The 257,500-nt window shown below is 43.5% G+C and overlaps 16 protein-coding genes across 17 annotated transcripts; 6 read left to right on the top strand and 10 right to left on the bottom strand.

Moving 5' to 3' along the window:
• Positions 1-3,347: 3,347 nt before the first annotated feature.
• Positions 3,348-18,667, top strand: LOC307245614 (uncharacterized protein; the record flags this gene model as incomplete). Its single annotated transcript, XM_080021260.1, has 7 exons — positions 3,348-3,476; positions 3,954-4,045; positions 4,129-4,229; positions 4,358-4,506; positions 5,258-5,486; positions 6,279-6,484; positions 18,500-18,667. The coding sequence occupies exons 2-7, from the start codon at positions 3,960-3,962 to the stop codon at positions 18,665-18,667; spliced, it is 939 nt and encodes a 312-aa protein (XP_079877386.1). The 5' UTR covers positions 3,348-3,476; positions 3,954-3,959.
• A 10,444-nt stretch (positions 18,668-29,111) lies between these two features.
• On the bottom strand, positions 29,112-35,072 carry bub3 (BUB3 mitotic checkpoint protein). 2 transcript variants are annotated; one of them, XM_080021440.1, is made up of 7 exons: positions 34,971-35,072; positions 33,804-33,998; positions 33,634-33,703; positions 32,604-32,755; positions 31,525-31,683; positions 31,263-31,440; positions 29,112-30,331 (listed from the first exon to the last, which is right to left on the bottom strand). In XM_080021440.1, the coding sequence occupies exons 2-7, from the start codon at positions 33,996-33,998 to the stop codon at positions 30,111-30,113; spliced, it is 975 nt and encodes a 324-aa protein (XP_079877566.1). In that variant the 5' UTR covers positions 34,971-35,072; the 3' UTR covers positions 29,112-30,110. The 2 variants fall into 2 exon arrangements, with proteins under 2 accessions (XP_079877566.1, XP_079877565.1); XM_080021439.1 differs by lacking the exon at positions 34,971-35,072 and having other exon boundaries at positions 33,804-34,050.
• A 2,769-nt stretch (positions 35,073-37,841) lies between these two features.
• hmx3b (H6 family homeobox 3b) lies at positions 37,842-39,728 on the bottom strand (the record flags this gene model as incomplete). The annotated part of the gene is made up of 3 exons (XM_080021259.1): positions 37,842-38,279; positions 38,385-38,530; positions 39,440-39,728. 3 exons carry the CDS (start codon positions 39,726-39,728, stop codon positions 37,842-37,844), a joined length of 873 nt encoding a protein of 290 aa, XP_079877385.1.
• A 2,427-nt stretch (positions 39,729-42,155) lies between these two features.
• On the bottom strand, positions 42,156-46,243 carry acadsb (acyl-CoA dehydrogenase short/branched chain). Its single transcript, XM_080021436.1, has 11 exons — positions 46,149-46,243; positions 45,343-45,502; positions 45,135-45,235; positions 44,808-45,014; positions 44,423-44,593; positions 44,032-44,157; positions 43,846-43,938; positions 43,641-43,730; positions 43,387-43,524; positions 43,192-43,291; positions 42,156-42,745 (listed from the first exon to the last, which is right to left on the bottom strand). Exons 1-11 carry the CDS (start codon positions 46,179-46,181, stop codon positions 42,669-42,671), a joined length of 1,296 nt encoding a protein of 431 aa, XP_079877562.1. The 5' UTR covers positions 46,182-46,243; the 3' UTR covers positions 42,156-42,668.
• A 494-nt stretch (positions 46,244-46,737) lies between these two features.
• On the top strand, positions 46,738-49,972 carry LOC307245769 (zinc finger protein Pegasus-like; the record flags this gene model as incomplete). Its single annotated transcript, XM_080021437.1, has 3 exons — positions 46,738-47,195; positions 47,770-47,964; positions 49,122-49,972. Exons 1-3 carry the CDS (start codon positions 46,988-46,990, stop codon positions 49,970-49,972), a joined length of 1,254 nt encoding a protein of 417 aa, XP_079877563.1. The 5' UTR covers positions 46,738-46,987.
• A 17-nt stretch (positions 49,973-49,989) lies between these two features.
• pstk (phosphoseryl-tRNA kinase) lies at positions 49,990-53,221 on the bottom strand. Its single transcript, XM_080021438.1, has 6 exons — positions 52,983-53,221; positions 52,441-52,681; positions 52,146-52,344; positions 51,984-52,059; positions 51,807-51,900; positions 49,990-51,700 (listed from the first exon to the last, which is right to left on the bottom strand). The coding sequence occupies exons 1-6, from the start codon at positions 53,187-53,189 to the stop codon at positions 51,477-51,479; spliced, it is 1,041 nt and encodes a 346-aa protein (XP_079877564.1). The 5' UTR covers positions 53,190-53,221; the 3' UTR covers positions 49,990-51,476.
• A 748-nt stretch (positions 53,222-53,969) lies between these two features.
• On the bottom strand, positions 53,970-65,641 carry adam9b (ADAM metallopeptidase domain 9b; the record flags this gene model as incomplete). Its single annotated transcript, XM_080021258.1, has 19 exons — positions 53,970-54,284; positions 54,432-54,469; positions 54,719-54,812; positions 54,925-55,066; positions 56,772-56,877; positions 57,619-57,705; positions 58,255-58,435; positions 60,237-60,345; positions 60,584-60,779; positions 60,958-61,047; positions 61,140-61,311; positions 61,452-61,582; positions 61,919-62,009; positions 62,184-62,353; positions 62,449-62,520; positions 62,661-62,723; positions 62,842-63,058; positions 63,391-63,467; positions 65,630-65,641. The coding sequence occupies 19 exons, from the start codon at positions 65,639-65,641 to the stop codon at positions 54,155-54,157; spliced, it is 2,178 nt and encodes a 725-aa protein (XP_079877384.1). The 3' UTR covers positions 53,970-54,154.
• Positions 65,642-65,808: 167 nt separating this feature from the next.
• Positions 65,809-98,357, top strand: LOC307245764 (poly(ADP-ribose) glycohydrolase). Its single transcript, XM_080021432.1, has 16 exons — positions 65,809-65,840; positions 66,333-67,030; positions 67,822-67,944; positions 68,720-68,806; positions 69,060-69,134; positions 78,948-79,040; positions 79,976-80,130; positions 82,829-82,908; positions 83,044-83,104; positions 83,190-83,265; positions 84,473-84,620; positions 92,444-92,522; positions 93,081-93,189; positions 95,473-95,578; positions 97,081-97,209; positions 97,537-98,357. The coding sequence occupies exons 2-16, from the start codon at positions 66,371-66,373 to the stop codon at positions 97,707-97,709; spliced, it is 2,154 nt and encodes a 717-aa protein (XP_079877558.1). The 5' UTR covers positions 65,809-65,840; positions 66,333-66,370; the 3' UTR covers positions 97,710-98,357.
• Positions 98,358-116,748: 18,391 nt separating this feature from the next.
• On the bottom strand, positions 116,749-126,653 carry chatb (choline O-acetyltransferase b; the record flags this gene model as incomplete). The annotated part of the gene is made up of 14 exons (XM_080021257.1): positions 116,749-117,012; positions 118,074-118,211; positions 118,365-118,427; positions 118,644-118,785; positions 119,249-119,371; positions 119,500-119,628; positions 120,264-120,364; positions 120,457-120,626; positions 120,743-120,920; positions 122,388-122,571; positions 122,750-122,803; positions 124,049-124,167; positions 124,552-124,743; positions 126,444-126,653. The coding sequence occupies 14 exons, from the start codon at positions 126,651-126,653 to the stop codon at positions 116,749-116,751; spliced, it is 2,067 nt and encodes a 688-aa protein (XP_079877383.1).
• A 1,848-nt stretch (positions 126,654-128,501) lies between these two features.
• On the bottom strand, positions 128,502-130,067 carry slc18a3b (solute carrier family 18 member 3b; the record flags this gene model as incomplete). The annotated part of the gene is made up of 1 exon (XM_080021420.1): positions 128,502-130,067. One exon carries the CDS (start codon positions 130,065-130,067, stop codon positions 128,502-128,504), a length of 1,566 nt encoding a protein of 521 aa, XP_079877546.1.
• A 6,836-nt stretch (positions 130,068-136,903) lies between these two features.
• rgrb (retinal G protein coupled receptor b) lies at positions 136,904-141,773 on the bottom strand (the record flags this gene model as incomplete). The annotated part of the gene is made up of 7 exons (XM_080021775.1): positions 136,904-137,044; positions 137,206-137,319; positions 138,005-138,122; positions 139,348-139,501; positions 140,516-140,637; positions 140,979-141,135; positions 141,698-141,773. The coding sequence occupies 7 exons, from the start codon at positions 141,771-141,773 to the stop codon at positions 136,904-136,906; spliced, it is 882 nt and encodes a 293-aa protein (XP_079877901.1).
• A 4,266-nt stretch (positions 141,774-146,039) lies between these two features.
• Positions 146,040-149,421, top strand: lrit1b (leucine-rich repeat, immunoglobulin-like and transmembrane domains 1b; the record flags this gene model as incomplete). The annotated part of the gene is made up of 4 exons (XM_080021359.1): positions 146,040-146,161; positions 147,089-147,549; positions 147,893-148,198; positions 148,358-149,421. 4 exons carry the CDS (start codon positions 146,040-146,042, stop codon positions 149,419-149,421), a joined length of 1,953 nt encoding a protein of 650 aa, XP_079877485.1.
• A 1,822-nt stretch (positions 149,422-151,243) lies between these two features.
• LOC307245417 (leucine-rich repeat, immunoglobulin-like domain and transmembrane domain-containing protein 2) lies at positions 151,244-153,548 on the top strand (the record flags this gene model as incomplete). The annotated part of the gene is made up of 3 exons (XM_080020986.1): positions 151,244-151,278; positions 151,708-152,489; positions 152,770-153,548. Exons 2-3 carry the CDS (start codon positions 151,721-151,723, stop codon positions 153,546-153,548), a joined length of 1,548 nt encoding a protein of 515 aa, XP_079877112.1. The 5' UTR covers positions 151,244-151,278; positions 151,708-151,720.
• A 2,510-nt stretch (positions 153,549-156,058) lies between these two features.
• On the bottom strand, positions 156,059-175,499 carry LOC307245610 (cadherin-related family member 1a; the record flags this gene model as incomplete). Its single annotated transcript, XM_080021256.1, is given in 17 exon segments — positions 156,059-156,613; positions 159,198-159,452; positions 160,829-161,057; positions 163,066-163,133; positions 164,605-164,769; positions 165,812-165,964; positions 166,673-166,876; positions 171,725-171,825; positions 172,307-172,385; positions 172,518-172,661; positions 173,138-173,254; positions 174,273-174,359; positions 174,493-174,582; positions 174,695-174,745; positions 174,869-175,014; positions 175,377-175,421; positions 175,424-175,499. Coding segments are annotated over 17 exon segments (2,565 nt in total).
• A 10,174-nt stretch (positions 175,500-185,673) lies between these two features.
• On the bottom strand, positions 185,674-190,945 carry ghitm (growth hormone inducible transmembrane protein). Its single transcript, XM_080021712.1, has 9 exons — positions 190,860-190,945; positions 189,780-189,935; positions 189,512-189,614; positions 189,193-189,304; positions 188,861-189,002; positions 188,536-188,644; positions 187,487-187,675; positions 186,899-187,070; positions 185,674-186,351 (listed from the first exon to the last, which is right to left on the bottom strand). The coding sequence occupies exons 2-9, from the start codon at positions 189,909-189,911 to the stop codon at positions 186,264-186,266; spliced, it is 1,047 nt and encodes a 348-aa protein (XP_079877838.1). The 5' UTR covers positions 189,912-189,935; positions 190,860-190,945; the 3' UTR covers positions 185,674-186,263.
• Positions 190,946-200,514: 9,569 nt separating this feature from the next.
• On the top strand, positions 200,515-203,387 carry chst3b (carbohydrate (chondroitin 6) sulfotransferase 3b). The gene is made up of 2 exons (XM_080021397.1): positions 200,515-200,647; positions 201,187-203,387. The coding sequence occupies exons 1-2, from the start codon at positions 200,568-200,570 to the stop codon at positions 202,409-202,411; spliced, it is 1,305 nt and encodes a 434-aa protein (XP_079877523.1). The 5' UTR covers positions 200,515-200,567; the 3' UTR covers positions 202,412-203,387.
• The last annotated feature ends 54,113 nt before the right edge of the window (positions 203,388-257,500 follow it).

Below are 257,500 nucleotides of genomic sequence, written 5' to 3'. Positions count from 1 at the left end.
CAACAGCGGCGCAGGGCAGGTATTAAAGGTTTTGTTTTCTCTCCCCACACAGAGGCTGGTCCGCGTCCAAACAGCTTAGTGGAAGGACCTTCTCTGTAATTGCCGACCATTACAGCGCGGGGCAGGAGCGGTTCACCGCTGTTTTCAAACGCGACGAAACGGCCTCCTCTCCCGTCCGGCGATAATTGGACAATTAAACTTTAGCATACGAATTAGCTCTTCATATGGCCGAACTAATTACCGAGGCGGCCCGATCGTAATGAATTCCCCTCAGAGTTGAAGCCAAAAGAGTTTCTTACAGTTCCGGAGTTGGGGGGCGGGGGTTTAACAAGGTTTATTATATTAGCCGGTTATTAGTCGGCCAGCTTTGTCGGAAATTCAAATTCTGGATTTCTACCACGAACGTTTCAATTCAACATCCGCTCTTTGTGTCTCGACCGAGCTTGTCTTTTCAGGTAGAAAAAAAAAAAAAACGGTCGTAGAGGCTTAATGGCGCCGACCCCGGGTGACATTTTCAGACCGTTTGCTCCATGTCAGGCAGCTGCAGCCCCCATTAACCAGCTTGATGAGGCCCAATTTGAATCGCCCCGTTTGATTGGGGCGAGTTAAGCTCTTTACACCCTTGACTGTAAAACGCCTCGTTCCCTCCGCAAAATGGATGAGCGAGGACCCTGGGGGGGGGGGGGGATATCTCACGTTAATAATTCAAAGGAAGCCGGCGCAGAATCGCGGCCCGGAGAGTCGGCGTGATGTCGCCTCGTGAGACATTACTTCTCCAAATGGGATATTGAAAATAGAAATACCATCAACATTAAAAATGACGCATAATTATCATCTAGCAATTCGATATATATTTTTTTTTTTCCGTGATCGCACATTCGTCTTTACCAGATGCGGCGCCGTGGGCGTGGTGAGTGGGAAAGCGGGTTCTTAAAAAGATACGACGCGTGACGCAACAACTGGCTGCTATCCATCAGTGGATCATGGTCACCTCTTTGTACTCAGGTCATTAAATCCCACGCACGCACACACACACACACACACACACACACACACACACACGCACACAACATGGGTTCTGATGCCCTACTGAACCGCAGAGGACACCTGAAGATACTCAGGAACTCCTCTTCCACATAATGAGACACTGCAGCGCCGCGGCGTCGGGACAAGGAGACGTTTTCAACCGACACTTGATTTGTGAGAGCGGACCAGGAGGGCCCCCACCATTCATCCGTCGATACAACAAGGCCAAAGTGAAGAGGCGAGGAGGGTTTCTCATCCCTCAGCTGCAACGCACACAGCACAGAGGTCTTCCCGAACGATCCAGAGTGGATGTGAAGATGGGAATATATGTATATTTTTTTATTTTATGTTTACTCCTGGAAAAAAAAAATAATCTGGTGGGGATGGCGGGATAATGAAGGAAATAATTAATAATGAGGAGCGGAAAACAATGAGTTTGCCTCCTCCACGTCTGTCATAAACACTACAACTACGACTCCACCCGGTTGATTGTGATTGAAGAGATGGACAATTGAGAGTCATGGATGACAACAAAAAAAATAAAAAAAATAAAAACCCTAACCCTATTGAATTCAACTATAAAGGCCAAACTGGGGGAAAAAAAAGACCACACTTAATAATAATGGCACCACTCAAAAATGCCATTCATTTGTAAGCTCCCAACACAATATCATTACGTGTCGAGCTCAACGATAGAAATTATTTGATATTTTTTAGCGAGTTGACCGCGGACAATATTAAATTGCGCAAAGAACATTTTTGTCCCGTGGATTCCCGTGGCAGTTCAATCCATATTGCCTCTGCTTTAATTTGATATCTATTTATTTTACTCCATTGTTTGGATTTATTGAGGTTGCGCCTGCTTTATCAACTCCGATCTGCACCAGAAGTGAAGGTCAGCCGGGCCCCCGTGCCTGGGTTTATTGGCTTCCATTGAGCCTTTATGAGCTGATTTGGCTATCTGCTTCTGATATTAAGCTCTTTCACAGTGTTTTGTGCCGTCCGGATATTGTTTACCACTGCATTGATATATTCACTCACTGTGTATTTACCGCTAAATTAAATATTCTTAATCTATTCTATAATATCCTCCCCGGCGTTGGCCTGCGCTGGGTGCTGGTGTGGGACCGAAGCTGGCGTGGAGATAATCTACAAATACAGCGGGAAAGATAAACTATATTCTGTGTCGCTTCAGAAACTCCTCCGTAAATAAAACAATATGGCAGACGTTCTGGACCTTGGGGTCGTGACCCCACGTGGGGTGACTTGATATGCACGCAGAGTCATGGGACATTTCTAAGATCACTATATTGGTGTTAATATATATTTTTTTCTTTACATAAAACATGTAAATACAAATATATCAATGCTGAGGTTGCGGTTCACAACCTCTGCGTTCTTTCCGGGAGCGGCGGACCCCGCCACCAGCAACGGAAACAGCATATAGAGGACCACATGCTTAACACAAACACATTGAATGGTTGTTTCTTCGAAAGTGCCAGCTCAATAAAGTATTGTATAAAATATAAATGTATAAAATATTGGCTATTTTAATAAGATAATCTTCTGGATGTCCACTTTAAACAGAACTTTGTTTTCCAGGAAGGTATGTTGCTTATGTTGCTATGTCATATTTGCTTCTCACTGGGTTTAGACATATTTTGCTGCATGTTTAAGATCCTGTAAATTGGTTGTATAGGATAATGATGGATAGACAGGTTGTTGGAAGTAAATAAAAAGCTCGGGTTAGAGCCACTGTGCCGAATGCGTCTGGGAAAGAGGGCTGGCGGGGTGCGCCGCCGTGTTGCTGTGACGTCACGTCTGTTATGACATATCAATTCAGTTCTCAATGAGCTTGCATGGGGAACATAGGTTTGCCAAAGCAAATGGAAAACAAAAGATAATATTATTATTATTATTATTATTATTATTATTATTATTATTATTATTATTATTGTTATTATTATTGTTCTTATTATTGTTGTTATTATTACATATAATAAAAATAAAATCACAACAACAACAATAATAATAATAATAATAATAATAATAATAATTATTATTATTATAATAATAATAATAATAATAATAATAATATTTATTTGTATTTTTTATTTTTTATTAATATCAGTATAATATATTTTTTATTTTTTTCAAAGAATCCATGCAATTCGGCACGAGACCCAGCAACGTGTGTGATGACGTAACGAGAAATCCGACTCTCCACGTGGTGTGTTGTTTACTCCTTCCAGGGCTGACGGGCAGCGTGGGGATCGGGGAGGGGACGCTGGGATTGTGAAACACTGTTCCTGGTGGATAGAGTTCCATGGCTCAGCATGTGAACCAGCTGCGAGCATTTAATGCGGGGGAATGCTCCATTGCTGATCTCTCTCTCTCTCTCTCCAAGGGCCTTTTTTTGATTTTGTTTTTAAACCAGCCAGGACCTCGATGTATGTATTTATTTGATTCTTTTTGTTCTGATGCTTCTGGAGGTTTCTCGCATGGCAGCCTCCCTTTGTGTCCTGTATGAAAGACTTTCTCACAAGTCCTCAAGGTCAAGGTCGTGTTCGAGTGTTGAGATGTTTTCGAAAAGCTTTGAAACAAAAACCAGTTGTTGTTGTTTTTTTTTTTTTTTCTTTTCTTTTTTGTAGTTGTTTCCGAGGATGCTGTTATAATTGTTTGTAAAAAAAAAACCAAAAACGTAGGGTTTTATCATTATAGATTAAACATTATCCTAGATTAAACATGCCTGACCTATGGAGAGAAATACAGAAGCATGGTCATGTAAATAATAATAACAACAATAACAACACTATAATGATAGGTCATGATGATGATGATGATGATTATAATTGTTCTTATTATTATATTTAACATCCACCCATGTTCCAAAATACTGAAGCAGTCCTGTTTGTTGCCGTAAACAGCCGAGAATGTTTCAGTTTGGGAGCCCAGAAGACGCCAGAGGCCAGAGCCCCAAGCCTTTGCAAACACCACAGGACTTCCTGCAGCGTGTCAGGTACACGCCTAGGGAAAGTGTTCCCAGTGTTTTTTCTGTGCCTTCTCGCTTTTGCATTTGACGGGAACGCGCTTACATTCCAGGAAACTCACCGGGCTGAAAAAGGAAGACGTTTTCTGCAACCTGCGTGTTCCCAACAAGCTCCAAACGGCGAAAGACGAGATCAACATTGTTGTCCTGACCGGTGGCTGCCAATCTTTTTTTATTTATTTATTTATTTTATTTTTTTAAATCTACGTCAGAGGCTTTGAGAAGCCACGCATCTACTGCAACCGCCGACTCTAATGCTCCTTTTCCCTTTCTTTTATCGAGGCCGGGGAGTGTTCTGCATCGATTTAAAACCGTGGCGGGGCGCCGTGTCCGCGCGCAACCGGACCTGGCACGTGCAGCTCAAAGACGAGGACCAAAACTTCAGCAACACCTGCATAGAGCAAGTGGAGGACCCCGTTGAAGCCGTTACGGTACAAAAAAAGGAGAGAAGTACGCAAGGTTATGCGGCGCTATAATAGAAATTCAGGTGACAAGGCCTGATCTGATTGAAAAGTCGGGTCAGCGGTTCGGCCCCGTAATTTCCATCTAGGGGGCAAAGAGCGGAGGCGGAGATGTAACCGCCGCGATTCATATGGAAAGTGACGGGAGGGAAAAACACTCCAGTCGGGCTTTGTCAAACATCCCAAGTAGGGGCTCTTCATCTGAAAGGCCACTATTATGCGGGGCAGAAAGGGGGGGGGGCGCAGGCAGGTGCCCGAGCACAGCTGTGCCCTCCGCCCGCCCGTAAGCAGCCGGCCGGGATGTCCGAAGCGCATCGATATTCCGTCCTTTCCGAGCGTGCGCCGGGCGTGTGTTTTGACTGTGCTTTCGGCGGCACCGCCCCCAACGCCGCCGCTCCCTCCGCTCCCACCACCGGTTTTGGGTTTCTCGGCGGTTTTCCCTTCTTCCGTGTGTGTTGTCGTTGAGCCGAAGGCGAGTCAACGTGGGCGCCCGCTGTTTTCTGCGACACTCGGCGGCGGAGCTGACAAGTAGATGAGCGTGTTTTTCCCGGGGAGTGACGTTTTTTCGAGCCCTTTCTAATGCCGACGATACAACCGGACAATATAATTACAACACTTAATACACGAGTTGTTAGTATGGGCTGAGATCTAAAAAGAAAATAAATAAGTTTGACTTCCTAAGGAGTGCAAGTAATCAAAGTGCCGTCTCCCCGCCCCCCAGACCAAGACGGCCGACTTGTGTCACCACCTGAAGCGGAGCGGGGTTTCCCTGCGGCAGAAGCTGCTCTTCCCCAGGGTGGTCTTCCTGTCCCCCGACTGCGAGCTGGATGAAGAGCTGGGGAAGAGGGAGGAGCTGGTCCCCCACGCCAAAATAGACGCCTTCCTGGGCCGTTTCGCGGAGGGCTACGCGGCGTGGGTGTCGGACGCGCTGACTCCGTCCTGGCTCTCTGGTGAATAAGGGGGTTCTCGTTTCATCTTGAGCCGACAGGGACCATCGAGGTCCAACAGTGGGATGGATTAGGCTCAATGTCCAATATAGACAACATTAGGTGCATTGAGTTATGTTCATGTTCAAGAATCCCAGTGATGGACTGATCACTAAACGTCTCAGCTGATGAATCCTTAAAATATCGGTGTTAAGTGTTAGTTAAGATCCGTATGTTGACATGGGAAGCCAACAGCGGTGGAAGAAGTTCCCAGACCTTTCCCTTAAGAAAAGGTGCAAATGTCCCGACATAAAATGACTTGAGTAAAAGTGAACGCACGACATGGACATTCCGACTTTATAAAAAAATATATAATTACTTATGCTTTTAACTTAGTGTTAAAAGTAAAACTACTTGTGATATCCAGTGCCCTGATATAACAGAGCCTATGCAGATGCTGATTACAATAAAAAAAAATGGTAGTAATTTACAAATAGTGAATAGAAATGTGTAAAATAAATACTAAAGTAACCTGAGTGTTAGAAATAGATATTTGCTTTGAAATTCAATGGAGTAAAAGTCAAAGGTCTCCAAAACAGAATAAACCTAAGTAAAAACAGAGATTTTAAAAACATACTGAAGCAAAGTAACAAAGTACTTTTACTTAGTTACTTTCCATCACTGGCATGCACAGTGGGAACATTGATCATCCAGTTACCAGAAAGCTCCTGATCTTAAACCCAAATTCCGACCCAACATGTCCCTGAAATCCTCCATCAATAAACCTACCATACCTCCGCCCGCCCCCACCCGCAGGTCACCTGTCCTACAGGCAGATGGAGGCGGTGCGGGCTGTGCTGCGGCGGGTGGGGACGTGGGACGAGCTTGAGCTGCGTGGCGGGGAGTGGCTGAGGGGAGACTACCGGGGCTGCCGCTTCATCGCCCTCGACCGCCAGGAGATGGACACGCTGGAGTTCTGCACCGTCAGGACGCTGTGGGCGCTGCTGGGACACGCCCCTCAGGTTGGTAGCGTCCAGATTGGAAGGCCGACACTCAGGGGAATTTTAAAATGTAGAGATTGGAGTGCCTGAAAACGACCCTGCGTACAGATACAGTTTAAACTGTATATTTATAACGTCATCATACAGACTACACCGCATAGACATTTTTAATGGCGCCTTGCCCCCACAATGCATTGTGGGATACGGTTGCCAGCGTAGTGTGCAGTGTTTGTCAGTGGTCGAAAGTAATGAAGTACAAGTACTTTACAAATTTCAACCTCTCCCATAGTGTTTCCAAGTGATATTATTGTTTGCACCGCTGTCGCCACGACAACCGTACCGCTTTACGTCTTCCTCCGAGCGCTCCGTGGTAATGATCAACACCACTTTGTCGATAAGAGAGAAGAAAGAAGCATGTTCACTGGAGAGGTCAATTGGAATTGTCACAATTTTAGTTTAACTGTCTTTATTTTGGTCGCGCAGTCATAGACATATATACACAGACGCTGCATCGACTGTTTGGGCTCGTCGCTGTGATACGTCGACGTCGACGCCATATTGGAACGGGCAACACTGGCCTGTGAACAAATACGAGTCAATTTTTCTGGATAAAAAGCACCACAACATTTACACCACTCCACCCATTTCGATGAGTCCTTTTTATATGCAAGGGTTTATTTTGTTTCCACTCATGGTTGCACATCGGTGGATGCACTTCCCGTGACGCGCTGCTGTAAATCCATACATTTCCCGGGGATTCGTACCCAGGTTCAGTCCGATTGCATAGTGATTTGGAGGCTTATAGGGAACCAATGTGAACGCTGATGGTGTCATTATTCTACAGCCATGACACTGTGCAATCAACATTAACCCCATAATGAAAAGTGAAGGCAAAAAAGTTGTCTATTGCTTCTTTAAGAATATTGACTTTTGGACATTTTTCGACTTTTATTCCACTTCAAAGCAAATATATATATATATGCATTTTACTACATTTCTAACATGTCACGTTACATTATTTTTTATCCAATTAGGATTTAAATGTGTATTTGTAAATTATTATGACACTGCCTATACAATTCCTTTTTTGTTTTTTTCTTTTTTGTAAATTGTAAGTAGCGTGGACATTCATCTTCAGGACTTCAGGACTTTAATTAAATATAAGAGCAAATACATTAATAATTTTACTAAAGTGGAAGCATCAATGTCAGACTCTCCCCTTTCACTGTGTACAAGAGCAATTTTCCATCAGGGTATTTGTTCTTTTACCTCCAGTAAGTACAAGGTTTGAGTACTTCTCCCAGCGCTGGTGTTTCTATAGTACGCTGTTTGACCAGATGTAGTATGGTACTTTTCTCATAGTTGTTCATGTTACGGTTTTGGAAAAAAAAACTATAAACGCACCCTAAAAACAGTCACACCCTAAAATCATTCACATACTGATTCAGCGTTGCATGTGAGTACCTGCCTTGAAAAACAATACCCTGACTGTACACAGGAGCACCAGCAGGCGGCGGTATAACTGCATTTTTAAAGAAACTCTTTGAGCAGTCCTTTCAGTCCAGCTTGTGTTTGATTCCCCCCTGTTTCGATGAAAGCCCAAATTAGGAGTTGCATTGGGGACAGTTTTCGGGTTGGTTTGTTTATTATTTATCTACGCCCGTTAATGATAAGACTGTTTGACTCCCAGGCACATGGGAGGCAGTTCCAGCCCAAATCAATCGGTGGAATATAATGCGCTGGATCGCCAACAGAATCGATCAGAAGCTCAAGGAGGCTTCTTTCAAATCCATTACAGGATCTTTTATTATGTTGTGCGAAGTTTTGGAATTTCGATTTCTCCAGCAAATCCTTTCAGAGCAAACATCTCTTGCCTTATGAATACGCATAAGATGGAATTTATAGAACGACGGTTTTTACGATAAGATAAAATATAAAATATATATAGGTTTATATATGAACTTATATTACTCTCCAGGGGGGAAATTCTTCGGTTAAAAGCCCTTTAAACTGGCCGGGCAAATGTAGTAGTAAAGAACCAACGCAAAACGTATACGGAACAGAGATATCAGATGAAAATATCAAAATAAAATGCCCTTTTCTTGCTTCCTGCTTCCCCGACCACGCATCGTCCCTCGGCTCCTTGTTGGTGCCTCCCCCCACCGCGCTCCAAAGGTCAGAGGGCGTGGTCAGTTAATCGCGGAACAGAAACATCGAAAAATCATCACGCCGCAAAAAAACTAAATAAAATTGCCACACCCCAAAAAGCTGCATTTGAGCTCATTAGCCCGTTGGATGAGATCATGTTGCTTTGAGAGCTGGGTTGTTTTGCAGCATCAGGCAAATTAACGAAGGCGTTCTAATGAGAGGAGGCGTTCAAAAGCCAAAATCCCGATCCGTCACGATGACATGGGGCGGAACGTCTATCAACGATAAGTTATAATAATTATTATTGTTTTGGTCGCTGGGTTGGTCGGTTTACAGCGGGACGAGCCGCGGCCTCCGTTTGTTGTGGTTCCTTTTTCAAACGAGGTAAACAGTCGGCGTACAAGAGGTCAGAGCTCTTAAGGTCCGGTAGGTGTGACCCCTGCTCAGCATCCATTACACATTTAATCATTTAATACCCTCAGCTCCACACACACACACACACACACACACACACACACAGGCTCACTCACACACACACACACAGGCTCACTCACACACACACACACACCCACACACACACACACACACACCGGATCACTGTTCCCTCCCCAAAGACCCCAGACTGTACCCAGCCCTCCAGCTGCTGTGTGTTTGATATGTCATTAGACTCTCCACTGGCCGAGCCCCGAGGACACGCCGGGGCTGCAAGAAATAATAGATAAACTGTTTGTTTCAACGAAATATTTGTAAATGGACTCAGTGTGGGACGGGGTGGGGGGGGTCCTGTCCTTCATATTTTAACGTACGTTGTTAACAGCCGCAAGCCACTCTGTGTGAGTCATTGCACCCGGATTCGCCAAACCAATGCGATAACGTGACAAGGCAGTGTTTCTGTCGCATTTAAGGACGGTTGAGGATGAAATACAAATCCACAGCTCCACATGATGTCATTTGGCAGCATTTAGCATTCAGACGCTTTGGTCCAAAGCGGCCCACGCAATACGTAGATTTTGCCGCAGTGTCAAACCAACTGTAAAACACTCGCAGCTAAAGCTTCTCGAGGAGCAAGCAGCACGAGTGAAGTTAGAGAATCTGTTAGAGTTAGAGAATTTTTTTTTTTGTTTGTTTTTTTGAACAGGTTTCTCTATTGAAAGCTGAAATGCGTTGAATAAATAAGCCAAATTGTTGTACTGTATGCCAGTTCTGACGTTCACTTTAGTACAATCGAGTGGAAACCCCAATTCCCCAATTCCAAACTACTTTCCATATGAAGGGTATACATTTCTGAGGCTGAAATGCGTTGAATAGGTAATATAGAAATAATCAAGCCTAATTGTTGCCTTTTACGAGGGGGAATTTCCAAATTCACAATGCCCGTTCTGCCCGTTTACTTCCATACGATCCAGTCGAAACCCTGATTCCGAGCAACTTTCCATATGAAGGATTTTATTTGGTCGATCGGGGGAACTTTGCCGCTTGCCTCTCTATGGTCCCTGTAAGAGAATAGCACTTAGCTGGACTCCAGCAGCTGCTCGGGGAGGTTTTGGGGGCGACGGCGGGGGGCGGGGTCGGGGGCGGCGGCGAGGGGGGAAACCCAATCGCTCCCCAGGCACGTTTTCAGCGCTGGGAATAATGCGCGTCTTTGATTTGTCACTTGTAAACACAGCGGCAAGGAGAGCGCCCGCAGAGAATGTGGCTTTAAAAGTTTCACTCTGGCATCTGTTTGGGCAGCAGATGCGACGTGATGTGTACGTGCAAAAAAAAAAAAAATAAGAAAAGAAAAAGAGGCGGTGGTTGATATGTTTTTTTGGGGGGGGGGGGCATCTCTGACTGACTTGAATGGCTCAGGTCAATTATTCTGCGAGAGAATGGAGACGTCTACATGTTCCCCAAAGTGGGAAATGATTGAGTAGAGTGGGTGTAATTTATTAATTATGGTCTATATTCTTAGACCGCGGTCCCGGCTTCATTCAATTTGTATGGATTACGGGTAATTAGTGTGTGTGTGTGTGTGTGTGTGTGTGTGTGTGTGTGTGTGTGTGTGTGTGGGTGTGGGTGTGTGTGTGGGTGGCTGTGTGCGGCTGTGCGCGTCTGTCTAAGGGAGAGGAAAAGATAATGGGAGATTTGACAATTTGAAATGTATTCCACATCTGTTGTTTTTCAAAATGTCCCTGCTATTCTATATTCTTTATCTATTCTGGATGATCCTGCCAATTTCTCTAACAAGACCCCATCTCCGATGCTTGTCACTCAAAGCCTCCGCAACAACACGCCTAAAAAAGTGAGTAATTACATATCTGAGATGCAGCGGTTCAGTTATACCACCAACACGCCCCCCAGCCGCCGCCCCCCTCGGGCCAGCTGATTAATGGACGGAAAGCCACGGGGGCCAAAAAGCTGTTCATCCATCCACCGGACCCTCCAGAGGTAAAAGAAATAACATCCAGCTGGGAGGCGTCGGGGCAGCGAGTCCTGGGAGCTACAGCTCCGTCTCTCCGTCTCTCCCATGTCACTTGTTAATTTAACTCTTGGGCGACGTTCCTCACGCCCCAGGCTCCTCCTCCTCCTCCTCCTCCTCCTCCTCTTCGTCTCCCGGGGCCTGCTGGTGTTGCGCCCCTGCCATAGAGGGGCGGCGGGGGGCTCTAACAGCACGAGAGGAGCCGCCTTGCCGGCTTTGTGTCGCTATTCAATGGGAGGCAAATAATATTAAATGTAATAATAATATAAATATAAATATTTGCCCCCCCCCCCCCCCAAAAAAAACATATCAACCACCGCCTCTTTTTCTTTTCTTATTTTTTTTTTGTCTTGGAGGAGGGGGAAAAAAAATCATGTGGATTTAAGAGTGTGCACCCATTTAATAGGGTTTCCCTCTGGGGGGTCAGTGGTCAGTTAGGGCTAACCTCTAACCCTCAGCCTATCCCTCACCCTCACCGTCACAACAAAAAAACAACAACAAAAAACAACAAACTGAGTAACTGCTGATCGTCAGCAGTCACCAACATCATTCACACATTCTTTTTAGCGTGCACAATTCGTAAATTCAATTCTTGTGAGGATTAATGAATGCCAGCGCTGAAAGCCTCTAAACCTGTAGATGCAGATATACTGTATATCTTCAATCCCAAGAGAATGACACTAAATAATATATATATTTATATACAAATACTCATTATAATCCTTATAATGTAAACGGTTAATCTTCACGCTTTATTTCAGGCCAGCACATCATGGAAGCGTGTTTGATTCCTGCGTTGCCATTCTCAAGTGAGACGACCTGTTGGTCGCTGAATTTCGGACATTTCCGGTGGAAAAACACGGATAACCTCGGTCTGCCGCGCTTCCCGCTTTGCCAAAGTTTTCCCGAAGAATTCCTAGGAACACGGGTGTTAATCCGTCAAACTCTGTTTATTTCGACCGGCCGAAATGATAGGGAATGGAAATGGAAATGACCATTTTTTTTTTTTTTTTTTTTGTCTTTTTTAATAAATGCAACGCGGCCCTCGAACGCGGTGCTGGAAGCCCCCGCTCGCCGGGCCGCGTGTAGGAAGAGGCAGAGCGCGCTAACTACGCAAATTACACATGAGGAGAGCGCCGCGGGACCACAAGTGTCCACCGCAAACTAGCCAAGACGGCGGCCCTCGTGCGGCGGAAGGTGATGATGAAAGCTGCCTCGTAATAGGCTGTGATTAAACTTGGTAAATCTAATTTCTTTTTTTTTTTTTTTGCTGCTCAAGCACCGAGCTGCGCTGAAGAGCCCCGGGGAGCCCGCCCCGCCATGTGTCCACTCGCTGTGCTTTATCTCCCAATCCTCCAACCAGTCAGTTTAAAGGGCTTTTCAAGCACTCTTTTATTAATTCAGTTAAACATCAACATGCAGGGGTCATGTTTTCACACATTCCTATTTAACATGAGGGCAGAAATGAGCATATGGGCGTTTGAAATCGAGATTGAGATGGTTGGGGTTTTTTTTTTGTTTTTTTGAGGAAACAAAGAATTAATATTCAACATCACGGCTCAATTATCGATGATGTGGTAGGAGCAAGAATGTGTGCAGTTAAATCTGCAATATGGATATCCATTGATGTCCAAATTGATGTGGTATACTGTATGCACAAAGCTCTCGAACCAGTTTTCCACATTCTGCTATTTCTATAAAGCTTATCGTCCGTAGGTGCTTTGCCAATCTGGATTGCCAGAGAAAAAAAGTACTAAATGTCTTATGTACCTATATACTTATAAACGTATATACTGTATATATAATACAATGTAGATTACAATTTTGTTCTGGTTCTTTTTTTATTACTCACTTCATTGTTATTTATTTATTATTATTATTATTATTATTATTATTATTATTTGTTCATTCATGCATTCATTCATTCATCATTCATTTCTTATTTAATTATTATTATTCATGTATTTGATGACCTACTTTCCCCCCCTCAGTGACTAACCCTGCAAAACCTGCATTTTTCTCTACGTATGAATTTTTTGCACTGCAGTTTACAAGCGCCCGTCCTCCATTATGAGGCGTAATTAATGATCAATATGAATCCATGAATAATGAAGAAGCAGAGAGCTGCTTAATTACAGCTTCAAAAGCCATTAGCCTTAATCGAGGAGGATAAAGTTGATGGAGTGCACTTGGCAGTAAGATTATCACTTCTATCGCTGGCTGCTTCACCGGCTTTGTTGCGTTTGGGTTTTTGGGACATTTAGTTTTCTTTGTAGATGTGTCCGTGTGAGTCCATTTTCCTCTTTTCTTTTCCCCCCGGCCACCAGCGTGAGCCAAATAACCAGTTGTCCTTTGTATCATGTTCTGCCTCTCAATGCAGACATCCCAGCAGTGGGTGGTCGCTCTACGTACAGTATGCAGCAGGTACCGCGGTGGCCTCTGCCATCTGTTACAGTTATCCGAAATTACAGCTAAATGAGTTAACGGACACTTTGCCCCATTGTCTGTTGTTTTGATAATCACCCTTAATAACGGACGGCATCAATATGGTCTTTAAACCCGATTTGGGAGTTAATGGAGTCAGACGGGGGCGGCCCGGTGTATGCTCCGGGGGTAATGCTGTTAGAGATGTTTGTGAAGAGCGAAATTAAATCAGCCATAGATTGTGGCCTCTCAAGTCGGCCAGACGACCAGACCCATTGAGGGAGAAAAACGGGGGATTCATATTTTAACCTCTCGCAGAAAATGCACTTACGCGGCTGGAAATAAAGTCAGAGCGCGGCTGAATGGATGTAAATGGTTATTGCCGGGACTCGTAATGGTTTCCTGTTAGCCCGGTCAGGTTGGGAAGCGGTAGAAGCAGAACTATTCCAGAAGTTAACCGCCCCTCTCGTTCTCCCCGGGACCACGGCTTTAAACAAATGAATTAACGGACGGTGATAAGGACACCAAACTAAAATCTTTGATACGAATAATAACCTTTAATAGCGCCTTTGACACACGACATGCAACGCAAACAGGTAAATATTATCCTTCTTTTCAGATTTGGGGGTCATCATTTTAGCGATTGAAGGATCACAAATGATTAACTCTTGTATCACCGGCCTTGGATTACCGCTCTTGAACTCCACTTAATTCTCAATTATTTCTCAAATAAGTCTCTCACAATAGATTAATTAGGTCCTCTCGTGGTGGCAACGTAGAGGGGCTTGTAGAATTGAAATTGTCCTTCAGCGCCCCAACACATTACACAGATTACTAATATTATTACTCCATTTCAATGAAAAGAGACATGCAATGAAAAGGGGTGGCGGCCCGGGGGGGGGGGGGGGGGGTAAGGTTTTCTGTGCATGGCGTGCCAAAAAAAAAGGGCTGTCGGCGCGCTGGAGGGCGTGTCGGACGTTGTTCCTCTCCCTGCCGTCGTCTGGTTGAGACACGGCTGGGAACAAAGCGGTCGGCCGCCCGAGGCCGGTGTGGCGTTACGCTCACTGCGAGTTCACCTGAAACACTGCACCCGTCGCTCCGGGTGACACCCCCCCCCCCCCCCGTCCCTCCCCCACCCCCATCCCGTCCCTCCCACCCCTTCCCGTCCCCTGGCCCCCATCCCGCCCTCAAAACAACGCTTCTGCACCCGTCGCTCCAGGTGACACCGCACCCCCTGGCTCCCCCAAACCCCCCCATCCCTCAGGACCCCCTTACCCTCCCGTCCTTCCGAACCACCCCTCCGTCCCCCCATCCCAACCCACTGACTGACTGGGATTCCTTTGACTTGATCCGGGGCCGAAACTGAAACTCTGTAAAAAAAAAAAAACGGCAAAGCGAGCGAGCGCAGGAACACACACACACACACACACACACACACACACACACACACACACACAAACTCACACTCACTCACTCACTCACTCACTCACTCACTCACATGCACACACACATACACTCACTCACTCACTCACTCACTCACACACATGCACACACACACACACACACACACACACACACACACACAGGTGGTGACACGTCCCATTTACCCAATTACCACAAAGTTCCAGGTAGCGTTTTGCTCGTCAAACCCTGTCAACCTTTTCCTAAATGAACAAGCGCCGCTGAGGAAGACGGACAAAAACGAGTCGTTGTTTTAAAAGGCCAAAGCAGACAGACCAGCACAAAGACCATTGATTTCAGATCATTCCTTTATGTTTAGGTTTATACCAACAAAAATAAAATAAAATAAAAAAAAAAACTGTTTCCAGTGAATGAGCATCAGTTTATTCCACAAAGTACACTTACATATACTGGGAATTTGTCCTGGTGCGGTCCGGTGCAGAGCAGAAACAGCCAAATATAGAAAAAAACTAACAAAATACACAAAGCCTTCTATGCACAGGATAAATAATTGGTATAGGTATATGACATGAGGTATAAATGTATTTCTATGTACTTATATGTACTTAAAGGCTGTCATCAGGTGAAGGAGGGTAAAAGGTGAATCCTGAACCACGGGCAGGATTTATGACTTATCAGCAGGCGGTAAATAAAGGTGGAGAGGGTGAAATGTGAGGAGTGATGTCATCGAGATGCCCCCCTCCCCCCACACAGAAAGTGTGTGTGTGTGGGGGGGGGGGGGGGGGACGTGGTTAGGTGAGCTCGCAGCCCTTTGTGTGACACCCCACTCACACCCCCGACGGGTCTGTTCTTTCACTACACACACACACACACACACACACACACACACACACACACACACACACACACACACATTTTTAAGCTTGTCTGCACTTGTCTGCAAGTGGTAATGACTTTAGAAGGCACTTTAGACAATAAATATATCTATATAATTTGAACGTAAACATTCAAGTACAAGTACATTTCAGGCTTTGTATTTTGATGCTGTCCATGGTGATGAAGGGTCGTATTCCGGCAAACGTGCGACGTCGGTCAAGGTTGAGGTTTCAATCAGCTTTGCATATTCAGAAAATGGTGGACGGCCAAAAGACAATTCCCGATGTCGGATTCAAAGTGTGTTTTCCTGAGGACGGGATTTTCCGGCGCAAGCAATGAAGTCGTGATTAAGTCGACCAATGATAAAACACATGAATGAAAGGTGCATGGAAACAAACACGACGTGCATACTCAACACATGAAGCCGTCGGTGTGGCGATAAATGAATTAATCAGTCCCGTGCTACGAGACCCCCCCCCCCAGATACCCGCGGAGGGGAAAATGTCCCAGCGGTTGTTTCATGCCCCCCCGTCGCGCTTTCTTTTTATTTCCCGGTTCGGTGCTAAACTCAGTTCAACCACGTCCCCGGGCCCCTGTTCCCTGTTTTGGGAGCGTCTGGGTGGGGGTTTGGGGGGGGGGGGGGGGTTGACATGCGGCGGCGGCCCCTTCAAGGTGACACGGCGTCTGGAGGAATACCTGGCAGCGTGGACCACACAGAGCTCTCCTCTGATTCCCTGCCAAACGCCGCCATCCACACTGCTCTTTGGAAGGAGGCCGCAGACAAAAAAATCTTTCTATGAGAGCGCAGGAGACGCATGTCTACATTACACTGCCACGGCGTTGGTGCTTTTAGGTTATAGGCTGTCGGAATGTTCTACTCCTGCCAGGGCGCAAATGTGACGCAACTTATCTTTTTGGTTGTTTCTGATTGCTTTTTCGATATGCTGCTGTTCTGCCTCACTGCCTCTGGCTGGTGTAAAATGTCTGTTTCTCGCCCAAATTCATCAAAGTGCCAAAATATAACATTTATATTCAGCTTTCTTTCTTTTCTTTCTTTCTTTCTTTCTTTCTTTCTTTCTTTCTATTTTATCTATTTTACTATTTTTACCCCAAATTCAAAACGTCAAAAAGAAAACATGTATACATTTCTTTCTTTCTTTCTTTCTCAGCCTCTTTTTAACTAAACAAATACACCTGCACTCTCTACCTCTTTGGATGTGCTGCTTGCAGTTGCACACACGTTGCTAATATTGTTTATTATACAACTACTTATTATTCTACATAGTCTTCTTAAATTTTACTTTATTGTTATTTTTTTATTCTATTTACGTTAAGCCATTTGTTCTGTATTGAATGGAGAGTCACTTTGAACCGGAGTCTAATTCCTTGTATGTGTAGTACGCTTGGCCAATAAAGCCTGATTCTTTCTTTCTTTCTTTCTTTCTTTCTTTCTTTCTTTTTTCTTTATTTATATTTGTCCCTTTCTTTCTTCCTACTTTCGATCTTAATTGCTAAAGTAAGCAACCGGAGGATGTGTGTGTGAAATTACGTCGTCCTTTGTTGCAGATAATGAGGTGAGGGCGTGCAGGTGCGTGTGTGTGTGTGTGTGTGTGTGTGTGTGTGTGTGTGCGTGCGCGTGCGCGTGCGCCTGATCGTATTATCATCTCGGTCATGTTCATCGGGGCCCTCGCGGGGGGCGTGGGGGGGGGGGGGGTGTTGCACCACCAACCTCTTCACTATTAAAATGATGATGCTCCATGGCAGACAAAGAGAAGAGGGGGCAAACCCAGAATGCGGCGTCTCCCCCACCTGCGCTGCTTATCTGCCTTTTGATGCTGGCGTAATAAAGGCCTGTTGGGCTCACACAATGACCCGGCAAATGGAGCGGGAGCCGATACACCCCGCTCCGACCGCTGCAGCTATTAACTAAAAGGGCCCCGGCATGATGGAGAGCCCGGCATGAAAGAACATTGGAAAAAAATAATGATTGAAAAATTGTCCAAAGCTAAAGTAAAAAGAAAAATAAATAAATTAGGGAAATGGTGAAAGGACGCTCTAATTTCTGTTATTCCCCCCCCTGTAAATGCAGCCAAACAATAGATGCCGTTTTTGTTGTTGTTTTTTTTTTTTTCCTGTAACAGATGTTCAATTACCTGCACGTCTAAATCTAGTTTAAGCTCCTGCCATCCGAGGGGGATCAGAGGCGGTGGAAAGCAACTGAAAATCTATAGGAGAATAAAATAACTCACGAAACGGAGTAACGCATTCTGGCCGACAGTTATTGGTTTAGAAGGAATTGGGTGTATGTCGTGTGGTGTGCGCTCGAATGTTGATTTTTTTTTTTCGAGACAGGTCCTTGGATGGTTATTAATGAATAATCAAAATAAAAAGGTGTTATCGACACCGACGCGCCATTCAGTCGCGTCGTGTGTGAACAGCGGCGGAACGCGACGTCAAGCTCACCAGACGCCGGTACCATCGATAGCCGGCATCCGGCCGGAGAGAAGTGACAGCTTGTAAACGCAGGGGTCAGAGGTGAAGGTGCCGAAGGTCCAGACGGAGGTCGGGAGGTCTCGGCCCGGGATCGTGACCCCCACCCCCAATCCCCACACAATCCCATCCATAGACCTGACCCCCCCCAAATAAACAAAAAACGACCTGCGCTTCCTGACGTGTCCTAACCCCCTTGGGTGTCTTCCTCCCAGCAGGTGACGGTGAGGATGCTCCGGCGGGGCAGCGGCGGCTGGCTGGGGAAGCAGCTGAGCGCCAGCGCCACCATCCCCTCCGACACCGCCGTGCTCTTCAGGGTCAGCGGCGACGAGGCCGACGCCAAAATCCCCGCCGGCGCCGTGCGCAGCATCACCCTCAGCATCTGACAAAGGGAGGAAGATCGCGGGGTTTGGCTTCAAAAGCCAAATGGTCACGCACGTTGAGCGCGGAGGCGGGGAAAAAAACAAACAAAAAAAAAAAAGTATTTTTAAAGCCGTTTGATTCGCTTTTGTTTGCCAAACTGTACTCAACCTTTGTCGTAATTATTCAATATTTTCAACTATTTTCCATTCTCTCCCGACAGGACGTCGCCCTCGATGACATGTTATGCTAATGGGGATTGTCCGGACAATTAAAACGCTTTAGACCCGCTTCGGCAAGCCCCACTTTACACCACTCACTAATTAGATGCGTCGCTTGATTGTGTCAAAGCGGTTCAGGTTTGAAGTGCGCGAAAGTGTTAATCATGGCGATTAAATACCGGGCGGCCTTTACCACCAAAGTTGCTGCCTGTGTTGGTTTAATGGGCGGTGATTTGCGGTTCTGTTTAGACGGCGCGAGCGTAAGGTGCTTCATTAATATGCTCCGCTGAAAGTCGACGAGAGGGGACGATAACGTATTCAAGAGCCACCGGCACCAATTATTTCTATTTGCCAGTCGCGCTCCATCAGTTATCCGGCTCGTCCGGTGCTGCGCTAACAGCTAGAGCAATTGTATTTACTGTGCCTGGCAGCGGCCAAAACGAAGTTATTTCCATCAAGATATCAGTGCCTCGTGCTAATTGGGTGGAAGGAGCTCTCTCTGTTTGGATGGTATCTGCCCGCATGGCATCTCTCTACCTGAAACCTCATTAGGTTGTACTCAAAGCTACTCACGGCCTCCTCCTGTCTGTTTACAAATTTGCCCCAGGTGCAAATCTTTGACGGTTGTAAAGACGCCGCCGCCGCCACCCGCATCGGAGCATTTCTCAAAGGCAGGAGCGCGTCCGTATTTTTAGAGCCGCGCCGGCTATTCTCAGAGCTCTGTTCCTGGTAGAGCTCTTCCAAGCAGGTCATTATGTGTACTTTTATTTTATTTTACTTGACTTGGGGCTGAGTGGCGTTATGGCTTATCTGCTGCGACTCATTCGACTGTATCACGTCTGTCAATCTAGGTGGACTTAATGCGTTTATTCCCCCGCAAAACTCTTTACTTTAGAGTGTTCCGGGGAAACCGCATCGTCCGGCCTCGGGTTCCTAATCTGAGGGGCCGCTTTCAGAAAACGGTCCTTGTCCGTTCTCTGGGATGTTTTTGCGGGGGGGGGGGGGGGCGTCGTCAGAAAACGTATTCTGGCGTCCGGGTGATCGGGAGAAGTGAACGTTGAATTTTAATTGTAATACCACTTTAACGTGATGCGTTCAATTCACGTGTTAAAAGGCTTCAACCACTTTGTGTATCAAGTTGACGAAGAAGCATGCGGTGTGTGTGTGTGTGTCTGTGTGTGTGTGTGTGTGTGTGTGTGTGTGTGTGTGTGTGTGTGTGTGTGTGTGCGCGCGTGTGTGTGCGCGCGTGTGTGTGCGCGCGTGAAATCATGTTGCCATGAAGTATTTTCCTTTTTTCCACTTACATTTATACTATTCTGTGTTCAAAATAAAGTCATCTGACATGATCGTGCGGCTCGTTCGCTGGAGATATGGAAGTGACCCATCTGCAGTCACCTCCCCCCTTGGTCTTTTTTTTTGGGGGGGGGGGGCTCGCAAGACGCCCCCAGCTCCAGTCCCCGGAACACTAGGGGTTAATGTTGATGGAGCGGCCCGCGGGAACAAAGGGGACTCTGTCCGGGGCCGGGGCCGGCGGGCCGCTGGGAGGGGATTCTGAGGGGGAAATGGCCGTGGAGATCAGACCAGAACATAATGTGACAAGGTAACAAGGTAAACCGATCCAGGCCCACAATGCATCCGGAAGCCGGATCAATGAAGGTTTTTGTCGGAAAAAAAAAAAAGAAAGAAAATGGAGGGAATGCGACCGGATATTGAGTTTCAGTGGAACCCCGCCGGGATCTGCGGCGGCCGTATTCCCGGTTAATTCGTCGGCGATTGTAAACCCGCGTTCAGTGACACTTTGGAGAACAGCGGTGGTGAACCTGGAATAAGGAAACGTCCCCGCTTAAGCAGCTTTGAGGCCAGTTTGGTGACGTGGGTGGAAAAGAACAAACTCCAGAATCAGATGTCTCGACCCTTCGGTGTGGCCAGGTGTCCAGCCTTGACCTCTGGAGGTGGACATTCACCACCACTTCCCCCGGGGGTTTCGGGCCGGGTCACCTGCGTGAACCGCCTGAGCGGGTATCAGGGATCGACCACGCAGCCAACAGCGAGCCGCTCAGCTTTTCGTTTTTTTCTCCCCAACTTGCAAAATTTAAACCTTGACCAAACGTATAACGTGTAAATCCTCCTTTTCCACAACCAAGCACTTGGTGCAGGCGCCAAAATAGGGTTCTGACCAGGGGGTCAGAGGTCAACGCGCTCGTTCTAACTGGAATATTTGGAGATGCAAAGTTGGTTTTACCTGTGAAGAGCCCTAGAGAGAGAATGGCGTTGTTGTGAGGCTTGAACCCTCCCACCGGCAAACGCCGTGTTTACACAATGTCCTCTGGAGAAGTCGAGTGAAGACTCCCACATAAATACAAATGTGAACAATGTACGTTCATTCCCAGCACGCAGAACTGCTTTGCATTTCGTATGGTCTCAACAGGCCCGTGTCACCGCTGTGGATTGAGAATGTGAACCCGCTGGAACCCTCGCTGGAACAATGAGTTTGTCTGGTTGTTTAGCATGAATATGAGTAAATTATCTCGGCCACTCCAGATTCCCCGGAAATCACACCAATCATACGGGACTGCACAGGACGTATTAGGCAATCTGGAGGTGTTGTACTCTCAAGTGATAAGCTGTTGGTTTATCCTGGGTTTTATATATATATATATATATATTTCCATGCACACACATACACCCCTATTAGCCACAACGTTTAAACAAACTGCCTAATATTGTGCAGCTCCCCCTCGTGCCGCCAAAGCAGCTCTGACCCGTGGAGCCATGGACTCCACAAGACCTCTGAAGGTGTCCTGTGGTGTCTGGCACCAAGACGTTAGCAGCAGATCCTTTAAGTCCTGGAAGTTGTGAGGTGGGGCCCCCATGGGTCAGGCTTGTTGTTCCAGCACATCCCATAGATGATCGGATCGGACCCTAACCCCATCCACATGAAGTAGAAGAAAATGTGATTCATCGGACCAGGCCACCTTCTTCCATTGCTCCAGTTCTGATGCTCACGTGCCCATTGTAGGTGCTTTCAGCGGTGGACAGGGGTCAGCATGGACACTCTGACCGGTCTGCAGCTACGCAGCCCCATACGCAGCAAGCTGTGATGCACTGTGTGTTCTGACACCTTTCTATCATAGCAGCATGAACTTTTTCAGCAATTTGTGCTACAGTAGCTCTTCTGTGCGATCGAACCAGAGGGACTAGACTTCGCTCCCGACACACATCAATGAGCCCATGGGTGCCCATGACCCTGTCGCCGGTTCACAATGTGATCCTCGTCAAAGTGGCTCAGATCCTTACGCTTGACCATTTTTCCTGCTTCCAACACATCAACTTCAAGAACTGACTGTTCACTTCCTGCCTCATATATCCCACCCCTTGACAGGTGCCATTGTGCCATATATACTGTGTGTGTGTGTGTGTGTGTGTGTGTGTGTGTGTGTGTGTGTGTGTGTGTGTGTGTGTGTGTGTGTGTGTGTGTGTGTGTGTGTGTGTGTGTGTGTGTGTGTGTGTGTGTGCTTATATATATATATATATATATATATATATATATATATAAAATCTGACTTTATTGATCCAGTTTTGTTATATACCTCAGATTTGTACCTTTGGTTTACAGAATCTTTCCAAAGAAAATAAAGACAATTTACTGCCCTATGATCATTGGTCTTGCAATTGCACAGTAAAACTGCTCTCTTAAAAAAAAAAAAAAAAAAAAAAATGAATAATGTGGGTAATGCCACAAAATAAACGCTAACATTTCACCTGGTGTGCATTAGAGAATTGGGATCATTCCCCCAAAGCTTTGGGAGCGGCCGTGTTCATCCAAAATGGATTCATCCCTGGGTTAAGGGCCCTTACGCGAAAATAATGCATTGCCGTGATTTATTTTATTTTTTTTCAAAGTGACTAATCTTTCGATGAATTTCCCAGCGTGATAAAGATGTGATTGTGGTGGAAATATAATATTTTTTAGAACCATTCTCCCGATCGTATTAGAGCCACTACAGCGGGAGGGTAAAAAGGTACAGGTCTAAAAAGCAGTGACCTCCGTTCAAACGACAACAGAGCATTAGTGGCTTATTTGAGGAGGTATAAGGAACGAGATGTTTTTGTCACCTTTTCAAAACGGTCCACGATTCACAGGGTACTCACCAGCCAGGAAAAGTATCGAGAGTGCCTGAGGAGGGAAAAGAAAGACGACTGTCTTAATGCCGCATTAAAATCGAAGAGAATGGAACGCTGGGCCCGGATCGCAGAGAACGCCGCCTCGTGAGCCTCTCCCAGAGGCGCCGCACTTGAGAAGAGCTGCAGCGCGCAACAAAAGGCGGCGACGCACGAAACGGCCGAAACGAGCTTCCGTTCCAAACACCGCCGAGAACGTGTCCTCGTGTGGGCTTTTTATCTTTTCCAGGTCCTTTCTGTCCCAATGCATTAGGCAGCCGGCGTGAAGAGGACGTCCGCAGTCACCGCCGGCCTCTCTCAAGACGGTCATTCTCGGGGATTTCAGTCCTCGACCGAGCAGCGCGTGGAGCATAGAGACCGTTCACACTCAAATGTATAACTTCCCGACCACGATCCTTCTGAGGGGAAAAAAAAAAGCTTTTTATGACCAAATGAAAATTGGTTTCGACATTTAGTAATGGATTTGGATTTGCCTTGTTTTATATGACCTACAGTGTTCGAATCATCGAATATGATTAAAAAGGATTTCTCTAAGATCTTCATCACCGTTGTGTTATATCCATCGTATCGTGTTTCCGAACCCATTTCTGGGCTGTTGGTTTTTTTTGGAACGCGCCTACTTTCCAGCTCGGAACAAAGGCTGTAATCAAAATTCGGGGGTTGGGGGTGGTGGGGGTGGTGGGGGTTATTTTGATGTTGCCTCAGTGACATGAGCGGAGAGGGGGGCTATCCTTTGTCCGCTGTCATGGGTGTGGTTGCGAGTAAAAGTACCGCCCTGTGACGGCTATTTGCAAGTTTAATGTTTCTGAAAACAGCGACCATCTTTCAAATGTTTTCATTAGCCCCGTTCTTTGACCCCTGGCACATAATGTTGTGAGAGGTGACAGGCGCCAGATTATCGGGAGGTATGATGATCAATAGACAAACATGCGTTGAACGCTCCTGGCTGTGGAATTAACCTCCATCTAGCATTCTGCCGCCTGCCACCAATGTAAAAAAGAAAAAAAACAAAAACAAATGGACTGGCCCAAGGCAACGGCCATCGATAATAATATAATGTGTGGATGATGATGAATTATAACCGGGCTTTTGAGGAGGCCTGCCTCGCCCTCATAGACACATACTGTAAGCACCACTAGGTAAATACTGTATATTGATCCCTGTATTCACATTAGTTTACTTCATCTGCATTGGAATCAATGGGAAACCATTCTATTCCACTCCATTGAATTCTGAAATGTTAATAATGTCCAATAATCAAAAGCTGTTTATGAAAGCATCTCTCTCTTTGTCGCATTGATTTTGTTTGGTTCTGGCCAGTAATGCACTGTCGTCACTAATCACTCAGACCAAGTGCACTTTGGAAATGACAAATGTATTTTGGATCCAATAATGTAGATTTTTTTATTTTTTTCCACCGCTAACTAAGCCACAGGTTCAACCCCAGATGCACCGCCAGACTATTTGAATTCGACCGTCACAGCCACCGTAAGTCATCACGGAAAAATACGAATCAACACTTCATTTGCATGACAACTTGCACTGTTATCGCGCAGAATGGGCACAATTTGACGTATTGGGGCTCCATGTTTCATATTCCATCACAGTTAGGTTTAACCTACGTAAACTCCTGTGGCCTCAGTGTGTGTAACATCACACAAGCTTACAGAGAACGCCTCCGATTCATTCATTCTTCATTTTTAGCTGAGGTGTCACTTAAGACCCATGAGATCTGCTTGGCCCACAACAGACGCCACAATAGGAGAGGCGTGAGTGCTCCTGATTCCTTACACCAAAGTGTTCAGTGTCCTGAACCCAAAGATCTCACTGCCTTGACCTAAATGTCAAAAGGCTATTAAAAGCAAATATTTCATCGCTAATAACCCACAACAACATGCATCCTGCAGGAAAATATGGGTCATGGAGAGCATTACTGTTATCTTTTTGGGGTTCGTGGGCCTTTGTGCAAGACACTTTGGGGGGCATATGCGCAGTGTAAACGCCGCCTTTCTTCCCTGCGAGTAAAAAAAAAGTGACACCAGCACTTAATGAGCGCAGAATAGTCGTGCTAAACGTGTATTCTTCGGGGGATTCTGCCGATAACCGCTCGCTAAGCAGGTTGAAATGGATACAAGGAGTCGGTCGAGTCTCGCCCGCAGTCACTCGGAGGCGCTGGGGCAACCTGAGCCTCAAAAGACGCGGTGCATTAGTTCTGCTAAGCTTACCGTGAATGCTAATTGCAGGAAGGACAAACTGTAACCCCTGCCCCGTGGCCATGAACCCATTAAGTAACACGGAGGGTTTCACGGACCTGGCAGGCGTAACAAAGAGGCTGCTTAGAAAAAGGTCTGCAACGCTACGGTGGTTTAAATAGGGATAACAAGTCACTGTTTTGGACGATTCCCCCCCGGGACGCAGCCCTACGCCCTTTTTCTTTTTGATGTGGGATGGCCGTACGTAGAAATGACCCCGCCGCTCCGAAAGCTCAACGTCAGCTGTTAATACAATGCGACAGGCTTCTGTTCAATTGGGATTTGCGGTCAGGGCGTCCGAAAATGCTTTTCACGTTGCCGCGGAGCCCGGCAGATGGCATGCCGGAGAAAATGCACCGTTTATGGTTCAAGTACCTGCGGTTTCACCCTGAGGCCAACAACGGTGACCTGCAGTCACAATCTAGGATGACACTCTATTGACAGGAAAGGTGTCTTTTACGCTGTATTTTACTCATTGTTCCGCACAACAAACTAAATGTGGCTTCAACGCCATGAAACATACCGGTCATCAACTTGGACCCTCAACCACCGCACTGTCCTTCTATTGCTTATACACGCATCAGCCACATTTTGCAGATGATGTGACGGTCTTCATCAATGTCGATACTTTCTTTGAAGGCCCATTTCTGAAATTCGCTCGAGAGCTAGAAGTTGCACATATATATACACCGAGCCCTGTTTGCAGTATCTCAATTCCGACACCCGGCCCAAACCCCGGCGACCTTGTCACGGGAAGTTTGATTTACCGGCCCGGGTCCCAGGTGAGCTTGTTGCCCTACAGGGCTGCCCTGCCTGCCAGGAGATGGATGGCTTGGGAGTGTGGAACGCGGGGCGCGGGGACGCATGGCCCTGAGCCGTGCTGTCTTAACTCGGCGCTAATGTAACCACGCCGCTCCCCGGGAGCTGTTGTCTCGCCCACGGAATCTCTCTCGAAAGCTCCCCCGAGGCGGCGGCAGCCGAGAGAGAGAGAGAGAGAGAGAGAGAGAGAGAGAGAGAGAGAGAGAGAGAGAGATGCCGAGGCAGGGCGGGCCACGGCCAGGTTCAAGGGTGGTAGGGGTCGGCTTTCATTCTCTGGCCGGAACGTACAGGCAGGACGGGCACCACTTTTCAGCAGAGAGGCCGTTTCACTATGCTTTTACCCCCACGCACCCACCATTTACTCGCAAATGCACGGGACCTTAATCTTACAGGAATAGATCGACTACCGTTTCACATTTTTGATACTCTCTCTGTCCAACACAACATAAAATCAAGGCACGCTTGCCCAGTGATTGCTTTGACTGTTAGTGTACGTCAGGGCTATTGAGCTGCATTCAACGTTATCGGATCTTCATAACTTGGGCGGTAAAAGACAAAATGGGAAGACACAAATATGGAAATTCAATATTTACTGATTTCATCATGTGATTTCCCAATTTCTACACGGATCATGTGGGTTAGGGTCAGATAGCATGATCAGCCTGATATAACATCTGAAACCAGCCTTGGGAGATGAGACGTCCCGTTGAAGGTCACCCTCCCCCTCCGAGGAGAGCTTAAGAGCCTTTTGTGGTTGGGATACATGTACATGACAAGCTGTAAAAGTACGATCTGCCGTTTTAATTGTCATGCGGCGCTTTCACACAGAGCCAAACTGTCTGCAACACCTCCACAGCAGGAAACTAGAGCCTCGCCACTTAATCAGGGCTGCGGTTGTGGGGATGTATGAAATATTTACAGCATTTCACTTCTGTATTTCACAGTGTAGCAAATCCTTTCTTCAATAAAATAAAACGTGCGCTCTGACAGTCGTGCCATGTTTGTTTTTTTTGGGTTGTTTTTTTTCCAGGCGTCATTTTGCAATTTGTGGTCCAATCATTTATCAATATTCACCTTGGTAACATTAAAAGAGTAAAGTAAATAAAATAAAAAAAAATAATAATTGTTTTAATGCATCTGACAAATGACTGAGCAAATCCAGACGTTCTAAACAACACGTTCTAAACAGCAAATCCATTCTAAACAACTATCCACTAACAGAGGAAAACATTAACAGGTTTGATGCTCACTCAAGGAACTCAATTTTCCAATTTAGTGAAAGGCAAGGATGAACAGGAAACAAGGCAATTTGCTGTGGTCCTCCAGCGAGCCTCAGCCATTCTCTGTCTGCTTTACGAGCAGTAATTACACTACAAAATGAATGCCATTTCATATTAAGCTGCAGTCGGAATCCAACGTCAAAGACTGACTCATTATCAGCAATCAGGGGAATTAGTTACATCATTTAACCAAACGAACATATCATTTCCTGGATGCAGCAGAGGGAGATAGAGCCATTAGAAAAATTGTAGCTCTTAAATAGAATAATTGACATCTCTATCTTCTCTGCTACTTTTGCTGAAGGGCTCCAAAATTGCATTAGCCACCATTGAAAATCTGAACTGAGAAAAAACGCACCACTTAGAATCTTTTTTCTTTTTTTTTTTTAATAAAAAAGGCGCTGCACCCATTCATGTAATGCCGACTGTGCTAAAAGGGCCTGCGTTTTGTCCGTCTCTGTCACCAAGGTAACAAATCACAAAACCCTGCCTATTGATAAAAAAAAAAAAAATCAATGATGAGAAACTTATCGTCTACGCGAATACTGTAAACGTTGACTGTCTGCTGCACGTCAGAATCAATTTTTTTTGTCATTTGTACATTGACATAATTAATTTAAATAGGACATTTTAGAAGTTAGCTATAAAGGGGGGGTCGGCTTGTTTTGTTGTTCACACTAGCCCACTCTATCATATGCAGCCTGGTGTGGTGTTCTAATATTCCAGCAGCTGTGGCCCCGGGACGTCCGTCAGCACAGGTCAATGTCTGGGGGCAAGTGGAGACTTTGGCCGGACCAGCAGATCATCGCCTGCTCTCAACACTTCCAAAATACCTCTTTCCCCAGACACATTCTTTGCCTTTTGGACCTTTTCTGGGGTGAATGCATGGGCTAAATGGTAATGTATGACTGAGAACAATAAATATGGCTGCGGGCAGCAATACACGGGTCCAGGTTAGTTGTTATGACGTCTGTGATGTAATGACGTTCAAGGCCTATTTGCAATGCTGTTGATTTTATGTAGGTTATTGTTATAACTACGATTCAAGATGACAACCAAATAAATTGTCTGTAATGGAATAGATTTGTTGCACTGGTCACAAATCTGACGTTGTCGGCCATTCTCCCTTCCTCTAGGACCCTGGTGTGTGTCGGATTAGTAATAAATTAATAAAGTAAAAAGATTGTATTATCCACCGCCCACCCCGTGTTTAATGGCAGTTATCGCTGCGTATGTGCAGTTTGTCAGAGTTTGTGTTTTATATTCCTTTAGTTAAAGTCCAATCGAATAACCCATTGGGCGGATCTAATATCTGAAGCGTTTCCAGATGCCAGGTCTATATCGAGCAAGGGGAGCTGCTGCATGTGTGCGGCGCCATCTTGCACGCAGTCAATTTACCGTTGTAGAGATGATAAAAAACAGTTTCTTAATAACTTGTTCTGCAAAAATGGACCAATCAGGATTGAACATCAATGACGGCATGTTGGAACTGCCCCAAATACAATTCTTATTCATTGTGTCCGTGGATTAATTGGTTCCATGAGCTCCGCACACCACTGACGTACATTTTTTTCATGAACAAAAACAATAGGGATCTCCTCCTCCTTTGGGGCTGGACCCCTAATAATAATAATAATATAACACTTTCTTGATCCTGGTTGGGAAATAAGAGATTGTAGACAAAGTATTTGAATTTCATGTTTTTTTTGTTTTTTTTATTATGAAAGAAAGGTTTTAAGATTCAGGACAACATCAAAAATGTGAAATTTGCAAAGAGTAAATGAAACAACTGGAACAGACCAGAAGTGGGAAAGACAGTAAAATATCCACAATGAACAGCAGAAAATACAGATTGTGTTAGAGTGGGGGAAAAAAAAAGTATGTAGATAGATATTGATTGTACACTGGATGCCAGCACGTATTCCACATGTGATATAGGCTTCAAAAGGCCACATTTTATTTCAGGGTGGCAGACGCAGAGGAAACCATGCCCAGGTGGATGGAATGGCCTAGTCAACTCAGGAGCAGCAGCTGAACCTGCCGTGGAAAAACCTGGGCGGCCTCCCAAATAGTCCGGTGGATTCCATGTTTCTCACCACAGAAAGAGTAACTTCAGTCTCAGTTTAAAGAAAACAAGTTAGTGCCGGCTGAATCACGTCACGAAAAAAAATAAAATAAAAATAAAAAAATGCAACACTTGAAAATCGGCAAATATGGGTACAGTTACCAAATGAATTTGCCAGCATCAGAAAACAGTCACTACAGCAGAATAACTACTAAAACAACTCTTACTATGCAAAATTGATTCTGGCCTGATGCCAGAGCTGTTTGCTTCTGTAAAAGACCCCCCCAAAAATAATAATAATAAAAAAATGTACACTCCACTGGTCTGAAATATTTTTAAATATTTCAAATCTCCACATGCGAGCGAAAAACAAATTAATTGTGAATAACAAAATGTACCCCCAGGTCACTACAACCACAAGAGCAGAGATATTCAAACTGGGGGTATTTTCCCCAAGTCCTCATCTGTCCATCTGTCAACTGTCGGATATTGAAAAAGTAAAACGACAGATAGGGATCAGCGTGTGCTGCAGCTGCGCCGGCTCCTCCTAAACGTGGCTTACACTCAAAAAAAATGAGAAAGAAAAATCGACCGAGTCAAAGCTTCTAGAACTATGCAGAGGAGAGCGCCGACGCGGTGCAGAAGGAGCCTCACTTGGGCTTGGTCTCGGCGTCTGTGACCTGGCGGATGAAGATGGCGTCCTCCGGGTGGTTGATCTCGCCCTGCTCCTGCATGTAGGACGAGGCGATGGCGAGCATGGTGCCGTCGTTGTTGAACGCCAGCGAGGCGATGCTGGTCGGGTAGCGGTGGAACTGGCACAGCCGCTTCTTGTTGAACGGGTCCCAGATGTTGACGAAGCCGTCCGAGCCACCTGGGAGGAAGGAGGCTCAAGGTCACGCATACGGCTCCACCAGTAAGATTAGGATCTGTAATAAGGAAAGGATTCCCCGCGCAACCCTGCAAGATCTAATCCTTTAAGTCATCGGTCCAAAGAAAAATAATAATAATAATAATAATAATAATAATAAATAAATAAATAAATAAATAAATAAATAAATAAATAAATAAATAAATAAATAAATAAATAAAGCATTGATACGAAGACACTGAAAAATGATGACCTTTAAGAATTATCATAACATATGACATTAGAGACAAGTTTTTTCTCGCCCATAAACCTAGCTGGGTATTATTCAACGATTTAACACCGGATCCTAAATAATACCACTTTCGATTGTTCTCTTGAGGTCAAGTTCATACGGTTCTTGAAAAAAGCAGAGTCACCGACTGCTTTTATTTTAGAATCTGTTTTACCAAAATGAAAATTGCATGCATCAGTAAAATTTGTTACGTTTCACGATAAATCTCTGAGAACAGATATGTAAATAAGAAAATAATACCCAAACAGTCTACATCATGAATTTTCTAAAGCTTCTAGCAAGTCCCCAATATTTGCCTAAGCCATATAGTGATCACTGGCTTAAACCTCGGTTGTTAGCCAAGCCACAGATATTCATGTTATGAAGCCAACATTTAACCGTTCTCTAACCTTAATAGAGACCTTGTTGAACCCAAACAAAGGATGAGAAAATGTGTTTTGGTGACATTTTTTGAGGACGTGGTGATTTTCTGTCTTTGCAGCTTCACCAACGATTGAAAGGCAAAGAAAAGTGACGCCCGAATAAAAAGCAGCCGACATTTGTAATGTCAATACTCTTTCATTTCGACGTAATTCAGGCAATACGATAAAAGTATGACATTTCGGTACCCGGCCCTAATTTGGGCTAGCCAGTCTATCGCACCTGTTGCAAAGGTGTTGTGAACACTGTGGAATGAGATGGCGTTGACGGGGTAAACGTGCTCGATGCCGTTCTCCTTTAGCCGGTGGCACTTGAAAGCGTACTTCTTCTTCTGAACCTCCAGGCTCGGGTCCAGATACTCCACGGCCACGCGGCCCTCGATGGAGCTCAAGACGTATCCCTGCGGCGAGACAGAGGACGGGAAATCTTCACATCAACACTCACAATGACCTCGACTGGGTCTGGCGTTCTGCGGGTGAGCTACCTGTTTGTTGGGGAACGCTCTGATGCAGCGAGTCTGGTACTTGAGGCTGGACTCCCTCCTCTGCTGTACGTAGCCCATGTTCCTTAAATCCCACACCAGGACTTTTCTGCCGGCGGTGCCGACGATCAGCCTGTCGCCAGCCACTGACAGGGTGTACACCTTTCAGAGAGGAAACGTTCAGACAAGCACGACACACAAAACAATCAGTGCAAGATTCTGTTTCTGAATAAATGCGAGTTGTGAACCCAGATGGCATATCTGCCCAAATTTAGGCAGCAAGCCGAGGTGTCATGAGGTTGAGATCTCGCCAGAGGTTACCAGAGAGTCTGACTTAATTCAGTCAACATTTATGTGTTCCAAAGCAACAAAATATTTACCAAAACAGGTACGAATATAGAGGTAAAAATCCAACCTAGATAACAGTAGGGCTGCAGGATATGGAAAAAAATATTTGATGTGCGATAAATGTGTTGTTGCATATTTCTATGACAATATGACAAGATATGAGGGTAATGGTGTCAGGAACAAAAAATGCGTAGCTGTTTTGAATGCAGTACATAATGATATACTTGTATATCTCTGGGTATCACTTTAATGTATTTAAAAGGTGCGCTGCAAAAGTCCCTCGAAGCCAAACGGTACTAAATAATATGACATGAGGTTATAAATAAAATGTATAATAACATATTATGACCAACCAGTCACTGAGTTAAGTGGTAAGGATTGTAATACAGAGTGCGCTTCACGCAAGTTCAGTTTGAAAAAGCATCTACCGAGCTCGGAGCTTTATTTACCTCACTTGTCATGGGGAAAGTAAGCACTGATTTTAACGTTATCATTTAAGTGCAAAGTGAGGATGAGTTGGTGTTATGTTGTCTGATTATTATATGTGCTTAAGTTTCCACATCCAACGTTTCTCATGTTGCAGGAAGCCTATCCTTGCTGCCAAATACAGTTTGAGTGCATCCATGGTTTCTTTATATCCCCTGGATGATTTGACATGCTACGTCATGCTGATAGAAAAAAGTAAAACATAATAATATTAATAGTAATTGCACCACTGATAATATCAACACTACCTTTTCAGGTTGAATGAAGGTGCCAGCATTGCACGGTGTCCTTGGGTCCCACATCCGAACTGACCTGTCCCAGCTCCCCGTCACCATCACGTTGACCTCTGGGCAGTATTCCACACAGCGAATGGGGGCTTCATGTGTTCCAACGATAGTATCTATACCAGTAGATTGAGCAAAAACACTTTAATAAATTGAAATAGACCCAAGAGTGCAGGATAGTGGTGTAACGGAACGTAGGTGATCCGTACTGATCGCCCCCCGCGGCTCGGCTCGCATGCGAACCAGGGATCAGTTGCAAAATTAACCATAATATTGAAATACAGTTTTACTGCCACTGGTACTTTTTAAAATAATAATTCCTTAAATCTCGATGCAGAGTTGCAGTGAAAAGAAGATAAGACAAGGAAGATGCGAGCTGTGTCTTACTCTGAGGTGCAATGATTAGTTTAAGGTCGTCGCGCTGTATTGCTGCTACTTTGCAATGTGTAAATGTGCGTCTGTGCGTCTGCCATATTGGAGCAGTCAGGATCCGCTCGTAAGAAAATACAATGTGTATTGAGAGATGCAGACTTTTCTACAAAGTCTACTGTAATGTGCTTAATTCGCAACAGGTTTTCATTAAATTTAGTTTGTTATAAACCTGAGAAATTGAACATGATACTGGTTTCTTATTGGAATTAAAATCAGTGAGTATCATGAGTATTGAATATTTACATATTTTAAGATTTTATTTAAACATTGGACAACATACTGTATGTTGTTCTCATTTAAGGCAAAATGTCCTTGCTTTAATTGTTTTACAGAATAAATGGAAAGCAAAGTGAACTTGTCTCCCTTTCTTTGGCCGATGCGAAATGAACCGATCCGTGACTCAAAACCGTGACTTTTGTGATCCGTTACACCCCTAGTACAGGATTTTTAGAGGGTGTCATATAATGTAAAAGTGTAGTCAATTGAGGGTTAACAAAAAAAAAAAAATTACAATTTTATCAACAGATATTCCAAGTTACATAGGGGGTTTGAGCTGACATACCTTGGTCTGTATTTAAATCGTGGGTTTTTAATTGTTTGTCCAATCCTCCACTCCAAGCATGCGTCGGGTCCTGCAAGTATCAAAGATATACTGTCCGTGTGAATCAGGCGACTCCAACTGTATTAGGTGGTAAATTATTCGGGATCAGAATGGTTTGTGGTTTGTCTTACATAGAAAGCACAGTCAAGCACCGGGGCCGTGTGCTGGTACTTCATCCTCATGGAGTTGCCTGTGACGTCATAGAGCCGAACCGTGGAGTCCCACGAGGAAACCAACAGGAACTGGGCGGTGCTGGGGCTGAACTTCACCGCGGAGATGCTGTCCTCCGGGCCCTGGTTCAGTTTGTACTCGTTTGAGCCTGTCATCTGCAAAGGAAAACAACTATTACAGTTAGACATCGCCTCACATGTTTCCATCCAAAATGTATGGGAATTTTGGGCCAAAGTTATAAGATGGGTTAAGACAAATTAACCGTCTAACCAATTTGTATTTTCTAATATTCATGGCTGTTCTTCATATGGTCGGTGTGTATTACTAAACTATTATAGGCTTCATTATTATGCTATGGTGGTGGCATAACATGAACATAGAAATAGGGTTTGTCCATTTTTATATGTATGCCGATTAATTGCCAAATAAATGTCATGATCGTGACGGCACCCACACCAGCTTAGGTACGTCTGATGGACTATCGGAGTAGAAAATCAAAATATATACAAGCCATGGCTAAATGAAGAGATGAGTGTGTGTCAGGTTGGTTCTGAAGTAGAAGGTAACCGTGTTATGGCAAGATGGAAACGGGGGAACCGTGAATCAGCTGTTTATCTTCCAAAATCTTGGGTTGATGTTTAGGTTCATTGTATTACTTTATTGATATCGTTTTGATGTGAGCTGCCGTAGAACCGCAATTTCCCTCTGGTAAGGGATAAAGTATCTGTCTGTCTGTCTGTCTGTCTGTCTGTCTATCTATCTGTCCAGTAAAACAACAATAGTCTGACTCTCGACCCTAGGTTGACCTGCGTGTTGCTACACTACAGATAACGGCTAACGATTAGCCGAGGTAACAGACCGTGCTACGGCGAACGTCGCAGCGTTCAAACCGTTTGCTCTCGCTCGATCTCGTTATTTTTTTTTTTCGGAAAACAACGGATCTCGAGTTGCTCGTGTTGTCGTGCTGGGCTACGGCCATTTGTAATGGGAGCGACAGAAATATACGATTAGGGTTGTAGTCCAGGAATTAGACCAAGCCTGTTTGGACTCCCGCCGGCACCTGTTAGCGTTAGCATGTACGGCTAGGCCCATGCTTTCCCAGGTGACGTCTGGTACTGTATACTCACCGCTCTGGGTTCGTAAAGACAATTTATACAAATTATTGTCTTAAAAAAAAACCCAACAACAACAACAACCCGCTGTTATAATCCGTGCGCGCTGTTCGGTGCGTCGCTAGCTCGCCGGCCGTCTGCGCGCGGAGCTTCCGTGCGCTTCAACTCGTCCGCCGCATGCGCCCTGCCGATTGGCTGAGACGAATTGCCCCGAGTTCCCGCTTTCGTTCTGATTGGTCAATCCTTGTACACGTCCGGTGTCGCGGGTGCGAGTCACCGGACGCGCGACGCGGGGCCGCGGCGGCTCTGACGCGCGCTCGTGTCGCGGGCTGATGCCGCTGCCGCTGCTGCTGCCGCCGCTGCCGCCGCTGCCGCTGCCGCTGCCGCTGCCGCTGCCGCTGCTGCTGCGCTCCGCGGAGGGCGGAAAGTCGGTCGTCCCGAGGCGTGCTCTCGCCGCGTCCGGGACACGCGTGTTCTGCTGCGGCTTCTGCTCGGGAAAACGTGTGAGGCCGCAGGAGAGAAAAACAAAACAAAAAAAAAACCGTGTGTCGTTTTGTCAGCCTTGTGAATTCCACATTCGCCCGCGCGGTGGCTAAAACGGCTGGGTGCTTTTGATCGAAGCGAGACTAAAACCCACGCAAAGAGTTTTGTGTTTTTCCAAGGGGTTCGTTTCGGCAAACTCGGGCTCGGGGCTGCCCCGATATTCCGTTTTGGGATTACTCAAATGGCCGTCCTTCTTTTCCTTTCCGATTAGGAGGTGGGATTTTCCCGAGTTCTGGGTTCGATGGAATGTGACATTACAAGGTTGAGCCCAGAAGTACCAATAGCCAGTGTTTTTTGGTGGCAAGTAAAATATAATCTCTGTCATTGAAACACCATTTGATTTAGCGCTGACCATCAGCCAACATGGAAAATGTTTTCTTTTTAAATACACGTTAGACGTTAGTTAGGTGTGTTTATTGTATTGGGTACTATGTGCATATACGATAACACGTATTAACCCCGAGGGGAAAATTCATGCATATAGAATAGTCAAAGGATTTCTCATCGTGGGGTCCTTCAACAGGTTCCAGGTGGTCCCCAGCAAAACGAAGAACGGTTCAATTCCACCCCTATTTAATTGACAAGACGTTAAACAAGCTACAATAATGACTGTCTTAATTATGTTGCCACTGTTATCTCCCTAACCATAATATATACTATGCAGGTGTGGAAAATCATATCTTACATTGTCAGATTGGGGCCCCAGAGAGAAAATGTCATCAATTGGGGCCCCATGTCTATTACATAGAGGGTCCTTGATATGAGAAAAGTGGAGAACCACTGCTTTATTGTATATATGTATAGTGTCTGTGGCCTACCGCCCACATACACCACCACTCTCTCATAAACTAATTTATTTTCCTTAAGAGAGGCAGAAATATTAGTAAGGTTTAAGGCATTCGCACTGTTTAGGCTGGCCAATATTTAGACAATAAAAAGCAACAATCCATCCTTCAATTATGATTTATTTAAAAAAGAACATTTCTGGTTCTTCAAGGAAGGTTGTCAAACAAAACCCAATTAGGCATCTGTTTGTCCTGTGTCTTATGAGGCTTCAGGCCTACAAAAAGGAAATGTTGCTGGAAAACACACTGCGGCATGTTCATTCACAAAGTTTGAAGGACTACTGTTCGAAAATCCTCAAATAATCACGTCGAATAAACCGATCACAGTGAGATTTGCTTAAGTTGCATGGATGTGGTTTGAATCTTGGGTTAAAAAATGGTTTACATTGCTGAGTACGTGAGTAGTATATACAGTATACATGTCGACAGGCCCAAAAATAATCCCTCAAAAGATTATTAACAAACATTTAATCCAAATAAATAGTATAGATAATTACATCCTCAAGAATTTAAATGTAAAAAAACAACAACAACGATTATCAGACTAACGAATAGCAACGTGTGTTGTTTAAATCAAACTCTTTCAATATATAATCCATGGATGACCATATTTCACAATTTATGAATGCTTTTTTTATAATTATACACGGTAGACCAGGAACCTTTATATACCCAAAACGCTGTTATTTGGCTTTTTTCATGGCTTGAAAAACATAGCAAGACATAATATTGACATTTTTACAGCATAATTTGCCCATTACCTGCGTCTTTCCAGTGATTCGTTTTGAAGGAACGTGATTGTCCTGTCGTAGAGAAAAAAAACGCTCTTTTATTTCTGTGCGAGGTGGACGATATAAGCGCCAAATTCTATAGCATAGACTGCTATGAAGCGAACAATATTGCACAATAGTAAAGTATCAAAATATGAAAATCCCACATTTCAGTCCAAGCACTGACACAAATTTTCCTATAAAACATTTATGGACAATCTGATGCAAAACGAGACCCTTTTACATTGAAACAGAGAGCCGCGTTTTTTAAGCATTTTTACATAATAATATAGACTGGGGGGATTTTTCAAATAGAATTATATAGAATCATAGTCAGAGAATCAAATGAAAAAAAAAATGCTATCGTTTGTACAAATGTAATTCTTATATGTTCCGAATTTGAAATTGAGAAATTAAGATGCACATTTTGAGTTTAGGAAACCTTAAAAAAAATAATAGGTTTAGCAAATGAAAGCATCTTTGATGTTGATCCAATGACTTCAACCCAATGATGATTTTTTCGGTGTAATGATAATAATAATTATAATAACTGACCAATAATAATAATAACGGACCAATAATAAAAATAATAACTGACCAATAATAATAATAATAATAATAATTATAATACCTGGCTTTATTTTCCCTCCATTAAATCTACAAAATATTGCCTAACGTTTAATCTTCCACTAAATTCCAAATATACAGACAATTAAAACACCGCCTCTTCAAACGGGTCTGAGCAGCGGCACCGACGTGACAATGGGGTGGGAATAGTACATGGGGTGTGGGAAGGCCAGGAAGGACTGGCTGCCCGGTGAGCTCCCGGCGGAGCTCCCGGTGTCCGCGGCGGAGCCCGGGCCGCCGCCGCCGCCGCCCTCGTGGTACAGCACGGGGACGCGCACGATCCGCTGCGCCTGCGCCGTGGCGTGGCTCAGGCTCGCCGCCTCCAGCTCGGCGGCCAGCTGCCGCTTCCACTTGTTCCGGCGGTTCTGGAACCAGATCTTCACCTGGGTCTCGGTGAGGTGCAGCGACGCGGCCAGGCCGGCCCGCTCCGAGCTGCTCAGGTAGCGCTTGACGTCGAACGTGGACTCGAGCTGGAACACCTGCGACCGGGAGAACACCGTGCGCGTCTTCTTCTTGCGGCCCGGCTTCTTGGGGTCCGCGCGCGGCCCGTCCGCGGCGTCGCCCCACGCGTCCCCGCCGCGCCTCCGCGTCCCCTCCTCCTCCTCCTCCTCCTCCTCCTCCTCCTCCCCCCCCGCGTCGCTCGCGTCCAGCGCCGCGTCCGCCTCCTCCTCCGCCGCGCTCCGGTTGCTGTCGGCGTCCTCCTCTTTCGCGTCGCCGTCGCTCCTCGGGCGCGCCGGCGAGCGCGCGTCGCGGTACGGGGACGCGGCCCTCGCGCCGAGCTTTTCGGATCCTGCCAGACAAGATAAACAAGGATTTGAAGAAAGGAACAGAAATGAGAACCGACTTCTCCACCACGACGGGCAGAGATGCAGCCACCCACGACGGCCCGTGCAACGTGTATTTATCTGCGGTTTACAGTCCGAGACGGAGCTGGTTTATTAAGAGGAATTTCACTTGGAATGGGTTGGTGCATTGTTGTACAACCAGGCGGACACACAAGTAGGATAAAACAAAAATCTTAACTGAGCAAAGTTAAAAAAAAAACAAAAACAAAAAAAACATCTACAAAATATACAGAATATACAGAATGCGCACTAAATTAAAAGGTAATGGAAGGGGGTAAGTGGCTGCTGCTATTGCTGATAATTACTTAGTCTTCTATTTTATTTTAGATAGAAATGTATATATTTTTCAGTTGGGCCTACACAGTCTTAAATTTGATTTAATTCCATTAGATTTAATGCATGTTTAAAGTTTTTCTAACTGCTATCTTCCTTTTGATTGTTACACATGAAAACAAACACGAAGTTAAAAAAAAACATATTTCACAGTCCTCCAGCCCTCACATGCCCCCTTTATCATTATTAGGATTATTATAAATAATAATTTCTATAAACTCTCTAAACTAAACATTATATTAAGTATACGCTTTTGGTAATCACACTTGGAAATGTAGTTGCTGGTTAAAATAATAATATTATATACTATTTTATATATATATATATATATATATATATATATATATATATATATATATATATATATTTGATTGAAGTATTAAACAAAAACAACCAATCCACCTTCAGTCCCTACGCTCCGTATTTTTAAGTCACACTGCTTGACTATTACCTTTTCGGTTATCATGAAAACAAATTGCATATATGTATATATATATATATAGAGTCATTTAAGAATGTACCTCCGGTCCTCAGGTGCCCGGCGGCTCTCACTGTGTACGGGCTCCACCACGTCGAGGCTCGGTCCAGATACTGCGCACCTAATCCGAACCGCTGGCCCGGCAGCTCGAACCGGGGCAGAGTCAAGTCCCCGATCCGGGAGAAAAAGCTCCCCTCGAACACCCTCCTCGGCGACGGGTGGACGGTCTTGGGCTTGGCGGGCCTGCTGTCGATGTTGAGCAGGTTCTTGATGGAGAAGGGAGACTCTGCGGCTGCCTGGCGAGGCTCCCGCTGCGCGCCACAGTCTGCCATCACCGACCACACGTTAGCTCTCCACGGCGGATAGAAGAACCATTTAAAACTCCTCGGTGAAGATGAATTCGGGGGTGGGGGGGGGGGAGTGGGAGTGGGAGGGGGGGCTATTCTTGCTGTGATTGAATGATTGTTCAAAAAAAAAAAAAAAAAAAAGATAAGATAAGATAACCCCAAAAAAAAAAGAGAAACGACAAAGCGCGCAAAGCTGCACAGCGCGCTCGGGGAGTCGGGCGCGGAGTAAAGTGGGAGAACCGGGATCGGTGCGTCGAATTTGCGCCGGATCGTAATGACGAAATATACACGTCATCCCTCGTCAAACGCGCTCCCCGGGCCCCGGGAGTGGGCAGGTGAGGTGGAGCGGGGAGGGGAGGAAGGGAGGAGGAGGAGGAGGAGGAGGAGGAGGAGGAGGAGGGGACGCGACCGTGCGCGTTTTTTTTTGTTTTTTTTTTGTTGGCCTCGGGGGCTAAACAACACGTGCGCTCATCAATCAACCAATTAGATCAGAGAGAGAGAGAGAGAGAGAGAGAGAGAGAGAGAGAGACGGGACAAATAGCCCCAAAAAGGTCTCTGACAGCGCACGACCCGCTATTTGTACCTGTCGGCGTCAGTCAATACTGGAGCGTAACACCCCGGTGTCGTTTGGGGATTCCCCGCGCTCTCCAAAATACGCACAAGGTCGTGCGCTGTTGACAAATTAAAACACAAACAAGAGTTTTCACGCGGACTGGTCACCGCGGTGGAGGCCGCAAATATGTCGCGTTTGTCTTGCATCTCACCCGGAGCGGGGGCTTATTTCAGATCCGACTAATTTGGTGAAATGCCGCCTGCACCAACCTGTTTAAACGATATGGTTATAGGAAATAAATAAATAAAAACACCTACATACATCTCTTAAACTGAAGAGGTGGCAGAGGGGTGCACTTGCAGCGAGTCCTCTCACAACCATTACTGAAGATTGGGGTTTTTTTTTTAATTGGCATAACAGTCATTATAAAGAATGAAAAAGATGAGACAGTGATGGTGCTCAAGTTTAAATTAGGTCCTCGTTGGGTGACTCACGCATCCAGAGCTCCGGACTCTGAGACAAAGTGCCGGGCGTGAGGGCGTTGGAAGTTTCTTTCTGTGTGAGGAATAGACAGTTACCAATTAATCGTCAAGCGAAACTATATATTTTGCTTGAATCCATCATGTATTATCAGTGGCCCCATGCTAGAGAGCTAAAGATTTTATCTGTAACATTACTCTATCATACTCAACCACAAACTATGTGAACATTCAGATGTTCAGAAGAACATGTTGAATATAGGCAGATTTATATTTTCTTATATTTAAATAGAAATGTATGACTTGTACTTAAAATGTGTGTTCACCAAAGGAAATAGACAACATGAACAAATTGCAAATACATGCCACAAATATCACCCGGAACTAACACCACCTGTTTGGTGGCCTTGTAAAAAAAACATTTTCCTGATATACGAAGCTGGTCAGGTTTATGTTCCTCGTGGGTTTTTATCAATATGTCAATACCATTATGACTGGGCCTTCTATTTTTAATAATTAAATATGCCTGCTATGTAATGAAGGCTCTCAATGAATTACTATGTTGTTTTCAGTTTAAATAGATATAATTTGGACATTTATCATCATAAAACTCTTGTGCAGGTATCCTTGAACACAGATACTGTTTATACGATCTTATTACCATTATTACATAATCTTACTACATTTATTTCCCCCTCATATAATGCTTGTATTATTTTTAGCGTGGATATAAAGAAATATATAAATGTATATATATCTTAATTGTAGCAATTGTAGTATTATCATATTGAACAGATATTTGAAACTGCATCACTGTTAAGCTGGTATAGCCTAATACAATAAAGCATTTTTGAGATTTATTTAAGGTTGTTCTTTCATTTGTCAAATATTCCAATTTAGGGAATGGGCTCCGTGTGTGTGTGTATGTATGTATGTATGTATGTATGTATGTATGTGTGTGTATATATATATATATATATATATATATATATACACACACACACACACAAACACTTATCATTTGTATCTTGTGTCCTCGGGTCAACTAATTCTTGTGGTCTTCCTTGATTACATTTTCTGATCGGTGGTTTTTGAACACCTTTGAATTAACACCACACAAAAATCCAAAGATCCATGGGTAAATCCTACTTGCACAAAAATCTATTCGAATCAATGTATTCGAATCAGGTCTAAATAAATTTTTCAAAAATCTACTCAGGATTAAAAACGCCCAAGGAAACACTATATCGCGAGGATTGGAGCATGTAAACCCTGTAAATCTCAACGTGACAACCAACAAGAGAATGCTGCCACCTAGTGACAACATTTGGTCTGATCATAGGTGCAACACCAACCTCAAAAAAGAAACAAGATGCCATCTGCACAACACGTCATTTATTAACATGGGCACCTATTCTGAAGGTAATTTGCATTTTACAAGCAATCACTTTAGTGATAATGTTGGATCTTCTTCCTATTCAAATATTTACAACAAAGTACTTTATAATATTCATACTGGTGTTAGGTTATATTTAGATGAGCTGTCACCTTACAACTGTGTGACGAAAGGAAAGTAAACAAAAGGAGATCACACTCTACGACAAAGGCGTGAAAAACAACAAACTATAGTCACACAAATTTTAAAGGCACAGACTTATTATTAAGCCAAATGGAGATATTCCACAAAATTCTTCTTTTTTCTGAAGTGTGTCTCTGCGTCGGTGACATTTTCGTTGTGGTGTCCAGGCCCCGATATCTTAAACGGCATCTTTAAAAAGTAAAGCAGGAGTTGATCTACAACAATGACTGTCACAGCCTCAACCCCACTTGAAGAGATGGAGTCAAGAGAGTGTCGCACGGAGTCAAACGCCTTCAGTTTCCAGCGGGCTCAGGTCAGTAGTCGTACTCCTTGTCGATGTACTTGGCCATGGTGGATAGCTGGATGTTTGTTGTGCCCTCGTAAATGGTACCTACACAAACAGACAAACACACACACCTCAGAAGGCGGCGCTGGATTGCAAAAGCACAAATTAAAAACACATCTTTCGATTCGTAAACACGGAGACTTTCAGACATGAAATGAGAGCGGCCATGAACGAGCTACGAAACCGATGGAAGTACGACGGCGTTCTGCCGTCCTCGGATACGCACTACGCCGACGACACCGGCACTCGGACGCGGGGAATTCCTTTGGGGTCGGATTACGCAGCCTCCTGGATAGACACAGACCTTTGAGTCTGCGACGCCCCCTGTTCGTCCAAAACAGCAGCAACCGATCTGACGTCTACCCGCTTCACGACTTGTGCCCTATTTCTTTGACAGGCAGCATCCCTTTAGCCTACGTCCTAATTGCCATTGCTCTGAATTATTGCAACACCGGGAAAGTACAGGGTGACGTTTGTCTACCCACGCTCACCGATTTTGCAGTCCCTGTAGTATTTCTCTATGGGGTAGTCCTTTGTGAAGCCCACCCCTCCCATCCACTCAATGCACTTGGACGTGGTCAGAGTTGCAACCTGCGCGGGACAGAACCACATATATTGTAAATACACATAAGAAACGCTAATATAAATAAAAAAGTAATTACTACATTGCAGCCATAGCAGGTCACCTCTGAAGCAAAGTACTTGGCCATGCAGGCCTCCTTGACGAAGGGCCGCCCAGCCTCCTTCAGACGCGCTGCGTTGTAGGTCAGCAGGCGGGCGGCTTCGATTTGTGTCGCCACGTGGGCTATTTGGTGCTGCAGGCCCTAAAATAAACACCATAAAAAAATATGCAGACTGATTTAAAATTCACAAGGGCCACACACTGACAAAGGACAGGTCATGTTTTATTTGATTTAATTTTTTTTTGCTTTTTCCTAACCTGAAAGTCAAAGATCCGCTTTCCAAACTGCACCCTCTGTCTGGTGTACGGAACAGTGTGGTCAAAGCAACCCTGCGCCAGTCCCAGCATCTGAGTCAGAGAGAGAACGTTGGCTTGCTGTCGGAATTATTTGAGTCGCTAAAATGTTTATTCGTTTTTTTAAGGGGCAAAAGACACAATCTGGGATGGTGTCTCATTGGTTTACCTGAGCGGCAATTCCAATTCTCCCCTCGTTCAACATCCCGATGGCATACTTGTAACCATGGCCCTCCTTGCCCAATATGTTTTTCTCTGGGACCTAAAACAGAGCGCATCAGCGTGTCAGTCGTCTCGCTATGCTTCGGTTTTACATCAACAACAGACAACACAAGGCTTATGTAGTCCACTGCACCTTGACATTGTCAAAGTTGAGCGGGCAGGTGGAGGATGCACGCAAGCCCAGCTTGTTTTCCTTCTTGCAAATCTCCAGTCCCTCGGTGCCGCCGTCAACAATAAAACAAGTGATGCCTCTGTATCCCTGTGAGAAAAAAAAAAAAAGGAAGAGGGATTGAATTGTTAAAACTTAAGAGACACACATTCACCTGTTTGACACTTGACAGGGACAACTTGAAGTATTTAGGACACAGCATCAGAAGCATTATCGTTGATCTCATTGCTTGAAACTACGACCCAGCGAACAGATTGTCTCTTTTGGGAGGGAAAAAAAAAAAAAAGTTAAAAAGTACAGGAATATTTCATACATTTTTAAAAAAGATTCTGAGTTTGACAAAAGTAAGACTCACAGCCGAAGGATCCACGTTGGCCATCACCAGGAACACGCCGGCATGCTCTGCACTGCTGATCCACATCTTGGATCCATTGATAACGTAATAGTCTTTGTGCTTTTCAGCACGGGTCTTCAACGCAAAGGCATCGCTGCCCGACTCCACCTCCGAGAGGCAGAAGCTACCCACCTAATTGACACAAAATCAACATAAAATGGATTAGGAGAAATAATAAAATTACATTTTAAAAGGAAATATGGTGTGGAATCAAGAGATCTGTCTGAAAAGTAAGATAGACTGTCCTGAAACTGTTTTGACACAAATTATTGCCACTATCTCGTTTCATATTGTAATGAAGACAAAACTTAAAACAAATGTTAAATAGTTACACAACATTACCCACCGTGTCAGTGGACAGCTGGCTGAGATACTTTTCCTTCTGTTCTGGGGTTCCCAGGTTGGTGATCAGCGTGTTGATGAGAGTGTTCTGGATGTCGCATAACACGGCCACCGAGGGGTCCACCTTAGCCAGCTCCTCAATCACCAGAATGGAGGAGAAGAACGTCGAGCCGGTGCCGCCGTATTCTGGATCGATCTCTATTCCCATCAGCTGTGAATGTTTAAATGAACACAGAAGTATGTTTTTTTTTTTGTTGTACGAAACAAAACGCCGGAATTCTTCCAACGTACAATCTGCTTGTACCAAAACTACAAAAAGGAATAAACGTACACCCTGTTCAAAAAGGGATTTTATAACTTCCTCGTCCATGACGGAGCTCTCATCCATCTTGGCAACAAATGGGGCGATGCGCTCTTGTGCGTACTTTCTCACTGTTTGGCGATCAGGACAAAGGGCGTCGAGAGTCAAAAACAAATCGTCGCACTTGTGAACAGTAACGTAAAAAAGTATCACGTTTGTTGCGTTGGCTTTGTCTCACCTGCGTCCCTCATCATGGACTCTTCCTCTGAATAGCTCTGGAGAGGAGGGTGGGAAAGGCCAGAGAGCTGCTGTGAGGCCACGCCCGGTGCAGATCTGGTGGCTCCGCTCCGAACCGCACATCGTCTCCCAGCCAAGGGCCGAGGGATCTGCCTGCCAGCCTGAACAATGTCACAATAACAGCTCAGCCAAAGCAAAAAAAAACAACAACATGAATAATAAGAAGAGTAATACATTTTATTCATGTAACGCTTTTCCTAAAGCAGTAAGACACCTTACATTAAAAGCACATGGAATAAATAATAATGATAAAAACAAATAATGAAAAGTAATACACATATGTATGTGACATATTTGTCACATACATATACATACCTGCATATATGTATGAAAGTATGTATATGTATGTGACAAATAAAAAAACCTTGAACCTTGAGGAACAGTATAACCTTGGTTAGTGGGTAGAGTGAATGAGTTAAGGGATGAATGGCTTATATTGGTGACTAAACTTGTGGTGACTGTTTATAAAATGTAGCTGGATGCTTGAAATTCGTATCCTCATCTTGAGTAGCGTCAGGTGACGATACACGTTCCGTCACACGTTCTGTACACGTTGCGATACTACGCGCTGGCAAGAAACGAGTCCTGAAAGCGCTCCAAGGTAACGTCGCCGCTCTGCCAGCGTGATATCGCGCATTACCGGAGATCCTTCGGCGGCAACTCATGCTACAGGGGAGGAGCAGCTCTTACACATCGCGACACTCTCTCTGAAGCGACGTGTACGCTCAACCCACACGTTACCCTCACCTTCGAAAGAACGCGCACAAGGGAGGCCGCCATGTTGCCCCGTGTTTACACGCGAGCCCTTTCCGTCAGGTTGAGCAGAGTGTGCTGCGTTCGAGTCATGTCGAAATTCCAAGTCCGATTCAGGACCGAGCAATGTGAATGCTGTTGAAAATAATTTTACAATAATGTTATAAAGTAGTATTAAATTAATAAATAAGACATTATATTACGTCGTATGTATGTATGTATGTATGTATGTATGTATGTATGAATGTATGTATGCATGTATGTATGTATGCATGTATGTATGTATGTATGCATGTATGTATGTATGTATGTATGTATGTATGTATGTATGTATGTATGTTGTTATGTATGTACAATACATTACAATACAAATATATATATATATATATATATATATTAGTATTAATTTATTTCATTACGTTTATATCACTTATTTATTTTGTACAGACTAATAAACTACCCTGCCATCTCTGCAGCGAGCGAAGGCGGAGGCCGCGGCGCCCATCTTTCCCACGCCGCGTGAACGCAGCAGCGCGAACCGGAAGCACTTGCGCCTGCCGTGAGCGTGAGAGCGGAACGAGGACCGTTTTAGCTCCGTCCGTTGGCCGAGGCGCGGCGGGTCGGCGACCGTGTTGTACCGCTTTCCCAACGAAATACGGGCCGCTGACATTGGATATCAACCTCCGCCGCGACACAAAGCAGCGGGGGGTTGAATTCGCGACGTTAAAGAGGAGGAGGAGAGAGAGAAAGCTCGTTCAAACGCCGTCGCCTGTGAGGAGCGAGCTATCTGGGCGACGTTAAAATGCTATCATTGTATACCCGCTTGCCGATGGATGGTGCTTTTCACGCTCACGGTCTTCGATTTTTGGCTTGACATCGTGGGATCCCTGACCAAGAAGTTGAAAATGGAAAATATAAAGTCCGAGCCTGTGGATTTTGTGAAGGAATTCCAAGAATACCTGACACAACAAACCCAGCATGTAAACATGATTTCGGGCTCGGTGTGTGGAGAAAAGGACCCGGATGATTCCTTTCACGCAGGTAATTCGACACATATGGCAGCGACACGCACATTTATATATAACTTGAGCCAAATCGTCTTGAAAATGAATTAGGATCTCTTCATTTCAATATGAAATGTTTTATCTGATTTATATGTATCATATATTTGTTCTATTTTTTTTTATTTCCAAAATAGTGACGTTCATCTGCTTCAGTGTCAACGTGTCTGATGTAAACCGTATCCCAAAAGCCTAAGCCTAAGAAAAAGAATCCACTTAATTATCAAGTTCTTCTTTCCTTTCCTTCATCCTCCTTCCTCTACCATATACATTACATTTACATTTAGTCATTTAGCAGACTCTTTTATCCAAAGCGACTTACAAGGGAGAATAACATTCAAGCTACATTGCGACAGAGATTAGTGTAACAACAACATTAGTGTAACAATAAATACTGCTAGGTATACAGTGCAGTCCTTTATTCTTACCTGCAATACTTGACTGAATATCGGAGGTGATTTGTCCAAAATTCAGTCTCATAGTTTGTTCAAATTAGCCTTAAATCACATTGTGATCCCTGCAGACACCCTGCGAACAATGATCTCTGTCTTCAGTTACCTCAGGTAATGTCGGTGAGTACCGTGGTGCGGACCCACCGTCTGTGGAGGTGAGCCTGGCACTTGAGGATGGAGCAGAACTACAGATGGATGGTTTGGAAAGGACCTTGGATGGAAAGTACAAGTGTAGCTACTGCAATTATGCCAACAAGGGCATGGCCCGTCTGATAGAGCACATACGAATCCACACAGGTAACCCCCCATTTCCATACAGTCAGTTTGATCAAATACGTTTGAATAGAGCTCATAATTTCCTTGGAAGAATAGATGTTTTGATGTCTATGCTTATTTTCTACTCACTCGTGATGTTGTGGAATGTACAACATGGCTTCCCCTGGTGAAGTCAAGTAGTTCATTGTACTGTGTATGACAATAAACTCGAACTTAAGTACATACATGACACGATGCCATATGGCAGTGCAATAAATCAGATGTAACTGAAGTTGTATATCTGATTGAGTGTAATATGTAACAGATGTGTCAGTGGAGTGATACTTGGCCTGGTGGACTGCAAGGCAGGCTGCTATAGAGCTGTATGAAATATAGAACCATATATTACTATGACCAATGGCCAACTCTTCAGCTTATCCAGAGGAACAGAAATTGAATATTACAGCAGCAAGATTTCATACAAACTGAAATGGGAATCGTATGTATTGATCTAAGAACAGTAATGGGGGGGGAAACGAAAAGTAAATACGACTGAAAGGGTAATTTCTTGTCTATTAATACACTTTTAATACTATTTTACACGGGACAATGACCCACATAACACATACAAAATTGACCAACAATGATCCTTTAAAGGTGCAGTGTGTAGAATTTACAGAATGGACTTGGCAAAAGTGGAATAAAATATTCACAAGTATGTTTTAATTAGTGTATAATCCCATGAAAATTATAATCTTTGTTTTTCGTTACCGTTTTTATCTACATGGGAGTGGGTACACTTCACGGAGGCTGCCATGTTATATCGCCAAATTTCTTCTACAGTAGCCCAGAACGGACAGACCAAACATTGGCTCGAGAGAGAGAGCGAGAGAGAGGGAATTTCGCGAGTTTCGTGCCCACTGTCTCTTCCATGGCGGCCGCCACATTGGACCGCCATGCAGAGGGGTATTCAGGTGGTTGCGATGTGCAAACTCACAGCTAGATGGCATCAAATTCTACACACTGCACCTTTATGGAATGGCTTATTGTGATTTACCGTTGAAATTTGTTTCAAACCCACACTGGGAACTTGAGGCTTGGAACTTCAGCTTGAATTACTGGAAAACCTTTCAGACCGTTCACATGCAAGTGAGTGTTAATGGAGCCTAACTGTTTTACCCACTTCCCCTTCTGTGCAGGAGAAAAGCCACATCGTTGCCAGCTGTGCCCCTTCGCCTCCGCTTACGAGCGCCACTTGGAAGCCCACATGCGCTCCCACACAGGGGAGAAACCATACAAGTGTGACCTCTGTGCCTTCCGGTGCAGCGACCGCAGCAACCTCTCGCACCACCGCCGCCGGCGCCACAAACTGCTGCCTGTGAGGGGAGTGCGCTCTCCGTTCTCCAACAAGAGGATGCTCAGTGTCCTGCAGAAGAGGACAAGCTCGCTGGGCTTCGGCAGGCGGCTCCTCCTCAACCTGAGCCCTCCTTCAATGGTGCCGCCAAAGCCAGACCACCTGAGTGACTTGTCTCGTGACCTGCACCACCACTTGAATAACAACGAATACAAGAACAGCGCCAAGGTGCACGAGAGGGATAGCAGCATCAGAAGTGCCAACGGTTTGACAGTCGACAACCCCCTGGATCAGCTGTCTGCACTGGCTGGCCAGTTGGCCAACCTGCCTCCTCACCCCCAGAGTCCCGGCTCTCCAGACAGGCTGTCCAGCGAGGACGAGAAGCCCATCCTCGTGCAGCAGGCCTCGGGCCCGCCGGTGGCTTTGTCTACAAATGGAGTGCAGACGATGCCCCTGAAGGACCCCTGTCCCTCGGTGCACAGCGACGAAGCGGCCCCCGCCTCCACCACACAAGACCAACTTCTGTCTCATAAGTGCCAGCACTGTGACATTCAGTTCTCGGATAACATACTGTACACCATTCACATGGGCTGCCACGGATATGAACATCCGTTCCAGTGTAACATCTGCGGTTGCATATGCAGGGATAAGTACGACTTTGCGTGCCACTTTGCACGAGGCCATCTCAAAAAGTGATTTCCTTGAGGACAGAACAGATCATTGCAGTGAGTTTTTATTTTTATTTTTTTTTAACTCATGTTTTTTTACTTTAGGGGGTTTTTAAAGACCCTTTCAGATTTTGACTATTCTGCTGCTTTCTAAGTTGTATCATACTGTCCACATTTCTTAGGATTGCCACACCACACCAAAATTCTTCAAGAAGGCATCAAAGTTTCCACTATGACACATTGGTTATAAGTGGTAGAAGTTCTTCTAAAATATACGGATGTGCTATTAAAAAAAAAAAAAAAAAAGTCTTCCAGCTGTCTGAAGCCTCTTTAACACATGCATATTTATCCAGAAATGTTCAGTAATATCACATTTAATTTAGAATTTCCTTTTGCAACTGCCACAATACATCCAAAGCTTAAAATGGGCTACAGCAGGTTGCCAGTAGGAAGTGCCGCAACTTTCTATTTCTAGTCTCTTACGCTAGTGCAGATGTAGCCATAACCGATGATTTGTGGAAGTGCAAAACAGAATAAAACTCAAAGTCCTGATCAAATGCAGGGTTTGAAAATCATTTGCTTTCTGGTATAATCTATAAAGACTGACATTATTGTGATCTTCAGGTTTTCAAAAAGGAGATTTAATGTGTCTTGAAGCCTGAACAGTTTGTCCCATTTGGCTGCATTTAAACAGTGAGGAGCTGCAGCAGAGGTAAGTTTCTCAATAACAAGGTGTTCGGTGAGGTGGTGTAGTTGAAATTGATGGGAAGAGATATTTTAATGGAGGCCTAGGTTGAATAAAACTATCCTTAAATCTGAAAATCTAAAACCCAACAATATTGCGGGTTCCATGTGTGAAAGGGGCTTATTGAACAACAAAATTGCCGACCAATCTGATCAAAATCCTGTAGTCTGTGTGTATTAGTGATTGCAATCATACTTTTGGTTGACTTTAATTCATACCTCATACACAAAGTAGCATAAGTAGCCTTATTTTAATTTGTACTCTATTAATTTGTGCACTTTAAATTGAAATTAAATGTGGTTAGCAGCGTTGTAGCATTGATCTGTTTGTTGCGCTTGCATACTTGTATTAATTTATTTTGTACTTGTCACATTTACTCACAAATGATGGTAATGAATTTAGTGATGTATTATGACGGATGGTAGGCTTCATCATCTTGAACAATTTAACACTGATTTAACTGTTTACATGTTAGAATGGGATTTATGTATTTGGTATCGCTGATCGTAAAGTGACATTTTATTAACAAATCGTTGTCTGAGGTACAGTATTTGCATCATTACTTATATTTGATTCACACCACAAAATCAACTTTAAAGGTCACTCAATGCCACACTGGATACCAACGGAAAGAACGTCTTCTTTAGCCATTAATATTTTACATGAATTATATCGGCATCAATATAATGCACCAACTATTTATTCATGTAATAAATCTACATTTGTGTAAATTAAACATTTACAGCTGGTTTCAACATAAGAAAACCAAATGTCTGCTTCCTGTTTATTATCTCGAGTGTCCATTTCTGAGCGTTTCAAACAAGATTTCTTTTATGTCTTTTTCAAAAGCGTCCGTCGCTGTTTTCACCACATGGTGCACATCAATGTCCTCTCCCCGGATGACGGGCAGTTCCTGGAGGTATTGCGTCCGCAGGTGGTGAAGAAACTTGGTTTTGGATTCGTTCATCTCACTTGCCAGAAACCTCATTTGCTCGGGGGGAACCTGATTTTCTAGACCCAGGGAAGCATGGTGATTTTTAGTTCTTGTGCTAGGATTCTGACAGCATTGTTTACAATGAGTAGAGAAAAATACAAGATATTTCCGCTCATGACTGACCTCTGGCAGTCTTCATGGCCTCTGAGACCAGGCGCCGACAGACCTGATCAGCCTGGTGGACCACACTGACAGCACATTTTAGGCGGTCAGCCTCCTGCAGAGCATAGGAAATTGAAATAATATAGTTAGGATACCCCCTGTAGCTGTGCCACAAAACTATTGACTTGATTCACGTACCTTTTGTTCTGTGTTGTCCTCTACTTGAATCAAGGGGTTGCTCAACGCAGAAGATATGAACTCCAATAAGCTCTTGCTAAACAGAACAGAAATAAACCACCAATTAGGTAGAAAAGGTTCAACCCCAGCAGCCCAATGTTAAGGATGTCCCTTGTACCTTACATGTCCATTTCAGACAAGCAATCAGAGTTGAGTGTGATGCTGTTTTTCTCCCAGGAGTTCCTCTGAGGGTTCGGAGGCTCCAAACGCTTTGACATCTCCAATATCACACTGGTGGGTAAAGGCCGCGATCTTCTTTGGTTTCTGCTGACGCACGACTCTACGGGGCACTTCAAGTAAACCTGGCAGAAGCCCAGAGAATCTACATTGAAGGGCGGACACACGGGTCAATAACAGACAAAGACAAGAGCATTAAGAAACAAGAAACACCCCGGCCTTCCCAACAGTGGCCGCTTACGCTTTCTTGCAAGCTGGTACACTTCATGCCGCATGCTTGGATAGTAGAAGTTGTCGTCCAGTACGATGAGCAGCGGGGACGTGTCACCGCCCAGGGACAAACTGTCTGTGCATCGTCTCCAAGCCTCATGGTCCATCATGGCGGGTGTGGGTGGCTCCCCCACAACACCAGGCTTCGCCCCGGTCAGGGCCTGGTCCAGGCACTGGAGCAGTGCTTGTCTGTGCGACTTCCATTCAGTTTGCTAGAAAGGGCAAAAAATATATATATACTGTATAATAAATAAAAAAAATATACACACACACACACAGCATCATTAATTTCCTCATTTACTTCCTTGAGTAGTATAGTTACACATACATATCTAAGTACACACAGTGTATGTATACATTTTAAACCTTTATATATATATACATACACACACTTTTTATTATTATTAAGAATTTTTCCACAAGATCTTTATTTCCCCCCATTTAATTAAGAATTTTTTCGAAGACAATTTTTAGGGGTTAGGCTTTTTATTTATTTTGATTTTCTTTTCTTACCGCTTCTTGCTCATCTCGACAACCGTCCCGAGCCACTTTGGCGTGGAAGGCTCCCTCGGGGATAAGCTCGTCGTAGGGGAGCACCGCGCACCTCCAGCCGCGCTCCGCGGACACTCCGCACACCGACCGCGCCAGGGTGGACTTCCCCGCTGCGGGTAAGCCGCACAGCACGCACACGCACGGAGGAGCGGGGCCGTCGGCGTCCATTGAGTATCCAGAGCCCTTCCGCGTCCCGGACCCCGGACCCCGGCCTGACTGAAACGACAACAAACGTCACTTCCGTGTCTCTTCCGTTTCGGCGCCAGGTTGAAGCGGTGGCTAAAGCGGCCCTTGGTGCACCGGCGCCACCTGACCGCCATGTTGGGTACTACTGGCTATTTAACATCATTTAACATAACAGGGTATTCTACTTATATAGTAAAATAAAAAATAGTAAAATAGTACTTTTTTCTTTCGTATGAATAATTCCGTACCACAACTAATGTATGTTGGTTCTATTTTAACTAATTAGAAAAAAGAAAATGACACACACACACACACACACACACACACACACACAATAAATTACTAAAATGATTCTGACTAACAATATATTTTTTTTAAATGTGGAGCTATTGATTTGTAACCAAGCTTTCAATGCATGAATTTACTTTCTAATTAATCGTTAATTCTGACAGTACAGACAACACTATCACACCGTACATGTGGTAAAGGAGCGCTTAGATGCTCGCTGTATGTATTTTCTTGTACAGATGCCAAAACATGGTGTGGTCAAGATCGTTTATAAATGGGACATATGGAGAGATCCACGACACAAGCTACTGTATACTCAAGACTTTTATTATGAAATATGTGCTTGACAAACATATTTAAAACTGTCAAAATGTAACAGCAGTAAAATGCTGTTTTTCATGTTCTAACCAACTTGTGAAAATAAACACATTAAAGATATATATTAACAATATTATAAGAGTGATATAAATGGGATTTTTTTTTAATTGATTTATTTTTATTAACTTAAAGAAACTGGTTATGTAGCAGCAGGCTTACCTTATAAAGGTGCCGACAACATCTTAAAGTGAACACATTATTACCATGGGGATTTCAAAATATCATACATACATTCAGTAATACATTTCAAGCAAATAATAAAATATAGGAAGCACACAAACTCAATTGGGCAGTTGCTTGGGTTGGATTGGTTTGGGAACGCCGGGGCCCTGCTGCGGGGCTGCAACAGGAGCAGCAGCAACAGGGGAGTTTGACGCTGTATTCCAATAATCCAGTTCTCCGTACCTGAATCTGAGGAGATCATGTGGGGGAGGGGGAGGGGGGGCGACGAACCGGAAATAAAAAGGCAGAGCGTGAGAACGAACAGAGATAAGTTTTTGTGTTGATGTGAAAAGCAGTTTGGATTAAAAACAGGACACTGTTAAAATCAATTCATACCCAGGAACTGAAGCAAACGCATCTGGTGGATTTTCTTCCTGAAAGTTGTGAAGTAACAATGACAAAAAAAATATTATTACACAGATACGACTCAAAAATGACACAGTCTGGTTTGTATTAGGGCACTCTATACGTTTGTATGTGATTGACAGTACTTTCCAAACATGATTAATGTTCTCCTTTCTGGTGAGAATGAAAGGTGATGGGTAATCCTGATTAAAATGTAAACAACTGAGTGGATTGACCAATAAGGAAAATGAATGAATGAATGAATTCATTCATTTTACCTTAGCAGAAGGAACTGGCGGCCGGACGGACAGACTCGGCCCGATATTGACATCTGTTTGGCCGTTCGCTTGACCATCTTGTTCATTACGTGACCTGAGTGTATTTAAAGAGACGGGGAGATAGATATAAAGACGCTTAAAAAAAGTTAAAATGTAAGGAATCAATGTACAAATCTGACAAGTGTTCATAGGTATTTAAAAGTGACCTGTAATTGCTGGCACGGCTTCCTTTGCAGCATTTCTGCAGGGAACTCCTCTTGAAGAAATAGAGCAGTGACAGAATCACGACGACCACGACGGGGACGACCAAGAGGAAGAAGATCATCAGGCCGTTCCTGAGGGAGTGGTCTGAGAGGGCAAGGTTCACCGGTTAGGTAGAGAACGCACATCGGCAGCCTGCAAACCGTCGCACCGCCCCATAATAAACAAAATGTCTAAAGAGCAACCAACCAGCCAACCGACCAAGCAAGCAAGCAACCAACCAAACAACTGACCAAGAAACTAAGCGAGCAACCTACCGAGCAAGCAAGCGAGCAACCTACCGAGCAACCTACCAAGCAACCTACCTACCTAGCAAGCAAGCAACCTACCTACCAAGCAAGCGAGCAACCTACCAAGCAAGCAAGCGAGCAACCTACCGAGCAAGCAAGCAAGCAAGCGACCGACCGAGCAAGCAAGCAAGCAAGCGACCGACCGAGCAAGCAAGCAAGCAAGCGACCGACCGAGCAAGCAAGCGAGCAAGCGAGCAAGCGAGCAAGCAAGCAAGCAAGCAAGCGAGCAACCTACCAAGCAAGCAAGCGAGCAAGCAACCTACCAAGCAAGCGAGCAACCTACCAAGCAAGCAAGCGAGCAACCTACCAAGCAAGCGAGCAACCTACCAAGCGAGCAACCTACCAAGCGAGCAACCTAGCAAGCAAGCAACCTAGCAAGCAAGCAAGCAAGCAACCTACCAAGCAACCTACCTAGCAAGCAAGCAAGCAAGCAACCTACCTACCTACCTAGCAAGCAAGCAAGCAACCTACCTAGCAAGCAAGCAAGCAACCTACCTAGCAAGCAAGCAACCAACCTACCTACCTACCTACCAAGCAAGCAAGCAACCTACCTACCTACCTACCTACCAAGCAAGCAAGCAACCTACCTACCTACCTCCCAAGCAAGCAAGCAACCTACCTACCAAGCAAGCAACCTACCTACCAAGCAAGCAAGCAAGCAAGCAAGCAACCTACCTACCTACCTACCAAGCAAGCAAGCAACCTACCTACCTACCAAGCAAGCAAGCAACCTACCTACCAAGCAAGCAACCTACCTACCTACCAAGCAAGCAAGCAAGCAACCTACCAAGCAAGCAAGCAAGCAACCTACCAAGCAAGCAAGCAAGCAACCTACCTACCTACCTACCAAGCAAGCAAGCAAGCAACCTACCAAGCAACCTACCAACCTAGCAAGCAAGCAACCTACCAACCTAGCAAGCAAGCAACCAACCTACCAAGCAAGCAAGCAACCTACCAAGCAAGCAAGCAACCAAGCAACAAGCAGGCAGGCAACCTACCAAGCAAGCAAGCAACCAATCAACCTACCAAGCAGGCAAGCAACCAACCTACCAAGCAAGCAAGCAATCAACCTACCAAGCAAGCAAGCAAGCAACCAACCTACCAAGCAAGCAAGCAACCAACCTACCAAGCAAGCAACCAACCTACCAAGCAAGCAAGCAACCAACCTACCAAGCAACCTATCAAGCAAGCAACCAACCTACCAAGCAACCTATCAAGCAAGCAACCAAGCTACCAAGCAAGCAAGCAACCAACCTACCAAGCAAGCAAGCAAGCAACCAACCTACCAAGCAAGCAAGCAAGCAAACAACCTACCAAGCAACAAACCTACCAAGCAAGCAGGCAACCGACCTACCAAGCAAGCAAGCAAGCAAACAACCTACCAAGCAACAAACCTACCAAGCAAGCAAGCAACCAACCTACCAAGCAAGCAAGCAACCAACCTACCAAGCAAGCAAGCAGGCAACCTACCAAGCAAGCAACCTACCAAGCAAGCAACCTACCTTTCTGAGCAGGACCGCTGTCCACGCTGCCCCCTCTCCCTGACTTGGCACAGTTGGGTGGCGCCCATCCGTTATCACAGTGGCAGTGTCCCTGGTCGTTACACACCTAGGAACAACCAAAAACTGCTTCAAAGACGAGGCATAAGAACACAAACGGTCTCAGGGTTCTTTGAAAACAGCCCCGAAAATACTCCTCTACACCAAAGCCTTCCTGTGTCGGCACCCAGAGCCGCCATGTTTTTAAATACAGTATATGGGGCTGTTTCGCAGACAGGGGTTTGATCTAAATCAGGATTTCGATCATCCTGCTTGAATTCATCCGGGATTATAAAATGCCTTTCTGGGACGTCGCTTAGTTCAATTTGAATAAGTTGTAGACGTAGGTGATGGAGGACTAGTCAGCTCCTTCTGTCTGGTCTTAGTCCAGATCCTCCATGTTCTCTGTTGCCGAGGTCGCTCTGTAGGCCCACAGCCTTTCATCCAAAAAAAATGTTATTTAAAACCTTCGGTGAGACCTAGATGAGCTCTAATCTTCCTTCTAGAAATCTCATTTTCTAAACCGAGGCAAATCTGAAGACTATCGTAAACCAGGACAGATAGGCCATTTCAGTTGGTCCAGATTAAAAGTGTGAGTTAGTCCAAGATTAGGCCGAACCTGTGTCCGCGAAACCGCCCCATAATGTCTGTGTAGTGTTAGTGCATTGTTTGAACCATTTTAAATCATTTGCATTGACAACTTCAAGATCGTTTAACAATGAAAGGCAAATCAATTCAGTGCATCATCATCATCATCTTCGCTAAGATGACTCTTTCTCCCTGGGGGTGGAATTAGAGATTCATGGCCTACCCCACGGCCATTACAGGTTCTCTGGGCATCGCAGTCCAACTTGGCGAGGAGACCCGAGGCGTTGACGCACTTAAAGTCCAGGCAGGTCTGCAAAAAAATAAAAAATAAAAAAATATTGGAAAAATAAAAAATAAAAAACTGAGCGATTTTAAAGTTCAGAGAAGAAGAACAGCACCGGGTAAAATGTGAAACAGCTCTGACAGACCGGGCTCTTTTAAAACCCAGTTTATCTGGTCAAAGGAACACTCAAGGCCGTCTAACCACCCACCACGAGCATGCTGCCGTACAAGAAAAACGACATTATTCAACGAGAATCCTATTCACACGGTGCTCTCTTTTTGTTTGCTGCACACATTCGGATCATCAAATTTCCATTGTGTGTCCTAAACACTGCTGACGATCATGATTAGACCGAGCTTCCTCCCGAAAAAGGCTTCTTCAACAATCCTGCGGGAGCTTTGAGGCGTTTGCAATAAACAATAGTGACGTTAAACCGGGATGCAGTCGTCAGCTGTTAACTTTTTAAAGTAGAATGATGATGGGGAGAAAAAAATCAATAAATAAAATAAAAAGTCACTTCCTGCGTTAAGCGGCCCTGTGTCGGAGGGCGTATATATATATTTCAATGAGCCGCACCTTTCCCTCCGCACAGGGGCTGCCGGGGTTGACGTAGGCGGGATCCAGGACGTCGCTGCCCAGGTTGAAGTCGGCGTTCACGCACTTGAGTCCGTCGATTATCTGAATGGTTATTTGGGAGCCGGGCGGGGGTTTGTTGGCGTCCAGGTTGGTGCACTGCACCTTCCCACACATGGAATTTCTGCAGTGGCGGTTAGGAGTCATAGTTAGAAGAGTCTAAGCATAGCATTCCCGAAAAAAATTGGGGAAACTTTTTACTGGATCCAGAATGGCATTCTACATACATGTTGGTACCATCTTCCAATGTAACCCCCCCCCACCGCAAAAAACAAAAAACAAAAACAACAATTGTTAACATTCTATTATTACAGATCTGCCAACCTTGAACTGCTGTACGTCAATGGCAAATTCTTTGTGTGATCTGATCACGCTAACATGACAGGGCAGCTGCACATACCGTACTGACTACCGCTGCAATTTTCAGCTACCACAATAGTGAGATTGCTGATTCTGACGCCGTTGTGTTTATTATTCACGACGGAGCAATGATAGAACACGGAACGGTCACGGAGTTCCAATAAAAATAGAACTGTCACCAAGTTTCAGTGTAATGCAACCTGTAACTCTCACTGAGTTGTAGTGGGACACAACGTTATAACTAACATGGAAATGTCCAGTTCAAACTTGAAAGTCTGTTTCAGTGCGCACACACACACACACACACACACACACACACACACACACACACACACACACACACACACACACACACACACACACACACACACACACACACACACACACACACACACACACACACACACACACGGCCGACTCTTCTCACTCTGGTTCACTGGAAGTCCTCCTACGCTCACCGTGCATTAAAACAACTGAATCAAATCCAACGACTCGTTTTACCGAGTGACTCACGAAGAACAGTCTCAAAAAAAAGAGTCGAACCGTTCATCACGGAGGGAGCTCATGTACCAGAACAACCAGAGCAGACGCTCCACTGTAGTGACAGAAACGCAGTTTGCACAAGGTTCAAATATTGTCAGGCGATGAATAAATAATTGGTCTAGTATTCTATTTTTTTTAGCTCTTACTAGTACTTCCAAACAGCCGACATTTTCTTCTGCTCTCTTTTGAGCGTCAACTACGTCACATTGGTATCAGGCTTGAGTATCAGAGCATTTTTACGAGTACGTGAGCACGGTATCGGGCGTCTAAATTTGACCGGCGCATTTCTCGTGTTTTACATGTTAACATCGGTGTCACATATTTGTGTTTGGTTATTACTCCCCCGCTTCCCATTTTACCTCAGCAAATACAGCGTTACGCCTCGGTGGATAATAAAGTATTTAAGCACCGCCGTGCTGCGTATCAGTGGATCTTGAATGAGTGAGAGGTGAGGGAGGGGTCACGGAACCAGAAGCACAAGGTCGTAGCATCTGGTCCAATCTGAGGGACGTAGTTTCAGTGCTGAATAAATGTACGATAATGTAAATTATTTAAACTTTTTGTAGTTTCAGTTGGCATTTGGTACCTGCTTCTTTTGACCAATAATTGCATGGTTGGCACAGGAAAATGCGTGCAGGTTGGCAGGTCTGTTGTTATGACAGTATTTCTTCCTGGTACTTTTCGCATACTATTGTTTTCGGAGATACTAGACACTAATCTGGCCTGCTAAATAGCATACCAGGATGCCGTTTCGGAATCAGTACATATCAGCGCAATAACTCGATGATAGCAAGTCTTGGAAACGAAAGGCAATGTGGACCTTTATAGATATTAAAAAAAAAAAAAAAAAAAAAAAAAGTGTTTTTATTTTTATTTTATTTTTTTAAAGCATTTGAACTAAAGTAACTAAAGTACTTTATCAGTCGTGCAGGGTGTCCTTACAAACCCATAATCATAATACTTGTGTTTTCATTATCTGAGGAAAAAAAAACCCCAAAACAACCAAAAAGATGAATACTTACTCTACACTGCATTTGATATATTTCCCTTCTTTGGAAAACCCACAGTTTCCGTACTTGTCCCCCATGGTATTGGCGTGCCGGTAACAAATATCATCAGCCTTTGTTGCACCTGCTCAATAAATAAATATTGACGTGTAACATAAAATATAATTATCAATGTGTGTTAAATATATAGGTTATACGTACAAAAAAAGACCTGTAAGTATATATAGTATAATTTATGGCGTCAAATGTATTGTTCCTGTGGAAACCTAGCAGTCATTTGGCTCAGGGGCAAACGGCAGCAGATTTGTCTGTTCGCATTTCATGGCGACAAAAATCTGAAAGTGAACAGTGTTTTGCCGTACCTGGCTGAAAGAGACGCTTGCACTGAGCCTCGTACGTCTGGCAGTGGCCCTCATAACAGTACGCGGCATTGTTCTCGCAGGGCAAGCCATCCATAATGTAGAAGTCCTCGGGACAGAAGGCGCCCCTGCCGTCGCAGTATTCGGGAAGGTCACAGGTGTCGTCAGACGCTCTGCACGGCGTTCCGGCGACAATGATCTGAAGCCAAACAGGCGGCAAAGCAGATGGCAACAGAACTAATTGCATGGTGATAGACGCGCACATTGTTTGTGAAAGGAGTATTTGCTCTTTCCACCCAGGCGGCGTTAAGCAGTACAACCTGCACCTGAAGTCGAAAGAAAAAAACCCCCCAAAAAAAAAAAAAATAAACACACACCCGACAGTTTCTGCAGCAGCTGCCCTGAGCGCAAGTCGCGCCGGGACTGAATCTGCACGTGGCGGCATTGCAGCACTTGTCTTTGCATTCCTGCGAGACAGCGACAAAAAAAACAAAACAAAACAATCGTGCTGTAAGTTTTATATGGGGGGGGGGGGGGGGTGAATCATTTTGGGGCGTACCTCTGGTGTGCCACAGTCGCACTGCTCGCCGTCCTCCAGCAAGCCGTTGCCGCATTGAATGATGCCCACGATGTCGGACAGAGACGGCGGGTTTTTCAGACACAGGCCGCGTCCACGGCGCACCAGCTGCTCAAAGTCGTCCCCGCTACAGGTGCTGAAGTTGGTGGAGCCGCTGCAGGGTCACAGGGCAAACAAACTTCAAATACGGGGCCTCCTGTAGGCAATTTGAACGCCTACACGGTGGTGTGTTGAATACTGGAGTTTATTTTATTATTATTATTATTATTATTTTTTAAATTGTATCTTCTTTACCTGGCACTGGCTGCCATGATACAGCTCCCTCCATTACATGTGCACTGGGGCGCGTCGTGGGACATGCCCAGGTTATGTCCCATCTCATGGGCCACCACGGTGGAAGCATAGGCCAGTTCGTTTCCACTGAACTGTCAAACACAACCACCACATTAATACCTCACCATCTCTGTGCTGATATTATTCAAAGACCTTGCCCTATAAACTAACTTTTTTGTAAACGCAAATCCCATGAGGGATAAAATCTAAATGACACAAGAGAAGGAACCAACCTATCAAATCGTACTCACTGGGTTTTGTTTGGCCTCCCGTGTTATTGCACCGGGTGTGAAAATAAACCGCCCTCACACCAGAGCCCTTCAACGGGGCACGTCGTCAATAATGTAGACGGCATCAATTTCAAAAAGGCCACGTCACCCAAACACTGGTCGGTGCCAGAAGTTAAAATAAAAGGCGGCAGCACTCACCACGGTGATTCCACCGGAGCTGGCCGCGGAGCAGATGGTGCCCACGAAAGCCATACCCAGAACGTTGCCCCCATATGGGTTGGGCAGACCTCTGAGGAATAAAAAAACAATAATAATAATAACTAAAAAATTAAAAATAAAACTTGAAGTAGCCATTAAAAGGACAAACATCACGTGACTTCTCCAAACAGCGTCACACGACAACTTCCTCCTCTTCGGTCACTATGAATAACGCGGGCGGGGCGAGGCACGGGGCCGGACCTACACGATGAGCTGGCCGACGTCGTGCCTGAGCCGCGGTAACAGACGCGCCTTCCTCCACTCCACAAAATTCTTCAACGCCTCTCCGGCAGAGCCTTCCACGTCGAAAGGATTGCCACTCTTGAAAATCTCCAGGCCCACCAGCACCACACGGATATTAAGCTGCTTGTAATACTGTGGGACGAGAGGGGCACGACGGGGTTGAGACATGAGGCGGCTGCTCCCAGCGTGGCCGTCATTCGATGGACGTGTCATTCTCGAACTCTCACCCCATCCAGAAGATTGGCCATTTCCACCATCTCTTCTCGCACGGCCGTCTCGTTCTCCTTCTTAAATTTGTACTGTGATCATAAACAAATAAAATAAAAAAAATTAAAATCATTACTGATCAGGGAAGATTATGATTATGATACAGGTTGATATCTTGGGCGCCGAACTTGTCGGGGGGAATGATCTTACGGGAAGTGTTATCTGGACCTACCCTGAGATTATCCACAACCAAGACCAGTTCCACATAACTGGTTTGGGGTAAATTTCGCTTCCTCTGGAGAAAAAATAAAAATACATAAAAATGCATGGGAAATGAATAACTAAAACCAACAGTCCGACACAAATCCACATCATAAGCGACGACCTAATGTCGACAAAGGAGGATTCCAAACCCGCAGGTGTGAGGTCAGTGTGTGGCCGGGGTCAAAGGTCGAATGCTGTTGTTGTTGTTGTTGTTGTCGTCGTCGTCGTGTCGACGGGTCGTCGGCCACGCCGCAGACCGACGCCCCCGCCTCCACGTCCTTCAGAAGGTACAGGAGATGCTCGCGGGTCGGGGAGCGGGGGACCGGCTCCAGTCCGTAACTGCTGTTGCCGAGGAGGATCACGCCCCTGAAGAAATAAATATTCAATTAGATGATGATGATGATGATGATGATGATGGACTCATTTGGGGAGCACTTTCATTCTTTCCGAACCTAATTTTAACTCATGGAAGATCGAAGCGCACGGGTTGACGCGTTTTACCCGTCGAGCAGGAACTTGCATACAGACCAGGATGTGATTAAAATTTTTCCCCCGACGACGAAACAAAAAGCACAAAGCGACTCTGGCGGTAGTCAGGTTACAGCCAAGGTGTCACACGGCACGGGGTCCATTCCACGTCCACAAAAACATTCGAAGCAGAGCAAAGTAAATCAAGAAGGGGGGTAGGGGGGTACGACCTGAGGCCGGAGCAGGTGCTGAGCATCACCAGAGAGTTTTCGTATCCTTCCACCAGGCCGTGGTAATAGCAGTGCACCTGGAAAAACAGTTAAATCTGACTTATAATCCCTCGCAATCCTGACCTACTCAATTAACGCTCCTCCCGCCTTTTATCCGTTTGCCTTACGTGAGGTCTTGGATGCGTCGAGTCGTGGTCACCATTTAGGTTGTGAGAATGTTGCACAAAGTTTTTGGATATAAAGCCCCTGCCAAAGTAAAATAGTAAAAAAAAAAAAAATTATTATAAGCCTGCCATTTTCGCACAAAATCAATATTTTAATTGATAGCGATCGTACCTATTCCTGGTGAGATGAAGGAGATGTGTCCTGTTATTGATTTCAAGAGCATAGGACACTGACTCCTTTTCGTCTTTCTGAAATGAGAGGAAACAAGGTCTCAATTGGGGGAGGAGCAGGCTCGAAATAAGGGATTCATGCCTCGAAAAAAGTACTTAAAAAAAAGGGAAGGGAAAGGCGACCTCTGTTGTCTCTGGTGGTCTGTGAACACTCCTCGTCCATCGAGTGGTGACGTGGGGATATACCACTGTGTACTTGGAGAGTTTGGACCGGAGGCCATTTGAAATTTCTGGAGAGAAGAAAAATATATATATCAAAAAAACAGCTGAGTGGATTTGGGTAGATAGACTGAATTCTCAACACTTATTATTTGGATTATAAAAACCTCAATAATTAATTCAGGAGGATATCATATCATATATCTTGTGATATGGGCTCTCTCGAATGACATGTTTGATACCTGCAGACAGACAATACAGTGTGTATTGGATTTAAGAGTTACACAAAGAGTTACATGTAATAGTTTTTAAGACAATTTTCCTAAACAGGCTTTAAGAGTGACGTTACGACAAACTGTCTCTCAAATATTACGGTCTTAATATTACGACTGCAGAAGAACGTGACTATTTCTTTTTTCCCAAATGAAATGACAAAATATTTATCCTGAAATTAAGACCTGATAAACGTACTTTAGAAACGGCCTAATAGTGTTAAAATTAAATTGTTAAGCTATTATAGACAATAGTTTCTCGTTCAATCATAGTTATTTTAATGAAAATTTAATTATGATAAAAAAATAATAGATCAATAACATGACTTGGGGTGACATATAATGAAGCAAACTGATTTTTCTTTTTTTGGATCCCTCTCCAATGAAGTGTTTCACCAGGATAAGAGGGAAGCGCCTGGAGACGGAGCCTCCCCCGGGAATGTGGGGCGGGAAGGAAATAAAACATTAGCGGGCGGACGCCGGCCCCAAGTGCGGTGAAAAAAACACAGGTTCCACCAACTCCGGGGAGACTGAAGACACCACTCGCCAGCAACTCTTTACAACCGCAACGACGCGTCTCACCTTCGCCGTCCGTTTCCCAGAGCGCGCAGAGGAAAAGCGAAGAAAGCAGAATAGATCCAGTCACCATGACGCCTCCACGCTATGGCCTCCGCATCTCGGGTCGCTCTGCTCTCCCTGCGCTCCTCAGGTGAGTCGGATGGGTGTGGGCGTGGCTTGTGGAACAGGTGGAGCAGTTATTTGTGTGTGTGTGTGTGTGTGTGTGTGTGGAGGTGAGGTGGAGAGAGGTGCGAGCGGAGGCACTGGATGGACAGGTTTTAGGTAGTTGGTGCACATAGCTGAAGTGGATTTCTGATCACTGATGACGTTAAGGCAAACGCATCTGTCTATCTATCTATCTATCTATCTATCTATCTATTTATCTATCTATCTATCTATCTATTTATCTATCTATTTATCTATCTATTTATCTATCTATCTATCTATCTATCTATCTATCTATCTATCTATCTATCTATCTATCTATCTATCCATTTAAACTAATTAAACAATGTATTAAACTGTATTTTTCCAACAATTTCATTGAAGACGCTATAATAATAATAATAACAATAACAATAATAATAATAATAATAATAATAATAATAATAACAATAATAACAATAATAACAAAAACAACAACAACAACACCAACAATAATAATAATAATAATAATAATAATAATAATTAATAATCATCATCAACGTAACGATACGCAATCGTGTACGCAGGAATGCGCAGGGTTGCGCAGCTGTGACTGTCTTGAACGCGTACATGTTTGACGTCACCACACCCGGAAGTACTTACTTCACGTAGGCAAGCGTTAGATCGGCTGCAGCTGAAACAAACAATCACCAACACGAACATGTCGTCGATTTTAAGCCCATAAGTGTCTGGAAAGTAGTTCGATTTCTTACGAGTCGCTTTCTTTCTTTCTTTCTTCATCTTTTTTTATTTTTTTTATTTGTGCAAAGTATACCTATAATGTGCCTTTCATCAATAGATGTGTTGCATTTTGAAGAAGTGTGGATAAATCAACCTCTTGTCTTTTAACTGAAATTCTTCTGTGAGTATGCATTTAGATAACATTATTGTGTCGGATTCTATCTCTCTATCTACCATCTGTCCGTCTCTCTCTTGTTATTATATATCAAACTATTGTTCAACAATTTCCTTTCACATGTTATAATAATAATAATAATAATAATAATAAGTGATTTTTAACTTTTACTGTGAGTATTTTAGCCCACATTATTGTGTTGGCTACCTTCAAGTATTAATATTATTTTTTTCCTGAGGCTGCGCCAATGAATTATTTTCTTTCGTACCTGTGGTTATAATAATGCCTATAAAATTGTTTTCCCTCTTGGTAGAATGACTACTTGGACAAACATTCAGCCCATTTCCAAAACATTAATTACTGTTTGAAATTTTTTTCTCAAAAAGTTCTCAATCATCTTCAGATTATCTTTAATTTTTGACAAAGGTATTGCAGGATCAATTTGTATCCGTCGCTTTATATTTGCATTCTTATAAAAAGATAATCCATGATTTCCAGGATCACGTTTGGATTGCCAGAATACGGATTATGTGACAATGGACCCAGAGAGGACAGAACCAAACAAAGAGGCCAAGACGGATGTGAGGTCAAAGAGTGGAACTGGTGTACTGCGTGGTGTCAAGATAAACTTTTCGAATCACAGATTTGGCCCCAAGAAGCAACAGAAATGCAGGGGTACACTTGAAAGTTGGCTTGTTAAGCCCAGGAAACTCCACGGCGCAACCAAAGCCTGCAAAGTTCAAGGTGATGTAGGGGTGACCGATGCGGGTGGTTCTCAGTGCTGCCCGGCTCAAGACTCGGAAAGTGAAGAACAATGCTTTAGATCTGCAGAATTTACCAGTATTGACGTCGACGAAGATACGCAGCCTTTGACCCCCCAAGACCTCGGTGATGCTAGAGGGGGGACATCTGAAAGTGATGGAGAGGGAGGCTCAAGAAACTCCGCCAAGTGCAACCCCAAAATAACAAAGTTCTTTTCAGTCACCCCATCAACAGACTTGCCATTGAGATGTCGCAGGCGGAATGCGTCTCCGGAGGCAATGGATGGGGACGAGGAAAGCTCCTCTCCTGCTGAAAATGAGCCGGATGTAACCTGGATGGGGACTCCCATCGGCGAGCTGAGGAGGATGCCGGAGTGTGGCCAAGCTCTCCCCCGGCTCAGGAACGTGCCGAACCAGCACACAGTGCTCATAAGGGTTTGAGCAATTATCTCTTTTACTTCCTGTACAGTAATTCATAATGTTTTGTTTAACAGTAATATTGATAAAAAATACTTATTTTGTTCATTTAAACTCTATATTATTTGTTTGTTTATTTTCTTAGTTAGTTAGTCATGGGGCGACGTAAACAATAGCAATGCTGCTTCAAAATCCCCAATAATCCCCCAAATATTTCACTACCTGCTATTTTGGTCATGGTCATTTATTCACCTGATTAATCTGATTTGTTTACATGATCATTTAAAAATATCTGACAGCTATATATTTTTTCATCTCACCTGGTATTGAGGTTGTAATTTTGTTACACAATCTCAACACAAGATTAAGCACGTTTATGGAAACTGTATTATCTAGTTAGATGATGCTTTTTTGTCAGCATAAAGCATTCTTATTTGATATGAATCTCAGATCAGTTTAGAGATGTTTTGAAATTCGACTAACTTGAAATGGCTCTCTAATTGAGATTTTTTTTTTATATAAAGGTCATTTTTACGAATTATGGAGGTGTTTTTAAAATTGTAAAAAATATAAAAAGTTGTATTTAAATCCCCACTAGTTTCATACCCAGCACTTTTTAGTTTTATGTCTGTCACTGTTCATACCTAGCACTTCTTATAATTCATTTTTTATCCCTATAGCATATCACAAAACACACAAATATATTCTAGTTTTACGCTGTTCCATATTATTTATTAGGAGGTGTGATGGATTGTTGTTAGTGCCATTGTTTTATGAAATTATATTTCTGTTGTTAATCACATTGACAGACAGATCTTCTTCAGAACGGCCAAATTCCTTTTCCATATCCTCTCAAGTTTGTGGATGCCTGGGATGACGTCCACGTGAAGATGCCTTGTTCACGGATGAATTTGTTTCCAGTGGTAAATGAGGTATGTTCATTGAGCTGTGTAAATGTTAGTAGAAGGAATGCATGATCAAGGATATCGGTCAATAAACAAGTTCTGGGAAATAACGAACATACAGGAGCTTTGCAACCACTGATCTCACTAGTACAGGTACTCCTCACTGAATGACCGAGTTCCGTCCCTAGGACCAAGTCGTTAAGCGAATTGGTTGATAGATGAGGACCTGTGTTATTTCACAGTAAGAGGGCGTGGCCATTGCAAATGCTAATGTAGTGAATGCTGACAGACTGGGAACGAGACTGACACTGAGAACGGTGATGAGATGTATACAGTGTATATATAGTGTATATAGTATATATAGCGTATATAGTGTGTGTATATATAGCATGAAGCATCTCATCGCGCATTAGTGTATATATACACTAATGTGCGATGAGATGCTTGATGCTGAGATGCCGCGCATGCTGCAGTGTTGTACGCAGAGCACAATACAGACTGATCAGAGAGCTGGTCGTAAGTCCGAACGGTCTTTAAACAGGTTAACGGGTTGTTAAGTGAGGAGTACCTGAATTGTAAATAATAAACACACAGGATCTTGGCAATTAGTGATCTCACTATTATTATAACTGGAAATTTCATTCTGTGGCGAGTAGCATAAATGCATACATACAAGTGGCCAATAATGTTTTACAACAATGACCATTTTGATAAAGAAAATAAATAAAAACAATGTCACTATTGTAATATTACAGGGTTGGTTAAAGATGGGAAAGCTGACCAGGAGATCTTGTCTCAATAGGAAACACAAGAGCTGGAGAATCTGAGCCGATGGGAATTAATCAAGGAAACGCTGACAAGGAAGTATACAAGTTCACAAGATGTGAAGGTGAGACTGATATAAACGGAGTTGTTTAAAATGTATTTCAATTTATTCATGGTATAGTATTTAGTTGATTGTCCTTGCTGTAACAAGATCATACCATTAGATGGTGCCCTCCTCCCAGAAACAATGATCTAGACACTAACCTGGTGTGAAAAAACAAAAAGCTTTTTTCAGAAACAGAAATTACAAGTTACAATTCCTATATCTTTCCCATGATAATTATGTATGTTTTTAACTGTTTTAACTGTTTTCATAGAACACAATGTTAAAATACAACGCTGCACATGCCAAGAAATGGGACTTCAACGCGTTACATTTTTACTGCAATAAGGTAAGTCCTACTCATATAAGAACCAGACAATTATATTCATTGGGATATGTCAACAAATATCAGTGTTTATACCTTAAATTTAGTCTGACAAAGCACCAATACACATAAAAAATGTTATGAAAGAATATCACATTCATTAACATTATGGCCAGAAGTTTAGCGCTTCATTCAATATTTATATCAAGTTATGACGGAACAAAATTCATAATAGTTCTGAAATGACAGTCCTTGTTTTAGACTTTCACGTTTGAAGTTTGCATTATTCATCTTTAATTATTTGACTTGATATCATTTGTCGATGATAGTTTTTTTTTATTTTCTTTTACTTTTTTGTCTAGATTGTGTTAGAGGAAGAGGTGAAATCAAGGCTGATAATATCAGCAATTGGAATTTTCCGCTTCTTCTTCATTGATACCGGTATCTTTGACACACAAGTCATAACCGTTGGAGCCCAGTACATGTGTTAGTTATATGATGAGTTTTATATTGAACCAGATATGTAGCTTCAAGTCTCCTCGCTTTCCCACAGGACCACGGCTGTTGATGTGTTATGACAAGATATAGTACAATGATTAGCCGGTCGAAGCTATCATAAACCAAATTGCTCCCAGACTGAGCTCAGTTCCCGCACAGCACAGCTGGTTCATTAGCAGTTATGATGTCGTCTGAGCGTCTTGTGGCGCACACGGCCGTATGGATGCCTCATTGTAAACAGGATCAGCTATAGTTTTAGCACCAAGCTCAATAGAGTCATTCCATATTGCAGCTCTGCAATTAGGAGGAGTTTTGATGGATGCAGCTTTAAAACAAAGTTGGGTCACTGCTCCGTGAAAGCCTTGATGAGACTCTTCACGAATGACTGAATAAATAAAATCGAAACAGCTGTTTTCTGCAAGTGTGAAAGATATTTTGTGTACTTTGCACTTTATAGGACTCAGGACTGATTTTTGACATTATCTTATCCCTTTATTTGCGTTGATGTGGCGATAGAAGAGTTGAGCTAAATAATTTCCACTGTTGGGGCCAAGTGAAGCTCGGGCCCCCCTGATTGGCTGCCGGATGATGAGCTTGCTGATTGGCTGGCTGTAGCTCAGTCACCCTTCCCTGCATCATCCCTGTCTGGAGGCCATCCATTATCCGGTGTCTCATTGTACACCACACTGTTCTGTATTGAGAAACACGCAGCACAGCCTCAAACGTGAAAAAGCACCCATGTTCTATTAGAAAAGATGGGCCATGCTGTGACTCACGGCAATGTTCCACTTTGGCAATATTCCTGGCTTGTATGCAGAAACACATAGTAGGCTTTATTCTCATACAGTGGTCGGCGGGGGGGGGCGGCGGGGGGCTCGCTCTCCAAGGTTTTACCGGATCACTCTGTCCTCAGTGACTTTATTGTTATTGTCGATGCCTCACATCTCCGGAAAAGATACATGAATTCCTTTATTTTTCTACATTATTAATTTATTTTATTTGATTTTTTTCCTCGAGCGCCGGTATGTCTATTGCTTGGCTGTCATTTTGCACACGACTGGTAATGGATTTTGTCTTCGAATGGCAGAGGTTGCAGCCCCTCAGAGGGGAAGGGGGAGTCTAGAGAAGTAATTTAATCTTCTGCCAAAAGGTCACGTTTAGTCGCTTGTCAGAAATGAAAATACCTGACGTTACATCCCAAAGAATGCATTGTTTCGTCTATATGCTGTCGATGATTGCATGTAGTGTGCAGGTCATAAATCATTTTTTGGAATTGAAATTTCATTACTACAAAATCAAAGGTGTTAAGAGGCCGTAGCACCAGAGTGTAGTTCATTTTACCGTTTTGTTGTTTGCCATTTTTTTAGGCCTATTTCCAACTGTAGCTTAATTTGTTATTTTTGCATCTCACTTCTTTATCCCAGATATTTGCGTGTAACATTTTAACTGGCATTTTAACAGCACATCTGTTGTACAAAATATCAATAGTGTTATTAATGAATTGGAGATCAGTCAAACATGTGTGCCTTTAGCGTGTACAATTTAACGCCCAGGAATTTATTGTAGGTGAGAAAGGGAGGGGGGGGGGTCCCCAAACACACTTTTTTTTCCTTTTATTTGTCATGAATCACTTCGGTCAAGCAGCGCACAAATGCAAACAAGCATCTTGTTGTCAATATGAGGTTCAGCTGTACTGTACAGCTGTAATTTAATTTGCATAAAGAATAATGCATTGTAGGAGCAGGTATCGAAACGCGCACGTTTTGATTTTTACCAAAGAACCAATTCAGATAAGAACGAAACGAGAATCATTTAATAATTTATATTATATTTGAATTGCTCGACTTGAATAATTGCATTAAAAACTGAATTTGAATTTGTGTTGTTTGACTTTGTATTAATTGCATTGAAGAACTGAATCTGAATAGCATAATTTGAAATTGAATTTATTAGTGTGGAACTGAATTCCAACACACTTGAAACTGTATGTGATGTTATGAAATTGAATTCATTTGCTCTGAAACTGTATTCGATCCTCAGTGAAAATGCATTCACTTCTCACAATTCAAATTCAGTTCTTGCAATTCAGGTCGTTGAGGAGGAGCAATCGAGCACAGATTCACAGAACTCCCTTTCAGCCTGAGAAACTGTCCCCGTGAGGCAGAGTCACGCGCGTTGTTTATTTTTTATTTTTTCATTCAATTACAATAAATATACCTACAATAAAAACACACTGTTATTATTGGCTTTGTAGGAGAAACGGGGACACACAACGGATCGCGCATCAGTCAGCGGAGCAGAGATCTTGGGTTAAAAATACGGGATATTTACAAGAAAATAAACCCGGAGGACTTACTGGCACCACGGAACTCAACAAACTCAACTTGATTGTTTACGTTGTGTTTACCACAGAGCAACCACAATTTCAACTATTGATGGGAATTCTGGCTCTTTTTAGTGAGCCAGATCATTTGGCTCAGCTCAGCAATAAGAGCCGGCTCAACCGACTCCCAAATGGCTCTTTGTTCAGTACTACTTATGGCTTTTATAATTCAGCCAAATTTAGCAAAGTTTGAACCTATGATTGGTATGTGTGCACATATTTTACTTCAATTATTCAATGTAATTTTACTAAACCTTATAATTTCCAGAATGCCATATTTTAATAATTATGTTAATTATGTTTGGGATAAAAACCTGAAATAATGTAAAACAACATTTTGATGTTTTTTATCATATTGATGCTTACAGAATAACTATCCTAGTTGTATAACAAAAATAAGACTACTAATGAAATAGTATGGTTAATAACCGATTACACAATTACATACAGACATGTGTTTCAGTTTAATTTGTATGATATAATATTAAGAAAATCAATTCTGCTCTGTTCAAAAATGTTAGTTATTATTCGTCATGCATTTCTTTTTCTGCAATTTAAATTTGTGCTTCGCCGGGGAAGGGGGGCGACAGGCACCAATGCCCACCCCTAACGGTGCCACTGCGTTATAGGATTTGTATTAATTTACCAAAAGAAAAAGAAATCGGCTCTCAGACAGGAGCCAACTCGTTCAAGACCGATTCATCACTAATTTCAACACAATTATTAACAATATAAACACTATAATAATGACTAAATTTACATTCAAGATGAAGGGTGCTAAACTATTGCTAGGTTGGAAGTCATTGGAAAGGTATCAATCGCAATGGTTGGTGGGATGAGTAGTTCCTTCACCCTTTAAATAATTATGGACACAGCCTTGACCTTTGCCTTTTTTTCCCCCCTATTTTCCAATTTATTTATTTTTGCTCCAAATCAAATGGTTTATGGTCACGATTCATCTCGTAGTTGGTTCCAGGCTCAAACGTCTTTATATAAGGATTTTCTGAAATGGCGAATGAATGAATTCATGAATATTCATGGTGAATATGGGAAATTCACTTCCGGAAACGGAGCCATTCTAAAAGTATGTGAATCTGCACTCGATAGCTCTTTCTCAACGATCCGGATGTGTGAGACACACTGAACTGAATTTGAATTGTGGAAACTCAGTGAATTTTCAGTGAGTATCAAATACAGTTTCAAAGCAAATGAATTCAATTTCATAATATCCCATTCAGTTTCAAATTTATTGGAATTCAGTTCCAAATGAATAAATTCAATTTCATAATATAGCTGCAGGTAGCAATAAGCAGTGTCCAGGGTAGTCGGCCTTTGTTAAAGTAAGAGTTTGTTAAAGGAAGAGTCTGCTTTGGCTCTCGGTTCTGGTGTGTGACTGCAGAGATTTGTTTGTTCGGGCCTGGTCACAGTGTAAGTCTATGATTGGGCGGTGTTTGCGGCTGTGGGTGGGTTTCCTATGCCACAACTAGCAGCGGTTATCATTCTGAATTAGGGTTGCATCATATGGATTATCATTTGATAATCATGCTTGTTTTTGTCAACATTGTGAGCAATATCTCGACATGACGGCATCAGCACTGGCACAAGCTGTTTTGGCAGCTGCCAGGTGTTAGCCCGGTATAGAGTTGCGTTATGTGGGTGAGCGTGGTTACAGTCAGGTGATACAAGCTCAGCTGTAGGCGGAATCCCCACCCACGAGCATTGTGGTGGGTCTGGTGGGGTGGTAATATCATTGACCTCCACACCCTATGGATGGATTCTTATATGCTGGGATTGGGGTTTGAGGTCACATCTGCCAGTTGGTCCTTGGAATGGACAACCCAGACCCTGGCTTCTATGTCTCTGCTTTTTAGGGCTTGCATTGGACACACCAGTTCTGACGTTGTCGTGAGTGAGGGTGGTGGGCATCCAATATGGCATAGTAAGAACTCAAGTTTCGAAATCAAGTAAAACGTTTGGGTTGTGCTACGACCCTGGTTTTACGAATGAAGAACGACAGTTCTTATGGGTGGCCCCACGAACCAGCTCGTTCAAGAGCTTAATAATATGTCAGAGGAAGTATGACAGGTGGTGGGTGACCCAGTATATACTACTGGGGGGCGGGCCTTATGATGGGTGCCCCAGTGGCCCAATCACAGCCTGTCAGGGCCAAGTTAAGACTTTGTTGGTTAAAAAAGCTTTCAGCTTCACTCAGTGCAGCTGTGTGGAGACCGCTTAAGGCATCATAAGAACTCTCGTTTTTCATTCGTGAAACAAGGGTTGTAGCACAACCCAAACGTTTGCATCCTGGACAGTAATAACCTTGCTCCACTGCCGTCCACCGTGATTGACAGCGCTGTCAGCCGCCCGGCAGGAGAAAAACTCTGTGGTGTGCTGGGATTTTATAACTCAACTATGAGCAGGACGCACATTTTTATTTTCTCTGACTGTGTGGAAATAGGATGTTTTCACATAACCGATGATGAAGAAAGGCATTAAAACGTGGACAGGTGCCTGTGCACACATGACCACGCACCAACGCACGTGCAGCGTTCTGGTTCCGTCTGTAACAGCAATATTTAGATGTCACTAATGTGACAAATGTACTTATTTTGGGATGCACGTTTTGCTGTTTGCTATCCCTATTTTGTCCAAAAGTGGTTGCCAAAGGAGACAACCAGAGGCCAGGAAATGGTTGCCATTTGCCTCAATCTGGTTGCCGAGGGCAACCGGGAAACCGTTACTGTTGAACCCTGCTAATGTCTATGGTAACAGTACACGCTTCAACTTATAAGAGCTGCTGCCTGAGCTTTAGTATTGCAGCGACAATTTAAAAGATTATAACTCAGTTTCCTGGAAGAGCACTCCACATGAAGATCAAATGATTTTCTTTGTGTTTGCTTCCTTTTCTTTTTTTCTTTTTTCACCTGTGCTGTCAGCATGCTGGGCATACAACACAGAGTGTTTGTTCCATTGCATCTAGGACAGAGTTAGTCTGCAAGTGGAGTTCAACTTCTCAACCTGCAATAGAACTCTTTATTCATTCTCAAATTATCAATAACTGCTGCAATAACTCTGTCCTGTGGTACGAGCTGTAGCATGACATGAGCAGTTTTTTGCAGAACCTCCACCAATCCCCCTCTTTGGAGACCTATTCTACCATGTTTGGGTCTTTTAAGCAACTAATCACTACTCCAAGAGGAGGACGATCACCACGGGTGAGATAAATAAACATAGAACCAAACAACAACATGTACATGGGAAAACAAACATGGAAACAACGGACAACAACATGTATCGAAAAAACAGAGTTAATTAAGTCCAGAAAAACTGGAACAGCCATTGGTCACTTGGCCTCTTCCTGTCATAGTTATGGTAGTAAATGAGGAAGAAAAGGAGAGAGATGTAACCAGGATGGTGCTGGGGGTGTGTTCAAAGCAGGTCCCCCCGATCAACCACACCAACCCACCAGCGCCCCGCCCCACCCCGGAGAAACCCCAGTGCTCAATGTGTGCTCTTGGCAATTGCAGTTAAAATTGCGGGGCGTGGGGGTGCAAGTCCTCCAAGCATGTCGAACCTGAATCACTCGCACCCCTCCTGCCCCTCAGAACCTGGTCTGGTGGAATGTGGTTCAGAGTAAGACTTATGTGCGCGTGTATGAGTTCTAAGCTAATATGAGTGATGTGAAAATTGCAGGAAAAAAAGCACGTCACGACAGGAGCGTGACGGGCGAGATCCCAGCCGCCCGCTGCATCCCTACCCACACAGCTCGCGCCCCACCCGTCCTGAAACCCTAGGCCTTTTGTGTGGTGTATGTACTGAGTTTAAGTTCTGGAACTGGGAGAGATAGGCGAAGCACAACCAGATCAACGCAGGGGAGCAGCAGGCCGGGCAGCGGCCACACAGACCCCACCCCACACCCGACCATGCCCCACCCCCCGTACACGTAGGCACCCAACCCACAGCGACCAGCCACGGGTGCAGAGCGCCCTGCCATGCGCTCCCGCCATGCTGTCCTGTCTGCCCCGCCACCCCATCAGGCCCCTGACGAGCCCTCGGCCACTGCACATGCGGACCACAGGATAGAGGGCAGCAGACCGCCCCCCACCCACAACCCCGCCCCCCAGCAACGAGTGCCCCACGCACCAACAATGCCAGAGAACAGGTACCCGGACAGCCAGGTGCCAGCCGCAGGCACCGCCCCCCCACACTGCCGGAGACCGGCCAGCTCAACCAAGGGATAAAAGCGGATGCCACCATCCTTGTGGACCCGGGACCCCCCCATGGCCACAGAACCAAGCGCCATGGACGTCCCCACAGCCGCTCAGCACCTACCCAACCGCAGAACCCCAGTGAGACCCGAGGGACACCCACATGCCCCAAAACGCCACGACATTGCCCCGCCTTAGGAAGACTCAAGTATTAATGGCTGGAGTTATGTCAGTGATAAAAGTAGCCCATATTTCATTACATGAATCAACCTTGTTTTATGGATATTGCCAATAACTTTTCCATTGAGATGTATTCTATTAATAAATGCAACCATTGGGATGTGGTGAGATTATCTCTGTTTATCCAATTGAGTAATATTTTTTTCTTGGTAATTGTTAAGGCGATAAAAATGGGTTGGTGGTGTTTGAGTGGTGGGTCAACTGAGGTGAGGTCACCAAGGAGACATACAGACGGGGAGACTGGAATGCTGTGACCCAGAAGGGTTGATAGCTTCTTGGTGATGTTGGTCCAGACTGTTTGGATAGGGCGGCAGAGCCAGACGGCACGAAAGTAGTCATCTCTGGTATTAAGGGAACAGTGAGAACAAATGTCTCTATCCACAAAACCTACGTTGAACATTTTGTGTTGGGTGATATGAGCTCTGTGCAGAATCTTATATTGGATGAGTTGCATTTTGCAATTGTGGGTCATAGAAAAGGTGTTGTTGCAGATAAGCTTCCACTGGTGGAAACAGCAAGGTCTCTTTCCCATTCCATGGTAGGTATAGACATAGTGTCATCCAATTTTAATAAAAGTGTTTATATTCTGGAAAAGGTTTTTTACCTATATGAGATGAGATGTTCAGTCATTGGTGGTCGCTGTAGGATGTTATTCGTTGATTGGATTTTACCTTTTAGAGACTGCTGCAGTTGAAGGAATTGCAGGAAACGGTGACCACCGATTATACCTATGGATTGAGGTTGGGAAAGATATATAAGCAAATTGTTTTCAAAAATGTGTGATGAGTAATTCCTTGTCTTTTCCAAGACCTGAACATTATTGGTCTGTGTATAACCAGAAAATCCGGGTTGTGTCAGATTGTAGTGAATTTGTTGGAGATAGAGTGTGACCACTGTGTTTGTTGAATTTCCACCTGGCTGACAGAATTGTTGCGATAAATAACCATCAAAGAAGCTTAATTTGATGGTTGCAGTCAAACTTGACACTTTTGTATTTGAGAGGAGCCTTGATGGGTGATATTGAGTCAAAGTGTCAGTTATAATATAATCTAAAATACTTAAAAATGATTTTTTAGAGAAACATTTAATCTCAGTAATTTGAAAACAATTGGCGGCAGTAAAATATTACACATGGTGCAACTTGTTTTTCCATTGACTTTTGTTCCACCGTCCCAGAGTCGTCCTGGCGGAGTGGAGGGGTCAGAGCAGGGAGGGTTTGGGTGTCAGGGAAAAGTTAAATGCATGGCATGGCATGGCAAGTGCCCCCGTTGAATATTTATCTCTGCCAATGAACCTTCCGAATAGCCGAAAGATCGCTGACGGACAGCATCACGTATTGTTTGACTCTCCATCTCCAGCCCTATATTTATGGATACGGGAGCACAAGCATTTCATCCTGACATGGTCACACACACACACACACACACACACACATACACAAACACACACTCCGTAGAGCCAGCCAGGCATGCTGCCTCATCGCCCGGACGAGGGAACAAGGTTTTTGTGGCAAATTTGGCCGTAAACTTTGGGTGTTTCCTTTCCCACCGCCCTCTCAGGTCCCACCCGATTGCTTTGTCAGTTCAGCGTGATGTATGGACTCGCTTGGACTGTTACACACACAGTGGTAGTTGAGTTGATTTGATGTACTGTCTACCGATGATTTAATGGGCCGCAGGGTATGCTACCTCAGCTACCTTCCACCCCCCCACCCCCCCACCCCCCCACCCCCACATCCCGCCCTGTCGCCTTCATTCATTACACCCATAGGAGCGGTTTGCGATGTCAGCCAGGTCATTACTTATGACAGCGCTTAGCCGAGGCGCCTTTACTGTAATATAAATGTCCTGCACTGAAAGGCCATTCAAGGCTTCCTGTCCGGATAACACTCTATGCTATCTGTCGCTCATTTGCATCTCTTCCAGGAAGCCTCCTTAATCAGCTGCCATGGCCCTGTGACCTTGATGAAATTTCCCTTTTTAATTGATCATAATGACAATGCAGAGTAAACAAGGGGAGTAGAGACACAGTACGGTAAATAACGGTAGCGCAAGTCTGCTATTACAAGCTGCCGCGCCATCATGAATTGTTAGGGTTTTACAATAAGTGTTAGAAAACGTAATCATGATGGTGCTAACAAAAGGACTTTTGTTTGCACACTAGAATCTGTTTGAAATCTCTTTTTTAAGAACGAGGATAACATTTCAGATTACCAGCCATACCAGCTTGTGGCTTCTACGGGTCCTTCTGTGGTGGGTGTAATTAAAACAGATTTTTTTTAAATGTTTTCTCTCTGAGAGTTCAGATCGAATTTTGTTTTTTATTTGCTTTGCATATTTTGCCAATGTTTGCCCAATTAAACACATAATTCCATCCGTTTAATATGCAGAAGCTGCTCCGTTTGATTATGTTATGTGTCTCAACTAATCAGACCAAACCGTTGATATTGTCACAGCTGAGCCTTCTGGCAAAACGCAAACAGAAACATGTTGTCTTCATCTCTCCAAGGTTCTGAGGCCGGATGCTGCCCAACATCTGTTTACTTCCCTGCTGCCAGACCTGGTGCAATTAGCACTGAGAGCATCGGAGCTGTGTACCAAGGTAACAGTCGTCACCCGCCAATAGTCATTGACTAGCTTGTCTGATACATAGTACATCACTAAAGCAGCTTGACCCCCAAAGGTCAGGACATTGCACATCATCTGAAGAAATGGCCCCAAAAAGATGGCGAGGTCAAGGCGTCTGACGTAGACTGTAATTAATCACATGTTTTATGGCCCTGTTGGTCGTCTGGTGCTTTGGTCCACGGATGATAAAGGATGATGTGCTTCTGTAGCAGGAACCAGCGCATTACGCTTGTTTCGGCTGCCGCGTGGTCAATCATTTGGCATTTAACTTCAATTTCTGTTCAATCTAGCGTTGGATTTTAGTTTTTTTAAATGTTATATTACAATATTTATTTATTTTGGTCAGATTCATACACTAAAATATTTCGCAATGCCCGGATGGTTGAAGATCATAGAATGTTTTTAAGTAATGGTGTTGCTGTTTCAAATTGTATTGCACATTCTATTTAACAACAGCCTGGACTAAATAAGAATTGATACTCGAGTTTTTTGTATTGCAACATATGAGCTGTTGACATTTTTCTTTTTGCTCACACCTCCCATGATCGCACCCACAACAAGTCTCTATTGCATTGCAAGTGGATTTCAATGCAGAGCTGCAACCTTCCAGTTGCTGGCTTCCAGCTGCAATACTCTCTCTACCTGCCACTAGTTACTGTTACTAGTTGACTTGGGCATCCTCACCTTAGCTATTATGCAGCGACCTCTCCACTTCAGAGCTCGGGGGCCACCCTCGAGTGTGTTTTGGAAGGTTAGGTCATCGGCCTGATTATATAATCATGGCTGATTTGAGGACCTCAGAGTGACTCCAAATGAGTCTGTTTTCACAACACATTTCAATGTCGTGTTAAACAAGTGGCTGCAAACAAATTATTTTGACCTTCCTCTCCGGCCCCCCCCCCCCTCTAGCCGATACCCCTCCTCAAGGAAGGGATGAACCACTCCATCACCATGTCTCAGGAGCAGGTGGCCAGCCTGCTCGCCAACGCCTTCTTCTGCACCTTCCCGCGACGCAACTCCTGGAAGTCTGAGTACGCCAACTACCCCGACATCAACTTCTTCAGGTGCCGTGAGGAGATCTGTGTTTTATCTTTGTTGTGTTAAAACGTACCCGTACATTATCCGGTTGGAAAGCAGAGCAGAATCGGTCTGTTTTTTGTACAGTGGCACCAAGTTTATTTAAAGAGTGGGGAGTTGACAAAGTGAGTTAAATGACATAGATATAACTTAACATTAGGCTGCAGTGCAGACAGTGACGATGTTTGACTGTCAGTGGTACTACACATTTTTTGGGGCTCCTCGTTAGTAACTTTTAACTCCCATGGACATGGTCCAAATCAGTTACAACTGAATTGGGTATGTTTACGATTCCATTTACAGACCTGAGCCTTTTGGCTTTTGTTGAAACAAACTGTTTTTATTTTCTGTGCTTGTATTTTGGATCAAAAAGAGACGTCTAGAGTTATAATTTCTGGCTTGAGTAAACTTGAGGCCAAGAGACATTGTGATTATGAGAGGTCTTAAATTCCAACAATGTCTCCAAAACCCATACAGACTTTATTGTATTAATCTATACTGTATATTACCTCATTTATTTTCTTAGCACTGGACAACAGCTGGCCCATCTCTAACTTGCCTGTTAGCAGCCCTCCCTTTCCAGACGTTCTGTAACCCGGCTTGACACCTTTCCTTGATACATTGACCTTTGTGGGCAGGCACTCCACTAATGAGTCAGATTCAGTCGCATTATTTCACATCCAAATTTTCTCTCTCTATCCTTTCTTCTTTTATAATAATGGTACAAAAACACATGAAAAGGCACTAGAATGGTTGGACCTGCAGAAGCTGGAATGGTCTATCGAGTATTTCGGCACGTCAACCCCCCCCCCCCCCCCCCCGTGCTCATCGATGGGTTCCCTTAAAGTCAACATAGATCGTGGTTTTGCCTTGACAGATCACTGCTCAGTGTCGACCTTCCATCTCTGTCAGCATCGCAGTGTAATTACCTAAATGGAGGGGGGAATTAGATTAACAATGACTCAGATGGCCGCTCCGATAATGGAGGAGGCCCTTGGCCGGTTTGCGGAACGCCGTAACGAGGTTCCCCGGCCATCACAATGTCACCGCCGTTGAAGCTCATCGGTGATTAAGAGGAAAAGCCGCGCCCCGCTTTGGCTAAAAATAGCTTTTCTCTAAATGAAAATAGTTTTCATGACGTCAGTCCAAGTACACCTGTCAGTTAGGCATATATCCACATCTGTCTGTCTCTTTCTCAGCATCTCTTTGGAGCGTGGCTTTCTTTATGTTATTCGTGCTCCCATCTCTCTTTTATCCTGCTCAGGCTGCTACGCTGGATCGCTGTTTTGGCAGCACTCGCAGGCTACTTAAAGGAAATGACACAGCAGCTTTTTATTTGCAGCCACTCTTTTATCTTAATGCAGTTTGCAAAACTGATTATCTTATAGCCCGGTACAGGAATCACTTTTCCTTTGTTATAAAGTTAACTTTTTCTTAAACTTTTAAAAAAAAATCTTTTTTGTAATTTTGCTTTGACACAATGCAGTGATTTTCGTTGTACAAGTTAGGTTTGGTGCCATGTTCAAATGAGAAACTGCTCTGCCTTCTTAACTGTATTTAATGTATATAGTCGTCCATTACTCCTACACGGTATACCACAAGGAGGGCTGTATACAAATAAGAGACCGAGACAAGCGGCAAGTGCCTTTCCCGCATTACATCATACATCCCATACCTTTTGTGATGGATAGGTTGGCATTATATAATTACAAGTATTCTCTATTCCCCCAAAGATCACATTGTCCCCCATTCCTAAAAGCCAGCTTGCACCAGGAGCGAGCCCATGTCTAAGGCTGGTTGCCCTCAGGACTACATGACGCAAGATCGTTTCTACCAGCCCTCGCTGACAGAAAAGAGAAATGAAAGCAGTCATCGACTTAGATGAATGGCTTTTCCCTCCGCAGCCGAAGGGCTCTCAGTGCATCAAGCTTTTGTCGTTGTTTCATTTTGGCTCAAATGAAATTTCTCTCCCAATTGTTGAGGCAATAGAGGAGCTCTTAGGCCTTGATTACGTGGTGGCCTTAATGCTAGGAGGGAATTTGGACCCTCACCCCACTGCACCTCGCTGCTACAAGCTGTGTGTGTGTGTGTGTGTGTGTGTGTGTGTGTGTGTGTGTGTGTGTGTGTGTGTGTGTGTGTGTGTGTGTGTGTGTGTGTGTGTGTGTGTGTGTGTGTGTGTGTACTCAGAAGGAAAGGCATTTTTCCTCTCAGGGACTTGGCTTCTTAAAAGGGACAGAATTTCCTAATGTACCCCCAAGGTGGGATGCCCTGTTATCCTCCATCCTCCCTTTTTTTTTTTTCCTTTGTCAGAGTCCTGTGAAGAGGCACATGAGGGTGGACTCGGTGATGGCATGCCCGGGGCATCTCCATTGTGGAAATGGCGGAGAAGCTCCTCCATTAATCGGGGCAGCGAGTGAAGGGTGAAGCTGAGCGAGGGATGAACTAATTCATATCAAGATTTCTTAAGCATGACTGAATTCACATGGGCCTAAAGTTGAGGTTGTGCGTAGTGCTGTCTCGCAGAGTTTTCCCTTCCCGTCTCGAATAGTCGCTTGAATAAAAGGGGAGTTTGTCGGTCATGTCCGACCACGTGCGATTTTTGGGGTAGAAAAAAAATAAAGAGAAAAGGGGTCGCATTCCGACTTGAAGAATTACTGAATTTTAACTTTGCCCTCTTCATTTCAGGTTATTTGAGGGTGCCTCTGCAAAGAAGGTGGAGAAGCTCAAAACGCTGATGTGCTATTTTAAAAGTGTCACGGAGAGAAGTAGGTTTTAACCTCCCATAAGAATCCCACGTTAAAGGGTCTTTCTTATGATTCTTGTTTTTCTTTCAAATTAGAGCTCAGTGCTGAGTGTGTATAAGTTGTATTGTATGTTTTATTTATTTTTTTACTTTTCAGAGCCCACTGGACTTGTAACATTCACAAGAAAAGCTTTGGATAGACCTCCAAACTGGAAAAGGTACAGTTTTTATTCCCTTTTTTGTGGTGCTCTCCCTTTAGTTGACTTGTTTGGATCTATCATTTTTATCCGCTGTGTTTTCCAGCTCAGAGTCTCAGCTAACGAGGCTCCACATCACGTGTGAAGGCACCATCGAAGACGACGGCTACGGGATGCTTCAGGTGAAGAGAGGGGCCGGGATGCGGGCACGGCTCTGGGGATTTAGTAACCGAAAAATGTGCCTCTCACTTGACTGGCAGATTGGTTGAATGGGAGCACACTTTATCTCTTGAAAGCGAGAGCCCTCTTGTTTAAGTGAAGCGTGATGCTGCTTGGAATACTGGATTTCCATGCCCCCGCCCCCCTCCGCTGTAGTCAATCACAGAGACGCAGAAATCCTGGAGTCCTTCTCACAGAATGCTTACTGCTGCTGAAAGGGCCTTTGAGGGCGTGGGTGACGTGTCGGTGGAAGTGTGAGCTGGGACTGGGGTCAAGGCCTCTGGACCTCCGCTGCTCTCTGCGTCGGCTGCACTTCCTTTAACACTGTGATGGACGCGTCCCCCCCCCCCACCCTCTCCCTTTCACCTTTCGGTTGCCACTAGCTGACAGCTGATGTGCACACATGACCAGCTCCGGGGGCACGGCACGGGCCCCCGGATTGATGGACGTGCCGGCCGGGGCGGGGAGGGCACTGACAGCCTGTCACAGCAGACTTACAGTAGGAGGCTTGGCCGACTGTCCCCGGGTTGAGTGGCTGGTCCAACGCAGATCAGCCCTGGAAGCACGGTGGCTTTCCTACATACTTTACCCTATTTAAGGCTGGGTTGGCCGGGCGTGACGTCTCAGTGCCAGTGAGCCATAACTGTCAAACCCAAATACGGGGGTTGATATGTTTCACAAAAAAAATGTATGTCTGGGATATAATGACCTTGTTTTCTCTTGGTTGGTGAAAAGACTTAACATGAAGAAATGAGTCAGTGGATCATTTTTTTTACTTTCTGTAAAGGACACAAACAAGTCGTCAGACCTCTCCCCAAGTTGTGTCATGCCGTGGCTGGAGAGATATTTTGATGTTTGCTGTCGGTAGCTACGTACTTAAATGGCGCTCCGGGAGAACGTTTTATTTTGACATGGGGGGAACAAATGTCAAGACCGGCACCTCAGGCCGCCATCCCAAACAGCCTGTCACGGGTTCTGTCAAAAAAAAATCGACTCTAAAGTTCGCGACGCCTTGATTCACAGAGTTGAGAAGCAATTGTTTTATCGGTATATAAACAGTCACTCCCTGAATTTTCACAGGTGTCGTCTTCAGAAAATGGCTGTGTGACAAAACAATAGTTTTGTCTGCTAGGGTGGTTGTGGCCGTCACTCACCGGTTGTGATTTGCAGGTGGATTTCGCCAACCAGTTTGTGGGCGGAGGCGTCACCGGCTCCGGCCTGGTTCAGGAGGAAATCCGCTTCTTGATCAACCCCGAACTCATCGTTTCTCGCCTCTTCACCGAAGCCCTCGGCCACAACGAGTGTCTGATCATCACAGGTCGGCCACTGAGGGTTTTATTTTACTTTTTTATTGTGTAAGCCCTTACTGTGTTGTCGTCCTCTCAACTTCTACCACAAGGAGTGGTTCAGAATATCAGGAGAGGGGATGACTGCATCAGACTGGCTGGTTTTTAATCAAAGAGCATTTCTGCAAAGAGTTTCTTCCTTTAGAGAGAGTGAGGTTCTCAGAAGAGGTTCTCTCAAAACAGGTCGTCAACAGAGAATTTCTTCAGAGATTTTTCAAAAGAGCATTTCTCAAAAGAGTTGGGTGTCCAAAGAAAGAGTTTAACGTGAGTAGCTCAGTTTTGTTAAGTAATTTGATTGAGAAAGGGGGTGTCACCCTTTCTTAACCACTCCTCTCCCGAAAACCTACATTCATAATCCTGTCTTTGTGAGACTAGAGTTTGTGATTCTCCTATATTTATGAGACATACTATTGAAGTACATACTCTTCACATTCTTATAGTGCTCAAATTAAGGTTTACTGTAAAATCGAACACAAGTCTTCTATATTTCTTGCTTCACCGGTAATAAAAATAATCAATACTGCAACGGACTAAACTTGGAGATCTCCAAGAAAGCGTTGTTTTGCTATTTGCTCCCCATAAAAGGATCCGTTGGCCTTGTACCTGCAAATGGTTCATCTCTGGCTACTTTACGATCTACAAACTTGTGACCAAGCTCTTCTCCGTGTCGTACATGTAAAGGTTGCGGACAGAATTTGCGTACATGTAAAGAGCCACAGCGATGATATTTGGGAGGCACTACTGTCAGAGCGATACCGACGCAGCGAGAAGCATGCTCAGACGACTCTTTCAATCTACCCTCACACAGCGAGGGACCTGAGGAATGGCGGCTGCAATCACTCAGTTCACCGTTACTCTTTCTGACGCTCCCCCTCCTTGATTGGCGGCGCAGGAGAGTGCCCCATCAGTGGCTCAGGTATTGGGCTCTCTTGATTGCTATGCCGGGCCGTTCCGCAGAGTAATTACGTGATGCTGTTCCCTAGTATGTGGTTGTTGTAACAAACAAATTGGGAAAGACCCGGCTCAAGCGGGAGCTGCAGGAATCGCCTCAGGAGGTTGATGGCTCCCGTCTTGTTTCCTGTCTGCCTCCCGAAGCAGACACTGTCCATTTATCCGCCCCGGCACTTTGTTTCCAATGCAGAAAGATATCGGATGTCGACCTACCCAGCCTCGTTCCAAAGTAAATGATGCAGCGGGACGTATTATGCTTTCAGTAATCACATTTTAAAAATGACGATGTTACAGAAATTATGTGAATACACTTGATTCTTCTGTGGGATTTCGATTTTTTTTTTCTCTTACTGTGTTTTTTTCCAGTGAACCCTACCCTAACTCACAGCAAGTCTATTTCAATCAATCTTGAGTAGACTTCAAACCCCTTTACACACAGAAAACTACTGAGTGCTTGGAAAGGGTGTTTTGAGGTCCCAAAATTCCGGCGACAATGGCAATTAGAACATTTGTGGGGTTTGGGATGTTGGGTTTGTAATCTGGCTGCAGCAAAGTGGTAGTTTAGATGTAGATGTCAACCTTGACCCCAATCGACCAGTAACTAGCTGACTAGTGTGGCTACCAGCATCTGATAAGATCACTTACAGGTTTTACAGTATCCGGAGAGCTCAGACAGGGTAATGTTTTTGAGAATGAGACAAAACATTTATGGATATATATGTGCTGTTATAAGATAAAATTATTAAAAAAAACAAACAAAAAAAAAACATATTGGAAATGCTGAGAACAGGAAGTGAGATAGCAGCAGCTCCACCCTCCCGATCAGCATTCAGCACGCCCAGTCAGGGCACCTCCCAGCGGAGGAGTCACCTTCAGACTTCCCTCTGGCTCTCTCCCTCTCCTCCACTTACGCCACTTAACTTTATTACTGTTGCCCAGAATTAATTATAGCGGGAAGACCTGCCCAAGACATGCTCTGCTAATGGACTCTTCCAATCCATCATCTTTATTGAACCCCGCCTGTTTTTTTTTTTGTTTTTTTTTATTCATGTCCACTGCTTTATAAAGCCTTGGCTGTGGTGCTGCACAGTGGTAAATCATACTCCCCTGCTTTGGCATACAGCAGTCGGACCTAATGGATCCTACTTGTCCATTGAAATTGTGCCAGAAGCTTAATTGAATTTCCCATGATTGCTGCATCTTTGTCTGCCATCAGGGCGGTCAGAAGTATAAATAGGATCAAGGGGAAAGCTGATCATTCATAGATGGCAACTCCTGCGCAGGAAACCTGACGTAAGCAAGCGGCAGATAGCGTCCCGAAGAGCCTTCCGTAAAATCTCTGCACAAAATCGATGCCAGGGGTTAGATGGTGCTCCTGTGTGCCTGCAGACTTCCAAGCCCCCTACTTGAAGTGAACATGTTGGCCTCAAAATGGATATGTCTTTGTTCACAAGGGTTTTTGGTTTGGGATTTTGCAGCATAATATTTGTCCTTTTACCGAGCAGGCTCATTGACCTTCTGACTTAAACAATAATCTCTTGTGGGAAATCCTCAGTTTTGCCTTGAGATGCCAATGAGATGCGCCTCTGACATTCTCCTCTTTTCTAATTCACTGGCCATCCACAAATATGAGGCGTGGTGACCAGACTTATTTACGTATGAATGAGACACCCTTCAGAATAAATGATTATGTTTCTTGTCTATTACAATGTAACCCTATTTAGGAGGTATTTTAGGACAGGGAAAGGAATTATTTGTTGGGATGAATACAGACGGTCCACTTGTGAAGGTCAGGTGTGTGTATATTTGCGGCTGACGGTCCGACTGCAGAAAGCTATTGTACTTGACCTTAAAATCCTGCATGTCAGTATGTGTTTTTCTTCCAGGGAATCAGTATTGTAAGGAATATGAGCAGGATATTTTGTACGTACAGAAAAGGTTAACGTTCCTCAATGATGTAGTCATGTGTCAAATATAGTCATAACTATTTTATTTCAAGCACTTATCGCACAAGGTGCGAGACATAACTGGACGGTCCCTTAACAGTCTATACTATGGAGCTAAATCTCATAAATGTGTGAATATGCCTCACCCATACAGTTAACGTCATCTGGAGATCTTATCAGTGCAAATCTGTATAATGAAATTTTGCCTTGGAAGTGAATTTCGGTACTTTGCTACTGATAAACAAGTGTTGGCAATTTGTCCACAAAGTTTAAAACCGGTTCATTTTAAGTATCTAATCATTTAATGACACATATTCCACTTAATCGCCATGATTTACCTCGTAGCTAATATCAGATTCTATCAATGTGTCGTCTGAGGAAATCCTGCTGTGTTCCACTACACTACGTAGAACCGGACTGAACCATTGGGCTTACCCACCAACACGATGGGGCTAGACCAGTCACTTGTAGACTCCTCTATCACCCCCATGTCCAGCATGGCCCCTAATACTGCCTGCACGATCTTGCTTTTATGTTCGGGCAAGTGATATGGCTGAGCGCGCACCTTCACCCCCAGGGCCATCTCCACATGGTGTATGAGGGACGGGCCCCCTGGCAAGGAGGAGAAAACATCAAAGAAGCGACGCTGAAGCGTTAAACATCTGGCCCCAACCCATCCCGCTCAACGACTTCATTCTTTTAAGAGGTTCAGATGGTAAATCATCATCATAATCGACTTCTCCCACCCGCTGTGTTACCACAAAAAGCCCTTGCCGCCTTGCGCTCCCACAGACCGTCGGTCTGAGAATGATAAACGCTGGTGCGAATTGAGCAGACGCCCAGTAATTCGTGCACTTCCAGAAGTGTGCATGACATAAAGAAAGTGCTCTGGTCGGTCAGGATTTCCCCTCGGAATCCCGCCTTGGGAGACGACTTGAGACAACGCCAGCGCCACATTTTTGCCGTAATACTGCACTGGGGCACTGCTTCGGGGTATCAGGTTGCATAATCCACTAGGACTAATACAAAATGATACCCGCGAGCACTGCAGTCGAACTCTTTGAGGTCCAAGGTACCAACGAGCCATCGATTTTAGCGAACCGCTCAAAGGCCATATGCAGGGTATTGTCTTGCGACTGCTCCAGCGGATAGTGGGAAAGGCCAGTGGGACCGGGGAAGATCCCACTTGGGATTTTCCCTCGCTCACGGACCCGTCACGGCCATCGCTGACCCCTCCGCATCACCACACGCTACTCACATTTCCCAACAGACTGTGAGCTTCCCTCATTAACGCATCAATCCCTGGCCAATCGGTGCCCAAAATCAGGGAGTGTGACAGGCGGGAACTAACCGCAGGCTTCATCATATGCTCTTTCTCCTTGTGACAAATTTTAAGCCGGACCATCGGATACGTGTGGATATCCCAATGAACACAACAAATTTACACTCATGATGCCTTCAACTAAAGCCCCAGGTTCAACTAGGCATTGCTGGACCATTGTCTAAACAGCCTGAGTCCAGCAAAGCCCGATGTCTACCTCCTTGTAACCTTACCAGTACTTTGCAGGCCCAGGGGAGGGGTCCAGTGACCCGGACCACCTGGTCCACTCCCATCAGGGGGCAGTCGGGTGAGTGTGGCCGAGTCGCCCCCACTGCCAGCACCGCTTCCCAGCCGGGAAGGCCGGGGGACAGAGGGAGAAAGGGGACCAGGGTTGGAGAGAGGGGTGACTCCAGGGGCCCTGACAAGGCTGAACCCCTGTCTGGCTGGGATGTCCTGGGTGCTGGTACTGGAAGACACCCCGCTCCTTCCCGTGGTGGATCCCGGGCCCAGGCCCCTTGCTAGCTCCCGGTAGTACGCTGCCGTCTGGCTGTAGATCTCTGTGTGGTCAGGCCAGTGAGTGACACAGCACCTAATTGCTGGTGCTGGGAGGTCTGCGAGGAGCTGTTCCATCACTACAGCGTCGATGATCTTGACCCGGGAATGGACCTCCCGACGCAGCCAGCGCCGGGCCGCATCCTGCAGCTGCTCTATCTATGTATCTATATATATATATATATATACACACACACACACACACACACACACACACACACACACCGATCAGCCGCCAGAATTGATCTGACCCGTCGAGGCATGACTCCTCTGAAGGTGTCCTGTGGTATCTGGCACCAAGACGTTAGCTGCAGATTCTTTAAGTCCTGGAATTTGTGGCGGCGGGTAGGTGTATATATAAGTGTATATATATATATATATATATGTATATATATGTGTGTGTGTGTGTGTGTATGTGTGTGTGTGTGTGTGTGTGTATATATGTGTATATACTGTGTATATGTACTGTATATATATATACACTACTCACAAAAAGTTAGGGATATTCGGCTTTTAGGATGAACCTAAAATGCACTATAATCTTTACAGGTGAACTTAATTTGACCTTCTCTAAATTTTTGAATGTACATGTCCAACTGTTCAATGTTTCAGTACTTTTTGCACAACTTGCTGTTCTCTAACAAGGAGCTGAACGGCAAAATTCACAACAGGTGTTTGATCCATGAATCGACCAATACATTTCCTGGTTCAATTAGAATTGGTATTTAAACAGTCCTCTTCATCATGCTGTTCACATTTTGACATCATGAGACCAAAACGACACATAACAATTGATCAACAGGACCTCGCCGTTGCGAGGCTTCAAACAGGATGTTCTCAGAGGGAAGTGGCCACTGAGCTTAGAGTGTCAGAGTGTCATCAGCAGGTTGCAACTGAGATACAGAGTGGCTGGAAGAATCACAGAAAGGCATAGAAGTGGACGTCCTTTGGCCACATCCCACACTGATGACCGCTTCATTGTGAACAGTGCCCGGCGGAACCGGATGATGAATGCCACTCAACTCCAGGCACATTTAAGGGAGTTGAGTTGGCACCCAAGTGTCACCTCACACCATTCGAAACCGTTTGGTCTGCGTGCTAGACGACCTGCAAGGGTACCTGACCACACCACCAGGCACAGGCATCATCGTCTTGCATAAGCCAGGGAGCATTGACGCTGGACGAGGGACAAATGGGCCTCAGTGCATTTCTCTGATGAAAGTCGATTCACATTGAGCAGAAATGATGGCCACCAACGATGTCGGAGACGTAAGGGGAGCGCTAAGCATCAGCCACTTTTGTCACCAGACGAGCCTTTGGTGGTGGTGGTGTTACAGTGTGGGCAGGTGTGTCTAGTCAATACAGAACTGTCCTACACTTTGTGAATGGTACAGTGACAAGCCCATACTACCTGAATAACATAATTCATCCAGTCATTGTGCCCCTGCATGAACAACACAGGCCTCATTTCATCTTCATGGACGACAATGCTCCAGCTCATCGAGGTCGCATCGTTAGGGAACGGCTGCTGGAGACTGGGGCACCTCAAATGGAGTGGCCTGCACTTTCTCCAGACCTGAATCCCATAGAAAACCTATGGGATCAGCTGAGTCGCCGTGTAGAGGCTCGTAACTCTGTACCCCAGAACCTCAATGACCTGAGGTCCGCCCTTCAAGAAGAGTGGGGGGCCAGGCCTCAGCAGACAATAAGTCGACTTGTGAACCATCCAGCATGAGACGTCGTTATCAAGCTGTAATTGATGCTCAAGGGCACATGACAAGTTATTGAGACATTGACATTTTTTGTTGTGGTTTACCCACCACTGTTGTTGGCTTTTGTTTCAATAAATTGTTTTAGATGAGGAAATCACCATTGCATGCTTCTACTTAAATGCCCTACTTTCATGATGTAATATCACTGTAGCGTGAACTTTTTACATTTTCCATAAATTTTAACCGAAAGCCAAATATCCCTGACTTTTTGTGAGTAGTGTATGTATAGAGAGAGAGAGAGAGAGAGAGAGAGAGAGAGAGAGAGAGAGAGAGAGAGAGAGAGAGAGAGAGAGAGAGAGAGAGAGAGAGAGAGAGAGAGAGAGGGTCCGACCATAGGTCTTGTGGAGTCCATGCCTTGATGGGTCGAAACGGTTCTGGCGGGGGGGTGTGTGTGTGTACATAAACATATACTGTATATATAGGCCAATTTCCAGCCACTACTGAGCCTTCTTTATTTTTTTGGCAGTTAAAAGTGCACACAGGGTGGGGGTGGGAGTAAGAGCGCATATTTAAATGTCCGCGGCATTGATTGTGTCAGCTATTCAAAAGGGGAAGAAAAAAAAGAGGTGATTATTAGCGTCGTGGTGCTCGTCAAGTGGAGCGAGCTCTAGAGACGCCCCATCGCTGGAGAGCGACTCTCCAGCGCCGCTGACCCAGAGCCCCCTCTACTAATCAGCTCCTTTATCCAGCCAAACATTCTCAGAGCCTAACAGCCAGGTACTAATGAGCCCTAATGAATGGGGAGTTAATTTGTTGCCTTGTTTGACTGAAGCGGCCGCACATGCACACGCACACACCCCCTTTCCTTCCCAGAGCTGAGAGTGTCCACCACCCGGTGGGATGGTCCGTCGCTGCCTCTCACTACTTTCCAGGGGGGTAATAACTTGACCTTCCTCTTGTAGGCAGGCAGCTGCTCCTGTCTCATCAGCTCACATCAGGCATAATAACTACAGAAACACCTTAAATATCTATTTATTTTTGTCATTTTTTATAATGCATCACCTTTTCTATTCCATTTACGGTTTCTGTGTGAAAAATAAGTATTCAAGCACGTCAGAAACGTATCATATGGTAATTGTTTTAGATTTATTCGCATTCCCATCTTTACCAACAACCAGATTAAAAAAAGGATGCACGTTGGGTGTCATCTAATTGCCTGCCTGAATTGAGCATAAAATGTGCATCGGTAATGGAAATTGAGGGAGATGTGACCATATGTTTAACAATGTCTCCTTTTTATGTGCGATCACCAGGTACAGAGCAGTACAGCACCTACACAGGCTACGCACAGAGCTACCGGTGGGGTGGCAGCCATCACGATTCACTTCCGAGGTGTGTTCTATATTTAAATTATAGCAGGATATATATATATTTTTTGTTTGTTTGTTTATGTTTACAATTTTCAAATATTTTGTATTTGTAAGTATTTACCGCTCCTCCTCCTTAACAATCCACACAATGTATTCACCAGTTAGATGAGGTGATTATCATGAAGGCAGGTTTTGTTGCCTAAATGGTTAGAATTTGATATTATACAGGGAATGTACTTCCAAATGCCCTGCACCATAAACTCTGGACAGGCATTTTTACATTTTATTCTAAAATTACAGTGAGTAATTTGTCACAGTAGTGCAAAACGTGGTTGAGCAATAACTGGAAGAACGATGAAGAGTTTTCGCCCCAATGGCAAAACCTGTGGCCCAACATAAATAAACATGCATTTAGTGAGATGTTTAGTGAGCCCCGTGATTCACAAATCCATACCATTTTATACGGCTTCTCCACAACCAGCTTGCAGTGATTATCGGTGTACGTGGAGACTCCGTACAGTTTAGACTTCTAAGAATGAATGAATAAATATGGACCCGTCTCCCCTGTTCTCCCTGGCAGGGATGATTGGCAGAGGAAGTGCACGGAGATCGTGGCCATCGATGCGCTGCAGTTCCACAGCTTCCTGGAACAGTTTCACCCTGCCAGAATTAACAGAGAACTCAATAAGGTGCGGCTCTTTCCCTTCTTATTCTCTTTCTAACTCGATCTAGTGTCGCTTTTTTCTTTCTCTGTCTTAAAGGATAGATTAGCCACCCATTTTTCCACCCAGTCTTTAAATGCTGAATGGTTTACCGTTGAAAAACTTACCACTCTGCTACAGCTTCTCACTGTGCTTAAATGCAATCCAATAGGGCCAAATTTGAAGCTGTAAATCAACATTAAAGCAACATTATGGAATTTTTTTTTTTAAATAACAGCTTCGAAATCATTTTGATTGTACACTGATTTGTAATATGGGGAATGCCACCTCTTTCATTCCCACTCACTAGGCTTTGCCGCATTACATTATATTCTATGTGCGCCCATTTTCAAAAAGGATATTTTATGTTTTTGTTTTATGTTATGTTTTATGAGACGGTCCCGTTGGACCGCATTTAAGCACACTAAGAAGCTGCGGTGGTAAGTTTCTCAATAATACGGCGCGACATTGTTCCATGAACCGTTATAAATGAGAGACATTAACATTTCAATAAATGCAGGGTGGAAAACTGGCGACCCTTCCTTTTAATCCTTTAAAAGTTTAAAAACCTTCGGGTGTCACTCGCTCCTGTCTCTGTTATCAGTTGTGATTAAAGTGGGGCAACAATTTTCAGCATAACTTCAGGTCAGTTAGGTCAGTAAGAAAGGCACGTTTCAGAGACTATGTGCTGGGCACGGCCGCAAGTGTAGTTTGTTCTTCAATGCAGACATAAATATGATGAATGTTTTGTATTATTTATGGCAGTGGAAGTTTGCGGGGGGGACATCTGGGATGTTTTGCTTTGATCTTTTTCATCATACAGCAGCATCATTGTTAACAGTGAAATTGTCACATCAGTCTCATATCAATTAGGTTTTCATGTAACAGCCCTGGTCTTAAACCAGCATAGCTGGATTAGCAGTTCATATTCATTAACACAGCCATTCTCAACCTAGGGGTCACTTGACGCACACTGCCTCACGGGACACGGGAAAAAATTGTTAGATAGTTTTGTAATGAATTTCTATACAATTGATTGAATCCGTATGGAGTCTGTTTTTTTACCTATTTAGCCCCAATCTGTTGCTTAAAGCCTCAATAATAACCTCAATATGTGAAAAATATCCATTTCGAACTGCACTTGTCTTGTGAATTGGACTGATGTGTTTGCTGTTATTGGGGTAAAAATCAATCAAATTTATAAACTCGGTGGGCTCATACTTGTAAATGAACCCATTGTATGGCTGTAGACTTCCCGGTGTCAAAATGACGCAATAGATCTGAGAAAAGGAAGAATGATGGAGGATCAGCAGAGCTTCTCCTTGGCAGAGATGGATACACATAATAGAAAATCAAGATGTTGATCTTGTGGAGGGGCCTTCAGAAAGCGTCAGGGGGGGAGTCTGACAGCTGTGACAGGCATGTGAAGAATGCACCAACATGGAGATCAATCCAGTTTGGGAGGTTGTTTAGCTAACCGTCACTTCTGCCCTTTCGTGGGGAGAATTTATGAGCGGTCAGATGGAGGACGGGCACTTGCAATTCATTCCCGCTATCTGCTTGATTTCCTATGCAAAAAACCCAATGGTCTCCATGTCATTTCGCCCACTCTTTTTAATCGCTGATTCTTGCCGTGTCTTCTTATTTTGCACACGCTTAACGGGACTTAGAGGCAATTATGAATATGCAAGTTTGACACTGCTGTGACACTAATTGCGAGAAAACCCCGCTTTTATGCATGCCGTTGCCAAATTACAACATGTTAAAAATGTATATTTAGCAACGCCAAGCGGATCTCACAAACCTTTTATGTTTGAATAATGCGGCTAGCGCTGGCCTACAGGCAAATGTAATTTCTCTTTTAGCATTATACTGTGTGTGTGTGTGTGTGTGTGTGTGTGTGTGTGTGTATATATTTATATATACACATATATATTGCATATTTATATATACACACGGTATATATACAGTATATAACATTTTGGTGTGAATGTATAGGGATGAGGACTGTGTTATTTTGAAACCCACAGTCACACTGATCTGTAACTGATGCTCTAGAGACTTGCACATCAAATGCAATATTATCCTCTTAATTAACGGTGCCTCTATTGCATGACCTGATGTCACCGCTGGCTCATTCAAGGTTTTCGCCAACAGAGGGCTTAGTTTTCAGGTTTGTCGACCAGGTCAAACCATATGGACTTGAGAAATATAATCACAACAGCGCTTATTGGAAATGTCTCCTCTGTCGCCTTTTCCCTCCGTGTATAGGCCTTCTGCGGCTTCGCTCGGCCCAGTCAGCCAAGCCGGCATCTGTCGGCCGTGGCGACGGGGAACTGGGGCTGTGGAATTTTTGGGGGAGACACACGGCTCAAAGGTAAGCGGGAGGCGGCGCCGCCATCAGCCGTCCACTCACTCAGCGGATAAAGTGGAATGTAACAGAGTGGCTTCAGGCTCGAAAGCCTCCAACAGATCAGAGAGCTCCCCTCCATTCATCTTCTCAGCACACGTTTGTTTACTTAAGGCCTATTCATCTGCTTTCCTCTTATTGATCAACTGACAGAGTTAATATTTTTCATTAATAGTGAAATTGATCGCCTGCCCCGGTCTCATCACTCGGCTGCAGAGCGCTGTCTGAAGCCCTGCATCACTGTCAGCGAGTGCCCAGCTCCAGGAGAGCTTACATTTGCAGAACGCAGCTGTTGCGTATTGTGCTGAAGTCGGTTTTCCTCTCTTTGTCCCACTGTTTACCGCTGACCGAGAGCGGCCACGTGCGGGATACGCAGTCGCGGCGGCGCTTGAGCATTCACGTTTGTTAATTAGCCGTCCGCGAGCTCTGCACTGTCAGAGTTCCCCAGTGGCTCCCTAATGGTTGCCTTGGGGGAGAAGAAGCACCTGAGACACCGCGGTGACCGCGCTTCCTCCTGCTCCCACAGCCTGTCCTTGTTTAATTGTCTGAGAATATTTAAAAGGAAAAATGATGATTCAAAGCAGGTGAGGGGAAAACAGCACAAGGTGGAAACTCCAGCCCTCACCGCCATGTGCAGATGCATATTCAGCGTGGCTTGGTAGCTTGCCGCCATCCCAGCCTTCATTAATCAGCAGCGTTGACTCCAGTCATTTTAAATATTCAGGCGTCTCCAGGGCCAGACCAGGCTCCACTCGTACTGCGGTGACTAATCCAGAGTCCTCAGAGGGCCGGGACCTCTCCCCTAGATTATTTATCTTTTACCCAACGAGGGCCATGCACTCGTAGTGTGAACATGACGTGCTCAATGACCTTTTTAGACCTTTCTTTGGGTCTTCCTTACTGCCTGTATTTTGCCGAGTGAAGAAATGACAGACATACGCTGAAACTAACTCACTCAATCACATACTCATATGCTGGAAGATTAAAGCTTCAAGCAACTCTCAATAGGTATTCACACATCGTGTCTTTGTTTCAATCTCCCGGAGAGTGCTGTCCTTGTTGAGCCTGCCAAGTGGCAAGGTCCACTTGAAACAACACTTGCAGATTAGATATTGCAAAATGAAATTTGAATTTCATTGGCTAATATCTCAGACATTCTACACCCAATCCCTTAGCTTTATCGTATGTCGATGGAACACACATACCAATTGAGGTGTTATTTGGACTTCAAAAATACGTTGCTGGAAATGTCAAAATTTCCAATATTGCGGAAAATCTATCCAGATGGACTTTATATGTTCTTTGAGGCAAATCATTTCTGGTTTTGACTGTAATTTTATTTGCTGTTAGTATGAATATGATTCTTTAAAAACTTGCTATACAGAGACTACCCAGCGGTCCACTGAGACGGATTTCACAGGCTTCTCTCTGGAGACGTTTTAACACGCGATGGCCTTCTGTCCCTGCAGCTTTGCTCCAGATGCTGGCGGCCGCCGAGGCGGGACGCGATGTGGCGTACTTCACCTTCGGCGACAGCCAGCTCATGGCCGACGTCCACCGCATGCACTCTGTCCTCACGCAGAGGAAGATCAGCGTGGGTAGGGCGAATTATTATTTCCGTCCAGTTGCCGTGACGTTAGCTTGCCCTGCGGTGCGTCCGTCTTGGACCAGCAGCGGCGCAGGAGAGCGGGGTCGTCCGGTAATCTGAGGGTTCCTGGTTCGATCTCCGTGCTCCTCCTGGCAGCATGTCGAAGGCGTGCACCTTGCACGGCTGCCGCCGCCATCGATGTATGAATGTGTGTGTGTATGTGTGTGTGAATGTGAGGCGTGTATTGTAAAGCGCTTTGAGTGGTGGCGAGATTAGGAAAGCGCTGTATAAATTGCAGTACGTCTGACACACTCGCTGTGGTTTGTTCCCATTGCAGGGGGAGTGTATGGCCTGCTGCAGCAGTACTACAGCTTGGTGTGCAAGAGCTGCCTGGGCCGCCGCCCTGATGTCAGCCTCTACTCCTTCATCCACCGGCAGCTGGGCTCCTCCTCGCCGGCGCCAAGCCCCTCGGATGGGGTCCCCGCGGAGCCCGCCGAGGTCCAGGGGTGAGGGATGAGTCACCAAAACATTCTCACTCTGCCTTCTGGCTTTCTTTTCTTTTTTTTTTTTTTATTATTTTATTTCATTGATTTATTTTATTGACATTTTTTTTTTCTTCTCAGATTAGCTTTGAATTGACACAACCAAATGCCCTTTGATCTATTCAGCGTCCAAAATGAAAAGCGATGAGCTATGCAGAATATAAACAGGAGCAACAATTGGGAGTGAAGTGTATGATTAGGTATTGCCGCGTCTGGCGCCTCGCTGGAAAATTGTTTATTTCACCGCGGCTGCCTGTACGCTGCTGGATCGAGCTTCGATATGACGCACTTGTGAATTTAATGGTGAAGCAAAGGTTGCCATCCATCTTCTGAGTTTGTCGTGTTGCCTTTTTTTACACCCACACATATCCAGTCTAATTGAATTGCCTGTCACAAATCAAGTTAAAGAGAAAAATATAACTAGAGTCGGCTTTGGATTGCTCGTAGCCATCTGGCTCTGATTTAAAGAGCACTTCACTTCTAAAATTGGGCGCTCTGCTCTTGTATTAGAAATTATTTCGGCGATAATGTTATAGATGATAAATGATTTTTTGTTTTTTCCAGTTAACAAGGGGATTAGTTCGATTTGTTTGCAAATCTGGTTGTCGTGTGCATTTCCACTTTTGACTGATGTTCATTTTGTGCGCAAATAAAAGTTGAAATCCCTTTCACATCAACGTGTCTCTGATGGTTTGCAATATTAATTAGTCAAACGGTGTCAATCTCGGAAGAATTGTATTATTTTTTTCCTCATTCATTTAATGTAGAAGCTCAGTGAAAACGAAAGCAGAAAGTCGCGAATTGGTCGGTGAGTGAAGGCTCCTTGTCTCACGGACGCCATGGGGTAAGTAATATATATATTGTAATATTATATATCTCTCTCCGAGCTCTGGCTTCACCCTTTCACTCGTGGTTTAATAAGGTCATACCTTTTATTTAAACTGTACATGACACCTCATTAAGTAAAGAGTGGATCAGAGAACGGCCAATCGCGTGATTCCTCTGCCTGTTAAGATGAGTCTGATCTTCATCTTCCTCTGCATCAACAGGAAGCCTGGACGTTTTATTTTGGAATTTCGACTTATGAGCGCGAGTGATGAGTCTTGGTTATGAATCAGATTTTGTAAAAATACTGGATGGCTCCACGCTATTAAAACCAATAATAAAATTGAAACAAATTTACATAATAGTTAGGCCTATTCATGTTAACCATGAATTGTTGATTGAGTGGAGAATTTGATAAGCTGTTTTTAACAATTTTTGATTCCACATATTTCTTTTTTTTTTTGCTTAAGTATCTGTACTTGAGTATATTCAGTTTTGGACACTTTTGACTCTTACTCCACTACATGTCAAAGCAAGTATCAATCTACTAGACAATGACAAGTACTTTTAATTCTTTAAAGTACATTTAATAGCAAGTATTTCTATACTATAAAGCAAAACAAAAGGGCTGAGTACTTCCTCCACCATTGAAAATAATGTATAAGCATGAGCTGGGTGTAAAAATATCCTTGTTACGATGCCGGGTCTAAATCCCTGATCATTTTATTTTACGGAGGCTGTGAGCAAATGATGGAGGTGCTGGGGTTGGTTCCTGTTTTTACCTCCATGGAGCGAGGATGGAGGGAGGGGGTCGGTCCCTCTTTGAAGCCTGTGGGTTTCAAACAGCCATGGAAACCCAGGGTTACCCCGCCGGATCACTCCCTTATCTCCCCTGACCTTTTGGGACAGCATCTGTCATAAGACCACGAGACGACGTTCGATTTTTCAGATGCATGATCATACCTTGAAACATGTGGCTCTGAACTGGGGTTTGAACTCCAGTGCTACTCAGATTAAAGAATAATTATGTAATAATAATCTATTCATGCTGATATGCTCAGAGTTACTGCACTGAACACTAGGTTCAATTCAAGGGGGAGAATGATAGAACATAAATGCATTAAGTAAATACTTAGTTGGTGTTATTTTAGATAGATAGAGAGAGATAGAAAAACACTTTATTCAACCCCATAAGGAAATTGCGGTGTCTCAGCAGCAAAACAGTAGCAAAATAATCAAACAATACAATACAATTCTAAAAAGAAAATGCCGATATAAATGGCAACACTTAACTGTTCACAATAAAAAAAAAAAGAATGCAATATACATCTAATGATAAACAACAGATATAAACTAACAGCAAAATACTAGAAACACAATAAGAAATAAAAGTTATAAATGAAAAAGACCTAAAAAATAAAAAGTAACGTCCAAATATAAAATATAAAGCCCTATACAATTACATGAAATAGAATGTAAACCGGAAAGATGCATTTAAGAGAAACCAAAATATTTCACAGTAAACTTTAAACATACACTTCTAAAATAACAAAAGCATCATTACGTGGCTCCAGAAGACAAGTGATAAAAAAAAAAAAGTCTTAAGTGTATCAGTTAGTATGAAGCACAGAAATAAATAAGTGAGATAGAAAGTGGATCAGGTAATCTTAAATTAATACAGTTCACTAATGTGACACTGCAAATTAATATTGATATGTAATATCTAGTTATTTGATGCCATATTTCTCTCACTTGTGCTGCCATTACATAAATGATGAATGGACCGCGGGGAGTACACACAGTGGCCATCTCTTTGAAGTCGTCGTGAACTGATAATTCATTATTCCTCTTCCTCGCAGCACCATTATCCCAAAAGGTCAGTCTTAATATTTCACTGCACTCTATTAAGAATTAACTCCCGTACTTAGATTGCACGGCCTGTTTGCATATTATTTTGGCTTGTTAGTGTAATGTCTCTGTGGTATTTGCAGGACTTCTGCAGGGTTTTCCTGGCCGTGGATTAAAGGTACCGTGAGCCGAATGTTGTTGTTTTTGACGGAACCCTGAGAGCTGCTTCTATCCCTGGGTGGAAGATTTAAGAAAGAAAGAAAGAAAGAAAACATTGTTTGTTTGTTCTTGTTTTGAAATATGTTCTTAATCCAAATTTATCTTAAAACAAATGGAGGGGTGTGTGTGTGCGTGCGTGCGTGCGTGCACATACAGCGTGCGCTGTATGATCTGTTAGTCAGTGATGGTCTAATATAACACAATGATAAAAGATATGAACATTTACAGCATCTCCATTTACCAAGCTGAAAATTAAAATCTGAAAATGTAGATCATGTTTTCCAACATTGTGCTATTTCTACAGAAGAGCATTAGCGCCACATGAAGAAAAAAAAAAAAGCACTTGAATTCTGAGATTAATCATAGAATTGTGAGGATAAAGTCATTATTCTGAGATCAAAGTAAATATTCTGTTTTCTGATTTTTAGAAATTAAGAGATTAAGGCCACATTATAAAAAAATGTAATTAACAAAAATAATTATTTGAGATCTGAGATACAAGTCCTGATTCTGATATTAAAGTCAGAATTCTGGCTTCAAATATTTTTGTTCATGTGGCCTTCTTTCAAGTCTAAGTGCCAGATCCAAAAGCTGTGTTTTTGTGATGCAAGTTTATCCCACATTTGAACAGCATTTTAAGTGTGTTTCAAACAGGGACTCCTATGAGATAAAGTTCTCTCAAGGTATTCCCATCAACAGTGATTCCATTATTTCCCCCTCCGACTCCCTTGTTCTCTTTCGGCTCCTCTAAAGTTTCCTCGAAATGTAAAATGTAGAATTAGTTTTCGCGACCGCCATCATCACGACTCACAGAAGAGCTTTTGTCGTCCTCGACTCCCGCAGCTCAAACTACACACGACCAAAATGTCTCCCCCGCTTCCCCCGCGTGTCCCCCGTGGGTCGCACACGCATGCTGAGGTGGTTCCTTGTCCGACGGCAGTTCCTTCCTAAAGAATACACTCCGAAAATCTGCTTGTCTTTTATTTAGTCTCAAACTGCCCACGGCCAGAAAAAAAAACAGTAAACAATGGGAAGAAATGGAGGAATACATATCTAGTGTCAACAACGATTGATCTGAAAAAAGGAAAATCCATTTTCATGTGATGGCAGCACCTTTTAGCCAAACGGATTCCCCGATCCACCCCCACACTCCCCTGCCGTAAGGTCAAGGATCGACTGAGAAGAAATATTTTCTTTCCATTTCTGGACTCAAAATCAGATTGCCAATCTATCACCAGGGTGGATGGATGCCATGCCAAGGCGGCTGGAATGAAATATTGTGTAAGTTTAAGCATTTTGTATTGTTTTGGGAGCCTTGGTTACTTTGCCGCCAAGACGCCCAACATGGACGCTGCAGAGACAGATCATCAAACCCATAGAAAGCTTTAATCCATTCCCGTTTTCTGCGAGTCACTGCGGATATGAGCGGGAGCGACACGTGTAGGGACATGGTAGTGAAGCTGTGAAGTCTGTAAACAGCGATCTGGAGGGACCCCTGTGCAGGTGGCACCGGGTCTTGTTTACCACTCAGATTTCTTGGCATCGTGGTGAGGGTAACAAGTCTAATGTCTTCCAGTGTACGTCAGCATAGAACTCCACAAATAATTAAATCAAAACAGATGGATTGCGATTTTTTTTTTTTTCCTTGTCACTTGGGTACACGCGGTAGAGTTACATTACGTTTAAGATTTATCTTAAAGGCAGTACACACAAATGTGGTTTTGGACCATTTATAAATTTGTTTTAGTAACATTTTCCCACCTATGATATATATATATATATATCTTGATTGGTTTTTTTAGGACTACTTTTTTATGCTAATAAGCTGTGGAGAAACGCACAAATCATCAGCATGACAAATTCCTCATTTGTGAAAATTATATTCCGATTCTGATATGGATCTCACCTAAACAGGAAGGGGGTTAGTTTAGCGGTGCACGGTTGAATTGACTTGCTTCCCAGGTTTTATCAGATTCCAGCTGAGGAGACCTCTCCTCAGGCCCTTAATTGAACACTTGTTGCTGCTTCCTGCAGAGTTACACAACGCCATCTGCTGCACGTTGAACAAAACCGAAAACCTTCATTTAAAAACGAGAGAGAGGCATTCTAAAAATAGTGCAACCGGGAAACTTATAGAAAGTGATTTAGTGTTTATGTGTATTTGAGTGTCCATAACGGCGGTGTGGGGCCTCAACGGGGCTGTGCACACACTGCAACATCTTGAGGATCTTGATGTCTAGTTGGCCTGGGCGGCTGAATCAGACAGATGTGTTTATCCCAGGTTCCACAGCTGCCCCACACAGATGTTTTCCACACATTTCAAAGGAACGACAATTTTGCCGGTTTTTGGCCTTGATCATTTTTTCTCCGGATATGATTAGACTCAACACATGGCGCAGGTTGTTGATTAGTGTGGGGGGGGGGGGGGTTGCAATAAGTTGGAGTGCCACTGAACCACACAGCATGTTCCACTCACATCATGTCTACAAGAAGAAGAAAACTTCAGCCAGCACTTTTTTTTTCTTGGCTTGTTCTCGGTCTCTCGCTTGGTTGGACATGGCGATAGTGGCGCCGCCCCTAGAGGTCGCCTGCGCCGGCGCTCCAGTTATTACATTTCACTGCATATATGTATGGAAGTATGTATATGTATGTGACAAATAAAAAATCTTGAATCTTGAATCTTGTTGTCTTGGTCTTGTCTTTCGTTGTTGTCTTGGCTGTTGTGTTGGTCTTTGTCTTGTCCTTGGTTTGGTCTTGTCCTTGGTCATTGTCTTGGTCTTGGTCGTTTTCTTGGTCTTGTCCTTGGTCGTGGTCTTGGTCTTGTCCTTGGTCGTTGTGTTGGTGTTGTACTTTGTGTATATTTTATATTTTATCTTTTTATGCCCACTACCTAGTTGTTGCCTGTCAAGCCCCAAGAATTTCATTGTACCCAATGACCTTGTGTTGTACTTTACACTTGACAAATAAAACACTTTGAAGTTTGAACTTTGGTCATGGTCTCAACATTGTCTTGTCCTTGTCCTTGGTCTTGGTCATTGTCTTGTCCTTGTCCTTGGTCTTGGTCAATGTCTTGTCCTTGGTCGTAGTCTTGGTCTTGTTCTTGGTCATGGTCTTGGTCGTTGTCTTGGTCTTGTGCTTGGTTGTTGTAAGTCCTGGTCTTGTCCTTGGTTGTCGTCTTGGTCGTTGTCTTGGCCTTAGCCTTGTTCTTGGTCATTGTCTTGGTCTTGTCCTTGGTCTTGTTTTTGGTCTTGTCCTTAAGCTTGGTCTTAGTCTTGTCCTTGGTCGTTGTCTTGGTCCTGTCCTTGGTTGGGGTCTTGGTCGTTGTCTTGGTCTTGTCCTTGGTCGTTGTCTTGGTCTTGTCCTTGGTCGTTGTCATGGTCTTGTCCTTGTCCTTGGTCTAGGTCTTGGTCTTGGTCTTGTCCTTGGTCTTGTCCCTGTGCTTAGTCATGGTCTTGTCCTTGGTCGTGGTCTTGCTTGTTGTCTTGTCCTTGGTCTTGGTCATTGTCTTGGTCTTGGTCGTTGTCTTGGTCTTGTCCTTGGTCTTGTTCTTGGTCGTGGTCTTTGTCGTTGTCATGGTCTTGGTCTTTCTCTTGGTCGCGGTGTTGTCGCTTAAAAGATTCGGGCCGAAATGTGGGATTTTATCTTCCTCAAAAAGATTGAGGTTAAAACCTGTTAAGACCTTTTTTCCACGCTTGGAAAAAATCACTGGAACAGAACAGAAGCTGATGCGTACAAGTTTTATTGTGTATCAGATAAGTAGAGACACAGCAACAAAACTCTGAGTTGGTTTCGCGAAACCAGAAGTGATTGCTCCCTTTGTTCTCGTCTTTTATAGTCATGGCGAGGCTTTTGCTTCTTTACATATCTCGCCTCTTTGTGTCAAAAAATAATAAGAAAAATATATTTTTATATATATATATATATATATATATATATATATATATATATCTATATATCGTAGTCTTGTTGCCTTGTTTAGCTGTTCTCTGATGTTGCTTCTCAGCAAGCCAATCAAAGCCTTCATAGCCACAACCCTCCTTCTTTTGACGATGGCGTTCATTTGTAATTTTCTACCGGCAGCAAGTTTAAATAAAACGGACCGATTTTTGCTGACTCTTCATTCAGGGCTTGTCCCTTGCATGACCTCTGGAGATAGCGTCCTCTGTTGGTCATATGTGGCTCCATCTGGTGGTTTACAGAGTATACTACTTTTCAGGTATTTTTAAGGAATTGTTTTAGATTAATTTTGGTTGTTCTTGCATCAATTTAAGTACAACATATTGTGGGTTTTCATGTGGGGTGACTAAATTGAATCATAACAGGTTACTAATTAAACCACAACAGTAGTCTTGGTCTTTGTCGTGTTCTTGGTCTTGTCCTTGGTCATGGTCTTGGTTGTTGTCTTTGCCCTAGCCCATGTCTTGGTTGTTGTCTTGGCCTTAGCCTTGGTCTTCGTCGTTGTGTTGGTCTTTTTCTTGGTCATTATCCTGGTCTTGTCCTTGGTTGTGGTCTTGGTCGTTGTTTTGGTGTGTGTGTGTGTGTGTGTGTGTGTGTGTGTGTGTGTGTGTGTGTGTTTGTGTGTGTGTGTTCATCTCGAGCACTCATCAGAGGCGGTGCTGGCAGAGTGGACCTCCAGGCTGTCCCTGTGCGAAGGGCTTGTTATGGAGCTGTCACTCTGAGCTTGGCAGCACACTCCAGCCATGTTACACACACATTCACACACACACTCCCTGAAGTATCCTTACAAAGCGAACACCATATAAGTGTGTGTTTGACACTTAATGACACCTCTTGTCCAGGCTTCTTGACTTAGTTCTTTTTTTTCTTCCAATTGAGATTTCCCTTGTGTATTTCTAAATAATTGCTAAATTATGTTTTAAAAAGAAGATTCGATACTCTACAGTGGCTGCGTTGCGGTTTCATGTGTTTACCCGTTCCACAAGCTCGGCTCGCTACCGGGCGGAAGTCAGTGTTAATTGGATGTTCTCCAGTTCTTCCAGCAAAGACAGTGCTGCCATTACTCAAAATCATAAAGGAGACGTGGAGGTAAAATCATGACAAGCATTCTCAAAACTAGAGGGAATTTCTCTTTTTTCTTTTAATTGCGCTGTGCATCTATTTAATTTTTGCACGCTTCCCAGTATCTTTTTCATTTATTATTATTAAGTATGTGATTATGCAGACACACAGGGGTGCAACATCTAAGGATAAACGATAGTTAGATTGCAGTGTCGGCAATAGCTTACATCAAAAAATGGGCAATAATAATAAAGCAATGGAATAAAAAATATGAAACAGAAAATGGCAATGATAAACAACAAAATATAAAACCAACCAGAAAACCAATAAAAAATTTAAAAATAGAAGAACCCCAAAAAATTTACTGGAAAAATGTGGCATATTCAATAATAAATGTAACAAACCTAATTGTGAACCAGAAGGATAAACCTAAAGAGGAAAATAAATTGTAATATACAATAAACCGAATGATAAACATTAAATATAAGCCTAAAAACATTTTTTTGGAAATCAAGTATGATACAAAAAAATATCTGTTGTACAGAGAGAACAGCAGTATGAATTGACAGATGAAAATCAGCACTCACAGAATGGTATCTCGATTTTGATTTGAGATTTTTGTCCAGTATATAGTTGTAAGGTTTTTCATTTAGAAATACAAATAATATCCATATTGAAGCCCAAGTGTCATGGTAGAGTTGATTCAGTTTTATTGAACAAGTGACTATACCCTCTCTTCCCTGTTTTTGGTTTTGGATCGATCTGGAAAGTAGAAGTCTGCGTCTGAGCTGGTGTATTATTTTATGGCCCGCTGTAAAAACGACGTCATTACGCCTCCAAAAGTGACGACGCGCCTGAATCAATAGATATCTTGCCGTCTCGGAAATGCTATATAGTCGATCTCCACATTGGGATAATTGTAAAATACGGAGACAAAGTATATTTGTTGTTCCAACTGTACGCAGCCTTTTCTTGCAGGGACGATATAAAGGAGGTTCCCATCCCTCAGGGCTGTCCCGTATTCCATATGAAGTCCCAGATAAGTGACAGGCTTATTTACACAAGGACACGCACACCCCAGATGATACCATCGCTCCCGTGTCAAACGCCTTCCGAGCACAGAACGTATCTGGGTGACAAACTGAGGAGAGAGGTACCGCGAAGACCAGTATCCAGATCACTGCTCTTTTCATTTGTTCACACCTCCTTGAGGAAGTCACCGGTTAAAGACGAAGCCATTACTTTAACTGCTTCGTCTCGCTGTGTCGGTCTGGCCTCGTTCTTAAACTGCCTTCATAGGTCCCCTCTCAAAGTAAATAAACACAGATCAGCTCCTGAAATGTACATAAGAATTTTGAGGTCATTTAGTTTTAGTCCCCTGTCGCCTTCAGTATTGCTAGTTTTCTCTACTATTATTGGAGTTAGCTTGTTGGAAAGGTTGCTCCCTGCCGAATGACATGATATGTCCATTTGATCATTAATTGATTATTCAGTCTTTCGAGTGACGTCCCCCTCATGGTGTTTTGTGTGCTTGTCCGCTGTGTAGTTTGCCGAACCTGTCAGGAGTGCTGTGTTAATGGGTCTGCCACCGATGATTTACGGAACGAAAACTGTTCCACAACCTGTTAGTTGAATAATTAAATTAAAATTTTTGAAGGACATCGCGAAGAAAGTCAACAGATTTTATGGGAAAACACAACATGGACTTTGATTGATTAAGATGCTGACAGCAAAACCAGTGCAAGCCCCAGAATTTTGGGGGGTGCCTTAAAGATGGCCTTTATTCAATATCATGTTTTATTTACAATTTATGGTTGTTAATTATCAATAATTGGCAATAATATCAAGGGAAACTGCACAAACATGTGAAATCTATTGGAAATATGAAGGTTTATAGTAGTAGTTATAGTGGTAGTATTGTTTTCGTTGATTCAGTGAATACTGTACCACCAATAACCGGGAATGGAACTGGTCTGAGAAGTGAGCAATATGGTGTTGCATCAATCGTTAAAATTCATGATGCAAAAATCCTGATTGGTTGGATTTCTTAAGCCCAGACCCTATGGCTCTGAGCCACGCCCACTCTGCTCCACTCGAGTTTCAGCGCTAACGTCAGTTCAATTGACAACGGGCGTGGTCTACGACCCACTGACCCAGCCAGGCAACGACCATGCCCAGCCACACCCACCTCCTTTTTTTTTTTAAAGAAAGGGGGGCGGGAGAAATTGAAAACCTCCATTTAAAGGCACACGCAAGATACTTGGAATCGGCGACATCCCAGTAAGACAGCGTAGGATTGTTGTTGAGGTGTGAGGTTTGTCGCAGGCAATGCAAGTGCCAACAGCCGCTCATGCTAGCGTAAATGTGTTGCAGAAAGAAAGATTTCCAAAATTACAGGACCCAGCAATACGCCCAAACCAGTTGTTTTTCCCCTCGATCAGCTGCTTACTTTATGGGTTGACCGGTCAATAGAAGATTGCTTTATTTCAGTTATCAGTTTATTTTTCGAGAGGGATTTTTTAACTATTTGTGGTCTAAATACCAATTGAAACCAAAGTATACATTTTGGTCCCTCTTTCTGGTGATACAAATGTGCTGAATTCCACAGAAATCCACCCATGTTTTCAACACGTGTGGGGTCAAAATGTCAGTAAGAAAAAAAAAAAAGGTACAAAAGGTTGATGTCAGCCGTCACCACCAACTGTTATCTACTTTTCAATTCTTAGTTGGCTGAATATTTTCTTAATACTACTCCTTGCAAATCAAACCCCAAGTTCTTGTTTTAATTGATTCTCAGACAGCTCCCGGGGCAAACAAGCATCAAAATTTTACACAAAAGCGGAACTGTCCACGGCACGGGCGCATTAAAAATGTGCAGCGTGAACACAACTTAAAAACCCAACACCAGGCATTCACTGTCAGGCTTTGTTGTTGTTGTTTTTTTTTAAGTCTCACAAACCCGGGCGAGAAGTACATCAGCAGCAAAATAGCTTTTGTCTCCCGTGTCAACAAACACGGGGCCACGATTGAACACGCGCCACTCTCCCATCTGTTGGCGCTGCTCTTGCGCCTCTTAATGGATCACTGTAATTGGCCGAGTCAGGAAGTGAGCGCCGCTCCTTGGCGCGTGGTTTTAGTTACCGCAGACCGGAGATTGATGGAGTCGCTGGCAGCTGTGGCGCTTGCCAGGACGACGCTGCTGCTGCTGCTGCTCCACCGCCAACGAGCACTGAGGGTCTCTTCCCACCGCAGACGGCTTGGCTCCACGGGGACGGCGCTGCCGGGACAAGCGGTCGCCAGGGAACATGAGGTGTAATGAAGCACACCTTCAGCTCCTCGTGCTCCTGCCTCCATTGCTAGGATCCACATCTGGCCCTGGCAGTCAGACACATCTCTGTGGAAGCTGTGGGGAGTGACGGGAATTGTGTGTGCGCACGTCTCAATGCGAGTCTAGATGCATGCCACGACTCATGCATTCTTATTTACCCCAATGACAATGGGATCGTTAGTCGCGTGGTGGCTGTTTTTCTTCGTCATGCTCTGTAGAACGTCCTTTCGAGCTCACGGCCGACGTGACAGATCTCTGCGTTGGTCCTGTTCTGCACGACTGCGTCATCTTAAAGAGTTTCCTCCATCTAACTTCTCCCTCTCTCCTGTCTCCTCAGATCCAGTCGTGTTTGGCGCTTTTAGGCAACACGCTCTCGGAGCGGAGCGGGCAGCCGAGCCTTTGTTACCCTGATGTGAGGCCAGCGCTCAAAGGCCTGTCTCCGAGCGCTGCGTTTGGTTGGATGGCCGGCTCTGGTTCTAGGATGATGGCCTGGCACAACCAGTTACCTTCCAGAGGCTCAGCTCGCGTCTAGTCATCTCTCGGGTCCTCTCTCTCTCCCACTCTCTCTCCCTTCCTTTCCCTCGCAATCTCCATCCACGTCTTTTGATCGTCTTTGTGTGTACGTTCACATGCCTGTACACAAGGGGAAAATTGTATTGTATAGCTGCAAGCAGCCCAATGAGGTCATGATGGCGATGATGATGATTGGGACGATGGGGGCCGATGGTTATTGACCGCTGGGCCTTTGTCATTAGACTTCCTTTTATTTCCTCCACACCCACCCCTGACCCTCCCCGGGTAGTCACCCGGACATGCTTTAACATTGTGACCGTTCAAATTGGGCCTCGCCGCTCGATGGCCGACCTAAAGCAGCATTGTGAGTCTCAGGACCGAGGGCATAAATCATCGCCCAGGGCCGGAGCCATGGCAGCTCCTGGGCCGTGCTTCCCACTGCCCCGAGATTTACGCTGCATGTCTCACCGCCGCAATCTGAATCCAGTCATCCTCAAATTGGTTATTGATCCTCCAATCACAAAAATGAATCACACGTTACCAGCGCTGTTTGGATTCCACGTTTACAGTAGACGCGTGGGGGACAGCGTCTTCAATGGGCTGGATTATTGTTTTGGGCAGGGTGAAGAAAGGCCTGGCGCCGTGAGAGGAGTAATGGGGGAAAGAAATTAGAATTAGACAAGTTGGAGACGAGGACATGTCATCCTGTCTTCCTGCACAGCCTCATTACAGCACTTCAAAACAGGAGATAAACACGGCGCTGAAGCGCTTGAAGTTTTGCCGTTTTGCCGCCGTGTTGATTTAGCCGTAGTCCTGAGCGTGAGGATACGTGAAAAGATGTTTATTCATGTGCAGAGAGCAGTAGCTCTCTAGGCAAGCTCTCTGTACTTCAGGCCATTAGAGGGGATATGGTTTCTTAGCATTCTATTCTCTTAAATTTGTAAAGTAGGTTCTTGTAATGTTGCCAGTTTGCACCAGAATAGAATAGAATTCCTTTATTGTCATTGCACATGAGTACAACGAAATTGAGAAGAAATCCTGACTGCATTCACACATAACAAACAGCAATTAGAAGAAAATAATAAAAAAGGCGAGACTAACCAAACAGCTCCCGGACAGTCAGTGTTTGGCAGTGTTCAGTTCTCGTATGGCTCATGGGTAGAAGCTGTTCAGTCTGTTTGTCCGTGATTTGATGGACCTGAAGCAACTACCAGAGGGCAGCAGGTCAAACATATGATGTCCAGGGTGGGAGGCTTTCAATATCTTGGCTGCCCTACTGAGGCAGCAAAGAGGGCACTAAGCAGACGATGATCTTCTGGGCGGTATTGATGACCCTCTGAAGGACTCCCTTGTCCACTGCTGAGCAGCCGGTATACCACGCAGAGATACAGGAGGCCAGCACACTCTCGATGGAGCAGCGGCAGAAGGACACCAGCAGCATATCCTGCAGGTCCTGAGGATCCTCAGGAAGTGGAGTCACTGCTGTGCCTTCTTGACTACTGCTGTGGTGCTGGCAGTCCAGGAGAGATCTTCAGCGATGTGCGTACCCAGGAACCTGAAGGCAGGGACCCTGCCCTGTTCTTCCGGAAGTCTATTATGAGTTATTTTGTTTTTCAGGAGTTCAGGACGAGATTGTTCTCTGAACACAACGCTGTCGGTCTTCGGACTTCATCCTTGTAGGCTGTGCCCGTTGACTGACTTGGTGTATCGAGATAATGCAGTTATTCTAAAGTGACAAGAATTGTCATGTCACTATACCTTTTCCTTCAGAATAACTTTGACAAAGTAATGGTTCAACAGAAATATCAGGTCTCTGCTGTTGTCATATTCTTCATCGCGAGCCATTAGTTAATGGGGCTTCACTTCTCGCCCAATTAGGCTCCAAGATGGTGTGTAAAGCGCAGCAGTTTCCTTATAAATGCCAGAAGGGTCATTATCAGAATCTCTTTGCGGGGGTAAACAGACAGGCATAGGGATCTCCCTTAATTGAAAGATTTTAAGAATAGCAGTCAATGGCAAACTGTTATTTTCTCTTAATTCGCTTTAAAATGTCAGCGATGAAATACCTGAAACAGGACCATGGAGCTTTTTTCTTTTTTACTCCACACACACACACACACACACACACACGCCGTGCGCGCACAGGCACGCACACACACACCTTTTTCATTTCAGAGGAAAAATGTCAAGCTAAATTTCACTTTCAAAGACTGGTGGCTTCCGAGTTGCATGAATAACTTAACATGTCGGGGGATATTTGGGATGACAGGTTCAGCGTAGCTAATTGGCCGTCTAATGGATTCCGATAGGTATCTCTGGTAGCGGTTATGTTTGATCCTTTATCTAATGTTGAATTCGGCAGAGGCTGATTTCACCTACCGTGAATGATGATACCTCAATTTATTTTCAATTCTTACTATTGAGTAAGGAAATGGCCTTATTTGACCGTCTTATTATTTAGCCCAGAGATTTTTAACATTTTTTCACATCAAGGACCCTGAACTTAATACGCAATAGACCACAAAAAAATGTCGCCTCTGGGACCCCAATCTGAGAAGATTTTTATTTAGTCCAAACTTTCATACCTGTCTGTACTATAGTTATAGGGGAGATAACTGATTTTTGATCAAACCAGTTATTATTGTACATTTTCCACACTGAATTTGAACTGTTAACCATTTTGTTGGGGACCCCCTGGAATCTCGTGAAGAACCCTATGGGGGGCCATAGGGTTCTTCATACTTGATTCCATACTTGATTCATCTTCCACATTAAGGATGTGGAAGATGAATCAAGTAAAACAATATATAAATAGTGTAAAATGTTTCAGATGCAGCTGAAATAATAGTGTAGAGTGTTTTGGCTCAAAGCTTCCCTCCATTGTAATGTACATTGATCTCATGCCACTTGTCACAGCCACATTGGGGACTTATTTGGGGATTTATGTATTCTATAAACAGGGAGATTAAAATAAAATAACAGTGTAAATCTTTACCAATTTTACTCCCCTCAAATCAGGTCCCACATATAACACCGACATTAAAACAAGAAAAATGCAACCCTATTCAAAAACATAAATTTAAAATGTTTTAATAATAATAAATATATAAATAACTTGGGGATAAAAAGTAAGATGGAGATAAAAATAAAAGTACCATATCTACACTTCTATCCATAGAGTTGGAGGTGGGGAAAAAAAATACAACTTTCTATGGAATAAATGCACCCTTAATAATTTACAAAATGAAATAAAAGATATTAAAACACAATACTACAAAATCTGGAATAGATTCTGGAATAGATGAGTGGAATAATGCCCATGGACTTTTTTTTAATTTTTCTTTTAGCCCCTTCAGCAGCAGGAAGTAGAATAAGCGATGGCGGCTGGAGCTGGACACGTCTAGGTTGCTCCCCACTCCCCCTCTCCCCCTCCAGTCGATAGTAGACAGCAGGTGAGCAGCCTCTGTTCCCCGTCCTATTAGCGCTCATGTCCTCCCATCATCCATCTCCAGGTGGGCTTCCGCCATCGATCTCCAGTGCCGGGCCCCTGGCAGCGGGCCCCTCCTTGCTGGGGCCCAGCGGCCGACAACAACACCACCACCTGTCAATAGACTCACGGGGGCAGGAGCGGTTCTATTAAAAAAAAACTAAAAAAAACGGTTTCACGTAAATCTCTCTCTCGGCTTCGCACACGCTAGAGCAGAAGACATGGCTTTGGCTGGATTTGAACCTGTGGGTCAGCAGTGTGGTTCCAGGGACAGAGGGCTATTCCATTCTATTCGCAAGTGTGCGTATATTATCATTATTAATACAGTATAATAGCAGAACAATTGCCACAATTAGTGTTGACTGTAAAATGAGATTTGGTGTTTTTCTATTTATGGGGCTAAGAATCAGAATCAGAAACAAAATCAGAGGGAATTTATTCCACCAAGTACATTTTCATATACAAGGAAGTTGTTGTGGTGAGGATTGGTGCATTTCTCAACAGACAATTAGTATTAAAAACATTATAAAATAATGCAAAATAAAGCAAGTAAAAAAACATTAAACAAAGCAAATTGAAAATAAACACAAAATTCCAAATATACAGAACATAAATAGCCAAATATATAAAAAAAATATACAGAATATATACTTAATATATAGTAATATTCAGACTTTTACATGATTTAAAATTCATAGTGAAATGTATTTTGTTCAAGGCAGTAAGTCAGTAGTGGGCACAATGGAGTGATTGGACATCTCTCCCCATAGCCACTGAGTTTATTGATAAAAAAGACTTATTATTTAGATTATTTAGTATGTACAGTATTTGTACCAAATTGAATCATACAGTCATAGCAATGTTGACTATATCCAATATTTCCATTTATTATTATTTTTCTCCATTTTATCGTATTTACTTATTTCTTTATATATTCAAATGTTTATACTTTTTTTGCGGGGGGTTGTTGCTGCTGTGTATCCAGTGGAGAATGAAACACGTCGCTCTCTCTCAGAGTCCTCAGGAGACCTCGTGTCATTGAAACAAGGCCGTCTGTGGAGCGGCCAAATCGTGTAAATCAGGTCAGTTCCTGCACAAACTGCAGCTGCACGCAAGCACTAGGCACATTTTAGCACTATTTACTACCTTTGTTTAAAAAATTGACATTTCCTTTGGACTGGATTAAACACAGAATTGAATGAATATTGAATGGAATCAGAATATTTTTTTTTGCTGAACACCTTTTACTTGCAGTCAAATTAAACAAACGACAAAAAAATATGATTTTGATAGCTTGGAATATATTTCATTTTTATTTAATTTAATTGCAGTACATTTCTTTGCTCTACAGGATGAAATTACAATGGATGATATTTTTGCACAAAACAAAAAAGAGTTCAAATAGTCTTTAAATACCTCTTCTAGATAGCCTATAGACAAAATACAGGTTCACTTAAAAAAATAAATATTAGTATTTTTCCCCTTTTATCTGTCGTGACAAATACAGCGAGGACGCAACATTCGTGACCAAATGGACTTCACGACATTCTACATTATTCTACTCACCACAGCAGCTTTTAGAATTGAACACTGATACATTCTTTTATGTGGGATGCACAACGCACATACAACAGCTAGAGATCAAAAACTTTCCACAGTCACGTTTATCGTTATAGTTTATGGACGTGGGAAGATATGTCACATTTAAGGCATTCCATTATTTCTCTCCTGTTTTTCTTAATTATCCCAACAATGGTGGCTACGTCTCTCTTTTTCTGTTTATCTCTCTTTTTAAATGCACCACCTTTGTGTACTCTGTATATACGGTTTTCACATATTTCACATATAAATAAATAAATATAAAAATATATGTGTTTATGCAACATAGAATAAACAGATAAAATACTTTTCTATTCCAGTAATGACACAAACTTTGAGCCTTCACATTCACATGGGCCACTGATACGATATGAACCTACGACACCGGACAAACACCGCAATACCAAAAAATAACAGCAATAACAAGTATTCTCACTTTGTTTTCACTTTGAGCTTCAGACCACTGGAACAATACGGTTTAAATAGCTGTTTTTTGTCTCTGCACATGCGACTGTAACAGCATGCGTTGACGTTGCACAATACATTCTAATGTTTCTTTTGTATCAAAAATATCAACGAAAATAAATACATTTGATTTACTATGTGATATGTGAATCTAATGAATTTGTCGTGTCCTGCATCGATTGCACATATACCCTCACTGAAACAGCTGTTTAATTATTGCACAAAGGACCTAAGAAATCGCATTTCCATGCTTGTTCTACATCTAAACACCACTGCAAAGCACAGTATCACATGGGAACACAGTGGTTTGCCTCATACAGCACTCACTACACACTGTTCAGAAGGTAGCGCTGTTTATACAACTATGCTTATACAACTATTTTTACAAAACTATTGCTTGGATCATATGTCGCTAACTACTATATATGTCACATACGCCAAAAAAAATCATAACGTACCAATATTTCCCTCTGCGCTTAATGTTGCGGCACATCTTCGATCTGTCGACCTCTTCGACAATTATTTATGAATTACGTGTTTACTTAAAGTGCATCGTCAATATGGGTTCACACAAATTTCGTCCTCTGTGACGACTAGATGACGTCTTTCATTCATTTAAAGGACAGTTTGCTATTTTTCAACCCGAGCCTTATTAAAATGTTGGTTCCCATCATTGATAACATAACCTGTTCATAGCACAACCGCGCTTAAAACTTTACTGTCGAGAAACTTACCACTCTCCTGCAGCTTCTCACCGTAGGTAAAGGCAGTTCATGCATTTTATCGGGTTTTTTATCTTTTTAACTCTATTGACTCTTTCATTTTCGCAAATGGGCTCCTTTGGCGTAAAGTAAGAGACTAAAAACAGGAAGTTGCGTCGTTTCCTATTGGCAACCTGCTGTACCTACAACGTGATGTTTTGGATGTACTGCGTTGAAGCACACTGAGAAGCCGGTAAGCTGGAAAGGAGTGGTAAGTTTCTCAAAGTGTTCAACGAGGTTGTTCAGCTATAAATGATGGGAACCGACATTTAAATAAAGTCCTGGGTTGAAAAATAGCCAATCTCTCCACCAAATGATCCAGAAAAAAACCCACAGATCAGTCCACACTAGTACACCGGATAAAACAGTCCTACGACACGACCTGTACACCATGATTTCACGTACACCAGACACGCATAGTAATAAACCTAACACGATAAATATGCAGACACATAGCAGCTATTGAACTTCTTCCTCGCATGTCTAGTACACTAAGATCCTCTATGTGGGATACGCGCTGCACACTGAGATACTCGGGCTGAGTCGCTCCTCAGAGGGAGGAAGTTCTCCTTCATATCTGGATCAGTGCTGAACAGCAGGCATGGCTTCAGTTTCCTAGTGGCAGCGGACCAACGTTACTCCCAGTCAGCCAGCCATCATTCTGACGTCTATATAGATCTGAAAGCATCTAACCCTCCATCCATCCATCCATCCATCCATCTATATATATATGTATATATATATATATATATATATAGGCCTACTGTATATTGTGGGCTGATTAACAGTGCTACTCTACGATTGAGCTACATAGAAGTTACATGAATTTTAAGGCTTTGCTTTTCTTTGTAGAATTATATGATTGCACAAGAAAAGAAACACAGAGATCACCACGAGATAAGATGATATCACCGAGAGGTCTACTCTGCTCTCTCGGAATGGCTTATTTCCCTGCTTTCTGGGGCTGCCCTCCGCCCTGGCTGCCGCCGGCCGTCTTCTCGCACGCCTGGCTCCTGCCGCACAGGTCCCTGATCTCCAGCAGACTCTCCTCAAGCGCTCCGACCAACACGGCCGAGCTGGTGTCGCTGCTCTGGCGGAAGCTGGACACGCAGAAGACGATGTGGTCCGCCTGCGGGTTGTAGCAGGCGCCGTAGCCGTTGGGCACCACGGGGCCGTAGCAGCAGAACATCTCCACCGTGGTGGGGACCTGGAAGGAAAAGAGAGGGTTGGGGGCGTTGGAGTGCTTCACCCGAGGATAGGGCGCCGAAGCGGGCGGTTCCCAAATCCGGAGCCCAAAGGAACTGGGTTTGATTCCTCCGGTTCCAGTCTCTCTCTCTCTCTCTCTGACCTTTTTTTTTCCCGCTGATCATTATTCAGTTTATTTTACAGTTTGAGTCCATCACCCGTCTGGAGGGTTTTTAGATGTGATCCTCATAAAGATTCTTAATGATTCTTCCCCTGTCTTCCAATGATTTTGCTCCTCTGCCATATCACCCTCACCAGCCTAATCGTCCAGATGTTACTGAGGGATTTCTTGTAGACCCGATATAGCCGTTATATATTTTTTTCCTCCATTTTGAAAAAGTGAGTCGGCCATACCTTATTTAACAACAATTTGTCAAACAAAATGATGAATCATGCCTTGGAAAATAAAAACGACCCACGGACCCTTATCATACATACAGTTAGCAATCTGGCCCCAAACAGGAAAGCGGCTCCCAACCCCTTGTGTTAAAGTGAAGGTTTGTACTGACTCAAGGAACCGAGGTATGAGTCGCATTGGGCTCCAAAGTTCAAAGGAACCAGGTATTTGTGCCGTTCCACTCTGTATTCGTTTTGGTCTCCTCTAGGGGCCTCCTCTTTAGACCCATTGTGATTTTCCTTTGGGAGAACTGGCGGGTGGGTAGCGGAGCACACTGCAAACCATGACCCATAATGTCCACACACCCAGAGACACACTGGGAATATATATGCAGCGTACCGTATATATACAGTAGGTATAACCGATCAATACAAGCAAACTGTTTGAACTCTTTTTCTTGTCCTAGGGAACTTTCTCTGAATATGCAAATATTACCAATTAACTAACGTTCTCTCTTGTTAATTATTCATTATTGTTGCATTGACTTGTGGTCGACGTGACCATATATCGCTTCAAACATGCAATGTATTTTATTTGACTCGCCATTAGACATGGCCTCGATGACCTCCGTATGGAATCCCAATTAACTCCACGACCTAATCATTTCAGATGACCACGCCTCTGACCTGGCTGGTGGAAAGGATGAACTGGTTGCTGGCGAGGAACGTCTCATCTGAGAAGATCTCCGGGTTCTCCAAGCTGAGCTCCTTCGCAACGCTCCGAAGCCCGAGGAGATGATTGTCTATCGCCATCCCTGTGATCGCCTTGAACGGATAAACCCCCAAAAAGAACCACAACGGTGAGAGAGGGGAAAAGATCTGGGATGGTATTGTGGCGATTTTTTTTTTTTTTCCAGTCAACCATGACACTATCCCGGGGGTAGTTTAATGAGTCGTTTCCGATCGTGCAATACTTACTGCGATGGTGTAATTAGTCTGGGCGTTGATCGCATCGCGCAAACTTTTCATTTTTTCTGGATCCTGTCAAAGAAAACAAAAAAACAGAAGGCATATATGGACAAATCGAGCCACCACATTTCGAGCATTCCGGAGAGATCACCTGCCATGGGGAAGAGGGATTCGGGGTTTTTGCCAGAGGCGCCGTATGGCACCTGCTTTCGCTCAAGCGTGCGCGGTGTGGTGTATCGCCTGGCGTCGCGAGCGTTAATTGTCCCCAAAGTGAGAAAAATGACTCACGGTGAGCGCGGCCCTCTCCTCCGTCACCGACCTCACGAAGGCCAGGGCCTCGGGCGTCGCTGAGCGGATGTTGTCCACGCGGCCGTCCTGGAAGCGGCGGATGGAGGCGCTCTCGTACGTGGACACGAGCTTCCTGTTGCACCTGAGCGCACACAGCACAGCGGATCAGCACAGGGCGCTCACCTGCTCAGGTAAACACCCACCCAGTCACTGTGGCTCGTTTAGAGCTTCAGTGAGGCTTTTAAAGGAGAGTTAAAAAAAACAAAAAAAACAAAACGAAATTGACATGCATGCAATCAAGAAAACGTACTTTGTTTATTCACATTTGTCTATTAAGTTGAACGTTTTTTGACATCATTTGTCTGAAACGTGACTTTTAAGCCACAAAACTCCCAAAATTAATAAACTTAAAAAAATATTGGAGGTTTCAAATTGACGTACTTTGAAGAGATTTTTTTTTATATTTTACAGGTGTCTTCATATCTAGTTTATTTTTAATGATAAATGATGATGATTTGGACACAAAAGAAAAAAAAGAGCGTCATTTCATTTACCCATATGCAGCAGAGGACACGCTGAAGCGCTTTGGGTTTTTTAACATTTACCTGTAGAACGCAAGCTGTAATGCCACTTGGATGTACGCGTCCGGGCTCATTTTCTGCTTTTTGATGAACTCTTTCCCATACGCTGTGAACTTGTGGACGTCCATGTCAAGATTACTGACGAGCCTAGAGGAGGAAGCATAGACGACTTAAAAACAATTTTTTGGGGGGATTTTTGTCTAATGACTATATATTAGATATTGAGATTGTTTTTCATATCTTGATGTGTGTGTGCGTGTGCGTGTGCGCCTTGCCTCTGCAGCCTCTCTGTCGAGGCTGCGAGCAGAGCCTGGATGTGGGGGCTGCATCTCCACAGCAGCCTCCGTGGAGGAGACAGATCTGTGACGCTGGACGACCTCCCCAGCTGGGATGGGCTCCTCGTCCTGATCAGAGGAACAAAAACCTGCTCTCGACCTTTTCCAGCCACTGACAGAATAGCACAGAATGTCTCATATACTGTTGTGCGAATTCGACACCGGGGCCTCTAAGACCGCATCGCTTGACTGGGTAAGTTGTCTTTCCTCTGGGGCCAAGGCCTGGAATGCACTTTTAATTTATTACATCTCTGCTTGACTTCAGTTCACTCTGCTCACTTTTTCACCCCAAATGTGATCAACTTTGTCATTTTTCTTCTAAATGTCCGTTATCTTTAGGTGTATTGTTCAGTTTTGTTTTTTTTGTTTTATTGTATATTGGCAATTTCCCCCTATTTTTGATCCTCACAACTTTATTGTTATATAGATTTTTTTATTCCTATTTTTAATTACTTTGCCTATTGTTTTGATGTGAGCCTCTGTAACGCTGCAATTTTCCCCCAAGGGATGAATGAAACATCTATCTATCCATCTATTTATCCATCTATTCATTTCTTAATTTGAGTAAATTTCACCTGTCACTTCAACATCTTTTGTTCCTTTATGTATCTGCACTGTAGAGAATTGGCCCCGAAGAGGGAGCATTTAAGAGCTCACATGCTAAACATTGACACATAGAACTTTGAATTGGGAACCAAACTTACACATATTTCAGCAGGTATTCGGAGCACTGCACCATAACTATCCCCTCGAAGGCAGAATGTTCGCACACAACGCCACACACTCCGTCCATTCCTACGACAATCTGAAAGCGTGGCGATGAGTAAGCGGATCAGATTCAACACTGTTTGGTTGTCGTGGCAGTCGGTTCCGCTCTGGGCGGATCACGGTCCCTACCTGCATCGGTTTGTCGTACCAGCGGTTCGCCCCGTTCTTCTCGTGGCCGCCGCCGTGCAGCATCAACAGAGCCCGCTGGGTGTCGGTGGGTTCCAGCCCACCGGGCTCGTCCAGACACACCACACACACACAGCTCTCGATCAGGGCCAGGGACTCTCTGTTGGTCTGATCTGGGGGAGATTAGGAGAAGAGTTTCCAGACGAGTCATCTCTCAGGTTTCATCCTGAGACGGGTATCTCAAAAAGTATCAACTGAAGCTGTGCGGATGTGTTGGAGGGGGCGGGACCTTTGGCGAGCGCGTCTCTGGCCTGTGCCCATTCCGTTCGGCCATCCGAGGTCAGGAGGCCGAACGGCGGGAGCCGCTCCTCCATATTCTCCGCCATCTTAGCGATTTTCTCAAGCTGCGACAGGATGTCTAACTCGTTGAGATTTTTCTTGTTAGCGACCACGTCCAACACGTACAACTAGTCCAAGGAAGAGACAACACGATTGTAGAGAGATGTTAATGAACATGTAAATGAATTTATGATGGTATGGTGCCTGTCAAGGGATCAGGGTCATGCTCAAAATAAAAGCGGTCTGATATTTAACACAGATGCATGCTTGTGGCTAACTGTGACCACGCTGCTCTGTGATTGCAACCAATTTAATTTGCGTCCAAATGAGGATCTTGAGGACAGAGTTGCCGACGAGTTGTGATTCCTGTGGCTTCACTTCGACCACGTTTTAGGGCTCTTTGGGTTGAGGAAGGATCGACCGGGAACCTCAGTCCAACTGCTCTTGTCATAATATGACAATATAATATAATATGAGGTGGAGTTATAACAGTAACAGATTTTCTTGAATGTAATCACCAGGGAAATAAGCAGTGGGTTCATAAGCAGAACCATAGGCAAACCAGGCAGCTTAAACTTGAACTAATATACAATTATTTTTTTTTAATCAATGGAATTTTTCATTTTTCAAAGAATACACAATGTATTAAAATGTGCCTGACAATAAAGAAAAAAAAACCCTGATATATCGAATTCATTTACATAATACATACATACATAACATAATTAATTATCATATAGATATATGGTGCTTATAATGTAGTTGTTATAGAAATGTGGTGGTTTGGGGGAAGACGAGGATAAAATATCTGCCTTCTACAATTCAACCATTAGATCTGGCCCTGGTCATAGGGAAGCACTCTAATCCCCTTCCTTTGGTCCCGGACAATTTTTTGAGGATATGAATCCATTGTCCTACAGAGAGGTGACCTTGGAAAAAACACTTACATGAAATGCTCAATGGCAATCCAGGTCCGGTTAAAGACAGCTCTGATTTCGGGGGGGGGGGCGGCAGTAAGAAATGTTGATTGGCTTGCTCACATGTTGGTGTTACCAAGATAACAGATCTGGAGACTAACCACACAAATTACAGTTTTCCAAGTTCCCGTGGAACGCATAACCACTTCCTACCGACACAAATTACGTTTTTTCCGAGTTCCCCTGGAACGCAGCATCACTTCCTGCTGTCTCTCATCTTTGGAAAGGCACTGAGTCTCGAAGAGCATTCCAATAGTTAGGTAAATAGTCTCTCTTTTTTTCTTAAACAGTCATACAATATAGTTACTTCTTCAATGCGAGGGTCAAACCCTCAAATTAACTCTGATTAAATCGATTTTTAAAGCGATTTTAAAATAGGCTTCTGAGCGCAAGGTGAAAATCCACGATCATAACAACAAAACCACGTTTCTGAAGCACGTAAAGGGGATAAGGGTGTTATTCAATAAATGTTTAAAGCAAGGTACTGAATTTGATTGTCAATTATCCCATTCTATTCTATTCCTTTAGCCCTTGTGTTTTTGGAGCCACATGCCCTGGAATCCTCTGCTTGGTGTAGAGCGTCCCCGCTTTGGGAGAAGCTCGTCCCCCGGTCCTGACCTGGTTCTTGCACGCCACGATGACGTGCTGCGGCTCGGAGGAGGAACTGTGGCTCGTCTGGACCTTCAGCGTGTCCCTCTTGAGGCCCGGCTGCCGGTAGGAGCTGAAGAGGCGCCGGTACTGCTGCATGCACAGCGGCGTCCCGGCCAGCTGCCCCCGGGCGTAATCCACCGGCAGCGCCTGTCTGAGAGCCCGGGAGACACCATGACACGTGATCTGAGGGCTCCTCGCTCAGCCCTAGATTTTTTGACACCAATTGTGACAACAATCGCTTTGAAAACGGGGCTGAAGGGTCCATGTGCAAAAAATAAAAATACTGTGGCGGAGGAGAGCCAGGTTCAGGAAATGGCCCGTTGACTTACGCATCAATGAGAGCCTTATATTCCAATACTCCTGTGATGAGGTGGGCAGCAAATCTATAATAAAAAAGTCATATTTAGAAATTAAGGCATATGTTGAAGTGTAGAACACACAGTGTGCCTAAGTCTAAATCGTATAACCCTTGGTATTGAATGGTTTGAGCATGAACCTCCAAGCACTTTTCTACTGCTTCTGGATGTGATTGCATAAGCTCTTATCTTTCAATGGAGCAGCGGTAATCAAATTGGAGTAAATCACAGGGATTGTGTGTGTGTGCGCGCGTTTGTGTGTTTGAGTGTGCGGGTGCGTTTGGACGCGTGTGCGCAGGCAGATCAGGAAAAGGCAGAGCCCCGTCAGCTCTTGTGCTCTGTGTCATTTGTCTCTGTGCTATTATGCTCCGGACCAGATCAATAGAGAGGAGGCGTCCCAGCGCGCCACGCCCCTAAACGCTGCCCGACCAGCGGTCTCTGCGGAGAGCTTGGCCCTGTCACTCCCAATCTAATAAGTCGCTCTGTCAGTATATTACCAGCTGCCCGTTGTGCTCTGGAAACATTCACTTAGCGCTCGGCGAACTGACAAAAGCTAATGGTGACTTACGGCGCTGGCCCGACTGGTGTGATGTCTGCTGAGCCGCAGATCATTTAATAACGGAAGGAGGACGTGACGTTTGAAGTCATCGATGAAACCCTGCACATCTGCCGTTCTGATCTCAGAAACAGCTTGACGCTTCACAGTGGTGACAGAATATACAGGGAAATATAGTACAGAGTCGTACTCTGGTCTTTTACGTCACCATCTTTAACGTTGGACGGGTGTGTTTTGTGTGGTTGTGTGTGTGTGTGTGTGTGTGTGTGTGTGTGTGTGTGTGTGGAAACAAACGTACGGTAGCCCGGTGGTAAGCCGAACAGGCCTCATGTGCCTCGTTTACAAGAGGTCCTTTCAAGTTCCAAGAATTGTAAACGATTAGTCGATAATGATGGAAGTGATTGCATTCTGATCAAATGTATTTACTAGAGGTGGAAAATTCCAGGTTCGGAAAGTAAAAACCCAGTTTTCCACGTTGTTGCTCCAGCCCTCGCACTGATCCAGCTGCTTCCATTCACTAGTCGGACTCTTCGGGTTGATGCTAAATCAACATCCAACACCGCTGACTCGAAATCCCAGAGTGGAGTTTTACTTTCTGAACCTGGAATTCTCCAACCTCTGGGAACATCCCGTAATATGAGGCGATTAAAAGGCTCCACACTTTCCCACCACAAGTGATGTAGCAGAGGAAACCAATATCAGAACTCAAACCCCACCTGAGAGCGTCGTCGCGGTCTCGGAACGCTTGTTTGGGGAAGACCATGACGGGGTTGGAGTTGACAGGCAGAGCCAGCCTGTTGTTCAGGTACATGTCCTCCAGCCAGTAGTCGTAGACCTGAGGGATGACGTACATGCGTATTCTTGAGATGAAAAGACGTCGAGCACCTGGTTTGACCCTTTGGGACTCGACTTTGGGACTAACTTTTCAGAGTGGAGACTCGTGGGCAATGGGGTGAAAAGCCATTACAGTGTCTTACTGTGGGACGAAGAGGAGTGTGGGTGCAAGCTGTTGTCAGAGTGGGAGTGTGATAGATGTTGCTACGCTGCAACAACAGCGAAGGGACTGATAACGACAAGCGTTTGGTGATAGATCGTGACCAGCGAAGACAAATGGAAACATGAGTATTTTCTTCACCCTCAATCTGTAAAATTGCCGTGTGTTACTTTGATAACAAACTCTTTCGATCGAGTCCCAGAGGGAATTGTCTTTATAAATTACCCAGTTGCTGGTCTTGTCTCTCCTCTCCAGGAGCTTCTTCTGGAGGGCCTCGCCGACGCCTCCAGGGGCCCCAAATTTCTCCACAATGGCTTTTGTTTTCTTAAACTGCTCCTGTCCAACCAGGTGTTGCACACACTTGAGGTACATGTCGAGAGTCTGCTTCAGAGGCGGCACGGGGACCTTGGGCAAGGCCTGGTAAAAACAATGCAGACTGCTATGAATGCAAAATCAAGCTTGGGAAGCTGACGTTGACTTTGCTGGAGCAAGCCGCCCTATTTGGGGGATCACTCGCACTGACTGCGAATACGGTCGTCATTTTTGAGTTAAAGGACGGCTTGGAAGTCTTACTAGGTGAAAAACTGCCACAGAAAATCTTGCAACCATTTTGTGTAAACCCTCAACCCTTCTTTTTCTCCCTTCTTTTTTTCTACTTTTGTAAATTTTGTTAATTTTTTCTATTTCTCTATGCAATTGAATGGAGGTGATTCTCCAAAAATGGCGACCGTAGTCCATAGCAACCCATAGCAAGCGTCAAACTTCCCGAGCCCTGTAAGGTGTCATAAAAGGACACAATGAGTGTTTTAGTTTCTTGTTTGACAATAATTAATTAGTTAAAGAGCCTAAGGGAATACCCCCCCCCCCCAACACACACACACACACACATTTTCTCTCTTTCATGTTCATATTATTAGAACCATAGTTAATAATTCATTTAAATGGCTCCAAGATACATATGAGTAATAACATGCAAAGAGGATTGGGACTCGAAAGGGATTTCTTAATTCTTTTTTTTTTTTTTTGTCTGCAAAAATGCAAATTTAAACCAAATTGAATTTGGTTTATGGACCAGCATTTTATAGATAAATTATTTCCTTGGATAAAAACTAATCAGGCGTTTATTTATTTATTATCTTTTAATTTCCAATCAAAGCAAGTAAGAACAAGACTGATTACAAGGGTGAGTCAAATGTCAAATGCAATCAAAATAAGCACAGATAGACTTGGTAAATTATAACTAACCAATAACCTATAACCTCTTATATGTGTACATTTATTATATGTAATTTGATTTTATTTGTATCTCCTTTTTAGACTTGCACTGTTCTGCCAACTTCTGCTTCAGAAATACCTGAATTTCCCCTGTAACTTGATTAGATGACTGATAAACAGCCCTTTAGGACGCGCCCCTAGCGGCCGGTCAGAGAGCTGCAAAGCGTGGTACCCTGAACTTCAGCACCATGGAGAGCGGCGCAGCGAGACTTTTCAACTACACGAAAGGGAATTTAATTGGATATTCCGTTTGTAAAATTTGACTGTTGGGGATATAAATATGAAATAAAAGCTGCCAACAGGTGTACTTTATAACAAAGTACCGGAGATAATATTACCACCAATAAAGAAAGGAAAAAGGAAAGACTGAGTTGCGTGCAGTGCTGCATGCTTGACATTTAGACAATAGACAATAGAATGAAAAATATAGGAAATAAATATCAAATATATCCAATTTCAATATTTTTCCGTTGCTTTTTGAAAATCGTGTAATTTAAGTGCAATTCATGTCCACGCCCTGTAAAATGAGTTATTAATTTCTTACTTGGCTTTCTGCTCCCTGCGGTGGCTCTCTCTCTGAGACGGGCATCCTTCCTGTCCGTCAGTCAAATCCACTCAGGGGGGGGAAAGTGATCGGAGAACCCGGAGAGTCGGTACAAAGGGAAACGGTGAGTTAAAAAAAAAAAAAAAAAAAAATGTTAGAAATAAATACTAATTGAAACAAATATATATATATATTAAAAGAAAAGTACATTTCACTCTTCAATTTATCTTCTGCACATTTCTGTTTGACGATTCCCGCAGGAAAGTGGCTTCTAAAAAGAATTCCAACCCCCTCTTACCTCTCGCCGGGCCTGGCGGGTGCCGCTCCTCTTCAAGTAGTCAAACAAGTGCGGGATGCCATCGTGCGCGGCGTGCGCTGCGGTCCCCACCGCGTGAACGCCGCTCCCGCACCCGCGGACGCGCGCCTCGCCGTAAAGCCCCGCGCCCGGGACGAGCGACTGAAGGTGTTTGGCGTCCACCTTCCCCTCGAGGCAAGTGACTCCTCCCATCGGAATCCATGCGCGGAACATATAATTTGACAGCGTGATTCCTCACTGGAGGAGAACGTGTCGTTTTTTTTTTTATGGCTCCTCCACTGGATGGTGCAGGATGGAGGCAGGTTGGCGATTCCGCCGGTTTGGGTTCAGAGGTCAAGTGTCTTCCATGCCTTGCCTCAGAAAGAGGGGGGGGGGGGGGGGGAGGCTAAGGTTGTTCAACCTCTTTTCGACTCCTCTGCAATGGCCCCATTCACTTCTGATCGGAGGTTGGTTTTTTTTAGGGTGCTTCGTCGGTTACAACATCACAGCTTCCCCCCCTTACTTTGGGTTTTAGTTCTGTCGTTCAGTTTGGAGGGAGTGTGCTGTAATATTCATCTGTTTGAGTGCAAACCCTGAGAGAGAGAGTATAGGTCAGTGTAATTTGTAGGTGTTCATAATTAATATGCAAAGGTTGGTTTCAATTCAAACCATTTGAGTTGTACTTAAGATGTGCTTAAATATATTGAATGTATATCATTTACAACCAAAGGAAAAATATCATTTTCATGCATCTCTGGTAACTTTTAGTTACCAAAATAGTGTAGTTAATATATCATTATATATCAAGACACAGAAGTGTGCTTTTGCATATTCATATTTATGCCGTTATACTACTATTAATACTGGTCTTCAGAGAACATATAAATCGCAATATTTTAACCCAAACAGCACAAGAGCTAAGTTATTTACGTATGATTTATGGAAAGTATAAATTAAGTTGAATTTATCTGCAATATAAATGAAAATCAAATCATACGTAGTTCACACACGCTCGGGGGCGCACGCACGCATGCAGATCCAAATAGAGGATTCTTAATGCCACAACGAGCCTAACAAATTGACACGGACGCTTTTGGGTTATTGTTCATTTCTTTATTTACTTATTATTTATTAGAATACAGTTTGACAAGAAACCGCGCACGCGCACACTCACACACGCACACACACGCACAGAAAAAAACAACAATTACGCACTCACGTACAAATATGCTTAGGTCCACATTCCACATTTATCACACATAACAATTTACAATGTGCTTATTCACATATGTACAAAATGCATTTCTTATGATACACTTCATTTCAGACCTGTGAAATAAAACAACAGACAGGCCGTCCTGTTACAAAACTAAAGAAAATCACACGTTTTCTAAACAAACGCAAAAGTATAGTTCTCTGATATATGGAGTAAAAAAAAGTTTCATCAAAGACTAAAAATATATTTTTTGGCTATTTTTGTGGGAAAATGTGCTGCTAAGAGTTGGTCCCCTATTTATATGTTCATTATAACCTTGTATGATATACATATTCGACAGTAGCTGAAAGGTCTCTCACGTAATCAACTCCAATTATGCGTCCATGGCAAACGTTACAGATGGACATCTTAAAATTACACTCAAAATAAACTTTGGAAACGGATCACACAATCGCGATTTGGTGATTGGGTGTTTTTATATTGCACATCAGTACGTATATAATAGTTGAAATGGAGGCTGGGCGATATATGATATAATATCGATATCGCGATATGAGATTAGATGTCGTCTGGGATTTTGAATTGACCTCTTCTAATCAATACCCCTTCCCGCTTCATCACAATATCCACATCACTAATGATTGTTTCTCAAATATTTATTGTGCGTCAATTTCTTGGGAAAACACCATCCTTCGAAATGTCGTCAAAATATCGATAATGTCGATCGCGGCATCGATCAAAAGATATCCTGATGTTTGACGTTGTCAGTATCGCCCAGCCCTATATTTGAATTGTGTATTCTAGCCCCCGGCCCTCTTCAACTCCACTACCAGAGCTTTGCCTGACTAGGTGAACTCGGGACCGGAGGATTCCTCCGAAAGAGACCGCTGCCCTCTGAAGGGGTCAAAGCCATTTTCGTCCACGGAAAGACAATTTCCAGCTGTGCTGTAGCCCTTCTTTTTACCCTTCCTCTCCTCCATCTTAATGGTGTCGTAAAGACCCTGTGGTGCTTCCTCTAACAAGTTATCCCTTTCGGAGTAGGACGGTTTCATTTGGCACACGTTGCGCAGCAGCAGCAGCGTCGGTGCGTAAAGGACGTTGACTAGGCCCATGCCCAGGTTGAGCTGCACGAAACCCAGATTGTGCACGATCTGGCCGGCTACGATGGGACCCATGGCGTATGCCACGGAATATGAAATATCCGCGATGGCATAGACACTGCCGTACACGGAGGTGTGGCGCACGTCAACCAAAAAGGCAAGCGTCGGTAAAAGGGCAGTGTCCACCAGGGCGATGCCAAAGCAAATACCGCACAGAGGGGCAATCAGCTGACCGAATGTTTTGCATGCTGGGACTGTGCACGAACTTGCCCCGATTATGACCATACCCAGTGCCCCGTAGAACCACTGCAGATTGGGATTCTTGGCGGCCAGTTTGACCGTGATGTACACGCCCAGAACGTGTGGGAAGAAGGCTGGAAGCCAGGTCAGACCCATCTCCCACTTGGTGGAGTGCATGGTGGACTCCATCCAGTTGGCGATGGTCGGTTCCAAAAAGGCCAAGGGGATGTTGCACACCGTCAGCGCCCCGGCCACCACGACAATGTACGGGTCAATCATGAGTCTGTAGATGGGGGTTCCCACCGGCATGTTCTCTCTAGTCCTGCTGGAGAAAGGCTTGATCACGGTGAGGAGCAGGAACCCGTCCGCGAGGCAAACGGTGGCCAGGACGATGAACGGGACCCTCTTACCCGCAAACTCGTAGAGAATTCCCCCAAACGGAGGAGCCACCAGACTGCCGAAGGAAATGAAGGCCAGTGCTATGCCCAGGGCTTTGGTGCGCTCTGTCTCCTCGGTGTATTTGTCCGCGATCATCGCGAGTCCCGACGTGTCCGCGAAAGCGGAGCCCAGACCCTGCAAGCTCCTGGCCACGAAGAGCGTCGCGTAATTCTCCGCGAACGCAAATATGCAGGTGGACACGAACATCACGGTCAGTCCAATTAACAGAGGGATGTCATATCCCACGCGGTCTATGAAGGTCCCCGACAGGGGGTTGACTATGAGCTGCAAAATCGCTTTGGATGCAAAAAGTACTCCTATCTGGACGTCTAAATTGTCCTTGTTGCTCTTGGCTTGATTCGTGCTGTTGGTGGAGGAATTGGGGTGTATGACTAGGTGGACGTGCTCTGCCTGCTCGCTCTCCAGATCAGCCAGGTAGTCTGGGATGATTGGCACGATCACCATGTAGAGCATGTTGTCCAGCAGCAGAGCCACGCAAACGATCACCAAAATAATCCGTCTCTGCTGGTGCGGATCCTTCATGGCGGTGCCAAGCTGCTTGGTTCTCTCTCCTATCTCGGACAGTTTAACTGCGGCCGATTGTGCGAACCCCGAAGATCCCCCGACACCCATGGTGCGTGTGCTTTCTTTCAGTGTTTTTTCGGTGTGAAACGGGGTCTGTCTGTGCTTTTTCCCTTTCTCTTCGCCACGCGGAACTGTCAGCGGCGCGTAAAAGGCGCAGCGGTTCGGCGGCTTTCCTTGGGCTCAGCTTCGCGTTTCATCCTCCGTTCGGTGGGGTTTCGGTGGTCTCCAATAAAAGACGTGACGTGGTGTTGAGTCTCGCAGCGTCTCCACAGATCGTGCACCTAATCACCCATCGTTAAGTTTGTTTAGAGCGGTTTGGTCACTTGTGCGCAACACTTTGGTCGCGTAAAACGCCTACGATCCCAGTGCGCATCTCTCCAATGTCACCTGTAGCGCGTTGGACCCGGTGGTGGCTTCGTGGCCATTGGTACGCATTAAAAAACAACAAAACAAAAAAAAAAAAAAACAGGTTTGTCGATACTTTACTGTTGTTTTTCGCTCTTTTCACCGCACGGCTGTGACGCACCAGCAGAGTGGGTCTCCAAGTGGGTCCTTTCCCACTTGCGTCCTGCACGCACATCTCCAAACAGACCAATCACCTTGACCAATAAGAAGGAGCCAGGAAAAACCAACCCTCCTCCTAAGTTCAGTGTTGCCTTCAGTTTGGGGATGACACACTCGCAGCCACGGGTTCCATGGTTTACGAATAACGGGAGAAAACAAGTAAAAAAAGGAAAGCGGATAATAATGTTAAAAAAAAAAAATAATGTATATATATATATAAAATAATTACTTTTTACTTTTACGATAACCTATCTGCAAGATAAGCTGTACTTTTATTGATACATAATATGGATAATAAATAAGTATTAATAGCATTAAATAATAATAATAATAACGATGACAATTCGTATTGTTATTATTGCCTTTATTAAGTATTCATGAAACATTTTGATACAAAACACCAGAGTTTTATTCATTCCAGAAATTCTAGAAAATATATAGCTTATGATCTCATTCGATTTTGGACAGTGTTGACCACTAAAGAGGCCTTAAAGACCTGCCCCGAATCAAGTTGGCAAACAAGGATACCCTCATTTTCCACCCCTACACGTTACAGCGTTTCCCCTTTTAATGATCTTAACCCCTTCCGTATTCACCACACGTGTTAAAAGTAGAACAAAGGGGGAATAATTAACAATAACGCAGCGTAACGCGTGTGGAACGAACGCGTCTACCGTCGCAGCTCGTCCCAGCATTAACAGCTGGAGTGCCTCCTGCCCTCGCGATGCGCTGCTGACACCTTGTGTTAAAACTCCACCAGTACACACAGCCTCCATCAACACGCGTTTCTACTTTAATAATTCAGTATTCACGAATACAAAAATAGCACCAATCAGACCAATCAGAACCTAAGGAGATATTCCAGTCCCAAACAGGGGCAATGACACCCGAACCGCCAGGCGCAGATTATTTATCTATTTGTTTATTATTTATTATTATTATTATTTATTATCAACCCTTTTGTTAGGAACTGTATGGCTCCTGCCTGCACTCGCTACACGGATTAATTTTAATAGTAAAAACATTGAAACGCTATTTTTTTTTTATTTCGCCTCAGAATTATATAATTCCAAAACAGAACGTAGGACTTTTTGTTCAAGGTTGCGCGAAACTTGAAATGAAGTAATTCAGCGCCAGCACCCTGACACGGAATAAGCTCTAGCGGTGTGACGGTTCGGACGCCGCCTGTCGGAGCTGCTGTCACAGGTCCCAGTACGCACGGCGCCACCCAAGTCGCCGCCGTGCCTGGCAAAACCACACGACCTGGAGGAGACAACCTCAGTCGCCACGTCTCCCCGGCGCAAAAGGGACACGTCGCCGTGGCGGGGCCGGGACCCCGAGAGCGCTTCGGAAGGGCAGCACCCCGAAGGTGTGTGTGTGTGTGTGTGTCGCAGCGCCCGGAGACCACGGCTGCGTCTGAAGGAGGCCCGGCGGCTGTGCCGGTTCAGACGCTGCCTCCCCGGGGCCACTGTCGCAGGTTCCAAGTCCTGATGTGTCCGTCCTTTTCGTCTGGTGGCTGGAGGAGACGACCAAGCCCCAGTAAGCCTCGGCGGCAGAAAGAGATAAGCCGCCGTCGAAGGCCTTGGCGTCGGTGACCGTGCACCCCGAACGAGTCCGCGGATGTCGGGCGGGCGAGAGGTCGGTCTGCCCCGCTGGTGGCCGGATCGCCGCGAACAACGACAACGACAAACCCCTCAAGTGCCTCAAGTCATGTGTCCGTCGTTGGCGGCTCTGCGGGCTTAACCTCTCCCCGAGCCCAGCTCCTTCACTCGTCTCTCCGGCGAGCGCCGTCGATAACGGCCATTTGCGAGGCGTCTCACGACTTCAGCCGCGGTATCCCGCTATCTCCCCGGAGACCCTCCGGCGTCACCCTTCCCGGGTGCGCGGTCGCACCGTCGCCACGCCACCGGGCCACCTTCACCGTGAACAGGGGTCCCCGGGCCCTTTCGAACGCGCGCCGGCGTTGCGTCACACCGTGACGTCCTCCCACGCTGAAGTTCTCGTCCCGCAACTTTTCCCCTTGAGCCACCGAGGCTTCACTTTCAGTCAAGGAACAGGACTTGGATTGGATTTGTGTTCAATATATCTCTTTTAGGACCAGATATGGAGGAATATTTATTGTGGCATAGTTTCAACGATATCGATAACGATATCTCCTCCATACGTAAGAAAAAAAATCTCCCATTTGGATCGGTATAATAAAGTCATTTATCAGACTCAGGTTTGTACTGATGATAATCCTCGAAGTGCCGTGTAACAATTTGGCTTATTCACCTGGTTTATTTATCTAATGTACCTGTGACCATGGTAGATCCCAATACGATTTGCAAACGATAGTTCCAGCGGTGGTGTCATCGTATTTGACTATGAATCGCTGATGAGAAATCCTGCATCGGCACTTTGATCGATCCAGCGATCGATCCTCTGATTTTTAAATAAATGAACCCTGTTGAAGATGAAACAAAAAAAAAAATAACTTTGTATGACCTGTGTTAGACGGTAAAAATCACAGATATTTGCATTGAAATGCAGTGGAGTTAAAGTCAAACAGGTCTCCGAAACTAATATGCTTCGGCCGGTACGGACACGTCACATTGTGCAGCAAAGTGCAGCAGCCACGCAGTTCCCCTCTGCTCCACGAGATGGCGCTAAAGCCGCGAAAAAAAACCAAAAACCAAAACGGCACATTGGTCGTGTTCAAACTGTTGTGGGGATTATTATTGGATGTGCCGTTTGTTGTGATTTTCCCCTCATCGCCTAAAACAAACGTAAAAAAAACAACAACAACAAATGTATTGTTTGTGTTGTGATGTTGTAAAATGAAAGGTCTGGCCACCTGTCTGTCCGTCCGTCCGTCTGTCATTGATATTGCCACACGGTGTTATTTTAGTGGCCAAATTAATCGTAGAAGGATTAGAAAAATTAATCCAAAAAAAAAAACAGTCGAGTGTCATTAATGAAAGTGGCCACTTGGCAAATTGGACCTTTTTAAAATGTTCTGTCCCTCTGCACAGCCATGCTGGAATAACCAGATGACCAGATCATGTAATAGTGACCTGTGGAAACTGAAACTGTCCGGATAAAGACAGTTCTATGTGGATTATCAACATTATGAATAATAATAATAATAATAATAATAATAAAATGCTAATATAATAACAGCAATAATGGTAATCATAATAATAATAATAATAATAATAACAATAATAAACATTCCAGTGTGTACATTTTGTCCTCTGGATTCCATCTCACGTGTCATCGAATTCATATTATACTGAACCACTATTTAAAAATGACTAATGTTTCATATTTGTCCTATTTATTTTTGGATTAAATGAACAGACACAAACAATATTATTTAACAAATAATTACCGAAAATAAACATCCAACGTTGCACTTCTTTATTTAAACCGGTGGCTGGATTACTAATCACCAAGTGCAAACTACTTTGAATGAGTGAAAGAAATATCAATTTGACTTGACAGACAAAAACAGAAACCTTTTTAATAACCCAGAATGTTGTCTATTGTTGTGTATTTTCTGTCAACATTTAGTTTTGTTGTTTTCCCAAATTGTGACTCGACAACAAAAGTAAGGCACCTACAAAGGGGGATTAAAGATGAAGCACCCCATTCCACCATTAGCATGAAACAAAAGATGACATTTCTGAAAGGAAAAAAACAATTAAATAAGATCTAAAATGAAATGCTGAAAGTTCATTTTAATGTTTGACTTGTGCAAAAGGCCCCAAAATGGTCGATGAAGCTGCTGCCAGTGCACGTGCTGTTGTTTACTTGATGGCTGCAGCGGAACAGGGAGGACAGATGTCCCTTCTTACTGACATCTGCTCGGAACTGGCAACCACACATTTGCAAACGTTGTCTCCCTGAGGGAAAGTATGGCTGCACGCCTTGTTACAATACACGCATGCATGCATTTCTTTTTTTTTTTGTTGTTCATTGTTTATTTTAGGTTTATTTTTATTTTATATTGTGATTGTGGTGTAGGGGTGACGTGATCTAAGCAGCCTTGCGTCTTCCTTAAAGGAAGTTAACCCCGGATCCTGGGTTAATTGGGCCCAGGAGCAGGGGTAACTGCCTGAGTGGCAGTGATGTTTTAGGATTACTGCATATTGCTAAAACTTAATTGTTTACTGTTAATTTTTAGGTTTATTTTATGTAGGCTACCCATGTTTTTCCTGTTATTTTTTTGGAAATAATTGCATATTGCTTCATTTTTCTAGTTTGTTTATTTTAGTTAGTTTTTATTTGTTTTATTTGTTTGTTTTTATTGTACATGTTTTGGTTTAATGTATATTGCAATTTTAACTGTATACTGCCGAGAATATCCATCCACACCTTTTTATTATTTTATAGCATATTGTTTTGACGTGAGCTGCTGTAACACCACATAATAGCTATCCATCCATCCTCCTCCCGCACCTGAAATGGAACACTAGTCCACACACACAGTTCTGAGAAGTTGGAGTTAATCTGCTGGATTGGACACACTGTCTGTCCCAGAATAACACAACAAGGGAGATGTGGCCCAGGGGAGAACGTCCAGGGAAGTACTTTGGTGCGGTCCTAATTTTAGTATGTCTTCGTGTGAATACGGAGGTACAACTATAGGGACGACGGGGGCCAGGGTTGGGGCTTAATGATGTAAAATAAAGTCTGTCTGCACATGCAGGGCAATACAGGAGATTTGGACTCCCATTTCAAAAGTAAAAGTTGCATGTAATGGACAGGACACAAATAATGGTTATTGTGCATGCACTGCATTTTTGGCAATAACAAAAAAAAAGTGTCTTCACTTAGCTGACAATGTTGGGCTTTTTATTCTTTATCAATTCATTATGCAACCAGAGGATCAATAGATGAGCCAATATTTTTCTGAACATTTGGCTGCATATGCAACGTCTTTGGAGATTAATTAAATCTGTTCCCACTCAATCCCGATTACCGTTAATCTCGAGGAAAATCTGGTTATATTTGTCACAATTGCACAATTCCGATCGCGCAAACTTGAACGGCGTAATTCTTGCCCTTTCAAGCGGTTCGATGATGTTGAAGCCATTTTCTTTCGTGATTAATGTCCCCTGCGAGCCAAAACGGAAGGCCACGGTCTATGCGGTCTTTATTTTGGAACTCAAGACTCTGTTGCACTGTGCTATAATTAGGCGCCAGGTCTAGATGCCTTGCTCTGCACCTTGTAACCCAGGCTCTGAGTCCTCCCGCCTTGGATGGAGGGAGGGAGGAGCTCCCCCGCTAACCTCCATGATCCAGTCAGTCAGGCAGAGTCGGGGTGACTAATCCGGGCGTCACACAGCAGGGCATTAGGGCTTTTCTACGCTCGGGCCGTTCTTAGCCACCGACGCAAAAATACCTCAAGCACAAGGTGGAGACACATCCAAGTTCAGTCTCCTGTAATGGATTACATAAGAATACTAATATTTATTCAATTTGTATTTCTAGCTACTGTGTGTACTCTATTTATCGTAAAAAAACATTAAAACATACTGAGCAGGACTATCAACGTTTTAAAAATGAACTAGAAACTAAACGTTAACTTTGATCTCAGCAGGGATTATAATTGCTTCCTGGTTTGACCGGGGAGCTTTTTGGAGCTGGTAAGCCTGTCCTTTCCTAAACATAGAACATTATCCCTTCAAACTTTCTTTGTAAATAAAAGTTTAACCGACTCATATGCCTCCGGTTAGTTTGTACATTTTGTCGGCAACGGTGCAGCTTATACAAGACGGCAACTTTTTGGGGGGAAAAAGCCAAATAGAGAAGGGAAACACAATGTGTATATTGACGGAGGAGCGTGAGCCTCAGCGGTTGGAGGTGGAAGACAAGTTGTTCGGGGCGTACGGCTCAGTTTTCGCGTTTCATTAATCTCCAAAGACGTTGCATATGCAGCCGAATGTTCAGAAAAATACTGGCTCATCTACTGATCCTGTGGTTGCATAATGAATTGATAAAGAAAAAAGCCGAACATTGTCAGCTCAGTGAAAACCCTTTTTTTTTTTTTTTTTATTGCCAAAAATGCAGTGCATGCACAATAACCATTATTGCGAAAACTAAACTGTTTTTGACATCATTATATTTAATTAAAACAGACTAATCGATTTATTATACAATGTGGTCAAACACATCCAGTAGCAGGTAAGTGAGCACCCTGAGTTTTATTTTTAAAGTAGGCCTTAGTTCCCACTCCTATCTGAATACGTTAATAACCTTCCCATGTGGAACCCACTGCAATGACATCAGCATGATGATTTGGGTAAATTATAAATAGTTTTGTTTTCCTTTTTTCATTTGGACTTCTTGACGACCTTATCCACCATCTTCTGTCCGGTGAGGAAGTGCCAAACGCCTCCTCGGTAGAACTCGTTTCCGAAGGAGTAGAGGAGCGCATTGAAGATGGGGTTCGTCTTTGCCAAAACAGGAAGTACCTGCGAGTAGAGAGGGGTTTCCGGGTACGACGTGGGAAATTCCAAGTCAGAAATATGCTCCACCTTCCAGTCGTTGGCAACCAACGCCAATTTTTGGTACAATAAGAGTTAACATATAATAATCGACACCCGGTCATGTGGAAATGATGGAATACTCTCACCATCCTCAGTTTCGGGGAGATGATCTTGACGTTCTCGAAGCAGGCGTAGATGCACATGAGCACGTAGGGCCCCCAGCACATCAGCATGACCCTCAACGGCCAGCTGGTGTTAAACTGGGGAAACAAAAAACAACGTTGTGATTTAGTTCTTTTCAACCTCAAAGCTGCAGCAGCAAGACTTTTCTGCCCTCCAAAAGTAAAAAAACAAAAAACTAACAAAAAAAAAACAAACAACGTCCTCCTCCGCCTCCTCTCGTCCCTCGTATATCCCAATTTCGGCGAAGAGTCCATATGAGAGGGCTCAAAGATGTTTAGAACACGGTCACGGGAAGGACCGAGAAATAAAAAAAATAAAAAAAAAAAGCACACGGTTTAGATTTGGAAAACAGAGGATTAGTTATGAACAAACTGCCTACTTGTTGGAAATAATGGTACTAGTACTGTTCCTCTGCATTCCACGATACGTTTGAAGGTAATTCATGTCAAAAGTCTTGAGTTTTAGATAATAAAAAAAACTTTCGCCCTCACGGCAACATTTTTTTTATTTTTTTATTTTTTTACTCTGTCCAAGAGATTAGTCGGCAGAGACTTCCATTCAACAAACAACGAATGGTTATCTCCCTTTTCCTCAGAAAGCTAATTAAAGAGCCTTTTGTTTCCGGATTAACCTTTAACAGATTACCCAAACTCCAGTTTATCAAGGAGCTTACGCAACTGGACCTGGGTCTGTGAGCCTGAGAAAACAAAACACCCTTTTTGACGTCCAAAAAACAAGTTTGAAACGAGAATAGTAGAATACCTTGTAGTCGTGGATCTTCTTGAAGTGCTTGTGGATGGCGTCATAGGACGAGATGATGGTGATGGCAGGGAAGAGCAGGTAGAGCAGTACCAGGGTGAGCATGTACGTTACGTAGTCCCTAGCGAAAAGAGACCGTTTCAGCACTTCTCCCCATCCCAGAAGCTTTATTTTGGTTGTTTTCATTTCATAACATTCTTCTAACTGTTAACGTTAGCATTTGTGTTTACTGTGGAATTTTTATTTTTGTTTGAATAGGCTTATTGCCAACATTTTGTTTACTGTTAAGGCTCAGTTTTAATGTTAGGTTTATTGTTCATCGCCATTTCTATCTAAATTCATCTTTCTGCCTGACTGTTTATTTCATAAGTTATTGTATAGGACTGTATATGTTATTATCGAACATGATCTTTCTATTTCTTTATGTATTTTTTCATTTTTATCAATTATTTTTCCATGTTGTTTAGTGTGTACTGTTGGCACCGTGCTCCGGCGGGTTATCTCCCAATTAGAGTCCTTTCTGTGTGGAGTTGCATGTTCTCCCGTGCTCACATGGGGTTTCCTCCATGTAAGGACCCCCACCACTGGGCAGGTCACTCCTGGCTGCTCCCCAGAGGAAGGACAAGCCAGGATGGGTCAAATGCAGAGAGCTCATTTCACCGGCCACCATTTGAAACGTGTGTGTTGGTCAATGCATGGTTGTGATGTGAGACAAATAAAGGCGCTTCTTATAACTAGACTTATTGTGTACAGTTCACTTTTAGGTTTCCTGTGTATATTTATATCTTTTTGCATATATTGCATTTTTACATTGCCTACTGTTTTTGATGTGAACAGCTGAGACAATTGCAATTTCCCTTCAAAATAAAGTATCTCTCTCCATCTATCAAGCATGTGCTACTGAATTGCTACACATCTGAGCAACTAAATAAAAAAATGAACACAAATGACTAAACAAAACCAGAACAGACTTATATGCAAAGTACTATAAATCTTATTTATCCCTGTTTTAAGATTTATGTAATCACGGTTTCTATATCTATTCTATTACTTTACTATGTTTGTTTTCTGTAATGTAGTGCGGTTTGATGATCCAGTTTGATGATATATATATATATATATATATAGATATATATATATATATGTGTGTGTGTGGCATATGTGGAATACAATGTGTTGATATGTTTACTTGTGTACATTGTCAGTAATAGTTTCTCCTTCCTTCCTAAACCTCGCTGCCAACCTGCACCAGGGCTGGTTTCATAATGGGAACCCGACCACGGCCCATGGCTTTTAGGAACTAAATGTTGTCGTGCTTGTGTCATGGCTGCCTTGTGATGCGATACCTGTCTCCTCTGGTGTAGTCCAGCGTGCAGCACGTCCTCATGGGTTCAAAGTCGTAGACGCCCCATCCGGTGAGAGGAACGGCGGCCCAGAAGATGGAGAGAATCCAGATGATGCTGCTCATGGTCACTGTCGTGCTCCAGAAGAGTTTCTGTCCTAAAGAATATCATGACGATCATTTTTAATAGACACGGAAACGACTGAGTCCTTTTTCTTTTGTGATTATCGCTTGAGATCACTTTAAAGATGAAGGGGGTTCTTTTGCTTTTTGGAATATGGCTTATAAACCATATGTGATAACAATAACAAGGTTTCATTATTTGCAGTAATCATTTTTGGTTTTGCTATAGGTTCTTCTCTGTTATTATAGGCTGTTCTGTTATTAAAGTGCTAATCCATAGTAAAGTAGCAATCTAATCTAAAATCCCCAAATTCAATTCAAAATAGCATTTTTTGTTTTTTATTTATTTTCAACATCCAGATTGGCCCCTGACTTAAATCTAAAACAGTCACTTTCTTTCCTCAAAAGTACACCTTTTATGATCAATTGATTAATTTGTTTATTTTTCACTTGAGGTGGTGGGGATACATTTCATCCGAGGTGCTGTTCCATTTTTTGTGAATCGTTATTTATATTGACAGTTTACTGACCACAAATAGCTAGACTGCTTTCTCAGATTCCCTGCTCCTGCCTTCTACATCATGGTAACGGCATAGGACCACATGCATAACACAAACACACATAAAAAGAAAAAAGTATCAAACAGGATTTATTTCCTCAAAATAATCGTGTGGATTACCACTTAAAACCGATCCAGAGTTTGTTTAAACCCTTTGGACAAGCAAAGATTGGTTCGAGATGAAGGGTTGACATCTTGTTTACATATGAAATAATAAAAAAAGATTTACTATTCACTTATTAATTTCATATAAGATCCTGTTTAAAATGATATAAAGCTTGTAAAGACTTAAATGTGAACAGTAACAGCCCCAATGTACATTTCGAAGTAAAGGTCATTAATACCACCATGGGATTCATGCACGGGATTATGGATTAATGGATGGATTTATTTGTACAATATGATATGTTTTGGTTTTCTTTGGTATTTTTGCACAGTCATCCGGGTGGCGGGTCAGGCAGACGTTTGAATGTGACACACCAGTACTTACTGGTGCAGTACTGGTGGTATCTGTCCCAGGCGATGACAGCCATGAAACTGATGGAAGCCAGGACGGAGATCATTCCCTGGAATCCATGAAAAGAACATCCTTCCTGACCGAACGGCCAATTTCTACAGGAAACAAAAACATCTGGACAGTAAATTTACAGACAACCGAGACGTTATACCCCTCATGGAAGGATTGTTGAATTCAATGTTATAGTCACACAAATCAACAGGATAAATTGTGATTATATATAACACATTCCAGATTGCAAATAACTATATTTTACATATTGACTGTGTCTTAGGTGATTTGGGATCAGCGCGTTCCTTACTGAACAAATTAAATCTATTTGCCACAGCAATTGGTATTATTATCACGTTGTCAACATTAACAGCCATGGAGGCTATATGGTTCAAGCTATTCATTTTTTGTGTGCCATTATTTCAGTTGTGTGACCCTTGGATACCTGACATAGCTGGCATACGCAGCTGTGAGGCCGTTTATGTTGAGGCTGATGTCGGCCAGAGCCAGGTTGAAGACGAAAAAGTTACTCGGCGTCCGCATCTCCTTCACCCTGAGGAACGCCATGACGGTGATGGCATTGAGGAAGAATCCAAGCATCCCTGGAATACAGACAAGCATTACAAGCAGCGCAAACCATTTCATATAAGAATATTCTATGAATATTTTATGATTGCTGCGTCTTCCTGGGATTCCAACATTTAAAATAATAAACCCATTGATAATCATTAACCATTTTTTAAATTGTATCTTATTGTATATTGCCTTATCTATCTATCAATCTATCAATCTATAACTTTTAACTGGTGATTGTCCTGGAGTCTATTGCTGAAGGTTGAATTATTATGTTCAGTGAACATAAATAACAGTTCAATAAGATGTTCAACTTTCAGTAACACTCATAGCTGGGATTCTTGAAGCCTGAACTTTTGGGATTTATTTTGGGATTTGGGATTTCAGGCGAGATTTTAGCCTTTTAAAACATTTTTTTTGGACAGTAACTTCTTATAAACAAATAAATGCTATTAGTGCTACTATTACTACTACTACTTGTAATAATAGCAATAAAAATAATAACAATAATAATAATAATAATAATAAGGTTGCAAGTATTTGGCTGGAGAGTATGTTGAACATCAAACTTTGGTTTCGAACTCCACTTACCTCCCACTAGCAAAGCTGTGCCGAATGTAAACATATCGAACTCATTGAATCCCTCCGGTAATGTGTGTGCTGCCATTTTAAAATAATGAAAAATACACAGATTCAGCCGTGAACAGAAAAGACAGCTGCACCTCTCCGGCGTGGCTGGGACAACTCTCCCCCTTATAAAGCTCCTGTCATGTGAACGAGCATAAAGACTCTAATCTTCAACAAAACCTTCGAAATCCGCCAAAGAATGTCCTAACAAGCTGACGTCACGCCCCCGCGCATCGGCTTCCGGTTGGCCGGCGAATTGCGCGCAAAATTTGCGCCCGGTTCGCGCAGAAAGTGCAAAAAACGCAAAATCAACCTTCCCCAACGGATCACAGTAAAATCATTTTAATCATGGAAACAATGAATTAAAAAAAATAAAAATAAAATGCATTTTGCATGTTTTTCTTATTTGCCAATTGTTTTATGTTTATCTTCTGTTTTTACTTTAGAACCTCCTTTATTTATATGTATTTATTTTGCAAGGGTTACTTGATTTTATAATCCAAATATTTTTTATAAAAATTTTCTACTTAACTTGACTTACCGATATTATTGAGAATAATAATAATAATAATAATAATAATAATTATTATTATTATTATTATTGTGTAAAATAAATTCTGATCACAAAGTTACATAGGGCTACCGCAGTCTGTATCGGTAAGATTGTAGCCTAATCTCTAGGCTAATATCCAAAAACAACAATTTACCATTTACAAGTATAACATACGCTACAAGGACAGAGGGGAAATTGACCTTTGACCCTCACACTGCACCTTATAAAATGTGACATTTGGGTGGACTGATTGCACCACTAATCTGTGCACAGATTACCGCAAACTCATTAACGATGAAGTAATGGTGTGTCCCAACGGACTTACGAGACCCTTTAACTAAATTGTCCAGCGTCGATCGCTCACCAAGCTCAAACCTCCCGTCTCTCCTGTTCACCCACAGGCCTTTTCATTTAAAGTCGACATTAATAAGAAATATTAAACGGTCACTTTTGGTATAGTGGACAGTGATTGTAATGTTGAGTGTGAATGAGTGTGAACAGAGCTTTTTGTTTTACTGCTTGTAAATCTAAAATGCGTAAATCCTGAATATCCTCCTGTACATTGAAAAACATGGCAGTGCAGTTTAAGGCGTTTCAGCAACACTGAACAGCGGGCTGCCTTCATAAAGGGAAACTTTCAATATAAATCTCTTTATCTCGGAGCTTAGCGTGATGAAATACGAGCAGGTCTTACTGTAGCTCACATACCTTAATGTGGAGGTTAATAGAACCCATTGCCTCAACAACTGTGAATATAGATTGTGAGAAGAACACGCTGAATTCATCCCCTGTTATATGTTTACATGCTGGAGGTTGAAATGTGTGATTAAAACGCACAACTTTGAGGTTTATTGTGCATATGCCTTTCTTTCTTTCTTTCATCTATCTATCTATCTAGCTATCTATCTATCAAATGGACAACATTTTGAGCTGTATTCAAATCTACTTTTTTTTAAATAAGTCATTACTGTAATAGAGTTGTTGGAATATATCGATAATATATATAATATATAATATATATAATATATAAATAGTTGTGTTGGAATATATCACCGTTCGCAGAAATCCCTACAATTGCATCTTTACTCCCATAATTCTGTGTATTTCTGTTTTTGAGGAATAAAAATCTAAAAGGTTTACATTGGACTGATGTGCTTCTTCTATATCCAAATGTGTTTCTACAATTCGAGCAAACACGCACAAGCCTTATGGCACATCGTCAATTACGACACCGTAATCTCCTGGTTTGGCAAAGAAACAAAGGCCACGGGGTTAGAAAGTGTCCTGGCACGGACACAACAACAGGACAACTTTCTCAGGCTCCTCCAGGAACAGAGCGTCGTATCGTATATTATAGAGCAATTATGACATTATACAAGACATATAATGAGGCAAAAAAAAAGGGACATCAAGACACTAATGAAATTCACAAATACATTTGTGAATGATTAAAAAATAAGAACAACATCAGCAGCAATTAAAACAGTGCAGTCCAGAAAGAGACACAAATTAAAATGGGATGAGAAATAACATATACACACATCTATCTGCACAAAGTGAACAGGGAGTAACACTATGCTTACTAGTAACTAGTGACTCTAAGATGGTGGGTGGCAGTTAAGCCCACTTCACACCGAATCCGCATCCGCATCCACCAGCCCGATCCTCCCCCTAGTGGCCGTGAAGATGAGGATCAGTTTTGCGTCACAAAAATATCGCACAATTCACTTATAAGATATTCATTGAGGGATTCACTTTTAAGAAAAAGATTTATTGAGAGAGAGAGGGTGACATCCAAGGTCAATGTTAGTAACGTCATTATTATATACATGGGACTTATTTACTTCGTTTTAATACGGGTTCCAATAAAAATAAAAACTTGACTGACATGATGTGTGGTAGTGTCGGACCGAAACTTGTCACATGGGTCAAACATTTTGAACGCATGCACCCCGCAGCATCGATGCAAGTCACACTGTAGCTTTTCGCGTGCGGAATCCGACTCTCTATCGGAATTAACGGACTTCCGGTTTGTTCTTGTCGTTTGTCGTATTCGGTGTGAAGCGGGCTTTAGTCTACAGTAAGTACACGTTACCAACACGCAGCATTACTACTAAAAGTGACACAAAGGTAAAAAAGATCAAGATTAATCTAATGATGCTAATGTTCCATGTTCAGGATTCAGACTTACATTTAAAAATAAACTTTACTGTGGGTTTTTATACATATCTATTTAGATATGTATTATTATTATTATTATTATTATTATTATTATTATTATTATTATTATTATTATTTTAACAGTCATCACAAAAAGTGGAAATAATAATAGTAATAACAACAACCTGCATGACAATAATAACAATAATATTATTATTATTATTATTATTATTATTATTATTATTATTAATAATAATCATCATCATCATCATCATCATCATCATCATCATCATCTGAATGAAGAGGCATGGTGAAATAGACAATAATTAAAATAGACAAAGAGCAGAATGCTGAGTTGTTCAGTCTCTCTCTATCACACCTTTGCAGGAAATAAAGAAATCAAGTGTTTCAATAAGCGATGACCGAGCGATGAGTGGATTAAATGATTAAAAATCCATCCAGTCGCCCTTTAAACCTCTGCACCGTTCAGTAACCCCGCGGGTCTCATTTAATCAGGTTCCATCGTCGTCCAGACGCACCGCAGGAAAGTGTGTCGGGGACACACACACACACACACACACACACACACACACACACACACACAAACACACAACACACACTACACACACACACACACACAACACACACTACACACACACACACACACCCACACACAACACACACCACACACCTTGATACTTTCCACTGCCATCTGGTGGACTTTTTCTTTTTTTTTTTTTGTATGTTTTAATGTTAATGTTTAGGCATCAGTTGTGCTTCAGAAACACACTACAGATATATTTTTTCCTTACTTCGTTCATTTGTCCCCATAGGCTGTAATAGAATTATTATTATTAATTTTTTTTACCAGAATATGTTTCTGTATAAATTATAATAAAAAAAAAAAATGACCTACGTGATAGGTGACTGGAATCAAATAGATGCACTGTTAATCGACAAAAGAAAAATAATAATTTTGACATATAAAACATAAAAAACATATAAAATCAGAAAAATATAAAATCTTGATAAATCTTTTTTTTTTTCAATCTGTATAATGTATATAATATATATCAAATATATATCATAATGTATATCAAAATGTATATCATGTATTGGTCTCTCATCAGTATAGGCCTACAGAATGTCCACCCATGTACCCGCTGAATCCATCGATATCCCAATATTCAACAATTCAGGGGGAAAATCTGAACCACCGCAGTCTTTCGTTTTGCGTGCGCCCTGTTCTACGCTTAACAAACGATCAGGTCCGATCGACCGCTGTGCTTCTTCCCTACGACGAACGGGAGCCCGGGCCGCAGCCTATCAGCTTCCGAGAAGCAATAATCGTGTGAATGAAAATAACCCAAGACCCCGCGCTAATCCCTGCCCTGCCCGCTCCCTTTATCTGGGGACCCGGAGCAGCCCGAGCGGCCAGAGCAGCGTGCCGCTCTGCCAGCACAGCCGCACCCGGAACATGCCTCTGACGGTCGGCTGAGCAGGGCCATTTGCGGCTGCAGTTCTAGTTCGGGAGCGGCGCGGCGGCAGCACTGCCGGGGGGCAAATAGACAGACGAAACAAACGAAAACAGAAATGAGTCGAGATCTCAGTGTGGGCTTCTGTCTGGCCCTGGCTTGCCTTCCTCTCCTGTGCAGCCCCTGCCCTGCACAGTGCAGCTGCTTCTTCCACAAATTAAGCGACGGGTCCAAGGCAAGGTAAGAGACGGGCGACCGCAATGGAAATCAAAGGAAAGTAAGACGCTTTACATTTATCAAGTGCTTTTTATTTTTATTTTTTTTTACTTCTTACAGATAGCAACTATAGGCAAACTGTTGGGGACATTGCAGCAAAACAGCCTTCCTCTGATGAAGGCTGTTTATATTATGGTTATACAGTATAGTGTAACGTCCATTTGAATGAAGGCATTTTAACTTTATATTCCTTGGACCAAACTCGGTATGTTTTTGGTTTTTTTTTTGTGATGCATTCCGTGTGTTGCATGGAATTGAATTGGAAGCTGCTTCCATCTCCATTTAGGGATTAACTTCAAGTTGCTTTTTAATCTCCCTTGCTTGTTAGTTAAGTATAGGCCAACTGTGAGGTTTTTTTTTTTTTTTTTAAATGTATTTCACTGGGACACTGTTTTATTTAATTTTTTTCCTCCTCTTTAAAACAAACAACAAAAAAAGTCCTATCTATCCAAAGCGCTTTGTTACCTGGGATGTTGCCTGAGAGATTAGGGCCCGGCGATATATCGTTACGGTATCGCTATCGTGATACGAGACTGTAATCGTCTGGGATGATGGCCATCGTGATTTTCTGTCTTTAAGGAGCATTACAGTAAAGAAATGACATTTTCTGAACTTCATACTGTTCTAGCTGTTCAGATCAATGCCCCTACATGCTTCATAATATCATAATATCCACTTGAGTAATGATTTCTTAATTTTATCTTGTGTGTAAATATCTTATAAAAGCATCAATAGTTATCCCCAAAATACCATCAAATGATCAATATTGAGGTATTTGTGAAGAAAATGTCATGATATTTGATTTTGTCAATATGGACCAGCCCTAACAGATATTGTTAACATTACAACTGAATTGTAACCTAACTATGTGTCTTTTTTTTCCTCCTCCAGGAGCGTGCTTTGCAATGACCCGGAGCTCACCATGGTACCCCTGAACTTCCCCAAAGACACGTCAAAGCTGCGCATCGAGAAGACGGCCATCTCGAGGATCTCGAGCGAGACCTTCCACTATCTGAGCGGCCTGGAGTTCCTGTGGATGTCCTTCAACTCGCTCAGCTCCCTGAGCGTCGACAGCTTCCGCGGCCTGACCGGCCTGGACGAGCTCCGGCTGGACGGCAACTCCCTCGGCTACTTTCCCTGGGAGTCCCTGAGCGACATGCCCAGCCTGAGGCTCCTCGACCTGCACAACAACAGGATCTCCTCCATCCCCGCCGAAGCGACCGCCTACATCAAGAACGTCACCTATCTGGACCTGTCCAGCAACAGTCTGACCACGGCTCCGGCCGAGGTCCTCGCCATGTGGCTGAGCGTCAAGCCGTCCCAGGACATGGATTCCTCCAAACTAATTCTGGGTGAGGATCAAGCTGTGGCATAAGAGGACAGTGAAACACTATTTATTTGAAGCTGCCCAGTAGGCTAAAAAAAGATCAAGATTAGTCTAATTGTATTAATGTGCCATGTTGTCACACAGGTTTCAATCTTGCATTTAAATATAAACCTCACTGTGGGTTTTTTTATACATATATATTTAGATGTGTATAATTATTGTTATTATTATTTCTTTTCTTTTTTTCTTCTTTTTCTTCTTCTTCTTCCTCTTATTATTATTATTTTATTATTATTATTATTTTTATTACTATTATTATTATTATTCATTGGCTTCAGACATGACGCCTGCCATTTTTCGCTGTGCAGGTCTCCACGACAACCCGTGGCTGTGCGACTGCCGACTCTATGACCTCGTCCAGTTCCAGAAGTCCCCCTCGTCGTCCGTGGTGCTCATTGACACCAAGCTCAAGTGCGCCGATCCGGAGAGCCTCTCGGGCGTCCTCTTCACCGAGGCCGAGCTGCAGCGGTGCCAGGGCCCCCGCGTGCACACGGCGGTGGCTCGCGTCCGGAGCTCCCTGGGCAACAACGTGCTGCTGCGCTGCGGGACGGTGGGCGTCCCCATCCCGGAGCTGTCCTGGACGCGCGCCGACGGCAAGAAAATGAACGGCACCAGTGAGTTCCGCTAAGCTTCGTTTGGCAACGTTTCAGACGTACCTATTTTTTCGGTTAAGTATGTCTGGATGTATAGTTAGTGTGCAAACCGCCGGGATTAAAGTCGGAGCTTTCTTTTGAGCAATCCTCTTAACGCCCCAACTTTTTTGTTCTTCACAGTTCAGGAAGAGATTTCCAAGGAGGGAATCATTTGGTCCATCCTCAGCGTGCCCGCCGTGTCCTTCCATGATTCTGGGAAGTACGTTTGCAAGGCCACTAACTTCGTGGGGACGGCCGACGCCATCATCTCTCTGGTCATTACAGATTCCATTCGTTCGGAAGAGGCGGGCGGGAATTCCAAGAGGGTCCGGGGAAAGAAAAGCGGCGGCATCGGAAGGGCGGCATACCAGGAGAAACTGATTGCCAGATATGTACCCCCGCCCACCACCCCGGCGGCTCAGCCGATTATCGAACCCCTGAATGGCAGGGGTGCCACTGGGAAATACGAGATTGAGAGCTACAGCATTTCCTCGGACGTGGGGGGACCAGCCGGTGCGACCAGACCGCCGGGGAAAATGGAGTTGGAAAAGGGTGTTCTGAGTAATCTGGCAGCCAATGCCTCCTCCTTGCAGCAGGCTCCAGAGAAAAGGATAGTGCGTTCCGTCAAGGTGATCGGCGACACCGACCACACGGTCTCCCTCAACTGGAGAGCCCCTCTGGCCACCAACAGCACTGAATTCAGCGTCCTATACGCTATATTTGGGGAAAGGGACATGCGGCGGATAAACGTTGCCGCAGGAAAGAACCGGATCACCATCGATGGCCTCGTGCCAAAGACAAAGTATATTGCATGCGTCTGCGTCAAGGGCCTGATCCCGAAAAAGGAGCAGTGCGTAATCTTCTCGACGGACGAGGCGGCTAGCGCCAGCGGCACGCAGAAGCTCATCAACGTGGTGGTGATCACCGTGGCCTGCGTGATCGCCGTCCCCCTGACACTCATCGTGTGCTGCGGGGCCCTAAAGAAGCGCTGCCAAAAGCTGCTGGGGAGGCAGTCGAAGGAGATGCAGGACTCCTACGTCACCTTCGAGACGCTCTCCCCGGGGAACAAGGCCAAGGGGATGGAGGGGGAGTATCTGACCAGGCTCAACCCCGACGAGTCCAACAGGCTGCTCTCCGCCCGGTCCAGCGTGGACTCGGAGGCCACGGTCAGGACTGAGGGGCCGCCCAACGAGTACTTCTGCTGACACCCGACGAGTCCCTCCGACCGTCAGGGCTGGGGCGCGCTTCGCCTCCATCCCCCCACCCCCCGCCGCCGTGCTCAGAGGCCGACGAGCGCCGAGAAAAACTCAGCAGAAAGACTCTGCGGAAGCCGCGGTCTTGCCGTACAGGACCACCGACGGTCCCCCCTGGATGTATGACACCATTTATTATCGTTCAGACTCGGGGGGGGAGGGGGAATCATGGGCCCACCGCTGACGTGATTTACGTCCAAAAAAAAAAAAAAAAAAAGGGAAATATATACTGTCATTTAACTTTCACTGTGTTAACGCGATGTTGTACATTTCTTTTATATTTCTCGTGCACTTTGGGACGTTATAGGGACGGGCGATTTCTGAAATGTCGCTCTCATAAATCGAATCGAAAAATCCATCCTTAGTGAAACAAAGACCTCTTCTACGACGCAGCCTCGGCACTATTTTAGCAAACCTCATTGAATAACATTGTGTTTTTGTTTTGTGGTTATAACGGAGCGCAATCCACGACGGTACACATTTGATGTTAATTAAATGGTCATGTGCCAGGTTTGCTGTTGGGCTTTAATCCTATAACAAAGGGTATATTTGAACTGACATAACAATGTATGTACGAATGTGTGAAAAATAAATATTTTATATCAATATGCGTGGCAGTCAATGTTTACAGACTATCATAAAGCATACTTGGTTGAGAAATCATGGCTGACTCAAATGGCGTGTGCAGATATTTGCGTATACTTAATACAAACGATTGTAAAAGCCAGTCAGATACCCACACACTGAAACAATGTAATGACATCGGTGTTATTGGATCAACTTAAAGTCTCAAAAACCTACACCTTCATTTGTCAATGTTGTCTATTTTATTTTTTAACAGATTTTTCAACTGATCACATTTATTTTTTTTTTCAGTGTAGCTATCATTCGTGTAATGAAGACGTTTAAACGTGGACTTGTAGGCCTACTGGAGCTGTATTTATTGGCAATTTTAAACCACAGTTCAACTAATGGCCACTAGATGCTGCTCTGGAAAAACCTCCAACCAATGTAAGTCAATGGAAGAAGTAGAAAATCCCCTGTAGAAAACAAGAGTCTATATATTTTTCAACAACACTTTAGGGTCTCAATGTCTAAGTCGACGTCTTCTAATAGGTGTCTGGGCTGTGATTTAGAAAATGACGGAGAACATACGGTGGGCGTGTAAATCTGAGGGCGCGGCTGCCTCGATTGACCGATTGGCGGAATGCTTTCCGAGCGAGGCGGGCGCGTCTCTTCCTTCCTCCAACCGTCTGACGGTTTCAGTCGCGAGACTCCGCCCAGCCGCCCAAATTTGGAAGTCCAGCCTCCAGCCTGCCGAGGCGGCGGCGAGCGTAAAGCCAAACGCGAGGCTTCAAAACAGCCCTTCAGAAACCGGTGTGACCTCAATTTATTTTTTAAGGCTGTGGTATTTTTTTACTAACTTAGACTGATATGAGGCAGTGCTGCATGAAAATAAACGTACCAGGCCTTTATTTCAGTGGCCCCGTTGGAAATTGTTCCGGAGGAAATAGGCTATTTGAGTCAGGATAATTAGGCACATTGCTAAAAATACAGGCCCTCCTTCATTTTCTGTCTCACTTGTCATTCGGTGTCTTAGGCGTGGCGTCAAGGGAGATTAGGTTAATAGGCTTTCTTCTCCTGAAAACCTGACCATGAAGCGCTCCGTCGGGCCTGCTTCACATGCACCTCTAGGAGTATGGACACCTTTCATATGCCACTGCTTATTATTTTGGCATTAAATGCTGTGACTCCCGGGTGGGCAGGTTGTCTGACGGGTTGCTCTTGCACAGATGACAGCGTCGGCAGGTAAGACACTGCTCTCCCGCAAAAAAAATAGCACATGTTGGAGAGTAACTACTGTTGGGCGATGATTTAGTGCAGCCAATGAGGCGAAATCCTCCACCGAGTGTTTATGTACGGACACCGTACATACATACTCTATTGCATTGTGTATGTACATACATATAAAGATTAAATTCTATATATATAGTTTGATTTCTTGCGCATATATTTATTTGTATTTACATTCAATTTCCGTTCTTCCCACTTTGTTCTTTTGCACAGCTTTTGCAGTTTGCCCTTCTAATTTCACTGCATTACACTCGCAGGACTGCATGTGAGAAATTAGGAATATCGAATCTTGAAAATTTAATTTGTCGCAGGGAAGGAATGTGACTCTGATGACCCTTGCTTTACGTAAACTCATCCTCTTTCTCGTTTATTTTTGTATATCAGGTCTTTGCTGTGTATGGAAACCCCCATGGGACGCGTCCCGGAGGACGTCCCGGGCGATTTGACCAAAATCAGAATTGAGAACTCCCGCCTGAGCGAGCTGCCCCCGGGATCCTTCTCCGGAGTCCCCGCCCTGGAGTTCCTGTGGCTCAACTTCAACGACATCGCCCTGATGAGCGTGGACAGCCTGCGGGGTCTGGCCAACCTCACCGAGCTGAGGCTGCAGGGCAACAAGCTGAGCTCGGTGCCGTGGACGGCGTTCCGGGACACGCCCAGCCTCAAGATCTTAGACCTGAAGCACAATCGGCTCGACGTGCTCCCGGAACACGCTCTCGGGCATCTCCCCGGCCTGACCTACTTCGATGTATCCTTCAACCGGCTTAGCGTGGTGTCGCGGGACGTTTTCCTGAACTGGCCTCTGTATCGGGCGACGGAGAAGGCGTGGGGGAAGGAAGGGGTGGTCTCCAACGTCGTGTTGGCTCTTCACGACAACCCCTGGCTGTGCGACTGTCGCCTGAAGGGCTTCGTGGAGTTCGTCAGGGCCGTGAGCCCTCCGCTCCTTTTGATGAACTCCTATTTGACGTGCTCGGGCCCGGGCCCCAAGGCCGGGAGGTTCTTCCACGAGATACAATTGAAAACGTGTTCAAAGCCGGTCGCATCTGCTCCGCGGACCAACATCACTTTGCCCCCGGGAGCGAAGCTGACGCTCACATGCTTAGTCAAGGCGAGGCCTGACCCCACCATTCACTGGACGTATAGTCTGAAGATTATAAGAGGATTTTCTGGTAAGATACCTTTAAATCTTCCATATCCATTAAAATGATGCTGCCGGGGAGCACTTACTGTGATATCATAACCGCAACTTGCGGGCTGCATCTGTCCGGTGAAACCATTTAAATACGGGCTATTGTTTAAGGACGCTCTATAGGGGCATCGTGGTTAAAACGTGCTCACGGTTCACGTGCCCACATCGCTGTTCAGATTTTTGTGTAAGTAGTTTTTGCTGACAGTGCGGAGTTGGAGGCGTTTAACATGACCGCGTGGTATCTGCCTTGTCCCCGCCAGTCACCGAGGCGCACGTGGATGAGGAGACCGTCCGCTCCCAGCTGGAGATCCCCTCTCTCCAGCCGGCCGACAGAGGGTCGTACACCTGTGCGGCCAACAACTTCATCGGTAACTCCTCCGCCACCATTGGGGTCGATGTCAGACTCGACAACTCGTCCGGTCCCGTCCCCGTGGTGTCCTCCCCCTCCGCTGACGAAAACGTCGCCATCGACGTCCGCATCGCCAAGCAGACGGTTTACGGCGTCACGCTCGAGTGGTACGCATCGACGGCGGACCCCGCGGACACCTGGTTCACCATCCACTTCGGTAAATACGACTCTGCTAAAAAGGAGACGATCTACATCGGCCCCGGCATCAACAGCTACTCGGTGAGCGACCTGTTGCCCGTGACCAAATACGAGGTGTGCGTGACGTTGAAGAACCGGTCGCCCCGGGCCGGCCAGTGCATCGTGTTTGTGACGGGGAGCGACGTCAGCGCGCTGGAGCAGCGTGAGCGGCTCATCCACGTGGTCGTCATCGTGTGCGCCATGGCGCTGGCCGTGCCGGCGGGCATGTACGCCTGCACGACGGAGGCCAGGTTCCGCTGCCCCGCCTGCTGCAGCAGCCTGTGCCGGAAGCGCAGGATGCACAGCGAGGAGCTGCAGGAGCGCCAGGGGACCTTCGACAGCCTGCAGGCGGCCAGCGACGAGGGCCTGTGCAGGGACATGGCGGAGGAGGGGAAGACCAGGCGGAGGTCGGAGGATAAAAGTAGAGGAGGCGGCGCCGCTCAGCTGTATTAGCTTTGATGCCATGGAAAAAACAAAACGAAAAGGTGATACAAGAAATCACACCTAGAAAATGTCTTGTTTTGTGTAAATCTTCAGCTGCTGCGGCTCAAGATGCAAAAATGCCTTTTTGTTGTCCCCTTATTGTTAAGGATGGTGGTGGATGTAAACAATACGTCAAATGTTGGGTCAAACATGCATATTTGTTACCACTTTGGATAATCCTTTTTTATTTTATTTGAATGTTTTGATACTGATTTCAAAGCGGTGCATTCCTAATTTAGAACTCACAGCCTGCGCGCATCTATATATGTCTTATCATTGTTGTTTGATTGTCTGTTTCAAAATCTGCCGGCTCATTCAAGGACATTGTTATGAATAAGGATTTATTTGTTTATCTTTGGAATCACTCTCTTGTGGGAGAATGATGTGGATTAATGGCAAGTTAAAGATAAAGACGGAGACATACTCGTTTTTATGGCTTGTTTTTTTTCCACTCTGAGGATTTGTTACATAAGCAGTATTTTCACCAGCGTTTATACATACACTGGTAAGGAGATTAAAGTGCTTTTCTGAATCTGTATCCCGTCAGGCCAGTGTCTTACCAGAGTGCGGGGGAATTCTTTTTTTATCTGTATTTGCATCTGACTAGTTCAGGTACAGTGTCAGGTAAAATGGTTATAAAGTGAATAACGCTGGTGTATGTAACAAGTCCTTGGCATTTTTAAGAGCTTTGCTTCCTTTGTGTGATGGCAGATTAATATCGAATGTGACAGTGATTCTATTTATTTCGTTGTATTTATTTATTATATACAATATTCACTATCATGCAGTGAAAATTTAAAAAATTGATTGTTATATTCATGGAGATATGGTTCATCAATCCACAATTACTTTGGAATTGCTCATTCAAATATCAAAATCGAATGTTGCATTACTTCAAATGTGTATAAACAAAGTATATATATATATATATATATATATATATATATATATATATATATATATATATGTATATATAAAAAATAAAATAAAAACCTCATGTGAACAAATACAATTTTGTTGACACACAAACACTCACTTCGCTGCTCTAATTAGCTCCGCAGACCGGGGTGGATTCCTGTGAAATATTTGATATTAATGGAGGAATTGGACAGACACAATATACAGTATATCAACGTACACAGCATATACTTTATAATTATTTATTTAAAATCAAGATAGTACAAATACAATACAAAGATGTCACTTAAAAAGGGACAGGCAAGTGTTAGTATATTATGCGCAATGTAAATATATGTATATTTATGTATATATAAATATATATATATATATATTTACATACATATATATATGTATATATTTGCATATGCAAATATCATACGTGGATTGAGAAATGAACAGAAATATATATAACAGTGAAGAAATGATAGAATTTGATTTCCCTACATTTGAAGGCATCTGAACAGTAAAGACCGAGATCGAACATCGATGAGTTTTAAGTTTTATAGAACAAGCTGCGTTACCAGACACATAACGAACAGTAGAAATATCCACAAAGGAAGCAACTGCATCTGATATAATTTGGGGGAGGGATAACTCCCCAGTGGGCTTAATTCCCATTACTTTGGAATACTAATGCTAGTTCAAGTTTTACACTAAGATTTAAGCCAGCTATGTTCTCATTTAGGAGAATGAGGAAGTTTATATAAATGGAAATGGGCTCAAAATAAACAAAAATAACTTAATAAAAATACAACTGTACATTCAAAGGAGATCCATGTCATATATAAAAGCATATTTTTAAAAATGACACAAATGCATTTAAGTAAATAATAATAACTTAAAAAAAGCAATTTACCTTAGAATGTTGAAAGCCACATTGTAATAATAATAATAATAATAATAATAATAATAATAATAATAATAAAAATACTTCCTAGCGTTGTTAAAGCTGCAGATACAACATAATAAATAAACATTACTACACAGGCTCTTCAAGCAGTGGACTGTCCCGGATCCTGAACCGTTGCTATACGACTGCATCTTCACTGACCAAGGAATATTTTGTACTGATTTTTTCGGGATGTTTTATGATGCACTCTCGGTCCTGTGCTCAAAACATTACACACCATGGAATCCCAAGCATTGAGATTGGGATTTTCAGGAGACATATCCACGGTAATACTTTACAATCTTCTTTTTGTTTTGTTTAAAAAAAAAAAAAAAACTCTATATCTTTTTTTTTTTTTAATATTTTTGAGAAGCGTTGGCAAGACGGTAGTGGGGTTGAATTATCCAGGGTCATGTCCAAGTTAATTTTGGTTTTCAGTGCAGCTCCATCACAGCGTATCCAACCCATACTGGCACGTACAGTAGATCTAATATGGTATTTGGTTTTGTGTTACCACTTTTTAGTTGAACAACCCCCTTTTTTTTTTAAATAGCAGGCCAATTTGCACAGATCACCAGGTTTTATAATGAGCTATAGAACACAAGATCAAGTTTCCAAGTTTCCCCCAGTGTCAGTAATAACCTTGGTTGCTCTCGATGATTTTCTGCTCCAGCTTCATTTTCAGCTCCGAGACCAAGGCCGAGCTGAGGTTTCCTTCCTTGCCGCTGCGGCCGGGTTTGGACTTCTTCGAGCCCCTGGACGCCGCCAGCGCCCCGGAGATGGTGGGCAGCGCCCGCAGCCTCTCGCCGGGCCGCGCGCTGCTGGGCGGCGGCGGCGGCAGGCAGGGGGCGCTGGGGGGCGGCGGCTTCGTCCGGGGGCTGGGGCTGAGCCGCGCGTCGGCGCCCGCCCCGTCGTCCGCCGGGCGAAACCCGTCGGCGGGGTTGACGAACTTGAAGATGGGGGGCAGGGCGAGGGACCACGGCGGGGGGTTTCGGGGACGCCGCCGGATGAGGCGGCGGGCCGGCGTGACCCTGTTGGACTTGGTGTTGCGCAAGTACATTGCCGCGGAGATTAAGACGGTGGCTCCTACCAATATGCTAATGATACCTGTGACCACGACTAGTGCTTTCAGAGGGTTGTCCCTACTTTTCATTAGAAAGGCCGCCATAGGCCCCTTGAGAGGAGTCTGTAAAAGAGCACAAATACAAGACTTTACATCAAATCCACGGGGACCTGAGTTCAAGCTTTGAGACACCATTCGTCCATAGCATGCGAGCGTGAAAGATGGATGAGCAAAGCACTGACAGAGGAGGCCCGGACGACAGGACAACAAAACTACACGTACTACAACTACCACCGGTGCACACTCACACACATCCTTGGGAAATGCAAAGCTAAAGTCTATGCACAGGACTGGTTGTTGGGAATGCGTCTGGCAGTGCGATGCATTCAGAGCTCTGTTTCGTGCCCGCTTGACGACTTTCTGTGCACGATACGATGGAAATATCGTTTGATGCCTGATTATATAAAAACTGGTGGCTGGTTTGGTAAATATGGCTGTCCGAAGTAAAAAAAGGTTATATTACTATTATTAAAAAATTAGGTACTAGGACAAAACAGTCGAGTGACTAGGGGGCAGTCGAGGGCTGTCAACATTGGCCAAAAATCACGGTCGAATATTCTCTTTTGAAAAAACACATGAGTTTGAATATATTCAAACAATTTTGAAAGGTTACAATTTGACCAGCTTTTGGGCGGTGTTATCGACTGTCGGCTTGGGCGATCGGGCAAGATTTTTTTCAATTGCGGCCCACAGCCACCGCCTCCGCCTCCGGGGACAGAGACCCAGACCAGGATAATACCACCGACCGGGATAATAACACGATTTTTTATTTTTATTTTGCTTGCTTTATCCTTTGTTGTGAGATTTTAGAAAGCGGCCCCGAAAAATGGAGAGAAAAAATAAAACGAAAAAAACCCCACCTAATTAAGCGATTGTTTTAACCGAACCTCTGCGCTGCCTCTCGGTTTTAACGTTTTTTATTTTTTATTTAATAAGCTTAAAGCTGTCCCTGCACCTGCTCAGCTGGCGGATAAAAGAAAATAGAGCGCACAGAGCGGCGCATTTTTATAAAAAATAATACATTTTTGCAGGAACACTGCATATTTTTTCCCGAATGTTAATTTTCAAATTCGAACATCTTTTCTTTTTTTTACAATCCCAATAGCATTCGATTATTAAACCAATTTTTTGACAGCCCTAAATGACACATATTCTCACTAAATAAAAAATAAAAAATACAACAATTTTGGATGTAAAATTTCTTTTTCTCCATTTGAAAAATATAAAAAAATATATTTCAAAACTTACAAAAAGATAAAATGGTGTTTATCAGGCATGTAACATTATAAAATAACTAAATAATAAATGGAATCATTGTAATATCACTATAATGATTTTCTATTCTAAAATGTGCTCTAATACTCTTTTACAGACAATAGACAGCCAGTAAAAAAAATAAAACACATATTTGTAAGGAAGTATAAATACCTTTTTCAAGTATACACAGAAGTCTATATATAGCCTGTTCTCACTTGGCCCTTCGGATCACTTTAATATAATTACTCTCGGGGTTAATTCGCGACTTTTTCACCGCGCTACAGTACAGGGTGGTGGAAATGCAGATGGTGACTAAAATGAGGGAGATGACAATGCTGAGACAAATTCCAAAAACAGCCAGCGGACGCTTGCTGAGGCCCAAGAAGTAGGCAATAATTCGAGCTTTGATCTGAAAACACAATGCACAACACAGAAACAACAGCAAAGGTGCCAAGAGTCATGTCATCACGTCAGGAAATGAGCACAAGATGCACAACCACAGATTAAATGAAACACATCCACGTAGGGACTGTCGCCACCACAAAGTTAAACTGGAGATGTAGTGTCACACAACATTACCATTCGTCATTGAATTGTGTTAATTATGTCATGTTTGTGCCGCTATGGTAGTGTGATGATACCCATTGCCTCAAAATTCCCATGAACATTTAGATGGAAACACATGACAGGGGAATCTCGCGATTGTTTCAGGGCTGTGTAATAAAAAAATAGATACACCCGATAGAATTCTATTGTTTCAATTTCTGATTCGTTTTTAATCGTAATTTCGCAATATTTTTTTGAGAGGCTTTGCGATTTAAAAATTGCAATGTGGTTACTCTCTTTTGTAGGTAATGCAACCGTTTTACACTTAAATTAAACACCACCAAAGTCGCAAATGTGTGCAAATATGTTACTTCTGCATCAGACTAAATTGGTTCTGTGAAATATTTTCTGCGACGCCCGTCACATGGTAACACTAAAAAGTCGGCAGCAATTCTCATTATGTGTAAAATGTCGATATAGCGATACTGAATCGAATCGTGATCTTTCGTGTCCAATTGTGAGATCCGGACCCCGATACCCAGGCCGCGCGTTTTTTTTTAGTTTGTTTTTTTTTTTCGACAAAATGACTGCGATCAGATAAAATAACTCTCCATCGGGCGTAATAACGCCATAACCGTGACAGCTCTGTCGATGGGGACAGTGAGTAACAAAAAACCTGGAAAGCAAAATGCGGTGCATGAGGTGTGAGTCGCTGGATGGAACGAGGCGTCCTGCTGCGATCCATAAATGAATCTGGAGACCCAATGAGACCAAGCCTGGCGGGCAGGGGCGGCGCTAAAAGCGTGCGAGCCGCAGCGGGGCTAACAGGGGGTGGGGGTCTTACCGCCTCTGTGATGTCGATGTTGACCACCGCCGTGGTGCTGAAGGATGGGGAGCCGCGGTCCCGGGCCTGCACCACCAGGGACCACCAGGGGCCCTTCTGCTTGGTGATGTTGCGGACAATCTCCATGGACTTGATGTACGGCTTGAGCTTGATGTCGCCCGTGTCGGCGTTGATGACGAATATGTTGTTGGGGTCGGCTTTCTTGATGGAGTACTCGATGACGTTGTTGGGCGACTCGGCGTCTTCATCCACCGCCTGGAAAGACCACATGGAGGAGGAGTTGGAGGGTGGATTAGCTGTAATTCTTTTTAGCTTTTTAAATGAAACTTTTAATGCAACTCTGTATATTTTCTTTTATCGCCAAATCCTTATCCTGTGTTTACTTGATTTTATTATTTTAATGCTTTCATTGTTCTACTTTTTCTTTATGTTATACTATACTTATATGAGAATTACTTAAGAATTAAGTTAATTCGAGAGCAATAATTCAAGAGAAATCGCTGACGAAGGAATGGTTGTGATCGTTCAAGGTCTAAATTGAAGACCTTAAATCTGAAAATCAGAACGATATTTACCTTTTTATCAAATGTATCGTTCTTGTTTCCTTTTTTTATTGTCACTATTTGTTTGCCTTCTATTCAGGTACAGCACATTGAGCTGCACGCTGTGCACGAAAGGTGCGTGTGGTGTGGGGGTGGTGTGGTTTAAGCAGCCACGCCTCTTTTGGGTCTAGGTAATTATTTCAAATCGATCCACATTCGTAGCTGGAATTAGTGAAAATCCGATTAAATTTGCCCGGAGGTAGCCAAAACCTTCATGCACCGCCGACACGCCGAGGTTCTAAAACCTCCGCTCTGTAGTGGTCACAAACTGTCTTTTTATCCTCTTTTCTGCTTGACGTCGGCGGGGCTGTTTGATTGATATTTTATCTCTTTTGCTCTTTTTGTAAATGAAGACGTTCTGTTCGCATCTAACCCCATGTTAGATGCAGCGTCGTGTCCCTCCTTGTTTGTGGGGTTTCAGGAAGTCGTAAGATACGAACTGTGCGAGTCCATGATGCGTTTCATGTACTCAGAACGCATCGGAAAACTAACACCCGGAAAATTATAAATAATCCCAGGAAAGACGTTAAGGCTTTTCCGAAGTAGAAAAATCCCAATCCATGAGAAAACTTGGGACACCGAAGACTATAAATAATCCACAGAAAGTCGTCACCACGTCACTACGTCGGACACACGGCTCTCCAGTTGGAAGCTCTCCAAAACAGGAAGTAGTGGTGCGTTCGTGGAACTCGGAAAACAATGAAGTAATGCTGCATTGAATGGAAGTCGTATAACTGTAATTCGTGTAGTTTTCCACCAGATATTATTTTGTTTTCAAGAGATGGTTATGTTGATTTAAGAAATAATTGTGTTATTAGTTGTGTTATGAAATAATTGTACTGTTTGTGTGTTTTCGTGTTCCAGATCCCAAAGAGAAGCCGAAGGTCTAAGACAGTGGGCAGAGGTTCACCCTGCATTCCATGTGAACTCGGAAATTTGTAATTGGTGTAGGTGGAAAGTGATGCTGCTTTTCATGGGAACTGCCTGCAGCTATATTTATTATTATTATTATTATTATTAATAATGTACCTCTACTCTGACGGGCGCACCGATAATCATTGTCTTCTCCAGCAGTTTGCCGTCGAACTCGGGGGAATGGTCGTTGAGGTCCATGACGGTGACGAAGACCTCGGCCAGGCTGTACTTCCCGTCACCGTCCTCGGCCTTGACGTAGAAGTTGTACTTGGACCGCGCCTCTGCATCCAGCGTGGCCCACGGCTGCGTGGAGATGAGGCCTGACGAGTAGTGGATGGAGAACCTGCAATTTCACCCCCCAAAAAAAACAGAATGTATAGCTGACAGTTAACAAACCGGAAGTCCATTCGGTCCTCGAAGTCACATTCCAGATGCGAAAAGCGGTGACGCGCTGAATTCCTCTGTGCATTCGAGTGCGACAAGTCTCCGTCCGACACTACGACTGGAAGTCACGTCAGTCAAGTTTTTAATGGGAACTTGGCTCAAAACCAGGTAAATAAGTCACGTATACGAAATGACAACGTAAATATCGTTAACGTTGGTTGTGCCCATATTCACTATCTATAAATCTCAAGTGAATTGTGTGTATTTTTTATTTATGTTAGCACTTTGTAAACACAATTAAAAGGAAAATTTTAACTGTCATTCATGGAACATGGTAAATGTCCAGCTGAGGGAACTTCTCTCTCTGTTGTACTGGAAAAAACAAGCTCTGCCATTTTCTCAGACATATTTTGTGATGTGAAACCCAGGTGCATTTCATCCGGCTGCCCTTGGGGGGAGGATTTGACCGTCGGATGCGTATATTTATTTTATTATTATATTATATTATATTATATATATATATATATATAAATATATATACTATATATATATATATATAGCGTATATTTATAGCCAGCTTTAGTGTATTCCAATGATATTGAATTGAATTTAAAAAGGCAAACATACGTTTATATTGCCAAAGTAACGTAACATTTAAAACAGAGAAATTTTAATGGTGCACTCCAAAAATATATATATACACAATGTGAGAAAATGTTAAGCATTGCTGTTAAAAACATATATATATAGATTGAAATTGAGATAATTATTCTCCGCCAAAAATGATTCTCCTTCTCACCTACCTGCCTTTATGTTAATGAAAAAGAATGAAGAATATATTTAATGATATTAATATTATATAATAATAATAATAATAAAATATTATTATTAATGAAAGATTGACGAGACCTTAATGAAAAATAGATGTATTTATTATATTTATATATTCATAAAAAAAATTACAATTACATTCGTACATTTCAGCAATACTGCTCTAGGCTCAGTCTTCAGTCGGACTCGGCACTTCAAAAGTCTTGGAAGTGACTTGGAAAAAAGGGTGTTTAAAATACCCGGTCTCCATTGGATCTCATGCAGCCTTGACAACGACATGTTACCAACACCACACCGAGATCCCCATATTTAAAAGTATAACAACAAAAAGTTGCAATAAGGGAAATTATGCTTCCTGTATATTCTTTTTTTAAACGACGGCGTACGGTTCACCAAGCCCTATCTCCGTGGTGTTTCCACGTACACTCTGTGAAAATTAACAAGTTGCCTCGAAACTGATAACTTTGACGCAATTAATCCAACTCCCTGCAAGGAGACAGCCATAAATTTGCACCTTCCCTTCGTTCTGTCTCTCTCTCTCCCCCGGTGGCTCCAGCTTTCACACTGCATACTAATTCTCTCTCTCTCTCTCTCTCTCTCTCTCTCTCTCTCTCCCCCTCTCCCCCTCCCTCTCTCTCTCTCTCTCTCTCTCTCTCTCTCTCTCTCTCTCTCTCCCTCTCTCCCTCTCTCCCTCTCTCTCTCTCTCTCTCCCTCTCTCTCCCTCTCCCTCCCTCCCTCTCCCACTCCCACTCCCACTCCCCAGGTCCAAGACAGGCCAGGCAGGTCTATTTTCTGCCCTGAAATCCAATTAGGAGATTAGTCGGCATCTTGCCGCCATCTTAGAGTAAGTAAGCTGTTTGTGCAGCGCGGGTACGCTGCCAGCTACGCCAGGCCGTTTCTCCTCCTTCAAACAGGGAGGTAAACCAGGGCAGTTGAAAACTCTTCACCATCGTTGCCAATGGAGCTCACCAAGGAGGCACACTGGATCGTATGCGTTCTTAAGAATCGGACCTCTCCTGCCTTGGACACATACGTTAATGACAGAGTCTTGTTACATTCATATCAACCTTTACAAGACCACGGAGACCTCAGCGACTGATCAGATTGGGTCAATTGGCAGAGAAAAAACGACTTACAAATCTGATCCGGATCCATAAATCGTGTATTTCACTTCACCCCAAGGCCCAGAATCGGGATCAATAGCCTGGTGGGATACAAAAAAAACCAAAAACATAAAAAAAAAAAAAATGTCATTGATTAGAGAGCCAGCGATTGCAATCCACATATACAACCAGAGAGGATTATAATTAATGCTGTCGGGACACAAACATACAAGAAAATTCTACTGGACTAGGGTGGGGTCAAAAGCACCTCAGCCAAAGTATCTGTGGGCTGCGGTCCATTTAGATGATTGGAAGGGGTCAGGGATAACACAATAGGAACTTAAGCTCTGGGGAGGATTTGGGACCAGCAGGGTCCGTCTATAAGTCTATTCATGGTGCGAAATGATTAACGATGGAGGAACTTAAGCTTTTTGCTCCAGAAATCTTGGTTTGGAAAGTAACTGAAACGACACATTGGCGTGATATTGGTTATTGGAAAATAGGCAGAATTGGGAGTGATGATGTGGTCAAAAAGTGATGACGCTAAAGGTGGAGGACACTGATCATCGCTTTCGTCTGCTTTCATCTAACGAACCATCCTGTACAAGGGTTCATTCTGGTATTATGAAATGGAATCCATGGACTTTCAAGTACTTTTTGAAGCACTAGCTTTTCATTTTGAAGGATTTCAAGAGTAACAAATATAATCAACTTTCAAGGTGATTTTCATTAATTGAAGCAACACTATGTCACTTTTTTTTTAACTTTAAAACAACAGCTTCAGAATCATTTTTATGCCTCACTGACTTGTAATATGGAGAATGGCACCTCTATCATCACCCCCACGGAACACCTGTTCTTGCACTAGTTACTTCTGTGCTCGGGTACGATACCGTGGGAAAAGTGTGTTACGCTTTGCGACACTATGTCACTTCCATGATGTTTGGCACCGGTAAATATGTTTTTTTTTCCTGGTAAAATTGATGAAAAAAAAAAACAACGAAAAATGATCATCGTGCCGGTAAAAATGTCCAGTAATAATGCTCATAGAAAATGAAGCCGCTCCACCTCCCCGACAGCGCGGGTAAAAGGGGTCAGGGGTGCGCCCGGAAACCCCGACGTCAGCCACAGCGCACGGGTCCTCACTTATATTGCGCCAGGGGGTTTGTTTCACCCGCTGACTGGCGTGTGCGAGCCGATCCGGCAGGCCGAGCACATCTGGTACCTACAATGGTAGCAGGGGGCCGATTCAATTTACATTCCCTGGCATAAGCTATGTCGTAATAGCGATTCCAGAAAAGTTCTATTACATTATGATTTGAATAAGAAAACTAGGGGGAATATCACAAGTTTTCAAGGATCCCATTGGTTTTCAAGGAATTTTCAAGCACTTCAGCACAAAAGGGGCTATTTTCAAGGTATTCCAGCACTTAGAGTATGTGGAGAACCTGGTAAGAACCCTGCCATATGCAGTCACATGCATTCACGTGAGGAGGGGTGGTGGGGGGTTGAATTGGGATTGTATAATCATATTTTAGGCGGGGTCAGAGGAGAGTTCTTTGATGGACTCACCGTAATGGACAGGACGCTGGAGCCTCCGGGGGAGTTCTCCGCGACCCGCGCCATGTAGTACTCCGACGTGAACCTGGGGATGTTGTCATTGGTGTCCAGGAGGTTGATGACGATGTCGGCTGTGGCGCTGAACCGTTCGGGCGTATCGATCTCCACCGCCAGCAGCTGGAAGAAGTTTCACAAGTCAAAAAATTCAAAAATCAAAAAGCATCCCAATTTGGTGCGAATCTGAAGAATATATATTAAGAACACTCTATGACCGTTGTTAATACTGCATGCCATATTCCACTGCTGATGTACGGTACTTTTTGACTGCTGCTTTTACTCTAATACTGCTTTTGGGCTTTCTAATTTCATAAATTTTAATAACAAATAATCATTTTTTTAACATTCCATCGTTTAATATACATAATTTCCCATAATTTTTTTTTTGGCATCCATTACGCATGCATTACTTGCAACGGGGTGGGAAATCTCATCCTAAAAAGGCCGACACCCACAGAAAATATACTCGTTAAATTCATTAGCTAATAATTTGCAGTAAATAACTTAATACTACTTTGTTTTTCATAAATATCATAAAGAATTCAATCAAAATAATTTCTCCATTCATTATCAGTGACGGAGTGGACGGGCTACGCTTGACAGACCCCATCAAACATCATTAAACATCAAATTATCAGTAATTTGTCGTATCATCATTTACCAGCTTTTGAATCGAGCTCCTTTGGTGGGAAATAAGTTGGTGTGACAGAGGGGGAAACAAAACTGAGGGACACAAATACATTATCATATTTTAATTAAGAATAACGTGTGAGTGGGTTAAGCGAGTGAGTGAGGAAGTGTTCCCCTGATGCGGAGGACAAGTTCCACGCTACCTCCACGCCCATTCAGGGTTAAAAAATGTGCCGGATAAAAAGGACACCAAGGGGCCCATGGGGCATCAAGGGGCAAGGGTGCAGGTGCTCGGGCACCCTGCGCCCCCTGCTCTGCACGTGCCTGCTCACTAGTCAGCATAGTGATACTAGTTAGCATAGTCCTGGATAGATGTGTACATACTGTATGTATTATTTCCTATCTCGTTTTAGTTTGTATCTCTTTCTCGACTGCGCTGTTTGTTGCGGCACCCAAATTTCCCTGCAGGGATTAATAAAGCCGTGTCCCATCTCAATAGTGCAGTAGACAAATAGTGTAGTACTGTTCTGACCTTGAAGGATAAGGTCGGCCCCTTCTCGTAGTCGATGCCAGAGGCGTCCTCGACGATGATGGTGACCTGCGCTTCGTTCAGGACGGTTTGGGGAACGACGCGGAGGACCCGGCCCGGACCCACCAGCTTCAGCTTGAATTTGGCGTTGGCTCCCTGCACGGGGAACGGCGTTGATTCCGTATCAAAATAAATCAAATAAATACACTAGCACGGATAAGAAAGGACTGTCAACACAAAGGCACAACATCTGTAATACTAATACTAATTATACTGTAATAACATACTGTCTGTAAAAAATATACTTACACTAATAATTAATATACTAAAAATAACATATATATACTGTAAAAATTTAGTAATAACATAGTAGTTATTTATTTATACTCATCCATTATTATGGATTTATTATATTATTTATTATTTTTTTTATTATTTTATAGATATTTATTCATCTTGTACAGAATATCCACCTGTATGTATATTTATACACACAGCCAAGTCATACTACCCACTAGCAACCATAAGGTCATTGAGCCCATGTCACAGCCCTTTAATTGAATTTACTTATATTTTTATGTATTTTCCTTTGAATTCCTTTGCATATAATATCAATTTCAATATTATGTATATTCCTGCATATTTGCTTTAATTAGTTTTATCTTCGGTGTTTCTTGTTTCAGACTCTTAAGCTTAATTGTCTGTACGGCCAGGCACCAATCGTCACACCAAATTCCTTGTATGTTAACAAGAGAGCAAAAAAAAAACACCTCAAAAGAGGGGGGTTGACAGCCCAGGGAGGTGTTTTCGGATTGGGAGGACGGGAGATAATAATCTAAAATGCGTGAAAACGGTTTCCGCTACCTGATCCGAGTCGTTGACGGTGATCTTGAAGCCCCGGAGGATCTCCCCGGCCGGCGGGTGCTCCAGCATGGTCACCTCAAACCGGCTCTGCGGCCCGTTCTCGCCGTAGAACGTCGGCGGGTGGTTGTTCAGATCCACCACCCGCACCGTCACGGTGGTGACGGCGGAGTCCGACAGCCGCTCGTCCGGACCGACCTCGGACGCCTGGAAGGTTTCATTGCGATCCGAATCCGATCAGAATCAGAATCAGAAGGATTGATGCATTGCTGTTCAGATAATTAACATAATTCACATGAGGCCACTCTCATTTAAATGTGTTTCTCTTTATTTTAATTTGTATCTTATTTAATCTTAGAAAAAAGCATAAAAGTCTGAGGAATAAAATAGCCAAATATAGAAAAATAGCCAAAAATAAAGAACAGAAATAGTGCAAGTGCTATACAAGTGTGATTCTATGGACAGGATAAAAATAGGTATGGGTATATAAGGTCGTTTTTATTGTTACTATTTGTTGGCTTCTAAAAATGTAAAGAACTTTAACATTCAACACACTTTAACACTCAAAGTTGCATATTGTGTATGAAAGATACTATACAAATACAGGTTATTATTGTAATTATTATTATTATTATTATTATTATTATTATTATTATTATTATTATTAATAATAATAATAATAATAATAATAATTACAATAATAACAATTACTAAATTATAGGCATAGGTTATGCGTTATAGGCATAGGTTAGGATATGTCATAGGTTATAGGCATAGTTTAGGATAAGGTTATAGACTTAGGTTAGGACAGGTTATATGTTATAGGCATCCTGAAGGTTAGGTTGTGGGCATAGGTTAGGCTATGTTATAGGCATGTTTTAGGTTAGGATAGGTTATAGGTTATGGGCATAGGCTAGGATAGGTTATAGGTATACAGTAGGTAAGGATAGGTTATAGGCATACAGCAGGTTAGGATAGGTTATAGGCAATGGGCATACGTTATAGGCATACAGTAGGTTAGGATATGTTATAGGTTATGGGCATAGGTTAGGATAGGTTATAGGCATACAGCAGGTTAGGACAGGTTATAGGTTATGGGCATAGATTGGGATAGGTTATAGGTATACAGTAGGTTAGGAAAGGTTATAGGTTATGGGCATAGGTAAGGATAGGGTATAGGTATACAGAAGGTTAGGTTATAGGTTATGGGCATAGGTTAGGATAGGTTAGAGGCATACTGTAGGTTGGATAGGTTATAGGTTATGGGCATAGGTTAGGATAGGCTATAGGTATACAGTAGGTTAGGTTATAGGTTATGGTCATAGGTTAGTAAAGGTTATACGTCTAGAGTAGGTTAGGATAGGTTATAGGTTATGGGCATAGGTTAGGATAGGTTATAGGCATACTGTAGGTTAGGATAGGTTACAGGTTATGGGCATAGGTTAGGATAGGTTATAGGCATACTGTAGGTTAGGATAGGTTACGGGTGATGTGCATAGGTTAGGATAGGTTATAGGTATACAGTAGGTTAGGATAGGTTATAAGTTATGGGCATAGGTTAGGATAGGTTATAGGTATACAGTAGGTTAGGATAGGTTATAAGTTATGGGCATAGGTTAGGATAGGTTATAGGTATACTGTAGGTTAGGTTAAAGGTTATGGTCATAGGTTAGGATAGGTTATAGGTATAGAATAGATTAGGATAGGTTAAGGGTTATGAGCATAGGTTAGGATAGGTTATAGGCATACTGTAGGTTAGGATAGGTTATAGGCATAGGTGAGGATAGGTTATAGGCATACACATACCTCGCATACAGGAGGTTAGGATAGGTTAAAGGTTATAGGCGTAGGTTAGGATAGGTTATAGGCATAGGTTAGGATAGGTTATAGGCATAGGTTAGGATAGGTTATAGGCATAGGTTAGGATAGGTTACAGGCTACTGTATAGGCTATAGGTTAAGTCAGGGGTCGGGAGCCTTTTTGGCTGGGAGAACCATAAAAGCCAAATATTTCTAAATGTATTTCCTTCTGAGCCATATAATATTTAATAAAATTGAATGCAACTTAATGCGTGCATTTTTTAAGTAAGGCATACATTTTTAACGTACAACACATCTGTGAATACTTAAAAAAACGCTATATGTAATACATTTCTCTATATTCTTCTTAATAATATTGTTGTTATACTGTAGCTAACCAATAATAAATTAAATACTTTTTACCATTAATGCGACTTCTGGTGCTGCATGGTTTTGCTGGTGGCCTTGTAGTCTGCTTCATACGTAGTGAGGTTAAGCTTCATGCTGCGTTAAGGCTTCCATCAGTTAAACGTGAGTGTAGGTTGCTCTTAATGTTTCTCAGATGCCAGAAAGACGGCTCACATGCGTATGTAGAGCCAAACATGGTCAATACAGCAATACTCACACGCTGCATTGTGTGCTATGTGACAGGAAGCTCGTTCCAAGTTTTAAGAATCAGCTGGTCTTCAGGTTCAAGTTCAAGTTCAAGTTCAAGTTCAAAACATTATTTGTCACATAATTATTGAAGTTTTTTCAATTTCTGTCCATTGTTCAGCTGATTGGTCCGACTCGGGGCAGGGAGTTTTCTTAATGTTTGTCTGTCTTACAGAGGGGATCGGCGCACAGGCTCGTAAGCAGCCCAGCAGTTGAACGCCATTCCTCCTGTGCCTAAGAGGATCATTATTATCCACAATTATTATAATAATCCTCAGTGATATATATATATATATATATATATATATATATATATATATATATATATATATATAATTGTGGCCTGCGTGCATATTGAAATGAACGATAAAACTCTCGCCATGTCGGCGCACCACGGCCAGAAAGACTCCATCTCCCTCCCTAAACCCTTACCTGTGGGCAGAGACTCCCACAAGTGGCGCCTGAGCAGAGACCCAGGAGGGACAGGGCACCGAGTAAAAGGCGCCCCGGAGTCTTTCTGTGGTCCGCAGCCGGTGCTTGACTACGCCCCTGTGTCCGCCACATTTATATTTTGTGTATAAAAATTTAAGCTCAAAATTGTCTGCATAGGTTCCCAACCCCTGGGTTAAGTTATAGGCATACGTTAAGATAGGTTATAGGCATAGTTTAAGATATGTTATGGGATTAGGTAATAGGTTATAGGCATAGGTTAGAATATGTTGTATGCTATAGGTTAGGGAAGATTATAGTTTATAGGCTAAAGGCTTATGTTAATATAGGCATACTGTATGTTAGGATAGGTTATAGGTTATAGGCATAGGTTAGGATATGTTAAAGGTTAGAGGCATACTGTAGGTTAGGATAGGTTATACATACATTCATAATCTGGGCCTGCTTATAAATCATGCTAATCTTACCTGACTTTTGGAGTGGTACCATAATTTCTACCATCGTATGGGGATGGTAGCTCAGGCGATAGAGCTGGTGGCCTAGTGATCTAAAGGTTGCTGGTTCGATCCCAGGCTCCTCCTGCTAGCATGCTGTAGTGTCCTTGAGCAAGACACTTACCCCCTAATTGCTCCTGATGGCTGCGTCCATCGGTGATTGAACAATTGTAAGTCGCTTTGGATAAAAGCGTCTGCTTTAATGTAATGTAATTACCTTTGTTTGGTCAGACAGCTTATTGTTTTTAACAATATAATCATTAATCACATTAATTAATCACCACAGTGAAGGTAAGTTTCATTTAGGGGGATTTAAATGTATATTTAATACAACACAGACAATAAATTATATTATATAATTATAGAACCCAGAATCGTGATTGTGGCGCCGCCCCATGCAGTCGCCTGCACGAGCACCTCATGTCGATTACGCACATTTAAGTATTTTTAGTATTTTAAGAGCTAATAGAGCTTATTGTGTGTAATCACCGGGTGTCATGACATTTCACTGCATATATGTATGACTGTATGTATATGTAGTGACAAATAATCACTTGAACTTGAACTTGAATGTATGGGTTAAGGTTAGGATAGGTTATAGGTTATGGGTATAGGTTAGGATAGGTTATACATATGGGTAAAGGTTAGGAGAGGTTATACGTATGGGTAAAGGTTAGGAGAGGTTATACGTATGGGTAAAGGTTAGGAGAGGTTATAGGTTATGGGTATAGGTTAGGATAGGTTATACGTATGGGTAAAGGTTAGGAGAGGTTATACGTATGGGTAAAGGTTAGGAGAGGTTATACGTATGGGTAAAGGTTAGGAGAGGTTATAGGTTATGGGTATAGGTTAGGATAGGTTATACGTATGGGTAAAGGTTAGGATAGGTTATGGGTATAGGTTAGGATAGGTTATACGTATGGGTAAAGGTTAGGATAGGTTATAGGTTATGGGTATAGGTTAGGATGGGTTATGGGTATAGGTTAGGATAGGATAGGTTATAGGCATACTAGGGGTTAGGATATGTTATAGGTTATGGGTATAGGTTAGTATAGGTTATAGGCATACTAGGGGTTAGGATATGTTATAGGTTATGGGTATAGGTTAGTATAGGTTATAGGCATACTAGGGGTTAGGATATGTTATAGGTTATGGGTATAGGTTAGTATAGGTTATAGGCATACAGTAGGTGAGGATAGGTCATAGGTTATGGGTATAGTTTAGGATAGGTTATAGGCATACAGTAGGTGAGGATAGGTCATAGTTTATGGGTATAGTTTAGGATAGGTTATAGGCATACAGTAGGTGAGGACAGGTTATACTTCAGGTTATAGGCATATACCAGGATAAGTTATAGGCTACTGTATAGGCTTTAGGCAGAGGTTAGGTTATAGGCATACAGTATGTTATGATGGGTTATAGGCATAGTTTAAGATATTTTATAGGTTATAGGCATAGGTTATAGGCATAGGTTGGAATAGATTATAAATTGTAGGAATAGGCTATAGGTTAGGTTATAGGCATAAGTTAGAATAGGTGATAGCCTATACGTAGGTTAGGAAACAATTTAGTTTATAGGCATAGGTTAGGATATGTTATAGGCTTTAGGCACAGGTTAGGATAGGTTAGGATAGGTTAGGATAGGTTGAAGGCAGTACCTTGACTTTAATTTCGTACAGCTCGTTTTTCAGTTGGGATGGATGTGTTGCCAGGCTGATGCAGCCACTGGTGGTATTAATGTGAAAGACACTATCTCTACCTGAAAAGGTGATGGCAGAAAGGTGTTAAAATTTGTACAGGGATGAGGTTCATTCATCGAGGGATAGAGAAATTACTTTCTCAAAAAATACATTACTTAAAACGAATTATGAGATTAATATTAGGGCTGGGTGATATGTACTGTAGATATAATATTGATATTATAATGTGAGACTAGATATCGTCTGGGATTTTGCTTATCGTAATATTCTTATAACGTTAAATGTAAAATAATACAGTTTTCTGGACTTTCTAGACTTTTAGTTTAAATCAATGGTCATAATATCCCCATCATTAATATGTTTTTCTTGTGTGTAAACATCTTATGGAGGAACCGAAAATCTCGATATTGAGTATCTCAATGATCCATATCGAGTTATTCGGTACAAAAACATAGTGAAATTTGATTTTGTCAATATAACCCGGCCCTAAATAATAACCAAACATTAGACAAATAACAGTTGAATTATCAAAATGCTCACCATCGATTATAGAATAATAAATGGGGTTAGGATTGCCGTGGTCTCCATCTTTGGCATACACAGTGAATATTTCAGAACCCTGGGGGTAAAAAAAACAAAAAAAAACATTCTTCAAAACAAGTCTTAATAATTTAAGACTATACTGTACACTATAATAATATAGTTATTAACATATAGATGGTTAATGGATTGAATGGAGACTAGCACTCACAGGCACAGAGACCTCGTAGATGTAGCCAAAGTATGGCGTCCCCACAAAGGAGGGCGGCGTGTCCTGGGCGTCCACCACATTGATGGTGATGGTCGCCGTGGAGGTCAACACCTGGTGCACGTTCATGTGCTTCCCACCGCCGTCCTGGGAAAAACACAAAACAAATGGTTTAGTGGCTCTCAAGTTAGTGTCATTGTTAAAACTCTAATGAAATTTCATTGCACCAACCTAAAAAATGTCAAATACATTTTAGTAATATTGATATTATTCATAATCATAACAATTTTTTTGGAATATATATTTGTATTCTATAATTTTATTTTATTTTAATATTGATTATATAATAATAATAATAATAATAATAATAATAATAATAATAATAATAATAATAATAATAATAATAGTAATAATAATAATAATAATAATAATAATAATAATGAATGTGGCATATATCTACTTTTTGGGATTGATCAAAAATCAAAAAACGTTGTGCTAAGTGGAACACAGTGTGCTGCTGTGGGGTTCCGAAAACTCAACATTGTGTGAGTACACTGACTTATCCCTGAACAATAAATGCTACTCTGAACAATAAATGCACTCCCATTAGGTCACCATCTCACCTTGGCGACCACCGTGACAAAATACGCCGGCGTGGTCTCGTAGTCCAACGTCTCCCCGGGTTTGATTCTGAGGACGCCACTATGGCCGTCGATAGTGAACTTGGTCGTGGGTGAGCTCTTACCACACGGGAAAAGTCACAAAAAAATAATTATTATTCTTTGTCACAAAAAGTCATGATTAGGTTGAGTTCCATTACATTACTATTTTCAGTTTATAAAGACATGGCACAAACTGTATATACCTTGTACATACATGTGTTTTTTTTGTACGAAGCGCATACTGTACATACAGCTCCAATCCCTACCTATTTATTAACACAATGATTAATTGCTAAAAAAGTTGAATGTCTACCTTTATTTAAGATTATTATTCAAGACTCATTTAGATGACCCCTCTTTTGTGAGATGTCGGGATGTAAAGTTACAGAGAAAAAATAACAAAATAATAATAAAAAAAATTACAATAAAAATAATAAAAATGTATAATAAAAATAATAACTAATAGATAAACTAAAGTGAAACACCGGATAAAAAAAAGAAAGAAAAATAAGTTACTCTTTGGTTCCAAATGGTTTTTCCACTTCCATTCAAATGTCACTCAGCAATTGACGAAATGACACTAAAGGAACACATTGGTGTGAAAATGGCATTTTAGCCTGTTTACTGTCAGCACAGATATTATTACTACTATTATTATTACTATGATTACCATTATTATTACTACTATTATTACTATTATTATTATTACTATATTTATTATTACTATTATTACTATTGTTATTATTGCTATTACGTTGATAGGTAGATAGATGACGATGATGAGGACAATGAGGATGATGATGATGATTACCCCTGATTACCGTTTTCCTTTTTTAGGTGATATTGTCTCAAAGAAAATTCTAATAGGAAACCCTACATGAAAAGGATCTCCATCTGACAACTGCGGCAACGCTGTATTTCTATTTGAAAATATGGAATTTGGAATCTAACAATGAATATGAACATCCTTGTCATGAAAATGCACCAGCCCAGCGAATCAATCGGCTGATTCTGGTCTGTTGAGAGAGGACGGTCCCTTGGGCGCCCATAGCCCGTGGTCCGGTGTCTCTAAATTGGCGTTTCTGGTTCTATTTACCTGCAGGAAGTAGGAGACGCTGCCTCCAGAACCCATGTCTTTATCAATGGCTTTGACTTTGTAGATACTCATCCCAGGAGCCGTGTCCTGAGAAGAGGACATTCATCAATCAATTAATCAATCAATCAATCGATGCCACATTACCCAAAAGCAAGAGCTTATCTGTGCACATTCATGACGATACGGCGTCGATGGATTGATGTAAAAAGAAAACACCGACCTCTGGGATATCGATGATGAAAGGCAAGTTTTGGAATTCGGGTCGCTCGTCGTTGGTGTCGGTGACAAACACTCTCACCGTCTCCACGACCTGGACAGAGGAACAAAATGTAAAATACAAAATGAAACATCTCCAACCTAAAAAGGACCACGGTGTGTTTTTAACGGTGCCGGCCCTTTTGTAAAGGTTTGATCCCGCTCACCTTATTGCGACCGTCTGTGATGCTCACCAGGGCCGAGATTTCGTCTTGTTTCTTAAGAATAACATTTTTTTAAAAGACGTGATAATTAGTTATCAGTTTTTTGTGGCAAGAGTCATAAAAATGTGCAAAAAAAAAATTACAATAATAACCCCCCTTGATAATTGATGCCCTCACCTCTCTATCGAGACCCTGAACCAGAGTCACGTTTCCCGATTTGGGGTCCACCTTGAGGTACTCCCTGGATCCCTTTTCGAAGGTGAGGCCGTAGCGCACGTCGTCGCCCTCCGGATCGGTGCCGTTCAGGGTGTACACCTGCGTGCCTAGCGGGCGGAGGCAACAGCCGTTCCACTCGTTCCAATTAGTCGGTCGCGCGTTCACAACACTCACATTTCCACAAGGAGCGCTTGGCCTCGGTGCGGCACAACGGTAAACGAGATAACCGGGCTGGATGAGTCACCACTACAAGGCGTGCGTCACAATCCCGGAGGTGTTAAGATGATCGGCTCGAGCCTCAGCGCGTTAACACGCGCACACACACACATACTCACACACACACACACACACACACACACACACACACCCTTCGGATCATAGCGAGACAAACGCGCCTCAATCGCAATATTCTCCCATGATAAGAATTCGTTGAAGATGTTGAAGTCAATGTCGACGGGGGGGAACTTACCGACCGGCGTGTCCTCTGAGATGCTGAATAAAGCCATGTTCCCATGGGTGCTGCTGGGTCCGTTGTCGTAGAAGTACGGGGCGTAGTCCGATTGTCCTTTTTAAAGATAGTGGGAGGGGGCATTCAATACAGCAAGACAGGCAGCCGCCGTGTTAGATGTCACCACAAGTCATGCAAAGGAATTGATTTCCATGAAATGATACATTCCGCCATCTATTTAATTGACTACTGCTGTAGTTATGGTCTGTGTTTTGTATTTCCTGCCGATGCGGATGCACACAACTGTTTTTGCACTCACCTCCTGAAATGGAAGCCACGTACGGCAGTGGAGGCAACGGAGAGGAAATATATTTATATGTATTATCATCCTGACAAGGAGCTGTAAGCAAGTGCACAGTTTAAAGTGGCAATCCATAAGAAACGTCTGTGTTGGGGTGAACTACACCGCAAGCCCCAGAACTCCCATTGAAACCGCAACGCCCCGCCCCAACATCCGGTTCGACCATCAAATTCAAATTTGGTCAATTTATTTTCGCGAATGTACGCCGCCTTCTTATGGATTCATTTGGGCTTCTCTCCTGGTCACTTGAGGCGGTGTTGATCATTTTCCCTTCTCCCATTTTATTATCCATATCGATGCTGGTTCAAAAAACAACAACAACAACAAAAACAGGGCTGCCTTTTAACTTCTTAGGAGAGTGCCCGACGGTGGCAATCTCGCCGGCCGGAAAGGCGTGGCGGACCCCGCCACCACCAGTTGAATCAGCATATGGAGGAAGCGCATGCAACAAACATTGAACGGCCGTTGCCAACTAATTCAAAAAGAAGAAAACTCAATTCTGGGAAATTGTTCTCACAAGATAAACTCGGGGATTACCACCTTAACACCGCCGCACGTCGCTCCACGCGTCTCGAACGAGAAGGAGCGTGGACGGCGGTGACGGCAGCCGAGGCGCCCGCGGGTGTGACGGGATTAGGCGGGGGACGACTTGAGGGACGAGGAAGCAGCAAAGCGGCGAACGACGAGACCTACCCAGGCCGAGGTGGAGGAGGGCGGCGAGGAGCGCCAGCGGCGCCGGGTTCCCCTCTCTCTTCATCCTGGCGCGGGCGGCGGGTGGAGCATGTGGGAGGAGGGTCCGCGTGCGGCGAGCGGCGCGTGGGCCCGGCGGGTGCGGAAGGAGCGTCTGCGGCGCGAGACGCTGGCGGCTCCTTCCGACGCTTTAATCCCGAGACAGCGCCCGCCTTCGCCGCGCGCACGGCACGGCGCGGCAGGGCGCGGCGCGGCGCGCGCGTTGCCTTCCAAAGGTGGGGAAAGGTGGAGGAGGGTGGAGGAGGGTGGAGAAAGGTGGAGGAGGGTGGAGGAGGGTGGAGAAAGGTGGAGGAGGGTGGGGAAGGTGGAGGAGGGTGGGGAAAGGTGGAGGAGGGTGGGGAAGGTGGAGGAGGGTGGAGGAGGGTGGAGAAAGGTGAAGAAAGGTGGAGGAGGGTGGGGAAAGGTGGAGGAGGGTGGGGAAAGGTGGAGGAGGGTGGAGAAAGGTGGAGAAAGGTGGAGGAGGGTGGGGAAGGGTGGAGGAGGGTGGGGAAAGGTGGAGGAGGGTTTTCCCGCCACAACGTGGGGGGGGGTTTGCGTTTTTTTTTTTCCCCCCCAGGAGTCACACAATCTGAAAACTACTTCCTAAATAATGAAAACTACGGAAAAATACATCTTCCTAAAAAATGAAAACTACGGAAAAATACATCTCCCTAAAAATGAAAACTACGGAAAGATACGTCTTCCTAAAATACATCTTCCTAAAATAATCTTCCTAAAAAATGAAAACTACGGAAAAATACGTCTTCCTAAAAAATGAAAACTACGGAAAAATACATCTCCCTAAAAATGAAAACTACGGAAAAATACATCTTCCTAAAATAATCTTCCTAAAAAAATGAAAACTACGGAAAAATACATCTTCCTAAAGTAATCAACTACGGAAAAATACATCTTCCTAAAAATGAAAACTACGGAAGAATACATCTTCCTAAAATACATCTTCCTAAAAATGAAAACTACGGAAGAATACATCTTCCTAAAATACATCTTCCTAAAAAGTGAAAACTACGGAAAAATACGTCTTCCTAAAAATGAAAACTACGGAAAAATACATCTTCCTAAAATACGTCTTCCTAAAAATGAAAACTACGGAAAAATACATGTCCCTAAAAATGAAAACTACGGAAAAATACATCTTCCTAAAAAATGAAAACTACGGAAAAATACGTCTCCCTAAAAATGAAAACTACGGAAAGATACGTCTTCCTAAAATACATCTTCCTAAAAAATGAAAACTACGGAAAAATACGTCTTCCTAAAAATGAAAACTACGGAAAAATACATCTTCCTAAAATAATCTTCCTAAAAAAATGAAAACTACGGAAAAATACATCTTCCTAAAGTAATCTTCCTAAAAAAATGAAAACTACGGAAAAATACATCTTCCTAAAAATGAAAACTACGGAAGAATACATCTTCCTAAAATACATCTTCCTAAAAAATGAAAACTACGGAAAAATACATCTTCCTAAAGTAATCTTCCTAAAAAAATGAAAACTACGGAAAAATACATCTTCCTAAAAATGAAAACTACGGAAGAATACATCTTCCTAAAATACATCTTCCTAAAAATGAAAACTACGGAAGAATACATCTTCCTAAAATACATCTTCCTAAAAATGAAAACTACGGAAGAATACATCTTCCTAAAATACATCTTCCTAAAAAGTGAAAACTACGGAAAAATACGTCTTCCTAAAAATGAAAACTACGGAAAAATACATCTTCCTAAAATAATCTTCCTAAAAAAATGAAAACTACGGAAAAATACATCTTCCTAAAAATGAAAACTACGAAAGAATACATCTTCCTAAAATACGTCTTCCTAAAAATGAAAACTACGGAAAAATACATGTCCCTAAAAATGAAAAGTACGGAAAAAGATGTCTTCCTAAAAAATGAAAACTACGGAAAAAGACATCTTCCTAAAAATGAAAACTACGGAAAAATACGTCTTCCTAAAAAATGATAACTACAGAAAAATACATCTTCCTAAAAATGAAAACTACGGAAGAATACATCTTCCTAAACCTTCCCCAAAAACCTACACCGAAAAATGTATCTTCCTGACAACTTCTGAATATGTTTTTTCAAAAGTCCCGAAAACTTCTGAATATAACTTTTCAAAAGTCCCTAATACTGCTGAAAATATATATCTTGCTGAAAAATGACAACTACACTAAAATGTTTCTCTGGAAATGATACCGTAAATGTATCTTCCTGAAAATCACTGAATATAGCTTTTAAATGTCCTGACAACTTTTAAATATAAATATATTTATATATTTTCCAAAAACGACTGAATAATAAATTGAAAACTAGTGAAAAATGTTTGTCCCCTAAAACGATCAAAAAATGTATCTTCCTGAAAACTACTGAATATAGTTTTCAAATGTCCCGAAAACTTCTGAATAGTGTGTCAAAAGTCCCGAAAACTTTTGAATGTAGTTTTTCAAAAATCCCTAAAACTACTGAAAAAAAAAAAATATATATATATATCTTGCTAATAAATGACACCTACAACACAATTACACTAAAATGTTTCTCCCTGAACACGATGCCGTAAATGTATCTTCCTGAAAACCACTGAATATAGTTTTCAAAAGTCCTGAAAACTTTTAAATATTAATATATTTATATATTTTCCAAAAACCACTGAATAATAAATTGAAAACTACTGAAAAATGTTTGTCCCCGAAAACAATACCGAAAAATGTATCTTCCTGAAAACTACTTTATATAGTTTTCAAAAGTTCCGAAAACTTTTTAATATATTTATATATTTTCCAAAAAACACTGAATACTAAATTGAAAACTACTGAAAAATGTTTGTCCCCTAAAACAATACCAACAAAATGTATCTTCCTGAAAACTACTGTAGTTTCTTGATGCATTTGATGTGTTGATGAAGAAGGAGTGACCGCTGATGCTGACTTGAGTAAAATAATAGATTTATTACAAAAGAACAGCATCAGACCAGACCTGCCATGGACGTCCGGGAGAGAACCGAGCCGGATGGATTCTCTGTCGAATAAAACTCGGGCAGGTGCTTATATACTTAACCAGAGACAACGTCGACCACCTGATTCCCCTACATATATCACCGTTGACATTTACACCTCCCTTATCACCGGAACCTGACAATGGGCTCTCTCTCTCTCTCTCTCTCTCTCTCTCTCTCGAGACCCCTGGCACCGTCTGTTAATAATTATTATTTTATACAATGGGTACTGTCTTGGGACACCACATATTCCAAGACACCTCACTACTGAATATAGTTTTCAAAAGTCCCACAAACTTCTGAATATAGTTTCAGTCATGAAAACGACTGAAAAATGTATCTCCATCAAAACTGGAGGTTAAAGTACTCAATAACAATAATATACTCCAAGTATCCATGGTGTCAATGTGAAGCCACACCATTTTTCATTAATGAACCTGTGTTGGACAGGCTGAAGGCGATAGGGGTGTGGTCAATTCCAGTTTACTGTCGGCGCAAGCGGGTGTGGCAGTTTCGCCGCCACGTGCCGAGTTTCCAGGGCCTTCCAGCACAGAGACACAGACGACGGCGGGTTGATAACACCAGTTTGGAATTAGCCAGGAGCAGATGGAACACGGTCATGACAGGGCTCCTACCCTGACTGAGTGTGTGTGGATGGGTTTTTAAACCTGCCGCTCGTTAGCCCAACCAACAAGCGTCAGGTGTGGCTGCTCGAGCCATCCCATCCACCACACACGACCCCCAACACCAAACTGAGGCCAGGAAGCGCAGCGCGGTCGATCGGCCTCCTCCCACCAGGGCGCCGACAGACCGCTCCCTCCTCTCTTCCGGAGCGCGCTGTCTCGGGCTGCAGCGCTGGCTGGTGACGGCGTGGCCGGGCTTTGCCGCGGCGGGGGCTGCGTGGAGGGGTTGGCCTGGCTGCCGGGTGGTCCCCGGCAATGGCTGCAGGGCAGAGAAGCTAGCTGCCAGCGGTTACCCGCGGTGGACGCTGCGCCGCTTCTCCCCCCCGGTCCTCCGCCGGACACCCTGGGTGCTGCTGCCAGTCGGGAGAGGGCGGATGCTGGGGCCCGTTGAACCGCTGGTGGCTCCGGGGCATCTTCCGACGGCCCTTCTGTGTCCCTAACCCCCGTGCCGGAGAGTCCCTGCTCAGGCGCCAGGGTGGCGGTTTCGGGCACCGCACCGGCATCCAGCACAGAGACACAGATGACGGGGGGTTGTTAACCCCGGTTTATTGTAGGGAGACGTCTAGGTGGAATTAGCCAGGAGCAGATTGGACATGACGGGGCTCCTATCCTGGACGAGTGTTTGATGGGGTTTTAAACCCGCCGCTTGTAAGCCCAACCAACAAAGCATCAGGTGTGGCTGCTCAAGCCATCCCATCCACCACAGCGGGCTTTCAACTTTAAAAATGTCATACACTGATATGAAACTTATCGCTTGTATGAAAACCCCTTTTTATTTAATGAAATGGTACTTCCAACCAAATCTCAATGAGTACATTTCCATATCGGAGGAACTTGCCGTGGGGAGGATTGTTGCGTTTCTCTATAGACAATTAGCACAAAAAAAAAGCATAACAAAATTAAAAACGAGGGACAAATAAAGTAAAAATTAAATAGCTTAATATACCAAAATAGCCCAAAAATACAGAATGAATATACAGAATATACAAAGCGCCTAGTGTAAGACTGCTTCTTAGTGTCATGTATCTTAATGATCCTTGTAATGGAATTCTCCTCCTATCTCCTCTCGGAGCAGCAGGACTTCATCTGACTTTCACTTTCGGACTTTATGGAGATGCCCGCTGACCTGTCGACCTACTGACCTATCAATTGACTTTATCTATCGCTTTACTGAGCAATTGTTATTTCTCAGTGAATAATGTACATTGATAATGGACTTTATAACGTGTTTCAATCATGGTTGGAATTACAGGGGGGTTTGACACCCCTAATTAAGACTTGGGGATAAAAAGAGCAGGTCGGGGGGGGTTTCAAAACATTTATGTATTCTTCTAACTTGTAATTCTAAACATTGCAATATATTTCCCATATTCATGCCTGAAAGAACCTTGTAATACGGTTTCAGACACCCCTAAAGTGGACCATACCATGATGCTGAGCATCGCGCTCTGCAGCGGAAGGCGCTGTCCGCAGCTCAGATCAGAGCCATCGTTTTTTCCCCAAACAAAGCAAATAAAAACAGTGTGTTTTTATAGTCGGTTTATTTGTTTTCCTCCGTTTTCTAATTGAATGAAACAAATAAAAGCCCCACGCATACAGTAACCGTGCGTACCGGGGACACTCTCTCAGTCATTATCTTACCCGCAAATAGGATTGTCTTGTTAAGAAAACAAAATCTTAGTTAGCTCCTATAAGCTTTATAGGGGGCATTAAGGCCGATCATATTGACCGTTAACCTAGCAATAATAATATCAAATACAGTTATAACCTTTATTTGTATAGCACCTTTCACACAGAACATGTCACCCAATGTCCTTTACATTAAAAGAGGGCTGTCAAATAGTCACACTAAGAGCAAGCAAAACGCATTTACAGAGTAGAATTATTAAAATGAAATAAATTCCAATTAAAAACAGGGCAAGAATAAGAGAATTCAAGACGATATACAAAACCGCATTAAAAGCTTTCAGCTTCAAAGTGAAGGATTTGGGGTGGGGTGGTCTTTGATCTTACCGTCATGACATCGAGGCGCTCGTGAACTACAGCGATCGAGATGAACACTGCGGCAGTTTCGCCTGCCACGCGGCACCCAAGTGACGTGCTCAGGGCCCTCCGGCACAGAGACACGGACGACGGGGTAGAAAACACACAAGTGCATTGTGGAGAGGGGGCTTAATAGAACAAGCCCCGGCGCAGACGGACACAGGTCATGACAAAGGCTCCTCTCCTGAGTGAGTGTGGGGATGGGGGTTTTAACCACACTCCCCGCTTGTTAGATCAACCAACCTTTTTTTTCTATTTTAACCTGTGCTGTCAGCATGCTGGGCATACAACACAGAGTGTTTGTTCCGTTGCATCGAGGACAGAGTTAGTCTGCAAGTGGAGTTCAACTTCTCAACCTGCAATGCAACTCTTTATTCATTCTCAAATCATCAACAACTGCTGCAATAACTCTGTCCTGTGGTACGAGCTGTAGCATGACATGAGCACATTTTTTTGTTCCACAGAACCTCCACCAATCCCCCTCTTTGGAGAACTATTCTACCATGTTTGGGTCTTTTAAGCAACTAATCACTACTCCAAGAGGAGGACGATCACCACGGGTGAGATAAATAAAAATAGAACCAAACAACATTTATACGGAAAACATAAACATCGGAAGACAACATTTATTGAAAAAACTGAGTTATTTAAGTCCAGGAAAACTGTAAGGGCAATTGGTTCATGGCTTCTTCCTGTCATAGTTATGGTAGTAAATGAGGGAGGAAAGGAGAGGGATGTAACCAGGAGGGTGTGTGTGTGTGTGAGAGGTGTCCACCGGTGAGTGTACAGGTCTTATCCCAATTGGTTCTAGTGTATAAGGTCGGCACTATGTCGTGGTGCCTCTAAGCAATGGAAAAGGCCCCGAAGACCCGCCCCCCCGAGCCGTACAGACACCCCACGGCTGCAGGAAAGCCCTGAGCACCCCACCCCGCAGCCACAGAAGACCCCCGGGCCCCCAGAGAAGCCGGAAGCCCGCGTGGAACCCCCGCACCTGGCCCGGAGGAGCATAAACCAGTCCCAAGGAGCACGAGGAGACCCCGCACCCCCGAGGTGCAGACAAAAAACCCACCCCCACGTGCAGGCACAGGACGCAGCCGCAGGCGCAGAACCTGGGCCGCGGGTGCCAGGCACATACCGCAGGCCAGGAGCCAGGCCCCGCGCCGACAGAGCGACGCCCAGCCCGAACCGCCCGCCCCGCAGGAGAGCCAGCGGGACCCCCATGCCCACCCACGGCCCCACGCAAGAGCGAGCCCCGAGCGCCCATCCACGGCTACGTGCGCTCTCCGCCGCCCCGCCAGGTCGCACAACACCACAAACCACCATGCGCAAGCCGCCAGGACTCCAGCCCAGCCGTCAGGGGGCCCACACACCAACCTTAGTCACCTCTTCATCTTTCTAGGGGGCAATGAGGTCGATCTCCAGTACGTGACTGACGACGCTACTTCTATTTCCAGTTCTTATCAACGCACACGATCACTCTACTGTACGTAAGCAGCTGTTTCACAAGCAACGCCCCCCTCAGTTATTTTTTGAGAGCGTTCTCTTCTGTGAAGGGGGGCTTGGGGGGCTTGGTACGCCGATACACTCGTCGAGAGGTGTCATCATGTGCACAGCTTCCTCGCTTCACGCGTTTAAAAATACTCGCTGACGTGTACAACATCACACCTGTACGAGGGACGGAGGAGCGGGCCGCTCTGAACCTATTGCTCCGTCTCCGAAACACCCGCGTGCGGAATCCGTGGGTTCTTACTCCCTTGTTCAGCCACACGGTATTTAAATCAAATAATATTAATATTTAAATACTGTATGAAGTGATAAGACAACAGAAATCCAAATGTTGACTGAAATATGAGCAATATAAGTATTATATAAATATAAGTCCCATTCTTCTCACACACACACACACACACACCCACCCACCCACACTCAATTCATGTATAGGTGTTTATAGCTGCTTTTGAAAAAAAAAAATTAGTTGGGATTATTAAGACATCTTTTCAAGTCATGAGATTATGATCTATTTTTTAAATGACATACACACAAAATCAGGTGGTTTATCATGTTGTTTAGAACAACCTTTCAAAGCAATCCAAATGTCTCATTAATGCTGGTGGGAATTCAGATATTTTGTCCTTTAAACATGCTCCAACACACACACCACTGGACAGTCAAGGCAGTATCAACCCTGAGTTAAGCAATGAGGACCTTGGAACCCAACTGAATATTGGTCATCAATCTGAAAATGACTGACAGAGGGCAACATTTATCCCCAGAAATGGCAGATCTCCCTACGCTGGAGCTTTTCTCAGTCTCATCCATTATTGCCCTCTTTATCCCTCCCCATCTGCGGCCGTTTTGAATTCACATTATATAACCAAGCGGGATATATGTATCACACAGGGGCCCAAAAGTGACGATGAACCATGAGATTTGTTTGAAACGCCAGCCCCCGCAGCTGTGCAACCACGAGCACGGTCCATTTTACTGACGCACCTGTAAAACTTTTTTTTTGTTGATTTTTTTTTTTTTTTACAGATGTAAGCATCTGTTGCAAGTGCCCTGGTTTTGAGGTTTAATTTTAGTGGAGCAGCCAGATGGTGGACAAGAGGATTAGCACGCTAAGCCTTTATCATCTGCCGCTACACACAGAGTCCATGGCAAAATACAAGGTAGAACCCCGCCCCCAAAAACACGCACGCACGCGCGCACGCACACACACACACACACACACACACCACTTTCTCTCCCGCACCATTGAGTTTCAACCACTAAGAATAGCTTAAAAAAATGAAAAAATACTTGTTTTGGATGAGGACCCAGGTGAGGTGAGGATGAAGGGCCAAATAAAAACAAAAAACATCTCCGCACAGGATCTGCTACTGAAGATCCGGCATAGAGCTCACGAGCCGTAATCCCATTATCCCCTGGTTCCCATGGAGGAGTGTCAACCTCAAGTCATGAGTAAATGCACGGTAGACGGCACAAGTCTTCATATCTGGGCTTCAACTCAGACAAACGTAAATCAGTGGGAAGCCGACGTCAATATTTCTTCGGATATCAATGAAGCGTTGTAAATTGAGCAAACTAAAGCCGAGGGATTAAAAGTTAGCGTACAATGAAGAGAAAGCACACTTATACAACACTAAATGTTATTAAATAGAGAGGATATAGATTGGAGTATCTTGTTGGCCAGTCATGGATTTGTGTATAAAAAGCTCAAAGAGAATCATGAACAATGTTTATTTTGTCCTCCGGGTTTAGTGAATAATAACGTGAAGCTAAAATATCAGGCTGTTGCAGATAAAGGTGGGATGAAAAGAGCAAGTCCCAAACTACGAGCGCCTGCCGTCTCCTTTAGGATGGTTGGAGATAAATTCCAGGGAACAAAACCGTGAGACTTAAGAACAATTTCATTTGCTTCGAATCTGGGCATTTCATAGAGCTTCAGTGTCGTCCACCAAGCAGGATAAGAACGAAACAAACTTTTGACTTGCTTTATTAATTCTTCACTGAAATTCAAAATTCAACATTTTCTAATACCAACCAAGTACATGATGAATGTACTGTATATTGTGAGAGAGTAGGTAAGCATAGTCACATTTTGAACTGTGGATTGCGCTCTATGTTTTAAATAGACTTTTAGTATCCATTAATGTGGTCTCAGTTTTTGTCCTCTTCAAAAAAAACAAAAACAAACAAACAAAAAAAAAAAAAAAAAAAAGCACAGGAAAGGGAATCCGAGTGTAAAATAAATTAACATAAAACATTAGAACAACACGCTGGAAAGCTCTCGGGGCCCGAACGACGATGACACATTTCTTCCTCTGGGAGGCAAAACCAAATCAAATGGCTTTCAGACGTCGAGTTACAAGCATCACTTTTTATAGAGAGTGAATTCACGTGTTTTTAGAAAATGCCCCCTCTCCCTCTTCCTCTTCCTCTCCCTCTCCCTCTTCCTCTTCCTCTCCCTCTCCCTCTTCCTCTTCCTCTCCCTCTCCCCCTCCCCCTCCTCTCGGGGACTGTGTCTCGGTGGGAGTTTGACGAAACTCAAGAGTGGAAAGGTTTCAGTTTTACTTCTTCCTGCCGCCACCGCCGCCCGACAGGATCATCACCAGCCTCATGAAGATGTTCAGCGTGTCCATGTAAATCCCCATACAGCTGCAAGTTAACACCAAATAAAATAAATGTAAATGTAAGGTAAGTTAGATAAAACATCACGACCCATTACACTGCAAGGGACTGCATGATATGCACTGTATACACAGTATATTAAGTTTTTATTTTATATACAGTATGTATGCACACTGCACAATTTCCTATTAATGACAGAATGTGAATTGAGGTTTCTTTTAAGGCTTTTTTTAATTGTTTGACAATTTGTAGGTTTTTTTTTTTTATAATTTATTTTTAATATTTGGTGTATTGTTATCATTATTGTTTGTGAAATTACTCTTATCTAATCTTTTGATTCTTTTTCTCAGGATTTCTTTAGGTTTTATTGTTTATTGTACATTTTTAGGTTTATTGTATATTGCGCATGTTTTTCTAATTGCCAATTTTTTTTAATGTGATCTATCTCGCCACCTGCTATCCATCCATCACGTCAAGCTCTTCTTGGTACAAACTCCATAAGTAAATTGATCCAATGAGCAATCCTCGTAGAATCAAGTCCTCCAGGTTTAAATCCTGCTCTGTGTGGACTTACGCGTTGATGGGGTCGTATTTCTGGGCGGCATAGAATGGGTGGGTCTCGGCACGTTTGATGACCTTCTGCGTGTCGTAGAGGAGGAACAAGCTGAACAGCACCAGGCCGCCGTAGATGGCCACTGAGTACAGCCCAGCGCCGAACGCCGAGTGGGGCGGCAAGAACATCGACCCTGGACCCAGATGGAGACGATGAACGATTCAAAACAAGCAGATTGACATGCGATTTTAATGAAGTGTGTCAGTCAACTGAGATAGGCAGGCAGGCAGGCAGGCAGGCAGGCAGGCAGGCAGACAGACAGACAGACAGACAGACGCTCGTGCAGCTCAAATCGAAACAACAGAGAAATAATGAAGTCATAGAAAATAATTGGCATTACACAATAAACCTAAAAATGAACAGAAAAATAGAAAGAATTGGCAATATACTATAAACCTAAGAACTGACACTGAAAATAAACCTAAAAAAGAACAATAAAATAAACAGAACACTTATAATAAAACAATTGAAAAAATAAATAAATAAAAATAAACTGGCAATGTACAATATAGAGACCGATTCAAATGAGTAGAAAGTCAAGTAACAAACCTATGGAGGAGGCAAACACCACCCCAAAGCCCACCGCCAGCGGACCCCCCATGTTGAGGAACTTCTCACTGGGAGCGCACATGGCCACCGTGGACAGACCCCCGACGATGCCGGCCGTGTACCAGGCCGCCCGCATCATGAGAGGGCCGCCCAGGAGTGTCAGGGGGGCGATAACAGCGCCCATCACACCTTAAAAACATAAATACAACAACATGCTTTCAAACTGGAGTGAGAATGGGGTGACAGTTAATTGTTAGTAATCCATGAAACTAACGAGCAAATTGCCATTTACTGCTGGTATGTTTTAGGCTTTCTGGGCCTTTACACGATTGTCCTCTAGTGGTGAATTGGCGTCATTACACAGACATGTTCATAATATAACCCGAGGAGCACGCCATAGAAACACAAAAGTGATCAATTATCTTCTTTTAAGCAAATAAAATGTCAAAGATCCGTTTGCATTTTTCAGTTCATTGAATTAGGTCAATAAAAGTAAGCCATCTTTTGTAATTAACTTTCATTAACATTTATTGAATGATATTCTTATTGAGCCACACCCTTTTGAAAAATGCTGTCGGGCTGGAGTCAAGAATGTATTTTTGAAGATCACCATAGAGGCTTCATATCGCATCTACTTTGTTTTGTTTAAATGCATACACTGCGTGAGAAATACACAGCACACTTCCCAACCGTTGGTTACTATGAACTTATCAAGTCAAGCTATATTTTACTTTTATGGAATTACCTTAAGGAGTACAGATAACTTATTCTCATATTTATGACAATGGATAAGGATTAACTTCCTTATTAACTTGGGTTCACCATGTTCACCTGATATGATAATCAACGTCTGAATATAGACTGAATATGACCATAAAATAAATTGTGGAGAACTCACTGTAGCGGCTTAGTTTCACCGTTAAGCAGGAGCTGGACGACACAAGCGTGAAAGTGAAAAATCGGAACTTGGTGGTGCTATGCAGAGCTCCTCCTGCACCAGGCTGTGCACCTAGTCTGAGAGTCTTTTGCCATGAAATTAACTGAGGTACCTGCATGGAGCATCCAAGCGAGGTGTTTGGGCACCGGGCTGTGCTCGTACGAAACGGACCTGACCAGCATGCCGGCTCCAATCATAGCGGCAAAGGTCGCTCCGATTGCCTGGGAAGGAAATCATAGTTAACAATACAAACTATACCAGGCAATTATATATCGTAAAAAAAAAAAAAAAAAAAAAGGGACAAATTATGAGATCACAAATATTGTTATCCCAACTGATGCGGTGAAAGTAAGTTAAATGGAAGAAAGGTCTCAGAAGGCCCGACACTGAGCCGCCCACACTGGACGGATTCAGAACACCGATGCGGAGCGACTTACGAGCCAGGAGCCTCTCATCATCAGACCCATCAGTGCCGGGGTCCTGCTCACTGCCACGGCTGACAGGGCCGTGAGGCTGATGCTGCCCGCGAAGTACATGTAGGTGGAGTGGATCCTGTCCTTCACATACTGTGGCCAGATCCTGCATGGGAGGAAAGAAGGGCGAGGTGAATAAGGCACAACTTCAAAGACACATTCAACCAGAACTAGATGAGGAAAATGTGGATAGTGGACCACATGAGACACATAGCAATTAGCAGATATAAAAAAATAATATAAACTATCATTCATTGTCCAGCCCTAACTTGAGCCAAGAGTAAAAAGTAACTTACACTGCTTTTTCAATGGCACCAATTTCATTCGACATGCCGAGTCCATAGTAGCAGAGCGCCCCGAGGCCGACAGCAGCGCCTCCAGCCAGGACCATCCTTCCCATGCCATCGACTGGGTACACAATAACAATGTTTACCACACGTCACAACAACCCCACTCTGAAATTACAGCTGAATTGCATTCAAGACTTGAAGTGATGCAGGAATATCGTAGTGCACACAAGTAAAAAGACCTTATCCGTGCTATGGGCACCATCCTAAATTAAGTATCATTACAAATACATGTATAATAATAATAATAATAATAATAATAAGTTACTTTTAATGGCAGTGTTGGTTGCTGGCTCAAAAGCTGCTTCCTTGAGCTCGTCTTTGGTCGTCCTCCCACGACGAAATCCAAATCTGGCTTTGGTGGAATAGCCCTGGAAAAAGAAGAAGAAACTACTGTCTGAATGACACATTGACATTTACCGCAAACCGGGCTGCAGTTATTTGCATATTAACTCTAGAAATGGAGATAAAAGGAAGATTAAAAAAACGCTCACAAAATATGTAAACGGCTTTAATAGGACCCTTGAATAGAGTACCTGGTAGGGCTTCAGCAGGGGTGTTGGGGTCCTCAGGGCCGAACTCCTCAGGGCAGGAGTCCCCTGGGCCAGTATGGGACGGAGCCCCGCCACTGGGAGACTCCTCAGGCATGTGAGCCTCGCCACCAGCATGATGGATGTGTTTCTGGATCAAGCCTGACACACACACGGGAAGATTTTAAATACAGTAAGGGTGTTATCAGAAAGTAAATTGTTTGCTTTGTTTACGCTATGTTTTCAAAATGTGAAAGGTGTGTTAACACTGGTGTTGAAACCACTTAAGCTATACTTAGTGTATTAGAAGGTGCACTTAACTATATTATACATATTTTTTGTACACTTATACAGCTTATGTTAGGTTAAGGTTTCAATATACTTTTTATTATTATACTTACACTACCCTTACAGCATATAATGACTAGCATACTAAAGCTATACTAATAAATTAGTAATTCAGTTTAATAAGAAGCACAGAAAATACACTTCATGTATACTCACAAACAAATGGCAAAATTAATACACTTTTAACACAATTAATATATTACAAATATACTTAAACCGTATTGAAAAACATGCTTTCCCCTTCTTGTGTTTTGTTCAATACTATTAAATGCTATCACTCCCCTCCGCGTCGTATAGAGGCGGCCTGACACTCGGGAGACGACGCATTACCGCTTCACCATCGCGTCACACGGCCACGAACGTCACGTCTCGCAGGCGTTCGTGCGACGTAGGTCAGAAAGCCATTAGCCTTTCGTCACACATCTCATACGTCGAGGTGGACGCGAGACGGAGATGGTTTTATCACCGATAAACACTGTGGGTTCGCCCTGAAACGGGCAGATCGGACGAGCAGGACGAGTTAGCTTAGTTTGGTGACGCAGCAGTGGCTTAATGGCTAACGTTAGCTTTAAAGCCACACTCAGACGCGTACACATTCGTCAATATATGTACTATGGCTACACTACACCGCCTTATACGAGCGAAAGTACAAGCTATCGCAATAAATGGACTTGTAGGGTGCATACTATCTGCGGGGCAGATATAATACACGCAATAAGAGTAAAAAGAATTACAAACCAAGCGACGCCGCCCGTTCACCTTTCCAGATACAAGCGCGCGAGATTCTGACGCAATTGTTTTGCAACCTTCCTGAAAGTTCCCACGCCTGACGTCATCGCCGCGCGACGGCGGTTCCAACGCAGCCGCTCGTGGGCGCTGCGTGGCTTTTAGGAAAACACTTTGTGTTGTGTTTTTAGTTTTATTTTTCATTAATTTCACACGTTTATAAATATTTGTGTGTTTGATTGAATTGCGGTTGTAGTGCAACTGTAAATGTGCTGTTCGCCGCTTGAAATTGTTGTTATAATTATGTTTAATAAGAAATAAATAAATGAATACATACATAGGTAGATACATACATATAAACATAAATACACACACACAGAGAGACAGACAGAAAGATAGATTGATAGATTCAAGATGTTTATTTGTCAAGAACGTAGACGTTCAAGCATACAAATGTTTAAGTAATTTCCCCCTGGGATTATTAAAGTATTTCTGATTCTGATTCTGATTCTGATTCAGTATATGCGTTGAAATGACATGGCAACGCACCGGAGATTATGCACAGATTTAATGTCGTTCAGATGCGCCTGCGCACATTTTTGTACGTTTTTAGTATTTTTAGAGCTCATTGTGCGTAATCACCTCGTGTCACGTGTGCTGGAAATTCTCGTTGTCAATAAACGCAAGTGTGTTAAAGTGGTCAAGGGTGATGTGTTCAAAGACGACCGACGGCAGACCCTTGCAAGGAGAGGAGCGCGCTGAACACGGGTCACGAGGGCGCAGCCTCGCCTCGTGGGGTCTCGGGGTCTCCTCCCGAACAATAAAAAGGTGCAGTCTCTATACTGTGGTACAAACACGCATCGTGACCTTATTGGGATGTTTCAGCCTGTGGTGCTTATTGGGATGTTTCACGCTGTGGTGCTTATCATGCAAGCGTGCAGCTTGTGTGGTGATTTCCTATTTGTGCGCTTTGCAGGCCTTGTGGTCGTCTATTGAGAACCTTATGTTCTAGACACGTGGTCCTGTTCAGAGAACTGAAAATGCATTGCGTGCGATACCTCATTTAGCAATGTGCAATTATGGCTTTGCTATACAGCTTCAATGTGGTTAATAAGCGTACAACAGTATTTTCCTATACACATGACATTTCACTTCATATACACTACTCACAAAAAGTTAGGGATATTCCGCTTTGGGGTGAAATTTCAGGATGAACCTAAAATGCACTATAACCTTTACAGGTGAACTTAATTTGACCTCCTCTAAATTTTTGAATGCACATGTCCAACTGTTCAATGTTTCAGTACTTTTTGCACAACTTGCTGTTCTCTAACAAAGAGCTGAACGGCAAAATTCACAACAGGTGTTTGATCCATGAATCGACCAATACATTTCCTGGTTCAATTAGAATTGGTATTCAAACAGTCCTCTTCATCATGCTGTTCACATTTTGACATCATGAGACCAGAACGACACCTAACAATTGATCAACAGGACCTCGCTGTTGCAAGGCTTCAAACAGGATGTTCTCAGAGGGAAGTGGCCACTGAGCTAAGTGGCACTGGTGTCACAGAGTGTCATCAGCAGGTTTCAACAGAGATACAGAGAGACTGGAAGAGTCACAGAAAGGCATAGAAGTTGACGTCCTTTGGCCACATCCCACACTGATGAGCGCTTCATTGTGAACAGTGCCCTGCGGAAGTGGATGATGAATGCCACTCAACTCCAGGCGCATTTAAGGGACGTGAGAGGCACCCAAGTGTCACGTCAGACCATTCAAAACCGTTTACATCAGCGTGGTCTGCGTGCTAGACGACCTACAAGGGTACCTGACCACACCACCAGGCACAGGCATCATCGTCTTGCACGGGCCAGGGAGCATTGACGCTGGACGAGGGACCAGTGGCCTCAGTGCATTTCTCTGATGAAAGCTGATTCACATTGAGCAGAAATGATGGCCGCCAACGATGTCGGAGACGTCAAGGAAAGCGCTAAGCATCAGCCATTGTTGTCACCAGACGAGCCTTTGGTGGTGGTGGTGTTACAGTGTGGGCAGGTGTGTCTAGTCAATACAGAACTGCCCTACACTTTGTGAATGGTACAGTGACAAGCCCATACTACCTGAATAACATAATTCATCCAGTCATTGTGCCCCTGCATGAACAACACAGGCCTCATTTCATCTTCATGGGATGCTCCAGCTCATCGAGGTCGCATCATTAGGGAACGGCTGCTGGAGACTGGGGCACCTCAAATGGAGTGGCCTGCACTTTCTCCAGACCTGAATCCCATAGAAAACCTATGGGATCAGCTGAGTCGCCGTGTAGAGGCTCGTAACTCTGTGCCCCAGAACCTCAATGACCTGAGGGCCACCCTTCAAGAAGAGTGGGGTGCCACGCCTCAGCAGACAATAAGTCGACTTGTGAACAGCATGAGACGTCGTTGTCAAGCTGTAATTGATGCTCAAGGGCACATGACAAGTTATTGAGACATTGACATTTTTTGTTGTGGTTTACCCACCACTGTTGTTGGCTTTTGTTTTCAATAAATTGTTTGAGATGAAATCACCATTGCATGCTTCTACTTAAATGCCCTACTTTCATGATATAATATCACTGTCGCGTGAAGCTGATTTTCCATAAAATTCACCCGAAAGCCAAATATCCCTGACTTTTTGTGAGTAGCGTATGTATGACCGTATATATGTGACAAATAACCTCTTGAATCCTGAGAGGGTCCACGGGACTTTTCTGTAATTCCCTATTTTAAATTCATATTTTTTTAACTTGTGTATGAAGATACACGTTATTATAAATAGAACTATAACGCACTGTATAATGTTATAATATTCTGAAACGCACACATATCTTTGTCCACCACTAGATGGCGGCAGTTTACCCTTTAACTTTTAGCGCCAGCGTCAGTGCAGATTAAATCAACTAATTCAAAATCAGCGACGTTTTCAGTTAAAAACACGAATCGATCGTAACAAACGAGTCCATCACCTACCCGCAGCACAGGGCTTTGTCTCGAACCAATTTAATCGTTCCCAACCAAATAAGCAGCTGGAGACACAGGGCAGGTCTTTCAAGTTAAGTGCGCTCCTCGCCCCCGTTGGTCCAACTTTCAGTGGAGCGCGCTGTTCACTCGCACTCGGACCGGGGACCGAGCGTGTGCTCCGACCCGAAGCCCGTCACGTTTCCACTGTCTTTTCTCGTCTTCACCTTGGGGGAAAAGGAGGCCCAACATTTTGTTTTGATTGGACTTTTTTTATTTTATTTTTTTTAATTTTTCAACATATGAACTAGGTCTTCTGACCCAAAGAACATGGGATATATTCATGTTGTAAATCGTACTACAGGACACACTCGCCCTACTGACCAACTCCATGGACCATATGATGCTGGATGCAGACGATTCATCTCCACAGCTTGTTGAGCCCAAATAGGATGGTGGGTATAATGAATTTTGTAAAATAACGTCATTAATCCAACCATATCATACAACGATGTTTCTAGAAAGCCACTTTTCACCAAACACTATAGACGGAATAAACTTCTCCTGAACAGCCCCACAGAGGCGCGTTGGAGTTGAGGAATGATGTGGAATTATTTATTTGCAGTCGTTTCTACATGTTAAGACACATCTTACATTTCGAGCTGAAGTACTTTCACTGTATCTTTATGACCACCTGATGTTATCATGTGGTACTTTATCTGTCCTTTCTCGGGAAAAACTATTTTATGAACACTTTGTAATTATATATTTTTATCCCACTCTAATTTATAGTGCTTGGGACTTCCCCAAGGTGCAGTCTCTATACTGTGGTACAAACACGCATCGTGACCTTATTGGGATGTTTCAGCCTGTGGTGCTTATTGGGATGTTTCACGCTGTGGTGCTTATCATGCAAGCGTGCAGCTTGTGTGGTGATTTCCTATTTGTGCGCTTTGCAGGCCTTGTGGTCGTCTTTTGAGAACCTTATGTTCTAGACACGTGGTCATGTTCAGAGAACTGAAAATGCATTGCGTGCGATACCTCATTTAGCAATGTGCAATTATGGCTTTGCTATACAGCTTCAATGTGGTTAATAAGCGTACAACAGTATTTTCCTATACACATGACATTTCACTTCATATACACTACTCACAAAAAGTTAGGGATATTCCGCTTTGGGGTGAAATTTCAGGATGAACCTAAAATGCACTATAACCTTTACAGGTGAACTTAATTTGACCTCCTCTAAACTTTTGAATGCACATGTCCAACTGTTCAATGTTTCAGTACTTTTTGCACAACTTGCTGTTCTCTAACAAAGAGCTGAACGGCAAAATTCACAACAGGTGTTTGATCCATGAATCGACCAATACATTTCCTGGTTCAATTAGAATTGGTATTTAAACAGTCCTCTTCATCAAGCTGTTCACATTTTGACATCATGAGACCAGAACGACACCTAACAATTGATCAACAGGACCTCGCTGTTGCGAGGCTTCAAACAGGATGTTCTCAGAGGGAAGTGGCCACTGAGCTAAGTGGCACTGGTGTCACAGAGTGTCATCAGCAGGTTTCAACAGAGATACAGAGAGACTGGAAGAGTCACAGAAAGGCATAGAAGTTGACGTCCTTTGGCCACATCCCACACTGATGAGCGCTTCATCGTGAACAGTGCCCTGCGGAAGTGGATGATGATGCCACTCAACTCCAGGCGCATTTAAGGGAGGTGAGAGGCACCCAAGTGTCACGTCAGACCATTCAAAACCGTTGACATCAGCGTGGTCTGCGTGCTAGACGACCTACAAGGGTACCTGACCACACCACCAGGCACAGGCATCATCGTCTTGCACGGGCCAGGGAGCATTGACGCTGGACGAGGGACCAGTGGCCTCAGATCTGTTCTCTGATGAAAGCTGATTCACGTTGAGCAGAAATGATGGCCGCCAACGATGTCGGAGACGTCAAGGAGAGCGCTAAGCATCAGCCATTGTTGTCACCAGACGAGCCTTTGGTGGTGGTGGTGTTACAGTGTGGGCAGGTGTGTCTAGTCAATACAACTGCCCTACACTTTGTGAATGGTACAGTGACAAGCCCAAACTACCTGAATAACATCATTCATCCAGTCATTGTGCCCCTGCATGAACAACACAGGCCTCATTTCATCATCATGGACGACAATGCTCCAGCTCATCGAGGTCGCCTCGTTAGGGAACGGCTGCTGGAGACTGGGGCACCTCAAATGGAGTGGCCTGCACTTTCTCCAGACCTGAATCCCATAGAAATCCTATGGGATCAGCTGAGTCACCGTGTAGAGGCTCGTAACTCTGTACCCCAGAACCTCAATGACCTGAGGGCCGCCCTTCAAGAAGAGTGGGGGGGGGGGGGGGGCATGCCTCAGCAGACAATAAGTCGACTTGTGAACAGCATGAGACGTCGTTGTCAAGCTGTAATTGATGCTCAAGGGCACATGACAAGTTATTGAGACATTGACATTTTTTGTTGTGGTTTACCCACCACTGTTGTTGGCTTTTGTTTTCAATAAATTGTTTGAGATGAAATCACCATTGCATGCTTCTACTTAAATGCCCTACTTTCATGATATAATATCACTGTCGCGTGAACTTTTTACATTTTCCATAAAATTCACCCGAAAGCCAAATATCCCTGACTTTTTGTGAGTAGCGTATGTATGACCGTATATATGTGACAAATAACCTCTTGAATCCTGAGAGGGTCCACGGGACTTTTCTGTAATTCCCTATTTTAAATTCATATTTTTTTAACTTGTGTATGAAGATACGCGTTATTATAAATAGAACTATAACGCACTGTATAATGTTATAATATTCTGAAACGCACACATATCTTTGTCCACCACTAGATGGCGGCAGTTTACCCTTTAACTTTTAGCGCCAGCGTCAGTGCAGATTAAATCAACTAATTCAAAATCAGCGACGTTTTCAGTTAAAAACACGAATCGATCGTAACAAACGAGTCCATCACCTACCCGCAGCACAGGGCTTTGTCTCGAACCAATATAATCGTTCCCAACCAAATAAGCAGCTGGAGACACAGGGCAGGTCTTTCAAGTTAAGTGCGCTCCTCGCCCCCGTTGGTCCAACTTTCAGTGGAGCGCGCTGTTCACTCGCACTCGGACCGGGGACCGAGCGTGTGCTCCGACCCGAAGCCCGTCACGTTTCCACTGTCTTTTCTCGTCTTCACCTTGGGGGAAAAGGAGGCCCAACATTTTGTTTTGATTGGACTTTTTTTTTTTTTTTTTTTAATTTTTCAACATATGAACTAGGTCTTCTGACCCAAAGAACATGGGATATATTCATGTTGTAAATCGTACTACAGGACACACTCGCCCTACTGACCAACTCCATGGACCATATGATGCTGGATGCAGACGATTCATCTCCACAGCTTGTTGAGCCCAAATAGGATGGTGGGTATAATGAATTTTGTAAAATAACGTCATTAATCCAACCATATCATACAACGATGTTTCTAGAAAGCCACTTTTCACCAAACACTATAGACGGAATAAACTTCTCCTGAACAGCCCCACAGAGGCGCGTTGGAGTTGAGGAATGATGTGGAATTATTTATTTGCAGTCGTTTCTACATGTTAAGACACATCTTACATTTCGAGCTGAAGTACTTTCACTGTATCTTTATGACCACCTGATGTTATCATGTGGTACTGTATCTGTCCTTTCTCGGGAAAAACTATTTTATGAACACTTTGTAATTATATATTTTTATCCCACTCTAATTTATAGTGCTTGGGACTTCCAAGTAAATTGGGGGGGTGACCCCTGGATACCATCAGCACCAACCAACTCCCCTTATCTCTCCTCTGCCTGATATGTTTTCATGGTCTTTTTACCTTGTCATTTTCATGGGACTAGTTTTCATTTGGACTTATCGCCTCGGCTTCCATCCCTTCACTTTGCAGAGCAACATTTATTGTCTCTCATAATATTTTTGGTACATCATCCGAGTCAGTTGCTGGGAAAACCCAATTTTTTTTGCTTTGTTGCACTTAATATAAGAAGAGACACTCCATACTGATAGTAATTCCTTCCCTTTGATTTTATACATAATATGGTTTGTACATGTTCCACACAAACCAAATCAAATTGGGTATGGCTGGTTGACGTTGAGTATTTCTTCGCAGAGGGATTTACATTAATAACATGCTGCTATTAAAATTATTTCTAACAAGATGATAAATGGTGCATTGGCACTTTTGGTCATGAACAGATGATCAAAAGTGTCCAACGCCCCAGCGGTGTGTGAATATTCAAAAATATCATCTCATGGTGGTGGTTTTTACACAGCGTGAGTATGTTGTGCAGTAAGCTGTGATAATTGGGGGTAGATCTACTTTACCATATCCTCAGGCAGCACACTTTGATGAAGTGGTGAGGAATCTTCCCCCCCTCTAAATCTAATTTGAGGTAGCACACACAAAAAAAACAAAAAAACAGGCTGCTATGACTTATTGACTCCTGACTCAAGTGGCTCCTCTTGTTCCGAGAGGAGTCACGTCTTACTCATTATCCTATGGCGCGTCTTTGCAGCAAAAGACAGAGGCTGAGAAACTACTCTTCTGGTGGTCCACTGGTGTCCGCCGGGTCTCATAACGTACACATGGCAACTAGTGTCGTGGAGCTCAGTCACTGACCCCCTGACGTGTGAATGACCCCGCCAGTTTACGTGTGAATTCTGCCCAGTGGGACCAGAGAGCAGAGCCGGGCGCTCTGAGGGACCTTTGTGGTCGTGGCATGCGGCAGGGTGGTGCAAGACGGAGCCAAGCCTTCCCTCCCGATGAAAGCTCACCTCAGTGCACGGGGGCCGCCCTTTCACCCCCTGATTACTCACCAGTCCACGTTGACAAAACTTCGGTCTCGCAGACATTTCACAGGCGGTGTCCGCAAACCGTCCGTCCCCTGTGTTTAGGAGTGCTCTGGCTTTTTGGACCGGCCCTGGGACAGAGGTTGCGACAGGATGCGCGAACTGGACGTTCCAGACCCGTAAAGACAAATTTCCCCGCCTTGTTACAGGCCTTCTCTGGGGACGGGCCGGTGTGGGAGCTTCCGTTTCCTACGGAGCGCTTGTTTTCACGTGAAACAAAAAAAACAAAACGTCCTTTCTGCATGGTTGGTCAAGAGGGGCCGTGGGTCTGATCACTTAGCAGCAGCAGTCGCACTTATGGGGTTGGACCTGGAGCGAGACTTGTAAGCATTTCATTGCATTCCATTAGAAGTTACTGAACCTCTCCGGGCTCCATCGGTACCAATAGATCATATGAACACACACGGCCTCATGTCCGACGCCGCTCAAAAGACACTATGGATGGCCGGGGTTACAGTATCAGCCTCTGTTCTCAAGGAGCTGATGACGTTTTTCAACAATTTCCTTCATATTGTCTGTGAAAATGATACTTTTCCAATCCACCCCGTGGGAGGCTGCTTGGTTCATTGTTGACAGGCATTTTCCTGGTGGACAAAGCTTTGGTTAAAGCCCTGGAATAGTTAGTGACCATAGCAAAATAGCCATTATACCCAAAGCAAACCTCATATCAATCAATCAAACTGGTAAAATCCCTGAATGGTCATAAACTATTAAAACCCCTCCTCATTTCATTTCCTACAGCCCCGACACCCCCATCTTCTCCGTACTTACTTACTATACTTGCTGGCGTTTGCCCGTGCATCCGCCCTCGCCCTCGGCGGGCGTGTCAAGCGCTGTGTGAAAGGCGACACAGCACATTACGTGGGAGCACCAGACCATTAGCCGCTCACCATATGGTCTCCCTCCTCCTGCGGCAGCCGGGTCATGTCACAGCCGCGCCCAGACGAAAAGATCCCCCCCCCCCCCCCCCGTTGACGTGCAGCAGCAGTTGGGAGGTTTTGGGCCGGGTGGCGGCGGCGGAGGAAGTTGAGCTGAAGTTGGCGTTGTCCTCTGTTCCACGTCGGGGTGCTCGTCGCCCTTTCGCACGGTGTCTTTGATTTCCTCGCGGCCCCGCATGGGAGAATCCCAGAGGAGAGGAGGAGAGGAAGCCCCCCCCCCACGTCCCACTCCTCCCGCGCCGTTCTGTGGAGCGCCGGCCTTTCAAGTGACCGCTCGGTGCGGGGGGGGGCTCGCCTCCCCCCCCCCCCCCGAAATTCCACCGCCGCTCCTCGAGATAACGAGGGCTTCCGCATCGGAGCGGATTAGATGATACGGGAAGCACTTTGAGACGTTCTATTCTTACTCACCTTCCTGCCAGTCAAGGGAGCCCTATGGGAGGGGGGGGGGGAGGGGGGGGTGCGGGGTTCCCATCCCAGTAGCGTTGCTGTGTAGGAGGAGAACTCGAGGTGGAGGAGGAACCGAGCAGGTGTTCTCGGCGCGGATGACTTCCCCGTCGTGTAAACCACACCGTGACTATTCCGTCCCAAAAACGGGAAGCTGCTACCCCCCCCCCCCCGCTATGAGTAGACACATTCATGGGGTTTGAAGGTGGGGATTTGAAAAGCGAGCGTGCGCGACGTGGCGCGGCCGAGCTTCAGTCCCGCCCGACGTGTGACGGACAGTTTAATGTTCATTTCATTTACAGGACGAAACATCACCTGCGGCGGGGAACACCAAGAACCGGCGGGCTCTTTAAGAGATTGGCAGAACCCATTAAGAAGCAGTCTGTAACGGCGCATCCCGACACGGCTACACCCAAGGATGAGGATCAAATACACAATATCAATTGTCTTTTTCGTGGCACTTGTTATCATTGAGAAGGAAAACAACATTATCTCACGGTGAGTCCATTTCAGCCATCAACGGAGCGCTTTTTTTTTTTTTTCTTTCTTCTTCTTCTTCTGTTGTCTCTGTTGTAGGAGTTGCGCTCGGACCTCTCGCTTGCGTTGCCCTCTTTCGGGCTTAAAAACACTCAACTCACTCCGTGACAACTATTCATATAAGATGAGACAAGACATAATCCCCCCCCCCCCCAACCCCGCGGGAGAAATCCATGCATCGCAGCAGCTCAGTGGAGAAGATGGAAGTACAGAGTGCGAGATGACACTATGTTCACAAATATATGCATTCAACATTTTTAACAAGTAATATAAATAATTATAACAGCTCAACAATAATACATAGTGTAGTTATTTTAAATGAAATGCTAAATATAAAATATAAGGTGAGAAATGTTCAAAATAGCATATGGAAATGTTTGATGACAATACCAAGCATGGATATTACATATTACTGTTGTGTACAAATCTGTGCAACTCTGATCGTTACTTTCTCTTACATTTGGACACTGATGTGACGTCTTCTTTGCTGGCTCTTTCAGGGTGTCAGATAAGCTCATCTTGAAGCAGACGCCCCAGACCCTGCAGCCCGATGACTCCTCCCACACGCACCTGAAGCCCAATGGCTCCATCACCACGCTCACCAAGCTGGAGCCGGCCTTCACCCTGATGAAGCGGCGCCTGGAGAACTACACGGAGCCCCAGGAGCCCCGCGCGGCCGGCGGGAAGCACATCCTCCTGCTGGCCACCACTCGGACGGGCTCCTCCTTCGTGGGCGAGTTCTTCAACCAGCAGGGCGACAACATGTTCTACCTGTTCGAGCCGCTGTGGCACGTGGAGCGCATGCTGACGCTAGAGACCGGCGGCACCAACGCCACGGCGGCGGCGCGGGCGTACCGCGACGTGCTCCGGCAGCTCTTCCTCTGCGACTTCTCCCCGCTGGAGGGCTTCATCGACCCCCCGCCCGTGGACCACGTCACCGCCGCGCTCTTCCGCCGCGAGTCCAGCAGCTCGCTGTGCGAGGAGTCGGTGTGCAGCCCGTTCGTCAAGGGCGTCTTCGAGCGCTACCACTGCAGGACCAGGCGCTGCGGGCCCCTGAACTTCACCACGGCCTCCGAGTCGTGCCGGCAGAAGGAGCACCGGGCCATCAAGTCGGTGAGGGTCCGCCAGCTGGAGAACCTGCGTCCGCTGGCCGAGGACCCCCGCCTGGACGTCAGGTTCATCCAGCTGGTGCGGGACCCCAGGGCCGTGCTGGCCTCCCGCATGGTGGCCTTCGCCGCAAAATACAGGAATTGGAAGCAGTGGGCCATGGACGGGGATGTGCCCATTGATGACGATGAGGTGAGGAAGCTCAAAGGGAACTGCGACAACATCCGGATGTCCGCCGAAGTCGGCCTGAGACAGCCGCCGTGGCTGCGTCGGCGCTACATGCTGGTGCGCTACGAGGACATCGCTCGGTTCCCCATGAGCAAGGCGTCGGAGATGTACCGGTTCACCGAGATCCCCTTCACGCCGCAGGTCAAGGCCTGGATCCTTAAGAACACACAGGCTTCCAAGGAGGCCGGCGGCGTGTATTCCACGCAGAAAAACTCCTCGGAGCAAGTGGAAAAGTGGAGGTTCAGCATTCCTTTCAAAATAGCTCAGGTGGTACAGAATGTCTGCGGGCCGACGCTCAAACTGTTCGGCTACAAATTTGTAGACAGCAAAGAGATGCTGATGGACAGGAGCATCAGTCTGATCGAGGAAAAGGTGTTCAGTTTCATGTAGGCTTTGAACCAACTAATAAGGACCCTACCAACAACCAATAGTTGGGAAATTACATATTTATTGTGGACTGACCGCCTCAAAGAGAAGGTGATATTTTGTGAGTCTATTATTTATCGTTTGTTACTATTTAAATTAAAGAATGTTGAAGAAAATGTGTTTGAGTGGGACTCTCGCATGGCTTTTTATATGTGGGATTTCTAATTGTGCACGCTGCCCAAAGTCCGACCCGGCGAGGTCAAGGAACAGTGACGGCCGTTTTGTGAATGTTAATAACTTGTCTTAAAATGTTTTTTTTTTAATAAAACAAAATTCTCAAGGGCTGCAGCAACAGAAGCTGCTTTTATACCAAAGAAACTTGAAGTGAAATGCAAAGCCCGGCCTCGATGAATGAGCCGCCTTGTACGGCAGCATTCATCTCAGAGGAAACGTCCCGCAGCACTAAAGATAATTAATTTTTCCTTCTGTTTGCCGACGGTCAATATCGCTCCGGCTTTTCAATGAGCTGCACAAATAACCGCCCCCAATTTGCACGTCGACCCAGGTTGTACTGTACCCCACAGACCCGACAGACCTTCGTAACAGACCGAACGGAGCGGTTTGCAATGGTCCTTGCGACAGCGTTGGGGTCCGTTCTGTAAAACAAAAAAGAAGGAAAAAAAGAAAAATCCAAAACAAAACAGATGTTTACAGTGCTACTGTATGCAGACATTCCAACTGCAGCTGGTTTGCAGGGATGTGTGAGGTTTGTCGGTTGCTCTTTGTTGACACAGGCCTCTTGGCTGGTGATTACACAGGGGGCCGGGATACCTGTGGGGCCTTGCAGGGCTGTCCAGGAGATGCCGGTTTGTTTGTTTGTTTGTTTGTTTTTTTGCATTTTGCTTCTGACAATAAATCTCTTCTCTCATTTATTGTGAATTAAACGTGGCGTGTCTTTCCCCCACCCCAAAATCAATCGCACGAGCAAGCGAAAATAAATAAGCGTACCATACGGGGGTGTTCTATGGAGCCGCCTGGTTTATAGTGTTGCTTGTAAATTTCAGTTTGTTCTGGACCCAGTTGGGATAGACAAAACACATGTCCCACTGTTGGAGGTTTTTTTGTTTTATTATGTCATGAAAAAAAACAGTCATTGCAAAATAAGACAGACTAAATGACATAATCAGCACATCCCAATAAACTACAGTAGAAACTTTCACTTTAAATAGACACAGATAGATATTGCAGTTTTAATGGCGATACAGTTACACTTTTGCAGGGAATTTTTGACTGAATTATTCCTTGATTGCAGAGCAACCTTTTCATTTTTTTTTATTCTCCCTTGAATAGATTATTTAGGGATAAACCTCGGCCTCTTTTGTCCATTTTCCCAGCTGGTCTTCGAGGTAGCGAGGCCAAAGTTTGCCGTGCAGCGTGGAGGCAGCGCTGTCGGACTTCCACTGTGTTTACCACTGTGCCAGTGCACGGCTATTTAAATCCCCAAAGCCTGCAATTACCCCATAGCTTTACATATAATGTGGTCAGAGCCATTTTCCTCTACCTGACCCCGCCCGTCTACGCACACCCCAAAAGGCTCTAGGCTGCTCTCTCTCTCTATTTCTCGCTCTCCTCTCCCTCTCTAACTAAATTAAACTAAAACTGAAAAATTTTGCAGTCAATAATATACAAAAATCCCCCCCCCAAAAAAAAAAGATTAAAAAGATAAGTGTACACACTGCTGTTAAAAATATACATAGAGATTAGTGAAGATAGTTGCTGTTTGCTGTTAAAAAGAAAAGTGGAAATTTTTGTCTATCTCTCCATCTCCTGCCTCGTTCTAAGTGAAATGAAGGTACGCGGCAGCAACGTAGTTCAGATAAATAAATACATAAATAAACCAATAAACCGGCCTCAGTGACACAGATTTACCACGTTTTCACGTGGAAATTTACCACGTTTTCACTCACTCATATTCCACATTCGTTGTAATTGCAGTGCATGTGTTTAGCCCGAGGGCTTTGTTTGTTGATCTCTATTTATGTTCATATAAATAAACACTTGGAAACATGTCTGTTAGAGTCCAAAATCTAATGGCGTTGGGCGTTGATAAACTCTTGGATGGCGACGGCTTTATGTGGGACGTGTGTGGGTGGAGTCACTGTATGGTTAGGGGAAAATATAGAATAGAAGAACCGCTTTCCACCAAATTAAGGCCTTCTCCCACCCCACCACCACCACATCACCACCACCACCACCACCACTTTTTCTGCAGTAAAAAACTAGGGCATTTTGAGGTACCCCACCCTCCCTCCTGCCCTGTTATATGGTGCGACGCCACATCAAACACCAGGGGCTTTGGCGTTATCGCAGTTGTCACGTGAGTCACAGGCCGGGACATAAAACATAAAACATAAAACCGCTGCTCCGCGCTCCACCTCACACCGCGCAGAAGCGGTAAATAAAAGTCAAGGTGTTGTGTTGTGTTACACTGTAATTATGGGGGGTATGCGAGAAACAAAGGCACGGTGTCCCGCTCCACGCAGCGTTCCGAGTTTTACGACGAAAGTCCCCTGGGAGACAGAGTTGCCTTTGGAAAATGCAATTCTATTCTAGTTTTTATTTTTTTTAATCATATCATATATCATATCAAAGCTTTTAGTCGTATCTGTTCTGATTAGGCATTCTGTATGTAGTATACAGAATGTTTTGCACAACGATAATAATTGTATATAATGAATATTGTATATTATTGTATATTATTTAATATTTGTCTATTTCTGTTCTGTATTTTCTTGAGCTATTTCTGTTGATGTGGCAATTGTTTAATTTGACCTTTTTCTGTCCTATGTTCTGTATAGAGCCCTCATCCACGTTAAAGGTGAGATTCTTGACCCATTCCTGCTCCAAATAAAACGCCCCGCCGGCAGTGAGACCTGCTTTCCGAGCATCTTGTGAGCTCCTGCCTCTGCTTAGCGAAATGAAGGTACGCGGCAGCAGCGTTGTTCAGAAAAATAAATCCATAAACAAACCACAAAACCGGCCTCAGTTTCCTTCGAATCTGAGTGTGAGCAATAACGACAGTTTCCTGTGTTGCCCACTCATCCTGTGGCTGATATCTCACCTCCTGTGTTCACCTCTTGTGAAACTCTGAACGCTCGCATCTGACTGCGGCGAGGGGAAAAGACGCCGTTCGACCATTTGCCGTTTCGTTGTGTCGCATGACATCGAAATACGAACCCCGGTGTTAAAACGTTCAGCGTTCGCACGGCCCGGGTGTTCAACCGTGGCGGGCCCCTTGGAACGGGAAAGGGAAAAGGAAATGGAGGCCAATGAAGACACCGGCGGAAATATATTTGACACAAATGGCCGCTCTCACTGGATTTAGACCCAGGAAAAGCAAATGAAAATGCCACAGAGATGTGGTGGGATCCAGCTGAGGGCAGAGGCCCGGGGCTGGCTGACCATTATAGCCGCCAAAGTACGCGTAAAAGAAGAAAAATAACAATTATTGTGATGACTGCGGTCGCGTATATATACTGGATATAAAAAGAACACCTAAGTTTAAAGTGGAACACTGGTTTAAACACCAGCGTGATGACCACCTCTTGTGGCCTTAAAAGGATACGTGTGACATGGATCAGGGAGTTTCCGTCACAAAAACAAAGCCCTCTTTCACGTTGCCCTTATTTATGTGATCCTGCTGTTATGTCCGGGCCCTCACTCGAATCCCTCGTAGTCCGGCCATAGACTCTGAGTCAGCCTTTGGCCACGGCCCCGCTCTATCTCTCCCCCATATCGCAGCAAAAACACCCGAGGTGTCCAAGGGTGGACTCGGATAAATACTTCTCCAAATATGGACACAGGGTTCGGGCCACGTCATGGGAACACTGGGGGCTTTCTAATCTGCGTTGCCACGAGGCTGTTGCGTTACCACGTTTTAAGATTACAAGAAACCAACAAATTGAGGGTTAACTTGCGCTTTGGCGGCGCAAATCAGTCACAAATGTCGCTACCGCCCGACAAGGCATGGGATAACGCTAATGGCTGCTTCACGCCCAATCGGTATGCGCTTCAGACAGTCGGAGCCTCTCCCCTAGTGGGCGTCGGATGAGGTGCGTCTGCGTTTCGCATCACAAAATACGTCGGAGAGAAGGGCAGAGCTTGTTTTTTTCCACAACAACAGCGAGTAGTTGGCTCAGCTGGACATCGGCCATGTTCCATCAATGAGTTTAAATGTTCCCTTATAAAGTGTTTGCAAAGTGTGCACTTATTGAATTCCAAGTCCAGCGCCAATAAAAGACAAAACAAAAAAAAACTTGACCGACGTCACCTCTAGGCCGTAGAGTTGGACCCAAACTTGTCGCACGGGTTGAAAATTTTGAACTCATCCCGAAGCCTCGAGCGGACGCGGAAATCCGACCCGCCCTAGGAATGGACGGACTTACGGTTTGTTCTTGTCGTTTGTCGTATTCGGCGTGAAGCCGGCTTACAGCTGGGGAGAGAAAACAACAACAAAGGCCCTCAGAGAGGCAAATAACCGTGGTTAGCAGGCGGCAGGTGGGACAATGAAGACAGGATGACAGAGCACGGCTCGCTGAATAAGTGTCATTCTGTTATATTTACTGTTCCTTTCATTCTAATGGGTGTTTAAGCTCCACACACATTCCAGGAGGTGTGCGTCGTAGCAGTGGCGGTAAACTACCGCGGCTCCAAATAAACTACCACTTCACTCCACGGTCATAGACGTTTGACTCATTGACTCGCAGGCATGTACATTGTCACTCGTTAACCACCACTATTCTCTACATGATAATGGAAACGCTGGCTCCCACTTCCACCTTTTTTGCGTCAAGCCCGAGCGGCTGGGACGGCATCCAAGTCCTGATGTTTGTTGAAAGGAACTCAGGAATTTAGCCTTTTGTCACCACTTTCAAATGTCTCTTTAGAGTCGGAGCCTGGAGAGAGGAGGACGACGCGTTACGTGAGGGCAGGAGTTAGAAGATTGTACATCTCAGTCTTTAGACGTCAGTGATTGATTTTCTGGGGAAGAAAGGGGGTTCGTTCAGTTGGCAGCACTCCCAAAAAACAACACGCTGCCAGCAGCACGGCGGGGCGGTCTGGTCCGGTTGGGAGGAGAGACACGGGATCCATTCGGGAAGACCCAACCCCCCCCCCCCCCCCCCCCCAAAGAAAAACGCCCCCGCCGATGGATTTAACAATTATAGATCTTTTCGGTCTGGACGCTGTAATGATAGGCCTCGTTCCTATTTTTTAGATTTTTTTTATTTATTTTCTTTGAACGCAACAGATGTCGTGTGAGGGCGAGCAGACGAGAGAGGAGCGCGAGGCTGAGGAGCGCGCGCCACAGTGGCCGTCACAGAGGAGCCGTGCCAGCACGACACCTCGAAGCGCGTTTCAGCGTCTGACGTTGATCTTTCTCACTTCTCCGGGGGAAGAACAAAGGAAAAAACAAACGGGGCCTCATGAGGAACAGTTGCTGTTTGGAGCCCCGCAAACACGCGCGCAGACGCACGCACGCACGCACGCGCGCACGCACACGCACACACACACACACACACACACACACACACATAGCACACCCACCCACACACTGACCAAGAGACGGTTTATTTTGAGGAAGAGCTCGAGCGATAATTACAGCCCGGTCGTGTCAATCACAATTATGAGTCGTCTGAGCAAAGAAAAGGAAATACTGACTGAAGATGAAAATAATTATATACGATGATGTACAAACGTAATGATACATTTATAATTACAAATGGGAAATGTGAAAATAATATTTATAATCTGATAAAATTAGAATTGCCCTGGTTCAAAAATAACACAGAATTATATGAATGATATGTTGTCTCTATCTTTCTATCTATCCATCCATCCGTCCATCCATCCGTCTCTCTATCTATCTATCTATCTATCTATCTATCTATCCATCCATCCGTCTCTCTATCTATCCGTCCATCTGTTTGTCTTTATCTATCGATCTATCTATGTATGTATGTCTTTCTGTCTATCTGTCTGTCCATCAATCAATCTATCTATCTATCTATCTATCTATCTATCCATCCATCCATCCATCCATCCATCCATCCATCCATCCATCCATCCATCCATCCATCCATCCATCCATCCATCCATCCATCCATCCATCCATCCATCCATCCGTCTGTCTGTCTGTCTGTCTGTCTGTCTGCCTGCGTTTGTTTGTCTACCTACATTTTCGTATGTGTCTGTCTGTCTGTCTGTCTGTCTATCTACATCTTTCTGCCTGCCTGTCTGTCTGTCTGTGCAGAAAACCACACAGCAACTTGCAGAACACTCAGAATTGACATCACTAAACAGTGTTTGTTTACAGACAGAATCCTTCCTTTTTTTCTTCCTCTCCTTTTCTCTTTCCTTGTAATTAGTATGGCACACTGGTACCATCTGTAGCAGAGGAAGAGGAGAGGAGTTGGAACGTCAGGAAACAGCCTGTCCCCAGTGCGCTGGCTGCCTCCACAGGGCCACTCTGTGTGCACAGTAGGGGAGCGGCCGCGGAGCCTTTTCCCCTCCAAAAAAACAGCGCCCGTCGTTTCCCAGAGCACAAAGGCTCTCTATTTTCTGGCGCACAAGGCCGCAGTCTTGAGCCGTGTGGCCTCTGGAAGTTCGGGTTAAAGCCAACCCCCCTCCACCCTCCTCCAGAGAAAAGAACATGTCACGAAAACAGCTCCTGAGATTAAAAAAAAAAAAAAAGAAAAGAAAAAAAAGAATAAAGAGGTGCATTTCTGTAAAGCCTTGAGACAAAAAGGAGCGTTATGGACGACCAAAACATGGAAGTGCTTTGTGGGGACCAATGCGTACGGAGACACGCCACAGAGGCACAATTACCAGACGTGACGCAGACGGTTTGAACACGACTCGCATTTCACCGGTACACCACAAATCCAAAAAAAACAAACAAACAAAAAATTGTTGTCGCGCACGCACGCACGCACGCACGCACGCACGCACACGCACACGCACACACACACACTGTTATTTCCAGTGTTTAGGACGCTAAGCTCTTGGGGGAAAAAAAAAATCTTCAAAGCTGTTTGGGTGTGCACCTGTGTGTGGACGGGAGCCACCGTGGACATATATCGCCACCGATGAGTACAGGTGTGCACGTTTTTTACACAATGAACAGAGGACACTTATTTTGCAGGGAAGGGCACACACGACACCGGTGGTTTACATACCGCAGAGGCACACTACCAACTGGCCACACACTATACACACACCACACACACACACCATGCACAACAACATCTGCATGGCACTACAATGTGCAGAACAGGTGGTAAGGTCTGGACCTGTCATTAATGCTGGATGACAGATGAGCGCCGCTTACAGTAATTGGGCTAAAAGGGCAGATAGCGCTTTCTGTTTCTGCAAAGACACTAGACTTCCTGTTCCTGCCTGGTGGGCTTGACCTATCCCAAATGTCAACTTAGCTTAACTTAACTGAGGTTAGTTTGTTAACTTTAATTATGTCCACAGCCTTCCCATGAGATCACACTGTGGCCAGAGGGGCTGCAGGTCAGGCCAATGGTCCAATGAGGGGGTGCGGAATAAAAAAAACCCCAAATAAAAAAATAAATATATATATATATATATATTTTTTTATATTATACATATGTTTTAGACATATATATCTTTTCATTAATATATATATTAATGAAAAGATATTTTATTTATTTAAAGATATTTTATTTTTTAATGTAACTGTTAGCACTATAAACAAACACATTCTTGGAGAGACACGCATGTCTGTATACCCTTAACTGTGTTTGCAAGCGGGGCCTTTTCCCTTTCTCCCAGCTCAAGTACACACCCACCGCCCCCACCCCATTTTCTAGTCTCTTTTAACAACCTTGGTCATTTGCATTTAACCCTGCAGGAAAGAGGCCCTGCCAGGGGATACACACCTCTCTTCCCGGTCTGGGGTGGGACTCGACAGAGGAGACATTAATGGAACACCCACTCCTTTGTATCGACTGTTTAGAGTGCAGGCACGGTGCATTGTAGCCCAAATTCTCTGGAATAGACTTGTTTATGTCCTCATGAGGGTTCCTGCAAAAAAAAAAAAAAAAAAAAAAAAAAAAAAAAAAAAAAACACAATTCTGGGAATGACACACCTTCTCAGACACAAAGCTCTTTTCCTCTCCAATCCCTGTCACTTCTGGATTTCTATAAAACTCTACTGTGATAAGTACTTAGTTTTTTTTTATTTTTTTATTTTTAATCGCTTGAGAGAAAAACAATGTAATTAAAAAAGGCTTAAAAAAGAGGATGTTTAAGAAAATGTATACCAATCAATCGTTAAAGGATCTAATAATAAACAATAAAAACTGTACGGAAACGGGGCTTCTATGTGGGGTGCAGTCTTTAATAATAACATAATACATAATAACATAACAATAATAATAACAATAAATGAATAAATGAATGAATACATTTATACATAAATATATGATTAAATTGATGATTGATTATAATTGTAGTTTATTTATTAATTTATTATAGTTGTAGCTTGCCATGTCTCAAGAATTTCAATTTTCAGAATGACCCTGGTTTACTGTGCATTTGACAAATAAAACACTTTGACTTATTATTATTTTAGAATATAGGCCTACATACTGACAACAAACACAACTCTATTTAGATTATTAATAATAATTAAAACGTTATATACAGTATATACTGTGGCAGAGCTCAATACCCAAAAGGATATCGTAGTTCCCCATAGTTGTTTTTGTAATTACGTTGCACAAAATGTATAAAGCTTGTCCTCAATATGTAAATAAAGTAAAAAAAAAAATTCCTCTGTATTTGTAAAGGTTGACAGTTAAAAAGAAAACAATCGCCTCTGTAACACTTAAGTAGTTTTGAAACCTACATTTTAAACGCAGTCTGCCTCTGAGTGTCATTGTACATTTAGAGCGCCAGGTGTCGGGACCCAAACACGTGACACTTGTTAAAGTAAGGTGCGACGCGTCGTAAAAACCTGCGTCCTGCCAGTTCCAAAACCCAAAACACAAGGTTCAAAGCTGCTGCTTCATCTAAAAGTTCATTACTTTGTCTACGTGCTCATGTAAACAGTATGTTACCCCCCTCCCCCCAGCCCCCAAAAGATGCTGCTGGTCGTAAAGGGGACCTTTTATGAAAAAACTTGGTGCAGATGGTGGGAAAGCGAAGCGCTTGTACCCGATGTCCCCGCACGGTCGCACCACACCCTTCACTGTCAATGACACGTCTAGGTTCTGAGTGGCGTTTTTAAGAAGAAAAGAATACAATTTAAGAATATAAAGACCTGTCTCCATAGAGACTGGACGTGTTTCAGTTTCTCGCCTTTGGAGCGCGCTCCACGGCTCGGATCGGACTTGCCGTTTTTCCGAATGTTTTTTTTTTCTATGCGAAAACAAATGAATTCTAAAATATTTTTACGAAATAAATATTTGTAACTAACCCACTATTTATGCTTTATTTGGATTTGGCGCCACCCCTACTTTACGGCAATGTTACTGCTTAATTTTCCACATATAGTACTTCCATTCACAGCCGTACCGGCATTTTTCTGGAAATGATTCCAGGTTGAGGGTGGGCAAATGAGGAACGACTTTTACGTAACATCGACACCGGATCCCTTTCCCACATTTCCATCAGATTTACGGCTTTGAGTGCAAGTGGGAAAGGGGCTTAACACCCAAACTGTGAAATAAGACAACTCAGTCAGTGTTTTGTGGGCTGCCTATTTCAGAAAACATGTGGTGAAACAAGGCGCCCAGCCGCCCCGCCACCCGCATTTGGGGGCTCATTGGACTAACACTGCCCCCCATCTGAGTATCTCCACCCACGGCTGGAGAAGTACCTTCGCGAAGGTGCGCCACTTTTTTCTTGCCTACACCGGACCCGCCTGCTAGAATTATGTCGAAGCTAAGAGCTAAGCATGGGAAGTGCTCTGTTGGCTGCACAGACCTGCACAAATCTTTTGAAAAGAAAGAGGAATCAATACCAACTGTCTGTGACAAAACTGCAGACGGTGGAATACTAATAGCTGAGGAAATATATTAAATGTAATTTCTTGAAAGTTAATGGCATTACTTGATGCAGGATCCACAATAACGTTTATGGTATTAGTTTGTTCGTTTTATGTCTGTAAGATGGACTCCGTCCTATAAACACTTAAATAACGGGAGGGTAAAATGAGAGATAGAGTGCTGATGTCCCTGCAGTGTCGCTGCTGATTTTATAGAGATTCACAAGTAGTTTACTGACTTGCCGTGAATCACGGAGGCCGTGTCACCTCCGCCCCCGTCCAGCAGGTAGGTGGAGGGGGGTGTGGGGAGCAGCAGATCATTTGCATTGGAAGCTACAGACACCGAAACAGCCCGTCGAGAACAGGACTGAAAGGGTTTAGAGGCATGTTAGAATGGCTAGAATGCGTAATCTGAATGGCATTTACAGCAAAAAAAAAAACAACCCTCAAAGACATGTTCACCTCTGTACAGACCTATATTAAGTTGTTGAAAAGGAGTATAATATGTGACCTTTAATATTTGCTGTTCTCTCATGAAACCAAAGAGTAAACTGATATTTGATGTACTGGAAATATTAATACAACATTTATCTGTTCAGTTGAGGATCGAAAATATATGACATATAACATATGATCAACCCAATTTTGTGTTCATAAATGTATGCATGGATGTCCCAAAATAGGGGAATAGGGGGAGTGTGTGGATTATTAGTTTAAATATTTCAAAAACTTTCAAATATACATGTAAAAAAAATATTTTATCTGAGGGGGCTTATTGCAATGATATTAACCTCCATTACAAATTGCAAAAAGGTGGATTTTAAATGTAAATTCTCCATAGTCCATAATATATAAATATGTTCATATATATTGCAGAAAACAAACACACAAAAAAAATAAAAATAAAAAATCTATTTTTATATATATATATATATATATACAGTATATGATATTATGGTTTTGTTGACCTTCTAGCTCTCTATAGGGTAAAGAGAACCTTTGTAACAGTATTAAGTAATAACATTCTTGGTTTAAGATTCTACAAAAAACATTTACAGTAACTTTTACAAGGAATAAATATATATATATATATATATATATATATATATATATATATATATATCGCGACCATTTTGCCATGCAATATAAATATATATATATATTTATATTGCAATATAAATATATATATATATTTATATTGCATGGCAAAATGGTGTATTTCATATCAAACAGCTGCAGAAACTGTTCCATGTGTGGAGGCTTTTCTTTTTACAGACTTCCTTTACTGAAACCCTAAAGCTAAGTCTGTAAAGGCAGAAAGGCAGCTCGTAAAAAGAGATAATTCATACGTGCGAGTCCTAATTCGCACGTCAAGCTCCACACAGTAAACAGCCTCCACTCCCACGGCACAATTGCAGGCCTTCAGATTGCTCCCAATCTCTAGATTTGTATGCGTGCAAAAACTTTTAAATACACCTTGAAAAAGACTGTACCTACAACTTTAGGACTCAGGGCAGCAGGACAGTGCAGTTGGTCGGTTGGTGGGCGATAGTTTTCACATCGTCACTGACTTAAAAGAAAATATTCAATCCTCTCTCAAGGAGTGAACACGACCTCAGCACTACGCCGCCATGCGGGCTCGGTTAACATGGAAACAATTTACCCAAAAGGCCACGAGAGAAAAAACACATGACACCAGTAGGATATGCCAATTAAATATTCAACCAATGTTATATACATATGTGTGTATATACTGTAATTAAATTGTACAGTTCGTCTGTTTGGATCCGTTAAAGAAAGTTGGCTGCAGTTCCGCTTCTATCCTGTAGAGGGCAGTGTACTCCAACATAGACTTGGATCTCTCTCTCTCCCCCTCCCTCCCTCTCTCTCTCTCTCTCTGTCCCTCTCAGTGTACTCCAACATAGACTTGGGTCTCTCCCTCTCTCTCACAAGCCCCCTCTCCCTCCCTCTCTCTCACTCCCCCTCTTCCTACCTCTCTCTCTCCCTCTCCCTACCTCTCTCTCTCTCTCTCTCTCCCTCTCGCTCCCCCTCCCTTTCTCTCGCCCCATCCTCTCTGCCTCCCTCTCTGTCTGTCTCTCTCTGCAGGGGAAACCTTTCCCATTTAATCACCAACGCAATAAAACTGGTGAGTTATGTCTCCTCATCATTATTAGAAACATATATTTATGTCTTCAAACTTCTCCAAAGATTCTCTGGCACGGTGCGACACCATGATGATGTGTTTCTCCAACAACTTGGAGGTTTTAATTGGCAGCCTGGCAGCCATTGTGCTGACAGACACCCAGACTCTCTCTCCCCCTCTCTCACTGTACTCCAACATAGACTTGGACCCCTCTCTCTCTCTCTCTCTCTTTCTTAATTTGTATTTTTTTTTTTTCCCCCTTTAAAAAACAACTGCGTAGCGGACAAGAGAATCGCCTCCTAATTCTTGATGTCCGCTCCAATTTTCTGACGCGCTACCCCTGCACAATGGCCTCGCAGGGCCCGTCCAAAGCAGCCGACTTCCTGGCCGACCCCCACCGTCCGTTCTGACCATCTATTATATTCCTTTTTCTATCATTGCTTCCTGATTTTCTATAGCAAGGAAGTGTGAGGAATTACCTCTTCAAAGGCCGCGGGCCCCGGCAGCAGCACTAATCCCCAGTTAATGGGCGGCGGAGGCAACGGAGCCCAACAAGCCTCACATCCTGCGCCGGGAGCCTTTCATGTGCATGCTCCCTCAAAGGGGCCACCGCTCAATTTATGAAAAACCCCAATTTGTGGAAGAAACATCAAGTCGTATCGGGGAGGCGGAATATCGTCCGAAAATTTGGAGCGCCAGATTTTACGGATCAAAAACGACACTTTTGATTTCGGGGGTGGCGGGTGGGGTGGGGCGGGGGGTGTTTCTAAGTGTGTTTGAGTTCACCCCCCCCAAATACATTCATACATACATATACATACATGCATACATGCATACATATATATATATATATATCTAGTATATATGGCCGTTTCAAATAAACCTTTGTGCCACATGTGAACACCGTGCACTCCAGTAATTAGTCGTTACCACCGTAGTCGCTGCACTGGAGCCAATGCAAGTGGAGAGCTGAGTGAGCGCCCCCTGGTGGAGGAAGGATCCAGCAGTGCGTCGACGTCATCCGTCTGGAAGGCAAACACGTCACACCGTGTACGACTGATGCTGAGCTTGCGATCCCCATTGCAGGGGGTCAGCAAAATGAATTTATTTAAATGTTTTTTATTTTACTAATTTTTATCTTGTTTTATTTATTATATGACTTTATTTTAGTTGTAATCGTTTATTTGAATACGTATATATTTCATATGCTTTTATAAATAGATTTCTTTCACAAAATATGTTTACTCAACCCCACCAATGATGGGAGGTTTTTATTGTGTGATTTATCAATTTTGTTGTCTGGGAACCAGAAGAATCTGCCACTCGTTTCATTTGCTCTCGAGAGAACATCTGCCCTGCCCTCCCACTCAAACAGATTTCCAGCCGACCTTGCAAGGGTGGCGTATCGCCACCGTATTAAACAAACGAGAGGATATATTTTCTCTAAAAAGCTTTTGTTGATAAGGGAGATGTGAAGACTTATACGCATTTGCGAGTCGGCCTCAGCCCCGCTGCACGCTGCCGGACAGAGAGTGCCACAGGCGGGGCGGGAGCGGAGGAAGCTGCTGTACGATCGGCCGTTCGTGTCACATGGTTGCTTCTCTGCTCTGTACGATTGGCTGTTTGGGTCACATCTTTTGTAGAACGCGGAGCGAGCAACTGTTTTCCGAGTTTCCTTTAAACGCAGCCCCGGCTCAAGTTGTCTCTCTAGACGTCGCACCCGCAAGTGGCTGGCGGGGAATGAGTTCCGAAAGACGAAGCTTGGACTTATATAACGGCGGTTGATGATGTCACAAAGGGGCCCGCTCCTGAAACGAATGAAATTACGACGGATTTTCACTCGTTTCTGCTCCAAAAATAGATACGTAGGTGTTGATCAAACTTGAAGGACCAGATGTCTGAAAGGTCTCGGTTCTAACGAGACCTCAACCATGTCTGTGCGGGCTGAACCCATAATAATAATAATAATAACAATAATAATAATAATAATAATAATAATAGCTAGAGCTTAGTCTTCCAAAAACTGCTGTAGCTAGAAAAGATACGGCGCTTTTACTCAACCAATGCAAAATTTGGAACATTGAGTAATCTGCAGAAATGTCTGTGACTGGGAACACAAGGAAGCCGAGGCGCAGAAAGCGAATTTCAATTAAGGCCTTCAAACGCTTCAAAGTCAAATATTTGCCGAAAACACAGGCACAATTAATTGGGATTAATACGGTGAAACACGGGTGTTGCTGCGGCACACGTGTAGAACAGATGCCGCGGAGCCTTGGGGGGGGAAGCGCGAACGCTGCGGCGCCCGTTCGAATGATTCAGACATCACGCGCCGAGCCACGTGACCTGTCAGCGCTGCTTACCTACAACACCACAGAAGCAACTCTTTTATTTAGCAGATTTTCCAAAACGTCAATGAGCAAAAGCCTTTGTCGAAAGAATATCCAAATCACATGCAATGTGCACAGCTCATTTGCGGCGGCGTCGCCCAGTTGCTCCACTAAAGAGACGGATGCGTCGATATTTAAAGCAAGCGCTGAGAGAGGTGCGTGCCCTGGACGGTTCTGGGCGTGGGCACGCCCCCGCAGCCGAGGGTTAGAAAGTGCTCCAAGCTCGTATCGGGTCGAGAGACGGCAGGAAGGGATGCTGCGTTCCAGGGGAACTCGGAAAATTGCAACTCATGCCCGTAGTCCCCATGTTAACGTACGTAACATCAAACTTACAGAGTAGTTCAAAACTATGTTATATAAGTTAAAATAAATAATAATCGATACAAGGGGAACGTTGGTGCATGACACCATGTCCCGCCCCTCCCGCCGACATATGAATAAGCCAATCAACATTTCTAACTGCAGCCCCCACCAGTCAAAGCAGTCTTGAACCGGGCCTGCTGCGTGATAAAAAGGTTTCTTAAACTCTACTGCGATTTCAAATAATATCACTGATTGATTGCACATCACATCAAGGCTTAAATGACAGGGTATTCATCTATTTATCTATTTATCAACCTTCACAGATGAGATATTGGCTGGGTCTAATATTTACTGCACAAAGTCATTTCTCAGGAACGTACAATAACATCCCCCACATTGTCCCATTAGAGCTGTCATTGGGACAGCTGCACCACACGGGATTGGTCATTTTCGGATAATATAATAATTTGGCCTCCTCTTCCAATATTTATATTCACCATAATAGGTTTCAGGACAGTTTTCTTTTTTTTTTTTCCAACTAATGACAGAAAATATCCATCCCGAGCTCAGTGAAGAGGCCATCCGCCCCAAAAAATGTTGAATCTTTAATCACTTCACTTTTTAGTTAATTCATAATTTAGTGAGCGGGAAGTGAAGCGTGGAGCTATGGGCGCAAAAAATGAAATGGTGTGGAAAGTGTGAGGTCATTAACCTGTTGCAGGCGTGTTCCGTCCTAATATTTGGGGATAATGCGCTCTAGCCGAGTGTGACAAAAAGGAGGAAGGTGGAATGCAGCCATTCATTCATTCATTCAAGAAAATCTTCATTTTGAATAAGTAATGGGATATAAAAAAAAGTTGCTGGACTTCCTAATGAGGTAAGATATGACATTTCCACTCTGGGTTATGAGCGATTTTACAACCTCCCATGTGCATATGTGGAATTATTCCTTCAAATTGGGAACATTATTACCAGCATATGCTCGCCATTGTGATTTATTAACTAATGTTAGACAGATATATATTGAACAAAATAGTAATGTAGTAAGTATGTTTTTTTGAAATGTACCAACATCTTCATACATGCCAAGTCAAAAAAAGTATTTTTCCAGACTGAAAATATATCTTTAGTATATAAAGTGGGTTAAAAGTAGAATTCTACCCATTTGTATTTTTGGGCGTTTCACTTTTGGTCATCAAACGTAACCAAAAATACATGAAACATATATTAATAATACATTCAAGTGTAGTGTAAGTACATTTATAAAAAGCATTTTAAACATTAACCTAGGTTAACTTAAGCCGTACTTTAGTACACTTGTTAGAAGTGTATGAGAGCTTCTGTTCCTTGAAGTATACTCTATAAAAAGTTTACTTTGGTGGTCAAAAGTAACCAAAAATGCATGAAATTAATATTTTTAATACATTTACACACACTTTAACACAATTTTAATACATTAATTATACAAACATGAAAAGTATACTAAACCCACAAAGTCAACCTTCAGATAATATATTTCAGCATACTTTCTTTTGCTGGGGATTTCTTGTTTTTAGGTTTTTTTTGTGCTCATGCTTATTAGGTTTTTACACATATTCTCTACCCAAGTTGTATGTCAGATTCTACGACTTTATTGTGTATGTTGTAATACAGTTCTGTTTTTTGGCATCGACTCACCACAGATGCTGTTTATCGATCCTTCAGCCTCTGTTGGATTCATTTCTACCAGTCTATACCAATGTGTTTGTGTGCAGCCTCTTGTACCAGGAGGGTTAATGTATTATACAAAAGTGTTCAGATCAGGGATTAGATTTTTTATTTATTTACCCCCCCCCCCCCCAATTCCATCAGTCAATTCCGGGTGCTCTCTCTGGAGACATTCATCATTCTGACAGTTGCAGATAAGGCAATTATTTTCCCCAAGCAACGACCCAAATGTAGACCATGCAGTGCCTGTGTGACAGCGTGTCTGTGGGAGAATATGACTGCATCACATCGTCATATCTGATGTAACATCAAGGAAACAGATGTTTGGGAGCGTTTGTGAATCATAATGCACTTGAGATTTTTACCCCCCTCTCACACATGCGCACACACATGCACAGCCACGCACGCACGCACACCCACACGCACACGCACACACACACACACACACACACACACACAGATTACAAGAAGCCTCCGATTCCAATTTCACAGAAATGTCAAAAAGATGTCCTTAACAAATGCTTTGTGGCTGAGAATCAAGTCTTACAGTCAATCGCTGATTGACTGTGAAATTGTATTCATTTCAAATTCATAATGTGATCATTTCTTATTGATTTTCATACAGGAATTGTGTAGCTTTAGTTGACAAAGAGAGTGTTTATAACTGAGTACATTTAAAATGTACAAAAATATATTTTTAACCAATCATTATATTATATTATGTTATATTATGTTACATTATATTAAATTGTGTTATATTATATCCTCGTTATCATATTTTATTTCTTTATGAAACCCCAAAACCTTCCTCTATTTGTGACAGAAATGTCTGTTATTTTGGTGGGACGCACTGGTAACAACTGCTTAATTATGTGCTCATATGTTGTAAGATTTTGAAGGATTTATTAAGAAATATTTGAGGAATAATTTCACTCTAATCTAGTGCAAACTGTAAAATTTGGAAGGCACAACCTAGTAATAAAAATATATTCAAATTCAATTACACTTTTTTAAGTAATCAAGAGAATTACATGACTTACTACTAATATTATTCAGTGGTTCTTTTTACATTTTATAAGTAATCCGACCCAACCCGGCCTTCGGGTTGCCAGTTCTAAACCCAGTATGGAATTGAAAGATTGGGGCAATAAAGAGGCGCAGAACTTTAATTAATACTCTTTTTTTTCTTCCTTTCTTCCTTCCTATGTAGTTTGACCGACGTTTCATCTCAAGCCATGATCTTTAAAAAAAAAAATTCCCTGCGAACTATATATGTCAGCTGAAATAAATTCATAATAGTGCTGTGTGAGCTTTTTTTTTTTTTAAATATTCAAATCAAATCAATCTTCATTTGGTAATGAAGTGAATGACATAACTAACTACTAATATTATTTTGTGGTTTGAATTCAGTGGCTGATTACATTTAACAAGTAATCGACCCAATCTGGTCCTGCTGGGTTGTCAGTTCTAAACCTAATATAGAATTGTAATAAAGATATAGTGGTGGATACGGTTCATTCATTTTTTTTTTTTTCTCCTGTATTTTGTTTGACAGAACTTGCATTTCACAGCCCAGAACTCCTCTACTGTATGTGGGCTGAAATAAATTGTGGATGGAGGTAGTGTGTGTATGTGTGTGTGAGCTTTGACTCAAACCCCTGGGGGGCAGCAGAACACCTCGCTTGACGCTCAGACACCACTACGCCGCCCTGTGTGTGGTTCTGCTTCACCTGCAAAAACACGTCATGCAGTGATTTAGGCCTCTGGCAATTCTTTACCACAGAGACAAGTCAGGATGAAGTTGTGCCTTATTGCCTTTACAGCCAAAAACAACAAAAAAAAAAAAAAAAAGTTTTTCATTCTTTGCCTCTTCCTTTCATTTAGGAGATAAAAACAAATGATTTAACACATTTCATTAATGGAAATTCAGGTTGTAGCAGTATTTCTTGTATTTATGCAAAACAAATACACTTATTTTTAGTCAAAAATGGGAAAACACAACCCAAGTGAGGAAAGCATATATTTTGCTCTTATCTTTAGTAAATAAAAAGTGTTAGGCGTATTTCTTTCCATTTGTACTTTTTTGTTTTATTTTACTTTACTTTAATGAGTATACCTGAAGCATATTTTTTATTACTTCTTATTCACTTTTACACACTAATTTAAAGTACAGCTTTAGTATACAAGTCATTAATATGCTGTAGTCTAGTATATCTAATAAAAAGCGTATTGTAAAATACTTAGCTGTACTTTGGTATACTTGTGAAAACTGTGTTCTTTTGGTCGTCAAAAGTAAACAAAAATACATGATAATTCAATAATTTTTTATATATTGAAACGCTTGTTAAGTGAATCTTCGAACACACTAAGCACAACTTCAATAGACTTAAGTATACTTTCAGTTAACACGCTTAAGACTTAATTGACCTTTGTTTCAACTTGGGCATGATGCAAAAATTATATATGTTGAAAAACCAGCAAAACAACGGTGTATTAAAGAAAAAATGCCCTAATAAATAGATAGACAGAGAATGAACTGTAATATAATATTATGTAATGGAATATTATCATGTATATCCATAATGTAGTTTTAATTATTTTATTTTTTTTTTACAATTTGCCAAAAGTGTATACTACAATTGTTGAATGTAAAAGTCAGATTGTGTGCACTTATCTGCAGGTTAATGGGAGTGAGAGGAGGCAGAGCTCTGTCATCACATCAAAGTGGGACCGGCCCCTGTCAGCACATTTTAATGTGGACGCTGCTCCTCCACGGGACTTTCCCACGGAGAGTGTCCGGCAGTCAGAGCTCCATTATCAACCGGCTCCTTGGCTGCTTTGAAGCAGCGCTGGCCTCATATTACCAGGGGAGAGAGTTTGACTAAAGTGACCTCACACAGTGCAGGCGCCAAAAACCGGGGCCATAGGAGGAGAATATTGGATTTTAGAGGCTTCTAGACATGCAACACGAAGTAACACAAATTAAAATGGATTAGTCTTTTTTTCCTCATCTATTAGACATTTCAATATGATACACATGTACATTCAATGTGTATAACTTTTCAAAAATCTGAACCCGCTCAAACACACCCTCTACTGTACGACTTCAGGGCCAATTTTAAGCCTAAAATTGATAAAATTGTTTAAAATGATTGTATAGAGCAAAATATAGCTGAATTAAGGATAGTTAAGGATAAATACCTGATACAAAATAAATCACATTAAAGTCACATTAATACAGACTATGTTATTAAGTTATCTTATAATAATGTGGCTAATGTTATCTCATATCATGTTGCTGTAGTGCAACAATTCCAACATTTTCATTCTCTCTGATGTGATTCCACCGTGCAATTTGTAAATTGTGTTGAAATTTGATGATGAAGATGATGTTAATAATTGATGATGTATTAATAATAATAATAATAATAATAATAATAATAATAATAATAATAATAATAATAATAATAATAATAAATCCATCTATCAGCCACATAGTCTCAAACAATTGCATAATGATTAAAAGAAAAAGAAAATACAGACAGATATATTCCTTGTGTTATGTACACCCACTCACATTGCTGCATGTGAGTGGGTGTGAGTGACCCTTTCAGGTCTGGATTTGGTTTTGGGACATCCTAGAAAGCTCACGAAAATGTGAAAACAGCCCCCCACCCCCACCAAAAAAAAAACAAAAACAAAACACCAGGTAATTCAATTCAATTCCAAACAAACACACAACCAAATCAACAAACAGCCACATTAACGTCCGGGCAGAGGTTTCATGAGGCCGTCCGACGGAGACGGCGTGGCAATAAATCAAACGCAGAAAGAAGGCCAGGGCTTTTATGGAGAGTGCCACCCATATATTGACCAAAGCACCCTGTGTCATAGTTTGGGATTAAAAGTTAAATATAAAAAAAAACAAAAAACAAAAAGAAGATATATGGAGGGTTTTCTTTTTTGCCAGCCATGTGCCACCAAGTCCCAGTTGTTTTTTTGTTTTTTTTGCTTTTACCGGAAAACCGCTTCAGCCCTGAGGAGCCTCCAGTACATCTGGACATCTGCACAATAACAGATATAACGTACAGTTGGGAGGTATCTAGTGCTTAAATATAAGCCACGCCGTGCATCCAGATAACTGATAACAGCGCAGGGTGTTATCTGGATGGCTCTCGTAAAAAAAAAAAAAAAAAAAAATTGTCGGGTAGGCCACCCAAAACAACCCCCCTCCCCTCCCCCCGATAAAACATGCAGCTTACCAGAGACCGAGAGTCCGCTCCATCTGTGTACGTCTGTGCTCGGTGCACGGTGCGTGTAATGAACGAGCCTGCTGCTCTAAGGCCTCTATAGGCTGTGAAAATAGTTTTACTATTAAAAAAGAGAGAGAGAGAGAGATAGAAGAGAAGAGAGAGAGAGGGGGGGACTGAAGTAAGAGAGAGAGAGAGAGAGAGAGAGAGAGAGAGAGAGAGAGAGAGAAGAGTTGGGGCCAACAGATAGACAGAAAAGAAGGGAACCCAAGCCGAACCCTCGTTCAGCCCCCTGCAAACTATCCCACCAGGGGCTCTCTCTGGGCCCAAGGGTTTTCGCCTCGTCCTTACTTTTCACACAGAATCATAACCAAACTAAAAAAAAAAAGAAAAAAATAAATAAAGTTGCGCTTTAGAAACATCCTAGTTCCTAAATCCTCAAAGAAAGACATCAGCTTGATCATTCGTAGCATTATGTAGTGGCGGAAGAAGCACTCGGACCTTTTTACGGAGGTACGGGAACGCTGACCCAAAACGACTCGGAAAGCCCCACGTTGACGTTTCTACTTCAGCAAAAGTACACAAGTACTCAATCTTAAAGGTACTTAAAATAATAAAAGTAAAAGTACTCATCATATCCAGTGCCCTGGGATAACAGAGCCTAGAATACACTATAAAGTGCTGCTGTGAAGCAGTAAAATAAAGTAAAACGTAAAACAAAATGGTGTTGCCATAGTGATCTGGAATGACATGAACCTAGTGAATCATTGCTGAATAATCCAAAATCAGCAGTTTCATAGATCCAGTCTCTGATTTTGAAATATAACACTATGAATCCAAATAAACCAAGGTAACGCGGCTATGTTAGAAATGTAGTAGAGTCAAAAGTAGAGATATTTGGTTGGATAAGTGACGGGGTAAAAGTAGAAAGTCTCCGAAACTCAATATACTCAAGAAACTAGAGATACTTGAAAAACGTACTTAAGTAAAGGTCCAGTAGCAGATTACTTTGTACTGAGTTACTTTCCACCACTGCACATTTTGACTTACACACTGTACGGTGTTATTCACTCTATAGATTTTGGCATTTGCACTCTATGCAAACCCAGGCTGGGTACTCACACACACACACACACACACACACACACACACACACACACACACACACACACACACACACACACACACACACACACACACACACACACACACACACACACACACTCCTTCATTCCATTGATTGTGCTTTCTCTGGAGTCTGGATAGTCTTTGCTGCTGCCCGTGCTGTTAGTGCGCCGGGCGTTTTCAAACTCTACATCCATTACACGGCGCTAGGTAAATACCTGACGCCGGAAACATTTGTCAATGTACGCGCCTGGCTGAGCAGAATAGATTATTGAGGGCTGAGTAAAATACACTGCATTTCCAAACAGCACGAGCACGACGCCCGCGACATATTAAAAACTTCTCTCCAGCGCTGTGCCGAGGGTGCACAATATTTCATGGAAATATAGAGGCTTGTGAGTGATTGTAAACATTCCTGGAGAGGAATAGAAATGTTAATATATATATATATATATATATATATACTGTATAGATAAACAACAACACGCCCGTTGCTGCTCCTTTGGCTATACGGCAATACAATCGTTGTTAGAGTTTTAGCGTGTATCCCAATTTATGTAATTTAAATTTAAGGAATTGGATTTGCAACCACGTTAAGTTTACTTTCGACAAATCTGTGACCATTTAAATTTCATTGTATTTCATGGGAAAATTGGACCGCATTTGAAAAGACAAACATAAGTCTTTTGTGATGCATTTACTTGTAAAAAAAAAAAAAAAAAAAAAACTGATTTGGATTTGATCTAATTTCCCAAATTGCTGGTGGAAGAAACAACAACAACTACAACAAAACGCTATTTAAATGGGGATAAGTGTGTAATCTAAAGGCGTAAATTCTCCCAAATAAAAATGGAGGGGAACCAGTTTGAAGCTCATAAATTGGATTAGTGCTTCCGCTAAGCTGCTGCTATGAATATGCATGGCACTGTGGGAAGTCTCTAAAGCACCGGAGACTGAGGAAAGTGGATTCCTTTAAAAAAAAAAAAAAAAAAAAAAAAAAAAAGTTAACTACACAGTCACACCTACATAGGGCACATTGTTGTGGATTACAATAAAGAAATGAAATTAACTTTTGGGTGGGCTCAGTCTCCTCTGTGATCATGCACTTGATTTCAAATAACGCCCCATTTGACCTTATTATCAGAATCAGCATCATTTATAGTAGGGATGATATTAAATATACAGATATAACAATAATATTCAATATGAACATATGTCAGATATATAAAAATAAACAAATATCCAACTATGAATTACATAGCGGGAATTAAGATGATCACTAGATTGTGATTGGAGCGGCCTATTGTGATTGTGATTCCCAGATCAAAATTCCGCCCCGAAAAGTGACAAGCGGCAAAGCTCTTCCCCGACTCCCGGAGCTCCCGTTTGCGGACCCGTGTCCTCTCCATCGGGTGTAATTGCTAAAGAGTGGGACCCGCCGCGGAGAGGAAAGGCCTCGGCGTGAACCGAGCGGGCGCTGCCGCTGCTCTTGTTTGGCCGTGTTTCCATTCATCCCCTTCGCACTGTTCCATTCCCGGTTCTGCTCGGCGGCCCTGCTCTATTGTGGAGGGAGGTGGGGGGGAGGGGGGCGGCGGCGGGGGTGCCCTGAATGGAGAGAGACCTCGGGAGCATCTCGGCTTCCGTTAATTACAGCCATTTAGGTTCTTCCGCTTCTCGGGGAAGTCACGGTTAACGCGGACAACCGAGGGAGGGAGGGGGGGTGGGGGGGGAGAAAAGAAAGGGAGGGGGGGGGGGGGCAGAGGAAGGAACAGCGTTCTGTCCCCATTGACGCTCGCTGACATGAAAGGCATCCAAAAGCCGGAGCCGTCTGCCGCTCTGACACGGCGCCGTCACGTCGCCGAGCTCAAGTGGGTGATAATGTCGCGACGGTTGACAGAAATACAATGGCAACTTGTGAATGGTGGGCGTGTACGCGGCAAAAATAAATAAATAATAATAAAAAAAAAAAATGCAATAAATGAGACAAATCCCGGAGGAAGTTGTCAGAGTGTGCTGGCCCCGTGTGGCCGTTGGTGTGTATGTAAATCCATCTGCATTTGCACTTGCCAAGCGGCATATTGTTAACGTATTATTACTTCATCACCTTTTACTAACTTTTATCTTATTGGTTGAGCTGTTTCATGACTTTTTTTGTCATTTTTATGGATATTTTTGTGAATACGGTATTTTATCTTGTCACCCTGCATCCCTTGTCCCCCGCTGAGCCGCCGCAATGCCTGAGTTTCCCTGACGGGTGATTAATAAAGTACTATCTTATCTTAATTCTTTTTTGCAGTCCATTTGAGACTTGTGACATCACAAAAGAAAACAATTTCTTTGGCAAATTAGTTCTTGTTTTTTATTTATACACTTTTTATTTTTTATAAGGAACCTCTCAGGCCTAAAGGTGTAACTGCTCAAAAACTACAACTCGGATCGGCTCAATTTTTGCATAGTGGGTGAGGAGACAAAATTGCCATGGTTTCGGTGTATCATATGTGTGTGTTCTTGAGAAAATGTGTGTCTAAATGGCAAAATGATTTTTTTTCCCCCCCCATAGAAAAACCTCTTGGGCCAAAACCTTTGGCTTTAATGATTTTGTCAAACCAGTCCGGGATCAAATACCGGGTGTTTGAGATTGAAGATGAAGCGCAATTAATTCGACCGCCGTCCCGCTCGATGGGGAGAATCGCACAGTCGTTGCGAAACTGAAGGGGGAAGGAACATCGGGAACGGTGGCGTCCGGGGAGTTTGAGCCAACAAAAAAAAACCCCAACACACCGTACTGCGTAGCGGACGCGCGGGACGGCCGGCGCGTCTCCACCGCCGAAACCATCCCGCGTTCGACCCAAACTGCCGCCGAAGCAGGGACAGAAAGGGGGGGAAAAAAAAGGAGAGAAAGATCCTGGGGTCTGTTATGACATTTGGCCGTGGACGTCCTTTTATACCTCGAGATCCACTTTGCCTCATTAGTTAACACACTTTCTTAGTTTTGAACAATACCTTAGCTTGAGTTCTCCCAGCAGACCCCCCCCCCCCCCACCCGCCCGCCCCCCGCTCAGTCGATATTTCCAGGGCCTGCAGCGGAGAGAGAGAGAGAGAGAGAGAGAGAGAGAGGGAGAGAGAGAGAGAGGGAGAGAGAGAGCCCCCCCCCCTGTCCTAACAGCTTTAATACTTGTAATTATCTCTTGCTGGGGGAGGCTGGAAATTGGATTAGGGTGGTGAGTCTCAGCTGAATGAATTACCTCCATCTCCCCACTTGGTGGGCCACACGCTGATAAAGAGCGGAGGAACGGATTTGGATTCAGCCGCAGCATTCATGGCTTCCTTGTGGAAAAATGAAATTTTCCGACAGAAGGGGCCAGCGTGCCGGCAGTATCTGTCCACAGCATGTTTCATCTGCTCCCGCTCTCCTGGAAATGCAATTACCTGCGTTATCGGGGCCTAAACGGTGACAGTTTGGCAGGGGAGAGGCTGCACCTGCCAAAAGCATCACCCCGCAATGTTTTTGTTGCACGTTTGATCAATTCAGGATTCGCTAAAGTTTCAAATTATCACCCCCCCCCCCCCCCCCCCCCCCCCCCCCCCCCCCCGACACACACACACACACACACACACACACACACACACACACACACACACACACACACACACACACACACACACACACACACACACACACACACCTGTCAAAGGAAGAATAATCCATTGATTTGTTTACAGGTAGAATTCTGTTGTAAGGGACAGAAGAGCCCACATGGACCACGGAAAAATAACGTGTATGATAATTATTCGGCCCTCACCGTTATTTTACCGTTCAAATTAAACCGTCAACGTGCCTGAAAAGGCCTCGTTTGAGTTTGTAAACCGCGGCTTATTCTACTGTCGTGCTACTGTACAATAACCGGCAGAAACAAAACAAAAACGCAACAGTCAATAATAATGTAATGTATTTGTCCCCCCCCCCACTCCTCCTCGCCAACCTTGACTTGAATGACTGCACATACAGCGCCGCGTGATAGTGAATTATTTAACAACATCAATTCAGCCAATGTTGTACACGTGTTGGCTCCCTCGCAGGAGGAAAGCTAAGCTCTTTTTAGACAGTCTAATAAATCAATATCTGGGAAGTCTTGCCACTGTGGATAACTCACCTCCAATAAAAACAATCGCGCGTCTGTTTTGCCGGAGATATGTGGTCCGTCGTCGGGCGGCAGCCGGTGCTCGGCGTGAAGCATGAAGCGCGGCAAACTCAGCTTCTATCATCATCTGCGGAAAGTCCCAAATATCATGTTGTTAAGGACATGCAGGAATTAATACCGTATGATTATACTATGTTATTTCATACTCTACTCTTCTTCCTTATACTTGGTCATTATAAAACCACCCGGTATTATAAATCATTATGAATAGTAAATAGTATATACTTTACATACTATATAGTTAACCATGGTTCTGTGACTATAACGACTTGCAGTGTTTCCTGCTGATGCGAAACCTCCAGTTTTATCTCATTTCATTTTATTCTGATTCTGATTCTGATTTTATCTAAAATCTACTTTGGAATTGGACTCTATTTGATAAAAAAAAAGAAAAAAAAAACGTGAGAAAAACCCTCTAATGTTGTATCTAGACAGAGGAAAATAATCTATAACTTGCTTTTTGGGGGGGTGTGGGTGGGGGGGGGAGAAAAAGTTTCACTTTGTTTTTTTAATTCCGCCCAACTCTTCACCCCCCCGCTGTTTTGGCTAAACTGTAGTTAGATTTGGTTTCATATTTCATTTCCCGCTGTGTCATCGTAAGGAGTGGCATCAAACGGGGGGACAAAGCGGCCCCTAAATACCCGCCGCCTGCCATCAGACGCCCCCCTCGTCTTTTCCACTTCCCCTTCTTTTAACCCCCCGCCGGGGACAATCCTTGAAGGTAGATAAAAAGAACGACAAAGGATAATTAAATCTAAAAAAAGGAGGTGAAATCGCGGCTTTCTCGCACAAACAGTCGGGGATAGATTTGCGCACAGTGAGGGTTTTGGGCTAATTTATACAGCAAGCCTGATGGGAGTCCTTCAACATTTACTCTCTGGATGCGAGAAGATCACGAGGTGTAACTTTCTTTTTTCTTTTTTTTTTTCCTCCCCAATCCCACCAAAGAGGATGGACCATAAAATAAAATAAATTAAATAAATCCCCCGTTTTTTTTTGTTTTGTTCATTATCAATTTTCAGCACTAGCTGCTATCAGAGGAGTAAACATTGCTCCGATGTGCCTTGTTGTTCCAGCTCGTCCCTGTATCCCATCGATGACAAATCTAAAATTATAATACTGTAATGCTTCACATGGAGCCAGTTATTTAGGCATGAATTTAATATTCATTGCTTTTGCAGCTTGGTTGGTTTTAAGGTGCTATCACCCTGATCCACCTTCCTCCCAACCCCACCCACTCCCCATCGACACCCCGACATCCACCAAACAGGGGGCGCATGGCAGTTGGCGGGACGGGGACACACACACACACACACACACACACACACACACACACACACACACACACACACACACACACACACACACACACACACACACATCCACCCATCTCTTTGTCCCTCCCTCCTTCACTCATTTCCCCCCCCCATTCTCTTTCTCCGTCTGCCTCTCTCTCCGTCCCCCATCACTCTCGCTGTCCTTGCTTTTGATCTTCAAATGCTGGTCGGGATAATGACTACAAATCAGGGATGAAGGTGAGTGATCACAATGTGGCCCACCCATCCCAGCTGGCCTTTTTACTTCCCTCCTATGATGCATCTTCCTGACTCTTTCTGAGAACCCAGTCAACTACATCGGGGAGGGGGGCGGGGTGTGGGTTCGCACAAACCGAGGCTCGGGCCAGGACCCAGATACGTGCGGAGGTTTTCTGACCTAATTGCTCGTCGCCTGGTCGGACCTTCGATGCCGTCGTGACTTTTGTCGCGGAGGTTTAGTCGAGTCGAGTCCAGTTTATTTCTGTGGAAACCTCTATCTCAGTAGGGTCTCAAGGGGCCTTGGGTTTCGCGTCGAAATCGACGGTAAGGAAACAATTGGAAGAAAGAAAAAAAAAAACAACAACAGAAAAAACAAGAAGTGGTCACCATGGGAGGAGTCCCCCTTCCAGGACGGTCAGGTGGGCAACCTTATAAGCATTAAAAAAACGAGTATTATTACACGACTCACTAGCTTGTGGCACCATCTTGCGACGTCACATTAAAAACGGCAATGGAAGACGTGAGGAGATGATGGAAAAAATGAAATGAAAAATATTGTGAGTGAAGACCCTGATCACCCTCTCTGGGGTTATTATGCGATAATGACCATGAATGGCTGCACATTGTCCCTTATTCAGTTTACTATATAATATGATATTTGTGACTGGACGGTATGGCAGACTGCTGTGTGGGTGAACCGTGGCTCCGGTAGATGTGGTCAGCGGCGGGAACAGTCCAGGGGTTGGCATTTTGTCTTATAAAGGTCAATTTGTCGCCATATGGGTGTAGAACATCTACTGAAAAGTGCTCCTGTGGCCTCCCATCGTTTGGCTGTAATTATAGAGCCGCAACTTTAGGATCTCCTCTCCGTGGCGTGCGCCTGTCAAAACAGGTATAAATAAGTGGCCCCGCTATCAGAAGTCCTCTCCTTTCACATCATAAGTTTTTAATGGGCCGTTTGGATAATTCATGCCAATCAAACATCTGCTCCGCTGTTCCCCCTTGTCAGGAGGAGCACCTGTTGACCTCCACCCGACCTCCACCCCAATGCGCCGCGCCACCAGAGACACCGCGCCGCCGCTGCCTCCCGGTTCGGCTGCAAAGTCCAGGGAGCGGCGGGCGCTTTTTTTTTTTTTTTTCTTTTTTTTTTTTTAAATCTTTTACGACCGCTGTTTACCTTCTCCGAGCCCGGCTCTCTCTTTCCTCCTTTTATTTATTTTTTTCCCCCCTATTTTTCAGGGTATTTTTTTTTTATTGTGCCCCACACAAAAAAATGTTGCACCAGGGAGCAGGAGGTGAGATTTTTCTCATCCAAATGGATGGCAATTTCCCACCATTTAGCACCTGAAGGTAATTAGCTCGAAGAGATTGCGGAGTGAGAAACACGTTCATGGAACATTAACTCTCGTACATTCTCCAGTTGCACTGAATTAATAGGAAAGATTAAAGTTTAAAGAGAGCAAATGCCATTACCGCACAAACCACCTCTCCGTGCACGGCACCGTCTCGGGCCAACTTTTTCCCGCTCGTTTTTTAATAAGTCTGTATTTCACCACGGCACCGGGGTCTGGATTACAATCGCGGGCTCTGGGTGTTGGAACTGAGACGGATCCACAGCACCAGTAGCTCATCGCTTCATTTTTCTCAATAGCAGCTTATTGCCTCCATCTGAGCGGCATGATAAGTGAAATGCAAATGCAAAACCTAATTCAAAAAAAAGGTCTTAATAGTAACTCATCAATCCCACATAACACTGGTTAATAACACTGTTAATTACACACATTTGTTTTCTAATGATGTTCACAAATAAGGCCTATATACACAATGTGTGTGTGTGTGTGTGTGTATATATATATATATATATATTTGATAACATGCTATTCCATGTGTTTATGTGTCTTGGGGGCGGCGGTACGCTTGGTTTTAAAGATGGCCAAAACAATAGTATCAATCATGCCCTTTAAAATAAAAGGGCTGAAAGAAATGAAATTGAGACATAGTGGAATTTATTGCCCAGAAAATCCCATTCTACTATCTGATAGGAAAAGTCCAGTCCTCCAAGCTTCTCGAAAATCTATTTTGCACATTTTAATACCCCGCATAACAGTCCTCATAATTCAATCGAGTGTGTTAAGCACAGTTTTATTAGATCTGAAACAAATTTTGGTGGGGGATCCTATAGGCCATTAACCATGGAGTAATTTTATCCTTGTTTCCTTAATGATGCCATAATGGCAAGTGAATTTCTTAACTAAAGACCAAAGAACATTTTGAAGGTCAGCTTCATCTGCAGACTCCTTCATGCGCTTCTTGGAGAGATTGGAAAAGTCGGAGATTTTTGAAGAGTCATTAATAACGCTAAAGCTGAAGGCTTATTTGCGTTCTCGCTTTCCACCTTTTAATGTTACAATCTTTTCTCATTCTCTCACTCCGTTCTCCTGATTCCCCCTGTTTTGCGGTTGCTCTCAAGCAGAAAGAATGGAGTGCCGAGCGGGAGGGCGAGACCAAAAAAAAAAAAAAAAAAAAAAAAAGGGGGGGGGGGTGGTGGTGCAGTGACATACAGATCCCAGATGTGGTTCCTCAATGATTTGAATTTTATGCCTTTGTTATCACTTTAATCATTTTCTTTATTCGTTTTGTTTCGGCGATTAGAGAAACACCCGATGGACTCAAATGCCACGGGAACAATTTTTTATTTGGTTTGCCGTGCAAAGTCTAATTAGAATTAGAATTTTGCTGAGCCTTGAAATGGTCGGTGCTTTATCCTGATCGCCTTAGATATTGTTCCCAGTCAGTCATTTGTCATAGGCGAGCGTGGCCGGGACGGCTCCGAAATAATCAAGGCTCCATCTCCTTCCTCCTCCTCCTCCTCCTCCTCTCCCGCTCCCTCTCTTTCTGCTGCCATCGCACCTCTGTCCGAATCAATGCCGTTGAGTGAGGATGAATGCGGTGTCTCCGTCCTGACACCCAGGTTTGGGGGGGGGAGGTGCTCTGCGTTTCGCCGACCCCCCCCCCCTCCACCCAACGAAACCGGGAAAAAACTTCCAATTTGTTTTTGCGACGCCGCGGCTCTGTGGAATACTCCCTCCTGATTGGTCAACAGCGGCGATCGGCGGTCAGATATTTCTGAATAATGGCGTCCTTCGTATCGCCACGCCTACACCCCACGCTAAAGCCCACATTTCTAACTGTAAATAACAGGCTACAGTGTAGGTAGGTACATGGAGGGTGAGTTTTTCCTGTAAGGTGAATAGTTTGATACGTTGCTGTTGGACTATGAAGTGATGACCATGATAGGCACACTAGTTATAAAACCATTTCAAATCAGTATTCAGCCTCAATAAATTCTTTAATTTAGTCGGTAGCCATGTAAAAAAAGCGGGATGATTATCCCTTTATTCTTCCTTTGACGTCACTTGAATAAAAAAAAACTCCGCCCCGAGTACAGTTCGAGCTCCTCAAAGTGAAGGGTACATGAGCATCATCAACAGTTTTTTGTATTAATCAACCTACACGTCGTGATTTCCCGTCCCCTTCCTGATATTCCCGCATCTGTGTGATCCCACAGACTCACAGATCTCCGGCGCTAATTGAAATGAATCACACTTTTTTTACACCAATGTCTCTGTGCAAGGTCACTGATCTTTCCAGTGGTCCCCGTCCCCCCTCCTCCTCCCATAAAATGACACACCTCTGGAGCATGGCCGCTCCACCCCCTGAAGATTAGCCACATAAATAAATTAGACCCTGGGACAAAAGGAGCGGGGCGGCTCCCGCGTGGGCCCCCGGTGGAGGCCGCTAGCGGCGGCGTTCTCCTTCATTGTCTGTCAGGGACGGAGGGCTTCTCCCCCCCCCCAAACAGCACCCCTCCCCCCACAGGTGAGCGATGGGTCCTTTAAAAGAATTGAAGCAGACAACCGTTAACATTTAGAAAATGTACCAATAAATGGCTATTTATGCAGACATATCCCAATCACAGCTGCTCAGGGGGTGTCATAGTGAAGGAGAAGTCCTTTTGTCAAAATAATCCCCCTTTTCAAGAACCGAAGCATCACTCACTCACTCACTCTCGCTGCTGCTGACCTGGCAACCACTGTCCTGCTCTGTGTGGGTTTATTTAACTATAACAACAACAAGAACAACGAAATCAGCTACGGACATCTGTGAATGAATGAACGGGGAAGTGGCCTTTACCGAGAAATATATTCGAATGAAAATAAGGAAAATGTAACTTCAAGGCCAAATTTTTATGAAGGTGTAGGACAGCGAAAAAAACAACATGTTTATTACATAACATCGAAATATTTATAATAATTTTTTATTATTATTATTTTATATGTTGTATCTAATAACTACTTTTAAGGCTGTATACTGGGCCAGGTTTGTTCAGATCAGCTATACATGAAGAACTAGAAGCCACAATTTCCCCTGGGATCCGTTTTCCTTTTTTTTTTTCCTTCCTTTTCTCAAAACGCTCAGAAATTACCTTCAGTGGGGAAAAAAAAAAAAAAAAAAAAGATCTAACATGGCAAAATGTACCTTTAATAGCCACGGACATTTTCTTTTTTTTCCCAGCAACAAGTTTAATTGGAAAGAAAGTAGAATTCACTTGGAACGGGTGAGGGTGGGGGCCGGTGGAAAAAAAAAATAAATGTGTGTGACAAGATGATCGATTACCTGTAACTCCACCTGACACAGAAATTAGGGTTTTTTAATGACGGGCTGCCTCTTCTTGGACATGAAATTCAAATGCTCTGGCGGTGGAGTCTACCTTCAGCCGTCACTTGTCTCCCGCGCCTGTACGCTCCAAACGCAGGCACTTTGTCTTTGTCACCAGAGAGGGGACATTGTTATTACCGACATGCCTTTGTATTAACCAATTTCATTCTTCTCCTAGTAACATCTCGCTGGCTTTTTATTTTGCTTTTTTTTTTTTAACCTGTGTTTGTTGGCTCGCATTTTTGGCCAGAACACACAATTATAAATAACAGAATATATTTAGGAATTTTGTTCAAAAAAAATCGATTTATCGTTTATTTTACCATCATTTTGACTGAGAAAAATCATGCGTAGGGCTATAGTATATATGTTATATTGTATTATATTATAAAATACATTATATTGGCCTATAGTGTTATTTTTATTATTATTATTATTATTAATAATAATAATAATAATAATAAAATTAATTGTGTTTTTTGAATTTCCTGTTGTTTCTATCTTCTTGACTGTTTTTTTGCTGCTGTATAATCTGAATTTCCCCACTTATATCTAATGGGAGTGTTATCTATAGATTTTTGAAGTTTCTATGCTTAACTGTGACAGCTGTGGATTCTGACCTTTTTAATCTTTTCTGAGGATGTACAGTATGTCCAAACACTTCCCATCAGCAATGGACGACTTCTAATTTTCCACCTAAATTAAAAATTACTGTAACACTGCTGACTGTATGGAACCATTGATCAAGTACAGCTCCCCCCCCCCCCCTTCCTATTTGTTTAATGCATTTTGGCACTAAAATAACCAACCATGAAGGAGCACTCATTTACACTTCATAAACTTCACATATTTTCTCATTTATGGGCGTTAAAGCCCAGAAGCTAATGTGACACCTTTTTCCAACCTGATCGGATGGACGGACGGACGGACAGAGCAGAAGGAAGGAAGGAAAAGAAGACGAGGAAGAGGAAGGAGGAGTGTGAGGTTTCCCTCCGTTTGCAAACTGAGCGGCCATGCGGCTCGCAGGCGACTGCAGGTATTGATCCGGTTTTCATTGCCACATCATCGCTAAATAGACTCCTGCTGCTTGGCTGACGAACTGAGGTGCTGAGGCGAGCGAGGAAGGAGGCTCGCTCTGCTCCAAACCACACACGACAAAATACTGGTTCCTCACAAAGAAAATACGTTTAGAATTCGCTAATGTGCCGCTGAGCTACGGTATACATACACAGAAGGCTGTGAGCGAAAAAGGACTCTTAATTAGGTAAACGTACCAACACCCCAAATAGATGACTGTCGCGAGAATGAAAGTACCACAAGTAAAAGCAACAGTACATTCTCAATCCAAAAGCAAGTCCTGATTACAATTTAGCCCCAAAAAAACAAAAGTATCGGTTGTGTCATAAAAGAAAAAAGTCTGATAGAATATGTAATCTGATTGGTGCGGTGGCTTGATTACTCTTGCTTTTGATATAAATAGAAATCCTGATTCATTCACTGTCAAACTTCTGTAAAGTAATTCTACTGTGTTACAAATGTAGCCGAGTAAAAAGTAGATCGTAGGCGATATTTGCTTTGAAATGTGAATAAAAGTCAAAAGGTCCCCGTAATAAAAAAATACATTATTGTGGATACTTAAAACTTACTCAAGTACAGTGACAAAGTGCTTGTACTTTATTACTTTCCACCACTGGTTGTTAAGCTTCAGGGTTAATGTTCTTTTTGGAGTCCAATGTCCAAATATTCACATCCACTCATGACTTAAAATAGTCCCACAGCCAGTTCAACTTGCAGTCAAGAGGCAGCATGGACTTGAGCCATACTAGCAACCATACCTACAGCTTTTCACTTCATTTTTACAAACTTTACTTATCCTGTGCAGAGATTCTACATTACATTACGTCTTAAAATAAATGCATTTTGTCATAGTATCAAACCACTCTACATCACAGTCACAGCTTCTCTTGGAACAAGTAGAACTAATAGAGAATAAAAAAAAAAAAATAATAATAATAATATTATATATATATATATATATATATATATATATATATATATATATATATATATATATATATATAATTTTATAGATATTCTGTATATTTTTGTACATTTGTCCAATTCAGTTTTGTATTTGGCAATTTTCTCTCTATACATTATTTGGCTATTTTTGTTCATTTTATATACATACACATACTATTTTCCTTCTTTTTTATGTTCATCGTCTGCACAGCTATGCACCAATCCTCTTCACCATGACAAATTTCTATACAAACAAAATATATGAAAACGTACAACTCACAGGGCGTACATTTCCATGTTGATATGTCTTCTGTGAGTATGTTGTGCTGTGTAGTTATTGTTTATTGCTTTTACTGTATGACTGTTTGCTGGGGCAACAAATTCCCTCTTTTTAAGACAATATAATATGTATAGTATGTCATATATTATAAGTAATAATAATAAGTATTCATTTAAGCATGTATCGAGTATGGAATGGTATCAAGTATGGTATCTCAATCTGAATCTAAAGTGAGGACTGTAACACTCACACTCTGAGTTATACAACATTCAGCCATAACATTAAAACCACCTGCTTAATATCGTGCCGCCAAAACCAAATCTGACCTGCCTAACAATGTGTAGCTAGGTGGTATGTGTCAAAGAAACATCCACATGAACGCCAGGATCCAAGGTTTTCCAGCTGAACATTGCCCAGAGCATCACACTGCCACTGCCGGCTTGTCTTCTTCCCATAGGGCATCCTGGTGCCATCTCTTCCCCAGGTAAACAACTCACACGCTCCCGGCCATCCACATGATGTAAAAGAAAATGTGATTCATCACACCAGGCCACCTTCTTCCATTGCTCCATGGTGCAGTTCTGTTGCTAACATGCCCGTTGTAGGCGCTTTCGACGAGTCAGCATGGGCACTCTCACCCGTCTGCAGCTACACAGCCCCATACGCAGCAAGCTGTGATGCACTGTGTGACACCTTTCTATCATAGCAGCATTAACTTTATCAGCACTTTGTACTACAGTAGCTCTTCTGTGGGATCGGACCAGACGTGCTAGACTGAGCCTTGGGAGCCCATGACCCTGTCGCCGGTTTACCGCTTGTCCTTCCTTGGAGCACTTATGGTAGGTACTAACCACTGCATACTGGGAACACCCTACAAGACTTGTTGTTTTGGAGATGCTCTGACCCAGTCATCTAACCATCACAATTTGGTCCTTGTCAAAGTCGCTCAGATCCTTTCGCTTTCTCATTTTTCCTGCCTCCATTTTTCCTGGTGTTAATGTTGTGGCTGATCGGTGAACAGCCACAACATTAACACCACTGACAAGTGAAGTGAATAACATTGCTCATCTCATTCCGATGGTACCTGTCAAGGGGTGGGATATATGAGGCAGCAAGTGAACAGTCAGTTCTTTAAGTTAATGTGTTGGAAGCAGGAAAAATGGGAAAGAGTAAGGATCTGAGCGATTTTGACAAGGGCCAAATTGTGATGGTTAGATGCCTGGGTGAGAGCATCTCCAAAACGCCAGGTCTTGTGGGGTGTTCCTGGTATGCAGTGGTTAGTACCTACCAAAAGTGGTCCAAGGAAGGACAACAGGTGAACCAGCAACGGGGTCATGGGCGCCCAAGGTTCATTGATGCGCATGGGGAGCGAAGCTTAGCTTGTCTGGTTTGATCCCACAGAAGAGCTACTGTAGCACAGCAATTGCTGAAAAAGTTAATGCTGCTATGATCGAAAGGTGTCAGAACACATGCGTTTTGGGGCTGCGTAGTCACAGACCGGTCAGAGTGCCCATGCTGACCCCTGTCCACCGCTGAAAGCACCCACGATGGGCACGTGAGCATCAGAACTGGACCATGGAGCAATGGAAGAAGGTGGCCTGGTCTGATGAATCATGTTTTCTTCTACATCATGTGGATGGGGTTAGGGTCCGATCCGATGGAGCATCTGTGGGATGTGCTGAAACAACAAGCCTGATCCATGGGGCCCCACCTCGCAACCTCCAGGACTTAAAGGATCTGCTGCTAACGTCTTGGTGCCAGATTCCACAGGACACCTTCAGAGGTCTTGTGGAGTCCATGACCAGACGGGTCAGAGCTGTTTTGGCCGCACGAGGGGAAGCTGCACAATATTAGTGGTTATTAGAGGTGGTTTTAATGTTGTGGCTGAGTGTATGGTTATGTACACGCCTGGGCCCAGATCTTCCATTTGCCTGATCACTTTCATGCTCTCATCATAATCACTTCGCACTCTCCCTCCCAGGAAAACAGATTTATTGCCCACTGGTGTCACGGTGCGACAGAGGTTTTCGGCGTTCCCCAGATGTTACCCCCTCCCCCTGCCCTCCCGCCCGCCCGCCCCCTGCCTCACGTGGCCATTGTCTTATTTAGCAACGGGGAAGATGTGAAATATGACGGGCGGCCGTGTCCTCATTTGTTCTGCGGACCGCCTTCGACGCACCTTACACACACCTCACACACACCTCCCCATGTGTCGGTGCCTCCTCCTCTCGTCCCCCCTCCACCCCCAAACTCACTCCATCATTGCTCTCTACCCCTCCCCAGATCCAAACCCCATACCACAGACTTAATTCAAGAATTTTAATGATGTGATGTATTTGTCCCTCTCTCTCCCTTTTTTTTTTTTTAAACTTACTTACAAACATTTTCCCCTCTCTCTTCTCTTTCCCCCCCTCTTATCCCTCCGTGTTTCTCTCCCCCACAGCCGATATGCCTAAATATAGAATTGATGTTTCAAAAAAGTAATTCCATTAAATGTGCTTCTTCGCCGGGCCCAGTGTATCAGTAGCATTATTGATGATATCATTATTATGTATAGGATCCCTCAGTGAATAATAACCCTTTATCTTTCATTTTTCCTCTTTTTGTCATGGGATGTTGGAAAGGTTAGGTAATTTATTTTAATGTTAAAACTGTCAAAGCCACCAACGCCGCCGCGTCTTGGCCCCTGCCGCACACTCGGCACTCAGGGGCCAATGATTGTTTTTATAACTAGACTAGACTACATATTTGAACCACCAAGCTCTTTTTTTTTATTATTATTATTTCTAATCTATTACTATTATTTTTGTTGTTTGTTTTGGTGGAGGTGAGGGGTGAGACAGTGGAATTGATTTCCGATCATGTCCTACAAAGGTTCCCCATCCCCTAATGAAGCTTACTTTGGCCTTTTATGAATAGCACAAAATATTGCATTGTTTTTGAAAAACACTAATATATTTAACAATCCGGCTTCGTATTGATACACGTACACGTAGACAAAGGCCGGACAGACAAAGGATGAGGGGGGAAAAATACTCTTAACGCTTCAATGCATTTAAATTTATACAAACTGGGCCCATGACATTGATGAATGTTACACTGTATTCCACAATATGTTTAATGCATAGGTCTGTTACGTTAAGTTTTCTACTCCACAGCTGGGTCCCGTGCTCCCCAAATATCTGGAGCCAGTATTCCAGGAGTCTGTATTTCTATCTGAAATTGTCTTATTTCCTTCCTTTGTTGAATTTTGTTGTACTGTAAGTTTTAATTAGATAAGTTGCTGAGTGAGTCTGCATGAGACAAGTCATAGCTACTGGATTTAAAGGAGTGCCCATCACCGGATAGACAAAAGGATAGATAGATGGATAGATAGATAGATAGATGGATAGATAGATAGATAGATGGATAGATAGATAGATAGATGGATGGATAGATAGACAGATGGATAGATAGATGGATAGATAGATAGATAGATAGATGGATAGACAGATAGATGGATGGATAGATGGATAGATAGATAGATAGATAGACAGATAGACAGATAGATAGATAGATAGATACAATAAGATAGATGGATAGATATGAAATATGAGCCTGAAAAAACTAAGCCTATAACCCATAAATGTCACAGTAAACATTACACATACACATCTTCGTATAAAAAAAGTAGCGGAAATATCCCCCCTAAAAAAAGAAAACTGCTGCCAGGTGAACACGAGGGTCTCCTTCGCCAGCGACATGGAGGAGAACGGGGTTATTTCATGTAAAGAAACAAATTGCGGAAACAGACGCCTCATCTGCATCACCGCGGCAACACAAACGGCTGTTGTTGTAAAACATTGTCGGCCCGTTTTCCCAGGTACTGTAGCATGCGACATCACGAGAGGGATGGAGGGATGGAGGGATGGAGAGAGAGAGAGAGAGACAGACACAGTTATCTGTTCACACAATACACAGTCACTCAGGCAGGGCTTATGGATTCGGGGGGGGGGGGGATGGATTCCACGTCAGGATAGCGCAGCTTTTCCCGGAGCCTTTAGAGTGCCTCACACCGACACTGACACAAATACCCTGCGTTGTAAATTCACTGTCGTGGTTTTTCCCATTTATTTATTTATTTATTTATTTTAATAAATGATCTGTTACAACAAAAGTGCGCGAGAAAAGGTCAATCAATTAGTTTGAGTGTAATAAAAATCACCCTGACGAGACAACCCCAAACCGACTTTTACTTTACGGTTTTATTTATACCCGCGTCCCTCCACATTCATAGTGTAAATACAATTAAGTAGACACGTGCAATTAAGAAAAAAAACTTGTAAAAGGGGTGCGATCTGAAAGGAATGCATTGCTTTTAGATTTTGTTTTTAGTGAAGGTGAAAGTAATGAGCAACATTTTTTATTTATTTTTATTTTTTTACAAGATTACACCAGATGTAATTTACAGCGTTTTGGAAATGAGAAAGACTCTTGTAAAACGGGGGAGACAGGTGTGTAGTAACCTCTTCACGAGTGGGCAGCGCCAAAAAACAATTGGGTTTCGTCGGCGCTGCCTCGGTGCAGGGACGACGCCGAGGTGATTCACTTTGAGGTGTGCGGCTATTACAGAGCTTTGAATGGTAACAAGTTGGGCAACGCAATTTAAACACAGTGAACTCACTGTATAAGGAAAGACGTAGCACGAAGGTAACCTGCAATATACCTGCTGGATGGGTGGGCCCTATTTATTGTATTTGGGTGGAGTACAAGAGTTTACATCTGGGTTTCCACGAAGAGAGAAACTGTCGATTAACCTCTGTCGACAAAAAATAGCAATGGTGGAATTTGGCTTCAGTGTAAACACTACTCGCGTAACAGGATACAAGTTTGGCAGAAGTTGGTGCAAACTGTGTTGCATACAGTCTCCCCTGCCTGTTATTAGCTGTGTCCCTTCTATTATTACTATTATGATTATTATTTTTATAATTATTATGCTTACTGTTATTATTATTACTGTTATTATTATAACTACTGTTATTATTATGTTTATTATTACTGTTATTTTTATTATTATTATTATTACTACTGTTATTATTATTATTACATTTATCATGTATTGAAATATTAAACTAGTCATATGTATATTTATATTTATACCCAGTCAATACTTGCATCCTTAATGCCACTTAGCACCTGTCGTAGCCTTTTGTTTCTTTAATCTTTACCTAGTGAATAGAGCACATTCTGGTCCAGTTCCTTTATATTTGTATTTCTTCTTTTTTTAGACTGTTAAGCATCCTTAGTCTATGCTACCATCTGTTTATTATTCTAAAATTTGATCATTTTTGCACTGCAATGCACCAACTACACCACGATGAATTGCCAGGTACAAGGAAAATTGTCCTTGGCCCAATAAACAGACTCTCCGGTTCTGGAAAACAAACAAACAAACAAACAAAAAAAAACAAAACCTATAGTAAATGTCTGAGCTCGTGCTAGTTTCCTATCCCAGCGGCGGTGGCGGCGTCAAAGCGTCTCCTCTGCTCCTCCGCAGACCCTGACGCCGCTAAACAGCTCGGAGGCAGCAAAGCGTACTGGTGTTATATACCTTCTTTAGTTTTTTTATGAGGCATACAATGGGCCGGATGATGTAAGGGCCAGTGAACCCTTCAGAATAAAGCAAAGAGCCTGATATGTAAACAAAGCCGCTGACAGGAAGCGCTGATTTAGAGCCGCTCCTCGAAAATAGAGTCGGCGCTGACTGCCGGGGATCTCGGGGGTTGTAGCCCTGGACCATTTCGGCATTTTGCAAAATGATTATTGGGCGTTTTACCGGGGAAGGAAAGAAAAAGTTTCAAAATAAGGAGGAATCCAAGGGGAAATTACCAGGACCGCGCAAGGGATTTTGGGCCCCATGAAAAGATATCAGACGGGGGGAGTTGCACGGGATGCACAGGGCTTTTTTTTGTTTCGTACGATTAGGAAACAGGGGGAAATAAAAACATCTAAAATAAAAACACACTATTTCTATTTATTAATTGCTTTGTCGTTTTGAAGACGGGCACGCGGAGAAATTCAAAGAAAAAGTGCACACCACAATAATGCACCCAATGTTGAAATATTTTTTATGAGGCCCCTGTCAGTCAGAGGCCCTCAGAATCGTCCTAACTTCTCCCCTCCATACGGCGCCCCTGCATGCTGCACGCGCTCACATGTGGATAAACACACACGCAGCTCACCCACCCAGAGAAGAATAAAAAACACTTCTGTTGTCAGAGATCAAGCATATCCTCAGACTCCTGATATGCCATCTGTATTTTCTCCCCCTCGAGATTAAGTAAGGTAGGGTAACCAAGCCGCGGAAGAAGGAGGAAAAAAAAAAGGGGGGGGGGGGATTTCAACATCTGCGCCGGGGCGGCTGTAAGTGATACTGAGGAGTTATAATTAAAGGTTCCGACTGAGGGAACAGTGTTTAATGCCGAGCACCTCTCCGCTATCCATCTGAAGTAATGGGGTGCGGTGCCGCCACCCGACCGCCCGCCCGCCCGCCCGCCCGACGCTCCCCAGGCCCCCGTCCCCCCGTCCCTGCCCCACCTCTGATGGATGGGGAGGGCTGGGGGCCAAGTCGGATAGACCAAGAGTGGATCTCTCTCTCTCCCTCTCTCCATCTACTTCTCTCTCGCTCTCTCTCTCTCTCTCTCTCTCTCTGGTTTTCCATCCAGCTGCTGGTTCCGTTGCCGCATCAAACCGCGAGTCACACACTCGTACTTTTTTGAACGATGGCGGTGGAACCCCCCGCCGACTCCCGTTATAAATCCCGTCGCGTGACTTAATAGAGACGTTAACGAGCTGATTTGACGAATGCCGAGTTGCGTCTTTTGACCTTTTCGGCGACGACAACAACAACAGGAAGACAAGAGACGAATAAAGTCGGCCTCGGGTCCCATCAATTCACGTGCCGATCATCCGCGGTAATGAGCGAGACGTGCTATTGGGGTCTGACGGAGCACTTCAGATGGAGCATTGATTAATGCACGCCCATGGAGGGTGGACCGAGCTGTGTGTTATTGCTATTGCGGTGCTGGTTGAGATGATGTATCATGCCAAAATGAAAAAAATAAAGAGTAAAATATGTAACCTTTTACTGAAGTAAAAGTACAAATACCCTGACACTATACCCTAGTAAAGGCTCCACATTTGTGGAGGATTTATGGAATGAGCTTGGCAGAAATGGAATACAATATTCAGTAAGTATGTTTTCATTAGTGTATAACAATTGTTGTGTTGGCGTTACCTTAGAATGAGACGTTTTTTATCTACATGGGCGCAGGTATGCTCCACGGAGGCCGCCATGTTGCACCGCCATGTTTCTACAGTAGCCCAGAACGGAGAACCTAGACGCTGGTTCTAGAGAGGGACTTTCGCGTTTTTCGCGAGTTTCGCGGCCACCGCCTCTTCCACGGAGGCCGCCAGGTGGCATGGCCATGTGGAGGGGTATTCGGCTGGTTGCGATCTGCAACCTCACCGCAAGATGCCACTAAATTCTACACACTGCACTTTTAAGTGACATTAATTAAAGTAGATAGAGGGACAGACAGACAGACAGACAGACAGACAGATAGACAGAGACTTTATTCACCCCAGATGGGAATTGCAGTGCAGCTCACATCAAAACAGTAGCAAAATAATAATAAAGTCAAAAATAATAGCAATATGAAAAAGAAAATGGCATCGTATGGAAAAATGTAATATACAGTCCTATAAAATAACTTATAATAAACAGTGAAGCAGAAAGATGAACAACTAGAAACGGTGATGTGCAGTAAACCACCAAACTTGACATGTAAGCCTGAAACAGTAAACAAAATGTCGGCAATAAGCCTATAACACCAACGATTTGACAGGACATACACTTCTTTATTAACAAATTCACATTCTGGTGGTTGTGCAAATGTATTTTTTAGTATAAAGTATAAAAGTCACATCCACTGCCTGATATAACAATAGTCTATAATACTTCGTAAGGTGCCTTGTTTTCCTGCAGATGAGTTCTCATCTCTCAGGTCCTGCTTACAAGGTACAATAAACTGATAAAATAATGATAGAGGTGTCAGTCATTTAAAGATACACACCTAATGAACCACAGATGGGCATCCAGTCCCTGATTTTGATAAATAGAAATATATTTAAAAAAAACAACAACTAGTAACGGGTAAAGAGTATAGATATTTGCTTTGAAATGTAGTGGAGTAAAAGGCAAATTTCTCCAAAAGTGAATATACTGAAGTACGTTTGAATTTTGTATCCTTTGTCACTTTCAACCACTGAAAATCACACAATATAGGAAGTGTTACTTCTGAGATCACAAAAACATTTAAAAAGTTTTTGGGTCGTTTTGGGTACGAGTGCTAATAAGAATCAGATAATAATAAGTGTAACTCCTCGCTCACATCGGGAACGGGGCTGTCCCTCATTTCTCACGTCGGTGGCGGAAAATCCGATGTGACAGGTGAGTTCTGACAGCGCCGAAATCCGAGCCCCGGTCATTAGAGTTAATATCATGTTTCTTTGGCAATCCCTCATCGTTCTTGGGCCTCATTGGCCATTTCATTTTTATATTTTTTTATTATTTTATATAAGATATTAAGTATTCAAACCTCATTTACATCCTTATTTTTCAATTTGCTGCCGCAGTAGTTTAATTTATTCCATATAATTTCTTTTTCTGAGAGGGACATTAATCATTGCCTGTTCCTTTTAGTGCCTCTGGGATTTTTTTTTTTTTTTTTTTTTTTAAATCAATAAAATAAAAGGCTCCTCCATTCGCTGAATATGATAAAACATTTTGCCAAAAGAGATCAGCGTCTGAGTCCCGGCACGCTTCCAACAGCATCCTCGTTATTATGTTTATTTGCGCTCCCTGTTTTGTCGATCTGTCGGCCCTAATTCGTACGGTTGTCGTACAGACGGGGGGGGGGGGGGGGGGTTGGGGGTCGGGCGGGGCGGGCGTCGTCTCCAAAAAAAAAAAAAAGAAAAGAAAAAAAGAATGGGGTTTTAAAAAGCTCAGCCATTCGTTTTATCATTCCTAGCGTGGGGCCTTCCCCCTCATCATCTTCATAATACACCGCCTAATTTTTTTCCCCTTCCTTTCCTCTCTCTCTCTCTCTCCTTTCCTTTCATTTTTAATAGCTGATGTGGGATAGTCAAGTGTGAAGAAGGGGGAGGTTGTTATAAAAATTTAACTATCCTTTACAAATTGATTCACACTCCAGCAGCACACAAGGTCCAGTAGGTAAATTACCAGGAGGACACAGTCTTAATTCTCTTCCCCTCGGCGGTGTCACCTGCTCTGTCCGTGGCTTTAATGAATATGTGGAGGAAAGTGAGCGGCCTGGCTGGATTTCAAGCTCATAATCATATTGAAATGATGTGAAAAGCATAAAAAAAATTAAAAAATGAATTTTGCAACGTGGATATTTGATGTTTTCCTTTGTGGTGTTTATGGCTTTAATCTGTCGAAGGCGTCATTCCTCGCAGTGTCTCTCTCAATGTTAAATCCATTTGTGGCATTCGAGGTGACACAATCCAGGACGCATTAGTTAGTGAGTGGGTGAGTGAGTGAGTGAGTGAGTGAGTGAGTGGATGAGGGAGGGAGGAACGGTAAAGTTCAAATCGGCACGTCCCTCAAATGGAAACTGCTCATTGAGTGAGTGAGTGAGTGTGTGTGTGAGTGACTCAGTGGTTTAGTGAAGAGTGAGGGAGGGATAAGGTGAGTGGGTGAAGAGTGAGTGAGTGAGTGGTTGAGTGATGGAGTGAGTGCGTGCCTGCATGACACGGTGAGGGAGTGAGTGAGTGAGGGACTGAAAGAGTGAGTGAAGGAGTACTCACTCCTTCACTCACTCTTTCAGTGCGTGATGAGGGGGTGAGTGTGGTAACGAGTGAGTGAGTGGACGAATGTGTGAGTGAGTCAGTGAGTGAGTGAGTGAATGTGTGAGTGAGTGAGTGAGTGAGTGAGTGAGTGAGTGGACAAATAAGTGAGTGAGTGAGGGAAGGAGGGAGTGAGTGGATGAGGGAGGGAGGGAGGGAGGAATGCTGAAGTGGCAGTTCAAATCGGCCTCAAATGGAAACTGCTCATTGAGTGAGTAAGTGAGTGAGTGAGTGAGTGAGTGTGTGAGTGACTCAGTGGTTGAGTGAAGAGTGAGGGAGGGACAGGGTGAGTGAGTGAAGAGTGAGGGAGGGATAGGGTGAGTGAGTGAAGAGTGTGAGTGAGTGAGTGAAGGAGTGAGTGCGTGAGTGAGTGATTAGGGGATGAGTGAGGTAACGAGTGAGTGAGTGAACGAGTGAGTGAGTGGACGAATGCGTGAGTGAGTCGGTAAGTGAGTGAGTGAGTGAATGTGTGAGTGAGTGAGTGGGTGAGTGAGCGAGTGAGTGGATGAATTAGTGAGTGAATGAGTGAGTGAGTGGGTGAGTGAGGGGTTAGTAAATAAATTAGTGAGTGAGAGAAAAAGTGAGTGAGTGAGTGAGTGAGTGAGTGATTGGACAAATAAGTGAGTAAGTGAGCGAGTAAGGGAATGGGTGAGATGTGAGTGGGCGAGTGAGGGACTGGGTGAGTGAGTGAGTTAGTGAGTGAGTGAGCGGTGAGCGAGTGAGGGAGGAACGGCAGAGTTGCACATTAAATCCCTGCATCCCTCAAAGGCAAACTGCTCATTAATACGCCACTAATTTATATTAAATCATTATCAAAATGGCTGTCCTAAAGAGTTCAAGTCAGCGTTTTCCCAAACTTCATCTCCATAATGACATCATTCTTCTGCTGTCATTAAGGATATTAAAAATTCATTAAGAGGGAAAAGTACCGCTGAGTGGAATCAAATCAATGAGTATTTCCTCCTTCAAAAGCGTTTAGAGAGCGCGCTCAACTTTGATGTATCTTTTTCAGTCATATTATTATCATTACTTTATGGAGATTGTCTCCAAAACCTCTGACAGCCAGCTAATTATACTGCAAATGATCCACCACCATGTTAAATATATCCAAAAAAGACGAGGAAAAAAAAAACAAAAAAAAACAACCTTATGGATATTGGATATTTTATCGTTCCAGTTGCAAATTAAACAAAGTCATCAGTTACATGTACGGGCCGTTCTAAAACGTGCAGCTCAGTTACTAGGAATTAGTGGTAAAACTGCAGTTTATATTGCACCGCTGTCCTAGTAAGAAGATGTCAAGTACTTTTCTACCCGGGCGAAAATAATAAAATGTCATTACCGGGCTCAAATACAAGAATAGCAGGATTACTCCCATTCTGTGCTTTGTGCTGTTTGATAATCTAACGCCTGCCCATGATGTGTTTGTACTTTACATCTCGCACTACTTAACATTTGCACTCCATTTTGTCGGTCAGGGCCCAGTGAGTATGTACAACAATTTCATTTATGCTATAGGGTTCTCTCAGCATTTAAATGGTTTTTCAACTCCACATTCACTCACCTCGCCGCCGCATTTTATTCAGAATGACCACGGAGCGTCAGATTAACTTCCTCGACGAAACGACAAGACAGTGATCGGGTCTCGTGGATCTGTGGAAAAGTAGTAAGGGAACATTTATTTAACATTTAACTGACTCTCCAAATAGGAGGTTGGATTTTAATACATACTACTAATACCAACTAATACTAATGCATAATACTAACCATAACCCAGATACAATACAACAGCTCGTGGAAAGCCTCAGCCTTTCCTCAGCCAAGTGCCACGGCCAGTACACGGTTGTCCAAACCACTAAAACTATTTGCTGGTTTCAGAAGGACTTAAGTTACTCAAAAGTTGCTTAAGAACATTCCAAACTTCACACAGATCACATGGTTTTCTGGATTAAAAAAAAGGACGAAAACTGCCACCACGGCCCTTGGAACGGTACCTTTGTTTGTTTCTACACAGAACTCGGTCCCATTGCACGGGGCTCCGATGCACTGTAACTTAGCATTATTAAATTTATAACAACACCGAGATTTGAAGTGGATGTATGCACCATAAAAAAAACCCCCACCATCCCATTCTTATGAAGAACTTTTCCAGCTCTCAGTCACAGCACCAGGTGGACTCCAGCGGTGCAGAGCAATCACAACATTATTAACTCCACCAGCGGTATGAGGAGGAAGGTGGCCGCCTATCCGGCAATTTCAGTCCCTTTGATTGCAAATCTGAATTGGAAATTAAAGAAAATATACAATAAACTATGCAATAAAATGTAAAAAAAAAAAAAAAAAAAAAGGTTATTGCACACCCACCCATCTTTTCACCTCAACCCCCACCCCCCCACCTTTCTTAATACCGTGGACATTAGGGTGAAGCCATCTGCAGATGAAGGATTGCGCTCTAATGGCAGCACGTGATGGCGTTAGCCCCCGTCTCGGCAGGACACACACGGATGGCGATGATAAGGCTGATGAGCTCTCGCTAAGCGAGGCGATCCGATTTCCACCGTGGATTAGAAATTGGAGAGAGAGAGAGAGAGAGAGAGAGAGAGAGAGAGAGAAAGGGAGAGCGAGAGAGAGAGAGAGAGAGAGAGAGAGAGAGAGAAAGGGAGAGCGAGAGAGAGAGAGAGAGAGAGAGAGAGAGCGAGAGAGAGAGAGAGAGCGAGAGAGAGCGAGAGAGAGATAGAAAGGACCGCCCTCCCTCCCGCTGGGTCGCTACTTAGGACGTTCAGAGCTAATATGACATTTCGCAGCATCCCGGCTAATAACGCTCTCAGATGGTGGTGGGGGTTATTATTATTGTGAAAATAATAACCAAAAAAAAAACAGACATCCTGCCTTTTGCTTAATGTTCATCTCTGGGGAGTATCGCGCCATACAGAGACATAAGATCTTTGACTTGCAATACATATTTTTTTTTTATTTCTAGGCTGTTTACATTAAAATAAAAATAAGAACGCTGCGATTCGGGGGCGTGGGGGTCAGACATGCTCAGCTATGTCTTCTCCACAGTAGCGCACGTTTTGAGGCCATTACTTACTGATTGGTATTCTAATAAACAAGTCATTGATCATAATGGGAGTCCCCGCCCCCCCAAAAAAACAAGCTGGCTGAGAGGCTCTTCTAACTAGCTGTGGATGGATTATCGGAATGTCTATGGAAGCTCTTCTCCAAATTCCACCCAGTTCTAATTAAGGCCTGAGCCTCCGGGATATACAGAGATTTTCCAATTTCTCTTTCTTTCTGTCTCAAATTCAGTAAATATATAATCGAATCGCATTATCCGCTTTGCCCGGGCGCCATTATTCACGGAGAACAATCCGTAATGATGGTCTATCATCAACGTGGTGGGTCGCGTTGCCCCATTGATTATACTCCTCCAAAACAGCTTTTATGTTTATGAGAAATCACCCTAAGAGCAGTCTGCATTATGCCCCCCCTCCCACCAACCCAGCCCTCACCCCTTCGTCTGCTTCATGCAATTATATATTTGGTTCCAATCGCAGAGTAAAAAATAAAAAAACTCAACTATTGATCCATGTTGCACTGCATTCTTAAGCCTGCTTTGCACCGAATCTGACAAGAACAAGAACAAACCGGAAGTCCATTCGTTCCTATGGAGAGTCGGGTTCCGCGGGCGCTGCGGTCCGTGTGCAGGATGCATTAGAAGTTTTCAACTCACGCAGCAAGTTTTTGGTCCGACACTACTACCGGAATTTATTATTATTTTTTTTAATTGGGCTTGTTACCTATTCAAAATAGTGACGCAATTAAAGTTAATTGTTGTTAACGGCGGACATCACCATATTCACAATCAATAAATCTGTTTTTATATACGTGAATTGTGTTGTTCTTATTTTTGTTTGCACTTTGCAAACGTGAGTTTTAAACTCACATTCATGGAAAATGGTAAATGTCCAGCTGAGCAAACTACTCGCTGTTGTACCGGATAAAAACAAGCTCTCCCATTTTCCCTGAAATATAATGTGATGCGAAACTCAGGCGGAGTTCATCCAAGAGCCACCAGGGGGAGGATCCGACGGTTGGATGCGATTACGGATTTGGTATGAAGTGTGCTTAAGCCCCCCCCCCCTCGAAAAGACGAACAAAGCAAGATCCTCTACAGAAATGAAATCCCAAACCCGAGCAGTTTGGATGAATCCATTGCAAATATCGAATCAAAACTACCTTTGAAAAGACTATAAGGCTCAACTTATTTTGGGCCAAAGTGTTTCTCTTGGAATATATAATAATAATATGGTGTTTGTGTGCATCCAATTACAGTCATTTTTGATCTCATCTAATCCCACAATAACAACGTATTCCGCATGTGGCAAATAACGAGCAGTGTTAAAAACCTCTCATCACTGGTACCACTACTGTCTGTTAAATTTGAATTTACAATGAGGAAATCCCCCAGACGTTTATTTTTACGGAAGGCGGCGTTTGTTGTCGCTGCATATGGGGAACAGCCACTAAATCAGCTCCCGCAGGACGCCGCCTCACTCTTAACCCCTCCATGTGTCTTGTCTTGTACCATAAATTTTTTGGGGAGCGCCGCTCATCTGTTTCTCGCCGAGGCGGGGGCTGCTTAAATACAGGATCGGACATTTAAATGATCTCACTGTGTGACAGGCCTGCTGTGACAGAATAACAGATTCTGCCGAAACAAATAGGCCGTGGAGCGAGCCCGCCGCGGTCCCAGGAGCCGGGCCCCCGCGGAGCCCCGGGGCTCTGTTTTGTCAAAAAGGGAAAAAAAATGACTTGTTTTCAGTATGGCAGCACTTCTGGAAACATATTGGCCTTGTTACATTGAATGAAATGCTAATTCTAGTGTCTGGTGCAGAGGGTGGGGGGTCTGGCATGGGTGCATGGACGCATGTGTGCAGATGAGAGTCGACCACATTGGAGAAAACGAATCAAGAGGATTATTAGGCTGAATGTAAAATTCACAATCTACAGAAATAAGGAATAATGGGAATAAGAATTTAAAAAAAAAAAATTGGAAAAAGTGACAAATAGTGAAAAATAATGATTATTTCATCAGAGAGAAAAACAAAATCACCCTACGGCCCAAAGAGCCTGTAAAATGAAAATGATATCTCAATACAGAGTTTGGTTTATTAATGTTATTTTTTATCCAATGCAAAAGAGCAGGGGTTGTCCTATCAAAATCTGACCTGCAGTTCCCCTCCTAGTTTTTTGTGCTTAGTCGGCCAAATTATAGCGAATCCCTTTTGTCTTGCTTCTAGATGGAAATACAGAAGATTACTCACTTCATGATGTTCCTATTTTTTATGACAATCCACAATGGACAGAAACAGAGAGGTGACCCTACAGCTGGAGGGAGGGAGCTAGATGATCTGACAATGCGTATTGTTCCTAAATATTTCACCCGGCTCTGTTTCAAGTGCCAAGTGTCACAAAAAAAATTTAAAAATAAATTCCTCTTAGGGAAGTCCTATAACCATTCCATTTCAATATGAAAAGAATGCTATTAGGATAAAATCTGTGCTGTTTATTTCTATTTTAAGCACGTTGCAATGTGGTGAATTAAAATAGGGAATTAGGAGGATTTTTTTCTTTACTTCATGAGATTAATTGCAATGTTATTATGATATTATTTTTATTTTATATTTATGATTTATTTGTATGTATATCATTGTTATTTTTATTTTACTATATAATATTACATATTGCTAATTAATTAGTTGGTTCATTTTACTTTGTTCGGATTGCCTATTATTTTTATGCTGCTGTAACACCCAACCTATCTATGTACAGTATCTATGTATGTATCTAACTGTCTGTCTGTCTGTCTGTCTATCTATCTATCTACCTATCTATCTATCTACAGTATCTATCTATGTTCTGTTATTATTGCAGGAGGGGACACATTACCACCTGAAAAGCAATAACACCTGACTATAGAACAAGTTAAAGTGAAAGAAAATTAAACTTAAATTCAAAGTCCCATTAAAATACATCAGTTTCATTGTGGCCTTGACCAAACATCACTCCACATTTAGGAACAGTGCAGAACAGTCTGTCCTCTGGAACAGCAGATAGAGAGGCAGGGAGGACGGTGGGAGAACCCGGACACATTACAGGTTTATGACTGTGCGATAAGGAGCAAGCGGAGGTAAGAATCTGTCCGACGGAAGGAAAAAAAAACAAAAAAAAACTGAACTGAACTTATCTTTCTCCTTTCTTTGGGTGGTGGTGTGTTTTTTTTTTTTTTTTTTATTATTTATGCCGAAGCGGGCGGTGGTGGTGGTGGGGTTGGACAAAAGCCATAGTTCCCTCTGGTCTGTCAAAGCTATTCTATAATCAACCAAGCGTGGCCCTCCCCTCAAAGAATAGGAAGACATTATTCAGCTTCCTCCTTCTGATCTTGGGGCCACAACAAACCATGTACGCCATGGCTGACTGGTTAAAGGAGGAAGAAAGAGGAACACAATGTCCCCCTCCACCCGCCATCCCCCCATCCCTGAACTGCAGATACATGGAAGCCTATGAGGCGGCGGACCACTGCCACCACCATGGTGGGCCGCATTGCTGAGCGCTGCCACACAATGGGGGGGTCTTGAACCCAAACACAGCCACTCATCTGTGGGTCAGATCTGAGGGAACCACAGGAGTCTGCACGGCTCAAGTTAAGATGAAGCAAAAGTACTTTTTTTTAATTAGATATGGTTTGGCGGATTCCTGGAATTAAGATGGAGACGCGTAAAAAAAAATAAAAAATAAGTTACTGCTTCAGAAATCATCGCTGTGAGAACAGAAAGGCTCAACCTCGAGGAATTACAAAGCACTGTGCGAGGTCGAAAATAGCCGCGGAACCCTCGCGACCAGACGGAAAAACGTGAGGAATTAACATCCGCCCGAGAAACATTTTCCCTCTTGGCTGAACGGCATCAGTTTGTGTTTTTATCCGAAATTAAAGAAGAAGAGGAGTCTCTTCAGCTCCTGCTGCCCCACACGGGGGCCGCCACAAAGAACTGGGGAATGGGCATATTTCAGTTATTGGCGGATAAGACATGCAAAAACACACGTTTTACTGGATGCCAACTGCTGTTATTACCATACGCCACTTTTTATTAGTAATGCCGAAATACTTAACTTGTACTTACTGAGGACTAACAGCCAGCTGCCACGTTGGGCTCACTAGTTGGTAGACAGCATGGTGTTCATGTTAACTTTTGGAGATTGAGGTGTAGATATGTGTTAGTTCTTATCCCATTTTAATTTGTATCTCTTTCTCGACTGCACTGTTTTTTCTGTTGTACCGACGGAATTTACCTCAGAGGGATTAATAAAGTGTTATCTTATTTTCATATTACTGTAAATGCTGTATGAATGATGAGTTGAACTGCAAATTGCGTCCTATGATCTGGAACCGGTTTTCCTTTTATTTAATTAAAAGGTACTATTCTTGCAGCAAAGGTTTTGCTCACAATTTGACCGTCAGATTAATGCATACTGACCCGTTCACGAGCTCATACCTTGTATTTCTCACGCTGAGGATCCCAAAACAAGTTAAATAGCTTTTAATTTTTTTTTTATTCTATGTATTTATTACCTCACTTGCGCTTGCCCGGTGCCCGTCACTGTTCGCATGGTCAAGGGGAGATCCTTCCCGCACACACGTTGCATCCTGGTTGGAGTGCAGTCAGGGCCGCCCGGCAAAAAGCGATAAGTGAAAGCGATCCGCTGCCCGTCCCCGTTCCTCCAAAAAAAAAAACAAAAAAAAACCCTAATAAAAAAAAGAGTGTTTTTGTTTTAGATGTATTTAATTCCTAATTGAACAAAACAAAAACATAACAAGCACCGTGCTTTCTGTGCCGCATCCCGCATGGCAACTTAACCCCCCCCCACCGGCCCCAGAACTTTTGGTGAAAGTTTTTTGGTGAAGTGTCTCCACTTTGGACTTTGGAGAGCACAGAGACACGGATTATCTTAAAATACATGGAATCGGTTTGCCCTCCGGCTGCAGAAAGCAAGAGGCCCTAAAGGGAGAAATTGTTTTCTAATAACAAGAGAGAAGGAACGAGCTTGCGAACGCTCCCCTGAGGGACAATTACGACGCCCGCTCCCCTGTCGCAGGAAAAGCCGCTTTCAAGCTGCTCCCTTTCACAAGGCTGCCACGTTGGCCCCCGAGGTACGCCCGCGGTCCCCCCCCCCCCTCTCTTTCTACTCCTCTCTATCACTATTGATTGAGTGGTCATTTATATTCACAGTCGGGGGTCTTGATTATGAGTTTTTGTGAGCGAGAGAGAGAGACAGACAGAGAGAGAGAGAGAGAGGCCCCGGCCCAAATAGGAGCTAAATGGTAACAGGGGGCCGATGCCTCTGCCACGGGGCTCTTTATCTGCTTAACATTTAATGCCTGGCCCCGTCGTCAGCGGAAATAGATTTTTAAACCCTCCCTTGACGGGGGAGTTGCGTTAAAGGGGTTTTGTACTGTGATTGTTTGTTTTTCGGGGGTGAGGGGGGGGCTGACCTCAAAAACCTCAATTATTAATATTTAATTTAGATTTAAAGAATCTTGTTGTGTTTATTGACGAAAAAAGATCACTACTTGATGGAAAATGGACCTAAAACAACTGATTTTTCGTACTGTAGATAGATAGACAGAAAGACAGACAGACAGACAGACAGACAGAGAACAATAGATAGAACGATATAGATATAGATTTCATGAAATACAATCAATATAACTAAACATGAACAGTAAAATGAAGAATGAATGAAGGTGAAGTATCACTGTGCTCATTAGTAAATAGCAGTTAGGCTACAGTAAGTAATACCGATAAGTTATTATTACTAATGAAAGTGACCTACAGTAGTAACCGTAGGAAGAAAATAGCCCAAAAATGCCTTCGTACCACTCTCTCTCTGTCGGACTGATGTGTTACTCTCCTTCTACGTCATCTATCCCACGAGCGCTAAAAGCATATATCACTGTTTTAAAACATCTACCTCTTCCCTACCCTGGCTAATTCTAAAGGTTTATTCCCCGAAATGTATCCTCTTCATCAAAGCCATTGATCCCTGTAAGTCTTGAGCAATATCGCTGTTTGTATTATAAATTGGCCTGTAATGTAAATTATGTTAACGGGGGAAAATAACACACACATACCCCAAAAAAAAAAAAAAAGAAACTGAAAAAAATGCCCATTAACATTGTGCCTTGTGAGTTTGTGTGGTTAATTTAAAGCATTTAAGGCTGGAAATGAGCTTCTCCATCAAATGTCCCAGTTCCATTTACATTTCTTGCATACAAGTCAATTTGTGGCTGCCCCACGCCATAAATCATTGCCACGGGAATGCTGTGTCGGTACCGCTACACATTACCCAGGCGCTTGATACTTAAAAAAAGCAATTTAGAACTCCATTTGCTCAAAAAACAGTGTGCTTTCAGCGGACCCACACTTCTCTCAGCAAAATGAAGATTAAACAGCATTGCCTAAAAGAGTTTTATAGCATATGAATATCTGCCAGTTGTTCTAGTTGTTCATTTCTCCGCTGTGATGTATTTCTAAATGGACTGAGCACCGCCCGTTGTCTTGCTAATTGTCATTTATTTTTGTTATATCATGCAATAAATTGAAGGGAATTTGCAGTATGGAATGACTTAAAGGATCAATGTAATCCTTTGAAGGAACCTTTTTTTCCCCCCCATTGTCCTCGTTGTGTGCGGCTATTTTTGTATTGTTTCTAAATCTATGTGATGATTGTGAATGCGGCTCCGTCCCCCCCCACCCACCCCACCCGCCCAGTTCGACTCCCTGGGAAAAAAAAGGAGAAATAAACCTACAGGTCTGTTTACTGTGACTCCCATTCACCATCAATAATGGGCTGATAACAGAGACGCTCGCTGGCCAACCAGAAAGCGGCGGTCAGTGGAAATAGGTACAATATTGTGTCATGTATCAAGAAATAATTGATGACCGCGCCGGCAAAGGATCTCAAACGGCGCGTTGGGAAATCATTTTCAATCTGCGGCTTGAGCCGATGAAACAAATGCTTCGGGGTTGCTTTGTCAATTCTCACTCCTTAGGGTCAAACAAACAGCTTTTCCAGGGCCGGCTCGCAGGCTTCTGTACAGGCAGCCAAGCTGAAAATGTCCCTTGTCCTGCGCCAAATGACACAGCCGAGCGTTTCATACACCAACAGTTGGTTGTTTGTCACTGACAGAGTCGTAATGGGAGAAGCCTTGGTTTTCGCTGACCAGGTGACCCCCACGTCGCCCAGAGCCCCCGCTCCACACTCCTCCATGTCTCTAACTGTGGCTGTTTAAGAAACGGGGCGAGGGGAGTGGAGGGGGGGGTCACAAACTGGGGTCCGCAGCTCCCTAGGGGTCCTTGGAGAAATTACAAAAAAAAAAATATTATTATTATTA

Source organism: Zeus faber (genome assembly GCF_960531495.2).
Source record: "Zeus faber genome assembly, chromosome: 20".
In the NCBI taxonomy this organism is placed as follows: domain Eukaryota; kingdom Metazoa; phylum Chordata; class Actinopteri; order Zeiformes; family Zeidae; genus Zeus; species Zeus faber.
This window is presented reverse-complemented; position numbering and strand designations above follow the sequence as displayed.

Bases quoted from the DNA above. Each gene is read 5' to 3' on its own strand.
- ghitm (XM_080021712.1), bottom strand. From the start codon at position 189,911: ATGCTGGTGGCGAGGCTCACATGCCTGAGGAGTCTCCCAGTGGCGGGG. The intron at 188,645-188,860 runs GTAAGTCGCTCC...TTTCCTTCCCAG, and splicing joins TGATGAGAGGCTCCTGGCTC to GCAATCGGAGCGACCTTTGC. The intron at 186,352-186,898 runs GTAAGTCCACAC...GTTAACTTGCAG, and splicing joins AAATACGACCCCATCAACGC to CTGTATGGGGATTTACATGG.
- chst3b (XM_080021397.1), top strand. From the start codon at position 200,568: ATGAGGATCAAATACACAATATCAATTGTCTTTTTCGTGGCACTTGTT. The intron at 200,648-201,186 runs GTGAGTCCATTT...TGGCTCTTTCAG, and splicing joins GAAAACAACATTATCTCACG to GGTGTCAGATAAGCTCATCT.
- acadsb (XM_080021436.1), bottom strand. From the start codon at position 46,181: ATGGCGGCCTCCCTTGTGCGCGTTCTTTCGAAG. The intron at 44,158-44,422 runs GTGAGTCTTACT...TTTTTCTCACAG, and splicing joins CCAACGTGGATCCTTCGGCT to GGATACAGAGGCATCACTTG. The intron at 43,939-44,031 runs GTGCAGTGGACT...GCTCTGTTTTAG, and splicing joins TCAACTTTGACAATGTCAAG to GTCCCAGAGAAAAACATATT.
- pstk (XM_080021438.1), bottom strand. From the start codon at position 53,189: ATGGACGCCGACGGCCCCGCTCCTCCGTGCGTGTGCGTGCTGTGCGGC. The intron at 52,682-52,982 runs GTAAGAAAAGAA...TGCCCTTTCTAG, and splicing joins GTCGAGATGAGCAAGAAGCG to CAAACTGAATGGAAGTCGCA. The intron at 51,901-51,983 runs GTACGTGAATCA...TATGCTCTGCAG, and splicing joins AGGACAACACAGAACAAAAG to GAGGCTGACCGCCTAAAATG.
- bub3 (XM_080021439.1), bottom strand. From the start codon at position 34,049: ATGGAAACATGTGAGGCGATGTCTAACTGTAATAGTTGTTTTCCTTTG. The intron at 32,756-33,633 runs GTATGTCAGCTC...CTACTGGTATAG, and splicing joins CGATTTAAATACAGACCAAG to ATACTATCGTTGGAACACAT. The intron at 31,441-31,524 runs GTAGCTCACCCG...GTCTCGCCGCAG, and splicing joins GAGCGTTCCCCAACAAACAG to GGATACGTCTTGAGCTCCAT.
- LOC307245764 (XM_080021432.1), top strand. From the start codon at position 66,371: ATGGACCCAGAGAGGACAGAACCAAACAAAGAGGCCAAGACGGATGTG. The intron at 67,945-68,719 runs GTATGTTCATTG...TTGTCTCAATAG, and splicing joins TGTTTCCAGTGGTAAATGAG to GAAACACAAGAGCTGGAGAA. The intron at 83,105-83,189 runs GTACAGTTTTTA...TGTGTTTTCCAG, and splicing joins AGACCTCCAAACTGGAAAAG to CTCAGAGTCTCAGCTAACGA.